The sequence below is a fragment of the Canis lupus genome, chromosome 23, assembly GCF_011100685.1.
Source record: "Canis lupus familiaris isolate Mischka breed German Shepherd chromosome 23, alternate assembly UU_Cfam_GSD_1.0, whole genome shotgun sequence".
NCBI classification, from domain to species: domain Eukaryota; kingdom Metazoa; phylum Chordata; class Mammalia; order Carnivora; family Canidae; genus Canis; species Canis lupus.
In genome coordinates this window covers 16174845-16463202 of record NC_049244.1, presented here as the reverse complement: position 1 = coordinate 16463202, position 288358 = coordinate 16174845, and the positions used below count along the sequence as shown (strand labels likewise).

Sequence of the window (288358 nt, the reverse complement as noted above, 5' to 3'; positions counted from 1 at the left end):
CCACCTGGGTGCCCCAACAATATATCCTTCCATATGTCAAGATCAGTGAGGCCCCAGACCAACTTTTGGTAATTATGATGGCTACTATAATGGGGGCTCACAAACATTCTTTGCTGTACAATGAAATTCTGTTAATTCTATTTGAATCTGTCACCTGTAAACTAGAAATGGATTGAAGTTAAAGAATTGGAAGAAATGAAAAAATAAAACTCAATTTGTCAAATACGAGTTATGTCTATAATTGAGTTAATAGTTTATTCCAATATCCATTTCCTGGTTTAGGAAATATACTACAGTTATATAAGACCCTATCTTTGGGTGAAACGTATATAAAATATATATGAAAATAAAACACAGCATGTATTTTAAATGGAATCAGAAAGCAGAGGAACTGAAGATCTAGGATAGTGCCTCACATCCACAAATTAATTTACTAAAAATAGTTTATATACTATCCTTAGCTTCAGATGTACAGTGGCGCTAAAGCAGATTTTATAATAATAATAATAATAATAATAATAATAAGCATTATCATTGACTGACCTCTTTCTATGTGCCGAATACTAAGCTAAATGTTTTGTACATATCATCTTATTTAGTCCCTACAGCAATCTTCTCATAGGGTAATTTAATACTTCACCGAACTACTTTTATCGTCTTGGTTTCACCACTGAGGAAATCAGGATTCAAACGAGGTAATTTTCCAAAGTCATATAGCCAATAAGTGATGGAGGTAGGAATTGGAGTCAATCCTGTTAAACTTCAAACTCAATGTGCTTCATGGCACAAACCACCATGCTTTCTTGATGTCTGCCCTATGGCTTAGATAAAGAAAGTACCTTTGGTTTTTTTCTATGGGAGATATATAGATTTTACTCAAATAGGCACTAGTCAATCCTTGTTCCCCCTAACAGGCAAGAGTGAAGGAGAAGAAATGTCTCCTTTGAAGAAAGTGACCACAAGTGGTTCTTTTTTCATAGGTTTATTTTCTTTGTGTTCTATGAACATGATACACTGACCACTGTCCATTGGACAAAGAATATTGCTATACCATGGAATACAATCTCTCTTGTTTAGGCCTGTTAAGAATCTTTGGTTTGGTTGGTTCTACTGTATATCAAATAGGAATCCTGAGCTTGACCTAAGGGAGTCCAGCTGCTAATGAGATGGATTGATGAAAGAACCTCACCAAATTGCAGTGTACAATAATAGATGGGAACTAAGTAACCCAGTCATATCTTCTTTTGAGATATTTTGAATGCAAGATGCACAGGAGGAACAGAGGTAGCAGAAGGAATCAGAGGTTACAAAAAAAAAAAAAAAAAAAAGCTAAGTCTGAGAATAGAAATAGCATCATCTTCAGGCAAAAGATCAATGGCCACAATCTGCTAAGAAGAAGTAAAGATACTGGAGCTCTGAAGATGCTCTTGAATCATGAATTGTAACAATGGATGCTCTGGGTTCCAAAGGCCTGATCATGTCATTATTTCTAGAGTCCCTGTCTTACTATACATCCTCATCTGCTTTGTTTTTATAAATAAGAGTTTCCTTGTGATTGGAGAGTACACAAGTGTCTTGTAGTTAAAAAGAAAAAACCAAAAGGAAAACACACTTCTAATATAATATCTAAGAAAGCTTCATCATATTAAAACATAGAAGTGCACAAGATCATAAAATCATATTCTTTTTTATGCAAAGCAATAGTTTAACTTAAAAACATAATATCAAACTTAAAAGAAAAATTACAAGAATAGTCTAAAGAACTCCCATGGGCCCTTTTTTTGATTTAACCATTATTAACATTTTACCACAACTGTCTTATCATGCTTGCTTTAATTGAATTTATATGCATGGATATTTTTTCTGAACGACGGCAGAGTAAGTTGCCTATATCACTCCCTATTACTCCTTAATATTCATTATATATTTCTTAAGCAGTATATTGTCCTCATATAAGCACAATGCAGTTACTGTATTTGTGAAATTTAACATTGCTATAATATTATTACCTAACACATAGTCAATATCCCAATTTCACCACCTATAATGTCCTTTATAATAAGTTTTTCTAGTTCAGAATCCAATCCAAATATCACACATTGTATTTAATTGTCATGTGTTTTCGGGCTCCTTTGATATGTAACAGGTCCCCAGCCTTTCTTTTTCTTTTATGACACTGACATTTTAGGATTAAATGCCATTTCTTTTCTAGAATATTCTCAGTTTTTGGCTTGTCTGATGTTTTTTTCATGATTAGATTCAAGTTATGCATTTTTTGGAAGGAACACTACATATATGATGATTTGTCCTTAATGCATCACAGAAGGGGCATACAATGCAAGTTTGAAAATCGTCACTTTTGTGACCATAATAGTAATAAGTGATTCAGGCAAGAACTATCAAGGGATATTAAGTTAATGAATAAAAGTATGATGAGGAACAGAGTATTTACATAATCTCAAATTATTTTCCTATAAATATGTATTAATTACAAGAGGAGAAATAGCTTTGCAATGGAGAAAGCTGATAGATGTCATCTTAACAAAGTGATTAGAATCATGTACTCTTAAAGATAATAAGGTACCTAGACATTCGTTCAGTATGTTTCTTGTTTTATTTTTTCACACCTAATGGGAAAACTATATACAAAAGTGAAAACTAACAAGAAGGGATAGTGAGACAAAATACGGCAGCAAAGAAATAGTATCTTCCTTTCACTTACATCTTCAGTAAATGGATCTTATAAGGTGAGATATTTCTACATTGAATAATTGGACTAATTCAAAAATCAGTACCCCAAAGCTCTCCTACTAGATTTATCAACAAGAGCATTAGTACAACTCTTGCATTATTCATATGTAATAATAATTCTAGCCAAAGCCAGGGGGAAAGAGGGTGGGGAGATCCTAAGATGTGACAATCAGAAACTATCGGGTTTCTGAGCAAGGGCTTTAAGGAAAAAAAAAGGGACAGAAGTCCTGAAAGTAGTGGCTATTACTAGAAAACCTACACCTGAAAAGAGCAGGGAAAAATCTGCTGGGCATATTCCATTTGTATCCATGAAAACAGAAATAGCATAAACTGCTTAACAAATATTTACTAACTGCCTTTTATATGCCAGACAGTGGGATGGCCTTAGGAATCCACACATGGGTAAAACATTATGCTTGTCTTCTGAATTTTACTCTGCAATAGAGAGAGTAGACTAGAGGCATATTTAAAAAAAAAATCAATATTTTATTTTAGGTTCTGTGTTGAGAAAAAGTAGTAGTATCCAAGATGATACGGTACTTTAAAAGTGTTCAGGACTTAGTTGATCTAGTCTATTGGAGAAATTGATAGCAGTTTGATGTGGCTAGAGAATTACTCTCCTTATGACACTTCTTGAGCAATTATTATGAACCATTGTCCTAATCAATTAGCATATATTAACACACATATTTCTCAGAGCAACCTAGGAGGTAGATACTATTATTATCTCTGTTTTACAGATGAAAGTGCTTAGATACCTATAAGGTAGGGGTATAATGGGTGTTGTGTCTAAAGTTTTAATCAGGAGCCAAATTACATGAAGATATATGTCCCATGCTAAGACCATTGACATTTATCCTAGAGCTCTGAGGTATTACAGATCTTTCAGAACAGAAGTGGCATATTTAGGTTTGCAGTTGTTCTGGCAGCTGTGTGAATGATGGAGTAGAGTTGGACAAGACAGGAAAGAAAGAAACTGACAAGGAGAGACAGAAGACATATGACAATAGGTCTAGCAAGATAAGAAGAAAACATGAACCACAGTAGAAGAATAGGGCTGGAGAGGACAGTCTGATCCAAGAGTTGTATCAATGGGATTAGGGATTGAGTGGGGATGGAGACCAGGGCAGACATTGTGGAGGAAATTCATGTTTGCTTCCAGTGTCTGACTAAATCCAATAAATGGTTTCTAACTCAGTTGATTGAAGCTAAAGTTCTTTGTTCAATGCCCATTGGTGTACATTAACTTGGATTAATCTCTGATCATCAACCACACCACTAAACTAGACTTTAATTAGGAGGGGTTACTAAGTGAGAATTTAGATGCTTCTGAACAAATCACTACCTCTGATAGGGTGAGAACTCAAACCATATTAAAAATTGATGTGTATCTGTCCCATCGGTAGAATCATTTTATTATATAGAATATATAGAATATAGCATATGTTAAGGAAAGATTAGGAGATGATTCTCCATGGTTCACAGAGTCCTGCATGTCTTATGAGTCAGTCACTGCCGGGATTTTTTTTCAAAGATATTTATAGAGTGAAAGTCTTTGAAAGATAGAGATAGTGTATCCCCCTAGAGCAAAGAGTAGGTTTGCTTACACCCTTGAAAGCTAGTGTCTTCCTCCAGGGTAAAGGGATTACTGCTCATTATAAAAAAAAAAAAAAAAAAATTGGGTTTCCAATTTCAAGCTTAAGGCTGCTCTTCTGTGATACAACCTAGTGCATCTACTTAGTCCTATCTGTGTTGCCCCTGGGGGACCTGGGGATGGGGCAAATGACACAAACACACTCATATTCATGCTGTTTCTTGGGCCATACATCATAAAGGTCTTTTTTTTTTTTTAATTTTTATTATTCATGATAGTCACACAGAGAGAGAGAGAGAGAGAGAGAGGCAGAGACATAGGCAGAGGGAGAAGCAGGCTCCATGCACCTGGAGCCTGACGTGGGATTCGATCCCGGGTTTCCAGGATCGCGCCCTGGGCCAGAGGCAGGCGCTAAACCGCTGCGCCACCCAGGGATCCCCATAAAGTTCTTTGTTTTCTCTCATCATGCATGAAATTGTGATAGGCTTGTTAGTTTATGAGTAAGATAAAATCACAGACACTTCACAGTTCTTGATAGAAAGTTACTAGAGATTCCTAGTTGTAGTCTGCTTAATATTAAAAAATGAGCAAATAGAGCAGTTTTTGAATTTCACTAATTGTAAATTCTTTTTTTTTTTTTTTACCTTCTCAAAGATCATATCCCATTCCCAGTCAAGAATCTTGCCCAAAACTTAAATAAACTCACTTTCTTGGTGATTGACTTGAATTTTCATAATTTTTGAACAGAAGTGTTAATGATGAACAAGTTTGACCTGCCAGAAATCCTCACAGAAAAACAGGAAATGATGGCAATGCTCAGATGTCTATTTCAGTGTTCATTGGTAAAGACTTCTTTTCTTTTCTAAAAGAACAAACCCCTGAGGGGTCTGAAGATGACTTAAAAAGTGCAAAAATAGCTTACTTTGAGATTAAATGTGCAATGGCTGTTATCTGAAATGAAATTCTTCCAACTTTCAGCTAACATAAATAGCTACTAAGCATGGAAACCTGTTCTTGGATTTCTTACCCATATTATAGGTGTAACAGAGTGATGGCAGCAGGGACCAGACCCCAAGAATATCTGAAGTATTAATGAGTTGATTCTGTAAAAACTGTCATGAGTATGTCTTTATGAGGAAGAAACTAAAATTTATTTTTGTTTTTTGTTGTTGTTGTTGTTTTTACCTTAAAATTTATTTTTGAAGCCAACTGACTTTTTTTTTTTTTTGAGAAAACCACTCTAATGGGTTTTTAGTTGTACACATAAGAGACAGATTTCTGAAATCCAGAGATTTAAAAAAGAGCAGATCCAAGGAGCTGGACTTCTCTAAGAAATACTGTGAAATCTTACCTTTATCATGGTCAGAGTATATCTCTGTAGGTTGAATTTTAAAGTAATGAATACATTTATTATATTAATAAATATATCAACAGTTATTAATAAAAACTTATTTTTAGATGAGTTTTAGATTTATGGACATGTATAAAGTACCGAGTTTCCATATACCCCTAGCCTCGCAGCAGTCTACCCTTTTTTTAATATCTTGCATTATTGAGGTACATTTGTTATAATTAATGAGCCAACATTGATACATTATAAGATTGATTTACATTAGGTTCACTCTTTCTGTTGTACATTCTATAGATTTTGACAATTCATAATGACATGTTCCTACAATCATAGTATCATGGGGAAAAGTTGAAGAATTTCACTGTCCCCCAAGTCTCTTGTGCTTCATGCATTCATCGTGACCTCACTCTCTCCTTCCAAACCCTTGGTAAGCAGTGATCTTTTTTTTTTAAAGATATTATTTATTTGAGAGAGAGAGAGAGAGAGACCATACATGGGGAGGAGAGGGAGAAGCAGGCTCCCTGTGAGCAGGGAGCCCAACACAGGGCTCAATCCCAGGACCCCAAGATCATGACTTGAGCCAAAGGCAGACACTTAACTGACTGAGTCACCCAGGTGCCCCAACCAGTGATCTTCTTACCATCTCCATATCTTTACCTTTTAAAGAATGACATATAGTTGGTATCATACAATACTACGTAGTCTTTTCAAATTGGCTTCTTTCACCTAATAATATTCACTTAAATTTCCTCTGTATCTTAATTTTTTGTTAATTTATTCTTTTAATTTTTGTTAGCTCATTTCTTTTTATCACTGAGTAATACTCCATTGTCTAGATGTACCAGTTTGTTTACCCACTCCTCTATTGAAGGACATCTCATGGCTTCCATGTTTTGGCAATTATGAATAAATTATGTGTGTTGTTATAGGTTTTCAGTTCACTTGGGTAAATACTACGAAGCCATGATTGCAGAGCATCTGGTAAGAGTCTTTAAGTTTTGTAAGAAACTGCCATGCTATCTTCTGAAGTAGTTATACATTTTACAAACTCACCAGATAGATTTTTTTTAAGTGCCGATTTAGACTGTCGGGTATCTGTATTATTTTTCCTGTGTGTGCATGTGTGTGTGTGCGTGTGTGTTTATTCCAATAGTTGTTTCCAAAGGATTGGGAACAGAGAATCCAAGATAGCTAAAAAGGTATTGTGGTAGACAGAACACTGCTCTTGGAAGGGGCCAGACAGGTAGGTCAGAATCTGTGAATATGCTATGTTACATGGTAAGGAGGAATTAAGTTTGCAGTTGGAATTAAAGTTGCTAATCAGCTGACCTTAAAATAAGGAGATTACCTAAATTATCCACATGAGTCTGGTGTAACCACAGCATCCTTTAAACAAGAAGGAAGGAGGCAGAAAAGACAGCAGTAATGAAGGATGCAGATGACAAAGACTTCAAAGATGAAACTAATCACCTTCTAGAACCTACCAACACCTTGACTTTAGCCCAAGGAGATCCACTTTAGATTCCTAACCTCCAGAATATTAAGATGATAATTCGTGTTGTTTTGAGCTCAATGCAATAATTTACCATAGCAATTATAGGAACATGTACTACAGACATGTAACCTCATCACCTTAAAGTAGAGAAAAGATTTTGAAGAGGGGCTAGGCTACACTTGTTTATGGTCCACATGTAATCCAAACTTGAGTAACCCAGAATTAAAAACATATGTCTACACCAAATCCTGTGTACAAATGTTCATGGCAGCATTATTGATAGTAACCAGAAAGTAGAAACAACTCAAATGTCCATTAACTAATGCATAGATAAGCTGTATGTGGTAAATCTCTACAATAGAATATTATTCATCTGCAAAAGGAATGAAGTACTGATACATGCTACAACACAGGTGAACCGTCAAGACTTACTAAAGAGTCTAGTCACAAAAGACCACATAGCATGTGATCTCCTCTGTATGAAATGTGCAGAATAGGCAAATCCATAGAGAGATTAGTTGCTGCCAGACACTGAGATAGAAAGAAAGAAATTGGGAATAACTGCTAATGGGCATGGGGTTTCTTTGAGGGGTAACAAAAATGTTCTAAAATTACATAGTGGCAATAGTTACAAAACTCTGTGAATATACTAAAAAAAAAGTAAATTATATATGTTAAATGAGTGGATTTTATGGCATATGAATTACATTCAATTATATATCAATAAAGATGGAATAACCTATGTTTTGGGGAATGCACTGATGATCAGTTATTGTGTTTTGTTGTGAGTTTCAGAGGGACAATTTTTCCTGGAGAAATGGACAATGGAATTTCTCACATTTAATCATTTAGGAGGCAAGTTTTAGACCATGGTGAAAGGAAAAATTTTCTTTCTCCAGCCTTCTGGTTATGGGGAAATTAGATTCTAGGTGTATCAATCAAGATAGGTTAAGTTATGTTGCAGAAAAACAAAATCAAAACCAAAAAAAACTAAATTTAGTGACTTTTAACAGATAGGTACATTTCTTGCTCATCCTTTGTGTCACTGTTTAGCCAGGGCCTCTGTCTCATGTCACCTTCCTTGGAGAATCCAGCTGGATGGTATATTCATCATTCCAAAATTTTCTGTGCTCACAACATAGGGAATTCAGCTCAAGAGTTCTTGCACTAGCAATTAAATGCTTGAGTTTAGAAGTGACACAAGTTACTTTTACTCATTGGTCACTTCCCTCATCTAATCAAAAAAGTCAGGAAATACAATACTACCATTGTCCAGAAGATTATAAATGGGAAATATTTGGTGAATAACACCAGAAACTACTGTAGTAGACAGAATAATGGCCCCCAAAGATAACAGCTTCTAATCCCTGGAACCTGTAAATCTTACCTTATTAGAAAAGGGCCTTTGCAGATGTAATAAGCTAAGAATCTTGAGATGAGAAGGTTATCCTCTATTATCCAGGTGTACCCTAAATGACACAAGGTGTATCTGTATAGAAGAGAGAGACTGGGGCAGCCCGGGTGGCTCAGAGGTTTAGCACTGCCTTCAGTCCAGGGTGTGATCCTGGAGACCCAGGATCAAGTCCCACATCGGGCTCCCTGCATGGAGCTTGCTTTGCCCTCTGCCTGTGTCTCTGTCTCTGTCTCTGTCTCTCTCTCTCTGTGTCTCTCGTGAATAAATAAATAAAATCTTTTAAAAAAGAGAGAGAGGCTGTGACATTGTGCTTTATAAGAAGAAATCTACATTTGGTCTTCATCTCATTCCTGATGCAGCCCCTAAAACCCTTGTAATTCCCTGTGAGGAGAGCAATAAAAGTGTCTTTTGTTATGTTAACAAGGTAACTTCTGGAAAGCCCCTAGGTAACCTGAGGTTGGGGTCTGGTTACCAGTGGAGCCAACCACGTGATTGGGAGGCAGGGTGGGGGTGGTGGTGAGGGGGGGTTTGAAAGTTCCCAACTTCTGGGAAGGGCAGAGGAGCTGGAGATTGACTTCAATTTTCAGTATCCAATGAATTACACCAATCAGGCCTTTGTAATGAAGCTTCCCTAAAAACCTGAAAAGACTGTTTGAAGAGCTTCTAGGTTGGTGCACACTTCAGAGTATGGTGCTCAGAGAGAACATGGAAGCCACACGCCCCTTCCCATATATCTTGCTCTATGTGTTTTCTCCATCTGGCTGTTATATCTTTTTATAATAAACAGGTGATCTGGTAAGTAAACTATTTCTCTGAGTTCTGTGAGCACTCTAGCAAATTAATCAAATCCAAGAGAGAGTTGGTCAGAAGCACAGGTGACAGCCTGGACTTAAAATCAGCATCTAAAGGGGAAGGTAGGGGGGGTCAGGGATGACAGTCTTATAGGACTGAATCCTTAGCCTGTGGGATCTGATGCTCTCTCCAGGTAGGTAGTATCAGAATTGAGTTGAACTGTACAATACTCTGGTGTCAGTGAATTGCTTGGTGGCATGGAAAAAATACACACATCAGAACTGATGTCAAAATCATAGAGGCTAAAAGAGACTTGACATAGGACAGGAGGATTCAATGTAACCACAGAAGCAGAGATTAGAGTGATACAGCCACAAGACGAGGAATGCAGTCAGCCACCAGAAGCTGAAGAGGCCAGAAACAATCTTTCCTAGAGCCTCCAGGGGGAGTGAAGCCCTACTGACACCTTGACTTCTGCCCAGTGATACTGATTTTGGACTTCTGGCTTCCAGACTGTGAGGGAATAAATTTCTGTGGTTTAAATCACTAAGTTTGTAGTAATTTGTTACAGCAGCCATGGGAAACAAATACAACTACCATACTGGGTATAGTAAATTTGTTTCAGGTCTTCATTTTGGTACAACTAAACTGGTCCCTTTAACATGGTCATATGATCATGACTACTATGTTCAAGCCAAGCAAAGATGCTAAAAAAGAGGAATGTAACAGAAGTACAGTGGGAACTTTGGAGGTGAGACTCACAGGACTGACAAAATCAAATAGCCATTCTTTACTGGACTCACACTGCATTATCCTCAAGGCCTCAGAAAATTAAAAGTAATTATTAAAAAGTAATGATGATGTCTTTGCTAAAAATACAGTGGTCCGGGGGAACACAGATGCCTACAAGAAGCTGGCCTAAAATTGGCAAGAAAAGAACAACAATAGAATGGGCCTTGGTCTGTGGTCCAGAGCAAGTCAGCTGGTTGAAATGGGAAATGACAACCAGGGTAGATCTGTCAAATGTATAGGCTTTTATTTCTCAGGTATTCTTTGGGGAAGGAAATACAATCCACATCTGTATTTTGTAAGATCAAGCAAAATGGAACTCAAACTAATGTGATTTGGTATTTTTAGAAAGAGTCACACTATAACAAACTTAAAATTTTAAATCAAAGAAATTATAAAGCTAGGGCAGCCCAGGTGGCTCAGCTGTTTAGCGCCACCTTCCACCTAGGGCGTGATCCTGGAGACCCAGGATCGAGTCCCATGTCAGGCTCCCTACAAGGAGCCTGCTTCTCCTTCTGCCTGTGTCTCTGCCTCTCTCTCTCTCTCTGTGTCTCTCATAAATAAATGAATAAATAAAATCTTTTTAAAAAAAAATTATAAAGCTAGAGGAACCCTTGGAAAAACATTTAGGATTATCATCGTATACTAATGATGCATCTGAGGCTCACAGGAATTGTCAGAGCCTCACTTTCCCTGTCTTTAAAATACAGAAGATGGAAAGACCATTGTGAATGATTTTAATTAAAGACTTGGAATCCCATGAATTGAGTTGGTAATGGGCTCTAGCATTCAATATCAAAAAGGTAATCCAAGGTATATGAATATTTTAAACTTGTGCACAGGAGGTGAAATTTTTTCTTTCTTCTCATGAATATTGCTGGGATCAGAAGTGATTGTTATAGAAATAGTCATCATCTTCCGGGACTGCTTAGTATTAACTATAAAATGGCAAATTCCTAAAAAAGCTTAAGTAAGTCTTGGAACATGATGATAAATAGTTGATGAGAAGCAGAGGGAGTTGGGAAATGAGTAGAAAAATAAATGTGAACAAAAGTATATAATCCTATATTTTATCCAAAATGCCTCAGACACGATAGCTCTATTCTCAAAATATGTACAAATCTGACCTCTTCTTGCTCCACTAGTTTCATGTGAGTCTAACCTACCATCTTCTCCTGCTTGCGTTTCTCCAGATGGCTCCCTGTTTCCATCCCTACCCCAAACAGTGGTTCCTTTTAAAGTATGTCCAATGAAGTCACTCTTCTGCTTAAACCTCCCTCCACTCCAATGGCTTCCAATCTCATGCAGAATAGAGACAGTCCCTGAAATAGCCTATCAGACTTTTCTAACTAGGCAACCCACTGCTTCTCTGAACTCCCTTCCTACTAATCTCACCACTCACTCTGGTCTAATCACACAGGCCCACTTGCTGTTCTTAAAATGCAAGCATGATCTCACCTCAAGGCCTTTGCATTTCCTTTTCCTCTGAACCGAATGTTCTTCCAACCCCAGATGATGGCAAGACTCCCTCCCTCGCTTTGTCTATTCCTGCTTAAATGTCTCTTTTTCAGCAAGGTCTTCCCCTGATGACCCTATGTAAAGTAGGAACAACAACCCCTCTCCAGCTCAGCACTTCCCATCCCTCTTTACTCAGCTTTATTTTTCTCCACAGTGCTAATTACCATATGAAATACATTCACTTGTGCTTTGTTCATTGGCTGTCTCTTTCCACTAACATGGAGTTAAAGACTTGGTTTCATTCATTGCGGTCTCCCCAGAGCTTAGAATGAAGTCTAGCAAAGTTTGGGCACTTAGGAAATTTTTTTTTAATGGATGAATCAATGAAAAGTAGTTTTAAAAATAGGGGATTTGTTATATATTAAAAGAAATTCAGAGGTTATTTGCCACAAGACTGTCTCGCTAGCTCAATGATGCCATCAAGGAGCTTTCATGTTGACATCCTTAGGGTGTTGGCTATTTCCATAAAGGCTGTTGCTTCAAGGTTACAAAACAGCTGCTGTCATTCTAAACATCACATTTTCTCACAAATACTTGTGTGCATTCCCTCATTCAATCAGTGAGTAAATATGATGAGAAACTACTAAGTACCAGGTATTGTGGTAAGTGTGGGGACATAACCATAAACAAAACAGATGAAGTCTCTATTCTCATGAAGCTTCATCCTAATGTGACAAGATTAAGAGGGAAAAGCACTTTTTCATCCTTATCATTTCTTTATCATGAAGAAAAATCTTTCTTGAAAGTCACTTAGTCACTATAACTAAGACTAACTCTGCTTGCAAGGGAGCCTGGAGAAGCAAGTTCCCCAAACTTGTAGCCTCTACCCTGGCAGGAGGAGTCTGCTCTAGGAAGGAAGGAGGGGGTGTGCAGCTCCTGGGAGGAAATGAAGGGTTTGCTACAAATAGTTCTGAATATATGCACTCATTCAATATCTGCTTTTTGATAAAGCATTAAGGTAGAGAATGATTGCCCCCCAGCTAAAATTTAATATTTATTTCTGAGGTTTTGTTCATATATTTCTGTCACTTCTCCTAACAGCATTGAACATAGAACAGGCCCAACATTCTAACAAACACACTTTGGAAATTTACCAAGAAATGCTGGATTGCTCCCAGGATTAAGTGATGGCATTTAATTTTCTCACCTGGAAAGAATTACAACTCCAGAAAAGACCATTTCTCCTCGTATTACCTATTAGTCAACCAGCAACCTTTAGGCCAAAACTGTGAATATATATTTTCTGTCAGCTTTCTTTGTATGTATTTCAGGACCAGGCCTGAGCTTCAAACTTCTTCTGTCTGGGGGAACTAGAGGATCAGCTCCAGACTCTCCCACTTGGCTTCTCCGAGGGCATTAAAGCAGCAGTTTCATCACCATTGTCCAAACAGCAAATGAGAAGTGATGGTTTGAGTATAAAGTACTGTCTGGAAAAGAAGAGAAAGAGGCAGCGCTTCTGACAGAGCTGTTCACACTTTCCCGGCACAGCTGGGAGACATTAGCTGGCTTTCCCCAGACTGGTCTGCTCTCTGGCACGGTGAGCTAAAAACCCTGAGAGCCTCCAAGGTAAGCTGGATTTCTATCATACACATTTAGCAGCTAAATCACCAAAAGTCACTTTCAAATATTCATGCAAAGCTGCATCTTTACCCAAGGTCAAGAGTTCAACAGAAGTTAACAACAACAACAACAACAACAACAAAAATAGAATTGTGGGCAGGAAGCAAGAAATGAAAGAGAAAATATTGATAAATTATTTTTTGTTCTTTTGGAGACAGTTTGTGCTCAGGAAAGAAGATAAAAGTTCTGTGATAAATACGGTGGAATATATGGTAGAAGGATAGACAAAACTAACATTTCTATGCATGCTAGTTTCTACTCCTGTCATCCTACTGAGTAGATGGGAAAGAGATCAGTAAGGCCAGATAAGTATGAGATCTGTAGGAAGCATTTGTAATTTATTAAGCAAATAATCCACACTTTAGGAAGCATTTTTCAATACACTTGTAGTATTCAGTAACCTTGTCGGCCTCTCCCAGAGGCTGTCAACTGATTTTACACAAAAGTTATATATGAAATCTGTTTAAAACAACATCTGTTTAGAAGTAAAATATCTAGTCTTATTATGGCTTTTGTCAAAGCTATCTTAAATTAGATGCCAGAAACATTCTTTTATGGAGATTTTTAAATCTTGTGTTATTCGAATAGAGGGATGCAAAAAACCCAAGATAGAAGAGCCTCAGAATAGAAAAGGCTGGATTTTAGACCCCATCTCATGACTAATTAACAGTGAGATTTTGAACATTTCTTTTAATCAGGTGCTCAAAATTCTATCCCCTTCATTTTTTAATAGGAATTCAGTTATGAAAAGTTGTATTTTTTTTTAGTACTAAGTGATCTAATAACAGCTTTGGATTCCATAGATAGGAGCTATCTCTGGACCTTTTATTTATATCCTGTTTCTATGAGCTAGCTTATATGATTTTGACTTAGACGTCAGTTTTTAAATGTTTTTATGAATCTACATGGCAATACCAGAATGGATTTTCAAAGTGCTGATTCTAATTTAAAATGACACAACAGGATTGTGTCTAGACATTCATTTATAACTTGCACCTAAATAATTTAATTCTCACTAAAATGATCTATGTATTTCCTCATGCTTCAACATATGTAAAAATTTTATTTTTTAACTTTTTTTGGTATTTTTTATTGGAGTTCAATTTGTCAACATGTTATATATAAAAAATTTTAAAAGGCAGGCATCCCTTCGTAGGTTGATGATACTCCATTATCAGGATGGCCTCAAGAAGTAATGAAAATGGGAGGTGAGCTGCCAATTTGAATAAAAAGGAAAAAAGAATTCCATCTCAAAGAGGCCTTAGATTTAGCATTCAGATCTGTGCTAGCTCTAGTTTCTAGAACTGGCTACTCATGGAACAAGGCTAGACACACTAAGGCAATGACTGCAGCTCCAGCTCCACCCATCCCCAACCATTTTTCTTGTTCATGGTTTTATATTTATTGGACTTCTGTAATAAATTTCATTTAAAGAAATGGATTTATTGATGGAAAAAATAAACAAAATTTTAAAAGTCTGATCTATATGAAAAGAAACAATCCAGGAACCATTAGAAATCTTGCCTATGGGATTGGGGGGCTATATCATTCAATTTCTTTTAATGTTGCCAGTATTTAAAAGCATGTCATTTTACATAATATCCAGATTTCTGGGTCCCTCGACAATTGAGGAGGACTGGAAATACTAGGCTCACATTCCTATAGACAACAATTAACTGCAGCTCCCAGCTGCTCCCTTTAGAAAGTTACACTTTCCCATTCACCACGTCCCCACTAACTACTCTATTTTTTAAATCCACCAGGGTGTAATCACATATTTATCTTATTTTCCTCACACCTGAGGGCAGTTTGGGTGGTGAGCTCTGATTTACATGTTTAACACCTGCAATACTGTGCTATACTAAGGTATCTATATTTTGATCTTTGTCAAGGTTCCAGGCATCTAGATCTGACAGTTCTTGTAACTTCCCAAGTGACAAGAGTTATTGGGGCATCTTTTATAATATTTAGTTTTTGTTCCCTATTTCTGAAATAGGTCCAGAGTGATAAAGGTGAAATGGAGGTCTTTCGTTATTCATAATACGCACCCCCTACCTTTCAACCATACCTGAGTTTATGTTAATGAGGTGATTTTCTGAAAGCCCCAGATAATGGGGGGGGGGGGGGGGCATGTTGGTTGCTGAGGGAACCAGTCTGCAATTAGAGGGTTGTAACTTTCAGCCCTATCTCCACACTTGCTCTGATCCTGGAGGGGAGGAAGAGGTGGAGGTTCAGTTAATTACCAATAGTAACAAAGCTTCCTTAATACTCCAAAAGGACAGAGTTTGGAGAGTCTCTAGGAAGTCAAACGTGGAGGTGCTGGGAGAGTGGTGCCCCAGGGAGGGCATGAAAGCTCTGGGCTGCTTCTCCCATACTTGGCCCTGTGCATATCTTCCATCTGGCTTTTCCAAAATTGTGTCATTTTTGTCATAAACTGGTAATAGCCAGTAAACTGTTTTCATGAGTTCTGTGAGTCACTCTTGCAAATAATTGAACCTGAGGACAGGGCTGTGTGAACCAACAATTTATAACCAACTAGTTAAAAGCACAGGTGACAACCTGGACTTGGGATTGGCATTTGAAGTGCACGCAGTCTTGATGGACTGAGACCTTAACCTGTGGATTTCGGGCAGCTAGTGTCATGATGTGAGTTAAATCGTAAGACACACAGCTAACGTCAGAATTGTTTGGTGTGGGAAGAAAGCCCATACATTTGTTGACCAGAAATTAAGCATTCTATGAGTGTTCTGAGAGTACAGAGAAGGAAAAAGCAGAGGTTTTTTTCCTCATCACTATCACATTTTGGCATGTTGCCCAAGATGTCTCCTACTTAAAATTAAGCTTTCTTGACTTAGCCACATTGAGCCTTAAAGGACAGAAATCAATAGCCAGGGTTTGTTTCAGCATGTGGACATTTTGGCCAGCCTTACCTTTGTATCATTTTGTGAGGAGGAGCTGGATCTACCTGGGTAAAGCCTCAGGTGGAACCAGGTGGGCATCAGTTGTCTTATCACATATCGAAGGATGACTGCAAATCTGCACTTACACAGCAGCCCAGAGATATTCAGTCAGAATCATCACAGAAATGAGGTATACAGGAGGGTTACCAACAGAAGGGCCTTTCAAACTTATTTTCACTATGACTGCCAGTAAGAAATGGATTGGGCCACATGGATACACAAACTCACACCCTAATTTTCTTACTAAATAAAAATATCCCATTTTATTTTATTTTATTTATTTTTTAATCTCCATCATTTATTTCGCCCATCCCCCTACCCACCTCCACCTCTGATAACCATCACTTTATTCTCAATAGTTAAGAGAGAACTATTACTTGGTTTATCTCCCTGTATCTATCTCTTTCCTTGACTGGTTTGTTTTGTTTCTTAAATCCACATATGAGTGAGATCATATGGTATTTATCTTTCTCTGACTTATTTCACTTAGCATTAAATTCTCTACCTCTATCCATATTGTTGCAAGTGGCAAGATTTCATTCTTTTAATGGCTGACTAATATTCTGTTATATATATATATACATAAAATTGAATATTTATATATCTATTTATGTATCTATATACACACATACACACACACACATATATATCACATCTTCTTTATTCTTCAGTCTACTGGGGACACTTGAGTTGATTCCATAGTTTGGCTATTGCAAATAATGCTGCAATAAACATAGAGGCACATGTATCCCCTTGAATTAGGGTTTTTATATTTTGGAGTAAATACCTCAGAAGTACAATTACTGGAATGTAGAGTAGTTCTTTCTTTCTTTTTTTTTTTTAATTTTTTGAGGAAACTCCATACTGTTTTCCACAGTCTCTGTGACAATTTGCATTCCCACCAGCAGTGCCAAAGAATTTCTTTTTCTCCACATTCTCACCAACACTTGTTTCTTGTGTTTTTGATTTTAGCCATTCTGACAGGTGTGAGGTGCTTTGTCTTTGTAGTTTTGATTTGCATTTCCCTGACGATGAGTGATGTTGAGCATCTTTTCATATATCTGTGGGCCTTCTGTATGTCTTCTTTGGAAAATATCTATGTATGTCTTCTACCTATTTTTAAATTGGATTATTTTGCTTTTTTGGTTTTGAGTTTTATCAGTTCTTTATATATTTTAGATACTCACCCTTTATCAGATATGTTATTTGTAAATATCTTCTCCCATTCCATAGGTTACCTTTTAGTTTTGTTGATTGTTTCCTTTGCTGAGCAGAAACTTTTTATTTTGGTGTTGGCCCAGTAGTTAATTTTTGGTTTTATTTTCCTTGCCTCTGGAGACACGTCTAGAAAGTGTTGCTATAACTGAGAAATTACTGACTGTGCTCTCTTCAAGGATTTTAGGGTTTCAGGTCCCCACATTTAGGTCTTTGTCCATTTTGAGTTTATTTTTATATATGATGAAAGAAAGTGGTCCAGTTTCTTTCTTCTATATGGCCGTCCAGTTTTTCCAACACTATTTGCTAAAGAGGTTTTTTCCCATTCAATATTCTTTCCTGCTTTGTTAAAGATTAATTGACTGTATCATTGTGGATTTGTTTCTGGGTTTTCCATTCCATTCCATTGATCTATGTGTCTATTTTTATGCCGGTAGCATACTGTTTTAATTACTATTGCTTGGTAATATAATTTGAAGTCTGAAATTGTGATACCTCCAGCTTTGCCTTGCTTTTTCAAGATTACTTTGGCTATTCAAGGTCTTTTGTGGTTCCATACAAATTTGAGGATTGTTTGTTCTAGTTCTAGTTCTGTTCTAGTTCTAGTTCTAGTTCTGTAAAAAATACTGTTGGTATTTTAATAAGATTTGCATTAAATGTGTATAGATTGCTTTGGGTAGTACAAATTTAAACAAATTTGTTCTTCCAATCCATGAGCATGGAATGTCTTTGTATTTCTTACATATAGTATCATGTCATTTGCAAATAGAATTTTACTTCTTCCTCTCCACTTTGAATGCCTTTTATTTCTTTATGTTGTCTCACTGCTGTGGCTTGAACTCCCAGTACTATGTTTAATAAAAGTTGCGAGAGTAGACATCCTTGTGTTGTTCCTATATACTATTTTTATTCACGGTTATTGTTTATTTTTTAAAGGGCTGTTCATGACTTACAATATTGATTTCACAATTTTTAACAGCTCATCATCTGCAATTTGAAAAACATGGCTTTTAGAGACATGCAGTTGGGGCACCTAGGTAGCTCAGTCAGTTAAGCATCTGTCTTCCACTCAGGTCATGATCCATCCCAGGGTCCTGGGATCAAGTTCTACATTGGGCTCCCTGCTAAACAGAGAGTCTGCTTCTCCCTCCTCCTCCACTGTTCCCCGGCTTCTCTCTCCCTCCTTCTCTCTCTTTCAATATGTCTCAAGCGGATAAATAAAATCTTTAAAAAAAAAATACATGCAGTTAAATTATCTCCTAGACTTCAAATATTTTCTCTCCATAGTGATTAAGTCATAAGAAAATAACATGTCTACATAATATTGTTTAAGCGCCTTATAGATGTGTTTCATTAAGTTATGAGCTAATATTTTGCCCTGTCCTTCATCAGAGGCTGAGATAAGGCCAAATGCATGCAGAGTGTCATTTGGAGGGAAATATTCCATATGTGTTCCTCTTGAAGCTCAGGACAAAGTTTGCTGCTGACTAGAATACAGTATTACACTAAGTTATTATTATTGAATAATACCTTTTATTTCCCATGTTTCCATGACTTTCAGGAAATTTAAAAATCTAGTACACAAGTGTTGTAGCTTTTCTTAACCTGTATTTTCTAGTTTGATTATGTCTTCCTCTATCTCTCCAAGCTCACTGTCTTTGTTTTCCTCAGTAGTTACAAACCACTCTGCCCACTTCCTCTGGTTTTCATCCTTACTTCACACTACTATAGAGTGGTTTTTTTCCAAAGATGATTATCTAAAATACAAAAATGATCATCTACATGCTTCAGATCTTTCCGCCACCCTCTTTAGGGTTACCTGCAAGAGCTTTGGCCAGCACACAAAGATTTTTCTGGAAACTAGGTTAGGTAAATATGCCATGTAATATTAAAATATGTAATACTCCAAAATCCATTGCTAGAAAAGGAGAAAATATCTAAAGATCTAATAAAGCATGAATAACTCTAGACTATTGATTGTGTAATTATTTGTTATTTTTTAGTCTCCACAGATAGAAGCATAGAAAGAGGATGCTTATATATCTAGGAATGCCCTGATTTATTCAACAAAAGAGAAACCTCTATATATGGATCTTACACTGGTGACTAAAGGGCCAAATTTGGCCCTTAGCCAAGCTTAGCTTCTCATGGACAGCATTTTAAAATTTCTACCTTGAATATCTTTACATGAACATGTGCTGACTGGTTCACTACTCCCAGATATGCTAAACATAGCCCACCACATTCATTTCAGCTACTTGAAACCCCCTCATGGCTTTAGAATTTTTAATTCTTTTTTTTTTTTTAGAATTTTTAATTCTTATTAAAATTAAAACATCCAGGAGAAGTGGTCAAATGGGGCCCTTTTCATCAAAATATATTTTGTCTTCCAAATACAAGTTTTGTTTCTGTTTTCTATATCATTTCCAGGTTTGATTCTAAAAGTGCCTGAATTCTCAGAGAAAAAAGAACTGTTTTCCTACCAGTCTAAATAAACAAATAGACAAATATATACACACATACATATATACATACATAAAATAGTCCATATTTTTTTGCAAGAAAACTTTGTCATTTTACTTTTTTTATTTTTTTGTATATTTTTTATTAGAGTTCGATTTGCCAACATATAACACCCAGTGCTCATCCCATCAAGTGCCCCCTTCAGTGCCCGTCACCCAGTCACCCCATCCCCCACTCACCTCCCCTTTTACTACTCCTTGTTTGTTTCCCAGTTAGGAGTCTCTCATGTTTTGTCACCCTCCCTGATTTTTCCCACTTATTTTCTCTCCTTTCCCCTATAATCCCTTTCACTATTTTTTTATATTCCCCATATGAAAAAAACCATATAATGTTTGTCCTTCTCTGATTGACTTTCTTCACTCAGGATAATACCCTCCAGTTCCATCCACATTGAAGCAAATGGTAGGTATTCATTATTTCTAATGACTGAGTAATATTCCATTGTGTGTGTGTGTGTGTGTGTGTGTATATATATATATATATATATACCACATCTTCTTTATCCTTTCATCTGTTGAAGGACATCTGTTGAAGTGTGGACATCCTTCCACACTTTGACTATTGTGGACATTGCTGCTATGAACATTGGGGTGCAGATGTCCCAGTTTTTCACTGCATCTGTATCTTTCGGGTAAATCCCCAGTGGTGCAATTGCTGAGTCTTAGGGTAGCTCTATTTTTAACACTTTGAGGAACCTCCACACAGTTTTCCAGAGTGGCTGCACCAGTTCCCATTCCCACCAATAGTGCAAGAGGGCTCCCCTTTCTCCACATCCTCTCCAACATGTGTTGTTTCCTGTCTTGTTAATTTTAGCCATTCTCACTGGTGTGAGGTGGTATCTCATTGTGGTTTTGATTTGTATTTCCCCGATGGCAAGTGATGTGGAGCATTTTCTCATGTGCCTGTTGGCCATGTCTATGTCTTCCTCTGTGAGATTTCTGTTCATGTCTTTTGCCCATTTCATGATTGGATTGTTTGTTTCTTTGCTGTTGAATTTAATAAGTTCTTTATAGATCTTGGATACTAGCCCTTTATCTGATAGGTCATTTGCAAATATCTTCTCCCATTCTGTAGGTTGTCTTTTAGTTTTGTTGACTGTTTTTTTTTTTTTTTTTTTTTGCTATGCAGAAGCTTTTTATCTTGATTAAGTCCCAATAGTTCATTTTTGCTTTTGTTTCCCTTGCCTTCATAGATGTATCTTGCAAGAAGTTGCTGTGGTCAAGTTCAAAAAGGGTGTTACCTCTGTTCTCCTTTAGGATTTTGATAGATTCTTGTCTCACATTTAGATCTTTCAACCATTTTGAGTTTATCTTTGTGTATGGTGTAAGAGAATGGTCTCATTTTATTCTTCTGCACGTGACTGTCCAATTTCCCAGCACCATTTATTGAAGAGACTATCCTTTTTTCAGTAGATAATCTTTCCTGTTTTATCAAATATTAGTTGACCATAGAGTTGAGGGCCCATTTATGGGTTCTCTATTCTGTTCCATTGATCTATGTGTCTGTTTTTGTGCCAGTATCACACTGTCTTGATGACCACAGCTTTGTAGTACAACTTGAAATCTGGCATTGTGATGCCCCTGGCTCTGGTTTTCTTTTTAAATATTCTCCTGGCTATTCGGGGTCTTTTCTGGTTCCACACAAATCTTAAGATGATTTGTTCCAACTCTCTGAAGAAAGTCCATGGTATTTTGATAGGAATTGTATTGAACGTGTAAATTGCCCTGGGTAGCATAAACATTTTCACAATATTAATTCTGCCAATCCATGAGCATGGAATATTTTTCCATCTCTTTGTGTCCTCCTCAATTTCAAAATAGTCCATATTGACAATGACCTTCCTGATTAAGTGACATTTAAACTGAGACTTGACAAATCAGGAGGAGCAAGATATGCAAAGAGATAGACAAAGAACAGTCCAAGAGAAGTAGCAATTGCAAAGGGCCTGAGGAAAGAAAGAGATGGGTGTGTTAAGCCAGTGTGACTTAGGAAGAAAGAGCAAGAACTGTTATAACATTGAAAACTTTGCTAGGGTTTGGAACATGAAGCACCCCAAAGACCATAGCAAGGAGTCTGGATTTTATTTAACTTGCAATGGGAACTCTTTAAGAGTTTTGAGTAAGAGAGTGATGTTGTGTGATTCCATTGGGCTGCTGTGCAAAGAACCAATTATAGTGGAGCTAATAAAGGAAGCTGGGAGAACTGCCTGGAGGCTACTGCAGCATACAAGATGAGAGATGGTGGTGGTTTGAACTAGGTGGCAGTGGTGGAGGTGGAAAAAGTGGATGCACTTGATATAAGTTTTGGAGGGTAAATTGACAGGAATTGCTGACTGGGTGTGAAGGCACTATAAAATGAAAACTCAAGGATGATTCTTGGATTTCCAGTATTATTAACTGAGTGGAGGATAGTACCATTTACTGGAAGACTGAAGAAGAATGAGGTTACATGGCATTGAATGGGAGAAGGGAGTGCCATTCATTCTGGCACATGCAGTTTGAAATTTGAAATAGGACTTCAGAGAAGTTCTAGGCTGGAGACACAGATTAGCATTGGCTAAAGATGGAATTTCAAGAGAATGTGGACATAAAAGGAGGAATCTAATCCAATATCAGAGATACTCCAACAATAGAAGTTGGAATAAAGATGAAGAGCTAGCAAAAAAAATACTGAGAAAGAGCAACTGAAAAGTATGAACACAAGGAGAATGTGGTATTAGCAAAGCCATCTAGGAAGGAGTTGTCAATCTTGTTGAAAGGTGCTGATAAGGCTAGTAACGTAAGGATAGAAAAACAGTCATCAGGTTTGGAAAACTTAGGTCATTGGGACCTGAACAAAAACAGTTTTAGTGAATGGTGGAATGGAAGCCAAATGGAAAGAGACTGAAAAATAAATGTGAGGAGAAAAAATACTGATGGCATGTGTGAGCTTCTCAATAAGAAGCTTTGCATATCTGCTCTGAGTTCCTTGGATAGCTTAAAGCATCCTGAAAATATGAATTTGGGGACTATGGTTTCACTGTTTATCTTGTCTTTAGGATCCCTTTCAATTTGAAAAAGTCAGCCTTCCCCTTGGTTCAGTCACTACTATGTTTTTCATCTAGCAATTCTTTTCAAAAGACAATTTTACAACTTGGCTGTGATCATTCTGCTTGTCAGTGTGTTTCAGGGCCTGAGGTTATCTCAAGATGGTGTGTTGGAGTCAGTACAAGTTTCATTTATTTAAAACTTGGACTTGGTAAAAGAGTCTCTTGAGATATAACACTTCCCTCCCCTGCCAGGCTTGGGGAGAGGAAACAAATCATACATGGCAAATATCATTTACACCATTCTAACACATTCAGAGCACTCTTACCAAATCCTAAAGAAGGGAAAGAGCGTATGTGTGCCCAACAGAGAAGTTCATAAATTGAGAAATATACAGTCATTTTAAGAATATATAATTCAATAAGGAATTTGTGGGAAAGCTACTGATCCAATGTTCATTTTTCACTTGAAGATATATCATTATTTAAAATTTCAAGATTTAAAAATAGGATGAATTCTCTATCTCTAAACAGGAAAAAAAGTACTATTATTTTGTACCTTTCAGTACCTAAGCGACTAGTTTCTTCTTTAATGATAATAAATGGACTGTATCTCATTGCAATGATGGAGTTGCAATGGCTAGACTTTTAATGGCCTCATTTTAGAAATTCTGAATACAGCCAGAATGTTGCTATTTAGCCCCATCAGAAATTAAATCCATTTTAAGCCAAGAGAAGAATCTTGTATCTTGAGCTTCTGATTGCTGTGCTATAGAATCATAGAAGCTTCAGTGAGGAGGAATCTTAGACTTATCTAATGCAAGTTCCCACCTAAAACACAGGGATTATACCAATTCTGCCTGAAAATTTTATTGATGGTACACTCACTATCACACAGAGTCAATACTATTTTGAAGCAGATTTAATAGAAAGTTATTATGACTTCAATTCTGTTCTCTTTACATATACCACGACATTCAAATATTTAAAGGAAAGTATAAGGCCTCTCTATTAAAAATGTTTCTCCTCAAGGCAAATAATAGTAACAAATAATTGTTACCATTTTTGAATATTTACAATATGTGCCTGTGAAAATTATGGTATAAGTTTCATTCTGATATAATGAAATATTATTATATATTTATAAAGATATAAAGTTATATCTTTACAGTCATATTCTGAGTTGGTTGCAGCCAACTAACTCCCTTGCCTGCCCTCCTGCCATAGGGGATAGCAAACCAAAAGCTCTCTTTCTTCCTCTTTTGCAGCCAAGAGTTACTATTGAATCCAGTTTTGACCAAGTAGATATAGAGGAAAATCTGCTATGGGGATTCTGGGAAAAACTTTTCCTCCCTTTTAAAGAGAGAGGGACATGTTGGAGGGTTTTTCTTTCTCTCATTTCCCTGCTTGCTCTCATTGTAGCTAGATTTTAGCCTTGAAATTGTGAGGATGAACCACTGCTGCCATTTTCCAACAAAAGATGGAAAGTCAAGGAAATCACAGAGAACCTAGAAACCTCACACCATGGAGCCACTGAACTAAGAACCATGTACCTCTAGACTTCTTGATAAGTAAACAAGTGATGTCATTATCAACTGAGCCAAGATTAACTGAATTTTCAGTTATCTAATGCCACCATCATCCTGACAGAGCAAACAATATTATCGTTTTCCTTTCACATAGGAGGAACAGACTTAGAAAAAGTAAATATCCCAAGGTTGCACAAAGGTCAAAGGGCAGAACTGTGACTGAAACTCATAGTCCCAGAACAAAAATGTAGTTTCCAGTTTCTTGAATTGGTTTTCACATGTAATATTTTTCAGATTCTTTCTTATGCTGAACAATCTCATATTGTCATAACTTGTTTTTTCATTGTCTCTCCTATGACATCCTTATAGCCAAGTATAGTCACTCCAAAATCTGACAAAAGTAGAGGGCAAAGGAACATTAACTATCCCATTTTATACACATACATGAACATAGACTAGAATTCCATGATATTTTTACCAGTCTCATTACTCCCATATTGATTCATGTTAAGATTTATTATTTCCCTAATTTCCCTCTAACCTTTAATATATAAATAATGGAAATAACTCTAGAAAATTGAAGTGTTGTTGAAAAAGCATTTCCTTTAGACATTTGCTTTCATACACACATATGGAATAACATGTCAATCTTTTCCCCCAGCTTTACTTAGATACAATTGGCATTTGATGTGAAAGTTTAAGGTGATGAATTGATACATATATTGCAAAATGATTGCCACAATAAGATTAGTTAACACCTCCATCATCTCACATAATTACCATTTCTTTTTTGTGGTGATAATATATTTTATATGTGTGTATATATATAATATCTATATATATTACATATAATTGATGTATATGGTGGATATTTATATATTTTTATATATACAAAATGAATATATATATCACATTTCCATCATCCATTCATCCTCCCATGCAAATTAGAATCTCTCATATACTTAAAGATATTCATATATAAAGATTCCTAAATCTCACTTTACTGTTCAAATGTTTAAAATCATCATGATTATTATTGACTGTATCAATAAAATGTAAGCTGCATGAATGCAGAGACTTTTTGTTTCTACGCTGTATCCTCAGCATCTTAATATAGTGCCTGGTACATGTTAGGCACTCAGTAAATATTGGTTGAATGTGACCATTAAGAAACTCTTCCTTCTATTTAGTTGAAGTTCTTAATTTTATTTCCCTGTATTCTTTGCATTGTAGAGACCCCAAAAGTAATGGCCTAAAGTACAGATGCCTTGCAAATCCCTAGTTGGAGAACACATCTGTCTATATATTTAATTAGCTCTGTCTCTAATTAATTATCTAAGTAAGGTTTAATACTAGTCTATATACAGCAGATGACACTATTTACCATGACACGCAGCCTAATCAGTTGTTTTGGATTCTCTAACTGCTGAACAGCTCAGAGCACATGGTTGGTCAATGAATATATCACATGGGATAGAATTGAGAGATCTGCTGGAACCAGTGATGAGACTGACTGAATGAATGAATGAGTGAATTAAAGAAATCAAAATCTATTGCAGATACAATTTCTCCTTGATCACTCATTCTTATCTCCTTTCACAGGAGGAGAGGAGAGGTTTGTTTCTAAGAAAAACCTTTTTGATGTTTTTCTAATAGTCAATTCTCTTTTATATCTTCTCTATTGATTCCCACTATTTTCAAAGGAATTAAAATTAGTCTTTAAGGTCTGGATTTTCCTTGTTTTCCCTATCAACACTTATTACTTTTCCTTACCTAATCTTAAAGAATTTCAGTAGGTTTCCAGGAGTACCTAATTAATTGCCCTGTGATTAACCAGGGGTCCATTCTTAATACCAGATTTCAGAAGAACCTATAAATGTGAACCCATTTACTAATTATTATTTATTTAATCAACTTTCACCACTTTTGTTTAGTAATCCTACTTCATCCTTAATCCTACTTCCTTAATCCTTCATCCTTAATTCTACTTTTCTCATGGAAAGCCTATCTAGTTTTGGGCTCACTTACTACAATGATTAGAAAACTCTTTAGCCTAAAAGTCTAAATAAGGCTAAGATTAGCAGTCTACAGTTTATAGAGTTACTAAAAGAACTTATTAAAACAAAAATGAGGAAGAGATCCAGGAAATAATGAATTTGTAAAGAGTGTCAATATTGTTTGAATCGTGTCCTCTTAACTGGTAAGATGACGTCAAATAAGGAAAACCATGGGGGTCTCTGAGAACATATTTAGAAATATTTTATTACTCTGAGTTTAATTTAATAAAATATTGTAGATTTGGGAGTCCTCTTTGTGAATGACATTTACAACCTAATTTGCCTCCCCAGTGGAAGAAAACATGTGTTACTATTAACTTAGTAGAAGAACAACCCAGAGTTTGAAGCTACACATCCAAAGTCTTATGCTAACAGAGGCACCTGGGTGGCTCAGTGGTTGAGCATCTGCCTTTGGCTCAGGTTGTGATCCTGGGGACCTAGGATCCAGCCCCTGCAATGGACTCCCTGCATGGAGCCTGCTTTTCCCTCTGCCTATGTCTCCATATGTCTCTTTGTCTCTCATGAATAAATAAATAAAATATTTTTTAAAAAGTCTTATGCTAATGAAAACACAGGCAACTATGGAAACAGAATGATACCACATCATTGTTAGAATATTACTGGCATTGGGGTGCCTGGGTGGCTCAGTGGTTGAGCGTCTGCCTTCGGCTCAGGGCATGATCCCGCAGCCTGCTTCTCCCTCTGCCTTTGTCTCTGCCTCTCTCTCTGTGTATGTGTTTCTCATGAATAAATAACTAAAATCTTAAAAAAAAAAAAAACATTACTGACATTGTTTATCTTTAATACAATTTATAAGTGAAACATATAAAAAAAGACAATTATTACATGCTTTGAAGTTGGTGTTAAACTTCCACTGTGACACAGGTAAAGAGGTTGTCACAAAATCTACCACTCTACTTCCCTCTGACAGGAAATACATCTAATGAACTATTTGCCAAACATTATTTATTAGAACAATTTCTAACATTCTGACCCATATTGTCAGGGTCCTAATGAAAGATTCTATGCCACCCCTAAAAAAATCAAAACTAAAATCAGACATTACCACAAAAGTAAAAGCAATTGCCCGTGAGGCAAGAAAATGACCATATTCTATTAAACTTCAGGATGAAGTATTAGAGGCAAAAGGTGAGCAATGTGTTGGTAATAGTACAATTAACCTTTGAACAACACAGGTCTGAAAAAAAAAAAAAAAAAAAAAAAAAAAAAAAAAAAAAAAAAAAAACACAGGTCTGAACAGCATAGGTCCACTTATTATTTATTTAGATTCTTTTAAAAATTTTACCATTTTTTAAAAAATTTTACTGTTTTAATTTAAATATTTTAAATGTATTTTCTCTTCCTCATGATTTTTTAAATAATACTTTCTCTGATCTAACTTGCGTAATTTATATGTAAATAATACATGTAACATACAAAATATGTGTTAACTGTTTATTTTATCAATAAGGCTTCAGATCAACAGTAAGCTTTTAGTAGTCAAGTTGTTGGGGAGTCAAAAGTTGAACACCTATTTTTGACTGTGCTGGGATCAGAACTCCTGGCCCCCACATTATTCAAGAGTTAACTGTACTGTGAATTTACTCCCAGTATCCTGAATAGTGCCAAATTCCAGGGACAATATGGCCATTTCCCAAGCACAATTCTCACATATTCTTGATGGGAGTGGAAATTGATGCAACTTCTTTGGGGGAAAATTCAGTCAAATTCTTCTCAATTAAAAATGTATATTCCCTTTGACCCAACAACTTCCTTTTTCAGTGGTCTATACAACATATATAATCTACATGTTTCCGCAAGTGTATATGCATTATTTGTAAGAACTAAAGATTAGAAACCCCATAAATGTTGGTCAAAAAAGGACTATTAAATAAATTAAGGTATATTCACACAGCTGAATGCTACATGTTCTTAAAAAGTATGAGTTGAAATAAAACACTCTTCAAAATTTATTCAGTCATTTAAGTAAAATACATAACTTTTCCCTCCACCCCCACCTCTTGTATATGCACTGAATTTCTCTGGAAGGAGACATACAAATGAGTAACTGGCTGCTTCTAGAAAGGACAGCTAAGAGATCAGGGAACAGAGGAGGAAGGAAGAATTGCATTTCAGTACACAAGAGTTTAAAATTAAAACACATCTATGTATTCCTAATTTTTAGACTTAATTCTTTAAATGTATGTATTACCATATTCACAGCATCTGTGACTTATATCAATGAAAATCATGTATTTCATATCATATTACAGTTGTCTCAGGTGTTTGAAAATTGTGAATTTCAACATCAGAAATTATGGTTTAATTTTTAAATTTAGTTTAATTTTAATATTATAGTTTAATTTTTATAATTATAGAATTATAATAAATTGGACACTAGATATTTATTTGTGAACAAATAGGCATACATATAAATATCATAGATTGGATTTAACTATTTTTAATATAAATAGTTCCTTTGTAATATTATGCCTTTTATTTTATTCATTTAGAAGTATTATGCACCTGAAAGAGGTTCGCAGGCATGTCTAGACTTCCAAAAGGGTCAATGGGACCAAAAAAGAGTAAGAAGACTTAGAGAGATGCAGTATTTGCTGAAAGAGGGGTAACTAAGGTCTCATCCCTCCTCCCCAGAAAGCCCTGGAGAAGCTGAAGAGCTAAAGGAAAGCTTGGAACTGAAAGGACATAGGATAAGGAGCAGGGTAGAGGGCAGCCAGCTCTGCAAGCCATGGGCAGTCTATTTTACCTTCTCTTCTTGCTTCTCACCCATGCTGCCTGAGAAGAGTCATTGCAGGCCTGGTGGTCAATTGGAGATCAATATCCACAAAAGAAGCTCAGGTGGCTGGTTTGGGCATATCAAGGCATCAAAAAATTGATGGCGTGTGGACAGATTCAGAGTTAAAGTATCCACTCACCCCAACCATCTTCTCCTCCTCCAGACCACCAGAATCAGAGAATTTATAGTCCTAGTCCCATCCTTAGTCAATTGTCATTCTGCGATGCCTGGAGTGCAGTGCCCTGGGGCCCATTTCTCCCCTCTGCCTTATCTCACCAAAAGGAGCACCAGCCATGACTTGGCCAATACCGCCCTCCCTACCATGACATTAGTTGATGTTGCCAAAACCCCAGGGGAAATAACCCTCACACACCAAAATATGTAGACCCTTGAGGAACACAGTCACTATACAAAACAGATACACTGAGCATGTGAAGGAAATTTATGGGATCAAGGGATCCATAATTTAAAGTGAGCATAATATCCAGAGAGATGAAGGAGGGTTTTATTAATTTTATATAGGATACCATAGAGTTGAAATCCCAGGATGTAGCAGAAGGCATGCCCACTGTCAAGGAAGACAAGTTGGTTAGCAATTCACCATAAGTCCATAATGAAAACTAAAATAGTAATAAAATTACTAATGGTTCTCACAAGGGCCTAGAGTCAAACAAAGAGTAACAACAGACAGTATCAATCACAAAGGGCCTCTTGGAGTTGGGCTTTAAACCAAAGCTTTAAAGAAAGAGAAAAATAAGTTTTGGTAAAGGAGAGAATGAAGGCATTGAAGACAGAAATATAGATGAAAACACAAAGATGGGACTAAAAACAAAGCAAAACACCCAGTCTTGGAAAAAGCAAGTAGATTCATCTGGCTTGAGCTGACAAAGTTATTAAGAAGAATAAGGAAAAAAGAGAAAATTGTTGTAGGTTTTTGAATAAAAGATTAAGAAATTCAAAATTTATATGCCAGACAAAAGAAAGCCACCAGAGAATCTTATGCAGGTAATTGAAAATTTTCCATTTACTTCTTTGATTTAGAGGAGGATAAATACACTTAAAATCACACTCTCAGACTTTCTTTTTAAATTTGCCCTCATTAATAACTTGACATCTGTAATATTCAAATCTTGAGACATTACCAATTCTCCAATGGAAGACCTGGTGGGAAACACAGGTGTTTCAAGATTTCCATGATAATGTATTTGGATTTTTAAAATCTTTCTTAGTAAATCTGTTTCCAGAAAAATTATCCTGAAAAAAGATTGCTTTTAGAATTTTTATATAACCATTGACATACTAAAATGTCATGGTCAAGATGTTAAGCTTAACTTACTATTAATGCATTTTTGACAAACTGAACCTGAAAAAGTATTCTTTGTCATCCATTTGGGTTATTTTCTCTGCTTGCTGAATAATTTCAGGAGTCTTTATTGTGAATTCTGAGGGTAAGATTAAAAACATGGTTATGGTTGCTTTTTAAAAGGCAGAGTTGTATCAATGAAAACTATGTATTTTATGATGTCTTCCAATCCTCACATAATACAAGGGCCCAAATACTTATTCATTATTTTTCTTCATTTCATATCATAAACTATAGCCATATACCTTGTAATCTGATATTTCCCAGATTTGGGTCCAAAAGTTTCAGTTATTTATTTGTTTGCTTGCTCACTTTCTAAACTGGGAATTTGGTAAGAATTGGATATTTGAAAACTCAGTATCATTCTCTTGGAATGGGGTTTGTTTTTAATTGATTTTTATCAGATAGTCCAGACAAATAATTTAGATGTCAAGGAGTGCTGAAAGGCTTCCAACAAATATACAGCAGTCTCTTGTCCCATCTCCCCAGATCCTCATTCTTGTGCCCAGAGTAAATCATTTTCAGCTTGTTGTTATTGTCTTCTCTGGCATTTACATCAATGTTTAAAAATAATGTACACAGCCTTTTTCTCTTGATTCTGTCTAGAAATCAGAAAGTCACCATTGACAAGATCAATGTCCTTCTAATTCTTGTTCTTTGTAATGTGAGCTATCTTGAAGATCTTTTTCTGTCCTAATAGTTTGATATTTCACAATCATGTATTGTGCTGACATTCATCTCTTCCAGTGTGAGGAAATAATCTTGTATTTCTTTCTCACCATTTTCTCTATTCTTCCTCCCCCTCCCCCAAATTCCTATTTATCAGATAATATTTCTCTATTTAAAAAAAAATTCTGTCACCTTTTTTTCTTTTTGATCAATTTTGGGAGGAGATTTTCACACCCTTATCTTCCAATGTTTCCACGAGTTTATCCTATTTACTCTCATATTTTAAATTTCCCTTCCCATTTCCTTTAGAGCTAGGCTGTTCTTGTTTTATTTGTGCATTATTTCTCTTATCTCTCTGATGTTTTCTTTGAGACTCTTCTTGCATTTTCTTTTTCTTCTGATTTTTGTTTTTCCCTTGTTCCTTATTTCATTCTCTTTCTTGGAGAGAGAAAGAATGTTCTGGTTCTTGGAGAGAATGTTGGAAATGATCCTCAAATATCCAGTTATCACTGACTGTTCTTCTGTTTAAGAATGAGGCACTAAGAAATCACCTAGATCTATTTGTGTAAGGATAAGTTTGTGTGCTGGTGGCTATAATGCAGGGCAATAAAGAAAGCCACTGGCTTTTTACTTATGGACCCTCCCTCTATGTCCATATCAGCATTTCTTTCCTCTGGATTTGTTTTCTCCAGGGAAGGAGATTCTAATCTCCTGTTTTAGAGATGAAGTGATGACAGGGAAGGATGAATAACTTGCTACTGTTCTGGAAATGAATGTTCTTGCCATTCAGGATGTTCCTATTCCCTTAGTAACACTGTTTCCAGTAGCCAGTCTCTTCCACTGTCTGCCCTCTGTGTCTGAGGTCCTCAATCCAGAATCTCTAGTTTGGTTAATCTAGAAAATAAACATCTAGTTTCTCACTTCAGTAGAATAAAGGAAACACTCTGAGAGTAGAGATTCCAATTCCAAAGCTTCTCTCAGATTCTGCAAAATTCATCTGCCTGCTTCCAGTTATTACTCTTTCCCTGCAAAAACACATACTCACCTCACCTTCTTCCCACTTGCTATATCATTTATGATTTCTCCATGTTTTTCTATTTTCATATGTCATTTGCATTAAACATCTCTTAGTTTCATTGGTAATAGAATTTGGGGTTTGTTCATTTCTTGTTCCTTTTATTGTTTGAAGATGACCTGTGAAGCCAAGAAGTCAAAATATATCTTTGTTAGGCATCCTTGAAATAAAAATCTCCTGAGAAGTGATTGAAGAATAGATCATTTTTGTGACTGATGAGTGCATAAGTTTTAGCACTGTCCAATAAAAACTTTGAGCTGAGGAGAATATTCTATTCTGGCATTGTTTGATATGGTGATTGCTAGCTACATGTGGATATTGAATACAGAAATGTGGGCAAGGAACTGAATTTTTAATTTTTTTTAGTTTTAATTAACTTAGACCTTTAATACCTAAATGTGGTTAGTGGCTACTATATAGAACAGTGCAGTTGTAGATAGTAAATAAGTTGAAAAACCAAACCAAGGCTTCAGGACAGATAGATGGCCATTGCCAATCTAGTTACAGATTTAGTCTTTTCTTACTCATAGATAATCAATGCAATTCCCAAAATACTATACTCGACGCTTCTATAGTATTATGAAGATTATTTTGTTCTGGAAGTTATGTGTGTCATCTACAGAAAATGTCAAGAGTGCCCCATTGCAGCATCCACTTATTTTTAAGAGATTTCAGGAGAAAAACTACCAGAATTGATTGACCACAAATGACCCCACACCACTAAAGTATGAATGAACTCTCCTACTCCATGAATGTATTGGCTATGTTAATTAAATTTTAAATAAGATTTACTAAAAATAACATATTAGTTTAAGAATAATTAAGTCCTTTTACATCAATTATTCAAGAATCTTTTATCCTCAGAGATTCCTCCACATTCACTATCATAAGAATATATCATTTACATTCAAAAGGAATATTGTTTGTCCTATATGTTCTAGCCAAGAGGGATATATCTAGAGTATTCTAGTTATTGGGATATAAAATTTAAAAAAGGAAAAGCAACATAGCTCCATTTTATTTTTTTTAAGACTTTATTTGTTTATTCATGAGAGACACAGAGAGAGAGGCAGAGACACAGACAGAGGGAGAAGCAGGCTCCATGCAGGGAGCCCGACGTGGGACTCAATCCTGGTACTCTGGAATCACACCCTGAGCTGAAGGCAACACTCAACAGCTAAGTCACCCAGGGTCCCTATAGCTCCATTTTAAGCTCAAATGAACAGACTATTTCTATTCCTATGGGGTCTAAAGCTCAAGTCTATGAGTAATAAGTTTCCAAAAATCATAAGCCATTAGAATCCATATCCAGTCTGCTGAGTAACCCTTTATAGTTCCTGTTTCTGGAACCGAACACCAAGAAAACATGTAAAAGTTGAAAACCACATTACATTATTTTTATCAGATTTCTCCATGAGACGACAAAGGGTGATCAGTGGTGAGAGAGCCATCCTAGAGTCTTGCTTCCCCTGGGAAACCCAGACTTGCAGTTTGTTGAGGAGCAAACTGGAATAATATAATCTGGGATTTCCATAAGATTGATAGGTCCGCACTTGAAGGGACATGAAAAATTACTTTTTTACTTATAATAGGAAAAACATGCTCTGGCAAGATTATATCCATGGAATACTATCCACATACATTGTTCTTCAGTAAAAATTTCTAGTCACAGTTCAGTTATTTATAATGATTGCTTAATACAAAGGTAAATAAAAATACCAAAAATCCTTTTGCATCATCAGTACCAGCAGTGTTTTGATATGAGTCTATGGAATGATTGTGTTAAGGATGAGAGGCTGAATTTTAGTCAGTTTCTGCAGTTGAGAATATTACGGAATACCTATAAGTTTTAACTATTATTCAATTATGAAGAATAATAATTGGTCTAAATAAAGGTTTATGTCTAAATCCCAGCAAAATATAACCTAATGCTGGGTGCCTGTGCAGTGCATGTGATGTGTAAATCAAATATGCTTGTGAAACCCAAGTGTTCTCCATGTACTGAAGGATACTAATGATTTTAATAAGAGTGAAACGTTGTGCTTAAAGCAAACTGATTAACCTTGACAACAGAAGTGTAAACAAGAGTCTAATGAATATTAATTTTTCTTCTTTCCTGCATTAGCTGTAGCTGTTGACTGATTAGCTCTGACACCTACATGGTCAAATTAACAAGCACATTTATAAGATATTTTCTATTGTTTATAATATCAACAATATTTCTGAACTTTGGTAGGTTGTTAATAGTAGGTTGTCATCATTTTTTAGAAATCTACCAGATTACCTTTAAAATAATCAGATATACCAGCTCCCACACTGTAGAAGATACGTATTTTAGAAGAGATGAATATAGTTCCAGTAATTTATAATGGGATTTGAGATGCTAAACCAAAATATAGTAGTGATTCCATTATTAGACTTACACATGAGCAGGATTACTTATCAGCAGCATTGATGCAAGGTCAGGCTTGATGTATCCAGAGCTACCATATTGAACTAAGTGCCACTTCCCATTGTGCCCTTGCCATCTGTATAATGACATCAAAGCAGACAAGGCAGGAGCAGATGGCACCAATGGCATACAAGAGCAAAAGTCACACCCACAGCATGCTGCTGAGTAATGAAAGTGAGGTGACGCACAGGCAGAGAGCAGAAGGAAATTAAGAAGGGTCATGGTGGTGCTACGGACTGCTTAGCTCCCACCATCATTACAAGAACAGCATGCCCCACCCACTCCTACTTCCTTCTTATAGGAAGTGCTCTTCCACCACTCCCAGCATGTGCTTCTAGCAGGGGATGTCATGTTTTTACAGGATCCCAGTCTCCCTCACTCTAGGTGATTATCTCAGGAGGTCAGCACCTGACCCAATCTACACCCATTCTGCCCAGAATTTGAACTAAATAAATAGAGGTATTCCTTCTCCAATGGTGGTGAGAAACACAAGATGAAAATCTGAGAGCTGTCAGTAGTGATATCTCCAGCTAAGAGGAAAAAAATGTCTACAGTTAGAGATAATGACAACAGCAACATGAAGTGAGAAACAAAGACAGGAGGTATTTGAGTTTGGGTTTCAGAGGATAAAAATCTCTGAAATGGAAGAGATGGAACTCAAACATAACTGCTTCTATCTCTCTTCACTTAGGCAGGTAAAGGTGTAAACTTTTAAAGGCCATGGTTGTGGAGTGCCTGGGTGACTCAGTCACTTAAGTTTCTGATTCTTGATTTCATATCAGGTCACGATTTCAGGGTCATGAGAAAGAGTCCTGCATCGCTTTTCCTGCTCAGTACAAAGTCCACTTATCCCTCTCCCTCTGCTCCTCCCCCTTCTCACTCTCTCCCTCTCTATCTCAAATAAATAAATAAAATCAAAATAAATAAAGGCCATTATAGAAACATGTGAAAACTACTATCCAACCTGGCAGCAACAGGATAGAGCTAGAGGATGTTATGCTAAGTGAAATAAGTCAATCAGAGAAAGACAGTCATCATATGATCTCACTCATATGTGTAATTTAAGAAACAGAGGATCATAGGGGAAGGGAGGGAAAAATAAAACAAGGTGAAATCAGAGAGGGGGACAAACTATAAGAGACTCTTAACTATAGGGTACAAATTGAGGATTGCTGAAGGGGGAGGGGATGGGTAACTGGGTGATGGGCATTAAGGAGGGCACGGGATGCAATGAGAACTGGGTGTTACATGCAAATGACGAATCACCAAACTCTCTGAAACTAATCTCTGAAACTAATGATATACTATATGTTAATTGAATTTAAATAAAATAAAATTTAAAAATAAAAGGGCTGTCCAGAACAGTACCACGATCATTTGCTTCCCGTTTCTATATCCATAAAAGAAGCTGAGGGGCACCTGGGTGACTCAGTCAGTTGAGCATCTACCTTTAGCTCAGGTTATGATCCTGGGGTCCTGGGATTGAGCCTGCACTGGGTTCCTGCTCAGCAGTGAGTCTGCATCTCCCCTTCCTTCTGACCTCCCTCTGCTCATGCTTTCTCTCATGCTTGCTCCTTCTCTCTCAGATAAATAAATAAAATCTTCAAAAAGAAAAAAAAAAAAAGAACCTGGGCTGTTTTATAGTTATCTACCCCTTTCCATAATAAAGGAAGCCATGTAATTATTCCTAACAATTTCAGCCCCTTCCCAGATTTTATTCCAAGTTTTATTTGGGATGCCTGAAGTGTTTCCTCTTCTTAATCCTTTTAAATCTAGCAGAAGCCAGAACACTATCACAAATTTATCCTTAGGGATCACAACATTGGGATAGTTAGGTTCTTTGTAGTGTGTGTAATTAGGTTATTTCTGTATAACTGGAAATGGAATAGGAGAGAGAGACAGTAGGCAAGAGGAATATTCCATGAACCCATGTTGATTAAATTGCTTTATAGTAGTGATGATACTATATAGTAATGATGATTCCATAATAATAACAAGGTGTTAGATTCTTTTCTAAATACTTCACATGTATTCATTTAATTTAATTCTGACAACAACCCTAGGAAATAAGCACTAAACTATTTTAGAGATGAGAAAACTGAGGCATGGGCAGATTAAATTATTCAAGGTCACATGACTAATAATTGGCAGAATCCAGATGCTAACCAAGGCATCTAAGGTTTGTATTTTTAACCAATATATCCTCTTATGTTTAATAGGAAGGAAATGTTACTTATGTGTTGACTGTGTTACTAAAACTAAACTAATATGCATTTAAGCTTTAGTTACTAAAACTAAACTTATAAGCATTTGAAAAAAAAATTTTTTAGAGAGAGCATGAGTGAGGGGGGAGGGGCAGATGGAGAGGGAGAGAAAGAACCTTAAGCAGGCTCCACACCCAGCACAGAGCCCGACACAGGGCTCATTCTCACAACCCTGAGATCATGACCTGAGCCAAAATCAAGAGTCAGATGCTTAATTGATTGAGCCACTCAGGCACCCTAAATTTTTGAAATATTTTAATAAGTTTGGAAAAGTATACACCAAAATATTAACCATGGATATTAATGTTTAAATATTGGGAATAATTTTATTTTATTCATTTATTGTTTTATTACTGTTATTATTTATTTTTTCTATTTGGAAAAATAGAACTAAAAATATCACTAGTTCTCAAGGTCACCTAGTTCAAACTATCTTGTGGGACTTCCTACACTATCACAAGGAACATTCTATAAAGCATACAGCCTCTCCTTTTCTAATTGGTGATTGGGTGTCTCTGTTTTATGGTAATTGGCAGCAAGAGTTAGATTTTACAAAGATGTTGTGCATGTGCTTTTCCCCATCTGTCACAACATGCTGCTTGAGAAGGCATAAGTTATACCAAGTAAATATGAACCCAAGTAAAATAATGTTGACTTGCAACTAATATCTGAATGATACCAAAAGTGTGGGCCATGAGAATTTTTTCATAGTACAATTAATACAGTATCTATAATTTTGTCTAGGAATAGTCATGCCTAAGGAAGAGAGTGCTATGAAATGGCAGCATGAGACCATGAAGAGAATATGAAATTAGAATATAGCCGGCTGGGATTGGGGAGAAGTACTTTATCCCATTAGTAAATGTTTTAATCCCAGTTGTACCTTAAATGGTGCGACCTTGTGCAAGGTCGCACCATTTAAGCTCTTTGGTGTTTATTTTCCTTGCAAATAGATGCCAAATTTAAAATTTTAATATTCCATGATTACATGCTAATATAGTTGGTCATGTCTGTAGAACTCACTTTCATACTCTTAATTAAAAGTGAAATTTCTTAATCATTCAAAAACTGAACTTTCTCATCTTTTGGACAGATGTATAACACTCCCTCAGGGAAACAGGCTGCTATAGCTATTTGAATGTTTCCCTCTATCTTAATAAAAGTCAAATATACATATCCAAAAAGGCAGGACAGGCTAGTGAGAGTAACCCAGGAGACATGAGAGTTGCTGTCTTGGTATCAACAGCACAATGGATGTCAGCTTTCAGCTCACATAGTGAAAGCAGCATTTAATATTGATAGCTTCAAGTCAATGCTTTCTGACATGGATTCTAGCAGAAAAGAAAATAGACAAGTATAAAAATTTATTTCTGCCTGAGATAGTTCTTTTGGGAATGAGATGGCCCATATATAAAAAGTTTCTTTATCTCTCTACACCAAACACAAGTAAAAGGAATCTGTTCTCAAAACTTATGGGAAGTGCAAATGGGCACCAGGGACCTTTTGGATGTGCTGGAAATGTTCTCTTTTTTGATTGTGGTGGTAATAACATGGGTACATACATTTGTCAAAACATCAAATTATACAAATTAAATTGGATACATTTTATTGTATGCAAATTTTACCTCATGGAGTTGAATTTAAAAAACAACAACAAAAAACTCATGGGGATATATTGTCCACATACTCAATAAGATTCCTTTTTCACTTCTTTAAGCTAAGATACAGAATTCCAAAATACTTACTCTAAAATATGCTTACCTTTCAGGATACGTGGGTGGCTCAGTTGGTTGAGTGTCCAACTCTTGTTTTCAGCTCAGGTCTTGATCTCAGGGTCCAGAGTGGAAGCCCCATGTTGGGCTCCATGCTGGGCATGAAGCATACTTAAAAAAAAAAAAATATATATATATATATATATAATAAAAATTATTTATATGTATAGTTTATAAAAAATTATATATATATATATATATAAAATTCTTTTTGGACTCAGAAGCCAGAATCCTAACTCTGTGGCTTATCAGCTGGAAATCTCAGCACATTCCTAAACTTGTCTTGCCTTAGTTCTCCTCCTCCTCCTCCTCCACTTCCTCTTCCTCCTCCTCCTTCTCTCTTTCTCTCTCTCTCTCTTTTTCTCTCTCTCTCTTTTAAGAGGTTGGGGGGCAAAGGGGCAGGAGGAAAGAGAAAGAAAGAATCCCAAGTAGTTTTCACAGTCAGCACAGAGCATGCATGACGTGGGGTTTGACCCCACTACACCAATGTCATGATCTGAGCCTAAATTAAGAGTCAGATGCCCCTGGTTTTTCTATTTCCAAAATAAAATTAATAATAGTACTTATCTTATGGGGGTATTATGAGGATTAAATAAGCTAATATTTGGAAAGTGCTTAAAACAGTGCCTAGCAGATAGTAAATGCTGAATATATAATCATTGGGTGAGCAAAGTGTTTTCCTTCATACATTACAAAGATTTAGCCTTAAAAAGTTCATTTTGATGTAACTTTCTCTACTAGATCTATGTTAACATAGTGATTGATTTTATACTAAACAGATCTGAATTTTAATGATAAAAATTATTTTTGTAAGAGTAGTAACTTCAGGTTTATAGAACTTTCTTCTATAACCTTCTAAATACTGTCCTCTTCAGCTAGTATGTATACATACTATCCATCATTTTTAAGAAAGAATATGAAAGTATGTGCTATCTTTTTTTAAGAAAAAAGGAACATAAAAGTACATCTTTTTAAAGAAAGTAATATAAAAGTATATGAAAAAGGAATTAAAAGTTGCAATTTTAGTGGAAGAATAGACAAAAATAAATATAAATGGTTATCTATAATGATTAGGAGGGAATTAGGTGAAGATAAAAGACATGGAAGCTACACTTCTTTGAATCAATTAGTTTTATAGCTTTTGTCTTTGGCCCCATGTATATGTCTCATATAATAAAAAACCAGATTAGCCCAAATGTGATAGTTAATTTTATGTTTCAACTTGAACAGACTAAGGGATGCCCAGATAGCTGGTAAGACATGATTTCTGGGTGTATACATGAGGATATTTTCTGAAGAGATTAGCATTTGAATTAGTGAACTAAGTAAAGCAGATGGCTCTTCCCAATGTATGTGGGCAGTCCATTGAGGGCCTACTTAGAGCAAAATATGTAGAGAAAAGGTGAATTTGCTCCTTCTCTCAGTGTCTTCTGAGATATCTATCTCCTTCTGCCCTGAGACTGCAACACTCCTGGTTCCTTGGGACGAACACTCAGGTCAGGATTCTCACAAGCTGCTTCTGGTTCCCAGGCCTATGGGTTCAGACTGAATCATACCACCGGCTTTCCTAGGTCTCTATCTTGCAGATGGCAGATTATGGGGCTTCTCATCCTCTATAATTGTGTGAGCCAATTCCTATAATAAATCTGTTATACATGTCTCTCTATATCTTAAACATTCTGCTTCTGTGGAGCACCTTGACTAATATACTAAAATTTTTAATAATCCCCCAAAATAAAAACAAATGAAATAAACATAGTTATAGACTTAACTACTCAGTTAAAAATTATTTTGATAACTTTAATAATATATATAATTTCTTTTTTTCTTGAAAAAAATTTCTTGGTCCTATCTTTTGAAAAGGCCTGGAAACAATGACCAGCCCTGTGGCAATAAACATCCTTAGTGCCCAGGTTGTGGTTTCTAAATACTGTTTCTCACTAAAAGGAAATAGGGCTTGTTAGAAAAGTAGCTGATTCCAGAAAGTATAAAATCAGCCTCTTGTCATGCCAGAAAGGAAGCTATCAAAGATACTGAAGAAAAGTTGAAAGGAAGAAGAAGCCAACTTTAAGGGTTTCCTTTGGGGCAAAGATGAAATAATTTGTGATTTAAAAAAATATTTCAATGTATTGAAACATAGCAATTTTTTGAAAATCCATGTTTCCTAATAATAGATAAGATAATTTTAAAAATCAAGCATGTCTCCTATTTTTCCTTTATAAACTTTTGCTTTAAAATAACCAGTGAAGAACTTTATACTAATTGGACCAGGTTGACATCACATGAACCCATTCATCTCTTTCAACATCACCAAAAAGTGAGGCAACCAAACATCACCAATAAGTGAGGCAACATCAAACTCCTAATTTAACACAGTAGAACTCAAGACCATCCATAAATATTCTTGCAAAAGAGAGAGAGAGAAAGAGAGAGAGAATGCTAAATCTGATCAAGCCTTTAAGTATAATTATCAGTTTATTGAAAAGTCAGGTCTAGAGTAACATGTTACTCATGACTAATCAGTAAATCCAGAAAATGGGAAATTCTATGTAACAAGTGATTTGATTTCTTTAATAAACAAATAGCAAGCAGGGAAAAAAAAGTGAAAGAATCTACAAATAAATGAGACATAAGAGATATATCAACCTACTCCATGCATGGCTCTTGTTCCTCTTCATTTGAACAACAACAAAGGAAAACCGCTATCAAATAAAATTATTATTATTATTATTATTATTATTATTACTATTATTTTTAAAGATTTTATTTATTCATTCATGAGAGACACAGAGAGAGAGAGAGAGAGGCAGAGACACAGGCAGAGAGAGAAGCAAGCTCCATGCAGGGAGCCCGACGTGGGACTTGATCCCAGGTCTCCAGGGTCACGACCTGGGCTGAAGGTGGCGCTAAACTGCTGAGCTACCCAGGCTGCCCTCAAATAAAAACTATTAAGACAACTGGAGAAATTCAGACCAAGGCTACATATTTAATGATATTGAAAAGTTATTGTTATTTTAGGCATTATAATGGTAATATGTCTTTGCTTTAAAAAAGTTATCTTTTAAAGATACATTTTGAAGTATGTATGGGCAAAATAAAAGGATGCTTGAAATTTGGTTTAAAATAATCCAGGTTGTGGGTGAAGAGTAAAAAGTAGGTGGGATTAAAAATGAAACAAGTTAGGCCAGGTGATGATAATTATAGAAACTGCATGATGGGTTCATGCAATTTATTATACTAGTCTCTGTGTCTGAAATTTTCCATAATAAAAAGTACCACCTTCTCCTGATTCTTAATGCCGTTTTTGGATTCTTTGTTCTGGATGTTTGTAATTAAATTGTGGGCTGAGGCTTCTTACAATTGAATCAAGGCAAGATATGGGAGTGGGGTGGTAGTAGGGAAGCTACAGGTATATTAAACCTAAAAATCTAATAGCTTCCAAGTAATAATATATTACTATATAATTACATGTGTCCTCACTTTTGTTTGACTTCAAATGAAACTGCATTTCTTCAATTTGCTTCCACTGGATAATAGTGTGCGATGAATGTCAAACATAATTAAAACATAGCAGAGCACAAGGAGAGACATTGTCAGCAGCCAGTGAATACGGTGCTGTTCTTTATCCAGTAAAAAACTGTGCCACAGACAGCTGAACAGATGCTGCATTTAACTCAAAGGAGTTTACAGAAGAGGGAAGCAAATTCACAAGATAATATGACCCTGTGCATCTCCCAGCGCTGTATTACCTGGACTAGAGTTTCTTACTATTTTCCTTGCCTACAGGACATCCCTCTCTAATTCCTCTAATTTTCCTAAAACTTGCCTGGTGCAGATCCTGCTCTGGGCCACTCAGGTCTCATGCAGTCTGTTCAAGTCAATCCAATTCCTTATCCTGGTATTCCAAACCTCCCACCATCTGGCTCTAACCTTTGTTCCCACCCTAGCTCCCCCCTACTTTCTTTCCTTGATTCCAAGCCCCAGGCAAATGAGTTACTTATTGTTTCCTTAACACAACCAAACTCCTCATTTAGAGTTGCCACCTAGTTACAGCTATTGCTTCCACTCTTTGCTCCCCCAACCCCCCAGTTATTCTGAAAGGTCATTAAAAATACATTTGAAAACAACAACAGATAAAAACCTCCCAATCCTTTGATTGTCACTTCTATCTCAATGTGCCATTAGCCTTTCAAAGTCTTGTGGGTACATATTCAACTTTCTTCAAATTCCGAAGCCATTTGACAGTCTCCTTCCATGAGCATTGCTTTCCTCAAATCTTTTACCTCTTGCAGTTACTTCTTTCTAGCCAAGCTCCTGTTTCAACCTGTACTTGCGGGCCCATACATTCTTCACCTTTTGTGATAATTATTTGCCAAACGTGTGTCTCTCCAATTAAACCATAATTCTGTATGGCAGGGACAACATTTGTCCTTTTCACATTATAATCCCAGAGCCTGAAGCAAAGAGATAAAACTAACATTTTCAGTGAATAAATGAATGCAGTAAATCTCTCATACCTTCATTTTATGCAATATCAGTTATCCAATATGAGTTATCCAATATTAATTTTGTATTTTCTCATGTCAGCACATTCTCTACTCCTTGTCGTGAATCATCTCTTTCTTTCCTTTTCTCAATCTAAACTTTCCTTACACACATTTTTTTTCAGAGTATGCATGAACTCTAACAATCCTAAAATAACGCAACTGAGTATGTATCTGCTTATATTCCTCTCAAGGCTCCAAAAAAGGAAAATTGTAAAATAAATAAATGTCAAGGGAAACATGAAATCTAATCATAGAAAATGATATATGTATAAAATAGGTGTTGGCAAACTGCAGCCCATGGGCCAAATCTAACCTACAGACTATTTTCGTCAGGTTTTATTGGAATGCAGCCATGTGAAACGAACTAAGGGTGGTGGAAGGGGAGGAGGGCAGGGGTTGGGGGTGACTGGGTGGCGGGCACTGAGGGGGGCACTTGACGGGATGAGCACTGGGTGTTATTCTGTATGTTGGCAAATTGGACACCAATAAAAAATAAATTTATTATTTAAAAACAGGAATGCAGCCACGCCCATTCACTTACAAATCATTCATGGCTGCTTTTGCACAAGGACAGAGTTAAATAACTGTGACACAATATGTAGCCCACTCAGTCTAAGATATTTACTATCTGTCCTTTTACAGAAAAAAAGTTTGATGACCCTTGGTATGAAAGATTGTATTTAAAGGATATTGTACGAGGGATTTGTGATTGGGGCCCCACTGGGAAGACAGACATCTCTAGGGAACACAGCTGGAGCTATACAGTGAACACTTTGCAATGTGTAGTGAACCTCCAGATAAGAAGGTAAAAACAAACAGACAAAAGTGTAGTGTCATAAGGTAAAGATGCATGCCTAAAGGAAAAAGATTGATTACTAGAAAACAGCAATCACAACAGGGATACTCTGTTTGCAGTTGAGTGAACTCACAAAGTAAGTATCCAGTGGAAATTATTCCAAACCCAGGTGTGTTGTGCCTGAATTAATTATCTGAGCTTGATTTTGATGTTAAATTAGTGGCTGTGTGGTGCTATGGTGGTTGATGCTGGGAGCCACGGTGGAAGTATGAGACCAGGGGATATTAGGAAATGATGAGTAGGGAATGAAGAGTATGGTAGGATCCCACAGCTGTGTGGCCTTGGGCAAAGTAGTTCATCAACAATTTTGGGCCTCCATTATCCCACATGGCAGATGGGGAATGATAATATGTAAAAAACTTAAATAAGAAAACATACGTGCAAATGTTTGGCATAATCAAACCCATCTTTTACCAGGCTAAATGGAACACTATAATCTGTCATGAAGGATTTTGTCATAATCATAGATACTGGCAGAGTAAGCTCTCCAAAAATAATGGGGATTATTCTTATAGTAGAATTACATTTAAATAGTCATATGGGGTTGCTTTTCCTCAACTAGCCATAGGGGCAAAAGTATTGCAATTTTTCTTACATGTGGCAGTTGGTCACCCAGAGTAATCTTACAAGGATGACAGGACTTTTTTTTTTTTTTTTTAATTTTAGTACCAATTTATATGATAGCTTTTCTGTGAAACTACACTAGTGTCTCTGATGTAACTATTATTTGTATGGCTCCTCAATGACTTGGAATTACTATCAGATTCTCTCCTAATCCCCAAAATCACATAAGAAAATACTGGTCCCATGGGATTAGACAAGCGAGTGGTATTACCTGCTCCACAGCCTTTCCTACTCTTCCCTTAAGATAAATTCTGATTTGACCTGTTTGACCAAGGTCTTCCCTAGAAGACCAACGAATTGTGCTTTATGGCATTTTTCTCTGGCTTTCTATAGGGAGCATGCTTTCATTTGTTCATTAAGGGCCTACTACATGCCAGGTATTATTCTAGGATTTGTATGCACAAGAGTGCATATTGGTACTTCTTGAGGTAATACTAGATGCTATAATGAATAAACTCAAAATTCCATTGGTTTAAGACTATGAATGTGTATTTCCGGCTTCTGTAAAGTCCAACATGTGGGAAGAAGGAGGGGGCACTCTCCTCTACATAGTGATTGAGGAACCTGGGTGGTGGAGAATCTGCTGTCTTTCATACATGGCTCCCATAAGGGTACTGAGTTAGCAGATGAGGCATAAGAGCATGGACAATGCTCCAGGGATTTAATGGGCCAGGGCCGGAAGAGGTATACCTCACTTCCATCCACATTCCATTGACTAGTAATCAGTCATGTGACCCCACCTAGAGGCAGGGATGCTGAGCAAAGGTGTCCAAGACTAGAAACTCTTTGTTGCAACAATTCTGTGCTATTAAAGTGTAAAATTTAGCCAGACAGCTGACCATTCTGCCACACTTCCTTGTAAAGGTGAAACACCATGAACAATTATGTGCATAAATATTCAAGGGAGATCTAAGTTCTGAAAAAGCAACCTTGTCCAAGGCGACATGTAAGTTCACATTTCCTATCACAAAAGGGCTCCCTGGGGGATTTTATTAGGATGCACAGAACCCTCTGAACATAACCCATAAATGCTTTCACATCAAAAGTAGAGAAGGACAGATATGTGCAAAACAGAGGTTAATACGGGGTATTTTTTTGTTCATTTGGTTGACGTTTTAGGGTAACTTTATTTTACCACATTTATTAGACATTCAGTTGTTTCCTCAAACTTTTCCTTCTTGAATTTACTACTATAATCTTAGAGGATGAATAAATAATCTGTTGGAAAATTGCTTGATGAACATCTGTCATGCTATTTAATTACATGTTAACAGCAATCATAAAAAATGCAGTAATAACTTTTGCAGTCTTGAACTGTTCATCATTAAATTGAGTGGATCATGAAGTTTTTGCCAGGGAAAAAACCCCAGAAGTTTCCAACTATCACAGGAACTTTGGGTCCTAATTAAGCAATCAGATTTGACAAAGTGTGTATCGATGTAAGATCACATACCTTGGGGGCATTGAAAAGCTGAAGTCTGTTCTCTGAAAGTCAATTACAATTTGTAGTGTCATAGTAACACTTAAAATGTCCTAAATTGTATCTGAAAGTATCTTCAGAGTGAAGTAGAAAAAAATTTAATCCCTCTATTGTGGGCCACTCAGTCTGAAAGGCATTTACTTCTAAATTCAGGCATAACTATATTGGGTCACAGTTCTGTCTACTTTTACCTAAAATTGCAACTGTGGTAATTATTTCTTGAATATTCTTTCTTATATCATATTTCACGGGTTATGTTAGTTGTCAGCTACAATGATGAAAGACGAAAAGATACCATATTTAGAAAAGAACATTGCATTTAATGAGGCAATGTCAGGAGCAATAGTGTTTCTTGAAGGTCTTTTGGAAATTTATGGGGGCATGTTTAGTTGTCCCAATTATTGGAAGGCATTGCTGGCACTTAGTGGCCAGTGGCCAGAATGATGCTAGAACATCCATAATATGCAGAAGAGTCCCATGTAATGAATAGTCCAGCAGTGAACACAGATTAGCATCACACCAGATATTTATAAAAATGAAGTATTTTCATTATCTGACCCCAGAACGTAACTCTATTTTATGTATTAACATAAATTTTATTTTGCATAATTGTTAGGTTCACTGACATTCTAGAAATGTACCTACCATGTAAAGTCACGGAAGATTCTCTTTTGTTTTGTTCACAATTTCACAAAGAGATATTAACCATTAAGAAAAAAATCATGTTCCTAATTGCAGTCCTGGTTACAACACCTGAACTGCCAATTTTAGACAGTCAATGTTTTAGCTCTCTCATTTGCATGAATTCTAATCTTAAGTAAACATGTGAATACTTTTTATATTTCTTTTTATAGTTATGCCTGAATTTTCATAATTGTCCCATTATGAACTCCTTCCCTTTTATCTCTTTTATTTCTAGGTAGGGGCTTGTATAAATCTCTGATTATCAAGAGACTCACAAAATCTTTGCAGCATTGTTTAAGGGGATTGAGAACCATTGTTTAGGGCAATATAGGTTTTCAGGATTGCAATGAGATCATAATTATAATGATGACTACCATTTATTGATGCTTATCATACATTAGACAAAATGAAAAAAAAAAAGGAGGAGGGAAATCTTTAGATCAAACAATTAAGTCCTCCACCTAGTACAGCAGTATATAAATGTGACAGCACAATATCAAGGTTCTTCTTTTTTACATAAACTAAAGATAGATACATTCAGTTCTAATACACACCAAAATTAAATCCTTAAGGTAGTAAGAATTCCTTTCACTTTGGACTTCTTTTTTTTCACCCTTACATTTTATAGAGGTAGGTAAAGTCCTTCTAATTCTAAAAATCTATGATTCTTTGGTATTTTTGTAATTTAATTTAGGCTCAAACTTCTGACCTCTATTGCTTTAACACCCAGTATGAGGCTCAGACACATCAGGAAAGACAGAAGAAAGAACTACATAGAATTAAGAAACTTCAGATATATCTGCTTATTCTCCTATTTTAAAAATAAAAATACAACAGAAGTCTCCAAGGTCAAAATCTCCTGTATTCAGCTCTTCTCCATGAACAACTTCTTCATATACTCATGCAAAACCTTTGACCCCTATGAAGCCAGCAGCATTGATCATTATGTCTCAAAAACAACTCTTTATATGGTATCCACTCTATAATGGATTCAGAGACATGAATAAAACATCTTAATTCTCAAGTATTTCTTTTTAAATTAATTTTTGAAAGAAAAAATACTTGTAAAGAAAGGGATTTTTTTTAGGCTCTTGCATAGAAGGATATAGTTTTCATGGCCTATCTTGTTAAAAATGTTCTAGTACCCATCTGATGCACACTTATTTATGGATTTTAGACTAAAAGCTCTTTTTTGCCAGTTTTCTTCACAAGCACTTATCTCGACATCCTCATTAGGTGATTTTTCTCTTTTCTTTTTTGTTGAGGCCTAGCCATGCCCTTGGTACTCTCTTTTGTTCCATGCTGCAAAAGGAATGGTTTTAAAGGCTCCCTCTCCACCAGTCCCATCTTTTTTTTTTCTTTGTAATTAGCCTTATTTGAGGACCAGGGAAGCAAAAGACTGGAAAGAAATACAAAAACTGTTGAACAAAAGATACGATGTTCTTTACCCCAACCATATGCTGTATAGCTCGTGTACAACCTGGGTCAGATGATTCGCATATATGCCTTTAAAATGAAAAGAGAAAGAAAAAAGAAAGAAAAATAAAAAGCACTGACTTACACAGCAGCTGCATTGGTATAAACAGGCTGGGAGTAAATGTCACAGTGAAAGGAGAATAATACATTTTACCCCCATTGCAAAAGTAATTCACTTTAAAACCAAGGAACATGATGAAGCTCCTTCACTAATAACAATGCTTACAGATATCCATTTGAAATATCTTAATATTAATTTTGCTTTAATTGGGATGAGAGAAACACTTCTTTTTTCCCCCAAACTCTAAGCTTTCTTTGTCACTTGAGCCACACACAAGTGGAATTGTCCAGCTATTTCCTTTGGTTTTGCAGTGATAATTAATGAAATAATTTTTTCTGCCTGCTCTTAATTCATTAGTTAAAAACCTATGTCTAAGTAGAGGGCCAATGAATGGATTTATACCAGGCTTGTCTTTAGAAATAAAGCTTCAGCTTTCAGAAGATTAAAATTCATAAATACCAACTAGCTATTGGGCCTGAAATAGTGTTCCTCCTCAAAAAGAAAAACAAAAAGTTTCATACCAATAGAATTCCATAAGAATGACCATCAAGGACAGCTTGAATGGGACAGGTGTTGCAAAGTATGAAGACTGGGGGTTGTCAAGAACCGACCTGTCTTCCTCCCCACTCTACCCCATAAAGTAGACATTTTAAGATTAGCAGATCATAGGCTTTGCTTGTTGCTTATTTCTTGTTTGTATTCCATTTTTGTTAGGCAAGTGTTAATGACCCAACAGGAAGCAGAGCATACCCTAACTGTCTAATTTAAGGAGAGTTCAGTAAGTGGACCATTTATAAAAGTGTGAAGGAAGTTTAGAAAAACCAACATGGTACAGTGTTGGTAGCAATTACCACCCCTCAGCCTGAAATGGTAAAAAGAAGGAATCATTATCAAAATCTAGAGAGGCAGCAATATGAAATGAACTATGGCTTTTTGAAGAGACTTGTAGCCAACCCACAATGACCTGGCAATGCAGAAGTTAGAGGAACAAACACCCAACCCTTCTCACTTCCTGCCTTCTGATTTTCCGCAGATGCCTCCCCTTAGCTAAACCCCACTAAAAACCAAAGGGCAAGGGAAGCTAGTGATGCCATCCTACAGATCAGCCTCCCCAGACACAGAGCAGGTGAACGGGGAATCAAGAGGGACAAATAGAAGCTATCCATTTTTTTAAAGTCCCAGGTGAGTACCTCTTTTCTCTCCCTACTTTTCACTATAGGTATAGGTATCTATTCCCCTTAAGTTTTCTTTGCCTTTTATGTAAAATCAGTTCAATGAAACTCTTTTAGGAAACAATTCTAAACAGCAAAGTTAGTCTTCAAATTATATTAATAGATGTCAAAGAGCTCAAAATACCTTTAAAAAATATTAATGCCCCCCTTTCCCTGCCCACTACTGGGTAGAAGGTAATTAATGATATGGTCATTTCATTCAACAAATATTTATTGAATACTTACCAAATACGTGCCAAGGCACCATCTAAGAACATGGAGTGCCCAAAAGTAAATCAAATAAGGATCGCATCGCTAACATAGATCTCTGGATTCCTTGCATCCCTTTCTAATTTCTTCTACTGTGCGTACTCAGCCACAAGATGGGGCACATGGCCCAGGCCTGCCAATCAACATGTTCTTTTCTTCTGTCTACTGTGATGGGTTCAGGATAGATAAATTATCTAAGATGGGTAAGAGTCTTACTTGGGACTTTTAGGCCATATTTCTCAAGAAAGAAGTGCCCTTTCAAAATGAATTATTCAAACAGATGTAAAAAAGTGTTTGTGAGGAAGAGGAGGCCAAATTGGGATGAGCAGAGCTGAGCAGGAGAGAAAGGGACTGAGCCTCTGGATCCAGCCATGCCTGAAGCCAGTCAGGTTTTTCAGTGTTTTGAGACAAGAAATTATCTTGTTTTGCTTAAGTTGCAACTTTATATTTTACAAGGACAGGAATCTTGACTAATGCCTTATCCTCAAGAAGGTTATATCTAATAGGAAAGATAGGTATGTAAGTAAAATACAAAGTTATAAATGACATTTTAAAAAGATGAAGAGCTTGAGGAGGCTGGTTGATCTATAGAAGTAATTATCTGAATAATCCATGAAATGAAAATGCCATTTAACTGGGCCCTAAGTCACAGATAAAATGTGAATGTGCCTGTCTCTGGGGGCAAGGGCATGGAGGTGGCAGATGTGGTGTGGTATTTGTGTATTTGCATTTCACAAAGAAAGAGAGGTGAAAAAGAATGGAAAACATGTTACAATTTATTCCTAGTAAGGACACCAACATTTAAAAAAATATATGTGACTCCAAGAATGTAGAGTAAATTACTTAACAGCTCTTCACTTTTTATAGTAGGACTATGAATCATTTGGGTTTTGTTTTGTTTTGTTTTCCACATTTCTAGTTTTCAAACTGTATTTTGGTACTAAGGAGAAAAGATAGTTTTGAAACAATAAAGAGAAAACGGCAAAATCTATTGAAAAGGGAGAGGGGGTCACAGTTAATGTCGAGTTTTTAAAATGTTAATACTCAAGTTCCTTTATTCTGAGTTGTTCTAAGACTAAAGTTGCATTTATTGGTCAACAGCTCTAAAAGCATGCCCACAAATTCAAGGGTAGAATTAGCAGAGGCCACCGCAAGTCTAGGCTTCAAACCACTTACTGTTTTTACAGGTTGCCCAAGATCAATATCTGTGTCAGAAAACTTGTTATAACACTTTTCTGTCACTCTAGGAAACCCGATTTTAATACACCATTTTATCAAAGAGAGTCTAAAACTCAAGCAATATGGTTACATGAACCTAATAAAACCATCAAAACTTGAAAAATTCAAGCAAATTATATAAAGGGTGGAGCTGCATCAAAAACTGGGAAGAGTTTGAGCATTTCCTTTATATGAAGGACACATTGAGTTTGTTTAAAACTGAATATGGCTAACTGTGAACGTGCTAGCCTCTGTCCACTTCAACTAACAAAGTAAAATGAAAAAGTTTTATAAAATTAATGAATGTATTACAAAGACAATATACCCAGTTTAGACTCAGAAGTGACATTCTTCTGTCGCTCCTGAAAAATATAGATAAGATCTCCACTCTCTCCTAGGTGTTGTAGATGCCCTTATTTTACAATTATTCTGAACGATTATTCTGAATTTCGATAACAAATTCTTGGCATCCTTCCTCCCCAACAAGCTTTGATCTTCTCAATGGACTTTTTTTTCCCTTCCAGTTTTATGTGGTATTCATTAACTTTTGCATTGCTGGAGGTATGAGAAAGAAGGCAGACAAGGAATTGAGATCATCATCATAAAAAAAATTTTTTTAAGCCATGTATTATTTTTTTAAAGATTTTATTTATTTATTCATGAGAGACACACACAGAGAGAGGCAGAGACACAGGCAGAGAGAGAAGCAGGCTCCATGCAGGAAGCCCAATGTGGGACTCGATCCTGGGACTCCAGGATCACGCCCTAGGCCGAAGGCAGACACCCAACTGCTAAGCCACCCAGGCATCCCCATCATCATAAAATTTAAGACAATTTTATGTGGCATCACAAAAGTGCTTTCTTAGGTTAATTTTTCTATTTACTATTGATTTCAGATATTAATTGCTCTGTTTTACAGAATCTTCTTAAGGTTCTAAATGAAATATAATGTGCACATAGTCCTTTTTACAAAAGGACTAAGTGCGCACTAGTAAATTAGATAGGTATATATAAACTGACTATTTAACAAATAGAATTTCTCATTTCAAATTTTGGAGTGGGCTGAACAGTTTGGTAACTTCACTATGGAAGGAAGACTCATAATGATTTTAAGAACCTTGCTACTCTAAACAGAAAAAAAAAAAAAAATCAAGGGACAAAGATAGTGTCCAGGAACAAAGTCAGGTTACATTCAGGAAATTAATATCTTTTTATTTTTTCACATTTTTCTTCACATTTAAAAAATTTTAATTCCAGTATAACTAACACACAGTGTTTTGTACAATATAGTGATTCAACAATTGTATGCATTACTTATATGTTCATAGTCATAAATTTACTTTTAATCTCCTTCACCTACTTCACCCATCCCTCTTCGCCTCCCTTCTGGCTAACATCAGTTTGTTCTCTATAGCTAAGAGACTGTTTTTGGTTTATCTCTTTTTTTCTTTGTTCATTTGTTTCATAACTTAAATTCCACATATGAGTAAACTCATCGATATAGTATTTGTCTTTGACTTATTTCGCTTAGCATTATACCTTTGAGATCCATCCATGTTGTTGTAAATGGAAAGATTTCATTCTTTTTTTGATGACTAAATAATATTCCTTTATATATTATATATGTTAAATATTATGTATATTATATGTATTATACCATTCATCTTCTTTATCAATTCATCTATCCTTGGACACAGGTTTCTTATGTGGACTATTGTAAATAATGCTGTAATAAACATAGGGATGCATATATCTTTTTAAATTAGTGTTTTCATATTCTTTGTGTAAATACACAGTAGTAGAATTACTGGATCATATGGTAATTCTATTTTTAACTTCTTGAGAAACTTCCATACTGTTTTTCAAAGTGGCTGCACCAGTTTGCATTCCCATCCACAGTGCGTTAGGGTTCCTTTTTCTCCACATCCTTACCAACACTTTTCTCTTGTGTTTTTGAGTTTAGCCATTTGTTGAAGAGATTCTCTTTTTTTCCCATTGCTTATGCATGCTTCCTTTATCAAAGATTATTCAACCACATAATCATGAGTTCATTTTTGGGCTCTCTATTCTGTTTTGTTGATCTTTATGTCTATTTTTTGTTTAATATTTTATTTATTTATTTTGAGAAAGAGAGAAACAGTGTGAGTGAAGAGGAGGAGCAGAGGGGAGAGAGGGAGAATCTTAAGCAGGCTCCATCCTCAGTACAGAACTTGATGCAAGGCTCATCCTCATGACTCTGAGATCGTGGTCTGAGACAAAATCAAGAGTCAGCCTGGGTGGCTCAGTGGTTTAGCACTGCCTTTGGCCCAGGGTGTGATCCTGGAGACCCAGGATCGAGTCCCACGTCGGGCTCCCTGCGTGGAGCCTGCTTCTCCCTCTGCCTGTGTCTATGCCTCTCTCATTCTCCTTCTCTCTCTGTGTCTTTCATGAGTAAATAAATAAAATCTTTAAAAAAAAAATCAAGAGTCAGATGCTTAACCAACTGAGTCATCCAGGCATCTCTCTGTGTGTCTGCTTTTATGACAGTACCATACTGTTTTGATAACTACAGCTTTGTAGCATATCTTGAAATCTGGGATAGTGACACCTCCAGTTTTGTTTTTCTTTTTCAAGATTGCTTTGGCTATTCATGGTCTTTTGTGCTTCCATACTAATTTTAGGGTTGTTTGATCTACTTCTGTAAAAAATACTGTTGGTATTATTATAGGAATTGCATTAAATTTGTAGATTGTTTGGGGGTAGTACGGACTTTTTAACAATATTTGTTCTCTCAATCCATGAGCATGGAATATCTTTCCGTTTATTTGTGTCATCTTCAATTTCTTTCATCAAAGTTTTTAGCTTTCAAAGTACACTTTTACCTACTTGATTAAATTTATCCCTATGTATTTTATCATTTTAGGTGCAATTATAAATGGGACTATTTCCTTAATATCTTTTTACTACTTCATTATTAGTGCATAGAAATGCAATAGATTTCTATGTATTGCTTTTGTATCCTGCAAACTTACTGAATTAATTTGGTTCTAGGAGTTTTTTGGTGGAGTATTCAGTGTTTTCTATATATAGTAACATGTCATCTACAAATAGTGAAAGTTTTACTTCTTCCTTACTGATTTGGATGCCTTTTTTTTTCTTTTCTGATTGCTACAGCTAGGACTATGTACTATGTTGAATAAAAGTGGTGAGACTGGACATCTTTGTCTTATTTCTGATCTTAGAGGAAAAGTTCAGTTTTTCCCCCAATGAATATGATGCTTGCTATGGGTTTTTCATATATTACCCTTATTATGCTGAAATAGATTCCTTTTAAGCCTACCTTGTTGAGAGTTTTTATCATGATGGATGTTGTACTTTGTTAAATGTTTCTTCTGTATCTATTGAAATGATCATATGGTTTTTATCCTTTCTCTTGTTGATGTGATGTATCCCATTGATTGATTTGTGAATATTGAACCACCCTTGCATGCTAGAAATAAATCTCACTTGATCCTGGTGAATGATTTTTTTTAATGTATTGTTGGATTTGGTTTGCTGATATTTTTTTGAGCATTTTTGCATCTATGGTCATCAGATATAATGGCCTGTAGTTCTCATTTTTTAGTAGTGTCTTTATCTGTCATTTTTTAGTCCTTTCTCTTTTTTTTATGAGTCTGGCTAAAGTTTATCAATTTTGTTGATCTTTTCAATAACATGAATGGATCTTAAGGATATAATGGTAAGGAAATAAGTCAGTCAGAGAAAGACAAATACCATGTCACTTCCCTCATATATGGGATTTAAAATACAAAAACAAAGAAAAAAGACCAAAAACAAAACAAAACAAAACAAAACAAAACAAAACAAAACAAAAAACCCAGGCTCTTAGGTATAAAGAACAAACTGATGTTTACAAGAGGGAAGGTGAGGTTTGGGGATGGTTGAAATAGGTGAAAAGGATTGAGTATACTTATCACAATGAACACTAAGTAATATATAGAGTTGTTAAATCACTGTATTATACCTGAAACTAATACAATACTGCATATTAACTATACTAGAATTAAAAAGAAAGAACTAGTTCCTGTTTTCATTAATCTGTTCTATTGGTATTTTTTTAAGTTTCAATTTCATTTATTTCTGTTCTAATCTTTATTATTTACTTCCTTCTCCTAGTTTTAGATCTTCTTTGTTCTTTTTCTAGCTCCTTTACATTTAAGATTAAGGTCTGGGTTTTTTTTTTTTTTTTTTTTTTTGTGATTTTTTTTGCTTCTTTAGATAGGCCTGTATTGCTATAAACTTCCCTCCTAATACAGCTTTTGTTGCATTTCAAAGATTCCGGAAGTTGTTTCTATTTTCATTTTTCTCCATGGATTTTTTAATTGCCTCTTTGTTAGTTGACCCATTCATTATTTCATAGCATGTTATTGAACCTCTACATATTTGGTTCTTTCCAAATATTTTCTGGTGCTTCATTTCTAGTATCATACCATTGTTGTTGGAAAGATGCATGGTATGACTTCAGTCTTTTTAAATTTGTTGAGAATTATTTTGTGGCCTAATATGTAATATATTTGAGAATGTTCCATGTGTACTTGACAAGGATGTGTATTCTGCTGTTTTAGGATAGAATGTTCTGAATATACCTGCTAAATCCATTTGTCCAATTTGTCACTCAAAGCCATTGTTTCCTTGTTCATGTTCTATTTAGATTATCCATCCTTTGATGTAAGTGGGTGTTAAAATCCTTTATTATCTTATTACTATCAAGTACTTCCTTTATGTTTGATATTAACTGCTTTATATATTTGGGTGCTCCCATGTTGGGTGCATAAATATTTACAGTTGTTACTTCTTCTTATTAGATTGTCCCCTTTATGATTGATTATACAATGTCTTTCTTTATCACTTGTTACAGTCTTTGTTTAATGTCTATTTTGTCCCATAGAAGTGTTGCTATCCTGGCTTTCTTTTCACTTCTATTTGCATGATAAATGCTTTTCCATCTCTTCATTTCCAATGTGCATATGTCTTTAAGTCTAAAATGAATCTTTTATAGGCAGCGTATAGTTTGGTCTTTGTGGGTTTTTTTTTTTAATCCATTCCATCACTCTGTATTTTTATTGAGCATTTAGTCCATTTACATAGAAAGTAATTATTTATAAATATGTATTTACTGCCATTTTGTTATTTATTTTATGGTTGTTTTGTAGTTCTTCTCTGCTCTCTTCTTCTCTTTCTCTCTTCTTTCCCAGTCTGCTGCCTTTCTATAGTGATATACTTGGATTCCTTTCTCTTTATTTTTTGCATAGTTTTTGATTTGTGGTTATGATTAGTATCTATAACATCTTATGCATATAGCAGTCTATATTAAGATGATTGTCTTTGAAATTTGAATCTATTCTAAATACACTAATTTTTACTCCTCTCCTGCCCCTCACACCATGTTTTAAGTGCATGGTATCATATATTATATCATATGTACATATACATATACATATACATATAATATACATATATATTAAATAATACTATATTTAATTTTACTGCTTTCGTGTTTCCTACTTTTCTTACTCTACTTATTGTCCTTACTTTCTACCCAGAGTCTCCTTGAACATTCCTTATAGAGTTGGTTTAGTGGTCATGAATTCCTTTAACTTTTGTTTAGGAAACTCTTTATCCCTTCATTTTGAATGATAGTCTTTCTGGATACAGTATGTTTGATTGCAGGGTTTTTTTTTCTTTCAGTGCTTTGACTATATCATGCCACTGTCTTCTGGCCTGCCAAGTATCTGCTGAAAAGTCAGTTGATAGCCGTATGGTGTTTCCCTTTATGTAACTGCTTTTTTTTTTCTCTTGCTGCTTTAAAAATTCTTTTTTTTACCATTTTAGTTACTATGGTGTCAGTGTGGACCTCCTTGGGTTGATCTTGTTGGGGGCTTTGTGTGTGTCCTAGATCTGGATTTCTGTTTCCTTCCCCAGATTGGAGATGTTTTCAGCTATTATTTCCTCAAATGAATTTTCTACCCCCCTCTTCTCTCTCTTCTTCTGGGATCCTTAAAATGCAAATGTTATTATGCTTGATGGTGTCACTGAGTTCCCTTATTCCATTTTGTATTCTTTCTTATTTTTTTCTCTCTCCTTTTCAGCTTGATTGTTCTCCATTACTCTGTCATTCAAGTCACTGATCTATTCTTCTGCTTCTTCTAATCTATTTATTACCTCTAGTATATTTTTAACTTCAGTGATTGAGTTTGTCATCCTTGATGGTTCTTTTTTCTGTTTTTTATCTCTTTGTTGAGGCTCTTGCTGTGGTCTTACATTATCGTCTCATGTCTAGTGAGTATCTTTATGACCACTACTTTATTTTTTTTAAAGACTTTTAATTTAATTATTCATGAGACACACACAGAGAGAGAGAGAGAGAGAGAGGCAGAGACACAGGCAGAGGGAGAAGCAGGCTCCATGCAGGGAGCCTGATGCGGGACTCTATCCCAGGTCTCCAGGATCATGCCCTGGGCTGAAGACAGCGCTAAACTGATGAGCCACCCAGGCTGCCCATGACCATTACTTTAAATGCTCTATTAAGCACATTACTTATCTCCATCTCATTAGCTCTCTTCTTATGATTTTGTCCTGTTCTTTCATTTGGGACATAATCCTCTGTCTCCTCATTTTGTCTTTCTATGTTTTAGAAAAATCAGGTACATCTGTTCTTGAACAAGTAGTCTCATAAAAAAGAGGTCCTATAATGTCCTATAGTTCAGTGTTCCCTGTTTGCCAGAATCTGGTGTTTCAGGCCTGTCTTCTATGTATGTTGATGCCCTAGTGTTGTGGCTGATTCACGTTTGCCTTCAGTCCCATCATCTGTAATGGCTCTCTCTGCCTGTTGTGAGCAGAGTTTTGTCCTTGTGTTGTTAGTGGGCCAGTCTGCAACTGCCTTGGGCTTCAACTAAATTGGACCAAGCACTTGCCAGTGATGCAGTAGCACCAAACTCAGGGTTCTTTCCCTGTGTTGCACCCTGAAAAACTTTCATTGGTGGTCAGGGCCCACAGTCAGACCAGATATTTGACTCCAGCCCACTTCTGGGATTGTAGCCCACTTCTGGATTCTTTGACTGCAAAGGTGTGTGTGGTTATATTCCATTCTCACTGGGGTAGGAGTCACTTTGGAGTGGTACTCATCCCTATTAGGGTTGTGGGCACACTGCCATGTTTGTGGCACCACTTTGGATGTACTCCTGGCAAGGAGAGAGCAGGTCTGCAGGAAAACATGGGAGTGGAGCACATGGTGCCAGCAAGGCCCTTTCCAGTCTTCTGTGGGAGAGGGCCTGCACCTAACCTGGAAAATTCCTGCCCAGTCCAAGATGAAGGGGTTAAGTCTACAGAAAAGCACAGGGGCAGGGCATGCTATTAGCAAGCTAGATGGAGAGTGTTGGTGCTCTACTGGTGCTCACCTGTGTGTCTAGACTTTGGATCATGAGAAGGAAATGGTGCCTCTTAGCTCTTTTGGAGTAGTCTTCCAAAGATCTCTGCCCTTTCAGCACCTGCTGAGATTAGCAGACAAATATCCCTCCTGTATATCCCATTTTTCAAACTGTTGTTTCTATGTTGTATCTCAGTGGACTATGTTATTCTGTCTCTTTTAAGGGCAGGGACTCAGTTTTCTAATGCCATCTGGCTCTTCCAGAGCTGAGTTAGGTGATTTTTAAAGTTCTAGGTGTTGACCCCCACTGATTATAAGAACTCATGAAATTTGGCCTCTCTGGTTTTCAGAATCAACTGTTATGTTGATTCATCTTCTCAGTGCAGAACCCCCATGCTGGGATACCTGGTGTGGGGTCTGCTCCTCTCCCCCCCCCCCCCCCCCCCCCCGCTGCACTCCACACTTTTCCTCCCTTTCCTGGACAGTCTCATGGTCAGTTTGGCTCCAACCACATTTCCATCCATCCTTCCCTCTTTTATGTGGCCTCTTCTCTACATTTAGCTGTGGAGAGTCTGTTCTGCCAGTCTTCTGGTTGTTTTCTTGGTTATTTACACTCATATGGGTGTTACCTATGTGTATCATGGGAAGAGGTGACCCTAGAAACCTTCTGCACTGCCATCTTCCCATCAACTTAATGGCATTTTAAATCAGCAGGGAGAGGGAAAATTATTCAATAACTAATTTTAAGACAATCTACTTGGAAAAATGTTATATCATTATTTCAAATCACCCACAAAAACAAATTCCAGGTAAATAAATCTATTTATCAATTTAAATCTATTTTTAACTGTTTATGTTGTAGAAGACAATATAGTAAATACTTATAATAATTTCACTATAAGGAAGATAATCATAAAGTTTGCCAAGAAATGTAGAAAACATGATGGAATATTTGTGAGACCTGACAATATACAATTTCATTACATTTGTAAACTGTAAGAGACCATAAACAAAGGTATGTAGTTTGAATCAATAGATTAGAAGAAAATATTTTGAACACTTAGTCTGATGAGGGACCTTAATACCCGAATGGTTCTTATAAATCAAAATTGAGAAAAGCAAACAATACAATTAAAAATTGTCCCTGAAGAGATAAAAATAGATGTTAAACTCATATTCAGACAATAATAAAAATATGATCAGTAAAATAACAATGAAATATAGTGGCAAGTGTTTAGAAGCTTGATAACAAAGTATTAACAAGAATGTAAAGCAATAAGCAGTATAATTCATGTTGGTGAAAATGTAAGTTGATACAGCCTTTATGAAAGGAGAATACAACTGTAAATATTTTAAATCCCTGTACTCTATGACCCAGCAACATTATCAAGGGAAGTCTGTCCTATAGAAATGATGGCATGAGTCTATACACATATCTATAAAAGAATGTTTGTTTCTTTTGTTTAAAATAGCAAAAAAGTCAGTTCTAATCTGTATAGTTATTTAAAGGATACTAGAAAAATAATTTATAGTGTATCTACATATCTCAGTCATTTAATACTGCATAACATCCATTCTAAAATATATGGTTTAACAGAACATAATTTATTATTTCTCATGATTCTGTGGGGTATAATACAGTTGTGGTATTGACAAGGGGATGATAATGTGCTATGATAGCTGGTGACTGGTTAAGTTGGAAGTTGCAAAAAGCTTCACTGCATATCTGGTGCCTCAGTGTGCCTCACATGGCCACTCTCCCTTCACATGGCTCTCCACACAGGATGGTGGTTTCTTGGTAGTCAGACTTCTTACATGGCAGAGTTTTAAAGAGATAATATACCAAGAGGACAAACCCCCTTGTGGAAGCACCTATCAAGTTTTTGCTGTCCATTTGGTCAAATCAAGTCATATGGCCAACCTCAGTATCAGTGCAAGAGGGAGCTACAACAAATCATGAATACCAGAAAATGTGGTCCTTTAGGGATCATGCAATAGAAATTACACAGTTAATTACATTAACTGTGATTACTGAGAATCAGGATTGGAATGGAAACAGATTTTTTTTTCATTACTGTTGTTTGGTTTGTACTATAATTTTTACTTTCTCTTTCATATTCTTTAAATGTGTTACAACTACTATGTGTTACTTCCACAGATTTTTAGAAAGAAAAAGTATCCAGAAATCTCCTTTAGTTCATTGTACAGAACTTTCAAAACACCACATGTAGCCTGCTAAGGCAATGTGCTGAGAAAAGGTGATAGGTAAGAAAAATAGTACAGGGACATGAATTATGGCAGGACAACTTTTTAAATAGCTTTAAAGCATGAAGATTACTTTGATAATTTCTTCCTTCTCTAAATGTTACTTGTCCTAGCAAAATGCAAGTGAGATTTTGGTAATAATTAAAATTTAATATGTTTTACCAAAAAAAAAATCTACAAGATGGATTTTTAATTTCTCTGTTTCTGCTGCCTGAGTAGTTACCAGAATAGGATAGTAATAGCAATGATGATGATAATAACATAGCACATAATACATGCCAAGCCCTATATTAAGAATATCACCTACACAAGCCTATAGATTGTCTACTACTGTAATCTACATTTTGTAGTCAAGGAAACTGACATTTACTCTAGGTCATATAACAAGTGGAGACTAAGATTTAATCTCAGGAAGTCCTGGTCCAGAGCTCCTAATATACTGCTTCTCCATGGGAATGATGATAGATTGACTCTGTATACATAAACATCCTCAAAGAAGAAACAAGAAACAAAGAAACAAGCTCTATCCTTAATACAAATACATAAGAGTGATATCTAAAAGTCTTCATTTCCCATGATCATTTGGGGTACAGCTAGCTGAGGTTAAGGTAAATCATACATTTATGTCCATGATCTTGATTTCAGGATCACACTAATTCAGAGGTAGTTGGGGCATGTAGCTTGCTTCTAGCACCACACATCAGTCTCTCTGTGCCATAAGAATTCTCTGTGGCAGGCAGAATCTGATCTCCCAATATTCTAATGCTGAAATTAGAGAGCTCAAACAACAGCTGATTGCACACCATGAGATCCACTAAAATCTGACAGCAGGTGTATTCACCAATTTTGACCATAATGACAGCAATAAGGAGACTTTCTGTTAAAGGGACAAGAGAGCAGATATCTGGCACCAGGCACTGGAAAAAAGCAAGACAATTTTAAACAAGTACCACATGTGGTGACTCATTAGATGTTGAGAGCTAATAAGAGACTGAAGATTTTTAGCTTAGCACTGATGCTGTGGACAGCAGGATATCCTAACATCTAGAAAATGAGAATGAATCAGGAGGTGGTGATAAATCCTGTGCTGATGCCTGGTGTGTGGAACTGTTATATTTTTAGGATAAAGGCAAGGATGTAAAAATTGAAGAGAGTGCCAGAGTGGAGCAAATATATTGAGAGATCTGCATGTTTGTGGGTTCATTCATTCATTCATTCATTCAGCAAGTACAGCAATGTGGTGGGTATCATCTTGGATTTCAGAATACAGAAATCAACAAGAGAGACATGGTGCCTTCCTGATGGATAAGGTAACAAAAAGAAAACAATTAACCAGATAAAGATTATAAATGTGATGGGTGTTGGGATACTAGAGATATAGGATACCATGGGGGCCTTGTCTTAGAGAAGTGAAGAAATTCCAGAGGAAGTGCAAGTCCAGGGCAAGGAGAAGGAATAATGCAGAGGGTGGGAAGTCCCATAAGTAGGGACCTGAGCACAAAAGGTCAGAAATGGCAGGAGCTGGGGGTGACTAGTGAGCATGGAAAGATGAACTGGGGCCAGATGTTTATGCTGTATACAAAAGTATCTATTCTTACAGACATGAGAGCTATTCTAATTGTTATTCTAACTATTCTAACAGTTATTCTATTCTAACAGCTCACCAACATTTCTATTTTGAGAAATTGCTATGTGCCACACTGTAAACGAGATAAAGCCCCTGCTCTCAAAGAGCTTATCTAATAGTAGAGGGATTCAGATGCTAAACCCATAAAAGAATAAATACAAATAAACATCCACCAAGTGCTAGGAAAAAGATAAAATATTGTGCTATAAGAGAGAATGAGTAAAGGGGTCAGGAGACACTTGACCTCTGGTGGGCAAGGATGACCACTTTTAGGAAGGAAATTTTTGAACTGAGGTTTGAACAATGAGAAGGGAAGAGGCACATGAAGGTCTGGGGAAAGCGTTTCACCCAGAAGAACAGCAAACACCTAGAGGCAGAAACAAGCAGGTCTGTGTTCAAGGCCCAGAAACTAGGCCAGTGTGGCCAAAGAGGAAATGAAGGGAGGTTTGAGGTATACCGTGTCAAAGAGATGGACAGAGGACAGATCAGTAGAACCTCGAAAGGGGAGGGATCGAACATCCAGTTTGGCCCAGGACAACCCCAGTTAGCACCCTTTAAACCAACTTAACTATTAATTAATTAGTAATTAGCAATTCTGCTTTTTGCTCTCTAAAGATTATAGAGTATGGCAAATTGCTTAGATTTGGTTCAGATGAAATCCACAGGGAACTTTTAAGCAAGGGAATGACATCTTACTCATGCCTTAGCAAAGTTACTTGGTTGCAATTTAAACAAGTTCTGTAAGGGGAAAGAATAGAGTGGAAAGCCCCATCAGGAGATTCCACATTTTCATTCATTCTGTATAAGGCCCTGATACCCAAAAAGCTTGGATTTCTCACAGTAGTCCAGAATCTTGGAATTTGGAAGGAATCTTAGCATTTACCTTATCTATAATTCATATACTACGTAACAAAACAATCTTATTATAGTTGATGCTTACTTACATCTAGCTTTAATGAAACTGGAATGAAACAGCTTTTAAAGAGAAGTCTACCGTTGAATAAAGAGGCAAAGGACTTATAATAAAAACAGTCTTTGAAAAAAAAGAAAAAAAAAACAGTCTTTGGAGCAAGACAGAGCCCATATGAGTCCTCACTTTTTTTTTTAATTGGAGTTCAATTTGCCAACATATAGCATACCACCCAGTGCTCATCCAATCAGGTGCCCCCTCAGTGCCCGTCACCCAGTTGAGTCCTCACTCTTTATGAGCTTTGTGACCTTAGGCAAATTACTTAACCTGTCATAACCTTTCATTTGCCATCTGCAAAACAGAAATAATAATGACCAGCTGGCTGCCTTTAAAGAATTAAAAATGAGGTATGTAAAGCGCTAACTAATGCATAGTATTTCAATATTATAAAAAAGAAAGAAAAAATAAAGTTTCTTTAATGTCATTTCAAAATGCTAATCCTACCTGACAAAGTGATTTTCAAATTATTGTCGACATCGCTTCTTCTAGCTCATGCTGAACCTCTGTGGAGAAAAACACATTCTTTCCCCAGAGTAATGCATACATTGATATATATGTGACATTTTGCAAGCATTTATTGGATGGGGGCTCTGAAACAATTTTTGCAAAACTGTTGAAAGTCTCCTTTCGAAACAAATTGGGCTAGCAATTATAGAACTATAATTTCATCTAAACCCCACCCTCAGTGTTGCAACTCTGTTGGCAAGGTGACTTAAATCTTTCTCTCTCTGCTGCTTATACCCCTTCTCTATCTCTAGTCTAACTAACTTCACTAAGCAAATGGATAGGTTATAAATGACTGTTAGACACACAACAGTCAAGTACTATATAGTTTCATAACAAGGAAAGAAAAAAATGATTGAAAGTTTCCAGCAATCACAGCAGTTATGTTTTTCCTATTGTAATTTTTGTCCTGATAAATCTGCCCAAGCCTAACTGTTCCTGAAATATACATTCACATTGTCTCTTCCACTCCTGCAACTAGAATACAGTGACCCAAATCTTTGTGATTTACCACTGGTGCTAAGAGACCAGAACCACAAACACTCATCCACATCTAAAGGGGCAAACTTTCTCAGAAATCTTGGCTAATAATTATACTAGCTCTAAAAGGAAGTCTTCATAAAAATGTCACAAACATTATATTAGTTTTCTAGAGCTAACATAGCAAAGTACCACAAACTGAATGGCTTAAACAACAGAAATTTATTGTCTCAGTTCTGGAGACTAGAAGTCTCCAGACTTGGTTCCTTCTGAAAGCTATGAGAGATAATTTGTTCCATGCCTCTCACCTAGGTCCTGGCACTTTGCTGGCATTCCTTGGCTTATAGATGCATCTCCCTGATCTTTGTTTTCAGGTTTATTTGGTATTTTCATGGTGTGCATATCTGTCCCTTCACAAGGCATTCTTTTTATGAGAATATCAGTCATATTAGAGTAGAGGTCTCCAGTATGATCTCACCTTTACCTTCACAAATCACATCAGCAATGACCCTATTTCCAAACAAGATTATATTCTGAGGTACTGGGGATTAGGCCTTCAACATATAAATTTTGGAGACACAAAATTCAACCCATCACAACATAGAAATGAATCCTCTTTATTTTACATTTATCTATGATCCACCAAAAAAAAAATTTCATCTGAGCCTTTTTAGAAAAAAAAAAAGATGAAGGGAGAACTTCCTCAGCTTGCTAAAAAAATATCTACAAAAGAATCTATTGCTAACATCATACTTAATGATGAAAAACTTCAGGTTTTCCCACTAAAATTAGCTATAAGACAACGACATCTCCTCCAATCACTCCTTTTCAACACTATACAAGAAGTTCTAGCCAATGCAGTAAGGCAATAAAGGAAAATGAGAAGCACACAGACTAGGAAGAAAGAAATGAAACTGTCTTGTTTGCAGATGATGTAATTTTCTATGTAGAAAATCCAAAGGAATTGACAAACTTTTTAATAAGTGAATACAGCAAGGTTGCAGAATGCAAAATTAATATACAAAAGTGAAACACTTTCCTGTATACCAGCAATGAACAAGTGGAATTTGAAATTTAAAACATAATACCATTTACATTAGCACTCCCCATAATAAAATACTAAGGTATAATTTTAACTGAATATGTTGAAGATCTATATAAATAAAACTACAAAAATCTGATGAATGAATCAAAGAAAACAAATAAATGGAGAAATGTTTCATGTTCACAGATAGGATGACTCAATATTGTCAAGATACCAGTTCTTACCAAGTTGATCTACAGACTCAGTGCAATACCAGTCAAAATCCCAGCCACTTGTTTTGTGAACATCAACAAATTGACTTTAACATTTACATGGAGAGGCAAAAAAATCTAAAATAGCCAACATGGTATTAAAGTAGAGCAAAGTTGGAGGACAAACCCTACCCAACTTTTAGACCTACTATAAATCCATAGTAATCAAGACAGTGTGGTATTAATAAAAGAATAAACAAATAAAATAATAGAACAGAATAGAGAGCCCAGAAATAGACCCACATAAATATAGTCAACTGATCTTTGGCAAAGGAGCAAAGATAATATCATGGAGCAAGGATAAGTCTTTTTCAACAAATGGTTTTGGAACAACTGGACATCCATATGCAAAAAGAGAAAGGAGAGACAGAAAAAGAAAGAGAGAGAGAGACAGGGAGTGAGGGGGAAAAAGTAGGAAGGAAAAAATGAAAAAGGAAGGAAGGAAAAAAGAAAAATCACAAAATTAACTCACAAAAATTAACTCAAAATAGATAATGTAAAATGCAAAACTATAAAATTCCTGAAAAACAACATAAGACAAAACCTACATGACTCTGGGTATGGCAATGACTTTGTAGATATAACACCAGACAGGATAAAAGAAATCATTGATAAGCTGGGCTTCATTAAAATTAAAAGCTTCTACTCTGTAAAAGCTATTGACAGGAGAATGAGAAGACAAGCCACAGACTGGAAGAAAATATTTGCAAAAGACATATGTGGTAAAGGACTGTTATCTAAAATAGGAAGAACGGTTAAAACTCAACAATAAGAAAACAAAACAAAAATTTTTAAAAATAGGACAAAGACCTTCACAGATACCTCACAAAAGAAGATATATAGATGGCAAATAAGCATATGAAGAGATATTCCATGTTATTTGTCATCAAGGAAAGGCAGATTAAAACAATGAGGTATCGCTACATATTAGAATGGGCAAAATCCAGAACACTGACAACACCAAATGCTGGGAGGATATGAAGCAACAGAAACTCTCATTTATTGTTGGTAGAAAAATAAATGGTACATCTAGATAATGGAATATTATTTAGCAATTTTATAGCTGATCCATCAAACTATGAAAATACATGGAAAAAACATAAATTGATATTACTAAAGTGAAAAAACATGAAAAAGATATATATTATGATTTCAACTAAATGACATTCTGGAAAAGACAAAACTATGGAGGCAGTAAAAATATAATCAGGGATTACCAGGGGCTGAGGTGGGGACAGGGAATGAACAGAGGTTTTGGAGGCAAGTGAAAATACTCTGATACTGTAATAATGGATAAATGTCATTATACATTAGTCCAAATCCATAGAATATATAATACCAAGAGTAAATCATAATGTAAACTATGGAATTTGGGTGGTTATAGTGTGTCAATGTAGGTCAATTGTAACAAATTTACCCCTTTGAGGGGATACTGATCATGGAGGAGTCTATGCATATGCAGGGTCTGGTGTATATGGGAAATCTATCTCCCCCTAAATGTTTTTGCAAACATTAAACTGTTCTTTTAAAAAGTTTTAATAAAGAAGCGACTTTTTAGAAGATATTAGAGCTACATAATTCATTCCTGTTTAAAAAGATATTTCCTTTGAAAATATTATGCCTTGTTAAAAAATATACAGCATTATAAAAAGGAATTTAAAGTAGAAAGGAATCTAAGGCAGACTTCCCCACAGACCTACCCCTGCCACCACTTATTTCCAAGTTGACATTTGAGTCTCAAGGGTAATCAAGAACATGTAATTCATTCTGAAAATATCTTCTGCTCAGTTGGAACAACTGTTTGTGTTTATAAGGCACATGGTATGATGAAGATTACATTTATTTTAAATTAATCTGGGGGATGGCTTGCTGTTGTAGAAGTCTGAAGGTGAAATTACAAATTTAAATAGTTTGTGTTAGTAGTAAAGCCTGCTGTTTGCTATGGCAGATGCTGTCAGTGTTCCACTCATATCCTGTAGGATTTGTCTTACCAAAAACACTGTGACTCTGTGGCTGAGGAGCGCTGGGTAGGTGGCTAGAGGTATTGGGGGGTTAATACCACTTGGGAGGACTCCTCAGCCAATGGCAGATGGCAGTTGGCAGATGAATGGCAGTGGTTGAGATGACTCTGAGAAACTTGGTTGGGATAACTCTTAGAAGTGGCCACACTGACTCTCAGGATTCCTTAGCTGGATTAATCTTCAGTTGCCTAGTTTTATAATCTGCCTTATAATACATCCTTCATTAGTTAACTTCCTTCCTTTTCTCACTTTCCTGCTTCTCTTACTTTTCCTGGTTTCATCACCTAAACAAACTACTTATACATTGTTTTAGAATCTGCTTCTGGGGTAACACAAACTAAGACCAGTATCTTCCCAATAGCTATTGCCTTCCTCCTTATTAACATGAATTCAATTCTCCTGAAATTCCCATCCTCCTCCCCAGCATCATGGGCTTCAAGGAAGGCTGGCTCATATCACCCCAAGGAAGGGGTCCTGACTGATTTAGATTGATCCTGGTGTTCCTGTTCTTTTAGCATGAGCAGTTGACTCAGTTGTAACCAATAAGACATGATACAAAGTCAGCTAGAGGACTTTGAAGACAGAGGAAAAGCCATTTCATTTTCAGCCCCTGAATTTTGTCATGTCTAGGTGAGATGCTGGAACTGGTGTAGTCCTTTTACAACAATGAGGGGAGGACAGAGTCCACACAGATGGGGCAGAGCCATGAGAACTCCAAGAATCAGAGTCAGAGCTCTAATTATATTATATCTGGAGTTGCTCTGCCTTTGGAATTCTTGTTATGTGAAATAATTCCTTTTGTTTAAAGCAGTTGAGTCAGGATTTTTATTACTCCAGGCAGAAAATATCTTATTAATAAATTTTCTTGACTATAGGAAAAACAAAACATAGTCCTTCAAATGTCAAAAGACTGCATATGGCCACTGGGGCAGCAATCAAGAGCCAAAAGGAGTCAAACACACATCAGCATAAATAATCTAGGACAGGGGAAGAGGATACAGAACCATGTTCACCAAGCAACAATGGCAAACAACGCTAGAATATACAAACCAGACAAATAAAGCATCAAGAGTAGATAATCATCCAAGCTGTCTCCTTCCTTCCTTCTGCCCCTCCTTCCACCTTCTTCACTCCTTCCCTCTTTCCTACCTTCCACTATCATCATTGAGCACATACTCTCTTCCAGGTACTTCAAAAAACTGTACATTTAGTGGTAAACAGGACTGACATGGCCATAGCCCTTGGGAAGTTTTCATCCTCTTGAGAATCACTGGTAAGTTAAAGCCCAGGAGTACACTGTGGAGAAAGAAGAAAGGTGGGTACCTGTGCAGGCACAGGTAAAACTCTGTCAAGGCAACCAGGTGCTACATCTGCTGTTCTACTACAGTATGTGTCTATTTCCACTCCAGGCCTTAGAGGAGCCAAGAATGACTTTGGAGTCAAGTCAAACTACCCCCAAAGAAAGAAAACTCTTCATAGGACTCAATGAAGTCCTATAAACCAGGCAGTATTTGGTAAAATAGCCTGCTGAAAGAGAAAAATCACCTTTATCATAAATATGTCATGAGATGAAAACTGGTACTTGGCAAATGATTTTTTCCCTCACACATGGAGTGACATAAGTTGAGAATATCAGGTAAGAGAAACCAAAAAGCTACCTGGAAATTTGTGTTAATAAGCCCATGCTCAGTAAGGGGAAAAATGCTGTGATATTTTCATGGACACAGAAAGAATGATAACCACTCAAGTATGTATTTGCTGTAGCCTAATCGCAGGAAAACATGGAAGAAGGGAAGTCTTAACTCCTTTTTATCCTTATGGGGGAAATTATTCTATAACTAAAAGAAAAATAGGACCAAAAATTAAAACTATACTTGTTTCTCTTCTTGGAATTTATGCCATAAAAACTGTGAATCCTAAAGATGGCAGATACCTGTTCCTGAGTGTCGAGCTATAAATCAACCCAAACATCTCTTAAATGTAAAATGCAACATTACTTAAACAACTTAATGTAGGTCATACTTTATCATTTATGATTCCCTGAGATTTACTTAAAATGTTTTACTGTATGTTTATCATTTGTACATTAAATCTAATAACACCTTTTTTTCTTTGCACTGACTTGCAGATGGCTGTTACCTATTATTGTTCTGCTGTGTATGTGCTCTTCTATATTTTCAAACATACCAAAAATATCCACATTTACACATTTGTGCTTTCTTTTCAAGGTAACATGGCTGGCAATTATGTTATAAAAATATATTATTTTTGTTAAAAAATGTGTGAGTTTGTGCATTTTGCAGAAGCATAAAGACTACTTTTGATTCATTTATTTATTCATTCACCTAATATTTGTGGAACCCCTATTATATGTTAGATACTAGAATACTTGTCTAGAAGTTTTATTTGCCACTATAAGTCTGTTGGTAGAAACTATGTTTCCTCTGTTGCCTTATAACAGTTAGTTAACCATGAATTATTATGAGAAGAACATGCAACCAAGAATACTTTATCCAGCAAGACTCTCATTCAAAATGGAAGGAGAAAAAAAAAATGGAAGGAGAGATAAAGAGCTTCCAAGACAGGCAGCAACTAAAAGAATATGTGACCTCCAAACCAGCTCTGCAAGAAATTTTAAGGGGGACTCTTAAAATTCCCTTTAAGAAGAAGTCAGTGGAACATTCCACAAAAACAAGGACTGAATAGTTATCATGATGACAGTAAATTCATATCTCTCAATAGTAACTCTGAATGTGAACGGGCTTAATGACCCCATCAAAAGGCGCAGGGTTTCAGACTGGATAAAAAAGCAGGACCCATCTATTTGCTGTCTACAAGAGACTCATTTTAGACAGAAGGACACCTACAGCCTGAAATAAAAGGTTGGAGAACCATTTACCATTCGAATGGTCCTCAAAAGAAAGCAGGGGTAGCCATCCTTATATCAGATAAACTAAAATTTACCCCAAAGACTGTAGTGAGAGATGAAGAGGGACACTATATCATACTTAAAGGATCTATCCAACAAGAGGACTTAACAATCCTCAATATATATGCCCCGAATGTGGGAGCTGCCAAATACTTAAACCAATTAATAACCAAAGTGAAGAAATACTTAGATAATAATACACTTATACTTGGTGACTTCAATCTAGCTCTTTCTACCCTCAATAGGTCTTCTAAGCACAACATCTCCAAAGAAACGAGAGCTTTAAATGATACACTGGACCAGATGGATTTCAGATATCTACAGAACTTTACATCCAAACTCAACTGAATACACATTCTTCTCAAGTGCACATGGAACTTTCTCCAGAATAGACCACATACTGGGTCACAAATCGGGTCTGAACCGATACCAAAAGATTGGAATCGTCCCCTGCATATTCTCAGACCATAATGCCTTGAAATTAGAACTAAATCACAACAAGAAGTTTGGAAGGACCTCAAACACGTGGAGGTTAAGGACCATCCTGCTAAAAGATAAAAGGGTCAACCAGGAAATTAAGGAAGAATTAAAAAGATTCATGGAAACTAATGAGAATGAAGATACAACCGTTCAAAATCTTTGGGATGCAGCAAAAGCAGTCCTAAGGGGGAAATACATCGCAATACAAGCATCCCTTCAAAAACTGGAAAGAACTCAAATACAAAAGCTAACCTTAGACATAAAGGAGCTAGAGAAAAACAGCAAATAGATCCTACACCCAGGAGAAGAAGAGAGTTAATAAAGATTCGGGCAGAACTCAACCAAATCGAGACCAGAAGAACTGTGGAACAGATCAACAGAACCAGGAGTTGGTTCTTTGAAAGAATTAATAAGATAGATAAACCATTATTAAAAAGAAGAGAGAGGAGACTCAAATTAATAAAATCATGAATGAGAAAGGAGAGATCACTACCAACACCAAGGAAATACAAATGATTTTAAAAACATATTATGATCAGCTATACGCCAATAAATTAGGTAATCTAGAAGAAATGGACGCATTCCTGGAAAGCCACAAACTACCAAAACTGGAACAGGAAGAAATAGGAAACCTGAACAGGCCAATAACCAGGGAGGAAATTGAAGCAGTCATCAAAAACCTCCCAAGACACAAGAGTCCAGGGCCAGATGGCTTCCCAGGGGAATTTTATCAAACGTTTAAAGAAGAAACCATACCTATTCTCCTAAAGCTGTTTGGAAAGATAGAAAGAGATGGAGTACTTCCAAATTCATTCTATGAGGCCGGCATCACCTTAATTCCAAAACCAGACAAAGACCCCACCAAAAAGGAGAATTACAGACCAATATCCCTGATGAACATGGATGCAAAAATTCTCAACAAGATACTAGCCAATAGGATCCAACAACACATTAAGAAAATTATTCACCACGACCAAGTAGGATTTATCCCCGGGACACAAGGCTGGTTCAACACTCGTAAAACAATCAATGTGATTCATCATATCAGCAAGAGAAAAACCAAGAACGATATGATCCTCTCAATAGATGCAGAGAAAGCATTTGACAAAATACAGCATCCATTCCTGATCAAAACTCTTCAGAGTGTAGGGATAGAAGGAACTTTCCTCAACACCTTAAAAGCCATCTACGAAAAGCCCACAGCAAATATCATTCTCAATGGGGAAGCACTGGGAGCCTTTCCCCTAAGATCAGGGACAAGACAGGGATGTCCACTCTCACCACTGCTATTCAACATAGTATTGGAAGTCCTAGCCTCAGCAATCAGACAACAAAAAGACATTAAAGGCATTCAAATTGGCAAAGAAGAAGTCAAACTCTCCCTCTTCACCGATGACATGATACTCTACATAGAAAACCCAAAAGCCTCCACCTCAAGATTGATAGAACTCATACAGCAATTTGGTAGCATGGCAGGATACAAAATCAATGCCCAGAAATCAAGCATTTCTATACACTAACAATGAGACTGAAGAAAGAGAAATTAAGGAGTCAATCCCATTTACAATTGCACCCAAAAGCATAAGATACCTAGGAATAAACCTCACCAAAAAGGTAAAGGATCTATACCCTCAAAACTATAGAACACTTCTGAAAGAAATTGAGGAAGACACAAAAAGATGGAAAAATATTCCATGCTCATGGATTGGCAGAATTAATATTGTGAAAATGTCAATGTTACCCAGGGCAATATACACGTTTAATGCAATCCCTATCAAAATACCATGGACTTTCTTCAGAGAGTTAAAACAAATTATTTTAAGATTTGTGTGGAATCAGAAAAGACCCTGAATAGCCAGGGGAATTTTAAAAAAGAAAACCATATCTGGGGGCATCACAATGCCAAATTTCAGGTTGTACTACAAAGCTGTGGTCATCAAGACAGTGTGGTACTGGCACAAAAACAGACACATAGATCAATGGAACAGAATAGAGAACCCAGAAGTGGACCCTGAACTTTATGGCCAACTAATATTTGATAAAGGAGGAAAGACTATCCATTGGAAGAAAGACAGTCTCTTCAATAAATGGTGCTGGGAAAATTGGACATCCACATGCAGAAGAATGAAACTAGACCACTCTCTTTCACCATACACAAAGAGAAACTCAAAATGGATGAAAGATATAAATGTGAGACAAGATTCCATCAAAATCCTAGAGGAGAACACAGGCAACACCCTTTTTGAATTCGGCCACCGTAACTTCTTGCAAGATACATCCACGAAGGCAAAAGAAACAAAAGCAAAAATGAACTATTGGGACTTCATCAAGATAAGAAGCTTTTGCACAGCAGAGGATACAGTCAACAAAACTCAAAGACAACCTACAGAATGGGAGAAGATATTTGCAAATAACCTATCAGATAAAGGGCTAGTTTCCAAGATCTATAAAGAACTTCTTAAACTCAACACCAAAGAAACAAACAATCCAATCATGAAATGGGCAAAAGACATGAACAGAAATCTCACAGAGGAAGACATAGACATGGCCAACATGCATATGAGAAAATGCTCTGCATCACTTGCTATCAGGGAAATACAAATCAAAACCACAATGAGATACACCTCACACCAGTGAGACTGGGGAAAATTAACAAGGCAGGAAACAACAAATGTTGGAGAGGATGCGGAGAAAAGGGAACCCTCTTACACTGTTGGTGGGAATGTGAACTGGTGCAGCCACTCTGGAAAACTGTGTGGAGGTTCCTCAAAGAGTTAAAAATAGACCTGCCCTACGACCCAGCAATTGCACTGCTGGGGATTTACCCCAAAGATTCAGATGCAATGAAACGCCGGGACACCTGCACCCCGATGTTTATAGCAGCAATGTCCACAATAGCCAAACTGTGGAAGGAGCCTCGGTGTCCATCGAAAGATGAATGGATAAAGAAGATGTGGTCTATGTATACAATGGAATGTTACTCAGCCATTAGAAACGACAAATACCAACCATTTGCTTCAAAGTGGATGGAACTGGAGGGTATTATGCTGAGTGAAGTAAGTCAATCGGAGAAGGACAAACAGTGTATGTTCTCATTCATTTGGGGAATATAAATAATAGTGTCAGGGAATATAGGGGAAGGGAGAAGAAATGTGTGGGAAATATCAGAAAGGGAGACAGAACATAAAGACTCCTAACTCTGGGAAACGAACTGGGGGTGGTGGAAGGGGAGGAGGGCGGGGCGTGGGGGGTGAGTGGGTGACGGGCACTGAGGGGGACACTTGACGGGATGAGCACTGGGTGTTATTCTGTATGTTGGTAAATTGAACACCAATAACAATTATTTTATTAAAAAAAAAAACAGAAGAGCTTTGATAAGATGTGAGAACCAAGTTTTTTGGACAAAAGCAGAGTTAGAACAAGCCAGATTCAGATACTAAAATCCATAGAATTGAAGATACAAGATTTTAAAAATGATCAGGAGAGAATATAAAGAACATGGGAAAATCTGAAAGCCATAGAAGCTTTCAAATAACAATAAAAACATTCTTTAGTCTGTACTTGGTTGGTGTGAGCAAGTTCTCATTGACAGAGAACTGTATTGAAATGAAAACTCTGAGAAAAAAAAAAAAAGAAAACTCTGAGCCCCATTCTTTGGTCCCAATTGGCATCTGAGAAGTACAGCTAGGAGCACCTAAGAGCGCTATTTTCAACTACCTGAGATTTCATCACTTCTACATAGAAAGCCAATCTCTCTATAATCACCACTTGATGTTTTTTCCAACCAACTTTCAGCTGGTGTCTGATTCTGAAGGTAGAATTCCAATATGGTATCATAATGGCACAATGTGGATTTATCCTGCCATATCAACCTCTTCGGGTCATGACATCACAGTCATTTATTCAACTGAATACCACTATCTTCTAAGCTGAAAAGAACAAAATATTGCATCATCAAAGTCAACAAGTTAGATAAAGGATAACTTGAGGACATCAAGTTACAAACAAAGATAAGCCCCCATAAATGTGCAAATCTTAAATGGGAGAGGTCAGACAGTTGGCAGGCTAATGCTCAAAGAGGAATCTAAAGGGCAAACTCTGATCAGTGGTGTAGATTCAGAAATTTATCTTTTTTAACATTTTCTCCAAACTAATCAGGCCCTAGAAACTGAATAAAGTACATCTGAAGAGATGGAAATATGTATTAGTGGGTTAGTTAGTTGTTTGTGGTCAGCATTTTCATGTCACCTTTCCCAAGCACAGAGGATTTATAAAACCCATCTGGAGTTTTCTTGGAGACCACAGACATAGAATAGCAAAAGTCTGAGAATCTTAAGTGGTCTTTTATCCATGAAATGCTGATTTGAATCTATTGCATGTCATCTAAGTGCTGATGCCAGGCAAATGGACTATGGGGCTTGGAATAAGGCATCATTTCCAGGACCTAAGCTCTGGGACTCAGGAATGAGCACTGGAATGTAGCAGAGTTGACCCAGAGCCTATTGTAAGAAGCAAGTAGAGACAAGCATTGGAGTTATTCAAGATCCAAAAAGTCCAAAGGAAAATCATGATTGACCCAAAGAGACAGTTAAGGTTCAAGCAGATAAGAAGTGGAGTCCAGAAAGAGTTTCAGGATGTGGAGTTCCAGTCAGAGACCTTTTTCTGGGGGCACCCATGGGCCTCAACAATAAATGGAGAAAGATCTGTCAGGTGCACCAAGTAGTTCAGAATCATGACAATTCACTGGAGTGCCACTAACTGGAGACCTGATTGCTCCTACAATCTACAGGATGAAAACTGATAGATTTCCTTTGCCTTTCTGAACTCTGAAAATTACCACCATTCTCATTGCAAACTGAATCTTTAGCTAAACTGTTAATCTATTAATCTTTAATTAAACATTGATGGTAAGACTGAACTACTAAAAGCACGGTATGACAAGTCATTTGATCACTCTTACTATGTAATTCCACAGATAGGAGAAAATGAATGGTAAAATTATTTAATAGTATATTTCCTTAGGAATTTTGAAAGGAATATATTAAACCAAATGCAGCACAATGATCATCTCTATTAGATATTCTGTTTGCCCCTCAACATCCATTCTCTAACATAATCTGCACTGCTCTGTGTTAGCAAACTAACTTTTTTGGATACAACAACCAGGTTGATGGTTTCTTTTTAAAAATTTTTATTTTAATTTCAATTAGTAAAAATACAGTGTTATATTAGTTTCAGGTGTACAATATCATAATCTGACACTTCCATACAGCATTCGGGGCTTATCACAACAAGTGCACTCCTTAATCCCCATCACCTATTTCACCCATCCCCTGACCCCCTGACCCCTTTGGCTAACAACCAATTTGTTCTCTATATTAAGAGTCTGCTTCTTGGTTTGTCTCTCTCCATCTCTCTCTTTTTTCCTTCGCTTGTTTGTTTTGTTTCTTAAATGTCACATATGAGTGAAATCATATGGTATTTGTCTTTCTCTGCCTTTCTCTGACTTAGTTTGTTTAGCATTATACTCTCTAGTTTCATTGATATCATTGCAAATGGCAAGATTTCATTCATTTTTTATGACTGAATAACATTCCTCTGTGTGTGTGTGTGTGTGTGTGTGTGTGTGTGTGTGTGTGTATCACTTCTTTATCCATTCATCAATCCGTGGACACTTGGTCTGATTCCACATCCTCACCAAGACCTGTTGGTTCTTATGTTTTTCATTTTAGCTATTCTGATAGGTGTCAGGTAATATCTCCTTGTAGTTTTGACTTGTATTTCCCTGATGCTCAGTGATGATGAATATTTTTTCATAGGTCTGTTGGCCATCTGGATGTCTTCTTTGGAGAAATGTCTGTGCATGTCTTCAGCCCATTTTTAATTAGATTATTTGATTTGGGATATTGAGTTGTATCAGTTCTTTAAATATTTTGGATACTAGCCCTTTATATGTCATTTACAAACACCTTCTCCCATTCCATAGGTTGCCTTTAAATTTTGTTAATTGTTTCTATCACTGTGCAGAAGCTTTTTATCTTAATGTGGTCCTGATAGTTTATTTTTGCTTTTGTTTCCTTTGCCTCAGAAGACATATCTAGAAAGAAATTGCCAAGGCTGGTGTCAAAGAAGTTGCTGCTCATGTTCTCTTCCAGGATTGTAATAGTTTCAGGTCTCACACTTATGGGTCTTTAATCCATTTTTAATTTATTTGGGAGCATGGTGTAAGAAAGTGGTCCAATTTCATTCTTTTGCATGTTGCTGTCCAGTTTTCCCAACATCACGGGTTGAAGAGACTATCCTTTTGCCATTAGATAATCTTTTCTGCTTTGTTGAAGACTAATTGACCACATAGTTGTGAGTTTATTTCTGGGCTCTCTATTATATTCCATTGTTCTATGTGTCCGTTTTTGTTTCAGTACCACACTGTTGTGATTACCACTGCTTTGTAATGTAACTTGAAATCTGGAATTGTGATTCCTCCAACTTTGCTTTCTTTTTCAAAATTGCTTTGGCAATTCTATTGTGGTTCCATACAAATTTCAGAATTCTTTGCTCTAGTTCTGTGAAAATGCTGTTGACATTTTGATAGGAATTGCATTAAATGTGTAGATTGCTTTGGATAGTATAGACATTTTAACAATATTTGTTCTTCCAATTCATGAGTATGGAATGTCTTTCCATTTCTTTGTGTCATCTTCAGTTTCTTTCATCACTGTTTCATAGTTTTCAGAGTACAGTTCTTTCACCACTTGGGTTAGGTGTATTCCTAGGTATCTTATTATTTGGTGTACAATTGTAAATGGAATTGTTTTCCTAATTTCTCTTTCAGTTCTGGCAGTGTTTTGGTGGAGTCTTCTGAATCTTCTATATATAGTATCATGTCATGTGCAAATAGTGAAAGTTTTACTTTTTCCTTACCAATTTACATGTCTTTTATTATTTTTTATTGTCTGATTACTGTAGTTAGGATTTCCAGTACCATTTTGAATAAAAATGGTGAGAATAGGGGCATCTGGGTGACTTAGTCAGTTAAGCATTCAACTTTTGATTTCAGCTCTGGGTTGTGAAACCAAGCCCCATATCAGGCTCCACACTGGGCAAGGAGCCTGCTTAAGATTCTCTCTCTCCATCTGCTCCTCCACCCAGACTCATACTTGCATGCATGCACATTCTCACAGCTTCTCTCTCTGTGTGTCTCTAAAAAAAAAACAAATGGTGCAAACAGGCATTCTTGTCTTATTCCTGACCTTAGAGAAAAGGCTGTTTTCTTCCACTGAGGATGATATTAGGTGTGGGTTTTCATAGATGGCCTCTATTATGTTGAGGTATGTTCCCTCTAAACATATTTTGTAGAGAGTTTTTATCATGAATTTATGTTGAACTTTGTCAAGTGCTTTTCTGCATCTATTGCAATCATTATATGATTATTTTCTCTTACTGATGTACCACATTGATTCATTTGTGAATGTTGAACCACCTTTGTAATGCGGAAATAAATCCCACTTAATCATGGTGAAATATTTTCAATGTATTGTTGAATGTGGTTTGCTAGTATTTTATTGAGAATTTTTGCATGTATGTTCATCAGGGATATTGTCATATATATATATATATATATATGTATGTGTATATATATATGTATATTTTAACTTTTTATTTTTTGGTGTCTTTATCTGGTTTGGGTACAAAGTAATGCTGGCTTAAAGAATGAATTTGGAAGCTTTTCTTCCATTTCTGTTTTTTGAAATAGTTTAAGGAAAATAGTTGTTAATTCTTTAAATGTTTGGTAGAATTCACCTGTGAAGCCATCTGGTCCTGGGCTCTTGTTTTTTGGGGAGGTTTTTGATTAGTGACTCAATTTCTTTGCTGGTTATTGGTATATTCAAATTTTCTATTTACTCCTGTTTCAGTTTTGGTAGTTTATATGTTTCTAGGAATTTCTCCATTTTTTTCTAGGTTGTTCAATTTGTTGACAAATAGTTTTTCATAATATTCTTTTATGATTGTATTTCAGTGTTGTTGGTTGTTACTTCTCCTCTCTAATTTATAATTTATTAATTTGACTCCTTTCTCTTTTTTCATGATAAGTCTGGCTAGAGGTTTATCAATTTTATTGATTTTTTTCCAAAGAATCAGTTCCTGGTATCATTGATCTATTGTAGTCTTCTTTTAGTTTGTATATCATTTATTTCTGCTATAATCTTTATTATTTCCCTCCCTCTCCTGGTGTTAGGCTTTGTTTGTTGTTCTTCATGTGTGTGGTTAAGTTGTTTGAGATTTTTCTTGCTTCTTGAAGTAGGTAGGCCTAGATTGCTATAAATTTCCCTCTTAGAACTGCTTTTTCTGCATCCAAGAGGTTTTGGGCTATTGTGTTTTCATTTTCATTTGTTGCTTGTACTTTTTTTATTTCTTCTATTATTTCCTGTCTGACCCATTCATGGTTTAGTAGCATGTCATTTAAACCAGCATATAGGAGATCCCTGGGTGACTCAGTGGTTTAGTGCTTGCCTTTGGCCCAGGGTGTGATCCTGGAGACCTGGGACCAAATCCCACATCTGGCTCCCTGCATGGAGCCTGCTTCTCTCTCTCTCTCTCTCTCTCTCTCTCTCTCTCTCTCTCTGTCTCATTAATAAATAAGTAAAATCTTAAAAAAGAAAACCCAGCATATATTTGTGGTCTTTTCAAATTTTTATCTTATGGTTGACTTCTAGTTGTATAGTTATTTTGTGCTCAGAAAAGATGCATGGCTTGATTTCGAACTTCTTGAATTTGTTGAGGCCTGTTTTGTGAATTTATATGTGATCCATTCTGGAGAATGTCCCATGTACACTGAAATGAATATGTATTCTGCTGTTTTAGGATGAAATATTCTGAATATATCTGCTAAATCTATCTGGTCTAGTGTGTCATTCAAAGCCATTGTTTCCTTGTTCTGTTCTGTTTAGATGATCTGTTCATTGATGTAAATGGAGTGTTAATGTCCCCTACTGTTATTGTATTGTTATCAATTAGCTCCTTTATGTTGGGTATTAAGTGTTTTATGTATGTGGGTGCTCCTATATTGGGTGCATAAATATTTACAATTGTTATATCTTTTTGTTGGAATGTCCCCTAATTATTATATTGTGTCCCTCTTTGTCTCTTGTCTCAATCTTTGTTTTAAAGTCTATTTTCTCTGATAGAAGTATTGCTACTCCAACTTTCTTTTTTAAAAAAACAGATTTTATTTATTTATTCAAGGGAGACACACAGAGGAAGACAGGGACATAGGTAGAGGCTCCCCCACAGGGAGCCTGATGTGGGACTCAATCCCAGGACCCTGGAATCACCACCTGAGCCAAAGGCAGATGCTCAACCACTGGGCCACCCATGCATCCCTCCAAATTTCTTTTCACATCCATTTGTATGATAGGTGTTTCTCCATCCTTTTGATCTGCAGGTGTCTTTAGGTCTAAAGTGGGTTTCTGGTAGGCATCATACAGATGGGTCATATTTTTTTAATCCATTTGGTCACACTGTGTCTTATGATTAGTCTATCTCCATTCAAAGTAAGTATTGATAGATATATGTGTACTGTCATCTGTCATTTTATTCCTTGTTTTGTGGTTGTTTAGATTTTCTCTGATCCTTTCTGGTCTTTCTTTCATGTTTTGCTGATTTTTCTTTAGCGATATATTTGGATTTCTTTCTCTTTATTCTTTGCATATTTATTAGTGGTTTTTGATGCACAGTTACCATTAGGTTTGTATATAACCTCTTCTGCCATATAACAGTGTATATTGAGTTGATGGTCATTTAATTTGAACCCATTCTTTTCTCCTGTCCCCCATTCCCACATCTTAGATAAGTGTTATTGTATTTATATCTTGTTGTTGAGAGTTGCTTGACTGGTGTTTTACAGAACTATTCATTTATACTATTTCCAAACTGTTACTTTTGGTCCTTTTTCCCCCTCAAAGAGGTCCTTATACTATTTCTTGCAGAGCTGGTTCAGTGATCATGAATTCCTTTAGGGTTTGTTTTTCCGGGAAACTGTTGCTCTCTCCTTCTATTCTGAATGATAGCATTGCTGGATAGAGTATTCTTGTCCACAGATTTTTCCCATTCAGCACTCTGAATATGTCATGCCACTCTCTTCTGGTTTGCAAAGTTTCTCTTGAAAAATCTCCTGCTACCCTTATGGGTTTTCCCTTGTAAGTTAATGACCTCTCTTGTCTTGCAGCTTAATTTTTTTTTTCTGTATCATTATATTTTGCAAATTTAATGATAATATGTCTTAGGGTCTATCTGCTTTTGTGGATTTTGTGGGCAGTTCTCTGTGCCTCCTGGATCTGGATATCTGTTTCCTTCCCCAGATTAGGGAAGTTTTCAGCTATTATTTCTTCAAATAAATTTTCTGCCCCCTTTTCTCTCTCCTTCTTCTGGGATTCCTATAATACAAATGCTATTATGTTTGATGGAGTCACTGAGTTCTCCAAGTCTATTCTTGTTTTGTATAATCCTTTTCACTCTCTTTTGTTCAGCTGATTGCATTCCATTATGCTGTCTTTTGGGTCTTTAATTTGTTCCTGTGCTTCTTCAATCCTGCTGCGCATTCCATTAAGCGTGTGTTTCTCATTTCATGTGTTGAGCCCTTTATCTCTGCTATGCTATTCCTTATTTTCTGTGTTAAGGGTGTCACTCATGTCTTCTACTCTTTCCTCAAGTCCAGTGAGTATCCTTATGATCATTGCTTTAAATTTTCAATCAGGCAAGTTACTTGTATCTGTTTCACTTAGAACTTTGGTTGCAGCTTTGTCCTGTTATTTTATTTGGAATGAATTTCTCTGTTTTTTTTTTTTCTTTTTTTTAATAGCTTGAAAACAAAAATTTATTTTGTATTTTTTTTAATTTTGTATTTAAGTAAATGAAAGTAAGATATACTTGAAGCCTGGCTCTGCACATAAGAATAGATGACAGGCTCATTTTGGTGCCTGCAGCTAGATTCAATTGGAAGTTCAATCTGTAGGTAGATACCATAATGTTTTGCTTGTCTTTGACTAACCTTCTCCATTGCTCTACCATAGCATTCACATGTTAAATATCAGTGCCCAGAGAAAAACTAGCAAAAAGATAAAAGCTATCCAGTCTTCAGTTGACAAAGTCATTCCAATCATGAGCAGCACACATCCTAACATAGAGACAATGATGAATTCATGGTGCTGAATCAAGAAATTCTATGAATGCCAAACCTCTCGTAATATGGTGTTTAAATTAGGAACATCTGTTTCTGTTTCTCTGTGTGAAGAACATCAGCTGTATATTCTTCTCTTGGAAATAGTGACTTTACACAGAAGAGGTCCTGGAGTGCCCTCTAGGGCACTTTCTTCTGTCAGAAGTGTCAGAAGCTGGCATTTAGGAGAATTGCTTATACCCTGTTGTGTCTGAGTCACTTTTCCTTTCAGTGCAGTCATCTGCACTTACTTTCTGCCTATTATGGGCTGTGTTTGCTCATTGTGATATCAGTGGGACACGTCAGGGCAGCTCTGGGGTTGCATACCCACTAGGGAACTTGGGAGCAGGGCAGAGATGTTAGCCAAATTTGTGCTGGGCTTATAAGAGTATATGCAATCTCCTGAAGTGTTATGGCAGCTGGGATTTGCACACTGGAGTAGCCATGGTCACACAGCTGGGTGTGGTGCAGTGGATGTGTACAGCATGTGGTGGAAGCTGTGCACCCTGAAGATGGGTGTGGTGCCCTTGAGGCTTTAACAAAATTGCCCTGAGCCCAGAGCTGGGGTTAGGAGGCTTGAAGTGGGTGAGTCTTTAGGATAACTTATAGGCAAGGGCTACTACTATATGGTTAGTAAGTGTCTATGCAGACCCACCACTGGGGCAGATATCTCTGCTTATGCTAGTGAGTAGGAGAGGAAAATGGCACCTGCCAGTTCCTTGTTTTCAGAGAAGGTTCCCAATAATCTCTGAAATTAGTATGAATAGATCTGTCTCCTGTTTGCCCTCAGTGTTATATAAACTAACATCTTTATGTTGCCTCTCCACAGGCTGCTCTCTTTAAAGTCAAGCCAGCTATCACTTGCCCTCCAGTGCTAACCTAGCTGACTTCCAAAGTTCCAGTTCCAAATCCCACTGGTTTTACAAACTCATGGAGTTCAACCCCTCTGGGTTTTAAAGCCAAACTCCAGGGGGATTAGTCTTCCCCATGTGAGCTTCTTGGTGTAAGGGCCCATTTCTCTGCCCTCTCCAGGCATACAGCTCCCTCCATTCTGTGCACAGCCTCCCTTCAATCTTTCAGATGCAGCTTCTTCTCTATATTTAGTTGTGGAGCTTATTCTGCCTGTCTCTGGATCCCTCTCCAGTTTATTGACTTGGATGTAGATAACATCTAATTGTAAATGTGAAATGGGGTGAGTTCAAGTTCCTCTGACTCCACCATCTTCCCCAGATATCAGTTAATGGCTCTTTTCCTCTGGCTCCCACTCTGTTCAACCAATGAGAACCACTAACAGGAAGGCAGAGAGTGGAAGGATGAGGTCATGGCAGCAGGTCTCACACATTTTGGTGTCAGGACCCATTTATACACTTAAAAGATAAAAATTATATCATTGACCCTGAAAATTAAAACAAAAATTCTATCTATTGATTTTATCATATCAAAATTTAAACTGAAAAAATTGTATCTATTGCCATGTATAGATATATAATAGAAATAGATCAATATTGATATAGAGAAAAATTATGTCTATTGACATTAGCAACTAAAACAAATTATATCTATTGATGTTGCCACACTAGATATTAAGGCTGAACATAAGTATTTCAAAAATAATAATAGTTCCATTGTACATTAATATAAGTAACATATTTTTTATGAAAAGTTATTATTTTGTTCCAAACAAATAATAATGTGATAATACTGGCATTGTTTTACATTTTTGCAAATCTCCTTAATATCTGGCTTAATATAAAATAGCTGGATTTCTGCTTCTGCATTCAATCTGTTGCAGTATCACATCATGTAATCCCTGAAAAATTCCACTGTATACACTTAAGGAAATTAGAGTACACAAGGCAGATACCTCAGTATTATTATGAAAATACTTTTTTAAAGTTATGAAAATAGTCATAAAGTTCTTGGGGACACAAAGAACTCCCTATGCCACACTTTGAAAACTGCTGGCCAGACGATGTCACTGACTCTCTCCTTTCTAGGCTGCAAATTGACAGTGGCAGTGTTCCCTTGTTAGAGCCGCACCTGCTGTTGTGCAGCCAGCTTCCTACAGTTACAGGATATACTTTCCAGCCCCTTCTCCTCCCCATGAGTAACAAGGGCTACTGCTGTTGCTAGGTCCTTCAGTATCTCTTGTTGGTTTCTTTTAATTTTGCCCAGACCTCTCTTTGTAAATAGGCCCCTCATTAAACCCTCACTGATTATTTTAGTGTGTGCCTGTGGTGGAGAGACTCTGACCTCCATGATCACTACCTCCTGATACTCATGCCTTTGTGTAATCCCTTCCACTTGAGAGTGAGCTTGACCTGAAATTTGCTTCTAACTAAATAGAATGTAACCAAAGTGATGGTATGTCACTCCCGTGATATATTCTATACGCTCTCTTTGTTGGCTTGATGGAATAAAGTAGCTTTGTGGGAGAAGCAATCACATGATAAGGAACTAGAGCCAGCAAGAAGCTGGGCCTCAGCCCTGCAGCTATAAGGAAATAATTCTTCCAACTGTCTGACTATGCTTAAAAGTAATTATTCTTCCCCAGTTGATTTCCCAGATAAAATCACAACCCAGAGGCACTTGGATGGCTCAGTTGGTTAAGTGTCTGACTCTTAATTTCGGCTCAGTCATGATCTCAGGGCTGTGAGATAGAGCCCCACCTTAGATTCTGTGATGGGCATAGAGCCTGCTTGGGATTCTCTCTCTCCCTCTGCCTCTCCTCAATCAATCCCTCTAAAATAAAATTTATTTTTTTCTATTCTTTTTTTTTAATTTATTTTTTATTGGTGTTCAATTTACTAACATACAGAATAACCCCCAGTGCCCGTCACCCATTCACTCCCACCCCCCGCCCTCCTCCCCTTCTACCACCCCTAGTTCGTTTCCCAGAGTTAGGAGTCTTTATGTTCTGTCTCCCTTTCTGATATTTCCCACACATTTCTTCTCCCTTCCCCTATATTCCCTTTCACTATTATTTATATTCCCCACATGAATGAGAACATATAATGTTTGTCCTTCACCGACTGACTTACTTCACTCAGCATAATACCCTCCAGTTACATCCACATTGAAGCAAATGGTGGGTATTTGTCATTTCTAATAGCTGAGTAATATTCCATTGTATACATAAACCACATCTTTATCCATTCATCTTTCGTTGGACACCGAGGCTCCTTCCACAGTTTGGCTATCGTGGCCATTGCTGCTATAAACATCGGGGTGCAGGTGTCCCGGCGTTTCATTGCATTTGTATCTTTGGGGTAAATCCCCAACAGTGCAATTGCTGGGTCATAGGGCAGGTCTATTTTTAACTCTTTGAGGAACCTCCACACAGTTTTCCAGAGTGGCTGCACCAGTTCACATTCCCACCAACAGTGTAAGAGGGTTCCCTTTTCTCCGCATCCTCTCCAACATTTGTGGTTTCCTGCCTTGTTAATTTTCCCCATTCTCACTGGTGTGACGTGGTATCTCATTGTGGTTTTGATTTGTATTTCCCTGATGGCAAGTGATGCAGAGCATTTTCTCATATGCATGTTGGTCATGTCTATGTCTTCCTCTGTGAGATTTCTGTTCATGTCTTTTGCCCATTTCATGATTGGATTGTTTGTTTCTTTGGTGTTGAGTTTAAGAAGTTCTTTATAGATCTTGGAAACTAGCCTTTTATCTGATATGTCATTTGCAAATATCTTCTCCCATTCTGTAGGTTGTCTTTGAGTTTTGTTGACTGTATCCTTTGCTGTGCAAAAGCTTCTTATCTTGATGAAGTCCCAATAGTTCATTTTTGCTTTTGTTTCTTTTGCCTTCGTGGATGTATCTTGCAAGAAGTTACTGTGGCCGAGTTCAAAAAGGGTGTTGCCTGTGTTCTTCTCTAGGATTTTGATGGAATCTTGTCTCACATTTAGATCTTTCATCCATTTTGAGTTTATCTTTGTGTATGGTGAAAGAGAGTGGTCTAGTTTCATTCTTCTGCATGTGGATGTCCAATTTTCCCAGCACCATTTATTGAAGAGACTGTCTTAAAATAAAATTTAAAAATCACAACACAGTCAGCATCTAGCCCTGTGGGATCCCAAGGGGAGGCTCTGATTAAGAGTCTGATTAAATGTATGTTGTCTGAAGCTGCTAAATTTTTGATTACTTGTTATAACAGTAATAGATAACTAATACAGTGCTATTTCCCCCAAAAAACCCTGATTCATAAATTATCTACACACCAACTATAAAAAATTATTTTTACAATTTCCCTCCAATTTTTGATAGCCTTTCCTGTATTCATTTCCATATCACAGGATCGCTACAAAAGCAATAATAGCTTATTGCATGAAGATGTAGTGATATTGGAGTAGACTGTTCTAGTTGTTTAAGACCTTGTTCCAGATGACTTTTCTCTGGGTTAGAAGGATATAGTATATAATGGTCAAATATGCAAGACTCTTTTGCTTTTGATTCCATATCAGTTAATATCAATACAATACATAGAGAATATCTGCATGTGACTCATATAATATGTACATAGTATAAAATTAGAGTATCATGAACATCTGCATACCTACCACCCAGTGTAAAACACTATTGCCTGAACCTTTGATACTAACTCTCTGAATTTTCATCTAAAAGCCTATTTTCTTGCCTCTCCAACTAGGTAACCAGTATCCTATATTTTGCGTTTGTCAGTTTCCTGACTTTGTTATTAGTTACCAACTGTATGTGTATGTCTAACATTGTAATGTTTAGTTTTACATGTCTCTGAACTTCATATATATGTATACACATACATATGTGTGTATGTATACTATATATCGTATGCCTCTACAATTTGCTGTTGCTTCTCAATATCATTTTTAGATTCATTGATATTGCTGTATATAGCTGCAATTCATTCACATTTTATTATATCTGAAGTTAGTTATCCATTCTCCTATCTTATATATTTAGATTATCTTCAGGCTTTGTTATGAACCAATATGCTTTACACAGGGACAGGAATTTCTCAACTCTAGAGTATACCTAGGAATGGAATTGTTGGATTGTAGGATATGCTAATCTTTGCCTTTTACCTGATAATGCTTAGTTCTTTTCCAAAGTGTTGTGCTAAACATGCTGGGCTCCCTGCTCAATGGGGAGCCTGCTTTTCCCTCTCCCCCTTGCTTGTGCTCCCACTCTTGTTCTCTCTCTTTCTCTACCTCTCTCCCTCCCTCTCTCTCTCTCAAATAAGTAAATAAAAACTTAAAAAAAGAATAAGGGCAAAAAAGTAAAATTACATCAATTATAGAAACAAAGAAAGCTGTCTTTTCTTTGTTCATCAATTCACTTTATTCAATAGGTATTTATTGAAAGCTTCCTTCACATTAGACACTATTTTAGGCACTGAGGATACATCAGTGGATAAAACAAACTTCCTGATCTCATGGAACTGACATTATATAAGAAGGAGACAGACAGTGAGAAAAAAATAAGTAAAATATATAACATGCTGGAAACTTATCAATACAGTAAAGGGGGAAAAAACTACACGAAGAAGAAAGATAGGATATATTGGAATGAAAAGGGGGTACAATTTTAAATTGGTTGTTGAGAAAAAGCCTCCCTGAGAAGAGGATGTCTGTGTAGTGCCTGCAAGGAGGTGAAAGAAGAGCCATGAATAATCTGGGAAAACAGCAAGTACAGCAGCCCAGAGGCGGGAACATGTTTATTATCCTCACAGAAAAGGAGCAAGGCTATTGTGGCTGAGTGAGGGCAAGACTAAGGGATTAAAATCAGTAAAATTGAGATGAATCAAGTAAGGCATTGAGGTCATTAAAAGGGTACTGATTTTCATTCTATGTGATAAAGGAAGTCTTTGGAAAGTTTTGAGCAGAGGTGTGACATGACATGTATTTTAAGTGCATCGTCAGTTGCTTGGACAGACTATAGGAGACGGGAATGGGGGAACACTTTGGAAATGAAGCCAATAATTCAGCAGATTGATAAAATAGTAACTCAACAGATATTACTGGTTTGAACCTGAATAATAGTGTTAAGGTGAGGAGATTTCAAGATTGAGCAGTGGTTTGTGTTTGGATGGTTGTCAGAGGTAGAGGGAGTTTGTCAGGGATGTTTCCAAATTTTTGGCTTGAGCAACTATAACGGTAGAGGTGCCATTAATTAAACTAAGAAGAGAGGCAAAAAGAGCGGGTTTGGGGGTTATTGGTCAGAACGGACTTCCAGGGCAGCCTGGGTGGCTCAGCGGTTTAGTACTGCCTTTGGCCTGGGTTGTGATCCTGGAGACCCGGGATCGAGTCCCACATCAGGCTTCCTGCATGGAGCCTGCTTCTCCCTCTGCCTGTGTCTCTGCCTCTCTCTCTTGCTCTGTGTCTCTCATGAATAAATAAATGAAACCTTAAAAAAAAAAACTGACTTCCAGAGATGTTAAGTTTGAGATGTCCATTAGACATCCACATGGATATTTTAAATGTGCAGTTGTTTATATGAGAATGAAACAGGGTTTCTTCACCTTAGCACTCTTGACATTTGGGACTGGATAGTTCTGTGTTGTTGGGAGCTGTCCTGTGCATTATTAGATGTTTAGTAGCATCCCTGATCTTTATGCACTAGATACAAGTACTACCCATTTCCCCTGTTGTGGCAACCAAAAAGTCTTTATTCATTGCTAAATATCCCTCAGAGTGAAAGTGGGAGGCATAATTTTCCTAAGGTAAGAACTACTAGAGTGAAATGGAGTTATGAAAAGAAGTCTGGGCTGAAGTTATAAATTTGGGAATCATGAACATACAGATGATATTTGAGGTCATTAGATCAGTTGATATCACCAAAGGGTAAATGGAAAAGAGAAGAGGTCCAAGGGCTGAGATTAAGGTGGGGGACCTTCAACATTTAGCAGTCAGAGAGATAAGATGGAATTAGCAGAGGTTCAGCAAAAGAAATTTATAAGGAACATCAGTTAGATGGAAGAAAACTAAGAAACTATGATGTTCAAGTGGGAAATAAAATTTTATCATAAAAGGAGGGAGTATATAACTGTGTGAAATACTGTTGATAAGTGAAATAAAATAAGGACTGAGAATTGATCATTGAGTTTATTATTATGGAAGTTATTGATGGCTTTGTCATTATTTGTGTAGAGACTAGTACAAAATATATTTCTAATTGATTCTAGAAATAATGGTAGAAAAATAATTATAAACATTGAATATAAAATAATATTTTCAATGAGCTTGCTATAAAGGGAAAGAGAAATCAGGAATCAACTAGAGGAAGTGGACACAGTGGGGGAAAAGGCAGAGCATGTTTATATAACAATGCAAAAGTATCCATTTCAGAGGGAAATTTTGATGTTACCAAAGAGAGAGAGAGAAAATGTTAGAGTGGTATCCTTGGGTCAGCAAAAGAGAATTGATCACATTTGAGTCATGAGTATATTTCAATAGATTTCAAAGATGCCAAGAATGTTGAGTTTGAAATATACACAGTAGATACCCATATCCTCTTTACACTTGCTGTCCTGTGCTTGCCTACAATTTCTATGTAGAGCACACCATGAGGGCTTTCTCTGACTAGAAGAGCAGCTTTGGTCCACAGATGTTGGCCCTTCTTTCCCTAAGCAGTCTTCAGCCAATGACAGATGGGAGTTGGAGCATAAGTATACCAGTGAATTTTCACCCTTGGTGAGAGGACAGCTCTAAGGAGCTGCTGTGGCATATCCTCCAGGTCTCTAGGGGAATTGGACCTCAGTTGCCCTCAGCATTAATCTGCTCATTAGTTCACCACATACTGCTTGCTTTCCTTTCCCCATTTCACTTGTCCACACCCTTATAGAGCTACTGCCTCCTGGGATCACATCCTTAATAAGCTATTACATTCAAATCCTTGTCTCAGTGTCTCTGTGGAAATCCTCTGTGTAAATTCAAAAAAACTTTGGCTAGTACAATACTTCTTACAGATTGCATAGAAAAGTTGTCATTCCAGACCAACTTCAAACAATGTCTATATGTCTTAGCAGACTCAACCCAGAATATAGCTGACTTGACTAAAATGGCTTCGTATCTTTGTGAGTGTCATTCTTTGTCACATCAGCATGACAGCACTAAGTGTTTTTGCTTGAATAAGTGGCTCCTTTGATAATACACTGCAGGTCCAGCATTCTGCTCGCCATGACTTTCAGTTTCATCAAGGGAAGCCTAAGACATCTCAGAATTCCCAGAGATTTTCAAAATGGGCTTCATTTATTCTATTATGCACTCAATCTGTCTTGTCCATTTGAACTGGATTCACCAGAGAATACAGTCAGATAGCCACTTTATTTGCTTTTTTTCTTTTTACACTCTCTAGCCTGCCATTTCATTTTTAGCTTGAATTGTTGTGTTGCTTTCTCACCCCCCACTCACCCATCTCACTCATCTTTCATTTAAAATCCCACAGTTAGGCAACTATAATATTGTTCAACCCTTAATGCCAAAAGATTTCATTATGCACAGTTAGGTAATAGTAGCCAATATTTATAGTAGCCAATAGTGTTATACATATTGTAAGTGCTTTACATGAGTTTTTCACATCAACTCTAAGCAGCAGGTACCATTATTGTTTCCATTTTACAGATAAATTTCTATAAATTTTTATTGGCACATTTTGAATTCCACAATACCTCTGGGCTAGAGTGAAGATTCCTTTAGATGATCTTTTCTTGATAAATAGAGATGTTTCTAAGTACTCCGAGGATAATTATAAATCCAAATCTTTGAGTAGTCTACAGGTTCTATGCACTGAATTGTGTCTTCCCAATATTCAAATATTGAAGCCCTAATCCCCAATGTTATGGTATTGGGAGTTATTTGAGATTGGATGAGATCATGGGGGTGGGGCTGATACGATGGAGTTAGTTCCCTTATAAGAAGAGACCAGATAGCTATGTGAGAACATAGCAAGAAGATGGTTGTCTGCAAGCCAGGAAGACCATTCTCACTAGGAATCAAATTGGTCAGGATTTTGATCTTGGATTCCCCCAACTCCAGAACTGTGAAAAATAAATATTTGTTATTTAAGGCACCCAATCAATAGTATTTTGTATAGGACAGCCTGGACTGACTGAGACAATAGGTTTCTGCAGGGCCCAACCTTGGCCTCTTTCTCCAGGCCAATGTCACATTCTTGTCCTCCCCTTACTCTGACACTCAAGTCATGGTAGCTTCATTTTGTTCCTCCAATGAGACATGTCCCTCTAGTTCAGCACTTTAGTAAATGCTGTTCCACTGTTTTGTACTCTGTGGAAGACAAAATAATGACCCTCAAAGATGTCTAAGTCCTAATCCCCAAAACCTGTGGCTATGTGACTTTACATGGCAAGGGCACTTTGTAAATGGGATTAAGTTAAGGCTCTTGAGATGAGAAGATTATCTGGCATTATCCAAGTGGACCAATGGAATTACAAGGCAGGGGGGAAGTTTGGAATCAGAGGGAAGGAGATATGACCACAGAAACAGAGTTCAGAGTGATGCCATTACTGGAAGAGAGCCATGAGCCAAGGCATGTGGCAGTCTCTAGAATCTAGAAAAGGTGATCCTTCCCTTAAACAGATTCTACCCTAGAGCTTCCAGGAGGAATGAAGCCCTGCTGACCCATTCTGAACTCCAGAACTGTAAGATAATAAATTATATACGTTTAAGCCACTGTTCATAGTAAAGTGTTAGAGCAGCAAGAAGAAACTTCCCTCTTCATTTTAACTCTTATTGATTCTTCAGATTTGATTCAAATATCGCTTCATCAGGGAAGAGAGTATCATTTCCCTTCCACTTTGACCACAAACTCATTTTTAAAAATGCCCCTGTTACATTTTCACAGTATCCCATACTTTTCCTTTGAGACACTTACCACTCTAAGATAATTTGATTAATAGCTGTGTAGCCCCAAGCAACAGAACTTTCATGAGGGCAGAGTCTATGCTGTCTTTTCTCACCATTATATTCCTAGCATCTCACACTGTCATATCACAAGAATTCAATAAATAGTTGTTTAATGAACAGATAAATAAATGAAGTAATTAATATAGAATATGAAAATGATTTGATAGCTCTAAAAGGGACATGTAAATATTGTTATAATTTTGACTGGTTAGGCCTCCAAATGAAAATCAATGCTGTCTGTAAAGGCAACCTAATAGTCTGTAGAGCATTATTCCTATATTAAAAGGGTATCAGAAGTTTATAGTAAGAAACGGTTGTTGGTTAATGAGAAGTTGGAAACTCTCTCCTACTTTCTATCTTATCTTCATTCTTCTTTTTCTAAATCATGGCCATTCCTTGTTTCCATCAATTCAAGTATGTTAAATTGCTTTTATAACTTTGTTAGTTAAGATAATCCTTGCTGTGGTTTAGCAACAAACCCCCAATTCTCAGTGGTTTCAGACACAGGTAAAATGACTTCTTGTTCTCACAAAGTCTAAAGAAGGTCAACAGAGTTGTCTTCCATCTGGCAATTCAAGAATCCAGATACCCTTTATCTTGTAATGTCACCATTTCAACCTGTGGCTTCCAAGGCTATTGTGTCGGGACAAATCATGAAGAACTCATAGTCCTTATCTACCTTTGTCCAGAGGTCATTGATATCACTTCCACTCATAAGTCATTGACCTAAATTTGTCACCTGGGTCCAATTCAACTACAAGGAGGTTTGAGAAATGTAAGGGGTATAGGCAATATTTGGTGAGCATCACTGTATTGTCCACAGTGGCTATACATATTATATTGTTTTGGGCAATGTCTCATTGCTTATAAGTACATTGAAATGTTGCTTCCCAAATAATATTTTAATGCATTTAAAAGTTCCAGCTCTTCAAAGAAGCAGTGCAGTGACTCATTTTGTAAAGAATTTTTTGTGAATAATCACTTCAAATATGTCTCTTTTTGTGTTGGCTTTTCTTAAAGTGGTATAATCATTGATGTAATAGAGCTGGCTCATACTGGCTCGGGAAGCTGATTTAATACATCTCTTCCAACTTCCAAATTCATGTTACATAGCTTGAATTTGGCCACAGTGGGATTTAATCTACACTATAGAAGTCAGTAAATGCTACAAATCAGGACTTTCTTCATTTTTTTCAAAGAGCCAATTCTTAAACATTTACTATATACCACCGTATACACGGGTAGTTAAATGATTGTTTGGCCCTAGAAATCAGATAGTTGCACAGTTCTAAAATAATTGAGTTCTGAAATTGTATTTTATTTATTTATTTTTTAAAGATTTTATATATTTACTTGACAAAGAGAGAGAGTGAGCATGAGCAGGGGGCAGGGACAGCGGGAGAGGGCAAAGCAGGCTCCTTACTTAGCAGGAACCACTTCCCCTACACCCCCGGCTTGGGACTCCAATCCAGGACCCTGGGATCATGACCTGAGCAGAAGGCAGATGCCCAACTGACTGCCCACCCAGGTGCCTGAGTTCTGAAATTTTAAAACCAAATTATGGTTTTGTGCTTTTATATCTGTGCACATATATGCACCCACATGTGCTCATGGCTTACAATGCAGTGTAGTATAAGGCTCTAGAAGAAGGGTTAGGAAGCCAAAAGTCTATTCCAGATCCTGCCACAATCATTTATGAGACCTGAGCCAAAATGCTCAATCTCTCTCAGTTAGCTTTATTTTTTCTAACATAAAAAAGTAAGGGAATTGTATCAGCTGATCTCCTATCCTATTCCAATATTTAGGATTCAAGTCCCAGGCTGAGTGAAGTCATAATTATCATACTCTACATTAAGACTGAAGCCACCTAAAAGCACCTCATTTTTTCAGGGGCAAAATATTGTAATTTATTCCTGAATGACTCTGTTAGGGTTTGTGTTTGCTCTGTTAAATATGCATGAACAGCACAAAAATATGCATTAAAGACTGGTGCTCTGTTACTGTAAATTAAGTGAAAGGTCTACATTGCAAGAGATACACATTGTAAGCTCTGTGATCTTGAGGATTAATCTACTACAATTGTACCGTTTTCTTTCTTTTTAAATAGTGCTTTAGTATCAGCTTTTATTCCAATTATCTATTGCTGCTTAACAAATCACTGCTAAACTCAGTGACTTAAAATATAAACTACTTTACTACACAATTTTTTCACAATTTTCTGGGTCAGGAATTCAGAAACATGAGATCCAATAGGGTTGCTAGGTAGTATTCAGCTGGCAGCAAAGCTCATTTGGAGGACTCAAGACATCTTTATTTACTAGACTGGTACCTTGACAGGACTGGGCTCACTTTGGCCAATCTCTTACTCTCCAGCAAGGTGGTCAGACTGCCACATGATGATGCAGAGTTCCCAGAAACCAAAGCTCAAACTGCCAGGCCTCTAAAATTCCAGGTCCAAAATTGCTACGGTATCACTGGGGGGCATAGTCTACTTGTCAAAGCAGTCACAGGTTCAGCCAGAACAGGGTCAAATAATTTGTGGCCACTTTTAATCTGTAAAATCAAACATATCTTCAGTGCCATCAGGGCTTCTTGAAGACCCTCTGTGATTCTCTTCTCTCCTAAATACACAACTGCTACCACTAATAACAGAGAGATCAACTACAACTACCAACTACTGTGCCTTGATCCTCTATATAAATCTTGCAACATTTAGCACTGTCTTGGTATATAAGAGTTTGTACAAAAATATGTTAATTGTATCATTACATTTTAAAATGTTGTCTGTCTACAAAATTGTAAACGTTATGGCTAGTGTTGTTAGTCAAGATTCTCCAGAGAAACAGGACTAATAGGATGTCTGTACATACATATATATAAGGTATATATACATATGTGTATAAGATATATGCATAAGTATGTAAGTGTATATTTGTATAAGACGTATATATCTTACGTATATACATACACATATAAGAGATATATGTACACACTTACAGGTATAGGATATACATATATGTATGCATATGTATATATCCTATTGGCTTTGTTTCTCTGGAGAACTGTGACTAATATACTAGCCATAAGATATATCTTATGTCTGTCTTATTTTATGTATCTCATATATATGTATATAAACAAACAATCATATATATGAAGACATTTATTATAAGATATTGGCTTGTGCAATTACAGAGGCTAAGAAGTTCCACCTTCTGCCATCAGTAAGCTGGACGCCCAGGAAAGCTGGTAGTATAGTTTGAAGGCTTGCAAATTATAATCAATTATACAGCATTCTTCCCCTATCAGTTTAATAAACAAGTTTAAAAACTAGACAGTGTTGGTGAGCCTGGGTAGCTCAGATGGTTAAGAATCTGACTCTTAAAAAAAAATAAAAAAAAGAATCTGACTCTTGATCTCAGCTTAGGTCATGTTCTCAGGGTCGTGAGTTCAAGGTCGTAGACATTGGGCTCCATGCTCCAGCATGGAGCCTACTTTAAAAAAAAAATAAAGTAAAAACTGGACAATATTATTAGCAATAATGTGAAGACATGGGAATTGTGGTAGGACTGTATTTGGTGCAGTTTGAAGACCAATTCAGTGGTATTTATTGAAACAAAAAACTACATACTTTCTGTGACCCAGTAATTTCACGTCTCATTAACTTCCCTTATTTTGGAAACACTTTGATATTGTCAGGATAATTGACAAAGTGACACATTTTACTATATTTTTTATTGCCAGTTAAATAAAGTGCTCAAGTTACTAGCCATGACCTTCAAATTTTGGCAGGAAGGTACCATTTTTATTATATTAATAATTTGACACGTTTTGCCCAATTACATAAGGAGCCATATTTAAAGTTACAAAGATTAAATAGCATTATTCATAAGCATTAAAAAAAAACCAGAAACAACCTAAATGACCTTAAATAGTGGAGATGCTAAACAAGATGTACTATAGTCTTATTAAAATAATGGGATAGGGCAGCCCCGGTGGCACAGTGGTTTAGCCCCGCCTTTAGCCCGGGGTGTGATCCTGGAGACCCGGGATCAAGTCCCACATCAAGCTCCCTACATGGAGCCTGCTTCTCCCTCTGCCTGTGTCTCTGCTTCTCTCTCTCTCTCTCTCTGTCATGAATAAATAAATTAAAAATCTGTAAAATTAAATCTATTTTTAAATAAATAAAATAATGGGATAAATTTTTGTGTATTAACATGGAATGGGTTGGGGGTCCAGGTTGGGGGTCAAACTGTTGAGTAAAGAAGAACATGGTAGAACATTATATACAATGGAAAACTCCTTAAATTAAATACACACAAAAACAATACTATAAATTGTTATAATTTTGTAGATAATGATATAAATGCAAAGAATAAGGTCTGGAAGGACATTTATAAAGCTGTTAATAGTGGTGATGGAAGAAATAGTGAGAGTTAGGGGCAGAAATCAAAGCAAGGATTAAAGGGACTTTAGCCTCATCTGTAATATTTTAACCTCCATGAATATAACATATTATAGTAAAAATAATTGTTAAAATTAGCCACAAACTTTTTATTTCAAAATTTTGATACAGGTAGATTACTATTAGTAACAAGACAAGATATATCTTTAAGTGCACACAAAATTTAGATAATTACACATAGTATAACTTCATTTGGGTAAAAAGAGAGAAAGACTGCTATTCAGTTATATGTTCCATTTAAGTGGCAAACGTATGAAAAGGAAAGATCCCTACCAACTGTTAATGAGGGTGGCTTTGTGTGGAAAGGGAGTTAAGGTGAGAGGCAGAGCAGGTAGGGGGGCACTTACTTTTTAAAATATGTTTCTGGGGACGCCTGGGTGGCTCAGAGGTTGAGCGTCTGCCTTCAGCTCAGGGTGTGATCCTAGAGTTCCAAGATCGAGTCCCACATCGGGCTCCCTGCAAGAAGCCTGCTTCTCCCTCTGCCTATGTCCCTGCCTTCTCTCTGTGTCTCTCATGAATAAATAAATAAAATCTAAAAAAAATATGCTTCTGTACTGTCTTAATTTTTATAATGAGCATGCACTACGCTTTTAATTAAAAATTCTAATGAAATGAGTTAATTCAAAGGTGGCCTACATGGCTAGTTATAAAACATCTAGAATTTCACACTTAAACCATAGATTATTTCCAAGTCTCACTTTTGTTTAAAAGGTGGAAGCATTTGTTCCTAAGGGACTGACTTGAAGTTCATGTGTTCAGTTAACAGACAACAGTGCCCATGGTTTACATGTGCACTGATTGGCTTTCTTCATTAGGAGTATAGGAAATAGGCATATGCATTTATTTTCCTCTAAGAGTTGGGGAAAATGCCCTAAGAGGGATACATTACATTTCATTATCATCATTGGTTTGTAACCCTCCTGGAAAAGCATATAAAAGCTGAATAATCTGATTGCTACCAAATTATAAAGCATGTACTGGAAGAGAGTATACTAATTGTTCAATCAGTTTTCTACTAACATAGGACAAAAGGATAAGTATATAAACTGACACCATTGCTATCCCACCCCTTTGTGCCCAAAAGAAAAACAAAAGAAAAAGGTTTTACACAAAGTGACTGTTTTGATGGTATCAAACATGGTAGGAAGAACCTCTTCCTTTTAGTCGTTTCCTGTTTGTCAGCTTTCTATCTAGGTGTCAGGTTTAAATTTGGAACATGCAATATGCAGTGAATTTGTCTCAAGCAAAGGACAAAAAAAAAAAAGAAGAAACAAAACTTTAGATTATCCCTCTGAAAACAAAACATATTTAACATATAAAGTAATGTTACTTTTTCTAGTTATAAAGGCCACTGTGCTATAAGTGGAGTTAATTTGCATAATGCCCATCAGTGCCGTAAATAAATATGGTTCTAATTGTTTATGAATTGTTAGACTGTGATTTGAAGCTTGATTTGGGAAATGCTAACATTAACAGATTATAAAATAAAATTGATGATGAAAAGTGTTACATTCCAAAATTAGGATAATTCAAAAGTGAAATATCAAGAGCAAAATTAATGTAAGAATCTCTAAAGAGAATGATGAGAAAGGAAAGAATATTCTAACAGAATACAAAGCAAAGATTAAATCATATGATTGTTATGAGAATTCACTAATACAAAAATGACGTTTCTTCTCACTAATAGAGAAAGAAAAGGAAGAGTGGAAATCACTATTAGACCCCCTAATGATTGACCCAAGGAATAGTGAAAGAGAATTCTCTCAGTGCATGCATGTAGCTATCTAAATAGTAGAGAGGACAGCCACACCTAGATTTTCTAGTACAGTGCCTATTGATTGATTTATTTATTTATTTATTTTAAATATTTTATTTATTTATTTAGGATAGTCACAGAGAGAGAGAGAGATAGAGGCAGAGACACAGGCAGAGGGAGAAGCAGGCTCCATGCACCGGGAGCCTGACGTGGGATTCGATCCCGGGTCTCCAGGATCGCGCCCTGGGCCAAAGGCAGGCGCCAAACCGCTGCGCCACCCAGGGATCCCTGATTTATTTTTTAATTGTGGTATTAGTGACAAGATTAAAATGCACCTACCTTAAGTACATAGAGCAATTAATTTTTACAAATGTATGTATCTGTGTAACCATTACCAAGACTAAGATAAAAAATATTCCATCATCTTAGATTTTCTGAAGCCTCTTTTCCAGTCAATTCCTTTTCCATTAGAGGTAGCCAACCATTCCTGTAACCCTTACCATTGTAGCTTAATTTTCATGTCCTTGAACTTAATATAAATGGAATCATACAGTGTGTAGTCTTTTGTGTCTAGCTTCTTTTTATTGTTGAATGACATTTGCATTGTTCTCATTTTGAGATCATAATAGGCCCATAGCCATTCTAAAATCTACTCAGGCACATGGCATCACTTTAATACCTTGATGGGACCTAATTCTGCTCCCTGTGGATGGATTATTCTTGGTTCTAGGCTTTGACCTTTGGGCTCTTCACTCCTCCCTTTGAATCATCATTTCTCATCCATAAAAAAACGTCTATGTTTGCAGCAAGGTAGCTTTCTTAGCCTGCTTCCCACTCATAGAAGTTAATTTTGTACTATCTCTGTCTCTTTCATTCCAAGCCATTTTGATTCCTTTAACAACTTTGTGGGTTTCTTACATATTATATATTCACAATAAACTCCAATAAACAAAGCCACACTCACATTTCTTTCTGAAACAAATCCTTCTATACTTGGTCCATATGTAAGGCTGCTATAGAAAAACATCCTCAAAATTCTTGAAAGCTTTATCATTCAACTGGGAGGATCTATAAAAGCCTACTGTAAACCTTTCTGAAATCCTAATAAAGGATCTTATAGCTACATAAGCAAGATATTTACCCTGAGGCCATACTCTACTGATGACCCTGGATTTGATCTCACTATTTATTACTTTGAAAATATTTTACTGGGAGACACTGGGAATAGGAAACAGTTTTATTTTAAATCCCAGCAAATTCTGAATATATTATAATTCTTCTAAATTTGACTCAAAGATATAATAGTTTCTTCTTCATTTCCTCTCTCTTTCTTCTTATAAGTTATCATAATCAGTAGAAGAAGCCAGCTGGCACTGGAAATCTCCACAGCCATGCCCATGAGCATCTTAAGTAGTACACTTTTGATTTTCCAAACCTCCAGAGGCAACAGTTTTGGCAGACTATGCCACCACATAGCAAGCATCCTTTCTTCCTCATCTTCAGATAACACTTTTCTCAGTGTCATTGGAGCCCTCAGCAGGTGGCCTCTGGAGGCTCTTTGAGATTGTATTTAAAACATTTTTGAGCATCCACCCAGTCCCAAAGCCAATGTCATGTACTTAAGATTTAGGTTGTGGAGTACCTCCCTTCCAAGTACATACCATTTGCTACATAAGAAATTGTACTAAAATGTAATGGCTTCAAACTATAGCAATTTAATTATACTTCATTATTTTGTGGGTGAGGAATTTGGACAAGACTCAGTAGAGTGATTTTTCTGCTCCATGTGACATTGAATGAGGTCACTCAGTGGTTTTCAGTTGTGGCAAAGGATTGGTTTGGAGAATCCAAGACAGCCTCCTCACATGTCTGAAGCACTTTATTGTGGATGGCTGAAGTCTAGGCTGAACTGAAGTGCCTGCACATGGTTCAAATATCTAGATGGCTCTGGTATGTATCAAAATTATTCAAAAGAATGTCTTTAAAGACAGGGATAAAGGGGAGACCTCTATCATCCATAGGGCCTTCCCTGGCTTAGACTACTCCAAAGAATGGGAGAGCTCATTTGCTTCATGCCCCAGTGAATCATTCTGTTAAGAACCAGCTCTAAGTTTAAGAGGAATATCACAGTTATTGTATTTTTCGCTCCCAATTGGAAGGCCTATAGACAATGAGGCCAGTTCATGTATGGTTCCAAGGAACACATTTTAAAATGTGTATGATGCTCCTAAGAAGACATTCTTATTTTTAAAGCAGGTCAAAATGTTGAAAATATTAACCCTTAAGATTTGAGGTTTCCAGGGAAAGACATCTTAGTTTTCCAGATCTCAGATCCCAAGCCCCCCCTCTTTCATTCTGTTTGTGTTTGTTCTCTCATAAGTCTGCAGATAGACAAGCACTGGGTTGAAATATACCCAGTGATGACAAGGCACTCCTCAGAAGGCATGCAAACTCATTGAAGCTGCTAGGATTAACCTTTCTCAGGAAGCTTCTGGTTAAGTCAGACCTTCCAAGAAAGTAAAAATAAGCTTGAGAACTAAAGTGTCCTCAATCTAAGTGGGGCCATCGTGAAAGATGATGGCTATTCTCATTCATCAAATGGAGAGTATATTAGTATGGAGTTGGGAATTTAGAACATAGAAGAGCAACTAAATATGAACTGACAAGACTGGTTAGAAATATAGGAATGTTATGCTACTTTGTCTAACAAACCAATAAATGGTATTTGGTGTTTATCGCATTTTCTTGCTACCAAAAAACCCTTGGCATTTGCTTTTCTGGTGACGTACCTAGACCAAGAAAGAAGAAGCTTCTTCTTTGGGGCTATGTATTTACAATGGAAGGCACTTAAAGAATGAGTTTGTTACTCAGGAATCTGCAAGCTCGTCTGAGTGTCCATACAGAACCACACCCAGGAGAATGCCTTCATCCACATGTCTGAAGAAAGAAGAAAGTAGAAAGCTTATGACAAGGAAGAAACATTTTCTGAATGAGAGAAATGAATTTTTGTTCATTTTCAGTCCTTGGTTAATGTCTAAAGACTTGTAGGATATTAGTGATCAGTTTCACCAGCTTAGTGTAAGATCAAAGCTAATTCTGATCTAGGAGTGAGGAATTATTATTACCTTTCATGATGGATCAAAATTTGTGCACATCTATACTTCAAAAAAAATGTAGTTTAGAGAAACTTCTATCCCTTAGTCTCTCTTTTCAGTCATGATACTCTATACATCAAAGCTAACAACTCACTGAGATAGAAAAGTCTCCAAAGAGATGGTGAGTCAGATTCTAAATTAATAGATTTCACTAGGGTCAGAGAGTAGCAACAAAACCAAAAGCCAGCTGGAGAATTTATTGCTATTATAACTATAATAATAGTTATTATTATTATTTTGAGTTACTAGTGTGCTCAGAAGACTCCATGTATTTAATTAACCTTTCAGAAAACAAGTCTAAAATGTCTGCCTTTGTCCTAATGAGGTTACAGCTGTTGTTAAAATCTGATAGAGTTCTGTTTCCTTTCTAATTTCATGAGAGACTGATTCATTTGTAAAATGCCTCCACTTCACTCATTCATTTATAACTGAAGAGATGCACTAATCCACTCAGAAAACAAATCTTGCGATACACAGGAGATCAATTTTTTTTATGAAATAAAATTAAAAGTGTAAATGCGGTTAACATTTTAAAGGTATGTCAATTCAAAGTACTCCTTGAACTCATTTGACCAAGTATTTTTTTTCCATTTTTTGAAATCACACCTGTGCTAAGACATGCACTCTCTTCCTCTATCTGGTAAGCACAAGGTGTGGGAACTTGTGCAATAGATAATTAATCTCTATTGCTATCTATAGTTTCATAGTTAACACTGTCTTAGCAGAAGTGTGAAAACACATTCACACCTTTGAAAATGGATGATTAACTAATCAAATGACAATATGAATGTTAGACAGAATTACAGAAATGACTGCAAGGCAGAGCTATTTATGATTATAACATTCTATTTAATTTTTAAGGGTGTATTGTTCAGTGTAATCTGTGCTCCGCAAACATCCAAGCAGGTTCTCAACTTTTTAATTGCATGAGTCCTCAAAAAAGAATGAAGAATATTTCATATTCTTCCCTAATTAAGCAGTTTTCAATATCAAAGTCAAGAAGGAAAAGAGAGGTATGTTTTAAGACCATGGGCAAGGAGGAGCCAAGAAAGGAGAATCATGTTTGAGTGAATAGTCAAATTATATTTTTCACTCTGGATATTGTCATTTCCACTTAAATGCAAACTAAGCTGAATAAATAATGAATGGCTGGTTCTCTTCTGATAGTCTGATTTATAAAAATCCAAAGTGGGAGGTAGGCCCCATCTTCATAATTTTATTAATTTTCTAAGTTTACCTGTGTGTTCTCTTTAAGAAATGATAATCAGGAAAAGACAGAGACACAGTTGAAGGAACAGAGATCTAATTACTGGGAATTTAAAACCAGTATTCTGTATGCATTGTATTAAAAGACTTTAGATAAAAATATTTACCCATATTTGTATTTTTAAAGCCAAAGTGTATATTTGCAACACATATAACTTACTGACTTACAGTGTGGTATTTTAAAGACAGGTTTACTCCTTTGTAATACCTTGAGATCTGGTTACATGTCTGACTCGCTATCCCAGCCCAATTTAGTCCAGTACTTTATACTGAGCACACATCTCTGTCTACTGAATCAAGCCTAAGTAGTAAATGAGGAGACAAAAGTTGTTATTAGATTACATTTTCATGAAAAAAACACTTGATTATTTAAAGAGTAAAAAACAATTATTTCAATTAATAAATTAGCTGCACAATTCTTTATAACATACAAAAATATCTATTAATTAGTAATAGTCTATTTATCAGCACCAAACAAAACTACTGTCATCTGTTCAACCTTGTAGTTCCTATTGCCCCACCTTGAATGCAGGTATGGGTATAGGTGTACACATATATCTATTCTCCCCCTCCAAGTTGGCTTCTGTCTTCGTTTCTTTACTGAAGGCATTCTGGAAAATGTCTTCCCCATCTTTCTCTGCCTTGATTTTGCAGTAACATATGACACCACTAAATAATCCTTTCTCTTTGAATTTGAATCCTTCTCTTATTTTCCATGCTAACACATGCTCCTAATTTTCCTCCTACATCTCTTCTTGGGAGATCTCATTTAGTCCTGTAGATTCAGTTACTATGTATATATTCATATGCCTGCCAAGTTTAAACCTCTAGCCCAAATATCTCTTCTCGCCTTCAATTCCATATGCGTATATCAAAGTATGTACACACACAACACTACACATATGCATACACACACACACACACACACACACTCAGAGCATCACATACCTGTCCCTCACACCTGCTCATTCACTATATTTCCCTCTCTCAGTAACATCAGTTACCCAAGTAGAAAGATGGGTGTCATCCTTTACCTTTCCTCTGTACCTCCACATCTAATTTCTCATTATATCCTATTCATTCTACTTCCTAATGTTTCTCAGCTTCATCTACTGCTATCCATAATCATCACCCTACACAGTTGGGGCAACCATTATCCTGACTCATTTATTGCAACATCCTACTAGCTAGTCTTCTTGTCTCCAGCCCCCTTCTGTTCCTTTTCATACTGTACTCAAACAGTTTTTCTATAGTGGTCATTATACTTTTTTTCTTACAAATGCCCTTAAAAAGTTTAAAAAATATATGTATTTTCTTACATATTTTTAAGTTCGCATAAAATTATTTTACTATAAATTAGATAATTACAAAAAGTGGAATAGCCAAGATGATATATCATTGATACAAAAAAATGAGACAGTTGTCCTCTTTTGAGTACATCCAAGTGTATCTAAATGATAAGATTTGATACTAGTCAATGTCCTTTTTTAAAATACATGAATAAGATTTTCTCTAACAACTGGAAATGTCATTTGATTTTTTTCCCTTTATTTATATTCTCACTCCATTTTCCCACACAGTTTTTATCCTAAAGAATCATTTTTGTCTTGGTTGATTATCCTATCACACTGCAGAAAAGCATACATATAAGCCAAATGTTTAAAAATTTCCTGTGACAATAAGGTGGTAAGTATATTAGGTTCTTACATTTTAAATTACTGTTACACTTATCTTGTAATTGATGGAAACAGTATAAATATACTACATATTTAGAAAAATATTTATTACACATGAAAGTAAAGTTTTATAAGAAAACCACCTTTTATCGGGATGGAAAGTCTTTTTCTATTATTTTATGTGTCTGTGGATAAACATGTATTTCTAGAATGATAAAGCATTCTATGCCCATATTTGGCCTTATAGATATCATTTTGAGAAGCTTTGATTCTATAAATAACTATGTGGGCCAGGAAGGAACTTTATTATAGCAATGACAGTCATTTCTTTAAACTCTTTTCAAGCAATATGCCAAAAAACATAATATAATTTATAATGTATCATATGTTTTGCATTGATATATCAGTTGATAACATGAGTAGATCCTCCTTCATCTTATATGAAGCACACAGTTGGACACCCTTGACTTGGGATAGGACAATTTGCCAGTTATTAGTGTTATTTTCTTGGCCAATACCCGAGAGTATACTAAAAAAGCTTTAACAAACCTTATTGGGAGTTCTCCTGAAGACACTCATCTACTCCAAGCCCATTAGCCTCAGCCATGGGCTTAGGACAAATTTTGTTAAAGCCAAATGTACACAGGATTTAACTAGCTGCCAGGTACACAGCAGCCACCATGTGCCCCTCCAAGCCAGTAAACCACAACCAGCCACCCACTTCCAACCATTCTTACACACTGTGACCAGTCTCACACCCCAGGCTTCCTTACAGCACTTCAGGAGATCCAGCATATGACTACTAGCATAGTACAAATTTGCTAACACCACTGGCTTGCTCCCAAGTTCCTGGCAGGTATGTGCCCTCAGGGCTGGCCTGTCTGGATCCCACTAACACCACAGAGAGCAAGCACAGCCCACAACAGGCAGAGAGTCAGTGCAGATGATTGCACTGAAAGGAAAAATGACTCATACACAATAGCAGGACATAAGCAATACACATCAGCTATTCTTCTGAAGTGCCAGGTTCTGGTGGACAGAAGACACTGCACTGGAGGGCACTCTAAGACCACTTCTGCAAAAAAGTCATTACTTTAAAAAAAAAAGATTTTAATTATTTATTTGAGACAGAGAGCAGGAGTGGGAGTGGGGTGGAGGAGGAGCAGAGGAAAAGGGAGAAGCAGACTGCCCACCATGCAAGGAGGCTCATGCAGGGCTGAATCTCAGGACCCTTAGATTGTGATCTCAGCTGAAGGCAGATGCTTAACCAAATAAGCCACCAAGGCGCCACATAAAGTCAGTACTTTCAAAAGCAGAAGACATAGATGACTTTCTTAACATAGAGAAACAGACACAGAGAGGCAGACGAAATGAGGAGACAGAGAAATTCATCCCAAATAAAATAACAGGACAAAGCTACAATGAAAGTTCTAAGTGAAACAGATACAAGTAACTTGCCTGATAGAAAATTTAAAGCAATGATCATAAGGATACTCACTGGACTTGAGGAAAGAGTAGAAGACATGAGTGACACCCTTAACACAGAGAATAAGGAATAGCATAGCAGAGATAAAGGGCTCAACACGTGAAATGAGAAACACGCTTAATGGAATGCGCAGCAGTATTGAAGAAGCACAGGAACAAATTAGAGACCCGAAAGACAGCATAATGGAATGCAATCAGCTGAACAAAAGAGAGTGAAAAGGATTATACAAAACAAGAATAGACTTGGAGAACTCAGTGACTCCATCAAACATAATAGCATTTGTATTATAGGAATCCCAGAAGAAAGAGAGAGAAAAGGGGGCAGAAAATTTATTTGAAGAAATAATAGCTGAAAACTTCCCTAATCTGGGGAAGGAAACAGATATCCAGATCCAGGAGGCACAGAGAACTGCCCACAAAATCCACAAAAGCAGATAGACCCTAAGACATATTATCATTAAATTTGCAAAATATAATGATACAGAAAAAAAAAATTAAGCTGCAAGACAAGAGAGGTCATTAACTTACAAGGGAAAACCCATAAGGGTAGCAGGAGATTTTTCAAGAGAAACTTTGCAAACCAGAAGAGAGTGGCATGACATATTCAGAGTGCTGAATGGGAAAAATCTGTGGACAAGAATACTCTATCCAGCAATGCTATCATTCAGAATAGAAGGAGAGAGCAACAGTTTCCCGGAAAAACAAACCCTAAAGGAATTCATGATCACTGAACCAGCTCTGCAAGAAATAGTATAAGGGCCTCTTTGAGGGGGAAAAAGGACCAAAAGTAACAGTTTGGAAGTAGTATAAATGAAAACACCAGTCAAGCAACTCTCAACAACAAGATATAAATACAATAACACTTATCTAAGATGTGGGAATGGGGGACAGGAGAAAAGAATGGGTTCAAATTAAATGACCATCAACTCAATATACACTGTTATATGGCAGAAGAGGTTATATACAAACCTAATGGTAACTGTGCATCAAAAACCACTAATAAATATGCAAAGAATAAAGAGAAAGAAATCCAAATATATCGCTAAAGAAAATCAGCAAAACATGAAAGAAAGACCAGAAAGGATCAGAGAAAATCTAAACAACCACAAAACAAGGAATAAAATGACAGATGACACTACATATATATCTATCAATACTTACTTTGAATGGAGATGGACTAATCAAAAGAGGGTGACCAAATGGATAAAAAAAAAAAAAAACAAAAAAAACCCATCTGTATGATGCCTACCAGAAACCCACTTTAGACCTAAAGACACCTGCAGATTAAAACTGAGAGTTGGGAGAAACATCTATCAAGCAATAAAATAAAAGCACATGGAAACAAATGGAAATGTAAATAGCTCTAAACCTCTGGAATGAAGCCAAAAGCCATTTTAGAAGGGAAATTTATAGCAATACAGGCCTACCTCAAGAAACAAGAAAAATCCCAAACAACCTAACTATACACCCAAAGGAGCTAGAAAAAGAACAACCAATGAAGCCTAAAACAAGTAGAAGGAAGGAAATAATTAAGATTAGAGCAGAAATAAATGATATATAAACTAAGAAGAACAACAAACACAACAGATCAATGAAACCAGGAGTTGTTTCTTTGAAAATATCAATAAAATTGATAAGTCCTCAGCCAGACTTATCACAAAAAAAGGAGACAAAGAGAAAGGATTCAAATTAATAAAATAACAAGTGAGACAGGAGAAATAACAACCATCATCACAAAAATATAAACAATCATAAGGCAATATTATGAAAAACTATATGCTAATAAATTGTATAACCTAGAAAAAATGGAGAAATTCTTAGAAACATATAAACTACCAGAATAGAAACAAGAGTAAATAGAAAATTTGAACAGACTGATAACCAGCAAAGAAATTGACTCATTAACAAAAAAAACTCCCAGGAAACAAAACTTCAGGATCAGTTGGCTTCACACTAGAATTGTACCAAACATTTGAAGAGTTGATATCTATTCTTCTCAAACTATTAAAAAAAATGGGAATGGAAGGAAAACCTCCAAATTCTATTCTATTCTAATTCTACCAGCATTACCCTGATACCAAAACAGATAAATGGATCACTAAAAAGGAGAACTACAGGCCAAATATCCCCGATGAACATGCAAAAATTCTCAATAAAATACTGGCAAACTACATTCAATAATACATTAAAAAATCATTCACTGTGATCAAGTGGGATTTATTCCTGGATTGCAAAGGTGGCTCAATATTCACAAATTAATGTGATACATCACATAAATAAGTGAAAAGATAAGAACCATATGATCATTTCAAAAGACACAGAAAAAGCTTTTGACAGAGTTCAACATCTTTCATGATAAAAACATGAAAGGGAAAACAAAACAAAACATTTAAAGGGAACATTTCCCAAATGTGAAAAACTCACAGCTAACATCATCCTCAATGGGGGAAAACTAAGACCCTTTCCACTAAGATCAGGAACAAGACAAGGATGTCCATTCTCACCACTTTTATTCAACATAGTACTGGAAGTCCTCACCATAGCAATTAAACAAACAAACGAAAAAATTAAAAGGCACCCAAATCAGTAAGGAAGGAGTAAATCTTTCAGTATTTGCAAATGACATGAACTATATATAGAAAATCCCAAAAGACCACCAAAAATGGTCTACTAGATTTGATAAACAAATTTAGTAAAGTAGCAGCATACTAAATCATTCTGCAGAAATCTGTTCCTTTTCTATGCACCAACAATGAAGCAGCAGAAAGAGAAACTAAGAAAACAATCCCATTTATAATTGCACCCCACATAATAAGATACCTAGCAATAATCCTTACCAAAGAGATGAAAGACCTATGTTCTGAAAATTATAAAACACTGATGTAAGAAATTGAAACAACACAAAGAAAGGGAAAGCCATTCCATGCTCATGGATTGGAAGAACAACTCTGTTAAAATGTCTATACTACCCAAAGCAATCTACACATTTAATGCAATCTGTATTAAAATATCAACACCATTTTCACAGACCTAGAGCAAACCATCCTCAAATTTGTATGGAACCGCAAAAGACCTCAAATAGCCAAAGCAATCTAGAAAAAGCAAAGCAAAGCTAGAGGCATCATGATCACCTCAAGTTATATTACAAAGCTATAGTAATCAAAACAGTATACTACTGACACAAAAATAGACACATAGATCAATGGAACAGAACAGAAAAATCAGAAATGAACCCACAACTATATGGTTCATTAATCTTCAATTAATCTTCAACAGAGCAGGAAAGAATATGCAATGGTAAAAAGACAATCTCTTCAACAAATGCATTGGGAAAACTGGACACCATCATGCAAAATGAAGCAGCTGGACCAATTTCTTACACCATACATGAAAATAAACTCAAAATGTTGAAAGACCTAAATGTGAGACCTGAAACCATAAAAATCCTAGACAAGAACCCAAACAGTAACCACTTTCACATCAGCCGTAACAACTTTTTTCTAGATATGTCTCCTGAAGCAAGAAAAATACGAACAAAAATAAATGAATGGGACTAAAACAAAACTAAAAAAAACTTCTTTACAGCTAAGGAAACAATCAACAACACTAAAAGACAACCTATAGAATGGAAAAAGAGCCTGGGTGGCTCAGCGGTTGAGCAGCTGCCTTTGGCTCAGGGTGTGATCCCAGGATTCAGGGTCTAGTCTCACATCAGGCTCCCTGCAGGGAGACTGCTTCTCCCTCTGCCTACGTCTCTGCCTCTCTCTCTCTCTCTCTCTCTCTCTCTCTGTGTCTCTCATGAATAGATAAATAAATAAATCTTTTAAAAAATGTAAAAAGATATTTAAAGATATTTGCAAATGACAAAACTGATTAAGAGTTAGTATCCAAAATACATAAAGAACTGATATAACTCAACACCCCCAAATTAAATCGTCCAATTAAAAAATAGACATGTACAGACATTTCTCCAAAGAAGACATCCAGATGGCCAACAGACACATGAAAAGAGACTCATTGTCACTCATCATCAGGGAAATGCCAATCAAAACTACAATGAGATATCACCTCACACCTTTCAGAACAGCTAGAACAACAGCTATTGGCAAGGATGTGAAAGAAAAGAACACCCATGCGCTATTGGTGGGAATGTAAACTGGTGTAGCCACTGTGAAAAAAGTATAGAATTTTCTTGAAAAGTTAAAAATAAAGCTACCTCATGATCTAGCAATCGCACTACTTGGTATTTACCCCCAAAAAAATTCAAAAACACTAAGTCAAAAGCATATATGCACCCCTTATGTTAATTGCAGCATTATTTACAACAGCCAAATTATGGAAGCAGCCCAAGTGTCCATCGAAATGGAGATTAAGGAGTGCACTTGTGATGAGCACAGAGTGATGTATGGAATTGCTAAATCATTATAGTGTACACCTGAAATGAATATAACACTATACGTTAACTATATTGGAATTAAAATAAGAACATTTTTCAAGATTTTATTTATTCATGAGAGATAACACACACAGAGAGAGGGGCAGAGACACAGGCAGAGGGAGAAGCAGGCTCCATGCAGGGAGCCTGAGGTGGGACTCAATCCCGGGACTCCAGGATCACGCCCCGGGCTGAAGGCAGGCGCCAAACTGCTGAGCCACCCAGGGATCCCCCCAAATTTTTTTAAAACCTTATCAGATGACAATGTATTTTACTATTTTATTTAGAGGCACCTTGTTTATGAATCAAAAATTAGTCAAATCTAGACTTTATATAAATTCATAAATTTCACATATGGATACCGAATTCCACATGGTAGAGTATTTTCTGCCATATGTTCAAAAAAAGACCTTTACATTTGTGCCAAAGTTCAGTTTTCTAAGTCATTTCTTGATGCTTTAAAAATCATGACAGGTAAACATAAATATGGTCTCTTAAGAATTTTTATATAGAGATAGTATGGTAATATTTCATGATGAAAACAAAGACAGAATGAGAGCAGCAAATCCACATTTGAAATACTGGACTTAATCACAATAAGCTGATATTGATTTTAGGTTTCTAGAATTAGATTAATGTGCTTTGTAAAAATTAAGCATAAACAGAAGAAAAGATGTTGATTAATATTGGCAAAAGATATTGCCAATATTAATGATTTTGGTTCATTGCATTGTTTAGAGTAGAATCCACAACACATTTCTTTAAGTTATTCTCATAACGAATACTTGGGAGGAATGAATAGATGGCTAGGGACATTGACGAGAGACACAGAAGACTTGGTCTAAGCAAAAAGTTTGGATGTGTTCCCCATATTATTGAATTATTAATGTTATATGTTCCTTTTTTGAAACTATAAAACTTGTTGAAAATCAATTATTTTTCACTTTTTCTCTCTGAAATCAGGCCAAATAAACATCTGAAACAGAGGTAAATGAGAATTCTCTCACTGGTGTTGGAAAAGCACTTTCTTCTTACTGAGGAGAATGAAAATGTTCAGAAGGCACGCTTTGTTGCAGATTCTCATGTTCTAACATACTTTTTACAGTCCTAGAAAAATAGATAAAGCAGTGAACCTTGCCTAGATGAAATAAAGTGCTGCTTTTGTCAATGTTTTTGATCAAAATTCTCTTTGCTTTTTTCAAATTCTTTTCAGGAGGAGTGTATTCTTTGACGATAATTCAAGAATGAAAGGGACAAAAATTATTAAGTTAAAGTTAACATTACTCCCACATCTCCACTGTGCAATATACCTGACTTTGAAATATTCTAACACTCTGTTTCTGATACCACGTTTAGCACTTAATAAAACTATTTTTAAACAAGAGGAAGTCTCAAATCTACAAGCCGATTTACCATGTCTTGAGAAACAAAGCCTTCACCTATATAATATTTAGATTTGTCCATTTATTTGCAGCTCCTGAATAACCCACCAGAGTGAAATTCAGAATGGGTGTTTTTTGTAAAGAATATGTCTGTTTTTTGTAAAGAGAAAGGATAGCTGTAAGATATACCAGGGAAAGGAACCCTGCGTGATACCTTCACTGCAAGTGTGTGCTTTCTCAAAAAGATCCTCTTTAAGAAAGAGTACAAAAGGAGGTGGAGGACCTGAACATTGATTATTTAAAACTGGTCATGCCTGTGACCCTGTCAGCCCCACTGAATGAGCCTACCCTATTTGAAGTCTTTTGTTCTAGAATGTAATTTCACATCACTTCACTGTTTAACCTGTAAGTGGCCTTCTCATTGCTCTCAGGACCAATGCCAACCCGTTAATGTTATCTGTAAGGTGAAGGGGCCTGTATCTACACTTTCTCTGAAGCATCAGTGAAACTGAACTTCTTAGATTTTTAAAACCCATCAGGGGGATCCCTGGGTTGCTCAGCTGTTTAGCACCTGCCTTCAGCCCAGGGGGTGAACCTGGAATCCTGGGATCGAGTCCCACATCGGGCTCCCTGCATGGAGCCTGCTTCTCCCTCTGCCTGTGTCTCTGCCTCTCTCTCTCTCTCTCTCTCTCTCTCTCTTTCTGTCTCTCATGAATAAATAAAATCTTCAAGAAAAAAAACCAACAGGATTTCTTTCCTTCAGAATTTAGCACATGCTTTCCTCAACTTGGAACATTTTTCTCTTCCCTCTCTTGCTTTTTAGCCTGAATACTCCTATTGATCTCACATTTTATTTTATTGTCTTATTTTTTTTAAAGATTTTATTTGTTTATTCATGAGAGACCAGAAAAAAAGGCAGAGACATAGGCAGAGGGAGAAGCAATTTCCTCATGGGGAGCCTGATGCTGGACTGAATCCCAGGACCCTGGATCAAGACCTGAGTCAAAGGCAGACACTCAACCACTGGGCCACCCAGGCATCCCTGATCTCACATTTAAATGTCATTTCCTATCAGAAGCCTTTCTGGACTTCTCACCTTCAGGTCCACTCCATCCATGGCTGGATTAGGCATCCTTCCTATGCACATATGGCCCAATCTTCACAAGCCTCATCCACTTCTCAACTTTATTGTAATAACTAAAAACTTACATCTAGACGAAAGCATCTTGAAGGCCAGGAGCACTGTTTTAATTTCCCACTGCATGACCAACACCTATGTCAAATGCCTACCCTATAATTCAATAGTGGGCATAGTTTTTCAACAGACATGAGAGAATTTACAAATTCAAAAAAATCTTGAAGTGGTTACTTTAGCCAACTATTATTAGCTTATGCTATTACTCAAAAACAAGTAAAACATTCTCAATGTGAGCATTAACACAAACCAGTTATAATGTTTCCAGAAATGCCTGTCAGGAAAGCTAGGTTCTAGGCTACACTTTGGCATGGCTCCTTTTCCCTTGGGCATGTTATGATCTACTTATTCCCCTACTTCAAAGGCCTGTAGCTTCTTGCCACTGGTTTACTTTGGTGAATTCAGTTGCCAAGCTTATGTATGGGCTATGAACAGAGACTGAGATGCCTAACTTGTAAGATAAAATGGCACAAAGGCAACATAGTTTTCCATTTTTAAATTAATCATATATCTTACATCTTTTTCCATCTTTTTGTTCATTTGAATTTGAATCCTTGACTGTCTTATCTAAATGATGACTTTAATAACATAGCAGCAATGTCCACAATAGCCAAACTGTGAAAGGACCCAAGATGTCCTTTAACAAATTAATGGATAAGGAAGATGCATGTATATATATATGTGTGTATATATATGTGTGTGTGTGTATATATGTGTGTGTGTGTATATATATATACACATACAAAATGGAATATTACTCAGCCATCAGAAAGGACAAATATCTATCATATACATCAATGTGGATGGAACTGGAGAATATTATGCTAAGTCATTCAGAGGAAGACAGTTATCTTATGGTTTTACTCATATGTAGAATATAAGAAATAGTGAAAGAGACCAAAAATTAAAGAGGAAGAAGCCATGAGAGACTTAACTCTGGGAAACAAATTGAGGATTGCTCAAGGGGAGGTGGGTAGAAGGTTGGGGTAACTGGTGACATGATGTCATGAGCACTGGGTGTTATACTATATGTTGGCAAATTGAATTTAAATTAAAAAAAAATAATCTTAAGAAAAAAGAAGAAAAATGATGAGAAAAGTTGATAAATCTTTATCAGTTCTTTGTTTATTATCTAACTGGTTTGGTATAGAAGAGAAGGTAGACACAAATTAAATTGTATCATTTAGATTACTATGGGTTTCATAAAAATTAGGTTTCATTATTTCCATTTAAAACAAGTCACTGTTTATGTCATATCTTAAGAAACTTGACTAATTTTCCATGGAATACTTTATCTTGGAATTCTCTGGTGATTTCATCAAAATGTCACATAAGCGTGTTGCTATGTTTTTTTTAAAAAACCCCCACATGCTCGGTAAGTGATTATAGTCATCTTTTAAAACATGTAAGACAAGTAAAAATTAAAAGTACAAAACCTGTTAAAAAGAAGGAGAATAACAGATGTACAGAGACCTGGGATGAGTTAATTTATGAAGCTTAGCAATTAAATACTGCAAGTTTCCTGGCACATAAGATATGAGGGGAAATTCACTGGCTAACTCAGCTCTGAGTCTAATAAAAGAACATGTACTGACTTGTTCTTTCCTAGACAGAGTCTTTTTCCATTCCCATCAAGTCATAGACAAAATCTAACACAAATATTACCCAAATCTGAATATTTTTATATCTTCTGAATTATCAACAAAGCATTATAGGACTTCAGGTAAATAGGAAGTCTGGGTTGTAGGACTCATTATAAATCCTTATATTTTCTTAGACACTGCCAAAAAAAAAAAAAAAACGAATGCAAGTTTATTTACTTCTTAGTCAACAGATTAAAACCATAATATCCAATTTTTAATAGTTTTCAGTGGCCAAATCATTCATTAGTAGAATGAACTAAAGTAAAGAACATTTTTTTTTTGAGACAGAGAGAGAGAGTATGTGCTCAAAGGGGAGGGGAGGGACAGAGAGAGGAAGTGAGAGAGAGAATCTTAAGCAGGCTCCATGCCCAATATGAACCTGATGCAGGGCTCGATCTCATGAACCTGAGATCATGACTTGAGCTGAAGAGTTGGATGCTTAACTGACTAAGCCACCCAGGTACCCCATAAAGAACATTTTTTAAAGTGACCTGCAATAAATGTGACATTTTAAAATCTTTTTCATCTATTATATTTTCTATTTAAAATATTTAATAATAAAAATAAATTTAAAAATTGATGAAAATGATGAAAAATGCAAACATTGAAGAATCCACTACCTTTTATGACCTTTGTATGAATAAAGAGAACACTTGGGAAATTTGCCAGTTCTCAGTGTTTAGATCATAGGGAGATGGCAAAAAAAAAAAATGCTTATGAGAAGTACCATCTAGTACTGTAGTGCCACCTTATATTTGTGGAATCACATTGTGTCTCTAAAGAAGGGGTTTGTAATCATGAGGAGGTATTCTAGATAGAAAATGAAGTATCTCAGGGAGGTTTTAGGTTACCCTTCCCTGAAAGAGTTACTGCCTATCTGAAACCTCCTATAAATGGAATGAATGGGGCTCCAGAGAGATAATGATAAGTGGGAAGGAGTGGGATTATAAAGTCAGGTTAAGCCAGACATAGGTCTGGAAGTCCTGGGAATTGGGAAAATCTGTGGAAATCTGTGGAAACTCTGGGGTCATCAGAAGGTTTTCCATAATCAATGCCATGATGAGTTAGCAAGGGTTGTTAAAAGACATAATCTAGCTAAGGTACACAGAATGAACCGGAGAGAAGAAAGTCTGCAGGTCTGAATTAGTTCCGTGAGGAGGAGCTACAAAATCAGTCTAGATGGGAAAGAATGTGGGCCTGCTCAAATATTGCTCAAATATGTTGACGGTGAGGAAAGAAAGACCTATGGTATTAGAGAAGGTTATACAACATGACAAGTTTAGGAAGTGAAATGCAGAACTGATTTGAACATGATTGAGATGATAGCATGAGTCCTGAGAAAACTGAGAGAAATAAGGATGACAAAAGGTAAGTCTTTTCTAATATGCTGAGTTTGAGTTATCTATATGCTATTAACATGTTCAGTAGGAAGCTGGAGATGCAAACCTGAAACTTGAGAAATTAAAACTTGAGTAATATTTCAGAACCCTCCACATAAACTGCAACAGTTACGTCTCTGAAAATGGATGGATTCTTTAAGAGAAAGGTCACAGAGAAGGCCGTGGACTTCAAGATTGAACATGACGGAAAAGTCAAGGATTTAAAAGTGGAAGAGGGTTAATCAGAGCAGGAAAAGGTAGAATTCATAGAAGAAGTAGGTGAATATAGTTTTAATCTGGTGCATAGAAAAAGACTTTCAAAAAGGACAGCTCAGGGCGGGGAGGGTGGGCAAAAGTGTTGGATACCCCGGAAAGGCAGATAATGAGGGCTGAGGAGAGGTCCCAATGTATTCAGCTTCCAAATTCATTCACAGAAGCTGCAATTTTAATGATTTCCTACTTGTCTCATCTCTTGACAATAAACCTCCTCTTGGCAAATGTGATTCTGTTTTGCATAGTGGAAAATACACATTTCCCAGGGCACTGAGCTTCTCGACCTCCCCTCCAATAGCCTTTTCTAGAATACCGGATATGTCCAATTGGTTACTTTACGTCCAACATTGTTCCCCAGACCACTCCGAGGAGCATTTCACTCTACTTGAACAGGAAATATAACCATTGATGACCATTTGTATTTTCCGTAAGAAAGCTCATAGATGCTTAAGCTTTTTCTGAGACTCACAGTCCGTGGTACTATTATGGGATATCTAACATCTATTGACCACCAACTTATGCCATGCATTGGCTACCATTTCTGTAAGTATTCCTTTGTTTGATATTGACAATAATACTGTAAGTTGGACATTACTGAGAATCATTGTTCCCCATTTTCTTGAATGGTCTCCCAAGACTGTTTATTCCTCTTATAGTAGAAGGCAATATCTCTGTAGCTTTTAAAATTGAGAAATGGCCTACTATTGGACCAAGGGATTAAAGAATCAAAACTAGGAAAGCATTTCAACACTAAAGAATAATATGTATCGGGTCATATATCACTTGTTCTTCTGGTTTGTTACAATTATTTGAAATGATAAATTGTAGGGAATTTCATCTAAATGAGATAAAAATCAAACTCCTTATATAATGAGAAATATAATTTCTGAGAGTAAGGGATTTTTTAAAAAGTCAATTGTTGGGTCCAAGTACAGTTAAAACTATTAATTTGAAATTTGACATAGTGGTTTAGCTATCATCCCTTGCATCTGGTTTATCAGAAGTTGACAGTTTCTTCTTTTTTGTTTTTAACCTTTGTCTGAGAAACCTATTACCATTTATATTTATATTTAAGCCCAACCTATGAAGTAAAAATAATCTATACATTTGAGAAGGTGTATTTCAACCTGAAAGGAAACAGGCTATAAAATTTTTTATGGCTGGTAATTTTTATAATTGGAATACTATATACTTTCTAGTATAATTAATGAAGAGTTGGGATATTCATATCTTCTGAACATCCAGGTTATGTTGCCCTCTTAATGATAAATGAAGAGGCTGTCATTAGCAATATTTCACAGCTGGGTTGTAATTGAAATTTTTTTCTTTTTTTTTCCACCTCAGAGTTTCCCCCCCTTAATGACTTCAGAGTATAATAATACATAGTTTGAAATAGAAATATAGTAGATGATGCCATGCACTTTGTCACCTGCAAGCCCTGAGTCAAAGAATGAATAGAAGAATAAATTGAAGGATGGTTGAAGATGAATCAAGTGTTAAGAGGTGGGCTGTAGGGAAAAGGGAAGGTAAGGAGGAAGGTTCAACCAGCAGCCTTTCTTCAGATCATAATGACTGCAGATCTATGAGCCATTAGTCTAGTGGTTGTAGACAGTTTCAAAATTCAGGAACCAATGAGCCAAATCAGATCAAGCAAAGTGTGTTAGTTTGGCAGGAAGCAGAGGCTAGGGAAGCTAGTGGACTTAGAGCTAGAGAACCCAGTCTGGACCTCAAGAAGTAAATGTGTAAGCCAAAGAAAATACTGGCACATGCCAGATGAAAGCATGGTCAACAAAGCCTGGAATGGAAGTCAGCTACATAGACAAATTGAAGGTGAGATCCAATCAATAAGGGAGGCCATGCACAGTAGCTGGAAGGAGTTGAAATGCTCCTCTATAGAGTCTCAGATCCTACTAGAATGAAAGGAAACTTACAGGATGTCAGGCTACCATTTATCCCATGAATTGTTTAAGCTTTTACGAATAATTAAACTGAATTAACTTTAAACACAAATCCAACATATACCAAGCAGCAATTCTTGGCAGACACTGTGTGAATCATCAGAAATACAAAAGTGAGACATGTCACCTAAACAGTAAAACCCATAGGGAAAGAGAAAGACTTGAAAAACAATAAAAATAAAATGGTAATATAAAACAGAGATATGAACACAGTGTGTGGAATCATCATTAAAATACTCTGAGAGAGTAAGGGAAGGCTGCCCAGAAAAGAAGTATGTGAGCTGGGTAGGAAATAGACTTTGCCAGTCAGGAAGGCATGAAGTATGACAGTGTCTGAAGTGCTCCAGACATGGTGAAAATATATGAGTATATTGTAAGATCTATGGGAGTTAGAAGGAGGGGGGCTGAAGAAGGGTAAGAGGGAGAGGGATAAGCAAACTGAGGTTAGATAGAGGCAAAAAAGCTGGTGGTTAGACTTATCTACAGGGCAAAGGTTCTCAAAAGGTAGTCCCAGGATCAGTTTCATTAACACCGCCAGGGAACAGGTTAGAAATGCAAATTCTCAGGCTTTGCCCTAGCCCTACAACATCAGAAACTCTAGGGGTGGAGGAATGTGGCGAAGAGATGCCAATCTGTGTTTTAACAAACCTTCTAGTCGATTCTGATGTACAATGAAATTTCAGGACCACTGTCGCAGGGAGAAATGAGACTGTAGGGAACAATTAAGTGAGTGACAAGGTCCTATTTTCTTCTCAGGTTGAATACTAGTCCAAGTATGAAGGATGGACTAGATTACTGGCTGAAGACCATAACTATTGCAGAATTCAAGAAAGAAAAGCTGAAAGCCAAATATCTTTAATGAGAAAATATGGGTCAGAATTTGATATGGTGGTTAAAAAGCTACTTTAAGGTCTGGCAGCAATTTGGAGTTAATAATTAGGGGAGGACTAATCTTGAAGTACTACTGTTTATTTTTAAAGTTTCTCATACCTTTAATTTCAACCTTTTTCTGTTTTTCTCTTATTTTCTACATAATTGGACAAAAATGGCAGCACTACTTCCATAACAGGAGTGCAGAAGACTGAAAGGAGAGTGCCCCAGTACTGCCTAGGGTAGGATCCCCTAAATCTTTGTGTCTATAGTAAACCCTGGACATCTTTCTGTTATGGACTGAATCACATCCCCCCAAAATTCATAAATTGAAACCCTAATCCTCAATGAGACTGCATTTGGAGATAGGGCCTATAAGGAGGTCATAAAAGTGGGACCTTAATCTGATAGGACTAGTGTCCTTATAAGAAGTGGAAGAGACACCAGAGATTCCTCTCTTTCCCTCTGTCCCTCTCTCTCCCAACCCTCCTGCATGTGTGGGAAGAGGCCACGTGAGAACACAGCAAAAAGATGTCCCTCCAAGCTAGGAAGAGAGATTTCACCAGTGATGCACCCTGATGGCCCCTTGATCTTGGACTTCTGGTCTCCAGAACTGTGAGAATATAAATTTCTTTTGTTTAAGCTACCCAAACTGTAGTATTTTGTTTTGGCGGTCTGAGCTGACTAAGATACTATCATGGTAGAAAGAGCACAGCCTCTGAAACCAAACTAATGTGGACTTGTATTTCAGCTCTACCGTTTATTAGCTCTATTTTGTACCTTGATTACTTCTTTGTAAAATATAGACCAAGAAGATAATATTGCTTCCTCTTGTCATTTATTTATTCAGCAGTTATTTATTGAGTGCTTTATAGGTACTCAACAAAAAATTGCTATGCTCTGAAATTGCAATAGTTGTCTGAAGTTGTCTGATTAAAAAACAGACATGGCCCTTTACTTCTGGAGCTTATGATACAGAGAAGGACAGTTAATAATGAATGCATCTCACAAATTCACATTATTTTGTAATTGTAATTATGATTAGTGCTACGTGCTAAAGAGACATGCCTTACCCAAGGCTATGCCCCTTCCTAGGGCAGCCTTCTACCAATGATTGATCAATGCAGGATTATGAAGCCCAGCACCCTTGTTCCAATTCAGGAGAGTTCAGAAGGTTCATCCAGCTTCAGAGCTTGACTAGGTTTTTGTTAGGACTATTTATTCCACAGTTCTATAGTCCTGTTTCCTTCTTTTCTCTCCCAAAAAGTCTTGACCACCAGAGCTCTCCCTAGCAAACTTCCTGTGTGCTAATCTCCACTTCAGAGCCTGCTTCCTAGGGATCCTACGTGCAATAGCAGAATGGTATGCAATAAAAGTAAACATGCTCTACAATAAGGATGGGAAGTCAAGAATCATTCTTTAGTTGAGCCTGGGGAGTGGCATATGGGCTCTTGTAGCCCATCCCTCATCTGTCTGCTTACAAACCAGGAGCCAGCAAGCCCAGAACCAGGTTGGATGAGGCAGGTGACATTGCTCCTTGTCCTGACACACACCAATCACAGACATTGTTTTGAGCCTTCAGTAAGTTCTGTGCTCAAGTGTGCTGAAGCATGGCCTGAAATTGGAAGAGATGAAACATTTATACTTTCACTTTACTTATCCAGAGCTTAAGACTTAGTTGAAAATGAAAAGACTATGACACACAGAAGTAGGCAGGTAAATGGAAAGGACAAACAGCTTAGAAAAGTTGAAAAGAAAAAGGTAGGTTATTCAGTAAATACTTCTAGAAAAACAGTGTTAGAAGAATTGGTTAGTTATTTGGAGAAAAAAATTAGGTACTCATTTCCTACCAAAGAGGAAGAAAAGAAAATATTTGTAAAATAGCAATCTACTTATTAAGAAAAAAAAAACAGGAAACAAAACAAGAAATATAGAGGATAGGATGGGTTATCTCTAAGAATTAAATAATAGAATAAACAAAAGAATACTCCATCTGTACATGAGTCTGTCAAATTATTATTCATAAAAGTAAGAAAAAAACATTATAACAAATGCCACAAATAGTGTAGAAAAAGGCTTCATATACAAAAGCAATAAAGGGTCACCTGGGTGGCTCAATCAGTTAAGCATCTGCCTTTGGCTCAGGTCATGATGGAATCCTGGGTTTGAGTCCTGGGTGGGGCTCCTTCTCAGCAGGGAGCCTACTTCTCCCTCCCCCTCTGCCACTCCCCCTGTTTGTGCTGTCTCTATATATATCAAATAAATGAATAAAAATCTTTAGAAGAATCTAAAAATAAAAAAACAATGGATAAATTAATAAGAAAATGGTAATGGTTTAATTTAAAATGGGAAAGAATATGGAGAGAAAATTCATAGGACAATAAGTCTATTAAACATGCAAAATTTTATTACTACTAATAAAAATAAATAAGTTGTAACAAAATGCCTGTATCAATTTAGCAAATATATTTAAAGTGATTTTGCTTGTTGTTGGCAATTTATCCGCAATAATTAGCACAATAATTCCAATTCTAGGAATTACCCTTCAGAAATAAGCGGAGCTAAAGATGAAAGCTTTATTTTTAGAATATTCACTTCAGTGTTATTTTTAAAAAAGAAATTAGAAATAACCTAAAATTTCAACAATATATAAACAGTGAAATAAAGTGTGGTACCTAGACACAGCTCCCAACAGGAAAAGAACAAATAGTGAACTGGAGTAATCCTGGAGACAGTGGGATTTTTGTGTGTGTGTCTGGATGTTTATGTATTCTCGATGACATGGTGCATAGTTAGGGAGAATTTGATTAACTCTCAACCAGGAGAGGGTGATAAACATTTGCAAAGCACCAGAGAAGTTAAGAATGTAAACTCTGGATCAGATTTCCATGTGTTCTCATCCAGTCCTATTGTTTGTATGCTCGTATTCTATGGGCGATGGGGGAACCATTACAGGATCTTGAATCAATCTGAACAATGTCTGTGGGTGGCAAGGAGCAGGGCCCAACCTGAATCAGTTTAAACAAAAAGTCAGAAACAAAGAGCAAGTGCTCTTTTAGTCTAGATTATGTGCAAGTGGATTATCTTGGAATATCATCCCAGGGAGCAGAAAGGAGAGACAGGGAAAAGTGAAGCAGGGAAGGAGGGAAAAATGATGCACTCATGTTTTTGTTTTTTAAAAGATTTTATTCACTTATTTGAGAGAGAGAGAGAGAGAGAGAGCGCGCATAAGCAGGGGGATCGGCAGGCAGAGGCAGAGGGAGAAGCAGGCTCCTCACTGAGCAGAGAGCCTGATGTGGAACTCAATTCCAGGACCCTGGGATCATGACCTGAGCCAAAGGCAGACCAGTTTAACCATCCAGGTGCCCCAATACACTTGTGTTTTAATGAGTGTCCCACTTTACAGGTGACTGGTACGGAATACCATGACGCTATTGGAGGGTTATTATAAAATGTGCTTCAGAGCTGTCTTCCCAAAGAATAAAGTGGGACATATTTATCTATTGGATTCCATTCACTATTGATCAAGGTGGCTCCACAGTCATTAACTTCCCCTGCACTTCTGTATATATGTGTACATGTGACTGCTCAGAGGGTCCCTATGGGTGTTTCATGCAGTAGTGTCAGAAAGGTACAAGGTACTATCAGCTTGCACCTGTGTGAAGGTGTTTGAAGTCTACAAAGAACTAGTGGCCACATGCAAGAATTGAGGTTAAGAAGATTTGGAGTCATATATAAGACATGTCTTATTTTATATGAGTCTTTGGTGATTCAAAGAGCCAAGACCTAGAAAGCCAGGAATAGAGATCATTCTCAGAGCAGCTCCAACCAGAGGTTCAAATTCTATATGGATTTTCTCAGTTTTGAATCTCTATACTTTTTTGGTTAGGCATCATCTTTCCTGTCTCCTTAGAGACAACTTTCTTTACCAGGCACAAAACTCATCTCTTAATGGCTTCTACATTTTGCATTTTACAATCTAGCCTCAGAAAACAAACTGATACACACAGCTAATATTTCCCAGGCAAAAATTCATTGGTCTACTTCAGGCCATGTATCTATTCTTGGACAAATGAGTATGGCTAAAGAGAGATGTCATATAAGGACATGAAAACATTTGTAGGAATGTATAATAAAGTAGGGGAGGAGCAGTGTCCAAAAGAACAAGATGTCAAGCAGACAGTCCCATAAATATGTATATCGTGTTCTAAGTGAGGGGTGCCTTGACCAGAAAACATATCTTAAAGAATGTAAAACCTGAAAGTTGTCTTTAGCCAAAGATGAGAAATAGCAAAATAGAGTCTGAATTATGGTGGACATTAGTGACAGGAGGAGTTTGGAAGTGATGCTAGGGAGAAATAATCAATAGACTATGTGACCCACATTAATTTCACATGATGTCCCTATATTCTCTATTAACAGTATCCTATGCAACAAACATTTACCTTGCCAGATGTCAAGTCTTCTGAGAGGTTCTACAATGGTGCTTAAGACAGTTTCTCTCCTCAAACAGCAGAGTCATGTGGCTTAGCAACAGCAATATTTCATCTCTGTGGGGAACCCTTCATCCATACCTTGGGATGCCTGGCTCCATGACATAGACTTTAACTAATGGAATAGATCTGTGTAAACATTCTTCTTTGCTGAAGGTCAAGGCCTGAGCTTTTGGGAGGTCTTCATTTACCTTTAATATCCTATTGATAAATATACAGGAATCAATGACATAGGATTGTTTTGTCTGGGCATAGCACTAGTGAGAAAGCATCAGAAGTTGGTAGCAATTCTCAACGTTTGATTTTTATCTCCTTCTGTGTCTATGTGGCTCCAAACTAATAGTGGTCAATCTAGCTATTTTAACCATATTTGTGGCTCTTGATGGTTACCCCGTGCCTATTCTATACAGCAAAATGCTGTCAACTATGACTCCATTGTCTGTCTCTTGTTGAATAATAATTTTTAAAGAGTTACTTCAAATATAAGCATTAATGTTTATATTTATCTCCTATCTTCTGTAAGTCAAAATTTATTTCTCCCTTGAGGCTCCCACATCATCTTCTATCATGTTGGACTGTAATTACTTGTTTGTGTGTTTGTTTTATGCCTCCTGTACTGTGAGTTCCTTAAGGAACTAAAGAAATAAATCTTATTTATTCCAGGGCTCAGCACAGTGCATAGCACATGGTAGGTTCCCTTATTTGGGGGAAGAATGGGTAATGAATTCAGGAAGTTTGTCGTCTGTCAGTTTAACAGTGCAGGAACATCTGGAATACGTTGTTAGAATTTTCATTAACTTTATTTCCTCTAAACAAGTAAAAGATCTTTGAGATGTTTTCAGTGCAGCTGGCCATCTAACCAGAATGCCACTGCTCTTTCAGACTCACTATACAAGGGAAAGCACTTCTGTATTTGTTTGTCGAGTTTGCCAGAACCTGTGAGAAATTCTACAAAGAATCATAGCATCTGCATAAGACCAAGTAAGAGAAATCTAATATAAGTCACGTCATCATCTTATTATTTTATTATCTTTTTTAAGTATTCTTCAGGAATAAAAGCCTGTGACCCCAGAAAAAATTTTGGTCTGTCTTAAAAGAGGCCACCCAGAAAACAATTCACAGTAAAAGCAAAACAATAAAATATAAAAAGCCTTCCACAGAGGTGAGAGGTGATTTTTTTTTCACACTTTTTTTCTCACCTGATAAGTGATAGGGCACACTGCTAAATCTCTTTTGTTCATTTGGAGGGTGTTCACATAATACTGATTTAAACATATTATTACCCAGACTTCAGTTTTTTTTTTTTTTTTTTTTTTTTTATTTATTTTTTATTATTTTTTTATTTATTTATGATAGTCACAGAGAGAGAGAGAGAGGCAGAGACACAGGCAGAGGGAGAAGCAGGCTCCATGCACCGGGAGCCCGACGTGGGATTCGATCCCGGGTCTCCAGGATCATGCCCTGGGCCAAAGGCAGGCGCCAAACCGCTACGCCACCCAGGGATCCCCAGACTTCAGTTTTGAAGGCAGAGTAGCTCTGAAGTATTGCATAGAAAGAAAGAAAGAAAGAAAGAAAGAAAGAAAGAAAGAAAGAAAGAAAGAAAGAAAGAAAGAAAAAAAGACAGACTGAATATAGTGCAACGGTTCAAAAGGACACTTTTCTAAAAGTAAAAGATAATCATCACAATAACAATTGCTAGAATTTAGCAATGGCCTATCATGTGCTGGAAACCACTTATCACTGTTTGTTACAGGTCTTCTTTAATGCTCAAATCAATTATGCAGGGATGGTGTGATTGAGGACACTGAGGCTCAGGAGGAGACACAGTTTACCAAATGTAAATTAGAAGTAGGAAAGCAGATATTAGTTATATACAACAACATGAATGAGTCTCATGGCTATTGAGCTGAGCAAAAGAAGCCAAATATAATATACTACACTGTATGTACTATGTACGTAAATGTAAATGTACATAATTTACATAAGTTTGAAACTAGGCAAGACTAATAAATTCTCATAGAAGTCAGGAGAGTAGTTATTTTTATGAGGAGGGTTTCACTAGGAGGAGGTATCAAGGAAACTTCTGGATGACCAGAAATGCTCTAAGTCTCAACATAGGTGTAGTTCAAAAGCATATACATACATAAGAACTCATTCAGCTGCACAAAGATTTATGTTCTTTTCTATATATAAGTCATATCTCAATAAAACAGCTAAGAAGTAAAAGAAGGCAGGAGGAATTAGAATTTAACTCTGTTTAGTTCCACAGCCCCTCTGTTCCCACTACACACTCTTTCAGAAATCAGTTTCAAGTTTCTAGGTTTAACACAGACATTTTTTCTGGGATGGTGCACAGAAAAGTTTCCACAGATACTTTCTAAACCATTGCAAGTAGATACACATAGTGGATAATGTAGAGTACAAGCAGGTTGTTTATGAAAGAATGATGTAGTAAACTGGAACTCGTCTATCAGGGGTTTCATGAACTTAATGAATGGGAGGAGAAATAGCCTAGGAGCAGAAAGCAAGTTAGGAGTCTATTGTAAATAGCTCTGCAAAGGTAAGTAGATCTTGGACTAAGAGACACAACAGTGCGGTTGGCGGATGAAATAAAAAGATTAGTTAAAGAGCCAGGTGAGTGTTATGATCAGTTGAGTGTGGGCAATGGGGGACAGACAGGAGCTGACCGAGGTGGCTGGATGGACCAAGCCTATGCAAGGCAGAACCTATTCAACCACCAGAAAGACAGGGACAAAGTGTATCACTCTGGGGAAAGGCTAAAGCTAGGCAAGTTGTCAGGGCTCTAGCTAAGTGATTTGGGATTTCAGGAAGGATTCTGGTCCTTGTAAAGTATACTGTTTTATGGGCTGAACTGTGTCCCCCAAAATTCATGTGTGGTAGTCCCAGGCCCAATACCTGAGAATGTGACTGTATTTGGAGATAGAGTCTTTAAAGAGGTAATTCAGTTAAAATGGGGTCATTAGGGTAGGCCCTAATCCAATATGACTGGATTCCTTATTTAAAAAAAAGGAAATTTGGACTTAGACACCCACATCCTGAAGACTGTGTGAAGAGACAGGGAGAAAATGGCCATTTGTAAGCCAAGAAGAGAGGCCTCTGAAGAAACCAAACCTACAGATACCTTGATTTTGGACTTCTAGCCTCCAATTGTGAAAAGAAATAAATTTCTGTTATTTAAGCCACATTCTGTGGTATTTTGAAATGGCAGCCCTAACAAACTAATATTGTAAGTGTCAATCTTGACCTGAGCCCATTCAAATGAGGGAAGACACAGGCCCTAGGACACCAGGAGCTAAATCATGCAGCTCAGAAAGCAGACAGGGGCACCAGGGACCAATGGATAGTGATCTTCTAGCCAAGAACTAGTTCCAAATTTCATATATTGGTAGGGATGGGCTTCTAATATTCTTCCAAATGTAATTCTCATTGGCTCAAAGACAGAGCAGAACAGAGCTATAGATGAAAAGTCTTCAATTCTGACATTGGGTAGAGTTGGAAGCAAGCAGGGGCTGGCTATCTCAGCCTTTAAAAAATAACTAACTGGGTATCAACATAGAGCAAAAAGGTATGCTAGATCTAGTCAAACTGATGCAATCAATAAACAATTAAGATATTTATTTGTATCTGCAAATTTTTTAGATATTAGACTAAGAGATATGTATATGTGTGTATTCATGTCTAGTCTACATACTAATAGCAATTCACTTCTCTTGGCTTTTGCATGCTCTGCCACAGATCAGCTGCTGTCCTTACTCCCTTGGGTCACTGTAATTTCCTCCTCACCAGTCCCTCTGCCTCAGTATTGCTCCCCAGTGATGAGGATCAACAGCAGATCATTTGAGGCATGAATGGGTGTATTGCCATGATTTTCTCATTTGTCCGTGTATGTTTGCCAAGGAACGAAATCACCTAGAAATCCTTCTTGACTCTGTTCTAGTTTCCTAAGTCCGTTATGAGGAATGGATTCTTCCACTCCAGGTACTTTCACATCCATCCTTTTTTTTTTTTTTCTTTTTTTACATTGTCACATATTTTAATTCAGGCTCTTTTCAGATGCTGCCTGAACTCCTGCAAAAGCTCCTTAGCATTCTGCTTAACCTCTGCCTCCCTCCTCACCACCTAGATATATCCTACGTAAAAAATCTTTAAAAGATATCACCTTGACCACAAGGCCATTTTTTTTTACTTCTTAGTCTTTAACAGCCCCTGACTGCTTATAGCAACAAATTCAAACACTCCTCAGCCTAATGTTTAAGGCTGTGGGAATCTGGCCTCTTCTAACATTTTCAGTATCTTTCATAACTAGCTTCCCAAATCCTCAAATGAATGGTTTCAGGCATTGCCCTCCACTATGCCGGCTACACAGCCCTGCTTCCTACCCCTAGCGTTTGCACGTGCTTTTATTCCCTAACTTCTATCTTTTCCATGCCTCATTTGTCCTTCAAGAACACCTTCAAATCCCAGACACTTTGTTTACTTTTCTCCTAGTGTGATATGCATCCTTCTCTGTAGACACATGCTACCCATCTTTCAAGTTCAGCCATAATTTCTACTGCATCTTTGAAGTCCTTCCTAACCACCCACCCTGGCATTTACCCCTTTGTGAAAGGCTCCTGTGGGGCCATTAGGTACCAGATATTATCTGAGCCCTAGAGGTCATGCTTGGATAAGACATATTTTCTCATTTCTGGGACAACGTGCCCTCCTCCTCTTTCTGTTCCTATTGCAGTTATTGCTCAAAGAATTGTCCATTAATAATGTGATATCTTAGGACATTTCTTCTCTTTTGAATTACCAATTATGTTTTTATGATTTAACTTCTAATAAATGACTTATATTCCCCAGGTATGTTATAAAGACTTTGCCCCCAAATGATCTCATTTAATATGAGACAGAAGAGGGGCATCCTGCTATGTACCAGGCACTGAGGTGCCAGTGCTTCTCACAGAGTGCTATGTCTAGAAGTCCATTTTATGGGACACATAAAACCCATGATTTTACAGATATTATTATGTAGGATAAGGCTAAAGTAGATAGTACCCATGTAAGTTTAAGTGAGTTGATTTAAATAAAAAATATTAAATAATAATGGTTCAAGTGATATGCAGTTATGGCAAAAACTGTAGCAGTGTTTTTTCAATGACCAAAACAGTGTTAAATGATATTACATTTATTCCTCACAATGATCTTACAAATTAGAAACTGAAGTCCAGAGAAACATTGGGATTTATTTAAGTCACAAAGCTAACAGGTTTTGATGCAGGATTCAGATAGAGGTATATAGGTCTCTGACTAAAGCTCTCCGTGATGCCCTTTTGCATATAGGAAGATTTAGTTTTATTACCTAAGTGTGAGAGTCTGGCTTGTGTTTTTTATAACTCAGCTCATCTTAAAAAGATTTATTTTCTAGACGAAACTCTCCACCTCCAGAAAAATAAAAGGGGCACCAGAATGAATTTGGTATGTTTCAAACCACATTTATAAAACACACAAGAAAACAGACCTGCTTTCCTGCCTGGTTGAGTGAAACATTAATTCTTCACCTTGGCATCTCAACCTACAGCTGTAATAAGGGCCGTTATGCCCAAATAGGCCCTTAAACGGAAGACCTGCTGAGCAGAGACCCACTTTCCCAGCCCTGCTCAACTGCGGCTGCTTTTTCTGCCAACTGACCAGGCTGAAGCAGCAGCAGGGGAGGAGGGACTGCAGGTAGGTGGGGAGGGGATCATTTTGAAAGCTCTAAATCCCTCCCAGGGAAGAAGCAGCTGCTCCTTGTTTTTCTAACATCTGTCCCATCTGTCCCCGGCTGCACCTCACCCTTCGGGGGCTCGAACTAGCTAAACGTGGATATGACAAGGAGGCATTTCTGAAGGCTGGCTGGTGAGTGGAAATGAGCATAATTGCCACAAGAAAGTTTCTTTTATCGAGAAGAGGGCATTTGGGATTCTTCAGGAGCATAGATACCATCTTCCTTCATTTTTCTCAAACACATACAGCTTTAACGGACGGAGTCTGCATGTGTAACATCACCTCAATCAGGCTGTGCGCCCTAAGGATACTATTTCCTAGCGCCCAGTTATTTTATTTTATTTTATTACTTTATTTTATTTCCCCTCCAGGGGAGCCAGAGGCTGCTGCTTCGTGAGACAAATAATGATACTCGCAGACTGTACCACCTCCATAGTAGAACAAACAAGCTGTGCCTATCTCGCCTGTGCGGTGTTTATCACATTTAACAGCGTGCTGCTTGCATCTGACTCCCCTGCCAACAGGATACTCCTCGAGACCAGGGACCTTATTTTTATTTAATTACTGTGGCTGGAACCGGACATAAAATAGACATTTATGAATGAACGTTAACGAAGAGAAAATAAGGGAACGGGATGATTCATTCGTCCTCCCAAGGCGGACGTGGAGGGAGGGGCTTGGCCGTGAACCGAACCGCCACGTAAGGCGCCCTCCCACAGGCCCCAGCTCCTGCTCGGGTCCCCGCAGACCGGAGTCTGGAAGCCGCCGGCGTTCGCGCTCCTTGCAGGGCCGGGCTGCGCGCGCCCGAGAGAGCCCCGCCCCCAAAGCGGGCGAGGCCACGCCCCCTCCCGGTCCTTCCCGCGGAGGAGTCGGTTCCACTTCAAGTACAGGCTTCGGGGCGGGGCCAGGGGGGCGCAGGCGCAGTGGGCGGCGGAAGTAGCGACGAGGGGAAGAAGGAGGCAGGAAAGGGGCCGCCGCCTCCGCCGCCTCCGCCGCCTCCTCCGCCTCCCGCGGGAAGCTCCCGGCCGCCGCGCGTGCCGCCCGCTCAGGCCCCTCCCCTCCCCGCCCCTCCCCGCCCCTCCCCCGCCCGGGAGCGGCCAGGCGCTGCTTTCCTCTCCGCCCGCCGAGATGGCGCTCGACCCCGCAGGTACAGGGGCGGGACGCGGGGGTTGAGGAGTCACGGCCGGGGTCCCTAACCGCGGCCTTGCAGCTGGGGGCGGGCGCAGCGCTGAGGTGCACCGCTGCCGCCCACGTCCGCTCACCCCGGCGGCCGCGCGCCTTGTTGCCTGCAGTCTCCGGTCGTCCCGCGCCTCAGGGTCAGGGTTAGGTGAAGGGCACTGGGTTTGCTGTCCAAACTCTCGTCCATTTGTGGCCTAACACATTTCCTTCTTAACGCGACTGGTCTTTTTTTTATCCTCTTTTTCGCCCCTCTGGGGCACCGACTCCTTTAAAATATCAGTAATCTACCTTAAAAGCGATAATCCAAAGGACCCATGATTGTGGCAAGAGTCAGATTTTTTTTTTTTTTTTAAGATTTTATTTATTTATTCAGGAGAGAGGCAAAGATAGGCGGAGGGAGAAGCAGGCGCTCTGCGGGGAGCCCAGTGCTGGACTTGATCCCAGGACCCGGGGATCACGACCTGAGCCAAAGGAGGCGCTCAACCACCGAGCCACCCAGGCGTCCCCAAGAGTCGGTTCCTTGAGAAAGGATCCCTAAGATCTTGATCAAAGTTATTTTAACTTTAGTGCTTCCACCCCACTTCTATTTGCAGCAGTAGTTTCAAGTTTCCCTCGATTTCCGGTCCTTACGGAAGCTCACCTGAGGTGTCTCTGCTTTAAGCTATTTATCTTACGGAAGCTCACCTCACCTCACCTCACCTCACCTCACCTCTCCTCACCCGAGATATCTTTGTAGGCTTTTCATGTAAGTATAGGAAACTTCCATCTTTGAAGGGAGTGGTAATTGGACTAATCCACTCCCTTCATTTTATGAATGCGAAAACTTCAGGCTTTGGGAGGAGTACTGGCTTCAAGCGTTTGGAGATTCAGAAATGAGAAAGTCACTTTGGTGGCTCTCAAGGAGAGCGAAAAGTGTATGCCTTCTAAAGAGGGCAGTGACATAAATTATGTCTTTGCTACCCTGGCTGCAGTGGTCACATGCGCTACGGAGGAATCGTGAGTGGAAGCAGGGAGATAGGTTAAGAGATGGTGGCAGTAGTCCAGGCACAAATAATACATTTACTGAACGCTTTATTATCAAGCTGAGTATTCTCGATTGTCCAACAACAGTGTGTGATGTGGTAGATAGTGTGCTTTCCCCTTGTGGGTTAGGAAACAGAGAGGATCAGGGACTACTCTAAAGCATGAGAATTTCTGGGACGCCTAATGATCTTGCCAATATTGGGCTAGGTGGTTGGATTAGACTTTATGAGGCTGTTAACAATTGATCTGGGCTTTTAAAATGTTTTTAATTTCTAAAAAATATTTTTATTTATTCATGAGAGACACACAGAGAGAGAAAGAGGCAGAGACACAGGCAGAGGGAGAAGCAGGCTCCATGCAGGGAGCCTGACGTGGGACTTGATCCGGGGTCTCCAGGATCAGGCCCTGGGCTGAATGTGGTGCTAAACCGCTGAGCCACGGGGCTGTCCTGTCCAGTTACTCTTAACCCACTGAAATCTCACGGTATGCCCAAGGCTAACCAGCTAATTGCTGGTAGAGTCAAGTCTGGAATAGAACTCTGTAATTTCATCTCCAGGTTGGTGTTACAGACCATGCCCTCCATTGGAGTATGTATTGATTAAACAAATACATGACTGCTTGTGATATGTTACAAGACTACAATGGTAAAAGAAAGAAGACAGCCCATCCCCATATACGCTTTGCCAGATGATGATAAACATGAAGAAAATAAAGTGTTATGTGGTAGGTAGTGAAGAGAAGACTACCTCAGAGTGGTCAGTGAAGAGCTCAATGAGGAAGTGTTGTTTGAATTGAAATCTGAAGGTCAAGAGGAAGTAGTTAGTGTGAAGAGGTAGAGAAAGAGTATGCCAGGCAGCCAAAAGTAGCAAATGCTTAAATATTTGCCTATAATGAGGGCCAGTGTGTGGTAGAGATCCATAAGGGAAGATGTTGGGAAAGTAGGCAGGAGCTAGATGCTGCAGGATTTTTAAGACTCTGATAAGAAATTATTTGGACTTTTCCTGATGTTATCAAAGCCTTTGGAGTCTTCTAAAGAGGGCAGTGACATAAATTATGTCTTTGCTACCCTGGCTGCAGTGGTCACATGCGCTACAGAGGAATCTGAGTGGAAGCAGGGAGATAGGGATACCTGGCTGGCGCAGCGGGTTGGCGCCTGCCTTTGGCCCAGGGCGCGATCCCGGAGACCCGGGATCGAATCCCACATCGGGCTCCCGGTGCATGGAGCCTGCTTCTCCCTCTGCCTGTGTCTCTGCCTCTCTCTCTCTCTCTCTCTCTCTCTCTCTCTCTGTGACTATCATAAATAAATAAAAATTAAAAAAGAAAAATAAAAGGAAGCAGGGAGATAGGTTAAGAGATGGTGGCAGTAGTCCAGGCCAAATATGATAGTATCTTAGTCTGGAATGGTATTAGAGAAGCTTGAAAGAAATATAAAGCTTATTCAGTTAATGTTTTGGAGGAGTGATTGAGAAGACCTGCTGTTGCATTGTAAAAAGGTGATGAGGGAAGTGAAGGCATTAACAATAATTAATAGATATTTTTTACTAACTGGATGGCAGAGATGGTCAGATTTAACAGCGTGATCATTGGAAACTTGTTAAAAGGGATGGAGGCAGGATTGGATGGGGAGGAAGAAAATGGAGTCAGCAAGTTGGAATTTTTAAAACTTTGCTGTTTAAATTCCAGAATAAAAGTGTATTGAAGCCAGTTTTGTGTTTTTTAACTTCATTTTTATTTGGTTCCTGAGTGGAAGCATAGGTTTACGTTTTGATTTCTCCTGCTTTTTATACAGTGCTATGTGCCCATACGGAGTAGATGTATTTCTGAGTAGATGAGCAGATATTTACATCAAATGAGGTTTACATAGCAAAGTCTGTTTTTCTACTGGTTTATGTTAGATTTTTAAAAATCTTTTTTTTTTATTAAGTTTTTACTTTTAATTCCAGTATAGTTGGCATACGGTGTTATTCATTTCAGGTATACAGTATAGTGATTCAACAATCCTGTGCGTTACTCAGTGCTCATCACACTAAGCGCACTTTTTTTTTTTTTTTAAGATTTTATTCATTTATTCGTGAGAGATACACAGAGAGAGGCAGAGGCTCCCCTGTGGGGAGCCTGATGTGACTTGATTCCAGGACTCCAGGATCACGACCTGAGCCAAAGGCAGATGCTCAACCACTGAACCACCCAGGTGCCCCAGACTAGGTGTACTCTTTAATCCCCATCACCTCCACCTGCCTACCCTCTGTTCTCCATAGTCAACAGTCTGTTTCTTTGTCTGTTTCTCTCTCTTTTTTCCCTTTCTTTTGTTTCTTAAATTCCACATGAATGAAACTATATGGTATTTATCTTTTTCTGACCAACTTATTTTGCTTAGCATTACCCTCTGTAGCTTTACCCACATTGTCCCAAATGGCTGAATATTCTTTTTTTACGGCTAAATAATATTCCATTGTGTACATATATACCCCACATCTTCTTTATCCATTCATCTATTGATGGGCACCTGGGCTGCTTCCACAATTTGGCTATTGTAAATAATATTGCTATAAACATAGGGACGCATGTATCCCTTTGAATTAATGTTTTTGAATTTTTGGGGTAAATACTCGGTAGTGTGGTTCATGGATCATAGCATAGGGTAGTTCTATTTTTAAGTTTTGGAGGAAACTGCATACTGTTTTCCACAATGCTGCATCAGTTTGCATTCCCACCAACAGTGCATGAGGGTTCTTTTTTCTTCATATCCTCTCCAATACTTGTTTCATGTGTTTTTGATTTTAGCCATTTTGACAGGTGATCTCTCATTGTAGTTTTGATTTGCATTTCCCTGATGAGCAATGTTGAGCATCTTTTCACATGTCTGTTGGTCATCTGGATGTCTTCTCTTTATCAGATGTGTCATTTGCAAAAATCTCCCATTCAGTAGGTTGCCTTCACTGGTTTATGTTAGATTTTTAAAGATCTATACAAGTTTGATCTCCATTTGGCAACAGCTTTTTTTTTTTTTAAGATTTTATTTATTTATTCATGAGAAAGAGAGACAGAGAAAGACAAAGACATAGGCAGAGGGAGAAGTAGAGGGAGAAGCAGAGAAGCAGGCTTCATGCCGGGAGCTTGACGTGGGACTCTTCCTGAGTCTCCAGGATCACGCCCTGGTCTGAAGGCTGTGCTAAACCACTGAGCCACCCGGGCTGCCTGGCAACAGCTTTTAACTACCTTCATAGGGTCTGTTTTTCTCAAGAAACTCTGAACCCATCAATGGAATGCAGGTTACATATTTAATCCTATAGGTAGTTTTATTTAAACTGTTTTCCTTTTTGTTAGTGTAGAGGTCATAAGGGCACTCTTTGTACTTTTATTAGCTGTAATTATGTTCATTATTTTCTCTTACTATTTGAATGTAGAGAGAAAAAGCTGGAAGGAGTCCACAACACCCAAGAAAAGTGGCTGCAGAAAGAGAATAATTTTTAAAAAAATACTAGTATGTGTACTATATGGGATGAATACTCCCAGATATTGAGATTTAATTTTCTAAGCCTCTGACATTTTAAAATAGTCCATAGACCGTTCTAATATGCAAATAGAGTAGATGAGGAACCACTGTTCTGAACTCTTCCACTTTTATTGACTTATTCTTCAGCTCTGTTTTCTTATCAGTCTAATCTATTTCCAGAGGAAATTATTCCTATTTTAACGATGAATGGAACCTTTGAGGGCATAGTAATTGTTCAGAAATATGTGGTATAGCTCATTCCCATATAATAGGACTTTATTTATTTTTCATCTATTGCAAGTTATATTTGCCAATTTATAACACCTTCTACAAGTATTGTGTATTTTAGAAATCTTGTCAGACTTAAATGATTGAAAATTTAAATGCTTGTGTATTTTGAATGCCTAACACATCGCCTATAGGAACAATTTTAAAAGTGGTGCTTGTTAAAGTAGAATTTTCAAAAAGGTAAAATTATCACTTATGCAAATACAAAATGAATATGTGTGGAAGATTTTCTTCAACTCATTAATTAGTGAGGGAAGCAGTAAAATGTAAAAAACAGTCCAAAAAGCATTTGAGAAGCTGGATGCATAGACAGTTTCATAGGTTTCTTGCTTAGATAAAAAATGATTGGTTTACAACAGGGCCTCTATACACTATAATCTTTGGGGTTATCTTTTCCTCTGGTCAGAAATTATTTTTCTTTATTCAACAAAATTCTAGACATTAACCTCCTCCCATAACGAGTTGGAAAAGGGCCTGGCAATGGAAAGTTAAGCTCAGGGCTATACTGAAAGAACACTCAGTTATTCCTTTGCTCTTCCAGATTCCAGATAATTTTCCAACATGACTACATTCCCCAATGACAACTTACAGAAACCTGGGCCTGATAATTTTGACTACTTTCCCTAATAACCAGAAGAGATTCCTTTCTCCTTTTTTTCTTGTACCTTTCCCTCTTTTAGCAGGGTAGCTAGTTCCCCTTCCTTCATCCATTAGTGTGGATTTGTTCTCTACTTTTGCGTGGTGGGGCAGTAGCAACCGAGAGGTTTCCTAAAGTGTATCTGTCCCTCTAAAGGTGTTTTCCAGAAATCTAATTAGGGGAGGAAGATGGGATAGCAAGAGCTCAGAGGGTAGAAAGTGCAGTCAGGAATTTTCACAACATTGCAGGAGTAGATGTTGGATGAAGGTGGGTCTTGGGAGGGTGTTCTCTTGGCAGTTCTTGGAGTATTTGGTATTTATGTATCTAAGTATGTATGTATTTATGTATGAGAGAGAGAGAGGCAGAGACATAGGTAGAGGGAGAAGCAGGCTCCATGCAGGGAGCCCAGTGTGGGACTCGATCCCTGGACCCTGGGATCACACCCTGAGCTAAAGGCAGATGCTCAACCATGGAGCCACCCAGGCATCCCAGGGATTGCTGAGGTTGTCTTAGTAGTTCTTGTGAGGATATAGGTAGATTAGCCTTAGGGGTAGTAGCGCTTTTTTAATTCACTGGAAATTTTTTTTTAAATAGTTTTTTTTTTTAAACATTTTATTTATTTATTCATGAGAGACACACACAGAGAGAGAGGCAGAGACACAGGCAGAGGGAGAAGCAGGCTCCATGCAGAGAGCCCTATGTGGGACTGGATCCCCGGTCTCCAGGATCACACCCTGGACTGAAGGCGGCGCTAAAGCACTGAGCCACCTGGGCTGCCCAAACTCACTGGACATTTTTAAGTTAAACATCTGAAGAGACTCTTCAAATCTTTTCTGAGCACCATGTGACTAATATGTAAAAGGTTACATAGCAGATTAGAAAAATTTTGATTTTATTGCTTCTATGGCTCTATGGTATCCACTTAGACATAAATTACATTGGTATTTCAGAGCTAAAAATCTGTTTACTTGTAAATTTTCTATATTTCTAAACTCGAAGTATATTTGTGATAGAAGTTGTGAGTCATGAATCATGAAATGTTTTGTAAATCAGCTTAAGGAGTTTGAATTTTATCCTGAGAACAATGGGAAGATGATACAGATTTTTAGGCAAGTAGAAATTTCCTTTATTTTCTGCTTACCTGACTTTTCATCAGATCCAGGTTATGTGTTCTCAGAATACTGCTTAAGTGGTGATGTGTCTCCCATGGTATCACATCTGGAGGCAATGTCTGCTCTCATAGGTGATACTTATTTTGATCACCCAGTCAGGGGCTTGTTCCATTTCCTTGTTTTTTCCTCTCGTAATTAATTAATAATCTCTGGGGAGACCATTTAAGACTAGGCAAATATCCATTCCTCATCAAAAAATTCCCCTTTGAATGTAGTATTATATATTGATGATTTTTGCCTGATTCAGTCTTTCCTAGAATGGTTGCAGAATGATGATCTTATAGCAATCTCTCCACATTTTTTAGTTGGTTGTTGACATTTTAATACAAGCCAGAGACCATTTTGTTTCTTATTTTCTTATTTGTAAATCTTTATAGATGTGGACTCATGAATTCCTATTTTTCCAGGGGTTTATAATTTGTTACTGCAGTAATTATTTTGGTGCTCAAATTTTCCCAGATTTGGCCATTGAGAGAGTTCCTTCAAATTAGCTTTCTGGGTCCCTGTGATATGCTCCCATCCTTTTTTGGAGCATTTCCCTTTTTTCCTCACATAGGTATTTCTGGCTTATCTCATACCTATTCTGGCCCATCCATAGAATTAGTCCTATCTCTGACAAACCCTGATTCCTTTCTATGGGCATGACACTAGAGACCAAGGTTGGGATACCATTTGGATATTTTACATGCAAGTGAGTTTTGAATTACGTGCTCTTAGGAAAAAACCTGTAAAGGGACTGAAGGGAACAGGAAAGGAAAGGAGAGGAAGCTGAGCAAGGATGTGGTTTCAGGGAAGTCTTGTCTCAATCTGATCAGTTCTGGTGCACCACAAATACAGGGTGCGTCCCACTTTGGAGGCCAGGGCACTGGGCTTTTGTGCCATCTGCCAGTCCCTGCCCACTGCAGAAGGTGGGAGAGGGGCAGCTGGAAAGAAAGCTGGAATGTGCCATCGTGCCGAGGGGCAGTCCTAAAAAGGTTGCAGGTGTGAGTGCTTCTATATTCTCCTGCAGGGAGAATTCCAGCTTTCTCCTCAAAATCATTTCCCTGAAGCTCCTAGGAACCTTTGTTCAGGTAGTGAGAATTTGGATAGTGGTAGGTCAGGTAGGAAGGGGTACTTGCACAGATGTGTAAATACACACAGGTGCATGTATGGGGTCCAGATGGAAAGTATCATGGGGTTGTGGTAATGACCTTTCCTAAGATACAGCTAACATCTGCCAAACTGTGCTTTTGTTTTTTTCCCTCTAGATCATTTTGGACATAATGTTCTTTCTTTTTAGAATTTACCCTCCCCATCCCCAAATCTGTTTAATTCTTGTTCATTTTCACACGTCACTTTAGAGTCACTTTACATAGGAAGCGTTTCCTGATTGTTATCATCCCGTAATCTTTCAAAAACCAATTTTAAAAATATTTGAAAATTTTAAAAACTACCGAAATATCAAATAACTTGGGTAGAGAGTTTTTCATTCTATTTTTTTTTAGAGTTTTTCATTCTAGATGAAAAAATATTTTTTTTTCCCTTGAGAAATTAAGTGAAACCTAAAGATGTGATTTGTCTGTTTGTATCCAATGATTTGAGAGATGAAGTATCATGTGGAGAATGAGAATATTTACCTGTGTAGTAAACTGAATATTTTTCATATGATTTCACCTCTGAGTTTAACAGAGACTAGATGATTAGAGAAGATAACCAGTTAACTACATCTAGACAGTAAGAGATTGCCCACAAACGAGAGTAGGGGTGAGCGCTGTCCTGTTATGGAAAAGCACCCAATTGAATTTGGAAATTAGTACTGATATCTTCTTGTTTTAGACTTTGCCCATTAGCCTTAGGCCTAATTCTAAATGGTATAATTTCAGGTTTGAGGATGAGGGGTACGGAGAATAAGGCTTATTGGATGACTGCAAAAGCTGCTTTAAGCCTTAAACTGTTAAGATTTTAAATACTGGCAGTTGGTCTCAAGGGATTCTTGACTCAGCACAGAGAAGTCACCATAGAAAATAACTTTAGGTTTATATTCCATAGACTATCAGATGAGTATCCTTATTTTTGTATAAGGGTGTTAATAGCAAATGTGTAGCATTCCCTAAGCTTATAGATCTCAAAAAATGCAAAAACTGTCACCTTTTACTTGATATAAGTGGATCAAACAAAACTGCCAAAATAAAAACACAGATTCCCAGATTAACCTTCTCCTCCACCAGCCCTGATTATATTTTAACATTTTTAAGTAGAGAGGTTGAGGGGGGTAAAATTCTAAAAAGCATATTTAGTATACTGCATTGTTTTTGCTGAGGAACTGTTACTGGGTGTTGTTTTTTTTTTTTTTTTTTTTGGCAGATCAAAGGATGTGTTAATTAAGCATGATGAATTAAAATGTGGAGTTTCAAATGTTTATGCGGCAGAATGGGAACTAGCCTGTTTGACTCATTATTATGTATATAATCCGTAGCATGGTGACTGATACATAGTAGGTTCCTAATATTTGTTAACAGAATGAATATCTATATCAAATACTGAAACACTCTTAATCATGTGTTATTTATTAAATATATATTTAATACAGTTTGTATATTTACCATGTGTCAGCAGTTAAAGGGAATTAAGAGATGAATTAGACAGTCTTGGACCTCATTAAATTTAAGTTTCATGCAGTTTCTTGATTTAATACATATTAGAATTATTTGAGGAGCTTTTAAGAATACCAATGCCTGGGTTTATCCCAGCATTTCTTTTCTTTTTTTTTTTTTTTTTTTAAGATTTTGTTTCTTTATTTGGCAGGGAGAAAGAGAGCGCGCGAGCACATGCATGCACAAGCAGGGGGAACAGCAGAGGGAGAGGGAGAAGTAGGCTCTCCACTGAGCAGAGAGCCTGATTTGGGGCCAGATCCCAGGATTCTGGGATCATGACTTGAGCCAAAGGCTCAAGACACTTGATTACTGAGCTATCCAGGCACCCCCCAGCATTTCTGATTTGATTCGTCTGGGTGGTGCCCACGCATCAGAATTTCATAATGCCCTCTCAGGTGCTTGTTAGATGCAGCCAGAATTGAGAAATTCTGGTACTAAAATCTGTCTTTTTGGCCTGCTATTACAGCATACCATAGACTGAGTGGCTTAAACAACAGAAATTGATTTTTCCACAGTTTTAAAGGCTGGGGAAGTCCAAGCTCAAGGTGCTAGTCAGTTTGGTCCTAGTTCTTCTTATGAGACCACCTGTCAGATTAGGGCCCCACCCATGTGATCTCCTTTAACACCTAATTGCCTCTCCAAATAAAATCATATTAGGGTTTAGAGCTTCAATATGAATTGGGGTAGGTGAGGGGGACAAAAAATTCAGTCCATGGCAACCATTGATCTATCAGGAGAAGAAGATAGCACAGATGGTGTGATGTGGTATGTTAAGTCCAGAAGCAGTTACATGATTGGTATACACAAATCTTGGGCAGAAAGCACTTTCAGGTGCTGGGGCCAGAGAACTTTTGGATGGAACAAGTGTTTGATTTTTAAATTGGTAGACTTTGATAAGAAAATAAGAAGTAGAAAATGGAAGATAAGGGCAGAAGATTGAGTTGGAGTTTGACTTTACAGTTATTTGCTGAGTAATGTTGCAAAGATTGCTTTTCTTGCAATCTGACCTCCCCCCCTCTCCGTTCCTTAATAATACCTTGTGTGTGGTGATGTTTGTAAAACAATTTCTTCTACTGCTCCTTCCTTCCTTCTGCAAATATTTATTGTGCTTCTTCTGTGTACCATATAAATGTAAGCTGATTTTTTTTTTTTTTTTGGTAAGGAAGATAACTTAATCACCAGGATGGCAGAATGAAGATTTAAATCGTTGAAATTTTTAAGTTGAAATCATGATGCTGCTGGGACTTGGAAATTGCCAATAGACATTTGAAAATGTGGGCAGAGTAGATTTGGAGCTGGAAATAAGCCCTGAGAACATGGAATAATCAACAGCATCTATAAAGGTAGAAGTTTGTGGGGTTGACACAAGAGGAATAAGACTAGATCTAACCTTGGAAGCATTTAAGCTTTTGCTGCTATTATTACCTTTGTTCAGAATATTTTTGAGACTCCTTTAAGATTTGCCTTCAGCCTTATAGTCCATTCATCCCAGTATCCTCATTTTGAACAATTTTTTTTTTGTGTGTAGGAGGTGAACTTGAATTTCAGCCAAGATTAGCCAGAGGCAATCTGGTGAAGGTGGTAGATGATCATTTTGGGAAATGCTACCCCTAAGAAAAATTGTATCATGGAACTCAATTTCATGTTAATGCACACAGACTCTGAAGGCCACATCAACAAAGATGTGAGGAGTGTGAGCAAAGTTTGATTCTTAGAAATAGATGAATAAGCCCTCAATGTAAAAATAATTCCCCCACTCTGTTGCAGAGTGGCACATGTTTTTTTGTAGAAATGTTATGAAATATTGTAAGATGAAGAAGAACTGGTGGAATAGAATGGCCAAAGGCACTGAGGCACATTCATAGATTTGGGGGTAGTCTACCATGCTCTAGATGTGTATCAGAGAAAAATAAGGTATATATTGCTGAAAAGGCACATGCATGCTGTCACTTCCCATATCAATGGAAAATTGTGCTTGTAGGAAAAGATAGTTTCAAAGGTCTACCAAATAAATATGAAATCTTTTCATTTAAGAAATTATGGCCACAATGGAGATTGCAGCACATTTCTAAAATTGGCATGTCTTCTTGTGTAAGTTGATTTCCTGCTTTGGTATACTTTCAGATTTGTTGTCCCTTTTTGGCCTCATCTTGGTTAAAGTAATGTGGGTGGAAGAGGAAGTTTTCACACCTAGCAATCTGCAGAATCTGAGGTCCAAGAAATAGGTGCTTTTGGGAAATGGGTACATCTAGTGTGAACTAGGTGGTTATTAACAGTGAAAGCTGATAGGACAGAGGAGTTCAAATGAAGCCTACTATTGTGGGATATATGTGGTATTTGACCCAGAAGCTAAGCAGAAATAGGCACGTCTACTTCAGTGAAGTGCTTTCCTCATTTTGATGAAGTTTGAGCTTCTAAAAAATTAGATTCTTACCAATTGACCTAACATGTGATGTTTACACTATTTGAAGGTATTTTTTCAGCCAACTGACAAATGGCTCCTCTTGTGTTTTTTTTTCTTTAAAATAATTTTTTCCATGACAGAAATCAGAGAATCAGAGGGTGCTTGGGTGGCTCATTCGCTAAAGCATCAGCCTTAAGCTTGGGTCATGAACCTAGGGTCCTAAAATTGAACCCCGCATCGGGTTCCCTGCTCAGTAGAAAGCCTGCTTCTCCCTCTGCTGCTCCCCTTGCTTGTGCATGTGCTCACATGCTCTCTTTCTCTCTCTGTCAAATCTTTTTAAAAAATCATAGAATCAGAATTCCATTTAACATTCTGAGAAAAAAAATCTAAACTGTGAGTTTGTTATTTTGATTGTGCTCCCAATGCTTCTGAAACAGTCATGACTATCCAGTCATGACTATCTATTATTTCACACTTTGAATGACTTGAGAAGCTTATGCAACCTGGTTTGCTAAAATCCCCTTAAATAGGCCACCACCCCTGTATGTGTGTCATGGAAGATTCAAGACCTGGGTTACATGATCTTGGCATGCCGCTCTGTTAGAGACTTGGGTTATTTTATTTATTTTTATTTATTTTTTTAGAGACTTGGGTTATTCCACCTCTGTAGGTCTCCTCTTTTTTATCTGCAAAATGGAATCAAACTATTTCACTTGGGAGGGCTATTATACAGTCTATAGGGATTTCATTGCCCTCATCTTGAAGCTTTATAGCCAGAGGCAGGCTGGAAATTGGTTGGGGTAGATGTCTCTTACTACTCATTTTCTTTTCTGGTTTGTTTTGTCAGTTCTAGAAGGACTTATTGAAGGAAAGAATGTGAAAGGAACACTGATCTTCACTGTCTTAATTTTCCCAGCCTAAGTACTTCCACCACCCACCCCCCTTCCTCAATTTATCATAGCAAGGAAGTACGAACAAGCTGGCAAGAACATGAAAATCTGATCAAGAGCATCCCTATTTCTGTGCTGTTGAGGAGAAATGGAGTCTGCCTAGCTTCCTGGTGTGAAGCACTTATTGGAAATGTAGCAATTGAGAACTCTGGTCTTTCTATATTGTTCATGATACCATCTGCCTGGAGTCCTTCATTTTGAGGCTCTTGGTAATTAGTAAAGAAGAGAGACCTAAAGATAGAAACTATGGCTAATGAGAATATGGTTGCAAACTTCAAGTATTTTTCTTGTTTTTCCTCCAGAGTAAAGAGTAGCATGGAAATATCTTTAGGAGCAAATAAATAATAACTAGAAAGTTTTAAAAGTGGCATTATATAAACAAGAATCAAATCAGTTAAATTAGAACGTTTTCACTATTGAAAAGGTATACTTTGCCCTTCAGGTGTCACTTCTTTCCAATGAACGATTCTGTAATATTCTGGTTTGGTTCACTGTTATCTTTTTGGATTCATAGCAAGTGCTGTTGTCAGTAGACTTATAATCTACTACTGCCATACTGCAAGAACACGTGAGCCCCAAAGCAGTATCTGAGCTAACAAATTCAGCCAGTGAAAAAGGTGAAAATTGACTTTCAGGTGATGATAGAATGTTGAGAAGTTAGGGCTTCGGAAATTTTCCCTGCTGGTGTTATCCTGATTCTTTATCTCAGTATAAATTCATTCATGTGACCATATAGTAGCAAACTCTCAAACTTTGATTTTTTTTTTTGCAGGCTTTTTTGCAAGTGTATAACATATATGTGTCACATTAACTTTGAGAGAATCATTCTGTAATTTTATGAATAAAAATTATAATTTTATTTATAATTGTGTTGAAGATAGCTTTGTAATATGTATAAAATAATATTTAGTGGTTGGTATGCTAGCAAATAAGAGAATCTTTAGCAGAATTTGTTCATATATTTTTAAGTGTGTTATTTCTGACTTAACACTAAGAGTTTGGAAAATCTAAATCAATATTCATGTGATTCTAGAATTTTTTTTTTGCCCTAGAAGGTTTTAGAAGAATGATCAGAAGGAGTTTTTGTAAGCCATCTAAAAAAAAGTGTTCAAGTAGGAATTACAACCTAGAATTCAAAATATGGGCGAATTTCTATTATATTTCTTATGGAAAATAGTTTAATATTACACAGCTATACTTGTATTTAAAGAACTGATTTTTAAAATTAGTGCTTTTGTTATCTAAGACTACTGCAAAATTTATAGAGCAAAAGATAGACTCATCAGGACATATTATTAATAAGTTGGATAGATTAAAATTATATGTGAAAGGAAGAGGTAACATTTTGAAATTGGTTTTATAAAAGAGGTCAGTATATTACAATATTTCTTCTGCTCTCAATAATTATTGTGTTAATGTCTGATGCCTCATATGATGTGTGCTGCAGACCAGGAGAAAAGAAATATGTGGAGATAGTCCTCTGTTTTATTATTTACCTTCAAGTACACATCAGCTTTCCACTCCATAGGCTGTCTCACAGGCATCTGAAATTCACCCTGTCCACAGCTGAATTCCTCTCCTACCTGGTGTTTCTTTTGTGCTCCCTATGTCAATGAGTGGTCACGGCATTTCCCTGGGAGCCAGAAAACTGGGAGCCTTCTTTGAATCCTCTTTTCCTTAGTGCCTGTAGGCCCTGTGCATCTTGTAGGGCCTCTCTTGAAGCTGCCCTTTTCTCTCCATCCATACTTTCAGTGACTCCTATGAGCTTACTATCCTTTTCCCCATCTTACAGCAGCTCTGGCAAAGCTAAGGGGAAAAAGGAGGCCTCAATAAATAGTTTAGGCCAGTTTTCAGCAAACCATGGTCCAGGCAAAATCTGGTAAGGCCCATAAGCTATGAATGGTTAGTAGGTGGTTAAAAACAAAAACAAAAAACATACATGAGGTAGTTTGTAGTCTGCAAAGCTTAAAGTATTCACAAGTCTGTTCCTTAACTAGAATTAGTTTGTTGAACTCTGGCATATGCAGTGGAAATTGGGATACAACTATAGGTATGGTAGAGAGGAAAAAATGTGAATCATTATTTGGGAAAATGTAGATGAAATGGATAGTTTGTTCAAGAAATATAAATTTACTAAAACCATAACTGACTAAAGAATAAAAAGCCCTTAGAAAATTGAGTTAGTAGTTAGGGTTAGAAAACTCTGTGTCTGTCTCACATACAGTCACATTCATACCGCAAGCCCTGGGCCCTAATAGCACTCAGAGTTCCAGCAGAGACCACAGGGCTATTGTGTGTAGGTAAGTCTACACACACACATGCTCAGGTACTACTAGGTCATGTGACTGGGAGCTAGTTGAGCAAGTCTGTAGGGCAGGCTCTGCTTCAGGAAGAATGGCTGTCAGCATTGGAATTCTTGGTTCTGAACTGAAGGTTTGGTTTGCAGAAGCAATTCTTTAGGAAAATCTCAGTTCTGTTCTTAAGGCTTTTCAGGCCCACCCAGAGTATCTAGAATAATCTCCTTTACTTAAAGACGACTGATTATAGACTTTAATCACATCTGCAAAGTACCTTCCCAGCAATACCTGGGTTAGTGTTTGAGTAAGTGGAGACTATAGCCTAGCCAGGTTGATTCATAAAACTGACAGCCACAGATAGTTTCTACCAAACTTTTAAAGGAACTGATAATGGTCTTTATACAGAGCATTCCACAGAATATAAGGGAAGAGAAAGGTCCCTACTTTATTGTTTAAATAATGTAACTATGGTGCTAAAGCAACACAAAGGAAAATCCTAGGCAAATCTTAACGTGAAGATAACTATAAAAATTCCAAATGAAATTTAAGCATCCAAGACAGAGGTTCTGTTAGTTTCTACTCATCATTTTTCTAAAGGACATAGCCAATAAGAATTGAAAAAGAGTAGAGCTGTCCCTGTGATTATTTACATAGAAATTAGAAGAGACTATGGATAACTCTGTGCCTCTCATGAATAAATAAATACATAAATCTTTAAAAAAAAAAAGAAACTGGACAATTTACTAGAACCAATGAGAGTTCACTAAGATTGTGTTGGTTATAAGGACAATGTAAAAAATTTAGGTGAACCTGTATACCAGCAACAAATAATTACATGTTACTTATGAAAATATACTTTTATTGGTAGAAATAAATCTAATAAAAGATGGATAGGATCTTTAAGGAGACTAATAAAAGATGAAAGTATCTTTAAGGAGAAAATTATAGAACTTTGTATCCACTTACTATTTAATTTCTGATAGTTATGTGTTTATCACCCATGAGTGCAGATATTTATCCTGGTTTAAAGCTAAGATATTATAAATTGAGGTAAAATATACAGTGAAATCTATAGGTTATAAGTTTTGATAAATGTATACAGCCCAATCAAGACATCCCCACAGAATATCCTTCTCAACTCCCGTAGATAACTAGTGTTCTATTTTTTAATCACCATAGATTTTTTTTTCATGTTCTTGAATCATGTAGTATTTACTCCTGTGCCTGGCTTCTTCTCAACAGAGTTTTTGAGCTTTCCCCATGTCGCGTCTATTAGTAGTTAATTATTTTGTATTGCTGAGTAGTATTCAGTTGGGCATTTAGGTTGTTTCTCATTTTTGGCTACTATGAATAATGCTTCTGTGAACAGACTTGTGCAAGTCGTTTTCTGGAAATGCATTGTCATTTATTTTGGTTGAATGAATACCTAGGAGTGGAAAGTAGATTAGATGTATATTTAACTATGACTTAGCAATTAGTTTTCCAGAGAAGTTTTCACACTCTTACCAGCAATATATGAAAGTTCCAATTGCTCCACGTTCTAACATTTGGTGTTATCAGTATTTTTAATTTTAGTCATTCTTGTGGGTGTGAAATGGTATAATGGGGTTCATTTGCATTTTCTTAATGACTGATGATTTTGAACACCTGTTCATTTACATATTCACAATTTGTATGTATTGTTTTTGAAGAATCCATTCAAGCCTTTTGTCCCTTTTTTATTGGTTTTTTTATTTGATTGTATTTTTGTTATTGATATATAGGAGTTTTTTATATATGCTAAATTCAATCAAGTCCTTTGTTAAATATATCTATATATATCTATGTGTCTATATATAGATATAGATTTGGACCTATCTATATCTGTATCTATATCTATGTATCTCTGTTCTGTGAATACTTTCTCCTGGCTTGCCTTTTAATTTTCTTCATGGTGTTTTTCAGTGAACAGCAGATTTTATATTTGATGAAATTATATCTCTTTTTTTCTTCTGTTTAGTGCTGTTGTGTCTACTCAAAGAGAATTGAAGGGGTTTTTTGGTTTAATAGTTTTGGTTTTTACATTTAGGTTTATGATGTAAATTAGTTTTTGTGGGTACTGTGAAGTAGATCAGAGGCTTAATCATATTTCCCACTCTCCATGTTTATCTAGGTCTGCCACCATTTGTTGAAAATGTTTTTTTCTTTCTTCATTCAGTAACCTTGATGAATCTGTCAAAGCAAAGTGACTATATATAGGTGGAAACATTTCTGGACTCTGTTTTGTTACATTAATCTACTTGTTTATCTTAATTATGCCAGTACTACACCACTTGGATTGCTGTAGCTTTGTATTGAGACTTGAAATCACTTGAAATCAGGTAGTGTAAATCATCTAAATTGGTTGTTCTATTTTAATGTTATTCCAAGTCCTTTACTCTTACACATTTTTAAACTTTTTAAAATTATCACTTTATTTTGAAATAGTTTAATGCAACAAACTGCAAAACATGGCAGATTTTATGTACCTTTTCACCAGCTTTTCCTAATGATGGTGTCTCTCATAACCATAGTACAGTCCATCCATGAATATGATGTTACTTTCAAAGGATCAAAGCTTGGTATCAGAGGGAGAAAATAATCTTGCTTTTTTAATGTATAAAGTACTGTTATACATGCAGTGTATAGATAGACAGTGTGTTTGTGGTATTAATGTATCATGGAGGGGCGTTAGAAAAAAAGGTCTAAAAAGGCTCTCTAGAGTAAAAATGGAAAAAAGTTGGGGCACACTGTTATAATTAATTGTACCTAAGGAACCAGGAATTGACATTATGCTAACTCAGGTACATATTTTAGTTAAATTTTACCATATTTTACATGGAGTGTGTATGTGTGTGTGTGGTTATGACATTTTATTACATGTGAATAGTCAAGTAACCATGCAGAACTGTTAAATCAGCACAAAGGAAACCTTTCACGTTTGCTTTTAATAGTCCAACTCCTTCCTCAGCTCTTTACTGGCAACCAATGACCTGCTTTCCAGTACTCTAATTTTGTCACTTTAAGGATGTTCAATAAATGGAATCACATAATAATATAATAATATAATAATTAAATTTAATAATAATATATAATATGTAATTATAATATGAATAATAATTTAATAAATAATTATTAAATAATATAATAATAAAAAGACCCTCTGAGATGGTCTTTTTTCATTTGATATAATGCCCTTGAGATCCATCAAGTTGCTGCTTTTGTATATCAGTAGTTCATTCTGTTTTATGGCTGAGTAATATTCTGTTGTCTTGTTGAACTGTTGTTATTCATTCACCCATTGAATTCTGTGTTTTGGCTATTACAGCTTAAACCTACAGTGAACATCTGTGTACTCGTTTTTGTGTGAACATATATATATATATATTTTTTTTTTTGATAAATCCTGACGAGTGTGTTTGCTGAGTCATATGGTAAATGTATGTTTACTTTTATAAGAAACTGCCTGATTATCTTCCAGAGTGCCTATACCATTTAATGTTCCCATTGGGAATGTATGAGAGATCTGGTGACTTTGCATCCTTGTTAGCACTTAGTAGTAGTATTTTTTCTTTTAGCCATCTTAATAGGTCTTTAATGGTAACTTTTATAATTTTATTTTGGATTTCCCTAATGACTAGTGATATTAAGCATCTCTTCATATGCTTATTTACTATCCTTATGTCTCTTTATATAGTGTTTAAATCTTTTGCTCATTTCTAAATGGATTGTTTTCTTGTTGGGGTTTAAAGAAGTTTTTATATATTTTGGATGCAAGTCCTTTTTCAAATATGAAATTTGCAAATACTTTTTCACATTATGTTGCTTGTTGTTATCTTCCTAAGAGCAGTTATTGTAGAGTGAAAAGTTCTTCACTTTGGATGAAGTTTGAATTTATTGATTTTTTTTTTTCTTTTATGGATCATGAGTTTTGTGTCATGTATAAGAACTCTTTAACTCTGGGTCCTAAAGATTTTGTCCTATGATTTCTACTAGAAGTTTTTTCCCTTTAACTTTATATTCTGAAACAATCATAGACTCACAGGAAGTTGCAAAAAATACTAGATAGAGTCCTACATGTTCTTCATGCTGCTGCTCTCAATGATGACCTTCTATATAACTGTGGTATAATATCAAAAGCAGGAAACTGAAGTTGGTACAATACAGTTAATTAGACTATAGACTTCTCAGTTTTCTCCAGTTTTTATGTACATGCTTATGTGTGTGTATAGTTCTATGCAATTTTACTCCATGTTCTTGTTCTTATAAGGAAAGCATTCAGTGTTTTATCATTACGTGTGATGTAGCTATAGGATTTTTGCAGACACTCTGTAGATTGAAGTTCCTTTCTCTTCCTAGTTTTTTGAAAGTTTTGTTTTAATGAATGGTATTAAATGTTTTTTTCTGTTTCATTTGATATGAGCATATGGTTTTCTTTTTTTTAGACTGTTAATATGATTGATCACATTGGTTGATTTTCAAATAGTGACCCAACCTTGTATCTTGAAATAAACCCAATTTGATGTGGTGTATTTTTCTTTTTCTAGATTGCTGGATTTGATTTGCTAATATTTTGTTGAGAATTTTTGAGTCTATAGATTGTGAGGAATATTAGTCTGTGTTGTTTTTTTTTTTTAAATACTGCTTTTACTTTTGATATCAGAGTAATACTGGTCTCATAAAATGTGCTGGGAAGAGACTGTAGAATTGGTGTTATTTTTTCTTTAAATATTTCACAGACTTTGTCATTAAGCCATCTGGGCCAGTTTGATTTTTCTAAAATAACAAAACTTCAGTATAATTATCTCATTTGTTTCCCTGTTTTCAATTTTACTGATTTCTGCTTATTTTTTGGCTTGTTTTAAGTTCCTTTTGTCCTTTTTCTAGTTTTGCAGATGGAAGCATAGATTATTAGTTTGAGACTTTCTTTTTAAGTGTGAACATTTATTGCTATAAATTTCCCTAAAAGCACTGCTTTAGCTTTGTCTTAGAAGTTTTAGGAAGTTCTGTTTTTGTTTTTGTATTCTTCTACCCTTCTTAATACTTCTTTGATCTATGATTTATTTGGAAGAGTACTGTTTAATTTCCAGGTGTTAGGAGATTTTCCTGCTAAAGTAAACTTTACAAAAGTAAAACTTTTTGTTTTTAGTATCTAGTTGATTCTATTATGGCCAGAAAAAATACTTCCAATTTGTTGATATTCCATTTGATTTATCTAGTATTTTTATTATTTTTTTTTTTAGTGATTGTTACAAGATTATACATAGTTTATAATAGTCTCTCAGCATGAATATTTTATCATTTAAGTGGAATGGAGATAATCTTGCTATCACCCCAAAGTTGATTTACCATCTCCCTTTTATGGTGTAGTCATCCTTAGTATTACCTCTATACACATTGAGAATGCTATGATTTTTGCTTCTGTCAAAGATATTACTTAAAACTCAAGAAGAGAATAGTTTTTCTGTTGTATTTCTTTTTTTTATTAATTTTTTTAAATTTTTTTTATTTATTTATGATAGTCACAGAGAGAGAGAGAGAGAGAGGCAGGCTCCATGCACCGGGAGCCTGACGTGGGATTCGATCCCGGGTCTCCAGGATCGCGCCCTGAGCCAAAGGCAGGCGCCAAACCGCTGCGCCACCCAGGGATCCCTCAGTTGTATTTCTTCATCCCTGTTTTGCGTTTCCTTTTGTTACCATATCCTTCCTGTTTGAAGGAAGCCATTCTTTGAAAATAGGTCTGCTGACAAGAAATTACCTTAGCTTCCCTTCATATGAGTTGTCTTTATTTCATCTTCAATCCTAAAGAATATTTGATGGATATAGAATTTTTGATAGTTCTTTTCTTTAGTACTTGAAAGTATTATGCACTTCCTTCTGGCATCTGTGGTTTCGGATGAGAAATCCTTTATCTTTTGTTTTTCTTTGTGTATGTGTATTTTTAAAGATTTTATTTATTTGAGGAAGAGAGAGCACACATGCAAGTGGAGAGGAGGGGCATGTGGAGAGGGAGAAGCAGACTCCCTGCTGAGCAGGCAGCCTGATGCGGGGCCCAATCCCAGGACCCTGGGATCATGACCTGAGCTGAAGGCAGATGTTCAACCGACTGAGTCACCCAGGTGCCCTGAGAAATCTTTTGGTTTTGAATCTTTGTTCTCCTATATTTCTCTCTGATGCTTTGAAGATTTTTCTTTGCCTTTCATTTTCAGAAGTTTGATTATGATGTGTCTTAGGTATCTTAGGTCTTAGGTTTCTTTGTGTTTTTAATTGTTTTCCTTAAGAGGTTTATGTCTTTTGCCTCATTTGGAAGGGTTTCAGCCATTATTTCTTCAACTATTTTTTTGGCTCTACATTCTTTTTCCTTCTGAGACTCTGGTAAAGTAAGTGATAGATTTCTTTTTTTCATCCTGCAGCTCCTGAGCCTTAGTTCATCTTTTAAAATGCTATTTTAAAAATTATTATTTAATCTCTACTTGATTTTTATATATTAATCCTATATCTGGAAACCTTGCTGAACTCACATGTTAGTTCTAGTAGCTTTTTTGTAGATTCGACTGGATTTTCTAGATAGATAATCTTATTTGACTTCATTGCTTTTCTCTATCATTTTGTTTATTTTCTAGCTTATTGATTTTGGCTTTGATCTTTATTACTTATTTTCTTTTGTGTTAATTCTTTTTTCTGGTATTTCATGGTGGAAGCTTATGTCATTATTTTTTTTTTTGGAAGTTTATGTCATTGATTTAAGACCATCCTCCTTTCTCAAAGTGGACTTTTAGTGTTACAGATTTTCCTCTCAGTACTGTTTTAACTGCAGCACACAAATTATGCTGTTTTATTTTCGTTTATTTCAAAATACTTTATTTCCCTTTTGATTTCTTCTTAGACCCATGGGTTTTTTTCTTTTTCTTTTTCTTTTTCTTTTTTTTTTTTTTTTTTATTATTTATTTATTCATGAGACCCAGAGAAGCAGAGACATAGGCAGAGGGAGAAGCAGTTTCTACAGGAGGAGCCTGATGCAGGACTTGATCCCAGGACCCTGGAATCACACCCTGAGTCAAAGGCAGATGCTCAAACACTGAGCCATCCAAGTGCCCCATCCCAAGGGCTATTTAAAAGTGTGTTAGTTTCCAGATGTTTGGAGATTATCAAGACATCTTTCTGTTACTGATTTCTAACTTAATTACATTGGTGTCAGGGAACATACTTTGTATGATTTTGAATTCTTTTAAACTTACTGAGATTTGTTTCATAGACTATGGTTTATCTTGGTCAATATTTAGCTGTTATCAAGAGGAATCTTCTGTAAATAGTTGATGATATGGTTCAGGTGCTTTATAATTTTAATATTAAAAATATGTTTTTCTAATATGTTTTATATATTTCACATTTGTACATCAGGGATTCATTTTTATTTTATCAGAGTATGTATATTCTTTATTACTTCTTATGGTAGGTTTTGTTTTACAAAGAAAGTCACATCTTCTATCCCTCATGTTCTTCTGTAATGTGGCCTTGCAAGAAAGAATGGAGTCTTCATTCCCCTGCAGTTGAGTATAGCCTGTCCTTTGTGACTTGATCAATGTAGTGAGACAAGAAGGATGTTTCATGGCTTCTGTGACAGAGTCAGAAAAGGCCATACTGCTTTTACGTGGTTTTCTTGGAACGCTTGCTCTTTAGACATTCCTTCTTAGGTTGCTTCCTCTCCCTCTGACTTACCTGCTGTACTGTGAGAAGCCAAACCATATGGAGAAGCCATGTATAGGTGCTCTAGTTTATAGTCCTCACAGCCATTGCAGCCCATTTGTCAAATATGTAAGTGAAGAAAGAAGTCATCCTGGAAGTAGTCCTCCAACCTCAGCTTTTGCAGCTGTTGTAGTTAATGCCAGTCATTTGACTCAGCCTAGATGAGGCCCCAGATACTGTGAGGCAGAGGAGTCCATTCTGCTTTACCGTTCTGAATTACTAGACTGTTGGATCTCCATGCATAACAAATGTTTGTTTTACACCATGAAGTTTGATTGATGGCTGTTGCACAACAATAGGGATCAGTCCTTTTCAGTAAGATTTGCCAGGGGTTTCAGTCCTTACATATCTGAAAATATTTTTAACTGCACTCTTAATTGGCTTTGGAATTCTTGGATCTAAAGTAATTCAATCTCAGAGCTTTGAAATTATCTGTCCATTGTCTTCATACATCCCAAGTTTTGGCAGTGAAACATGATGTAAATCTGATTCTCATTCCTCTGTGTGGGTTATGTGTTCTCCCTTTTGAAGCTTTTAGAATTTTTGACCTTCAGGTATTTTCAAAGTGCGTATAGGTTTTCTATGATCCGTTTCTGTCTGAGGACTCCTATCTTTTTATTTACTTCAGTATACTTATTAAACTTTAAAATACATATATATTTTTTTACTCTTTTAACTCTCCAAGATGTGGATATTTCTTGATTAATTAGAGTTGGTTTCTCCCTTTCACTGTGTTGTCCCATTTAATTTAGGGGATTCTTGGCTGTTTTGTTGTTGATTTTGTTTGCTTTTTAAGATCCCTTTTTACACTCTTTGCAAATATCTATCACTTCATCGCTGCCTATTTCCAGAGGTTGTTGGGAATTGTATAGTACCAGGAAGAATTTAGAGGCTCCTGGTCTAAGGTCTTAGCTGTCACTAGATATTGGGAAACTTCCTGATCCTTTGGGGATAAATACAGGTATTACTTCTTTTACCTATGATGTAAAGGCAGCAGAAGAGGTCACCCACTTGCTCCTACTGAAGTATTTTAACTTAGTAATGCTTTGGTTTCTTTCAGGGAAGTCTCTTCTCATTTTTGCTGCTTCAGTGCATGGAGCAATACCCACTTTTGGCATCAATTTTTTTCCTGGGGAAAAACTGTGTATGATTAGCTCCTTTAAGCTGATCTCATTTGCCTTTTGTCTTTCAGAGAGACTCTTGATTATTTTGCTTTCTCAGAGGACACCTACCCCTTTGTTTTTCAAGACTCTATGAATTTAAGGAGCTGGTAGGACTCTGCAGTAGCTGCTCTGTCTATCATTTTAGTCTAACTGTGGTAGTTTTGTTTAAAATGCACATAAATTTCACGTGCAGTGTTTTTATGTGCACATGCAGTTCTGCTTTTCTTCTACCAGTTCTTTCTTTCTTAGGCTATTCTTTACTACTAGGTTGAAGAACTAATTAATGTTTTAGTTTATGACTTTAATTTTGACAAGACTGCATGGACTATGTTATCAAATAAAAGTGTTGCAATATAGCTTGTAGAAGTTTTTGGAAAGATATTGCCTGTGTCCCATATTTTTTTTTCTGTTGTATATAAAAATTATTTAGAATGATTTTTAGTGACTAAAATAATCACAACTTTATGAGGTTGTGAGAGTCAGTTTTTAGTATGTCTGTATAGGCTTTTATTTTGAGTAAGCCAGAGTGCTTATTTTTCCTAAACTGGTGATTTACGTGAGACTTCATTATATTAAAGAAAAATCTTTTTCTTTTTTTTTTATTTCCAGAGCAGCATCTCAGACATGTTGAAAAAGATGTTTTGATCCCTAAAATAATGAGAGAAAAAGCCCGAGAGAGATGTTCTGAACAAGTTCAAGGTAAGATTCAAATATTCATATAAAGATCAAATACATTTTTTATAATATGATCTGAATTTAATCCTTAGCCTCAGAATCAAGTAGTCAATGAATTAATATGTATGAATTGCTTCTCACCCTTTCACTGAGATACCAGTATTTCAGCTTTCAGAACTTCCAGACGGTGTTCATTTACAATTTAAACATATTCTCCCAAATTATCAGTAAAAAACATTTTTTCCCCAAAAGTATGGTTACATATATAGAGAGAAACTTGGTTTTGAGTATTTTAGAGAAACAAGTTATTCTAGTGATTTTGATAGGGAAATAAGAAACATCAAATGTAACATGTACCTGTTTTTTCTTCATAAACATATTCATATAGATATATATACTAAGATGATCTTTGGTGTCATTGTCTATTACTGAATTGTTAATGGAATCCCAATATTATTTACAATGCATCTTTTTATTTTTTCCTTTTCCATATTTTAAATTTTTTTTTTTTTTAGATTTCTTTTTTATTTATTCATGAGAGACACACAGAGAGAGGCAGAGACACAGGCAGAGGGAGAAGCATGCCCCATGCATGCAGGGAGCCCGATGTGGGACTTGATCCCATAATTCCAGGATCACGCCCTGAACTGAAGGCAGATGCTTAACTGCTGAGCCACCCAGGTGTCCCCGTATTTTACATTTCTAAGTGGAAGATATTTATGTAAATGCATGCACTAGGCACTCATATATGCACATTTTCTTTGGAAAATGTTAACAAGAGATACTCCTGTACTTCGTAAATCTAGAAAGATACTGTTGATTAATATATAATATTTGGTGAAAAAATGAGGCCATAAGCAGTGGATCATTAGAAAAGCAGATGGCAGTATCACTGTAGAAATAGCTTTTTAAAAAAATCCACCTCCTGAAATGGCTATCTAGAAGAAGTTAGTAGTAAAATTTTGCTGACATAGACTATTTTCCTGGCTCCTCTTCACTTTTCCCTGTAGTCATCTTCTTTGAGGGATCTCAGTGATTCTTAGGATGATGGGCTGTAATTCCCCAGCAAGTTTCTACAGGGGAGCCAGGTGGTGTCAGTAATGTTTGTATGCTGGGAATACTTCTGTCCCTCTGATGCTGTTCTCCTTGGAGAATGACCTTTGGAATCCATGGATTGAAGCAGTGAGAGAAGAGTATACTATTCCTCGGAATGGACATTGTGTGATAGTCATTTCTGTTTCTTAGGTGACTTATAACCTATTCCAGTTTAAAATCCATTCATAAATTAGATTTAAGTTAAATCCATCTATAAATAAATTTTATCAATAATTAATTATTTTTGGGATGCTTGGGTGGCTCAGCAGTTGAACATCTGCCTTTGGCTCACAGTGTGGTCCTGGAGTCCTGGGATCAAGTCCCATACTGGGCTCCCCTTGAGAGGAGCCTGCTTCTAACTTTGCCTTTTCCTGCCCCTCCCCTCTCTCTGAGTTTCTCATGAATAAATAAAATCCTTAAAGAAATAAAAACAATTATTTTCATTCTGATACTAGCTTTGCTTTCCCTGTTAATTAGTGTTTAATCAAGAGCACTTTTCTTCCACCCACACCTCCAGGTGTCAGGAGAAATTAACCTATTGCTACCTGCAGACAGCGGTCAGTGCTAAGCTGACATTGGCAGGTGTCATGCTGATCCTCTCGAGATAATCCTCCACTTGACTCAGAACTTTAAAAAAAAAATACATGTTCTAACTCAGATGAGGGAGGATAAAAATTAACAATGCATGATGAAATTATAGGACTAACTTTTCACTACCAGGAAAATTTACTTATTACTGGTATATTGATAAGTATTAATTGTATTTATGCTGTTTTTAACACATTATTCAGGTATCTAGAATGAAATAAAGTTAGCTAGCTCAATTATAGATTGGGTTTTTACTCACATGATTCAGATGAAAATGCAGAATAATTGGGTTCAGGTTTCAGAACTGCCTTTGCTTATTCATCAACAGTGAAACTTTTTGGTTTTTTAAAATGAAAGTAGTAGAGTATAACTTTAAAATATTTGTAAGTTTGCTGTTGCATGACTACTATCACATAATGAGTGGTACAGAAAAGAAAATATTTATTTTTTGCTTCTTTATCAAAAGTTGTTTAGGGTGTTGATTTGGTTAAGTTTTTTTTGTTTTGTTTTTTTTTCAGTATACTGAAAATCTTCTGAAGATTCAGGCATCTTAAAATTTGAGATCTGGTTGAGTTATTTCAATGCATTCGCCCCTATTAGAACATGTTATGAAAATTGATTTTTGAATATTTGAATCTTTTATAGATAATCATATATTGATTTTTTTAGGCCATATGGTCTAAAACAGTGTTATAGAATCTAAAATTGATTATTTTATCAAAGAATAATCTTTATTCCTCCTGCTTAACCATGTGATTTAATAAAGAGCATACATTGGTATCACTTAAGCAGCAACAGAAGAGCTACATTTGAACTGAACAATGAGATGTAATTTAGAATCAGGACATTTCCTTGTAGTTTATTTACTGTTAATAGCCTTTGCTTTATTAAATAATTGTAGGATTGTATGAAAAAGCATTACGTGTTCTCATTGTATATAGTTCTTGGATAAAGATAGAGGAATTTTTTAATAAGTGATCTGACTTTCTGCTAAATGCCTGAAACCTGACTATGTAGGAAAGCTTTTCTGTTTGATTTTTTGCATGTCATTTCAACCCAGCTGATCATAAGAACTGGGTCAGACTGCCAGCAACTTAGGTTTCTGAAGGGAATGGAACAGCTTTTCTGGGGACAAAGAGAAATGAAATCACTTTCAATGAAAGAAAGATGCCTCATTATAGTCACCAACAGCAGTTATTGACAGCTACACTTCCTATTAACAAGGAGCATTTAACTAAGAGTTTGGCTGTTGGATCTTTGGACTTGATCTAATTTGCTAGCATTAATTAGTTTCTTTTGAGCACAGACACTTGGTGCTCACAGCTATAGATTTGGAGGGCTAATTAGGATAGAAAATTGAACAGAATGGGGTAAGGCATTAACCTTCAACCATTACCAGCTGGGACACTGATAAAGACCACAGAGTCCAAATGCTCCCTATTGATGTGAAGAGTACCCTAATGAATATCAATTTCAGCCAGGTTGCTATATTCTTACTAGTTCTCTCTTCATTATAATTTTTAACCAGTTTCCGTGATACCTTCATTGCCTATTGGTTTTTACTATACACTGATTCAGTCTGAGTTGCACATTTCATTTTATGTTTAAACAGAATTAAAATTTATCTTAAGTAGCAGGTAACATTTAGAATGTTTCATTGTTACATACCTTAATACTTCTAAAATTCAATTTTTATTAACAATCACATAACTCTTAGTCTACGGTGAGTTTTTATAAAGTCACAGTAACTGATTTCAAATAATGAAAACTATAACCTGAAAAAAAAAAAAAAACTATAACCTGAAACAACTAACCTGAAGCTAACTATAACCTTAGCTTTTGGGTAACAAATTAAGCAGTGTTTGTATTAAACTGGTGTCAACCTGACAATCTTTGTCTTCATAAAATACACTTTTTTTGTTTTTTTTTTTGCTTTTTGAATAGAAAAATAGTAACTCCTCACCTGTTCTTTTGGAATTTAACTTTGATTTAATGAGTCAACCTAGAGTTTAGACACAGAATTGAGAATGTTGATTTTGTTATTACATAGACTTTGACAAGATTATTAACTATTGGTAGAGTATATATCAGCAGACAAGCTAGTGATTGATTGATTTAGGTAGAAAACTAAACTTTATGGCATTATTCTTTTGCCAGTGATATTGGCAATGAATAGAGCCACTATAATTACCAAAGTGTATTTTTAGATATTAACATAGTGAATACTAATACTATGTTGGGGATGAAACTGAAAGAAGATTCTAGACTGTCATATCTCTCCCCATGTGTCCCATTTCCCAAAAGCCAAAGCAAATTCTCTTCCATCAAACGGGATGGTAGAATCATTGCTTTCTTGGATCTGGGAGTTACCAACTTGTTTTAGAAAGATGATCTGATGACCTTTGGAGGTTACTTTTCACTCTGGGACTTTTTTTTTTTAATAAATTTATTTTTTATTGGTGTTCAATTTGCCAACATATAGAATAACACCCAGTGCTCATCCCATCAACTGCCCACCTCAGTGCCCATCACCCAGTCACCACCACCCACCTCCCCTTCCACCACCCCCAGATCGCTTCCCGGAGTTAGGAGTCTTTCATGTTCCGTCTCCCTTTCTGATATTTCCCACTCATTTTTTCTCCTTTTTACATGTGTTTGACTCTTGGCTAAGTTATGATTTATATTTTCTATGTTAGTAATACTGTGTCATATATATATTGTATGTTACATATAGACACACATATATGTAGTTTGTCATATATATTTTATATATAATATGCACATAAGTATACATTCTTGTGTTACAGTTTTCCTTCTGGAAATAGTGCATGAGAGGAAGAGTCACTGAATTTCTGTTTTGTACAAAAAATCATTATATTTTGTTGCTTTTTATTAATTGCATACTTGGCATTTGATATAAAGCTTCCATATTGAATAACGAAGTTAGCTTTAAAAATAATATATATTTTTTCTTTTTGCTGTGATATATCAAGACCAAAAAAGTACTCTGGCATCACAGATGGCCTGGAGCTCTAGATGCATCAACTGCTCACTGACTCCTTTCATCCTTTGGGACCTTGTTTTACCTTATTTTAATATTTCTTTTTTTTTTTTTTAAGATTTTATTTATTCATGAGAGACACACACAGAGAGAGAGAGAGAGAAGCAGAGACACAGGCAGAGGGAGAAGCAGGCTCCCTGCAGTGAGCCTGACGTGGAATTTGATCCCGGGTCTCCAGGATCAAACCCCGGGGCTGAAGGCAGGCGCAAAACCGCTGTGCCACCGGGGCTGCCCTAATGTTTCTTTCATATCAGTGTCTTCTGCTGCAGTCTTTTGACCAATAGGTAGTGTTAGTTCTAAAGGAATTCTATAAAGTATAAGAAAGCATGGATTGTTCACTTTTTGAGACATTGCAGACTTGTAGTTAACACAGAAGTTTGATAAAATGCCTATCTTCTTCTGTCAGTCACATGCAATTAAATATGTTACATTTTGTAAATTCCAAAGATAATGTGAACTGACAAAAAAATTAAGAATGCTTTGGATATTCTTTAGGATGTTTACAGGCAGAAAACTATCAAAACATTATTAAAACAAATTGGAGGGCTGCGGACTGCAAATGGTCAAAGAAATCAATCTTCTATCCAACTGCATTACTTGAACCTGCCAAAAACTTTTCCTTTGTGGTTTGAATGGTGCTATTATTATCACATATATTTTGCCATTTAACAGTTCACCAATGTTAACTAACACTGAAGTGGAGATGGAACTATTTTCTATATATTAGGAGGATAATATATAAAATCACCAAACGTATCTATTATGTCTAAGAGTATGTCATATACTCTAAGAAATATAAAGAGATAGAAGGTACAAAAATTCCTCTTCTTTGGCCCTGCACTGGACTCATCACATATTCATATTCATGGCTCAGATTGATTACAGCCTAAGGATACAAGCAAAAAGAGCAAAGGGAAAAGGCACATGAGATGAAGTTTGGAGGAAACCAGGCGCAAACTTCCAAGAGTCCTTTCTCAGTAGAGTCACTTGGGCTATGCTTAATTCCTACAGTGTTGAATTGTGACAGCATATGTGAAATGTTGTGTACTAGGGAAACTGATTAGACACTTAGTCCTCAGAGTTTTTATTAGGGATTGGTCACATGGGCATCCTTTGGTTAGCATTACCAAAATTTCAGACTCCCAGAAGGAAAGCAGGTGTTCAGCATTAAACCATATGGTTTGCACAAACAGTTTTAGACACAGTGAGCCACTCTTAGCAATTAGGGAATGATGGGAACACTCCCAAAATCAAAGTTGTCAGACACCAGCAAAAGGCCAACCTTGCAAACAGGCTTTTCTAAGGATAGCAGCCTTAGGCCTGCCGTGTCCACCCCTTTCTGCATATGAACATAATACAGATTAATTGCCAGTTAGTACTTGTGTATGCCTATCAGGCCTGATGTCATGACATTATGAGTAATAGACCTATATCTGACAAATACAGTGGAATTATTCTTAAAACAGCTGAGCAAAGTATATAGCGGTCATTATTTATTGATACAGCAGTTCTCAGTTACATTTGTTAATTCATACCTGTATTGTAGGATGTAATGGCTTATTATTGTCTGATTTCTCAATAACAGGGCAGTTTTGTAATAGAATTATAATTGTACAAAAATAAGTCTTGATTGCCTAGTTTTCTTCTCACAGAGAGAGGTGTAGTCTGTTTTATTTTTATTTATTTATTTTTTTAAAAAGATTTTATTTATTAGAGAGAGAGAGGCAGAGACACAGGCAGAGGGAGAAGCAGGCTCCATGCAGGGAGCCTGACGCGGGACTCGATCCTGGGTCTCCAGGATCAGGCCCTGGGCTGAAGGCAGCCCTAAACCGCTGAGACAACTGGGCTGCCCCCTCTGTTTTAGTTTTAAAAGTAAGTTAAATCTTTAAATACTAAATCTTTAAATGACTAAATTAGCAAGGAGTTTTATCAGGGCAGATTAATTTAATAGCTCCAACAACTAATTTATGCAGTTTATCTTTGAAGATAAAAGTGAGAAAAGTCCACATTTGACACAAAAGCAAAAAATTATGTGACTTGAAACTTAGAAATATTGTTTTTTTTTTTAAATTTTATTTATTTATTCATTAGAGACACAGAAAGAGAGAGGCAGAGACATAGGCAGAGGGAGAAGCAGGCTCCCTGCAGGGAGCCCTATGTGGGACTCAAGTCCTGGGACTCCAGGATCACGCCCTGAGCCAAAGGCAGATGCTTAACTGCTTAGCCCCCCAGAAGTCCCGAAATTTAGAAATATTGTTAAGAAGAGTAAATATTAGTAATATAAAATACAAGCAAACTGTTCTGTGATTACTTCATTAACAATTTTTTATTATAGCCCTACTTTTCCTAGGCCTCGCCTTTCAATGATTCTGCTGTAATAGGTTTTTTTTTTTTTTAAAGATTTTATTTATTTACTCATGAGAGACACAGAGAAAGAGAGGCAGAGACAAGGCCGAGGGAGAAGCAGACTCCATGAAGGGAGCCTGATGCGGGACTCAGTCCCAGGACCCTGGGATCACGCCCTGAGCCAAAGGCAGACGCTCAACTGCTGAGCCACCCAGGCATCCCTGTAGTTTTAAATTCTTTTATTTTATGAGAAATTAATCCAAAATTAAATACGGTCTTTAAACAGTGCCATCCCTTATTTATAAGTACAAGATCACATTTCACTTTAGCTACCTGATGATCCTTGACTTATAATTGACGTTCTTTCCAGATAATCAGAGCAGATGACTGGTAAACTTTTTGCAAAACTCACAAATAATTATATTTTGACTGAAATACATTCTTAGAGGAATCTTGTCTGTTGGAAAGATAAGAAAGAGAGCAATCTGGTTTGTGCAAAACTCTGGAATGCATAATCAGTTCCTTTTCAGAGGGAGCTAAAATTTGCTTCAAACTTACTGTATAAAACAGATAAAAGCAGTATTTTATTGTAGTATGTTTAATTTTGTACATTTACAGAGTCAACATATGAAAACAATGTTGCGTTATTTTCATGAAGCAAATTTTAAATCAGATGTTGTAGATTACAGTTGAAGCCTAGTTAGTATGTATCTCCTCTTCCGGTTCATTTTTCTGGCTTTTTTGAGGAATATAAAATATAGAGTAAATCCTAAATCATATAAAGTAGTAGTCTAAATAGTAATGATTTCTTATGATTTACTCAGGTTTTTGGAGTATCATTCAGTTAAACAGATATGATAGAAATGTTGATTTGAGGCCCATAAATAAGTTTACAAGGCATCATATTTTAATATATTGGTTGTCTCCAATGTGTTAGTGGTCAGTAGTACTATTTGCAAGTATTTTTAGTGTTATTCAGTGATTATATTCCTAAAGATACATTTTTACAAGCAAAATATTGAATTTTCAGTTTCCCATAAGCACTTGAATGGAACCTTAAGGTTATATAGAACATAGTCATTCAGAGATGTTTACTAAGTATTTCTTAGCCACCAGTATGTGAATAGTAAATGAAACAGACAAAAATTCTTACCATCATGGACCTTATATTTCAACAAAGGAGGGAGATAAATCTTGTAGGTTATTATAAGTAAATAGATGTAATCTGGAGAAAGTTGAGTGAGGGCCATGGGGAGTGCAGTTCCTTCCTCTCTCCTTCTTTCCCTCTCTTTCTCCCTTCCTTCCTGTTGTGGGACTCAATCCCATGACCCTGAGATTATGACCTGAGCCAAAACCAAGAGTTGGAAACTTAACTGACTGAGCCACTCAGGTGCTACAGCCCAGGGCTGTAGTTTCTAATAGGTGATCAGTATAGGTCTCACTAGAAAGTGACATTTGGACAAAATTTGTGAAAGAGGTGAAGGAGTGAGATGTGTAGATATCTCTAGGAATAGTGATATGAACAGTACATGCAGACCTTGAAGCACTAGATAAAGCTGGCATGTTTGAGAAACACCTAAAAGGTCACTGTGGCAAGGTAGAATGAGTGAAGGGGGAGTGGAAAGTGAAGGGTTCAGCAAAATGGGGGCAGAATAATTTTGGGTCTTATAGATACTAAGGACTTGTAGGTACTAAGGAGAGAAATGGAAAGACATTGATGGTTTAGAGTACTGGAAAGAGAGGCAGGGTCTGGTTTACTAGTCAGTAGCATCACTGTTGTGCTACATATAAATGCAGTAGGGGCAAGGGCAGAATCAGGGATATCAGTGTAAGCACTTGATTTTGATAATCCAAGTGGGAGGTGATGGTGGATTAAAAGGGTGGCAGCAACGGAGAAGATTAGGATGAGTACATCCAAAATATATTTTGAAGGTAGACGCAACAAGGAAAGAGATAACTTCCTATTACTTGTCCTGAACAAGTAAAAGGATAGACTGTAGATGGAGAAGAATGTGTGTGTGTAGAAATATTACTAGTTTAGTCTGGTCTTTGGTGATTGATAGATCACCAAGAGTTTAGTTTTGGACATGTTAACTCTGAAGTGCCTAGTAGACATCTAAGTTGGAAACCATTGTATTATAAAGTAGTAAAAATTAATCATTGTTTTAAAGGGAATCAAAGGAGTAGAATGTTTATACAGATGCAGTGGTTCTGGTATCAAAAACTGACATTTTTATTTCTTAGTTTCCTTTAAGATTTCACATAGACCAGTTTCCTTCCGGAGCAAATCTAACACTTATTTGTTAATTTAACAAACTATACTGCAGTGCTAGTAGGGAAAATAATGGTGCCAGTACAGACAGAGGAGGATATGAGGATATAGTCTCATACCACAATAAAGAACCTAAGTTACCTATTCAGTATCATGTGACTGGTTAATGTCTCATAGTTGATATTAGAATCCAGGTATCTTAATTCTCAGGTTAGTGCTCTTTCATTAACATACCATTTAACTATGTCAAGGTATGACAAGTACACTTTATGCTGACTTTAATTAGTTGGTAGTGGCTGCCTAGCCTGCTACAAAGGGGATCAATCAAAACAGATCTCATTAGATCAGCTAGCTATGTCTGTCATGGGTGGTAGATTTGGTAAGTAGTAATATGCTTTGCCTAGTATTTTCTTGCCTATATGCTAGTTTATTTCTAGTTACTATTTTTCTGTTGCTGGATTGTGTGTGCTCTGTATAATTTATCCCAGACTTCACCAAAGCGGAAAAGTTACTTTCTTCCTGTAGCTTAAGCAACTTTGAATTTTTATTTCATTTTCTGGGAACATACTTCCTATGGCACTCTTTGAGGCTATAGCCCTACCTACATAAACTACAAACCATTGACTTATTAAAAATGCAGTCATACCCATAACAATTTGATTTATACATTGAACTTGTTTTCTTTATTTTTATAATTAATAGTTAACAATATCTACTTTGAGGTTTAGTTTTTGCTGCAACTGAAACTCTTCTTGCTTTTCATTACCTTATATCTTCTTATTAAAGATATCATTCAATAAAATATGTGGTAACTAAAGGTTGAGTCTGTGAGGGATCATTAACAAATATGAATATGTTCATTCACAAAGTAAAAGGGCATTACATAAAATCATATACATGGTGTATGATAATACCATTATAAATATATGTTGAAAAGAGTAAATTACATCCAAAATTAGTAAATATCTGAAAATGAGAAGGTGGATCATAGTTTATTTCTTTTTCTCTGCATAGCTTTTTCATGTTCTTCAAAATGAACATGAAGCTTTTTTATATCCTCCATGCACAAATTATGTGTATAGCTTGATGAATTATGACAGAGTAAACATAAGTGTAACCACTATTGAAGTGAAGAAATAGAAATTACCAGAAGCCACCCTTCTTTAGGCTCCCACCCAATCACTGTCCTTTTCCTGCTCTGACAAAATAACCACCATTTTGACTGAGAACTGCATAGACTAGTTTGCCTGTATTTTAATTTAAATGGAACCATACAGTATGTGATCTATTGTGCCTGACGTCTTTTACTCAACATTTTATTTGTTAGATTCATCCATGTTTTTTGCATGAAGTAATATTTCCTTCATTTTCATTGCTATATAGCACCATTATAAGAATGTGCTATAATTTATAGCATAGAAATGAGATTTCTGGGCCATACAATGTATATAACTTCAATTTCAGCAGATAATGTTAAACAGACTTCCAAATGACTGGAAGTATACCTCATTTTTAAAAAACAGCCATAAAAGTGTATTGAAGGAAGAGGAAGGACGATAGGTAATTTTTATTTTCATAGAAAGGATTTTTTAAAAATTTCCCATGATGAACAGGTATGTTTTAAAGAATGAAATGTTATATTTCATAATATAAAACTGTAAATATTAAAAAAAGCTTTTTGTATGTTATATACTACAAACATCACAAGTAAGGAAAATGTATTTGTGACATATGTGACAAAGGTTTGCTATCCTTAATTTATAAAGACTTAGTAAGGAATTGGTGAATATCCAATTTTAAAAATGAGCGAGGACACAGAATTTCTTTTTGACAAATTACATTTATTAAACATGAAAAATATTTGCCCTTGCTTTCAGTGAGTGAAGTGCAAACCATACTGCACAGTACCATATGTAACCTGTAAACTTGATGACTTAAAAGTTCATAATAAAAAAGTTCAGCTTCTGGCATGGCCTACTAGTTCTTAATGTACATGTCTCTCTGCAGAGAACAACTATAAGCTATGAGCAAAATGTAAAGACAACATAACGGCATTTGAGTATAGACAAAAGCAATTGGAAAACAGAGGGGAATCACACTGAAGGAAGGGAATATATGGGTGAATCTCCATCTTGTAAGGAGGCTGCAACTCTGACCAAACAAGCAAACAAAAAAAAACCTTTTAGTTTTACTGAAGAACCCAAAATGGGGTTTAGTGTAACTACTTAGAACACTTTGTATTTATGTGTGATGATGTAAGAGAGGGAAAGAGCATGAATCCCAACAAGTTGAAAGCTAGAGAAAGTGAGCCTCATATTGTGTATACACTGTGTTTGTCTCTGGTTCAGTCCTAAGCTACATATGGAACAAATTCCAAGCCACTCAGTTAAGGGTAAAGAACCGAACCAAACTTTGAGCTGCTTCCCAATATACATTGTAGGGGAGATAGGGTTTCACAGTTTGAGATCGGTGAATAAAATCGAATACTTTAATGTAAAAGAAAAAAATATTCTTCAGAAAAACTACAGAATCTAAACATTTTACATGATACTGATCACAATATATGTGATAGAATGACAGACTTCCCATGTGCACAGAAACAGGAAAACATCCGTTCTCAAGAAATCAACAGAGGTTAATTTCAAGATGACTTAGAGAAGAATGTTAAATCAGCTGTTCTAATTGCTTAAGAATGTAAAGGAAAAATATATTGCAATGAATAACAAGACTATAGATCTTAACAAAGAATTAAAAATAATAAAGACCTGAATCAAAATTCTAGAGCTAAAAAATAAAGTATCTGAGGTAAGAACTTCAGGATGGAAAGGCAGGAATCATGAATCTGAAGACAGATCAGTTGAAATATCCACTCTAAAGAACAGATGGAAAAATGATTGAAAAAGATGAACAGAATCTCAGTGATCTTTAGAACAATATATTAAGGACAACCTTCATATAATTGGAATTTGTATACTTAGCATAATAACTAAAGTTAAAACACTGAAAATATTCACTAACCACATACCTGCCCACAATGACCCAGCAGGTCTACCAAGGAGAAATGAATCATTTCAACGGAAGTTTCATTTCTCTATCATAATATTTATGGTAGCTTTTTTTTTATAAGAGTCAAAAATGGAAAATAACCCAGATATTTCTCACAAGAAGGGATAACCTAATGGTGGTGTACTCATACAATAGAATACTTTTCAGCAATAAAGTTGAACTGCTGTTATATACTACAGCACAGATGAATCTGAAAACTATTACTCTGAATGAAATGTAAAATAAATATAAAAGTACCTACTTAAAAAATATGTTCTAGAAAAGGCTAAACTAATCCAAATAATGGTTGCACCATTAGAGTGGGAGTGGGACTAATTGGAAAGGAACTTACTGGAGTGATTTTTTAAAAAAGATTATTTATTTATTCATGAGAGATACAGAGAGGCAGAGGGAGAAGCAGGTTCCCTGCAGGGAGCCCGATGTGGGACTAGATCTCAGGACCCCAGGATCACGCCCTGAAGCCAAAGGCCGATGCTCAACTGCTGAGCCACCCAGGTGTCCCCTATGGAGTGATTTTTAATGTTCTGTATTTTGTTGGTTTGTGATATAGAGGTGTGTATACTTTGTTTCATGGAGCACTATTTTTAAGCTGTATTTCCTTGTATGTAACTGTTACCTAGTAAGGAAAAAAAACAAGTATAGAATTCTAATCATGTCCATGATAAAGTATTTGTGGATAAGAAGACATGTAGTGTATAATATTGACGAGGTTTTGGAGAAGCAGGTATTTACACTGCTGGCTAGAAATACAGATCAACAGCACAGTGTCATGAAAGCGGTTTATGAGTATTTTCTTTTTTAATTTTAGTTCAGTTAACATACAGTGTTACATTAGTTTCAGGTGTACAGTACAGGGATTCAACACTTCATATATTATCCAGTGCTCATCAAAGTGCACTTCTGAATCCCTGTCACCTATTAAACCTGATCCTCTGTTCACCTCTCCTCTGGTAACCATTAGTTTGTTCTCTGTAGTTAAGAGTCTGTTTCTTGGTTTGTCTCTTTCCCCTTTGCCCATTTGTTTTGTTTTTTAAATTGCACAAATGAGTGAGATCATATGGTATTTGTCTTTCTCTGGTTGACTTAATTTCTCTTAGCATAATATTCTCTAGCTCCATCCATGTCAATGCAAATGACAAGATTTCATTCTTTTTTTATGACTGAATAATATTTCATTGCCTGTATATGCCACATCTTTATCAATTCATCAATCTGTGGACGCTTGGGCTGCTTCCATAATTTGTTTATTGTAAATAATGCTGCAGTAAACATAGGGGTTCATGTGTCCCTTTGAATTAGTGTTTTTGTATTCTTTGGGTAAATACCCAGTAGTGCGATTGCTAGATCATGAGTTAGTTTTAGTTTTAACTTTTTTTGAGGAACCTCCATACTGTTTTCCACAATGGCTGGACCAGTTTGCATTCCCACCGACAGTGCACAAGTATGCTTTTTTATCCACATTCTCAGCAACACCTGTTGTTTCTTGTGTTTCTGATTTTAGCAATCTGACTGGTTTGAGGTGATATCTCATTATAGGTTTTGATTTGCATTTCCCTGATTGTAAGTGATCATGAATATCTTTTTATGTGTCTGTTGGCCATCTGGGATGTCTTCTTTGGAGAAATGTCTGTACATGTCTTTGGTCCATTTTTAAATTAGATTATTTGTTTTTTGAGTGTTGAGTTTTATAAGTTTTCTATATATTTTAGATACTAACTCTTCATTGGATATGTCATTTGCAAATAAATATCTTCTCCCATTCTGTAGGTTGACTTTTAGTTTTGTTTCCTTCATTATGCAGAAGCTTTTTATTTTGATGTAGTCCCAATAATTTATTTTTGCTTTTGTTTTCTTTGCTTGAGGACACATACCTAGAAAGCATTTGCTGTGGCTAATGTCAAAGAGGTTACTGCCTGTGTTCTCTTCTACGAGTTTTATGGCTTCAGGTCTCACATTTAGGTCTTTCATCCATTTTGAATTTATTTTTGTGTTTTATGTAAGACAGTGGTCCAGTTTCTTTCTTTTCCATGTTGCTGTCCAGTTTTCCCAACACCAATTGTTGAAGAGATCATCCTTTCCCATTGGATATTCTTTTCTGCTTTATCAGATTGACTATGGAGTTTTAGGCTTATTTCTGGGTTTTCTGTTCTGTTCTATTGGTCAGTATGTCTGTTTATGTGCCAGTAGCATACTGTTTTGATCACTACCACTTTGTAATATAACTTAAAGTCTTGAATTGTGTTGCCTCCAGCTTTACTTTTCTTTTTCAAGATTGCTTTGGCCATTTGGGGTCTTTTGTGGCTCCATACAAATTTTAGAATTCTTTGTCTAGTTCTGTGAAAAATGCTGGTAGTATTTTGATAGGGATTGAATTAAATGTGTAGATTGCTTTGGGTAGTATAGACATCTTAACAATATTTGTGCTTCCAATCCACGTGTTTGGAATTATTTTCCCATTTCTTTGTGTCATCTTCAATTTCTTTTATCAATGTTTTATAGTTTTCAGAGTACAGATCTTTCACCTCTTTAGGATTATTCCTTGGTCTCTTATTTTTAGGTGCGATTGTAAATGAGATTGTTTTCCTGATTTCTCTTTCTGCTGCTTCACTATTGGTGTATAGAAATGTAACAGACTTCTGTCCATTGATTTTGTATCCTGCGACTTCAGTCAGTTCTAACAGTTTTTTACTGGAGTCTTTCCGGGCTTTCTCTAGTATCATCTGCAAGTAGTGAAAATTTTACTTCTTCCTTACTGATTTGGATGTCTTTTATTTCTTTTAGTTGTCTGATTTATGTGGTTAGGACTTCCAGTGCTGTGTTGAATAGAAATTGTGAGAGTGGACATTTTTTGTCTTGTTCTTGACATTTTGAGAAAAAAATTCTCAATTTTTTTCCCATTGAAGATGATGTTAGCTGTGAGTATTTCATAGGCTGTTATTATGTTGAAGTATGTTCAATCTAAACCTACTTTGTTGAGGATTTTTATCATGAATGGATGTTGTACTTTGTGTGAAGCTTTTTCTGTCTATTGAAATGATTGTATGGTTCTCATCCTCCTACTGATGTGATATACCCTGTTGATTGACTTGCAAATGTAGAACCACCCATGCAACCCAGGAGTAAATCCCACTTGATCATAGTGAATGATTTTTTTTTTAAATGTGTTGTTGAATTCAGTTTGCTAGTATTTAATTGAGAAGTTTTATATCTGTGTTCATCAGGGATATTGTCCTGTAGTTCTCTTCTTTTAGTGGTGTCTTTGTCTGGTTTGGGTATCAGGATAATGCTGGCCTTATAGAATGTAGAAGTTTTCCTCCTCTCTTCAATTTTTTGGAATAGTTTGAGAAGAATGAGTATTAACTCTTTGTAAATGTTTGGTAGATATCACTTGTGAAGCCATCTGGTCCTGGACTTTTGTTTGTTGAGTTTTTTGATTACTGATTCAATTTCTTTGCTGATTATTGGTCTGTTCAAATTTTCTACTTTTTGTTTCAGTTTTGGTGTTTATATGTTTTCAGGAATTTATTCATTTCTTCTACGTAGTCCAGTCTGTTGGTAGATAGTTTTTCACAATATTCTCCAATGATTATTTGTGTTTCCATGGTGTTTGTTGTTATCTATCCTCTCTTATTTGTGATTTTATTTACATGAGTCCTTTTCTCTGTTTTTCATAAGTCTGGCTGGAGGTTTACCAATTTCATTGATTTTTCCCCCCAGCTCCTTGTTTCATTGATGTGTTCTAATTTATTTTTAAAAATTTTTATATCATATATTCTGCTCTAATCTTCATTATTTCTTCTCTTCTTCTGGTTTTAGGTTTTGTTTGTTCTTTTTCTAGCTCCTTTAGGTGTAAGGTTAGGTTGTTTATTTGAGATTTTTCTTCTAGAGATCGACTTGTATTGCAATAAATTTCCCTCTTAAAACTGCTTTTGCAGCATCCTAAAGGTTTGGGACTATTGTTTTTTTATTTCCATTTGTTTCCATGTACTTTTTCTTTTATTTCCTGGTTGACCCATTCACTGTTTAGCAGCACATTATTTAGCCTCCATGTATTTGTGGTCTTTCCATATTTTTTCTTGTGATTGACTTCTAGTTTCATAATGTTCTCAGAAAATATGCATGGGATGACTTTGATCTTTTTGAATTCAGTGAGGCTTGTTTTCTGGGCTAATATGGGATCTGTTCTTGAGAATGTTCTGTGTACACTTGAAAAGAATGTATATTTTGCTGTCTTAGGATGTAATGTTCTGAATATATCTTTTAAATCCATTTGTTCATGTGTTATTCAAAGTCATTGTTTCCAAAAAAAAAAAAAAAAGTCATTGTTTCCTTGTTGTTCTCTTCAGATCATCTATCCATTGATGTAAGTGGGATGTTAAAGCCCCCTACTATTATTGTATTATCTATTAAACATAGTTCCTTTATGTTTGTTATTAAATATTTTATTCATTTAGGTGATCCTGAATTGGGTTCACAAATATTTACAATTGCTATATCTTTTTGTTGGATTTTTCCCTTTATTATTATAAAGTGTCCTTCTTTGTCTCTTATTACAGTCTTTGTTTTAAAGTCTGTTTTGTCTGATGTAAGTGTTGCTGCTACTCTGGTTGTCTTTTGGCATCCGTTTGCACAATAGATGTTTGTTTGTCTCCTCAGTTTCAACTGCAGGTGTCTTTAGGTTTGAAGTGAGTCTCTTGTAGGCAGCATATAGATGGATCCTATTTTTGTTTTGTTTTGTTTTTTATCCAATCTGATACCCTCTGCTTTTGATCAGAACATTTAATCCATTTACATTCAAAGTAATTATTGACAGATATGTGTTTATTGTTACTTTATTATCTGTTTTGTGGTTGTTTTTGAAGATTTTCTCTGATCCTTTCTTGACTTTTTTCCTGTTTAGCTGATTTTCTTTAGTGATATATTTGGATTTCACTTTCTTCTTTCTCTTTCTTCTTTGCATATTTATTAGTGGCTTTTGATATATGGTTAGTGTTGTTTGTATAGAACATCTTCTGTATATTGCAGACTTTATTAACTTAATGGTTGTTTAAATTTGAACCCAATCTTTTCTCCTCTCCTTCCCACATTTGAGGTATGTGTTATACTATTTTATATCCTTTTTTTGTGAGTTGCTTGACTGATTTTTTTTTTTTTACAGAAATACTTATTTTTGCTGCCTTTGTGTTTCCTACCTTTGTACTGTCACTTTTGATCCTCCACTCTTCAAGAATGCCCTTTCATATTTGTTGCAGAGCTAGTTTAATGGTCATGAACTGGTTTTTGTTTGGGAAATTCTTTCCCTCTCCTGTTCTGAGTGATAGCCTTGCTGCATAGAGTATTCTTGGCTTTAGAAATTTCTTGTTGAGCACTTTGAATATATCATGCCATTCCCTCTGGCTTACAAGGTTTTTGCTGAAAAATCTTCTGCTAGCCTTAAGGGTTTTCCCTTGTAAGTTACTGTTTTTCTTTCATCTTGATGCTTTAAAATTTTTTCTCTATCACTATATTTTGCAAATTTAATTATAATACGTCTTAATGTGGGTCTGCTTTTGTTGATTTGATTGGAGTTCTCTGTGTCTCCTGGATCTGAATATCCATTTTTATCGCCCAGATAGGGGAAGTTTTCACCTGTTATTTCTTCAAATAAATATTCTGCTTTTTTCTCTCTCTTCTCCTTCTGGGACTTCTATAATATGAATGCTATTACTTGGGGGGAGTCACTGGGTTCCCTAATAAGTCTGTTCACGTTTTGGATAAATCTTTTTTCCGTCTTTTGTTAAGGTTACTTTCCATTACTCTGTCTTCCAGGTCACTCATTTGTTCCTTTGTTTCTTCCATCCTGCTGCTCATTCCATCAAGTATGTTTCTCATTTCATTTATTGAGCACTTTATCTCTGCTGTGTTATTCCTTATCACTGCATTAAGGGTCTCACTCTTGTCTTCCACTCTTCACAAGTCCGGTGAGTAGCCTTATGATCAGTTCTTTAGATTCTCTATCAGGCAAGTTACTTGTATCTATTTGTCTTAGATCTCTGGCCATGGTCTTGTCCTGTTCTTTCATTTTTATTTCATTTCTCTGTCTCATTTTGTCTGCTTCTCTGTGTCTGTTTCTGAAGAAAGTCAGCTATGTTTTCTTCTCTTGAATGTAGTGGCTTTATGAAGAGGTCCTGCAGTGCATGTCCCTGGTTCACAAGAACTTGGCACTTTAAGAGAGCATCCTCTCTGTGTTGCTTACACTCTGGTGACGTGTCTAAGTCACTTTTCCTTTCAGTGCAGTCATCTGCACTGATTCTATGCCTGTTGTGGGCTGTGCTTGCTCTCTCTGTGGTGTTAGTGGGACCTAGGCAAGCCAGCTTTGAGGGGTGTGCCTGTGGGGGTGCCTGTCAGCTGGGTGTGGTGTTAGAAAAATGTGCGTGGGGCCACTAGTCCTACATCAGATTTCCCAGGGTGCTGTGGCAGTCGAGGGTGTGTGGCTGAGTAGGGAACTCGATTATGGCTGGCCGTGGCTGAACCCAATATGTGATGGTGGTGGAGGTGCATGTGTGGTAGCTGTGGGAGGCAGTAGCTATGTATCTGGTGGTGGCTGTGGTGCATGTGTATTAACAAAATATGCCCTGAACCCAGAGTGGAGGTGAGGGGGTGAATCCTCGGGGGAATTTGTGAAGATGGCACACTGCTAGCAATCTAGATCTGCAGCCTGGCCTTCTGCATGTGCCTCTGTGTTTATGCTGGCAGGTAGGGGAAGGAAATAGTGCCTGCCAGCTCCCTTGTTTTTGGAGAAGTCCTCAACACTCTGTGAAATTAGTATTAATAGATTTGTTCCCTCTTTGGCCCTGTTTGTAAACTGCCTTTTTTCATTTTGCCACTCCACTCAGGCTGCTGTCTCTTTAAGGGCAGTGACCCAGCTATCACTTACTCTCCAGGCTCGCCCAGTGCGGAGTCAGCTGACTTCTAAAGCTCCAGGTTCGGAGTCCTACTTGTTTTACAAACTCACTGAATTCAGCCCCTTTGGATTTTAAAGCCAGAGATTATGAGAGTTTTCCCCTGTGGGCTCCCAAATGTGAGGTGTGGAGGAGCTTTCTCTCTCCTGCAGGTAACCACCTCCATCTTTCTTACCTTCCTAACTTTACACATGTAGCTTCTCTATACATAGTAGTAGAGTTTGTTCTGCCCATGTTCTGATCACTTTTGGGTTTATTGACTTGAATGTGGATAATATCTAGTTGTAAATGTGTAATGGGGTGAGCTCAGATTCCTCCTGCTCCACCATCTTCCCAATATCCCTCAGTTTATGAGTATTTTTTCTAACAGTAATTCATAAATATAGCTGCTGCTTAACTTAGTGTGTCTAGTGGGAGAAGTATCTCTTAAGGAAATTATCAGAGGTATCCAATAAAAATATGCATTAGTATATTCATTGCATTATATATGATATGGAATATTGCCCCAAACTTAGGTATCAGCAGAATCTGGTTATATAAATTATGTTATAGGAAATGATACATACACACTTGCAATCATAGTAAGTCCATTGTTGATGGGAGACTCATCACAATATATTATTTGCATTCAGGGATTGGCAGTCTACAGGCTTAGGGTGAAATCGTCCCACTGCCTGTCTCTGTGTTTTATTGGAACACAGCTATGCCCATTACTTCTGTATTGCCTCTGGCTGCTTTCACACTGCAGTGGTGGAATTGAATAGTTGCAACAGATACCGTATAGCTCACAAAGCTGAAAAAATTTACCAAGTGACTCTTTACTTGAAAAATTTCCTCACCTCATTTAATTAAACTAAAAAATATAAGAAGAGCTTGCCAAAATTAACTAATTCCATAAGTTTTTTTAATGAGGACTTACCATGTACCAAGCATTGCACATTTACTACACTAAGTACATAAATGTGACAGAAGTAGATTCAGTCCTTGTTGTTATTGAGTTTAAGCAGGCTAGATAGTTATTAAATATTCAAATTAAAATTATGACTAATACTCTGAAGAAAGCACTGTAAAGAAATGTTAACAATTTCTAAGTGTTGGAAATATTTGTGATTTTAGAAGTTTGTTCTTGGTATGCCTGGGTGGCTCGGGTTAAGCGTCTGCCTTAGGTTCAGGGCGTGATTTTGGAGTCCTGGGATCAAGTCTCACATCAGGCTCCCTGCATGGGGCCTACATCTCCCTCTGCCTGTGTCTCTGCCTCTCTCCCTCTCTCTGTGTCTCTCATGAATAAATAAATAAAATCTTTAAAAAAATAAAAATGTGTTCTTAAGGCACCTGGCTGGCTCATTTGGTGGATTGTGTGATATTTGATCTTGGGTTTGTAAGTTTGAGCCCCATGTTGGGGGTAGAGATTACTTAAAAAGTAAAATTTAAAAAAATTTTGTTCTTTTTAAAAGTTTTCTAGATTTTTTTTTAATATTCAATTATTTCTTATTGGAGATACATCAAGAACATTAAGTAGATAAACAGACATTTGCTCAAACCTTTTTAAAAACCCTTTTAAAGAATAATGGTGGGATGCCTGGGTGGCTCAGCGGTTAAGCGTCTGCCTTTGGCTCAGGGATTCCAGGATCAAGTCCTGCATTGGGCTCTCTGCATGGAGCCTGCTTCTCCCTCTGCCTTTGTCTGTGCCTCTCTCTCTCTGTGTCTTTCATGAATAAAAAAAGAGAGTACTGCTCTTAATTTGCGAGTTCAATTTAATAGTAGTCTTATTACATACTTCTTAATGACTGCCTATCACATGTTCAGCACTGAGAAGTTATATAGAGGCAGAGTAGGAGACTTGGTTCGAAGAACCTTCTCTGGTTGATGAGAGACCAACCAAGCATACATAAAATAGAATTACATCATATAAAGCAATTTGTAATAAGATATCTATATGTTCGTTTAGAAAAAAAGAAAAGCCAGTGAATTCTGATTAGTTAGGTGAGACTGAATGAAGAACATGGGCTATGAAGTGGACCTTGAAGGGTGCCTAATGATTTGGGTAAGTACAGGGATTCTGGAAAAGCATTTTATACCAGAGACTCAGGATTGAAGGCACAGAAGTCAGAATGCGCATAGTGTATCTATACAGCAGTAGAGATTGACCTTAGGAGATCAGTGGTGCATTTGGGGGATATTGACAAGTAAAGGCTAGGAGTCAAGCCTGATTCTAGAGTGCCTTAAAAAACCTAACCTACCACAAAAGTGTAGATTTGCCTTCTGGTAAGAACCAGAAGAAGCATCTGAAGTCTGTCCTTTCTCCCACCTTCGCTTTCTTCCCTCTCTTTTTCTCTCTTCCTGGAAAGAGACTTTATACAAAAAGAATTGAAAGTGATTAGTTCTGCAATGGAACATGGGATATATTGACAAATGTCTTTCCTAAAATCTGGTTTTCTGCATTCTTCTAAGACTAGGAGGTGTTGGGCAGCCCCGGTGGCTTAGCGGTTTAGTGCCACCTTCAGCCCAGGGTGTGATCCTGGAGACCCGGGATCGAGTCCACATTGGGCTCCCTGCCTGGAGTCTGCTTCTCCCTCTGCCTGTGTCTCTGCCTCTCTCTCTCTCTGTGTCTCTCATGAATAAATAAATAAAATCTTAAAAAAAAAAAGACTAGGTGGTGGTGTTCATTAAAGTGACAGGCAGTGATGTGTGTTTGCCAGAGTTAAAGGGACACCTCTGTCTCAGACTGCTATAGCATAACCCCTGGCATTTATGAAAACTGTTAGGCTACCATGTGAGGATGAGCATTAACTCTATGTAGTACTTCCACATAGTTAACTGTGGCATAGTCTTTTTTCATTCTTGCAGGTGTCCTTAGGAGGCATGTATTATCATCATTTTTAGACTGATTTGCCAGATTTTTATAACATTTTACATTGAGTCCTCAAAGCCAAGGAAAAACTTTCTTTGATCTAAGAATAGCTAAATAGCCAAGCAGCAGCTTATTCTCCTAATTTAATGGCAGTTGATTTCTGCTTACATAATTTGAACAAACAGTCACATTGGTCAGGCTGCTTCTTCCCACGCTCCCCCATCCCCAGCCAGTAGTTTTTCCTCTGTATTTTGATACAGTACTCAGGTCCTTGCCTTTATTTTATGTATTTTTTTAAAGATTTTATTTATTTATTCATAGTCACAGAGAGAGAGAGAGGCAGAGACACAGGCAGAAGGAGAAGCAGGCTCCATGCAGGGAGTCCGATTTGGGACTTGATCCCGGGCCTCCAGGATCACACCCCTGGCTGCAGGCGGCGCCCAGCCGCTGCGCCACTGGGGCTGCCCAGGTCCTTACCTTTAAAATGCATGAATAAGTAATGTGTTTGCATTTATTTTTTTTTATCTTTCTGATTCTGTATCATAACCCCAAAACCAGTTTTAATATTAACCAAACTCAGAAATGCAGCCTAAATCTAACTCTGAATCTATATCATTAGACGTCTTTTCTTATTTTAAATGTCTCTATTAGCAAAAAGTTTAAGAAAATCTTACTGGATTTAATTTATTAGGACATGCTATATTTATATAAGATTTCCAGGTCATCACACACAAATTCAGCTTCCTCTTGACTTTCTAAACTTCACCATGTGTTTGTTACAGATTATTTCTGTAGTTCCACCCCATATTTACACGTCCTTAGTGACATTGCCAGAGAGCCAAGTCTTACATAGAATTTAAGTGATAGGTGGAATCGTAAATATCTAATCTTTTCTAGTGTCTTTTATGTAACAGATTAGGTTATAAACTAACCTTAATTCCAACCATGGGTTAATAACAAATACACAATTAGAACCCAGCTCTTTCAGCATTAACATATTGCCTGACTCTTTTAATTGTCTTTCGAAGCCTATTGGATCCTTGAGCTCAGGTAATCTCACTTCTGTTCTGACTGTTCTAGATAGATAATAGCCCTTCATTTTGGTGGAAAATGTCTTTATTGGATCAGTGGGAGCAATTTTATTCTAACTCTGTGCAGGTTAATGCAGTTAGAGCCCTTACTTTTCTCATCACTCACCTACAAACTTTGAACTAGACCATCCTAGACGAGTCAAGACTATGTTTGGAAATTTGACACTCACTTTAAAGAGAGCTGAATCCTAGATTGTGTCAGTACAGGGTAAAAACTGAAGATCTTTTGCATCTTTTTATTTTTATTTTTTTTAAAGATATTATTTATTTATTCATGGAGACACAGAGAGAGAGAGGCAGAGACACAGGCAGAGGGAGAAGCAGGTTCCATGCAGGGAGCCCGACATGGGACTCGATCCCAGATCCCCAGGATCACACCCCCGGCCGAACGCGGCGCTAAACCGCTAAGCTATGGGGGCTGTCCTGCATCTTTTTCTTTGCCTGGTATATCTCCCATAGATATGCCAAGCTCATAAAACTTAAACTTTGAAAAACTGAAAAATTCTGATCTTATTGAAGGTTTGACCAACCATACTTTTTATGTACTAGTGTGAAGAAGGTGATGTTTGTTTTATTCTTATTTTGTCCTCAGGAGACAAGACCTTGTTGTTGACTTATATGTGGTTGAGTTTTTTAAGGAATTCTAATTTCATTAATACCCCCATGATTTTCAGAGTGGACTTCATTTGCTAAAATGCCTTAATGATAAAGGCTTCATGCAGTTTCTTCTGTGTTCCCTATTTCTTTCACATCTTCTCTGGTCAAATCTATTCAGATGATGAAATTCAAATTGTCATATTCTTATGGTAGAACCTCTGCTCTGCCTTAATTTTTATTCTTTCACACATAGATTAGATCAGTGGTCCTCAGCCTCTCCTATACATCAAAATTATCTGGGAATCTTTTTAAAAATACCAGCTCCTCTCCACAAAGAAGGGTACTGGTTGGAAGTTTCTGTTTTCAAAGCTCGCAAGGTGATGTGAACGTGCGGTCAAGTTTGAGAAACAAGGGATATTAGCCAAAGACACAAAACTGATCCTTAAGGCAGCATGGCAATAGGCCATATGGCTTTTACTCCTGTCTTCAGCTCCTTTTGTGTATCTTCAAGTTATGTACTTCACCATCTAAGGCACTCTTCCGTATGAACCAGAAGCTTTCTGTTTTTGTGCTTTGTGTGGTGTGTGTGTGTTTTATTTTTGAAACTTTTTATTTCCTTTCCTTCCATCTTCAAGGTTGAGCCCTACATTATCTAGGTCAGCCCTCAGATTCTTTCTAATGGGCCAAAGCAGTGATGAACCCAAGTGTGCTTTTGAGATCTTAACCCTTGCCTCCTTTTTATTTTATAGTATTCCTTGTTCCTTTTTCCTATTCTGAAAATTACCTGACAGCACACAGATTTCATTTCACCCTTCTCAGCAGCCTCTCTCTTCTCTGTGTTCCATTAGTCTGTGCTTAGTTTGTCATATTTATGTACAGATTCTAGTCTCTACATGAGCAGAATTTGATTTGTGATCATTTTAGCTTGAGTCCATAGGATGTAATGTGAATAATTATGAATAATTGCAGATATGAGTAGTTTATAACAGAGTGAAGAAAGTGATTGTGATATGGAGAAAAGGTCTTTAACCAGCATGTACATGTATCCTCTGCCTTCCTGAGGGTGATGGTTCTGGCACTGAGCCACCAGTGACAGACTCTGGTGTGGCCCCTTGTGGTTACACATTCAGTCAGAAACTCTTTACGGATTGAGTTAAAGTTTTGTTCCAGTTAACAAGTACATGTTGTAAAGGAAATACACAGATATGAGAATTGATTATCTAAAAACCTTTTTGGATTTAAAAAAATGACTAATCAAGTTACTGTTGTAATTCCATATGTCATCCAGGTAAATGCTCAACTTATTCTGTTCTGTTCTCTGCTGCTATAATATGTAGTGGGCTTGTCTATGCCTAATTTCTCAAGTTTCAGTAAAAAAAGGCTAAATCAAATATATCATTGTTGCATTGTATAGGTTTGTGACCTTGCTAGCTAGTATTCTTTCACATTGATACATGAATGGTTGTTTTTGTTTTTGTTTTTGTTTTTGTACATCAGTATTTTGAGTGGGCCCATTTGATCAAACTTGTACTTCATGGTATAGAATTAGCTGAGATGGGCAGTTACATTTTTTACCTTGTCACATTCTTTCACCTTGAAGGGGACACTGATTTTCCTATAGTGGTTATACTGGGTTATTTATACTAGGATTAATTGTTATTGAGATTGGATTCTTCACAAAGGTGAAGAACCTATAAATTTTAACATGCCCTTTAATGAATATAAAGTTATGCAAAGCGTTTATATTAAATAGACTTGTTAAGCATATCTTTCCTATCTGCTACGTGGTTCCTACTGAGAGTGCTAATATTCAGATATTCGTTTATGATCTGTGTTATTCAGGAATATGTCTAAAAGAATACATCAGATTCTTCCTCTTTGAATTATCCATGTTAAAGAATACGTTCCATAATGGTATTTTTCATTAGTGGGTGGAATATCTTAGTTTTCTTCTTCCCATTTCCCTTTGTTTTAAAGGAAAAGTTCCAAGGTATAAGGAAATAGGTCATGCTATCTATAAACAGGTTAGGAACTGAAGTATATTATGAAGTAAAAATTGAAGCTCAGTTGCCCTCTAGGGGTTCAGTTTTAACACAGCACATGTAGAAATCATTTAATGAGATCTTTTGGGGGAGGGGTAGATCTGAATAGAAGAGTTCTATCTTTCGTTTTCTGTTGGAGCATGACTAGTCAATGACAGGCTGATTTTGACTATGTATTTCAAATGAGAACATCCTAATTTTGTAACCTACAGGTAATTAAACATTGTTTTGTTTTTAAAGTCAGAGCACCCAAAAAAAAAAAAAGTCAGAGCACCTGTACCCAAATAGTCCAGCCATCAACATATATTCAAGAATTATTTGCTGACCACTCCATAAATTCTTTTTCTACACTCTTATCTCCTCAGTGCTGCTTTGATAACATTTCAGGTTAGCTCCCTCCCTTTTCTGCCCAAACCCAGTAAAGACACCAGTGAAGTGGTTTGGTCATGAATCTTCATGCTTTCAGGCTGCAATCATGAAATTTTTTTCCGTTTATTTTCAGCACCTTTGATTGGCATCTTTGGATGGTGAGAGTACTTCCAGTTAGAAACACCCTGGCTTATTGGCTCTCCTCTAGTCTAAATGGTACCAAACTTGGAATTGATTGAGGTCCAGTGGATTTTTGTTAGAATCTGTGTCTGCTGCAAAGGGCTCTACTTTGTAATTGCAGAGTTAGACTTATTGCTGTTTGGTAAGAGGGAGCAGTTTTTTTCTTTTTTGAAAATGTTAGCTCAACTTGGACTTGAATAAGTAGTAAATATAGAGTTTATTTTATGTACAATTATTTGATATTTAATATTTTGAATATTTAAGCATATTTCTAAATCAAATATGAAAATTCACATGGTCATTGATGTATTTTAAAAAGATTTATGTGTATCATGTTTGTTTTTTTAATAATGTTCTTTTACTCCCTTTGAAGGATGGTAAACAACTTTTTTCTTTCAATATATAATTTTTTTTCATCGCAGTAGTCATATTGAGCTTTTCCCTTTTTTTCCCTCATGGTTATGGAAGAACCTTAGTTATTAATTGTCAGAACCTGTTTTTGTATCATTGACTTATAATTATATTTCAGGTTTTATCTGTTAATATCTGAAAACTTCATTAGATGTTTATAAATATGAAAATATTAAACTGGCTATGATATAGATTTAGTACTAGTTAGTAGCTAATAGTCACTAGTCCTTTTAGTTACTTAATTTTTCTTAGCACTAATCACATTTCAAATGCTTAACAGCCACATGTGGCTTGTGGCTACTACATTGGATAATGCAGATTATTGTTCATTTCCGTTATTGTAGAAAGTTTTTTTGGACATCACTCTGGTATAGACATATGAATCATCATCTTCGGTGTATGTTTAAAATAACCTTAATATACTGGTAGTTTCCTGTGTAAAGTGAGTTGTAACATGAAAACATTCTATGTCTTTATATTTTCTTTTATCCAAAGAATATTTTGAAAATTACTTTAACTGAAACTGATCTTATATGAACTAGGATTACCTTTCTATTTACCTTAAAGATCAGCATATATTTCTAATTATGAACTACATGATATCAAATGTTTTAATAAAAATTATGTATTTTTAAAATATGTAAAGATGTCTACTTTATCTCCATCTTGTGGTAGAAATATATGGAAATCTTGTGCTTGAGAGAATACAGTTAAGCCATATTCATCTGTACGTTGACTTATGCTCCTTCCCATTACTGTAAATGTAACATTAAATATTAGGGTTTATTAATAAAGTTTTAAGTCTTACTCAAGTCAACTAAAGATGATCTTTAGATGTAAAATTATAAGGAAGGGGGAAAAACCAGAATTATGACTACCATTCTGAATGTGTTGGAATATTAAAACAAGTAATATAAATATTGTAACCATGGTTGAGAGGAAGAACAAATAAGAAAGCTTTAGCTGCTTACTCACAAAAGTAGTTTTGTCTTGGTAAAGAAGACTTTGATGAATATGTTTCTGTGATAAATCTATGAAGATTCATAAATTCTTACTGAAAGAATTAGAATTCTCATTTTTATAGTTTCTAGATTTTGACTGTGCTCATTGTCCTTTTGTGGATATTATAATTGTAAAATTATTTTTGGAGGTAAATGAACCTTAAAACACTTTGTAAACTGTAGCATTCTATATAAATATATAAAATTACCTTTTAAAAATACCTAATATAAGCTATTTGATTGGGAAGACCATATCAAAAGCTTAAGGATTTATTTCAAATCAGATTTATTTGTATCGCCCTTTCATTTTTTTTAATTAAAAATGTAATTTTTTTCAACTAAATATATTTAACCTAATATTTAAAATTTTTTCCATTCTTCCAGGTTATTTTTAATTTTTTTGAGTTAAGACTAATCAAATTTACATAGCAGTATTAATTTAGAGTTAAGTTTTTAAATAGAAATGTCTGGGCAACCCGGGTGGCTCAGCGGTTTAGCGCTGCCTTTGGCCCAGGGCCTGATCCTAGAGACCTGGGATCGAGTCCCGCATCGGGCTCCCTACATGGAGCCTGCTTCTTTCTCTGCTTGTGTCTCTGCACCCCCACCCTGTGTCTCTCATTAATAAATAAATAAAATCTTTAAAAAAAATGTCTGAATGCTCTAGAAGTTATGAAAAAAATTTTTTAACTTTCAAGCGGTTAGGAAGAATTTTATGCAGCAGATAGAGGTTTTAGCGAGGTTAGACTTAGCTTTTTAAAAACTTAAGTCTGTTGACCTTATTAAGTTTTAGGGATGAAATATCCTATAAATTAGTAACACAACATCCCCAAGTCCATCTATTTAGAAGATATCCCACATAGAAGTTAAAACATGAAAGCTGAATATAGTGCAAGGTGTCTGTGGGACAGTGAGAAGATTGGCCTAATTATGTAAAACTAGTTGCAGTTGGAGTCATATTTTGGTGCTCCTTGAAAGCCAAGCAAAGAAATCTAGGCTTGATATAATAGAAAACAGGGATTTTCATATTGCATAGATTTTTATATAGGGGAAATTCTGTGATCTTGGAAACTTAGCATCAGTTGGAGCCTTTGAGTGTTACTAGTCCTAGTTCAGGAATCTTCCAAATAATATGTGAAGATTTCCATTTTCAGTGGTATAAAATTGTCAGGTTGTATTTACTTTCCCTCAGTTTGTACACATTGCATTAGTATTTTATGACATTGAATGTTGCTCTGGGAATTCTGAGCCTGATTTTCATCCCTGCCCCACTTTACAACTATCCTGCCATAGGGGTTTTGATTTTTCTTGGATAGTAGAAAATTTCTTTTTTTAATTCTTGGGTTAGGTCACTTAACTAGACTATATCTTAGGTAGATATTGTTCTATATCAGTTCTTTTTGGAATACAGTGTGTCTTTTTGATTTGCAGATCCAATTCTTATCAGAAAACTTTTATTAAATTATCATGTAAAATATTTTTTTTCTTTTTCTGAATTCTCTACCTCAAAGATACCAGTCATCCTTAGAACACTGAAACAGGGTTACCACTTGATGCTATTTGCTATTTAACAAATAACCTCAGAACTTAGTGGCTAAAAACAGTACCTATTTATTATGTTAGTTTCTATGGGCCAGGAGTCTGACATGACTTAGTTGGGTCCTCTCTCTCCTTCAGTCTCTTACAAGGCTGCAATCAAGGAATTGGCTCAGGGTCTGCAGTCTCATCTGAAGCCTCAACTGGGGAAGCTCGTTCAGTGGTTGTAGCAGCATTCAGTCCCTCCATAGGATATTGTGCTGAGAGTCTCACTTTCTTGCTCACTGTTGTCCAGAGTCCACCCCTCCATTTGCTACATGAGCCTCTCCCTCATGGAGTTTTTATCATATCATGCAAACTGGGAAGGCATAGAGGGCATCTACCAACAACACAGAAGTCAGGCTCTTTTGTCACCTAATCATGGCAGTGACATTCTGTCCTTCACATTGCATGTTTTTTAATTAGAAGGAAACAGCTAGGTTTAGCCTGTTCCCAAGGGAAGTGGTTTATTCTAGGACATGGATACCATGAGGCTGGGATAATTTGAGGCCATCTTAGAAGCTGCCTACCATGTTTTGGTTTTCTCTGTGTTTGCATAACTTTTAAAATTTTTTTCTCTATATTTACTATGATTATGTAAAGTCATTCTTACAAAATCTATCACTTAAATTTTAGCTATGTCTCGTTTATTTAAGTATTTCTAATATATTGGTACTGTTATGGATTTGTTTAGATCTTTAATTTAGATTCTTAGCTCCTCTTAAATCTCACTCTATTTTATCAACTATTCCTTCAAGTCTAGCTTCCTTGAATTTATATTTTTATTAAGTTCTTATATAGTGTGACATTTGAGATGGATTTTTTTTCCTTAGGGTATGTTTGCAGAGTTGCCCTGCTGTTTCTCTGAAAAATTGTGGGTGAATTCTCTTTAACACTCCTGCCACCTTTCTCTAATATATTTGTCTTCCCTTGTGGGCTATAGTGTGAGGGCTGAGGTGTTCTTCTCTGTACTTTCCTGAAGCCTGGAGGGAGGGGGAGAAAAGGAGCATACTGGCCAGTGCAGTGTTTTTGTTAAATAGCCTTCAGGAATGTTTCCTTTTTTCCTGTGGGGCTACCTTTGGGTTATCCTAAGCCTGGAGCCCTGAAAAATGGCATTCTGTGGGCTTTTCTACCCCTGCTGAGATCCTCTGAAGGTGGGTAGAGGCTTTTATTCTAAAGGATTTTGTTTTGTTTTTTATTTTTCCCTGGGATTCCTATTTATGCCCTTGGTGTACTGCTTTCAAGAATAAGGAGTGCATTAGTGGAGATTCTTAGGACTTTTTAAAACTCATTCTTTCCCCAGTGTGTTTTAAGGGGTAGAAATGGGACTCTAGTGGCCATGCCATGTTGAGCCTCATCATGCTGAGTTTGCCAGTCTTTTCTCTTTCCTATTATTTTTTGAAGTTTATGTTATGAGGCTATATGTACCTCTTTCCTTGTATTGTGGCAGCTGAGCAATTTTTCCTCTTTTGAAACTCCTTTTGTTTAGCTTATTGAGGAAGAGTTTATGAGCTTGCAATATTCTGGGTTGTTTTTTTTTTTTTTTTTTTTTACACCCAGAACTATCCTCAGTTTCTATTGCCTGAATTGTTTTATTAGCATATAGACTAGCTAGCATTCTCTATCTAGAAAATTTCTTTTCCTTCATCTTCCCTAACTTAACTCTAAAAGTTGCTAGGTGAAACTTTCTGAAGTATACAGTTTTAGTTCATGTCATTCTCCACTACCTATAGGATCACATCTAAAGTCTTATATTTAAGGTCTTCCAAGATTTTATTTAAGCCTACTTATCATAGTCTCATTTCCTTTCTTGAGCACATTTTAGGCTAAATTGAAAATTTTTCTATTTTCCCATGCATACCCTGGGTAGATTTTCAAGATGTGGTTAGTACATAACATGTTTGATGCTTGAATGATGTGATGATTAGGGGTGCCAACCTCTTCATCCCTACTGTCATGGCTGACAATCCATGTGAACTTTTGACTTCCCCAAAACTGAACTACTAATGACCTACCCTTGACCAGAAGTCTTACCAATAACATAAACAGTCAACACATATTTTGTGTGTTGTGTGTTTTAAATACTGTATTCTTAAAGTTAAGTTAAAGAAAGAAAATGTCATTAAGAAAATATTGAGAGAAAACGCATAAATAGTACTGTACTGTATTTAAAAAAAATCCACATGTAAGTGGACCTATACAGTTCAAATCCATGTTGTTCAACAGTCAACTGTATATACACTGTGTTTTTTTTTTTTTTCTTTCAATTTCCTGACATCTTTCTTTGGAAACATGCTTATTTGTCAAGATCCATTTAAATAAACATGTAGTCCCCAGGGAAGAACACAGATATCTGTGAGCTTGTGCTATTGTGACTGGGACACTGATATTAAGATGGATTTAGGTGTTCTGTCATGCTTCATTTTTTTAGATCACACTGAGTTTGTCATTCTCTTCTAAAATTGGAAACTATTTCTTTAAATTTGTATTTATCCCTGAGAAATTTCACCTTAAATTTTTTTTTGCCCTGGTTTTCCATATCGTTGAGATTATTTTGTATTTTGAATCTCAATTCAGTCCTCCCATAAATCAATATGTGCTAATCAAGCCTTTAGATTAGAAACAGGAACTTTCGGGGAGGGTAGCTACAGTAGTTCCATTATTGTTGTGTCCTTGTAATATCGTCATATTTTGTTTTCTACCTCGTGCCTCTGGTGACATGAGAGAAAATTGGTGATTGTTCTATTTATAGGGGATGACTGGCTATAGGAGGAGATGTTAGAGAAAGGGGATGCTTTTTCTTTCATTAAGCTACAAGCAGAGGGCCTGTTTCGGGGAAAATGACAGTGAGAATGAGAAGCATCACAGGAAACATAAGCAGCACTTGGTGACTGAAAAGATGACTCCTGAAGAGAAGTGTGATGATGCCAAAAGTTTGACTTCAGATGATTTGCAAGAAGCAATGAACCTGGACATACTAAGTTTAAGGTCGATCATAGCTAAGAAGATAATCTAGTTTTTAACAGAATTGCTTTGTGTCTCAGGTTTCTAATGTAAGGTATTACAACAGGGTTTTAAAGCAAAATATATACCTTTCTTTAACTCAAAAATCTTTTAGTTCTATAAAATTAGTGTTAATTTTCTTTCTAAGACCGTGTGTATTTTGGATGCATGATTAAATTTGAACTGTATTGATTTCAAATAAGGGAATAGAATAATTATTTTTTTGAAAAACCCATTTTAATTGGGTAAAATAAATGTGAAGTTAGTGATTTTTTTTTTTTAAATTAATGCCCAGCTACGTAGATGTACTTTCACAGGATCTCATCTACCACAACTGGTATACCCATTAAGTATCCTTAATCAGTGCCACTTCTGGGTCAATTACATAAATGAATTTCATCAAAAAAGTTCTAGAACTGGCATTGAAGGGATCCCTGGGTGGCACAGCTGTTTGGCGCCTGCCTTTGGCCCAGGGCGTGATCCTGGAGACCCGGGATCGAATCCCATGTCGGGCTCCCGGTGCATGGAGCCTGCTTCTCCCTCTGCCTGTGTCTCTGCCTCTCTCTCTCTCTCTCTCTGTGTGACTATCATAAATAAATAAAAATTAAAAAAAAAAAAAGAACTGGCATTGCAATTGGGAGGCCCTGACACAGTTGTTGTGTTGTGTCACAACACAAAATAGAGACATCTTTCCCCCGTTCATATACAAAAATTTCTATTTTCTATAATTGCCTTATTTTGTTGTAGAATAGCTTGAAGTTGCAAACTATGTAGTTAAATAGCAAAAATTGGAGACAATACTTCTTTTTGTCTCAACATTTGTCACATCTATAACATAGGAGAAATAGAGTGAGAAATACATTTCTCACTTCTACAGTATAGGAGAAATAAAGTTTTAGTAACCACTTAAGATGGATTGAGAATTTTTTCATAGGATTTTACAAAATAAGATAAAGTGTTTGTATAGCTACATTGGAAATTGATAAGCATCAGAAATTACTAATTGCTTGTATTTCATAAATAAAAAGAAAACTCTTTAATTGCAAGTTAAAACATGAATGGAAACTAACATAGATGAGTGAAAATCCACATAAAGTAATAATAATACCAGAAATCCTAAATTTGCTCATGCTTGATTTCCTTTTTATGAATTAAGAACATAATTTTAACCTAGTATGTATTAACATTATTTTTCCCACTTTCTCCTTAAGGAAATATGTTTTGTGTTCTCTGACTAAAAAAAAATAAAAAATAAGAGAACGTAGTTCCTTAGTGTATGCATTATAATAGGATTACTTCCAGATTTGTCATTCCAAAACATCAGCCATGGTGGAAATGCAAACTGGTGCAGCCACTCTGGGAAACTGTGGAGGTTCCTCAAAAAGTTAAAAATAGAGCTACCCTACAACCCAGCAATTTGCACTATTGGGTATTTACACCAAAGATACAGATGTAGTGAAATGCTGGGACACCTGCACCCGTGTTCATAGCAGCAGTGTCCACAGTAGCCAGACTGTGTTCCACGATGTCCTTCGACAGATGAATGGATAAAGATGATGTGGTATATATATACAATGGAATATTCCTCAGCCATCATTTGCTTTGATGTGGATGGAACATCTGCTTCTCCTTCTCCCTTTGTTCCTCCCCCTGCTCCTTCTCTCTCTCTCTCCCCCTTTCTCCCCGCCCTGAAATAAAATCTTAAAAAAAATTTAGTTTTAGCTACAATTATTTCTTCAGGTCGGATTTCCTTATAAATATTTTTTGATGTGTATAGAATTAGAAACTAAATTATTTATATTATGCTATCATTGGGTATATAAATGATGATATTCATTCCTTCACTTCCTGTAAGTTTTCCCCTGAATCCTCAGAAGGGCCTACCTTGATAACGCTATGTCAAATGCAACCCACTCTCGCTGCCCTCCTATAATGCACCTTACTTCTCTCTTCTTTTTCCCCTTAATTTTGCTATTTATTTTTTTAAAGGTTTATTTATTTGATCTAAAAAAAGATTTATTTGTTAGAGAGAGTGCACATGTCTGGTGGGAGAGTTACAGGGAGAAGGAGAGAGAAACTTAAGAAGACTCCACATTGATCACAGAGCCCACTATAGTTCCATCTCACAACCTAGAGATCACTACCTGAGCTGAAACCAAGAATCAGGTGTTCAACTGACTATGCTGCCTAGCACCCCAACTCTTAACATATTTGAACTACTATACAATGTTAGGTCTCTGTCTATCTTCCTATTGGTTAAGTTCACAAGGGTCAAGATCCCGAATTTGTTTTATTTGTCCCAAGTGTTCAGAATAGAACTTGGTATATAGAAATATATAGATATATAGGTTATTTTTTAATTTTTATTTTTAAAGCTTTTATTTGAGAGAGAGCATGAGCAGGGAGACAGGCAGAGGGAGAGAGAGAATCTCAAGCAGTCTCCACTGAGCAGGGAGTCCACTGGGGTTCGATCCCAGTACCCTGGGATCCTGGTCTGAGCCAAAGGCAAATGCTTAACCAACTGAGCCACCAAGGGGCTCCTAGATATATAGGTTTATATAGAGGAAATGCATAGTGTTTGTTGACATACCTTATTTCCTTTCATTTGTAAAAGATTTATTTTACAAATAAATACAAGATTTTATTTTACAAGAAATAAATTTCTTACAAGATTACAATAAATTTTACAAGATTCATTTATTTGAGAGAGAGAAGGGGGAAGGCAGAGGGGAGAGGGAGAGAGAATCTTAAGTAGACTCGCCACTGGGCAGGGAGCCCAATGAAGGGCTCCATCTCACGACCCTGAGATCATGACCTGAGCCGAAATCAAGTGTTGGACACTTAACCTACCAACTCCCCCAGGAGTCCCTATTTTCCTTCATTTTAATTATACAAATACTGTTTGTAATAATAATTTTAATTATTATTACAAACATTTTAATTATACAAATAATTTTAATTATTGCATTTTAATTATACAAATACTGTTTGTAATAATAATTTTAATTATACAAATACTGTTTGTAATTTAAATTTTCCTGATGCACTAAAATTGCAGACTACAGTTTGCCTCACACAATAGATGAACCTAAAAAAACTTATGTAAATAGAACCTGGTTTTCTTCTTGTCTTATGCGACTGTTTGGAAGTGTCTTACTTGAATTTCAGATTGATCTTTGAGGGTACTTGCAACATTATCTTTCAAGTTTCTGTATCTATTACCTGCTGTTATGAGATACTGATTGTATGGATCAATTATTTGGATAAAATAATTTTGGATAAAAGCCATGGATACATTATTTTAGTAAAAATGAACTTTTTTCATAATATGTGCAATTTCCTTAAAGTGTATTTAAGTTTGAGTTCATTTCTCTTTGAAGGAGGAAGAGCTCCTACCAATATATGGGACCAAGTAGTAGTTAGGAGACAGACATGGAACTGCAGTAGAGTTAGAGGCAAACATAAGATTTATTTTGAGATCTGAATAAAACTCAGGACCAAGTGGATTGGGAACAGATTGTCAGAAATCTGAATTCCTTTCTCCCCCAGCTGTTCTGAGACTTAACAAGCCAGGAATTATGCATATATTCAGTTAATGAGAATGTGACAGATACCTCCCATGAAAAATGTAATGCTGAGACTAAATGGTTGGTTGATTACCCTACCCTGGTAACCATGTAATACTTTATACCAAAACTAGAAGACCTAGGAAATAACTTCTTTCTGTTTGACTTTAAAAACAAAACAAAACAAAACAAAACAAAAAACGATGATTCTCTAGTTTTAAAGTTTGTACATTTTGAGAAAACTTAATGTCAGCAGAGCAGCTGCTGTTTAAATTTACTTTGTAAAACACTGAATTATTCATTTCCATAAACAAAACTTCCTTAGTAATTATTTAGCATTAATTTATTTCCATTTATTTCACTCAACCCTGTTGACATTCTGTTTTAAAATTAAAAATATTCTTTGTGGAATCTAACAAATAAGACTTTGTGACAGCTACTTTTCTCTACTTATGACAGAACATTTCCAAATCCCTTTTTATTTTTATATTTCATATTTTATTTTTATGTTGATGAAAGTTACTGGTAAAATATAGAACAAAAGTAAAATTCTTACTTAGCATCATCTTTTAAGTAGCTTACAACCAACCCATATGTTGTTGACTTGTTAGGTTTTGCCATATTGCTTTATGGATGAATGTAATTAACCACTATTATATTGGATTCTGAGAATGTAAAATTATTACATATATTTTAAAGAATTTTTCATTTTAACTATATTCACAGATTGCTTATTAGGCTAGTAGGGGGAAAAAGATAAAGATTGCTGTTTTACATTTCTTGGAATTCTTTCATCCATCTTTGCAAATGGGGTGGGTAGTCCTTTAAATTTTGTGCTGCTTTCTAGAAGCCTGAGCTGGGCTCTTTGACCTGTGAACTGATGTTACTAGTTATTGCATGCCCTCTTTGGGCAGTTGGTCTTTTACTGTCATGTGATATATGTCATTTTTCCATAATTGCAGTTCTATTTTTGTTTAACATTTTGAGAGTGTCATTGCTTTGCTGCTTCTCCATTAGACACTTCTTGAGGGCAGCAGACAAACTATACCTTAGTTTACCAAATGTCTACAAGTGTCTAGTACTACATAGAGTAAGAAAAGAAACCCCTTTATTTTTAAAGTAGCATCCACTTAAGTGAAGTTACCTTCTTACCTGAGGTGTTTCTTGAGATGTTTAGCCTAAAGGAAATGTAAACTTTCAGTTAAGAGCCTATTTTCATTCCCTCTTGTTTCCTGAAAGGAAGTAAACGTACTACATCCATTATAACAGAGGTGGTTTCATGGGATTATGGAAGGATTGAGGAGTCTCCCTTTACTCTGCCTCTAGGGCTGTGATGTTGCTTAGAATTATTATGAGACTTCTGCTTTAGTAGTTGTCAAATGAGTGATAGTAGTTTTGAATGGATGACCACATGTGCATATTTCTAGAGGTGAAGTATTCAAGAAAGACTTTGAAGTCAACAGAGACCTTCAGCTTTCACCAGGACCCATTATTATTTTTTTTTTTTGAGTGGTTTAAGCAATGAAGTTTATTTTCTCATCATTCTGGAGGCTAGAAATCCAAGATCAAGGTGTCAGCAGGGTTGATTTCTCCTCCCGAGGCCTCTCCTTGGCTTGTAGATGGCCATCTTCTGCCTGTGTCCTCACATGGTCTTCCCTCAGAGTGTGTCTGCATCCTAATACCCTTTTCTTATAAACACATTAGTTACATGAGACTAGAGCCCACCCAATGACCTCATGTAACTTTAATTCTGTCTTTTTTTGGCTTTATTTTTTAATATTTTATATAAATTCAATTTGCCAACATATAATATATCAGTGCTCATCCCATCAAGTGCCCTCCTTAATTCCCATCACCCAGTTACCCCATCTCCCCCTCTGCTACCCTTTGTTTCCCAGAATTAGGAGTCTCTCATGGTTTGTGTCCCTCTCTAATTTTTCCCCACTAAGTTTCTTTCCTTTCCTTTATGGTCCCTTTCACTATTTCTTATATTCCACATATGAGTGAAACCATATGCTAATTGTCTTTCTCCAATTGACTTATTTCACTTAGCATAATACTATCCAATTCCATCCACATTGAAGGAAATGGTAGATATTCATCTTTTCTGATGGCTGAGTACTGTTCATTGTATATATAAACCACATCTTCTTTATCCATTCATCTGTCCAAGGACACTGTGGCTGCTTCCACAGTTTGGCTGTTGTGGACATTGCTGCTATGAACATTGGGGTGCAGGTGTCCCATTGTTTCACTACATCTGTATCTTTGGGGTATATTTCTGTCTTAAAGAATCTCCAAATAGTCACATTCTGAGGCCCTGGGGTTAGAACTGCAACATATGAATTTGGGGAGGACACAGTGCAGCTCATGCCTGCCTTTGGACCAGGACCCATTATTGTAGATATTTTGTTTTTCCCCTGTGCAGTGTCTTAGAAAACAATGTTAGCTAAACTATTTAAAATTGTGAAATTTTACATAAAATAATTCTAGTTTAAAAAAACTAAATCCTCATATCTGGTAATAATGTGTTTCCGTTCTTGCAAGACAGTTATCTGGAATGAAGTAACTGCTTTACCTTTAAACAGGGGGGCATGTGCACTGGTTCTTTATAGTCTTTCTGCTTGCACTGTGACTTTATATATATATATATATTTTTTTTGAGAAGTATTTTACATATATATGCACATAAAGTGTGTATATATATTAATATATATTTACACACACATATTTTCCAAAAACAATGGGCTTCAATCATAAGTAAAATCAAACTGAAATGTCTTTGTGATTCAACAAAAATAGAATGGAGTCTTTTATGAAAGTAAAGACTATCCCTTTTGTGCATAACATACAAATAGCCCAACTTCCAAGATACATACGCATATGCAAATTGTACAGGCAGCCCAGCATCCAGTTCTACAAGTCTGTGGAGGTGTCCTATATTAACATAAAATCTAAATTTTATGCCCTTACCTATCATATATAATTAACTTCTGTGGCCATTTTTCATAGGGTATGATTTTGGAAATCTTTATTTGCAGGCTAGTTTGCATAATTTTTGGTTTCTCATATTCTTTTCTTAGAATTGATAATATATAAAACACAGAAATGGTACATCTAAGGTAAGTAGCACCTATGAGTTATTTAGTACATAGTAATAGCCTGTTTTGTGAGGTTTGAGATGTATATAATGTATATGAAATACATATTTTATATAAATTATATCCTTTTTAAAGTGCTTTATAAAAGTATTTTATATATGACATATACATAATATATAGTAAGTATATATGTTGTACAATGTTTGGCACACATTAAATATGCTCAAAATTTTATTTTCAATTTTAATAGTACATTTAGCTGTGTGATTTTGCTTTCTTCAGTATATTGTTTAGAATTTGAAAATTTTCTGTCACTTTCATCTGAATTATTGAGTTGGCTAACAAACAAAGTATTATTTTATATTCATTTAATCCAACAAATAATTTGTCTTTACTCTTCTCCTTTATCTTAAATTTGAAGTGGCATTAAGGATTGAAAGCAGAGGAAAATCTATTTTCCCATCAGTATTAAGAGTTAAAATTATGTAAATATCTTATTTTAGGATTCACTGATTTTTACCTTGTTCAGCAAGAATTAGTATCTCTTTTTTTCTAGGAAAGTCATATTTGGTCGTTTTTTGGTATGTGCATTACGTGCATCCATTTTGGAGGTCACAGTAGTAGAAAGAGTATGATCTAAAAAGAACTGTGTCTGCCCATCTCTTAAATATCCGTGCCTGCAATAAGACTCTTCTGTCAGAGTAATCAATCTTTAATAAAACCATGTTCCTAACTACTTGAGCTGATAAATAGTGAGGTTTGTTTTAAAGAAGTCAAGTTTACTTTATGTCAATTTTCTATTTGCCCTGTATAAGATATATTTAATTACTTTATTCCATCTCTGTGTTCAAATTAATCAGGTTCTGCTACATATCGGTGCTCAAATTAGAATAATTCTTTAATCAACTGTGTTATCCATGCCATGGTAGACTAGAATAGAAAAGCTACTCTTGGCATATTGAAGATGCGTGCGTTTTATTTTCTATTGTAATTTAAAAGTAAAATCAGAAATATTGATTTCTACTTGACTGGAGAGATGATTTAGTTTGAATATCAGTCTGATCTTAATCAGGTGAGAATTAATTGAGTTGGAGGTATTAGATATTCAGTGATGTTAACTGAACCGTGATCAATCTAGAGAGAAGCTTTCTTTTGTACTATGTTAGAATTATCAAATAGCTCATGCACTACAATGTGAAATAATCTTTTCATGTTCATCATTCTACCTTCTTGTCTCATTAAATGCACCACTAAATTCGTTCTGTACACAAACTAATCTTTAAAGTAGCAAGCTAATAAATCACAATTTAATAGAAAATTAAAAGGATAATAATTTTGTCACAAATGCTATTGTTGTGAGAATTTTATAATGTTTTTTTCTAGTGCCTAATTTTAAAGCCAAGTAATTAAACTTCTGCTTTTCAAGTATACCTGGGACTTAAAAAAAAAACTTAGTTTTACTTTTTTTTAATGTTCAGCATTGCAAGAATAAAGTGAGCAATACAGAATTATTTTAATGTTTATTTCTAGAAATAAAAATAGAGTCTGTAGCATTACATTGGTCTGAAATGTGGCATGGGCTTTTCATTTATTTTAAGAGTGTGATAGCAATATCATAAGTGTTGTGAAAATATAAATGGTGAGATAACACCTCCATAGGACTTGCTCTTAAGTAGTAAAATTGTAAAGTCTTTAAATAAACTGCAGCCAGAACTGAAAGGATCGATTTGCCTTGTTAACTAGGGACACTACACTTAGTAAATGTCTAATTAAATTTAGCATAGTGTGTCTTTTATTCTTTTTTTTTCTTTTTAAAAAGGAGGATTTGGACCTATATATGAGTAAGGTAGCACATGTTATTGTCAGATTTCTTCCATTTTGGCAATTGGTGTGACCGTGTTAAATTACAAGAAAGCCAATAGTGTGACTTTTGATAGTGTCATCTTACCTTGGAATAGTGCTTTTCGCTTGGCATTGATATAATGGGAATAGTAAGATCTATGTAGCTCTGTATTTTGTAAAAACGAATGTCCAAATTTGTAGTTGAGAACAATTAGCATTTAATGAAATGAAGCCATCTGTGCAGAAGTATCTCTAGAGTGCGATGAACGGGGTGTTCTTGGTGAGACATAGAGGGGTTCCCAGCATTCAGGGGAAAACACTTGCTTAAGAAGGAAATTGCATGAGTATTTTTTCACTCTGCTCATCAAAGCCAGAGCTGGATTCTACTCTCCTCTCCACCTAGAGCTATTGCTTGCTTGCTTGCCTTTTTTAAAATTCCATTTTGGAAGGTTGACACATATGTCCACTACCCGGACACCACACAAACGTATTTCCGTATTTCTTACCTCTCACCCGAGCCCCAGTTTTCCTCCTCGGAGGCAACCACAATTACCAGTTTCTTACTTGTTCTTCCACAGCCATTTTGAGTTTGTATAAACATCTGTCTATGTAGATACGTATATGTGCACACATACACAGATGTGTGTGTCTTCTAAACAGAATTGGTAACATGCTCTACTGGACTGGTCTACACCTCCTTTTTCGGTTTGACTCCTAGGGATCATTCCCTATTAGTGTTTTTTTTCTTTTTTTTTTTTTAGTGGCTGCATAGTATTTCACGGTATAGTATTTCTATTTTGGTGGTTGATATGATTGTGTTAGAGTGAAAAAAGGCTGGTAAGTGGCTTTTAATGGTGTCTAAGGCTGATTTTTACTTCGGTAAAAATATATTTTGTTTTAGTTAAGAGAAGTAGAGTGAGGAATGGCTAGTGATGTGTCATTCTCTTAATGATTCCCTACAAAGGATTTTTTTATTTAAGTATTTATTTATATATTTAGTTTTGTTAAGAAAGACCTAGCCATAGTTATTTTCATATTTTAAGTGCCTACTGCATTTGGGTTTGTAAAACTTGTTACTGTTTTGTAAGGGAGATGCCAAGCTCTTTTAGATTCTTTGGGGAACAAAGTGAGGTGTTAAGTACAGAAATAAATTTGACAAATGAGAAGATTATGAGGAGGGTGACCAGGTTTTGCCTGTAATCTGAAAAGCATATCCAATAAGGTGGAAGAAGCAGCATTCACACTAACTCTGAACCAGGAGAAGGGACCAAGAGGGATGTTATTTCCTGTAGCATTTGAGGAAGCAGCATTCGATTTACTCTTTTTTTTCCAGTTATAAATCCTCCTCTCAACGTTGACACACACACGCGCGCGTGCACACACACACACACACAACATGCGTGCGCAGAGGAACTGGCTGCCTTGAGAGATAAGGAATTTTTTGTCACAGTGTTTAAGCAGAGAGAGGGTTAATAAGGACCTTCTGAACTGAGTAGGAGTTTAGATTAAGTGTGATGTGAAGTCCTTCCCACTTTCACCATTTCAGTCCCAGAAGTCTGGAACAAGGCAGCTCAGCTCGTCCTTCCCTGGCCCCTCTGTGAATTGTGGTAAATGGTCACTGGTAGCTCATACTTATCCCCAGAAGAGGCTGTAAAACCTCTTGAGTGTGTGATCATGTGTGATCACATGTGAGCATGTGTGATCATGCTTCTCGAGAGGGGAAGGAGAGGGCAGAGCGCCCACCAGGAGCTGTCAAGGAAGCCTAGGAGGTTCCTTGTTCAGAGGTGGGCCACTTTGTTCACTGCTTTGATCAGTGCTTGTTAAAGGACAGCTCTTTTAACTTTGGAGACAATGGGCTCCAAAGAGAGGGAACGTGTAACAAAAATGTATGGTATGGGGACACCTGGGTGGCTCAGTGGTTGAGCATCTTCCTTTGGCTCAGGGTGTGATCTCAGAGTCCTACATCAGGCTCCCCATGGGGAACCTGCTTCTCCCTCTGTGTTTCTGCCTTTCTCTCTGTGTTTCTCGTGAATAAATAAATAAAATCTTTTAAAAACATGTTGTATGACCAGACACATTCATTTATATTTATCTTGCTTAACCACCTAAATCCTCTACCTCTGCTATTATTAATGATCATGGATACTGTGATTTGGGGAGACAAAGCATCTGGTATAGGTAGTCTTTTTAAAAAGGTGGGCTGGTTGGGTGCTTTCCTCAGCAACACTAGGCTATGCTAATGTGTACCTTTCAAATGCTGGTAGCACTTAAAATCTGAAACACGGAATTTAGCGTTTCATTGTATACCATTTGGAGAAGCCACTTTCTAAAGTGTAAAATCCTTACTTTAAATATTGAAATATATTTAATTCTAGAAAATGTGGGTGGGACCAGATGATGAGGTATCTGATGTTACTTAATTTCACATGATTGCTAAGTAGCAGAAGGTGGAGCAACAAGCCTACAGCTTATTTTTTCCTATGGTGATAATAGAGCACCCCTGCTCACTCCTGACTTCTCATTGTGACCTTATGTGAGCTAACTGGCCTGGGTTTAGTTTATTCTGTGACCATGGAAATTGCAGCCAGATGTGGAGATTTTTCTTGTGTTCTTATTTGGAAGAAGTAAGTGGGATTCAATAGTAGCTACAAGTATTTTTCTAAAATTAGAAAAGGGCTGGTTCTAGGCAAGTCTGTGCCAGCTCCGTGGTCTTAGAAATGTGATACAACCTAAAGGCCAGTTTCTTCATTTGGCAAATGAAGGTAATAATAATGTTTATCTGAGAGTGCTTTTATAAAATTCAAGTGAGCTAATAAATATACTCAGTATAGTATCTAGTGTGTAATAAATACCCAGTGTATTTTAGTTGCCATTATCATTTTGTTATCATTTTTGTTATCATTATCATTTTGTTCTTACTGCTATTATTAGCACCTTTAAATACCTTGAAAAGAATTAAGAAGTTACATGGGGAAATGGAAAAACAAACAAAACAGCCACCTGAAATCAGTTTCTTCTAGTGGAGGAATGAATCAAGAACCATTTGGGGGGTGCCTGGATGGCTCAGTCCGTTAAGCATCTGACTCTTGATTTCGGCATAGGTCATGATCTCAGGGTCATCGGATTGTGTCTTGTGTCGGGCTGGTGAGCTCAGCATGAAGTCTGCTTGAGATTTTCTCCCTCTCCTTCTGCCCCCTACCCACTGTTTGCACACTCTCTCTCAAAATCAATAAATTCTTTTTAAAAATGACCCATTTTATTTATTCACTTATTTTTACAGCTTTATGTATGTTTAATTTTTTAATTATAATTTTCAAAATTTTAATTCCAGTATAGGTTACATATAATGTTATATTGATTTCAGGTGTACAGTATAGTGACATAGCAATTCTGTACATTACTCAGTGTTTGTCAAGATAAGTGTACTCTTTGCCCTTCACCTATTTCAGCCATCCTCCTACCCACCTCCCCTCTGATAGTCATCTGTTTGTTCTCTGTAGTTAAGAGTCTTTTTGGTTTGTCTCATTTTACCTTTGTTCATTTGTTTTGTTTCTTAAATTCCACATATGAATGTGATCACATGGTATTTTTCCTTCTCTGATTTATTTTGTTTAGCATTATACTCTATAGATCCATCTGTGTTGTTGCAAATGGCAAGATTTCGTTGTTTTTCATGGCTGAATAATATTTCTTTCTGTGTATGTATACACAACCCATATCTTCTTTATCCATTCATCTCTGGACATTTAGACTGCTTCCATAATTCAGCTATTATAAATAATGCTTCAGTAAACATAGGGGTGCATGTATGCCTTTGATTTAATGTTTATGTAGTTTTTGGTAATTAATGGATCATACAGTTTTTCTATTTTTAATTTTCTGAGCAACTTCCATATTGTTTTTTACAGTGGCTAAACCAGTTTGCATTCTTATCAACAGTGCATGAAAGTTCCTTTTTGTCCACATCTTTGCCAACACTTGTTGCTTTTGTTTTTCATTTTAGCCAGGTGTCAGGTGATATCTCATTGTAGTTTAGATTTGGATTTTTCTGATGATGAGCGATGTTGAGCATCTTTTCATGTGTCTCTTGGCCATTTGTATGACGTCTTTGGAGAAATGTCTATTCGTGTCTTCTGACCATTTTTAATTGGATCATTTTGGATTTGGTTGTTTGAGTTGAAGTTTTTTATGTATTTTGGATACTAACCCTTTATCAGATATATCATTTGCAAATATCATCTCCCATTCAGTAAGTTATCTTTTAGTTTTGTTGACAGTTTCCTATTCTATGCAGAAGTTTTTTATTTTGGTATAGTCTCTGTAGTTTATTTTTGGTTTTATTTCCCTTGCCTCAGGAGACATATCTAGAAAAATGTAGCTACAACACTGTCAGAGAAATTGCTCCCTCTGCTCTCTTCTAGAATTTTTATGGTTTCAGGTCTCACAGGTCTTTAATCCATTTTGAGTTCATGTGTATAGTGGGAGAAAGTGGTTCAGTTTCATTCTTTTGCATATAGCTGTTCAGTTTTCCCACCACCGTTTATTAAAGATACTCTCCTTTTTCCCATTGCATATTCTTTCCTTCTTTGTTGAAGATTAATTGACCATGTAAGTGTGGGCTTATTTCTGGACTCTGTTCTGTTCCATTGGTCTATTGTTTGTTTTTGTGTCAGTACCATACTGTTTTGATTACTACAGCTTTGTAGTATAAATTGAAACCTGGTATTGTGATACCTCCAGTTTTGTTTTCCTTTTCCAAAATTGCTTTGGCTGTTTGAGGTCTTCTGTGCTTCCATACAAATCTTAGGATTTGTTGGTTCTAGTTCTGTGAAAAAGATAGTAGTTGTAGGCTTTACATAGATGGCCTTTATAATATTGAGGTATGTTCCCTCTAAGTCTACTTTGTTGAGGGTTTTTTAAATCATGGATGGATATTGTACTTTGTCGAGTGCTTTTTCTGCATCTTTTGAGACAATCATGGTTTTAATCCTTTGTCCTGTTGATGTGATATATCACATTGATTTGAGAATACTGAACCACCCTTGAATCCTGTAAATAAATCCCATTTGATTGTGGCAAGTGATTTTTTTAAATGTATTGTTGGATTTAGTTTGCTAATATTTTGTTAAGAATTTTTGCATCTGTGTTCATCAGTGATATTGGCCTATAGTTCTCTCCTTTTTTTGTAATGTCTTTATCTGGTTTTGATATCAGGATAATGTTGGACTTACGGAATTAATTTGGAAACTTTCCTTCCTCTTGTATTTTTTGGAATGGTTTTAAAAGAAGAGGTATTAACTTTTCTTTAAATGTTTGGTAAAATTCACCTGTCAAGCTGTGTGGTCCTGGACTTTTGTTTATTGGGAGTTTTTGGATTACTGATTCAATTTCACTGCTGGTAGTCGGTGTGTTGACATTTTCTATTCCTGGTTCAGTTTTGGTAGTTTATATGTTTCTAGGAATTTTGGTATTTCTTCTAGGTTGTCCATTTTGTTGGCATATTATTTTTCATAATATTCTCTTACAATTGTTTGTATTTCTGTGCTGCTGTTTTTTTCTCTTTCAATTTCTGATTTTATTTATTTGAGTCTTCTTTCTCTCTTTCTCTCTATGAATCTGGGTAAAGGTTTATCAATTCTGTTGATCTTTTTATTGTTTTTTAAGTTTCTCTTTCATTTATTTGTGCTCTAATCTTTATCATATCTTTCCTTCTACTGGTTTGGGTTTTGTTTGTTCTTTTTCTAGTTCTGTGAAGTGTAGGGTTAATTTGTTTATTTGAGATTTTTCTTGCTTTGAGGTAGTCCTATATTGCTGCTCTAAATGTCCCTTTTAGAACCACTTTTGCTGCAAAGATTTTGAACATTGTATTGTCATTTTCATTTGTCTCCATGAGTTTTTTTTTTTTTTTTTTTTTTTTTTTTTTTTTAAAGTTTTTATTTATTTATGATAGTCACAGAGAGAGAGAGAGAGAGGCAGAGACACAGGCAGAGGGAGAAGCAGGCTCCATGCACCGGGAGCCCGATGTGGGATTCGATCCCGGGTCTCCAGGATCGCGCCCTGGGCCAAAGGCAGGCGCTAAACCGCTGCGCCACCCAGGGATCCCGAGTTTTTTTTTAATTTCTTTTTTGATTTCTTGGTTGACCTATTCATTGTTTAGTTACATGTTATTTAAGCTGCATGTATTTATGCTCTTTCCAGATTTTTTTTTTCTTTTCTTTTTTTAAAGATTTTATTTATTCACAAGAGACACACAGAGAGAGGCAGAGACAGCAGAGGGAGAAGCAGGCTCCATGCAGGGATTCTGAAGTGGGACTTGATCCTGGGACTTCAGTGTCACACCCTGGGCCGAAGGCAGGCGCTAAACCACTGAGCCACCCAGGCGTCCCTCCAGATTTTTTCTTGAAGTTTGTTGCTAGTTTAATAACATTGTGATCGCTTCTCGGCCTTTTGGCTAAGATCAAGTGCAAAAATATGCATGCCATGACTTCAGTCTTTTTGAATTTGTTGAAACTTGTTTTGTGGCCTAATGTTTGATCACTTCTGGAGAATATTCCATGTGCTCTTGAAAACAATGTATATTCTGATGTTCTAGGATGGAATGTTCTGAATATATCTGATAGATCCATCTTGCCCAATGTATATCATTCAGAGCCCCTGTTTCCTTGATTTTCTGTTTGGATGATCTGCCCATTGATGCAAGTTGGGTGTGAAAATCTCCTGCTATTATTATATTACTCTTGATTACTTCCTTTACGTTTGTTATTAACCTTTTTTAATGTATCTGGGTGCTCCCATGTTGAGTGCATGAATATGTACAATTGTTATATCTTGTTGAATTATCTGCTCTATGATTGATTATATATTGTCCTTTTTTTTTTCTTGGTCTCTTGTTACAATGTTTGTTTTAATGTCTGTTTTGTCTGATAGAATTATTGCTACTGTGGCTTCTTTTCCCATCCATTTGCAAGATAATTGCTTCTCTCTCCCTTCACTTTTTTTTTTTTTTTTTTAAGATTTTATTTATTCATGATAGACATAGGGGGAGAAAGAGGCAGAGACACAGGCAGAGGGAGAAGCAGGCTCCATGCAGGGAGCCTGATGTGGGACTTGATCCCGGGACTCCAGGATCGCGCCCTGGGCCAAAGGCAGGCGCTAAACCGCTGAGCCACCCAGGGATCCCCTCCCTTCACTTTCAACTACAGGTGTCTTTAGGTCTGAAACGAGTCTCTTGTAGGCAGTATATAGATGGGTCTTTTTTTTTTTTTTTTTAATCCATTCCATCACCCTGTGCCTTTGTTTGAAGCCTTTAGTTTATTTACATTTAAAGTAATTATTGGTAAGTATGTACTTACAGCTATTTTTGTTTTATGGTTGTTTTTGTAGTTCTCTGTTCCTTTTTTCCCCTTGCTGTCTTCTCTTACTATTATTTGGCTTTCTTTAGTGATATACTTGGATTCTTTTCTCTTTATTTATTATTTTATTTTTGCATATCTACTACTAGTGTTTTATTTTGGGTTTGTTTATAATATCTTCCGCATATAGTAGTCTCTTAATTTGATGGTCACTAAGTTTGAATCCATTTTTTATGCCTCTCCCCTTCATGTTTAGGTATATGGTTTCATACTTTACACCTTTTATTTTGTGAGTTCCTGGAGTGATTTTGACAGAAAAACATATTTTTACTGCTTTGGTGCTGCCTTTTTTCTTATTCCTGCTTATAATCTTTCTTTTCCACTCAGAGTCCCCCTTACTATTCCTTGTAGGGCTGGTTTAGTGGTGATGAGTTCTTTTAACTTTTGTTTGGGAGACTCTTTATCTCTCCTTCTATTCTGAATGATAGCCTTGCTGGATAGAGTAATCTTGGCTGCATGTTTGTGTGTGTGTGTGTGTGTGTGTGTGTGTGTGTGTGTGTTTCCTTTCAGCACTTTGAATATATCAGCCACTTTCTTCTGCCCTATAAAGTTTCTGCTGAGAAATCAACTGATAGCCTTATGAGGTTACCCTTGTATGTAACCTGTTTTGTTTTTTTTTTTTTTTTTTGTTTTTTGTTTTTTGTTTTTTTTTTGGCGCTTTTAAAATTCTCTTTATCACTACTTCTTGCCATTTTAATTATTTTTTGTCTTGGTGTGGACTTCCTTGGGTTAACTTTGGGGCATTGTATGCCTCCTTGGTTGCCCTTGTATGTAACCTGTTTTTTGTTTTGTTTTTTTTTCTTGGTGCTTTTAAAATTCTCTTTATCACTACTTCTTGCCATTTTAATTATTTTTTGTCTTGGTGTGGACTTCCTTGGGTTAATTTTGTTTGGGGCATTGTATGCCTCCTCAGTCTTGATTTGTTTTCTTCTTCAGTTTTGAGAAGTTTTCAGCTATTAATTCTTCAAGTATATTTTTGCCTCCTTTTCTTTCTCTTACTCTTCTGGTATTCCTATAACGTGGACATTGGTATGCTTGATGATGTGGCTGAGTTCCATAAGTCTATTTTCATCCTGTTTTGTTTTGGGTTGTTTTTTGTTTGTTTTGTTTTGTCTAGTTTTGGTTTGTCACCTACTCATCTTGATTGCTTTCCATTACATTACTCTGTCCTCTAAGTAACTGGTTTGTTCTTTTACTTCCTCTAGTCCACTATTTATTCCATCAGGTATGTTAATTTCATTTATTGAGTTCACCTGTGATTTTCTTTTTTATGTTTTCTGTCTCTTTGTTAAGGATCTCACTGAAGTCTTCCACTTTTCTCTCAAGTCCAGTGAGTTATCTTTATGATTTATTACTTTAAATTCTCCATCAGACATACAACTTTTCTCCATATTTCTTAGGTCATTTGCTATGATTTTGTTCTGGTCTTTCATTTGAGACATTTTTCCTCTGTCCTCAATTTGTCTAACTCTGTGTCTGTTTTATGTTTTCAGCTCTTGAAAGTAGTGGCCTAATGAATAAGAGGTCTTGTAATGCCATACAGTTCAGTGTCCTCTGTTTAAGGGAACCTGGCACTTCAGGGGTGTCTTCTATGTGTGTCGCATTCTCCCCAATGTCATGGTTTGGCCCCTCTTCCTTCAGTTTAGTTGTCTGCAGTGGCTCTCCACCTGTTGTGGGCAGTGTTTGGTTCCTGTGGTATTAGTGGACCATTCAGAAGCCACTTTGGGTTTGAGTTGAGTCAGACCAAGTGTTTGCTAGGGATGTAGTAGCACCAGTCTATAGGGCACTTTCCCTTTGTTGTCCCCTGAGAAGCTTTCATTGCTATGCATAACCTGCAATCAGACTCTTTGACCCATACCATTCAGACTAGTGTGTGTGGTTATCTTCCCTTCTCTCCAGGGCAGGAGTCACTTTGGAGTGGTGCTGGCCCCGATCATGGATGCTTGCACACTGCTAGGCTATGGTACTGCTTTGGATGGGCTCTGGCCAAGAGTGTATTGGAGGGGGCTGCTCTGTAGAAGCTCACTGTAATAGGAGCTGCAGTGTTGGCAATATTTTGGGGGAGCAGGGGATGGCACACTGTTAGCTAGTTAGGTGGCAAGTGTTGGTGCTAGGCTGGTTCTGGCAGGTGGCTTGTGTTTATGCTAGGGGACAGGAGTGAGCAACTGCGCTTGTCAGCTCCTTTGTCCCTGGAGAGTTCCCCCAGTGGTCCTCGTCCCTTGGGGGACAATCCCCGAGATGACTAAAATAACTCTCCCCTCTCTATGCCCCAGACATTTTTCAAACTGCTGCTTCCATGCTGCATCTCTGAGGGCTGTTTGTTGTGCTGTCTCTTTAAGGATGAGGATTTGGTTTCCTCTTGCCCTCCCAGCTCTCCCAGAACTTGAGCCCACTGGTATTTGGTGTTCCCAGTGTTAAGCTCTGCTGATTGTAAGAACTCATGAAATTTGACCCCTTTGGTTTTCAAAGCCAAATGTTATGGGGATTTGTCTTTTCCATGTGGGCTCTTCAGTATGAGAGTCTTTCTCTTTTCTCTCCACATGCCTAGTATCCTTCTCTCCCATGACAATCCCATAGGTCCATTTAGTTCCCCACCATGTCTCTACCCTTTCTACCTTCCTTCAGGTGGCCTCTTCTCTACATTTCAATGCAGGGTTTGTTTTGCCAGTCTTGAGATCATTTTCAACTGATGTCAGTGTTACCTAGTTGTATTGTAGGACAAGGTGAGCTTAGAGTCTTCCTACTCTGCAGTCTTCCCTAGAAAATATCCAAGAACCATTTTAAAACCTGCCCAGTATTACTATATCATTGCCTTTTGGTTTTTCATAAGTAGAAGTCCTGTCTCTTCCAAGAGCTACATACTAAATGCTCTTTGTTAGAATCACATCTTATTTAATTTTCTAACAGATGGACATAATGAATCTGAATATCCCCCTAAGATTTTACATTTCTTTTAAATATCAAATTTTTGCAAATATCTTCTCCCATTCAGTAGGTTACCTTTTCATTCTGTTGATAGTCTCCTTTGCTGTGCAGAAGTTTTTTATTTTGATCTGGTCCCAGTAGTTTATATTTGTTTTTGCTTCTCTTGCCTCAGGAGACATATCTTAAAAAAAAAAAAATGTTTCCAAGGCTGATGTCAAAGAGATTACTGCTAATGTTTTCTTCTAGGAGTTTTTTGTAGTTTTATGGTTTCAAGTCTCATAGTTAGGCCATTAATCCATTTGGAGTTTATTTTTGTATATGGTATAAGACAGTAGTCCAGTTTCATTCTTTTGTATATAGCTCTCTGGTTTTCCCAGCACCATTTGTTGAAGAGAATGTCATTTCCCCATTGCATATTCTTGCCTCCTTTATCAAAGATTAATTGTATAAGTGTGGGTTTATTTCTTGGCTTTCTATTCTGTTTAATTGATCTTTGTGTCTGTTTTTTATGCTGGTATTATAATATAAAGCTGTAATAAAACAATATAACTTGAAATCTGGGACTGTGATCTAGCTTTGTTCTTTCTCAAAATTGCTTTGGCTATTCAGGTTCTTTGTGGTTCCAAATAAGCTTTAAGATTATTTGTTCTAGTTCTGTGAAAAATGCTATTGGTATTTTGATAGGGATTGCATTGAATCTGTAGGTCACTTTGTGTATTATGGGCATTTTAACAATATTTATTCTTCCAATCCATAAGCATGGAATATCTTTCCATTTGTATTGTCTTCAATTTCTTTCCTCAATGTTTTATAGTTTTCAAGGTATAGGACATATTTTGTTCTTTTTGGTACAATTGTAAGTGGAATGGTTTTAGTTTCTGTTACCTCATTATCAGAAACACAACCAATTTCTGTGTATTAGTTTTATATACTACAAGTTTACCGAATTCATTTATCACTTCTAATTGTTCTTGGATGGAGTATTTAAGTTCTTCTGTGTACCATATCATGTCATCTGCAAATAGTGACAGTTTTATTTCTTCCTTACCAAGTTGGATACCTTTTATTTATTTTTCTTGTCTGATTGCTATAGCAAGGACTCCCAGAACTGTGTTGAAAAAAAGCAGAATGGGCTTCCTTGTCTTGTTCCTGATTTTTAGGAAAAGCTCTGTTTTTCACCATTGAGTATGATATAAACCATGGATTTTTCATATATGACCTTTATTATGTTGACGTATGTTCCCTCTGAACCTCCTTTGTTCTTACATCTTATCAGCTGCTTTTTCTGCATCTGTCAAGATGATCAAATGATTTTTGATCCCTTTGTCTTGTTAATGTGATCTATCACATTGATTGATTTGTGAATAATGAGCCACTCTTATATCCCTGGAATAAATCCCACTATTGTGAATTTTTAAATGTATTGTTGAAATCAGTGTTTTTATATTTTATTGGGAACTTAAGAATCTATGTTCATCAGAGATACTGGCCAATAGTTTTCCTTTTTTGTAGTGTCTTTATCTGGTTTTGGTATCGGGGTGATACTGTTCTTGTATAATGAACTTGGGAGTTTTCCTCTTCTATTTTTGGGAATAGTTTGAGAAGAATAGGTGCCATGTTCTTGACATTTTAAAGAAAGTCTTAAATGCTCTCTTTAGGTTCTTAAATTGTGAAATAATTTTTTAATCTCTGTTTTTGTTTATTGATATTCATTTGCATTTCCTTAAGATATGCTTAAATGCATGAACTTTTGTTTTCATAATCTTTAATGGTAATATTATATATGAGCATTTAAGCTTTATGACATTTAGCATTGGAAGACAAAGAATTTATTTGGATGCCTTGGAATACTGTTATATTTATTTATTTTTATTATTTTTTTAGAATACTGTTTTAGAAATCAGTTGGCAGTATTAGCAACATCATTATTATATGAACGTATGCTAATATGGTATGAAAGCAAGATCCTCATTAAAATCTTGTAGCTAAACAAGTGACAAAAACCTTACAAACAGCTTGAGGCTATAGGCCAGTCACGGTTATTCCTGAAGAGATTTGGACAAGTGTGAAAATATATAGACTGTGCATAAGTGTGGTCAGATCACGTAAATGCTATCTTACATCAATTCCCTATCAAGAATATCTTTATTCATATTAGGAAAAATGGATCTGAAAATAATAGTGTTTAAGCATTATGTTGTGATCTATCAAATGTAAAAGTATTGGGTTTATTAAACTCAGAAAGTGGACTTTTGATAATAGCCATTGTGTTTGCATTTCCAGGAAAGGAGGGTTCTTGATCACCTAATGTATTTTCATTAGGCAAATTCATGATGCTAATGATTTTTCTTCTAGACACTATCTTAGCATGAACTGGTCTGCTGCAGGTCTAGTGAGGTTACAGTAAGGTTGGATGATGCAGAGCAATCAGTCCATGGTTCTTCACCACTATGGAATGTGGCAGTTCCCTTAAAGAAGACCTTAGCCAGCTTTAGTCACTTCTGGGATAACTTTATGTACATATTCCCTTTGAGGATATCTGAGGTCTTTTTTTTTTTTTTTTTTTTGCCTTAGGATTTTTAACATTTATTTGAGAGAGGGCATGAGCACAAGTAGGGGGGAGGCACAGAGGGAGAGAGAGAAGCGGACATCCGTTGAGCAGGAATCTTGTTACGGGGCTCAATCCCAGGATCCCAAGATCATGACCTAAGCCGAAGGCAGATGCTTAATCAACTGAGCCACCCAGATGTCCCACAAATTGGGTTCCCAGGTCTTAATTCTTACTCAGAATCCTAACTGTTGCTTGTAAAAAGTAGATCTTAATATCATGCTGTAAATAGAAAAATTCACATGTAGGAATGCTAATTACATTCCATAGTGAGAGTTAATGGGCTTTTTGAGACCCATGTAGCCAGCCACCCCTCAGCATCTCCACTTATCTCCAGTGAGCTGATTGTAAGTCTGTTTTGCCTTTCTGAGTTGGAGGAAGTCCTTAGTCAAGGTCACAAAGGCAATTGCCTTGGTCTGATTTGGCTCCTGAGTCCAGCTCATGTGCACGAAGTGGGACAGAATGTCTGTAGGTGAAGTAAAGAAGGACACCTGATGGGTTCAGGCATCAGAGAGCAACGGTGGGACTGCCGGCAGTGGAGAAGCAGCAGCTACAGGAAGCTCATGCTGTGTGTCTTTGATGTGGAGTGTTATTGCATGTCACCCAGTTTCATGCGATCACACACATTAAAATTTTGAATTAATTTCCTGCATCTGTTGTCCTTGTCCCCATTTTACCACTTGCCCTTCAGAGTATGCTGTGACACTTCAGATAGATACAGATGTCTGTTTTGTAGGGCTCTTGTCCAGCGAAGCCCTTCTGATGAGTTCTTTATGCATTTAATAAATCTCAATCATTTCCAGTGTGCTTGGGTTTAAAATTATTTTTGGTATGTATTACCTGTCTTCTGGAGACCCCTGAATTACCTGCTTGCTTTTTTTGGGGTTTTTTTGTTTTTGTTTTTGTTTTTGTTTTTGTTAGTTTGTTTTTTGTTTGTTTTTTTTTTTTTTTACCTGCTTGCTTTAAGATAATTACAAATTATATTCTTTAGTAACCAGAAGGATAATGCATAACTCAAAAAAAGAGGGAAATCTTGATTTTTGCATTAAAGGAGTTATAAAAGATTCAGAAAACATGTTTTTCCTACACCTTCTTTGTGAGGAAGATAGTGTATTTTAGTCTGATGTGGAAATGGTTGATTACTTACAGCAGGTTGGAAATGGCAGAGCTGAGACTAGAGCAGCCAGTGGACAAGTAGGGGAGTAGCTGCCGCGAAGCGCACTGTCCTGTGGAAGGAATAAGGCAGGACTGAGTCTGCCCCGAAGCAAACTGGATTATGGTTGGGGTGAGAGTGCTGAGGAGGCAGGATGCCAAGGGCTCAGTACAACTTAAAAGGCAAACACCAGAATGGAAATTAGACAGCGGTTTTCAGGGGCATCTAAGAGTTGACTTAGGAATGGAGTGGGACCCCTATTACCAGGTATTAAGGCCCCATGACAGGATTGTCCTAAAGGGGGTGCCTTGATGCCATCAGGTGACATGCAGAGACTAGACAGCAGTTGCCTGTGTCTGGAAACAACTCCTCTGTTACTCTCATACTCATTCCTTATAAAAGATATCCCTTTTCTCTGTTAGAAATCGAACTTATTCTCTGTTCCCTTCTATCTCTGTGAGGCCTCTTCAGAGGTCCTCTCTCCCCTCTTTTGGAGTTCATCCTTTATTTCTGCAGTTAATGGCACTTGTCCTATTCTGCCTTTTATTCATGTGCATGTCTGTTGTGGAGTGTGTATTATGTGCCAAGCACAATCTGGGTAAGAGATGTTAAATTGATGAGTATTTTAGAGTTGTTAAAAATTAGGAGTGCCTGGGTGGTAAAGTTGGTTGAACAACCGGATGACTCTTGGTTTCGGTTCAGGTCATGATCTTGGGGTTGTGGGATCAAGCCCCGTGTTGGGCTCCGTACTCAGCACAGAATGTACTTGGGACTCCCCCGCTCTGCACCAAAGCCCCATGTGCGTGCGCTCTCTCTCTCTTTCTCTTGCTCTCTTTCTCTCGAATAAATCTTTGATGTAACTGCAAGTCTTTTTTTTTTCTTTCCACTTTTTCAGATTTTACCAGATGTTGCAAGGACTCTGGAATCCTTATGGTAGTAAAATGCCGGAAAGAAAATTCTGCATTGAAAGAATGTCTAACTGCTCAGTGAGTAGTCATCACATTGTTCGTGCTGCTCTGTGTGTATGCATATATGTTGTAAATAAGAGCATGTAATATATGTTGTAGGTAATCTTACATGTACTGGATTCTGTAGTTTGTCCCATAAAATCTTTGATATTTTTAGTTGAGTCTGAGATTTCAGTTTGTTAAATATTAAGCAACATATTTATTAAAGATCTTGTCAAGGTATGTGAGCTAAGAATATGAGGTCAGCAAACAAAAATACAGGATTTTCCATATGACTTAGCAAATTCCTTTTCATGAACAGATTGATCTGTAGAATATATTATAGATGGGCTTTTTTGTCTCTTCTAATGAAAAAGTACTGAGTTAGATGATTTGTCAGCCTTGTGATTTGGGGATTAATAGAATTTCACTTTTGGGAAGTTATCAAATGAAGGATACAAAGGTAATTTTAGATTTTTGAAGTTAATCAATTTAAAAATAATTCTTAAATATCATGTTCACTGACATTTAGTTGAATATTATAATTAAAATTTGCAAAGTTCTTTGAATGTAAGTGCTTCCTTTTTTTTTTTTTTTAAGAGCTTAGTTTTAGAGAGAGTGCATGTGCAAGCATGAGCAGGGGTGGGGCCAAGAGAGGGGGAAAGAATCTCAAGCAGACTCCATGGTGAGCTCAGAGCCCGATGTGGGGCTCAGTCTCACAACTCTGACCTGAGCCAAAACCAAGAATCAGATGCTTAACTGACTGAGCCACCCAGACGCCCCAAGTGCTTTCTGTTTTATCTCCCCATTTTTTTTTATCTCCCCATTTTTTATTGTCTACATTATTGATAGTATTGCAGAATACTTTAGTATTGTTAACTGGCCGTTGTGAGGTCTTAGTTTGGTTATCTCTTATTTCCTTCTATACTCTGCTTCTCTAGCCTGTGAAACATACAGGTCAGCATGTTTTGATGCTTCCTTGGGGAATTATAGAAGAATATATATCTGAATCAAATATTTGTTTTCGTTTTTGATAGCATACAATGTATATAGGTATTTAAATTTACAGACTTATTTTGGAATTCTGTAGTTAGAAGACTTGGAGGTTAAATTAATCCCTACATTTCTAGATGAGGAAACACACCCTTATTTATGGGCCAGGACCTGCACAAGGCATTTCATCATAGAGGAGTAAAAGCTCCTTCTGTAACTTGTTTTTCTTCAATTCTATTCCCTCATGCTCCCAAGAGATGTATAATGAATAAATGAACCTGTTAAACTTCTTTGTGACTGGATTTAAATTCTCTTTTATATATTAAGTTTTTATATCTTAGTTTTAGCCATCATAATAACTTGTTCTTAGTTTGCCGTATTATCTCTGCCTCTGAGACGGGCATCATTAGAGCAAAAGGACAGGAGTGCCGATGGTGGAGAGGCCAGCTTGGGCTTACCCTCTGGACCAGCCAGAGCTTAGCTAGCTGTGCAGTGCAGGCCCCAGGCAAGTTCCTCTCAGAAGATGGGAAAATTATTCCTCATGGAGTATTGTGAGGGTTTGTACGTAAACTCATTACAACAGTGCCTGGCACGTAGTAGGTAGTCAATAAGTGGTAGCTCTTTCTAAATTGTATTAAGTTTTTGTTACCTGAATATTAATAATTTAATATCCTTTCATCTCTTTCCTCTGGAAATAGGAGAAAATAAGAGCTTGTAGTCTATTCTGGGGGAAGGCGCTGGGAAGAGTTGGAGGAGGCTGCTTCTGTTTAAGAGAAAGTGAAGGAAACAGAGTTGTGACATTTGCTGAAAGTAAATGGACTTAAGGATTTTACTTGACTTTCAGTCTCAACACTCTGTTTCTTCATCTTAGAATAAAGTGCTCTGCTTTACTACTGACGTTCCAAGAAGTTAACCACAGCATTCTCTCTTCCTAGTGATGTTTTGCAACATGAATGCTTATTCTCTTTTGGTCTCATCGTCATTCATTCCTCTGTAAACTGCAGTCTCACTTCTGCCCCCTTCCACTGAGATTGCTCCTCCTAAAGTTTCTAATGGGTTCACGGTAGCCAGATGCAGTGAATTTCACTCTTTACTTGAACTCTCTCCAAAAATTATGTATAATTCCCTTTTATCTGGCATCCCTTTTATACTCCTTCCTGTTCCCCCAACATCTCATTTCTTATCAGCCTTTTGTTCCTTAACTGATTCCTTAAAACAGGTGCCCTCTTCTCTCATGCTTATGTCTGCAAAAGCTCAGTTTGCACCCATGGATTTGGTTCCTATGGGTCGTGAGTTTTTTTGCTTTCTTCAGGTCCCAAACTGAACTACCCTCCTTTTCTTCCTCCTGCATCATGTGTCTAGAATTTAGTCTTTTTTGTCTCCTAACTCTAAATGGTTATTTCCTAGTGATTTCATTACCTAAATCTTCTCCAGATCCATTTTGTCCTTTTCATCACCACTACTCTGTGAGCTTAGGCCCTCATCATTCTTGTCTGGATTACTGTGGTAGTTTATTTACTGGGCATCCTGCCTCTCACCCTGCTGCCACCTTTTGGCCACATGCTGTCAGCTTCATCTGACACAAAACTGATCTTTGAGTTGCTCTGTTAATAGTGTCCCATCGCCTTCAGCATAGATTCCGGCCTCTTGTGACAGTGACCTTCATGATGTGGCCCTTTCCCTATCTGGCTTCATCCCAGGCCCTTTCTCTTAGGAACTGATTTATTCGTTCTTCATGCCTCAGTTTTTCATCTTGGTGCCTATCCAGTGTACTTCCAATATGGATGGATGTGGTCTTTCAGTGCGACTCCCACACTTCCGCTTGCTGTCTGTCCTCTCCCCGCTTCTTCCCAATGTTTCTATGTGCGCTGGGCCCCACCTACGACACAGTGCTTTGTACATTTCCTTGTGGTGCAGCCTTTACTTGTCTGTTCCCAGAGCCTCACAGGCTCCTTGAGGACAGGTGCTGTGCCGCTCACTGCTCTGTCCTGGTTCCCCTCCCCTTTAACTAGTTTAATAGCCTAATGTTTGCAGTAAATTTATGATCATTTCTTAAAATCACCTTCTAAAGATTGTACCTGATGAAATGTCGGAATTTTACTAAAGTAAGCTTGTATTAAACACTTGCCGAGTTTTTTGTTTTTTTAAAAGATTTTCATTTCCTTCTTGTAGTTATAATGATCCAGCATTTTATGAAGAATGCAAAATGGAATACCTGAAGGAAAGAGAAGAATTCAGAAAAACTGGAATTCCTTCCAAGAAAAGGCTGCAGAAGCTTCCTACAAGCATGTAGGCAAACACTCTGATACTCAGAAGCTCTGATACTCCTGGAAATCATCACCTGAAATAATGGACTCAAAGAAGTATTTGCTTTGTCCTAAGTTATGGAAATATTAATTTTATCTGGAATAAAGATTTTTTTTTTTTAAATTTCAAAGTCAGGTTTATCAGAAGGGATGAGAATAGTAAATAGTGAAATGGGATATGATCTACATGGTTGTCATGGATATTTTGTAAATTTTTCCACAATCACATTTGTAGAACAGTAATACTGAGCTTTAGGGTTCTATATAGACCTTGTATTACTTTCATCCAGTGTGTAGACTAATGGCTAATCATAGGGACCAGAAGTAATCAAAGTTGGAAAGGATAATTGTCAAAGGTGTAAATAACGTAGGATAGAATAGTGACGAATCAGAATCCTTCCTCGTTCTGTCACTTACTAGTTATGTAACCATGGAAATAATTTTCATAGTTACAGTGAGGATTATTGCAGGTAAGTAGAGTATGTAGGGCAGTGCTTCAGATGTGGTAAATGGCTCTTTAATGGTTGTTATTAATGGTAGTAAATGATTATTTGGAAATAGATGAAAAAAGTACATGAATTTAATTTTACTTACAAGTTTGATGGAAAATTTCCTAAAATGAATTATATTTCCTTGACTGTTAATTTGGCTGCTGAAAATATTTTAATGATTTCAGGAGCTAATGTAAAAAAAAATTACCTGGAACCAATAACTTGATTCCAGGTTGAGTTTTTTTAATATTAAAAATTGCTTTTCTTCCATGGGCTGTTAACTCTTCACTATAGCCGCTGCAACCAGTTTCCAGGTAAGTAAAATTTATATATATAGTTCTCATTAAAATCACAAATAGAAATTACTACATACTAGGACAAGATTTAACTTTGCCCCAATCCCATTAAGCAGCTCGAAGATTTTTTTTTTAAAGAACTTAAAGCAGATAGGATCCTAGGAAACCAATGTGATGTTCAAGTTCCTTACTTGAGCATACAAGTGAACTGCTCAAAGAACTATTTAACTGTTATTTGAAACCTAAAGAAACCACATTTTCCCAGGCCACAGATCAAAAGGAAGATTACTAGAGCAGACAAAAGCAAAGCAAATATAGAAACCTAGAGACCACATACCATAGGGGTAAACAAGCCTATATTCTTCTGTTGGCCTTTTGGTATTGGTACATTTCCTAGAGCACAGGGCCTTAATTTTTGTTTTTAACGATGCAAATGAAGAAAAGGCAGACAGTTTGCAAAAGCTAGTGAAATATATAATCTGTGGCTAATTTATAATCTGGATGAGAATCAGAGGAGCCACCTTCAAGTTTATGTGGAAAATTCATGTATGTAGAGTCACTTTCCTCACAGGTGCCAGACAGTAGGTTATAGAAATATGTTCACTCCTCTATTATGTCAGGAACTAAACCATTTATCACAGCTTTCAAGATATCCATGCCTCACCACCACACTTGTTTACTTCTCTTAGTACAGCTGCCTCAGTTGTAGTCTTGCTTGCTCACGCATACCTCTGGGTGATACTATTCTGTTAAAGAGTGCACAGATTTTCTTTCCACTAAAGATCCACCCTTGTCAGTGTAGCCTTTCCAGATCAGATCATTACTGGTTTTGCGTGATTTGATCTTAAGTCTTTAAGTTTGATTTTTTCCCTATTTACTTGGTTTTCAATGTTTCACATAGGTATGTCCCTGCTCTGCTTAGGAATTGGGTTCCATTTTGGAAAAATCTCAGTTTCCTTTTAGAGAAGATGCAGATTTTATTTTCATGAATAGTAGGTCAAAAGGAAGGAGTTAAGTGGCTTTTTGTAGTTACTTGTGTCCTCTTCATTGTGTTGTATAAATGCTGAACTGGGTTACACAAATCTAAGAATTAAAGACATTTTCAAGGGAAGCCTTTTGGAGCAAATTTCAAACAGTATGAAAGAAGTGGTATTGTCAACATACCATGTTCCATCTCAGGGGTGCGCCTGGGTGGTGCAGTCAGTTGAGCATCTTGGTTTCAGGTCAGGTCATGATCTCAGGGTCCTGGGATCCAGCCCTACATCGGACTTCACACACAGGAGGGAGTCTGCTGGAGTTTCTCCCTCTTCCTCCCTGCCACCATCTCAAATAGATTATCAACTACAGATGGGCCATTCTCATTTCTCTTTGAATCTTATGTGGAATAGAGACGATTATAAAGCACACAGTATAAAAACTTGTGGCAGGGTAACAGATTTTTTGGTTAATCTTTGCTAAAGAGTCTTACATATCATTTATTTAGCACTTAACACGGTAAAGAACATCAACCCCTGATTTCTGAAAGCATACATGTTTGATAGCCACCCTCTTGCTCAGATGGAAGAACTTTTTTCCACTTAAAAGAAGTTGGTTTAATAAGACGAATGCCTGTTACACGAATCAAATGAACAACTACTACCTGACCCTGGAATACATAGGCAAGGACAGTATTTCACATTTGCTTCAATTTCAAACAAAAATAATTTATTTTAATTAATTTCTTGGCCTTGTTCAAAACATTAATCAAGCCATTATCTCATATGACTTCTTTACAAAGAAGTTTCCAACCTTGGTTTTAAAAAAGGCAAACCAGCAAGCTACATTAGGGATTCTATAGAATATACAGCCTATGCAGCCACATGAGAAATAGTTTCTGCTGCTTTGTTATTACACAGGTAGTTGCTTCCTTTAGCTAAAGCCTGGAGTCTTGTATTTGTTTTATGCATATTGGGTTTTGTTCTATTACTTGGCAGGAGATTGTACTCCCTGGAGTCAGCTGTGTTCATTGGTCAGAATAAATTCCAGCATCTGACACCAATTCCATTAATCAGAGACAAGCTTGAATAAGTGAGTAAGATAATAGAAAGACAAAAATATCTGGTGAACGGTGAACATTGTTTATGTATGTATGCTATTCAGTTAATATAGAAGAGATCAGAGATATTCTTTTGAGTACAAGATATTTGAAACTGTCTATCAAAAAGGATAAAGGCCTCCTACATGAAACACTTTATATCAGGCAAAAGATGTACAAGCCTACTAATACATTATATTACTAATATGTTAATACCACCACCCTGAAAGAATTTAGATAGATTTCCATGTGAAGCCATCCTTGTTATATCCTTGTTTATAAATGATAAGCCACTTAGAATCATAAAGTCTGGGAACATTTCATGATTGTACTATATCAATACAGCACAGAGTTTGGTTTATAGAATTACAATTCCTAATTTGGTTAATGAAAAAAATCACTATCTCAATGAGTAAAATGTTAAGTTTCAAAAAAAAGTCTAACAATTTTTAAGTTGCTCTACATAACAAACAGGTACAGACCCTTTGAAAAAAATGACTGTATCCAGTTACATATATAAATTTTAATTATGGACCACTGAAGGCACAGATTTAGACTGAAACCTCTGTGGTGCTCTTTCTACTTCTAATTGAATAATATAGAAATACAGTACTTTACACACCACATAGTTTTTCAACTATTTTATCACTTTTTTTTTTCAGTAAGGATCTGAAGGATGTATGGGACAAAGTTGGCTTCAACGATCAGGTTATTTCAAGTCTTAACACGTATTAAAAAACGATTTTAAGTCTTAAACTTTGAAACACAATAGCATATGGAGATGGAATAACCTGTAAGAGATACTGTTATTCAACTATAACAATTTTCATCTTTATGCAATACAAGGTCAATAGAAACATAACCTACTCATTTTGCCTTTTCTTTTTTTGCAACTTAAAGCAACTTACACTTTTTCTCAGATATTAATGGCCTATTTTTATGAATGGGTATTTAGGCATTTCACATGCTTTATAAAACCATGTCTAGAAAAACTTTAATTCCATTCTTTATGTGAGAGGCTGTTATTTACAATTACTATCGAAGGTACAACGGTCTCTGAAACACCTTATTTATTAATCAGTAGCATAGGTCTGATTCTTAGCCAGAACATGGAGCTGGAGGGTACTCATTCATACTGGAAAATCAACTACATAATGTGGAACAGTATGTGCAAATGTATATACTGAAGAACTCTTGCAAAAGTTTAATCAAAATCTGCTTTCAGTTTGTTAAATAATGTCTTGAGAGAGCCTCTGAGATACAGTAACCTCATGACCAAGTCATGAATCTCTTCAGAATTAATTCTTAAAAAGACAGTTTTGATTATGTTGATCCAAGTAATGAAGTGGTGGCAGGTTGGGTAAAGGCAAAGTTTTATTTTTCATTTCCCCAAATGCTGTCTCACTTGATTTAGGAGGGCTTGGGAATACCCAAGAATTATCTTCCAGAGAATTTCTGCCATAAGAGTTGTGTTCCTGAAAGTTAGTACCATCATGAAGAATGGATCGCTCATTATCTGTCCATGATTGGAGAACTGCTTTCTCTGATAAAACCTTTATATCTCCTGGTAAAGGGGAAGATGTCGTATGGCAAACAGTTTTGCTGTTTGGTGAGAGGGGGGAATGTCTTTTGTATGTTGCAGTAAAATTCGCCAAGTGCAGTTTTGTGCTGTCTTTCCCAAGGTCTTCCATGCATCCTACTGGGGAACAGGCTAAAAAGAAAGCACAGACTAAATGTCAGTTGTCGGTAGCACAGTAAATATGTAGCACTTCATTAATTTGGTTGGATCTAGAACTAATATTTCTAAGTTAGCGTGATCACTGGGATACTGTAACATGAATGAAGACATGACAAATGATCCAAGTTCTAATCCTAGATCACTGTTTCCTGACATTTTGACGTGAGGTTAAGTCATTAAATTGCTTCCAGGTGTCACTTCTCTCATCTGCAATATGAACATAGTAATCTTGTCCTGCCTATATCACAAAACTATTAATGAAGATGAAAAAATTCCACAGTTTAAGAAGTTGGAAACCAATAAGGTTAAAATACAGGTAAGGATCCCCTTCTTGGCTCTTAATGTGGCTATGGAAGGCTGTTTACAGGTCACTCGAAACTAAGCTGTTGGGTAGCCTGGGTGGCTCAGGGGTTTAGGGCCACCTTCAGCCCGGGGCATGATCCTGGAGACCGGGAATCAAGTCCCACATCAGGCTCCCTACATGGAGCCTGCTTCTTCCTCTGCCTGTGTCTCTGCCTCTGTCTCTCATGAATAAATAATAAAATCTTTAGAACAGCTTAGTTTTTTTTTTTAAGTAATATTTTGTTAAATACTCCTTTACTTACTCAAATCTTTTTTCCATAGGTGCTTCAAAAGTAAATTTTTTCAGAAATAATTCTGTGAATTGATGAGGCCTAAGTGAAGTTTTAATATACATCCAAAGGCTTTTTAGAGATAAAACAGTTTGTTTCTTTTTTTTTTTTTAATTTTTATTTATTTATGATAGTCACAGAGAGAGAGAGAGAGAGAGGCAGAGACACAGGCAGATGGAGAAGCAGGCTCTATGCACTGGGAGCCCGACGTGGGATTCGATCCCGGGTCTCCAGGATCGCGCCCTGGGCCAAAGACAGGCGCCAAACCGCTGCGCCACCCAGGGATCCCCAGTTTGTTTCTTAAACACATATTTCTCTGGTTACAGTAACATATCAAGAAAAAAAATATATTCAGTTCACACATAATGGCTCAGAAAACAAACTGCTTTAAAGCTATTATTTAGCGATAGTCAACATAATGGTAGTATGAGCTTATGAGCTTCTCTTCCCCTTCCAATTCAACCAACTAAGGCAAAATGCCAGGAATTAGAATAAAGTCTTGATTTATAATTTTATAAGAAACTGAACCATGTTATAAAATAAGCTCATTTCCTTTTGTCTTGGGAAGAGAGGTAGGAGTAGAGGACCCAGAAGTAACAATGCTTAACTTCTGGATAAGGGTGATCTCTAGGTCAGGAAAAAAGTTGATTTAAGTCTGTCTCTACTCCTCACAGCATTAAGTTATGTGCAATAAGGAACCCTGAACCTGTCACTGTTGTACTGTGCTAGAAAACTTATGGTTCCATAAACCAAAAGACAGCCTTAAGCAGCTCAGAAGACACACAAAGATGAGTCATTTTCAAATATGCAAAGAGTATTTCTCCTGTATTATTCTTTGGAAATTATATTTATTATATAAACAAACAGCCTCACTGACAACTCCCTACAGAATTATTCTGCATTCCTTTTAGGAGAAGGAACTTCTCCATCAACATATATTTGCCTCATATGTAACCCTTGCCACTGGAAAACTCAAGTGCAAAATGAACCATAAGTTAGAGCCTGACAGGACGCTGTTATTAGTTTGCCTGATTCATAAATAACTCTAGAAACTGGCTTTAGTTTTCCTTTTTCCTACTGGTAAACACTCCTGGAGATTTATAAAATTCTCTTGTGCCCTCTTTAGGGAAAATACGAGGTGTACATAATTTTAAATAAGGTGAAGGTAGTTATTTTTTATGAAAACTCATATCTCATTCCTTTAAAGTAAATTTAGGGCAAATTTATAATTTTTCAGAAATAGAACTATTATGTAATAAAAAGTACAAATGCACTGATTTTTCTCTGAGGTATAAAAACAGTCTGGGCAAAGTAGCCCCTACTACATTAGCCCAAAACTCAAAAAGTCTAGTCAGCCAAGCAGTTATATATGAAAAGCAAATCAATGAAAATTTTCGTTTCACTGAAAGGGATAAGGAGAGAACACCTAGTCTCCATTCCAAATAAACTATTCTTTATGGAAAGAAAAATTAAGTTTGCCAAATGAAAAGAATCCCATAAATGGATCAAAGTTAATTTTTTTTTCCAAAACAATTTAAAGAGCTAGGTCTTTGATATAGTCTATAGCACTGGAATGAAAAATAGGTTTTGGTATCTTTTTTTTTTTTTTTTTTAAATATACGAAAGAGTTGTGGTAAAAGGTCAACTAGAGCAAACTTAACACCTCAGCCTTATACACATAAGCAACACTTGGCTGAGAAAAAAAAGCCACAAGGGGAAAAGAATACAGTACTGAAGAAAAAACACATCAGCAACACCTTTATGTGTGAAGTTGACCAGTATGAGAATGAAGCCAAAGCAGAGAATAGGTAGGCTGTGAACATACTATAAACTATATATGCTTCGGCTTATCAAAATCATCTAATGAGATTTCGATAAGAAACGATAACCGATTGCTCTTCAAGCTGTCTGGCTGGAATTTAACTTGCCTTTCTTGATTGTAGTTGGGATTTTCAGTTTTCTTAGTAGTTCAGCTTGTACTTGAGTCACCAAATGTAAATTAGACATTTCTCTCTTCAGTTCCCAGTATGCATTTTGCATATTATCACTGAAATACAGTTTTTACAAAAAAGGTTAATGGTTATATTTTCTTTATGGACAAAAAAAGAGTGACTTTAAAACAGAAATGAGCATATCTGTACTTCTGCTCCAATTAAGTTTCCAGATGCTACAAATTAAAAACTTCCTCATTAAATAACATATAATTAGGGCATTGGAACAAGCGAAAAGATCTTATTTATAATACTAATACTGACCTAATTTCTAGCCATGAACTGAACTTTATATTAAACAGGAGGATATTACAAAAAGAAGTATTATATAACCAAATTTTCTTATTAATTATAGCCCCTAATGTGCAGTGGTGTGACTATACTTTAAAAGTAAGGGGTATGGTCTTCATTTGCAAATCTGATCAAAACGAAAGAGACATTCATGTATAGAGTTTTAACTTATATTTATCTCTTAATTATTTGGTTTTGACGTGAATTGAAATATATCAACTGCCGAATGTATACCCAAATCCACATTAAAATAAAATTTAGGTTTCATGCATTCCATTCTTTTATGTTTGACTGGGTTGTCTCATATTGTTGGTTCTAAACCAATGTGACATGACAGCATAAGACAAGAAGAGCCAGATGATTTCCTGGTAAGGAAAAGGCTAGATAGAGGATTATATGAAACAAAAACTTCATAAATGCCTCTCATTTTCATAATGTATTTTACTCAATTATTATCTGAGATGTTATAAATTATTTTAAACCTAATTTATGAAAGTTTCATTCTTCCATTAAGCATGGAAGATCATGATCTTGTCTGGGTCTTTAATTGCCAACTAAGTAAACTGGAATCTTCAGTATGTAGTCCTATTTGCTACACAAGAATATATAAAACTTGAGCAACTGATTTCATAGCATTCAAATGACCGTAATTCCTTCTTAAAGATACTGCTGTAAATGGAATAATAATCAGGTTAGAAAATGTCGATTTTTATCTAGCTATAAACAAACCAGGGGATAATACTCTTGATATCTAAATCTAATATCCTATTTGAATTATAAAGCAACAAATCTACTCAAATATAATTATTCTGAATGTAAGGTTACATGCCCTTGTTTTGGTCAGGATATTTCTATTCTACTCAGACTATAGTTCTTTCAGAAGCAGAATAAACTTTATACTGCTTTGGGGAAAAATCTACATGTTTTAGTCTATTGTAAATGTCATTTGTCAAACAGTAGTCTATTAAAAATCACAGGGCTTTTTGCAGGTTTTAGATAAGTGTGAAATAATTACTTCACAAAAATTAGCTAACCACCTCTACTCCACCAGTAAACATCTGAGATGTATGCTACAATGAATGTTTCACATAGGAACCTGTCTTAAGTGTGAAAAGTTGCTGGTTCTTTGCTGCAATTGTGGGTATTCAGTATGCTTTCCAAAGAGTTACTCACATTACACAGCAGTAAGTTTAAGTACTGTATATGTGCTAATTCATGCAGTCATGATATGAATAATACAGTTTAAAAATACTGTTTAATTATTGGCATGAGAGGGAAAATCAGTACCTGACTTAGAAAAAAAGAAAAGCAAATACCCAAGACCATGTTTGGATCTTGGAATATCAAACACAATCATTCAAAATAGCTAATCGTGTAAAATAAAAGAGAAACAATTATAAAGGAAGTGCTAAAGCAGTGTCTAAACACATTTTCCAATTCTAATGAAGACTTTATAAATTAGGTTAAACTAAAAATTAGGTCACCAAGTTTAACACATCTAAGTCTTTTTTTTTTTTTTTTTGCCTTTAATGTCACCTGAATGAAAAGCTAGTTTAACCCCCCACCCCCCAAAAAACACAAATTACTAAGTATAAGCTCTCCCCCTTGTGGATAACAAAGTAATAACAGCCACTTTACACTTAAAAGTGCTGCCATCTTCATCATGTGCTAAAGTATGTAAATCATTACTTAAGTGAGACTGGAAAAGGCATATTGTCCACAAATCTTTAGTAGAGTTCCAGTTAACTTTAACTTATCTAGGTATTTTTGAGACTGTATAGGCTGGCTATGGCACCCCCACCAACCCGGAGTGTGAACTTAGTTTTGCTATAAACGACACACAAGCACGTGTATGTGTGTGTGTGTGTGTGTGTGTGTGTGTGTGTATGAAGTTAAAAAACTTGAGCACTGAGAAGCAACACTAAAAAGCATCCCAAATGAGAAACCTACGAAAGAAAATAGACAAAACAAAACAAAATGACGGCTGAACATTTATTACATTAGGCATTTTACCCATGTTCTCACACCAACTTGGCAAGCTGGGTAACCACATTTTCTGCGTGAGGAAACAGGTTCAGGAGAACATATTCCATGCTCCAGCATGTTGCTGATCAAAGCCATCTTTAATTTATCCTAAGGACAGCCTGCTGCCCTTTTGGGGTAACATTTTTCATATCATTACCATCATACAATTACCAAGCACTTCCAATATGCTGGCTGCCAACACAACTATCTTATTAACCTTGGGTATAAAATTTCAGCCCTCTAAATTTTAAAAGTAATGAAACCTGCTTATTCACATCTCAAGAAGGAGTACATGTCCTGCTTACAAAGTCAAATTGTGTAAAAGCCCAGTTTTCTTAACTGACACTATTCTTCCAACTCTAGTACTGAAACAAGTATTCCATATAAGAAAAATCTACTTAATTTTTTACTTCATCCATTCGTATTTTGCTTTAGCTTCTGAATATTTACTGAACTATTACATCTCCTAAAGGAACTAAAACTAAGTATAATTTTACCCAAGAGATATACTGAGAAATGTATATTTTGATAACTGTGATTCTCAAAAAGCATCTTCCAGACATTTTTGGTTGTGAGGCACAACAAGGAATCATTTTATACTGCAGTCCAGAGAAAACAAATTATGAAAAAAACATACCCCCTTATTATGTGTAATACACTCTGGTATGTTCTGTTCATTATTTGTATAAAATGCTTTTCTTGACACACAAAGTTTCATGACCACTAAGGAACACAGCACAGTTTGAAAAACACTAACCCTAATCCATATTTCCTTAAGAGTTACATTTTAAGAAGTTTACAGTATAAGTTTACCCCATACCTAAATCTATTTAAGAACAGAGAACAATCTAAAGCTAATACCAAACAGAACACTGGCAGGATACAGGCCAAATTTCTGACTGGATTGTTAAATGATGCTGTACACAAGAAGTACCACATAAAAGGCCTCCAATAATTAAAAAGGTTCACTCTATCTTAGGGAAACAATATAGTACCTCATTTGCCTCGCAAATGATGGAGGAAATATGAAAAAAAAACTCCCCAGGGTCCCTGGATGGCGCAGCGGTTTGGCGCCCGCCTTTGGCCCAAGGCGCGATCCTGGAGACCCGGGATCGAATCCCACGTCGGGCTCCTGGTGCATGGAGCCTGCTTCTCTCTCTGCCTCTCTCTGACTATCATAAATTAAAAAAAAAAAAAAAAAAACTCCCCAAAATGGAGTTTTATAAATAACTGAAAAATAATCCTTAAAAATATACAAACCCGTATTTAAAGGTTTTATGGAAACATTCCTATATATTGTTTTGTTAATATAGTAAACTTACATCTGAATTGTTCCACTAAAAAGTGGATGAGGTAACTTAACAAGTATTAGTAAAACACAAGACTATAAACTGGAAATAATGGAAACATTTACCATTTACCATTATAACATTTACCATTATAACATATAATGGTAAACATTTACCATTATAACATATAATGGTAAACATTTACCATTATAACATATAAATGGTAAAGTGAAGGAAAAACAAGATAAAATGTAGCTAGGAATGAGACTAACATAAAAATGCATGATACAGAGTTTACCAAGAGGTAAGCTACAAATGTGGTTACTAGTTTTCTAGTTACTAACCAGAAAAGGGAAACCTCATCAGTTTTGCAATCCATATTGCTTACATAAAATAAATGCAAACCAACCTGTATAAAACCATAAGTATACTTGAGCACTAGCAAGTCATTAAGACATGCTTTAATTATATAGTTCTTTTAGCATACAAGTAACTCTTAGAGATAAGAACTTAAGGCTATTGTTTCTAAAAACTGTTTCTCTTAACTGATACTTTAATACTAAGCTTTAGAGAATTCAAAACTGCACTTCGAAGCCACAATTATATAGTCTGGCAGCCTCCAAAACTACCTCTCCTTGGACCTTTATCCTCCTCTTAAATGCTGGTGTAGAGATTCTTCACTATCTTGTTAGTTATGTGATGTTTTAAAGACACTGGGAGGGGTGCAGCCTTTTGAGTTATTCTTAATAGATGTGATCCAAATCATGTAAAATTTCCCATGAATGGAAGAAGTCTCATTCTGTATCATGTATCCCTAATACACTCTATAGATAGCCCTTTGTACTTGTATTTGATGTACGGATTCTAATATATTTGTTCCCTGCTTCTTTTCCAAAAATGGTTTGAAGAGGCTTAAAAACTGATAAATACTTACAAAATGAGGGGAAACCTAGATTGACCGAAGAAAAAATTTTGATAAAGACAACTTTCAGAAACATGGGGCGCCTGGGTGGCTCAAAGCGTCCAACTCTCGGTTTTGGTTCAGGGCACATCTTGTGAGACAGAGCCCCCATGTCGGGCTCCATGCTCAGCGGGCAGTCTGCTCCCCTCTCTCTCTACCCCTTCCCCTGGTCATACACACACTCCTGTCTCTCTCTAAAATAAATATATCTTCAAAAAAGACAACTCTCAGAAATAACTTATATGGACACTGAAACTAGACACACTGTTAAAAAAGGAAAAACTTCCTTGCTATAAAGTTAGACGGAATTTGAAGGCATAACCGAAGAACTGTTCAAATGGCAGAGTTTAGTAGTCAGAAGAAAGATGTTATGACCCACGAGGCCTAAATATGCTGGTCTATTATAGAAAAAGTTTGCCTATCCCCGGGATCTAGAAGATTGGCTGCAATCATCAAACTGTTTGCCCTAGTTGATTAATTCTTTTCGATTAGGTTTTTTTTTTTTTTAATTTTTATTTATTTATGATAGTCACACAGAGAGAGAGAGAGAGAGAGAGAGGCAGAGACATAGGCAGAAGGAGAAGCAGGCTCCATGCACCGGGAGCCCGACGTGGGATTCGATCCCGGGTCTCCAGGATCGCGCCCTGGGCCAAAGGCAGGCGCCAAACCGCTGCGCCACCCAGGGATCCCTCGATTAGGTTTTTGATAGGAATAGGTATGAACCATTTCACATTATTTTCTTTAGCTTAGTAAACTTCGGAAGCCAAATGATCAATGAAATCAACTCAGTATTTTTCACTGGATGAAAGTATCCATATACAGAAGGGATGCTAAAATAATTTGCAACATAATACTTGTTAAATTAAAATGACATATATTTAAGGAAAAAGAATTAAAGTAACATACCTGAACTCTTATACCTACTTTTGTTTTTACACAAAATGGACAGTTCTCTTAAAAGTCAATACCAAGGGGCAGCCCTGGTGGCCCAGTGGTTTAGCGCCACCTTCAGCCCGGGGTGTGATCCTGGAGACCCGGGATCAAGTTCCACATCGGGCTCCCTGCATGGAGCCTGCTTCTCCCTCTGCCTGTGTCTCTGCCTCTCTCTCTGTCATTATTAAATAAATAAAATCTTAAAAAAAAAAGTCAATACCAAGGACTAATGTGGTCCTAAGTATGCCCTTAGGACAAGGTGGTATTACTGTATATGGAAATGTATAATTCCTCATGCAAAATCAAGACTTATTACAGAATACTTTCTACACAGCTAGCTCCCTAAAACCCTATCTAAAATACTGAACGTTCAAAAATTTTAAGGCATAACAATATATGTACCTTTCACTACTTAAGCTTAAGCCAACTGTTGAAGAGCAGTTAAATCTTTTTTTATAGGGACGCCTGGGTGGCTCGGCAGTTGAGCGTCTGCCTTCTGCTCAGGGCATGATCCCAAGATCTGGGATCAAGTCCCACATTGGGCTCCCTGTGAGGAGCCTGCTTCTCCCTCTGCCTATGTCTCTGCCTCTCTCTTTCTGTGTCTCTCATGAATAAATAAAGAAAATCTTTTTTTTTTTTTTTAAAAAGGTTTTTTATAAACTCACTGTGATCAGAGATTACATTCAGTACCCAAATTGTATTTGTTTTTAAGGTTAAATCATAACAAGTCTCAGTAAGCTATGCAAGTAGCCTACAGAAGAAAGTGTTACTTTTGAACTTTGAAGAATGTTCATACCTTGAAATGCTCAGTCTTTGGAGATCACTGCTCTTCAGATTGTCTTCCTGAGATGGATCCTGTCATTTGTTTAAAAAAAAGTTTAAAAATTATAATTGTTAGAAAGTATAGATCTGTTTCCCAACTAGTACCTTATGATGTGGGAGTTTACATATACAGGGGCCCATGGTTACAAGATATTTGGAAAAACATTATTCAAGTTACACAGGTTCCTACACTCTAGGACTTCTCAGACCCTTTTATAAAACAGCACATTATGAATCCCTAAACACACTATTGTTACATACCTTAGACCTAGATCCAGTGTTTTCTAAACTTCTTTGGGCCTTTTGTCTTTTTTTTTTTTTTTTCCCTAAAGGACCAGCTTTTCTGAATATAAATGACTGGAATATTGGGGGAAAATCTAAAAGGGTCTGACCCTGGAACCCTGATCTCATTAATACTAAACAGTAATCAACTGAGTAAAAAAAAAAAGAAAAGAAAAATAACAGCAAACATTATTATTATGTCCATGTAGTGATGTTATTTCACACTTTAAAAGAGGTTATAAAATGTTTCACAAAAGACTCCCCCTCAAAAATACTTGTAGATATGGCTGCAGTAGATAAAGCAAGATTAATAAAGTGAACATAAATTTTTCTCTGACTTGTTCTTTGATTCTCATGTTCAAAAGGACTCTGATCAGCAATCCCTTTGAAACAAAATTTAAAAGTACACTTCTCACAACATTAAGATTTCAACTTGGAACCTCTGATAAGTTTATATTAGGCATTCCACTCTTGCTATTCCTGGTTCATTTATCTTAGGTGTAAGCATTTTTAAAATTTAAATCTCTCCCCCCACCACTCCACCAAATAAATTCCTACGAAGGTGGGAACCAACTCTTAAAAAAAAAATTCCTTTTAATTCACTCTCAAGTTTCTTAATCTTTCAAATGCCTTTTCAGCAGTAAGCGAAGTGATTTCTAAAGTTTCTTCTACCTTCAAATGTCTGCTTTTATGATTTATGATAGATGAATTAAACTAAAAGCAAATTTATCCCCTAGCACCATCTAGTGGAAAAGAGTAACTAATCAGAACTGAACTATAACCCCCTTAACAGTACTGTTTTTCTAGATTACCTCAGTTTTTTTGAAATACACTGACTTACTGAATTCACTATATACTAGGTATTGTACTAAATGTGCTACACGTTATTTAAGCTTTATGGAAAAAGGAGATATTTAAAAGTTTATAGAAAACAAGTTCAGAAGAATTAAATGTTCCTAATGTTACAAAGTTAATAAGCAACACCATAATTATGAGCCAAGTTTTTTATGGTACTAAAATTCTATGGTACTGCTTCATACTCTGTAAGCAAATATCCATTATGTAAAAAAGCTATCAATTTCCTTTCAAAGAAAATCTGTTTATTGACAATGATAATTCAGAACTTCAAGGTACAGATCCTTTCTTGCATGCACATCTTTTTAAAAAAAGCCTCTAGGGGCAACTGGGTGGCAAAGTCAGTTAAGTCTCTGCCATCAGCTCAGGTCATGATGTCAGGGGCCTGGGATCGAGCCCTACAACGGGCTCCCTGTTCAGAGGGTAGTCTGCCTCTCCCTCCTCTGCCTTACCCCCCCCCTCCCCTCGTGCTCACTCTCTCGTATGTGCTGGCTCAAACAAAATCTTTAAAAAAAAAAAAGTTTAAGCCTCTAAAAGAAGATGGCAGGGCAGCCCGGTGGCTCAGTGGTTTAGTGCTGCCTTTGGCCCAGGGCCTGATCCTGGAGACCCAGGATCGAGTCCCACACTGGGTTCCCTGCATGGAGCCTGCTTCTCCCTCTGCCTGTGTCTCTGCGCCTCTCTCTCTTTCTCTCTCTCTCCCTCTCTCTGCCTGTGTCTCTGCCTTTCTCTCTGTGTTTCTCATGAATAAATAAATAAAATATTTAAAAAATAAATTAAAAAAAATAAAAGAAGATGGCAGAGTAGGAGGCTCCTATGTTCACCTCATTCCACGGATACAACCAGATAATATCCACATCAGTGTAAAAAATGGCAGAACAGACTCTACAGCAAAAGGTAAAGAGGCCACACTGCAGAAGTAGGAAGAGCTGAGATGCAGGCAGGAGCTAAAGAGACCCACCCACAGGACTGCCTGTAGGAGGGAGCGAAACCACCGGCATGGAGAAGGGAGAAAAACAGACCCTTACACCAGGCACCCCCGGTGTAGGAAACATACACAGGGAAAACAAATTCCCATAACATTTGGTTTTGAAAACCCAGAGGGGCCTAATTACTGTAGTTCTTATAATCACTGAGGCTTAACACCTGGGACTATAATTTGGTGGACTCAGCTCTGGGAGAAGGGAGGACAAGAGGAAACAGAATTCTGGCCCTTAAAGACAAGCATAATCAGCCCCAATAAGATACAGCACAAAAGCAGCATTTGAAAAATGCCTCTGGTATATATGAAAGACTAGTTTACTAATCTCAGAACATGTGCTGGAGGAGGAGGGATCCTTGAGACTTCTCTAAGAACAAAAAGGCTGGTGGGCACCATTTCCCTCCCTGAGGCCTGGCCCTATTTACATGGATACATGGGGGAATCAATGCAGCACATTTTCCACTTAGGTTGCTAACAGCGTACCCTACATGCTTCTACAATTCTGCTCTCTCCAACCCAACCAGCCTCCACAGATTTGGCAGCAGTAGGTACCCTCCCACAGTAGACCAACACAGACCTTGCTGGCACTGCAAGCACTCCCCACCCCTTGCAGACTCACCCCCACTAGCCATAAAGCAGTTTTCAAAAGCAGCTCCAGCTCCCACCCACAGCAGACCTCATCAAACCTTGCTAACACCAAGTGCCCTGCCCGTACATTCTCTTGTCAACCTGCCCCTTACAATATGTCATTGGCCAGAGCCCATCCAAAGAGGTACCACAACCCTGGCATTATGTAGGCAGCCCTGACAAGGATAGTACCACTCCGAAGTGACTTCTGCCCTGGGGAAAAGGGCCAATAACCATATACACCAGTCGAGCTGTGGCCAGTACAGTGGACAGCATGATAGACATGTGGTCTCACTATAGTACCAGCCCACCAACAAAAGCTTCTGGAGGCACAACACAGAGGAAGTCCTGAAGTTCAGTACTACTGTGTTTGGGAAAAGCCTGGTCTGCCTTAAGCCAAGCCCAAGGTAGCCCAAAACTGGCTCTCTAACAACACTGGAACCAGACCCTGCTCAGAACAGAGAGCCACTGTAGACTGAAGGCAAAAGCAGTGCAAGCCAAACATTAGGGTGACACAAACACATGAGACAGCCCTGAAACATGAAGTTCTGGTGAACAGAGGACATCATACTACAGAGTACTGCAAGACCTCTCCTTCCTTTTTTTTTTTTTTTTTTTAAGACCTCTTCTTTTTAAGGCCACTACTTTAAGAGCTGGAGGCATAGCAGACTTTCCTAACACAGAGAAACAGACAAAATTGAGGATTATGTCCCCCAAAAAAGAAGGATAAGATCATGGAGAGCTAAACAAAACAGAGGTAAGTAATATGCCTAATGGAGAATTTAACATAATGGTCATAAAGATACTCACTCACTGGACTTTTAAGGTCCTCCACCTCAAGGAGACCCTTAAAAAAGTGCTAGAAACCATAAAAAGTAAACAATCAGAAATTAATAACTCAACAGCTGAAATTAGAAATGCACTAGGTAAAACAGCAGACTACAGAAAGCAGAAAAAAGGATGCACGACCTGGAGGACAGAGTAATAGAAAGCAATTAAACTGAAAAGAAATTAGATTTAGGAAAATCAGTGATGACATCAAGTGTGGTAACATTACCATAACAAGGCTACCATAAAGAAAGAAAAGGAGGTAGAAAAGCTGAAGAAGTAAGAGGTGAAAACCCCAAATCTGGGAGAAGAAACAAATCCAGATATAGGAGGCACAGAATGCCTCCAATAAAATCATCCCAACTGGTCCACAACAAGACAAACAGTAACTAAAATGGCAAAAAGTAGTGATAATGATCAATTTTAAAAGTAGCAAGAGGAAACATAAGAAATATGAAGAATTGTTAAGCTAATATTATGAAAAATATGCCAACAAACTAGAAAACCTAAAAGAAATGGAGAAATTCCTACAAACATATAATCTCCCAACACTTAATCAGGAAGAAGTAGAAAATTAGAACAATTACCAACAATGAAATTAAATAATTAATCAAAAAATTCCCAACAAACAAAAGTCCGGATTAGATGGCTTCACAGGCATTACACTAAACATTTAAAGAATTAATACATATTCCTCTCAAACTATTCCAAAAATTAGAAGAGAAGGGAAAGCTTCCAAATTAATTCTAAAAGGCCAGCATTACCCTGATATCAAAACCAGATAAAAACACTACAAAAAAAAGGGAGCTGTAGGCCAATATCACTAATAAACATAGCTGCAAAAGTCCTCAACACAATACTAGCAAACCAAATCCAAAAATACATTACAAAAATCATAAACCATGGTCAAGTAGAATTTATTCCTGGGATGCAAACAATGGTGGTTCAATATTCCCAAATCAATCAACCTGATAAATCACATGAACAAAACAAAGAATAGGGATCCCTGGGTGGCACAGTGGTTTAGCGCCTGCCTTTGGCCCAGGGTGCGATCCTGGAGACCCGGGATCGAATCCCATGTCGGGCTCCCAGTGCGTGGAGCCTGCTTCTCCCTCTGCCTGTGTCTCTGCCTCTCTCTCTGTGTGTGCCTATCAGAAAAAAAAAAAAAAAAAAAAAAAAAATTTAAAAAAAAAAAACAAAGAATAAAAACCATATGATCATTCCAATAGATGCAGAAAAAACATTTGACGAAATTTATATCAATTCATGATAAAAATCCTCAAAAGTATAGAGGAAACATACCACAAGCCAAAGGCCATACCAAAGGCCATATATGAAAAACCCATAGTTATTATCATATTCAAGAGTAAAAAACTGAGATCTTTTCCCTTAAGGTCAGGAACAAGACAAAGATGTCCACTCTCACCACTTTTATTCAACATAGTGCTGGAAATGAGAGCCATAGCAATCAGACAAGAAAAACGAAAAGGCGTTCATATTGGTAAGGAAGAATTAGACTATCATAACTTGCAGATGACATGATACTGTATGTAGAAAACCTAAAAGACTGCACCATAATCTACTAAACTACCATAAACTACTAAAACTAATAAATGATACTGAAGGAGCAGAAAAAATTAGGAAAACAATTCTATTTACAACTACCCAAAAATAATAAAATACCTAGGAATAAACTTAACCAAGAAAGTAAAATACCTTACTCTGAAAACTATAAAACACTGATGAAAAAAAGTTGAAGATGACACAAATAAATGGAAAGATATTCCATGCTCATGGATTGGTAGAACTGTTAAAATGTTCACACTACCCAAAGCCATCTACAGATTTAATGCAATCCCTATCAATATGCGAAGAGACTTTTCAGAGAACTAGACAAATTATACTAAAATTTGTATGGAACCACAAAAGACCCTGAATACCCAAAGCAATCTTGAGAAACAACAACAAAGCTGGAGATATCACAATCTCAGATTTTAAGATATACAACAAAGTTTAGTAATCAAAACAGTATGGAACTGGCACAAAAATAATACACACAGATTAAACAGAACAGAGGGCTCAGAAATAAACCCATACTTATATGGTTAATTAATCTTTGACAAAGGAGGCAAGAATATGCAATGGGAAAAAGAGAGTCTCTTCAACAAATGGTGTTGGGGAAACTGGACAGCTATATGTTATATGCAAAAAAATCAAACTGGACCACTTTCTTGTATCATTAACAAAAAGAAACTCAAAATAAATGAAAGACCTAAATGTGAGATCTGAAACCATAAAAATCCTAGAAGAGAGCACAAGCAGTAATTTCTGACACTGGCCACAGCAACATTTTTTTGTATGTCTCCTTTGGCAAGGGAAACAAAAGCAAACAAACTACTGGGCTACATCAAAATTAAAAACTTTTGCACAGCAAAGGAAACAATCAACAAGGCTACAAGACAACTTATAGAATGGGAGAAGATACTGGCAAATGACATATCCAGAAAAGGGCTAGGATTCTTGAACATATTAAGAACTTATACTAGTCAATACCTAAAAAATAATCCAATTAAAAATTGGCAGAAAATATGAACAGACATTTTTCCAAAGACATACAGATGGCCAAAAGATACATGAAAAGATGCACAACATTACTCATCATCAGGAAAATGCAAATCAAAATTTTATAATGAAACATAACCTGACACCTGTCAGAATGGCTAAAATAAATAATATCTCCTTTGATAAGGAGAAAAAGGAACCCTCAAACATGTTGGTGGGAATGAAAACTGGTGTAGATGCTTTAAAAACAGTAAGGAGTTTCCTCAAAAAGTTAAAAATAGAACTACCATGAGTCCGTAATTTCACTACTAGGTATTTACCCAAAGAACATGAAAACACTAATGGAAGGGTATATGCACCCCTATGTTTACTACAGCATTATCTAAAATAGCCAAGATATGGCAGCTGTTCCACTGTCCATCAATACATAAACACAGAAAAAGAAGATGCAGTATATATGTCTATGTGTGTGTGCATATATATATAAGGAACTATTACTTAGCCTTTATGGAATCTTGCAATTTGCCACAGCATGATGAATCTAGACAATACAATGCAAATAAGCAAAATAAGCCAGTCAGAGAAGGACAAATACCACGATTTCATGCATATGTAGAATTTAAAAAATAACAAAGAAAAAAAGAGACAAACCAAAATATACTCTTAACTATTAAGAATGAATAGATGGTTATCAAAGGGGAGGTAGAAGGGAGGGGTGAAATATGTGAAAGAGATTAACAGTACACTTATGATGATGAGTCAGTAAGCTATAGAGTTATTGAATCACTATAGTGTACACCTGAAACTAAAATAACACCATATGTTAATTATACTAGAATTAAAAATTTTTAAAAATTAAAAAAGAAAAAGTATATAAACAAGCACCCAGCCAGCCAGCTAGCCAGTTAGCTTCTCATGGGACCATGACACCTAAGTTTGTGGGACAGGATGCTGGAAGCCTTTGAAGGAATGGTGATATGTAATCACAGGTTCAAAGCAGGGGAAATTAATTCCAGATGTCAAGTAGGAAAAGTATTTTGCCCTAATAGGAACTGACAATAATTTCTCTAGTGTTTCCCTTTTATTGGGTCTGGGGTCTTGAAATCAAGTTCTCACTGTCCAGTTTCGAGGAATTCATCCGGCCAAGACCAAGGTGGAATGCTATATTATTCTTAATGCCTAGCTCATTCGTAAGTTTTGGTCACCTTGAATAAAAACTATATTATAGAAGAGAGAAATGTCAGTTTCATTTAAGGACAGTTGGGATTTAGGGGCAATGTCCTGGCTAGCAGTCAGGGAGTATGGGAAGTAGTGTCTTTATCAGTTATTGGCATCCTAAAAGAAATCTGGGGTAGATGACACAGCTCCTCATGGGATTAGAATGCTCTGATGGGCAAAATGGTTAAGCTGACAAATAATTGTCTAACTGATTAACTTATTTAAAATACATGAGTGTATAAAATTGCTGTTGGACTGTAGACTACTAAACTTTTCTTGTAACAATTTCAAACTTTGCATTTGGTTCATTGTTCTCACACTGTTCTCTACCATTTCTTCTTTTTCTCCTCAGCACTGTCATGATATCTAAAAACTTCCAATCAAGTATGTTAGAACCCAATGTAAAGTATTAGCAAATAGACTTGAGAGGCAACTTGTGTTTTGGTGGATGACTTTAGGCTAACCATACTTTAGAAGCTCAGCAGAATTTTTTGTTTTTGCTTTTTTTCCCTCAATTTTAAAATCTCAGCTATTTGCTGAAAATTAAAGTTGCCCCCAAAGTATTAGATTTTTGAAAATTAGTAGACTCTGTCAGGTTTTTTGTTTGTTTGTTTGTTTTTCCCAGAATTATAAAAACTGAGTTGTCTCTTGTGGTGTCTACATTAACCAAATTATTAAAACGATAAAACTTGAGTACTCTTTAGATTTTATAGGAAAAAAGGACTTAAGGAAACTGAAGGAAAAGGAGTTTAAAAGGAACAGCTTTAATAAACTAGTAAATGAGCTTTTTAAAACGATAAAATTATATAATTCTGGGATTATGCTAAAAGTAAACAGTATATTAAATTTTAGACAAAATAGTTAAAAGGGAAGATAAAGGTAAATTTTTCAGAGAATGTAACTAAGTAGTTATATGTTAACTCTATGATTTAATCCTTAGTTATAAAACCTACAAATAGCATACACAGAATATTGAATTTCTCAATTTAATTCTGTAGTACCGTTTGTTTGGCTTTTTGTAGCTGTATTTTAAGGTCACTACATTCTTTCCTCATCAGTTCCAGCTCTTGTTCCAAACCATGGATCTTCAGGTCATAGCTCAACTTTTCCACCTCCCAGTTTGATGAAGGTGGATTTAAATTTCTTATCACTAAAAAAAAAAAAGGATGAACATTAAAATTGTTATTTCTGCTTTCTACCTTTGCATAATTCCATAAAAGTTATACTAGTGAAGTGCAGACAATATAAAAACTAATATAAAACATTCACAACTAATAGTTTTTAAAAAACAGTAATTACTTTAAAAGATCTATGCTAATGAGAATAAGAAATCTACCAATCTTATTTAAGAATGTACTAATCACCTCTACCCCTGATTTTCTGTTTAACGTACAAGTTTGTCAGTCTGGAACTTTAAAATATACAACACTAATCAAACACATGCTATAACTAGACAAGTCAAAAATATATAAGTCAAGGTTAAGACAGTGATAAAAATTAAGTGAAGTGAGGAAACTGAAGCTCATGTATCTAATCATTCCATCTAGTCCCTTCAGAGTATAAAGTATGACCATCAAGCCTAGAACATGAGGTCAAAACAATTTATTCATGAACATCTACTGTAGAAACTCAATACAACTGGATAGCGATTTACCTTTGACTTAGTTCTTCAGTCATTCTATCTAGAAAAATCCCCAACCAGCTACTGTAAGAGAGCTCATCACAAATTCCTTATCAAAAGGTCTCTCTTAGATGCCTACTCTTCAGCTTGTTCCATCATAATGTTCATGGGAACAGGCCAATAACCATATGATCCAAAACCTATTTACTCCAGCATCTCATCTGTCCATTTTAACAACCTTCAGATATTTACAAGAAAAAAAAAAAGTTAATTGTAACTACTCCATGACAACCTATGAATGGGCAAAAAAAAGTTCAGTAGAAAGGAAAAGCCAGGACATACCAGCAGGCAAGACATTTTTGACAAGGATGGAGTTCTACTTCATCACAAACTAACCTGAATAAAAACCATCAAGTTTTCTCTAGGAAAAAATCAATTTATATCTAAGGGAAAGTTAAAAGGAATTGATATTTTGGTGAAAGCAGATCAGAGAAATTAATGTTAAGCCTAAAAATTGTAAAATAAGTTAAGACCTTAGCACACAGATATAGAAAACGGATAATGGATATAATACACATAAATGGAAAATTATATTGATTCCATTATAATATTTGTAACAAATAAGTGGCATACCCTGCTGAGTTTCCACCTCTGTCCTTAGCTGGAGGAGCTCTACTTCTTTAGATTGTAGCTGTTCATTCAATACTTTCAAAGATTCAGAGTTGTCTTTATTCTAGTTAAGTAGGGAAAATGCCAAATTACATTCAATAAAATCTATAGGTTGATATATATTAATTTTCAGGGATAAAAAAAAACAGATTTAGGCCTTTAAAAAGCAAGGTGGGAAAATGAACCCAGTTTTTCACGAATTTCTTTTCTTTTTCAAACTTAGGATATATTATTCACTGGCTTTTTTTTTTTTTTTTTAAATACATTGACAATTTCTACCACATCATGATTTTTCAAAGTAAGTTAGTAGTGTTAGATATACTTAAGTCCTAAACATCATTACAGACTATATATATATATTTATTTTGTACAGAAATGTTACAAATATTACCATTAAAAATTCCTGTTTTTGCCTTAAGCATGTATATTTTCAATTTTTTATTTAATATTTCTCTTATTTCTAATTTTAAACTTCCTGAAGAAAACCCTTTTGCAATATATATTGTTTTCAAACCAACTTACCATTTTATCCAATTTGCTTTTCAAATTATCTCTATCAATGCAAACCTCTCGATATGCATGATAGGCTTTATTTACTTGTTCACGTCCCACAGAACTTGTTTCTTCATCTAATCGAGCTCCTATAAGCTAATGGTATAAAATTAGAAGAGAAAGCTTAAAGAAGGTATTCTACAAAACAAAACAAAAAAGAAGCCAGTTCTCTGATGGCTCCACACCTTTCTTTTCTTTGTAATGCAGGGATTATAACACCTGGACCATAATTAAGTAAACATTTTACTTCCACGGTTAAAATGCTTTACTGATTAAGAAAGCAAAAAAAATACAGGTAAAATATTTTTAAAGTCTTCTATTTTATGCTTTTACTTAATCAGTATTTTTCATTTTATAACATATATTAATTCATCATACTAATAGAGTACATCATTCTTTTACAGTACTTAGATGTTTTCCAAGCCAGTAGTATTTCATTTCCATCTTCAGGAAAAATGACAAGTTAGGGTAAACCTGGCTTTTTAAAGAATAAATGTGTTAGTTCATTAAATACTATATTATTCCAGGAGAGAAAGTATAGAATTATTGGTCACAAAGTACAGAAATATTTCCGGTATTAACTCTACCAAAACACATTTTTGTACTTAATTTTAAAATAAACATAACTACAAGCTTCAAAATGTTACCTCTTCTCACTCTTTCCGACTGTATCACAAATTTGATTACCCTTAAAGACAGTGCATAGGAATATCAAGAAATTATGATTTTTACAACTGACTTCATTTCTCTTACTTCTCCTAGATGAATCAAACTCTACCAAGCCTCATCCTAAAGCTTTTATAACAAGATAATTCATTTCCTTGGCAGCTATGAATCCATTTCCTTCCCTTTTGGGGAACCTGCTGTTTATAAAATACAAATACAATGATCTAATGTGAAGAAACATAAAACTAAGTAAAAACTTTAAAACACAAAAATAAAAGGATGAGTGATGAAAATTTCCCAGTACACAAAGCTAAGTGGATATGATTGATTTATAATGGCATCAGCTATCAAACTTATATATTCTATAACATTTAAGACAGGTTTCTGTATAGGAAAGCTAAACATATGACTTTAATTTATAAGTTAAAAGCATTATTCTGTGTGTTTAAGAACAAAAGAGAATATTGAGGGAAAGAAGATGTCACCCCTGGTGAAGATATTTTTAAACACTGAAACAATGTTACAGGAGCTTCCACCTTTGACATTTAATTTCTGTTGTTGGAATATCATTTTTTGCACAGATTTTGAAATCCTACATAAAATACACACAGTTTACAAACGTAAGGCAATCTGAAAAAAGAAGAAAAAAAATTCCAAGAAAAATATATTCCAAATCCTATTCTACAAATATTTAGATGTGTGAAGCACAATATGAGAAAGAAGTACAGTATCCAGAGTTTTGGGATTAGCAGTGAGTTATCCTTGGAAACTTAGTACAACAGAAAAATATTTAAAACTTCAAGTATTTTGAATTATTAAGTCATAAAATATAATGAAGATAGTAATTACCTTTTCTTCCAAAAATCTTATTCTTTTCTTTAAGAAAGAGTTTTCTTTCTCTGAATCCTTAAGTCGTTTTTTGATGTCTTCATATGCAGTGACGAGGGCAAAATGTGAAGCAACAGACTCATCTCCTGAATATATTGAGATTGGAGTCACTGTGTCCCTCCTTTGTGCTTTTTCATGATTCAGAATGCAGATATCATCTTCTACCAGTGCATCCATGACAGCTTTTTGAGAGAATATTAAAAAAAGGTCTCATTGAATAAAGGAGCAGAAAGAGAGATGTATTTAGAATAGTGAGGATACTGGGGTAATGTTTAAAAATTTCTGTTTCTTTTAGCAGCAGCATAACATAGTGGTGAAGAACATGGATTTCTGGAACCAGATTCTAGGAGGCGCATCCAACCACTACTTGGTGTCAGTGAAACTTTGGGCTTAATCTCTCTGCCTTGATTTCCTTATTTATAAAGTATAAGAAAGAATAGCAACTACTTCACAGATTTCTTAAGAATATTAAAAGAGTTGATACCTATAAAAGCATGTGAAAACAATCTAAGGTATTATTAGTAAGTTTTAGAAAAAGTCTGTAAGGACTTACATTTTTATAGGAAAAAACATTTTAAATATTTTATACCCATATATTTCTTCCTTACCAGTATTTCCAATTTCAGATGTAAGTAGTAAGTTTTACAGCTTCCCAAATTATAAATTCTCAGAAACTCTCCTGAGTACAAGACTATAGTATAGAAGTGTAATGCATCCTCCACTATATTTTTTCCATACCAGTAATTATGTTTGTTGTCCATTTGCAATAGAAGACAAAGGAATTAACGTTTCAGTACTCAATATGTCCCAGGTACCATGTACATTCTTTTAATATTATCTCATTTAAATTCATCCAAACAATTCTATGAGGTAGGTATCATCTACATTTTATAGGATCAAAGAGGGAAAGTAATTTGCCCAAGTTAAAGCCAGTAGATGTTAGTTAGCTCTGTGAGGGTACAGGTTATGTCTATTTTGCTCATCACTGTGTTCCCAACTTGTCATTGTGTGGAAGATGCCCAATAGATATTGGTTATTAAATGAAGAGTGGATGATGTAGGATTCAAATCACACCCTGACTCGAAAACCTAAGAGAAGTCAGTTACTTCAGTAGTTAGTGAATTTACTTGTTCTGTACATCCACTTTTGCTGTTAGGTTCAACATTACTTCCCCATCTGAGAGTTATGTTCCTGAAAAACACTGTGGAAGGAGAAATCGTACCTGAAACCTTTTAGGACCTCAAGGGAAAAACAGATAAGAGGGACTGCAGGTCATAAGAGAACCTCAAAAAATCCTTTTAAATACTTTTTAGTTTGAAATAAAACTCCAAATATAGCATTCTAAATACAGACTATCAATGGAGTTTCATTTATCTCAGATTAGTAATTAATGAAAAACATTTTTATTTATTCTTCTTTGTTTGACATAACATTTGATTGCTGTGTCAGTCACTGTTTGAAGAATTTTACAGATGAGGAAATTGAGGTAGAAGAAATTTAAGTTATTTTCCCAAGTAAAACAGTAAGCAATGAGATGTAAACATAGGTGATTAAGCCACAAAATCCATGTTTTGTTATGCCTACTTTTCTCCAAAACTTCTGACCTCCCTCCTTGTACCTAATCAACTACTGTGAAGACCATGTTGCTTTATTTCAGACAACATGAATATTAAGGAAAAGTGAATGTTTTTCATGGTTCTGATCTATCACTGTATCTTTTGTTTTACTGATTTTTATAATAGAAAGCTTCCAATTGTTCCCAACTAATGTCAGAATTTGGTATATGCAGCAATTTGTTTATATCTAGGATTACAGGAAGGGTAGGCAAAAATGAATCTATATACTACAATGTGAGTAGATGAAACCTATTATTCAATCTTTACCAACACCAACCTAAAAATTTCTAACCATATAGGACAACTCCTACTAAGTTAGAATCTATCCCACCCTATTAAGAAAGTCCAAAAATAAGAAAGGACTATGCTACCTACATATTCCCAAAAAGGTGGCAGATCCTCAAAACCATAATTAATTCCTGCTCCTTCTGGTGGAAGCTGTGCTTTGTTCTAGTGATGGAGAAAAAGTTTTCCTCCTTTAAAGGAGTTTATTTTCCCCTCTGTGAATTAAAATGTATTCCAAAATAACAGCAAACATAAATCATACCAATCACACTGCTGACAGCTGAAATGTTATTTCCTTTCCAAAAGGAAAGAAGATTCTCACACTGCAAACTGTAAATAATGCATATATATCTTCATATAAGACTTTCTCATACACATTATACCTTAAAAGTTTGACAAATAGAATAGTTGGTTAGTTAAGGGGTAGGATGCAGTGTAGTTTAGGGAGAGATAAAAACTGTGTCCATTTTAGACATATGATTTCTCATATCTTAATATCCAACTAAATGGGCAGGATTTATCCAACTGGGACTTTTTTTTTCTAAAGACACACAAAAAAACAAGAAATAAGCATAAACTGCTCTACACAACAAAAGAGATGTCCCATAGATTGTGTACTTTAAGGATCAGGGCACGGAGGTTTAGAACTTTACACAAAGTTCTAACTAGTTCAGCTACGTGATTTCCTATTCATTTTTATCATGAAATAATAATTTACTCAGGGAGGAAAACCCGGTGGAAGACAGCTGTGCAGTAAAATAATTATAATACCATAAAGATAAGTAATATATTTGAAACAAGAGAAAATGCTATGCGAATTGAGAGTTGGGGAGGAGGAGTGGTTTTAAAAGAAGGTATCATAAAAAAGCAAAAAGCTCTTAGTCCCACACTCTTAGGTGAAAAGAATGGTTACTTTCATCGTACTTATAACTTCCATCGGGGAAACAAGTTCAAAGGCCTGAAAGAGAATGGGAAGAAGGTATGAAAAGGGAAACAGCAGAATGTGAAATAAAAAATAAATAACAGAAACAAACTGAGGTGCTCTTTTATAATAGAGAGACTATAGAATTTGGTCCTTATTCTATGTTAATTCAAGAGACCAGACATGATACAAGAATGTGAAGCTTATACAACATTTGTAAAATATACCTATAACCAAATGAATTACTTAGTTTATTGTGCTAAGTATTTTTAAAATATTATCCCCTTCAATTCTCATGATTACCATATGAGGTAGAAAATCATACTATAATCATTTCACAGATGAGAAAACTGGGGCCTGGGATGGTTATAAAGCTTAGCCAAGATCAGATGATTAGTATATAGCACAAGCACTTGGATTTCAGAGCCTGAACTATTAATATTTTTCCCTCCCAATGTATCCTTCACATACTTAAATTCATCAAGAACTATATAACTGGGGAGGGGGGGAGGGTGCGCGCCTGGATAGCTCAGTTAAAGCCACTAACTCCTGATCTCAGCTCAGGTCCTGATCTCAGATTCCTGAGATAGTGCCCACCCCACCACCATCAACCTATCCCTCCCATCCCACTCCCACTCCCCCAGCTCAGCAGGGAATCTACTTTTCTCCCCCTCTCTCTGACCCTCCCTCCCTCATGTGTGCACATATGTGCATTATCTCTCTCTGAAACAAACAAAACAAAAAGAACCACAAAACTTTCGATGAACCCCTTAAAAGGTTTTTATTTACCTTAGATGGAAGGAGGTATACTGATGTAACAATATCACATACACAGTATAACTGGTCTTTTTTAGGACAAAATGAATAGTGAGACTGGATTATTTTATATATTTAAATCTACTGCCGAAAGTAAAAGTGATTTATTTTTAAATCACTAAAAAGTTGCATATGGGGACACCTGGGTGGCTCAGGGGTTGATCATTCCCTTTGGCTCAGGGCATGATCTTGGTCCTGGGATGGAGTCCCACACTGGGCTACCTATGGGGAGCCTGCTTCTCCTTCTGCCTGTGTCTCTCATGAATAAATAAATAAAAATTTTTAAAAGCTACATATGGTGTCCTCTCCAAATATGAGAAAGTATTATTTGGATATAAAAGCTTCTTCCAAGTTTTATACTATTATTCTATATATGTAGTTATTATGCTATAAACATGACTTGGAATGCATTGGAAAGCAGCATGAAGACTGCTTATCTGTCCTTAAAATTGTAAATGAAATAGTCATACATTAAAACACACCCAAGAGGTGCATGGATGACTTGGTTGGTAGACCATGAGACTCTTGATCTTGGGGTTGTAGGTTTGAGCCCCACACCAGGTGTACAGACTACTTAAAAATAAAATCTTAAAATACTCCCAAGATTAAATCTAGTATCACAGATATGTATACAATTTTAATGTTTTAAAATAACTGAAAGTTAAATTTGCCATAAAATGAAAAAGGAAAATTTGATTCTTATCTTGGCCAAAATAAATGTGAAATCATGTAAGCATCAGAAGTATTAAGGCTTATGTTACTCTGTATAAACTGGACTTAAAGAAATTAAAAGATGTAGGGCCAAAGAAAATTGTATCTTAGAAAGGTACAAAAAAACAACAAGGCAGTTATCCCATTATATAAATTATTATACTGAAAGGAAAACTGCTGGCCAAGTAACAAAGTAGGTTATGTTTTAATTGCTTATGTAAGCATCCCTTCTCAACCTTATTTCTTGTAAAGGGAGCTGCAGTAGTCTGCCTCACAGTAAAGTATGATTCAGTATTTTTAACATCTAACATTTGGGAAAACTTATCCTATACTCATCTAACCTTATTTACCATAACTTAAACTACCTTCAAATAACAAGCATGTGCTTGATCTTTAAAAAGTGTCATAAGCAGAATATTATCAAGATTAGAATCAACAAAAGACTAGATAATATTTTTAAAAATCTAGCAGGAATTGAGAGCCTTAACTTATAAACTCAACAAGTGTCAAAATATTACCCAAAGACAAGATTAAGTGGACCTGTCTTGATCATAAAAATCAGTAATAAATATATTTCACATCAAAATGCCACACACACACACACACACACACACAAACACACACTGTAAGAAACTGGAGGTGACCCAGAGCAGTGTTTGACACAGTGAAATGTGGACCACTGCCTCAGAATCACTTGGCGCTCTCTTCAAAATACTGATTGCTGGCCCAAGACGATAATATAGAAGATCCTGAACTCAACTCTTCTAGGAACAAACCAAATCCACACCTATTTTTAGAGCAATCACTCCGGAAGAACTGAGGCCTGACTGAATAACAAAAGATACACCACACAGAGAATGGCAAGAGAAACAGAGACACCATAACAAAGGGAAGCCCCACCGTGGCCACTGCAAAGTGCAGTGTAGAGGGATACTACAGGAGATGGTGAGCAGATTTGTCTGCCCTCTTGCACAAAGAAAAAAAAAAAAGTCATGACCTTGTAAGGGCTATAGGAAATAAAAGAACCAGCCAAAGCTGCTGGAACTCTCTGGGTTGGGAGATTGGTAAGTGCCACAGTCTACATTCCTCTTCCACCTTGATAATGTAGACAGGAGCAGAATCCAGGTACCCTAGCTGGCCTACTGCCTCAGTGGGCTTCAAGTCCTTAAGTGCACACTGGGCTACCCCTGGTCAGTGCTCACAACAGCTCAAGACTTCTTGCCAATGTGACAGAGGCACAAAATTCAATATCCATTCTTGGTAAGAACCTTCAACAAAGTAGGAATAGAAGGCACACATGCTGCAACATTTTAAAGGTCATATATGAAAACCTCATAGCCACCATCATATTAAAGAATGAAACACTGAGAGCTTTTCCCCTAAGGTCAGGAATAAGACAAGAATGTCCACTGTCACCATTTTTATTCAACATAGTACTGGAAATGGCAGCTACAGCAATCAAACAAGAAAAAGAAAAGACATTCAAATTTCTAAGAAAGAAGCAAAACTATTACTACTCGCAGATGACATGATACCTAAATACTCCAATAAAAACTACTAGAACTGATAAATGAATTCAGTAAATTTGCAGGATACAAAAATCAATGCACAAAAGTCTGTTCATTTCTATACATGATACTGTCTTCATTTCTATACATAATTCTATACAGATACTGAAAAATTCCACCATAAACTACTAAAACTGATAAATTAATTCAGTAAGGTTGCAGGACACACAATCAATATATAGAAATCTGTTGCATTTCTGTACACTAATAATAAAGTAGCAGAAAGAAATTAGGGAAATAATACCATTTACAACTACACCAAAAGTAATAAAATACCTAGGAATAAATTTAACCAAGGAAGTGAAATATCTTATTCTGAAAACTATAAAACACTGATGAAAAAAAGTTGAAGATGACACAAACAAATGGAAAGATACTCCATGCTCATGGATTAGTAGAACAACCTGTTCAAATGTTAATACTACCCAAAGCCATCTACAGATTTAAAGCAATCCCTATCATAATACCAAGAGACTTTTCAGAGAACTAGACGAATTATACTAAAATTTGTATGGAACCACAAAAGACCCTGAATACCCAAAACAATCTTGAGAAAGAACAACAAAGCTGGAGATATCACAATCTCAGATTTCAGGATATAATACAAAGCTCAGTAAACCCAACAACAAAAAAAAAAGACACAGAATAAAGAACCCAGAAATAAACCCACACTTATATGGTCAATTAAGAATATACAATAGGGAAAAGACAGTCTTCAAATAAATGGTGCTGGGAAAACTACACAGCTATTGCAAAAGAATAAAACTGGACCACTTTCTTACACCATACACAAAAATAAACTCAAAATGGATTAAAGACCTAAATGTGAAGCCTGAAACCATAAAACTACAAGACAACATAGGCAGTAATCTCTTTGTCATTGGCATTTGCAACATTTTTCTAGATATGTCTCCTCAGGAAAGGGAAACAAGAGCAAAAATAAATTACTGAGGCTACACCAAAATAAAAAGTTTGCATAGCAAAGGAAACCATCCACAAAACAGAAAGGCAACTCAATGGGAGCAGAGATTTACGAATGACATATGTTAAGGGGTTAATATTAAAAATAAATAAGTAATTTATATAATTCAACACCAAAAAATCCCAAATAATATGATTAAAAATTGGGCAGAGGACCCGAATAGACATCTGTCCAAACAAGACAAACGGATGGCCAACAGACACATTCAAAGATGCTCAACATCACTAATCATCAGGGAAATGCAAATCAAAACCACAATGAGGTATCACCTTACCACTGTCAGAAAAGCCATTAACAAAAAGACAAAAAATAATAAGTGTTGGCCAGGATGTAGAAAAAAGAGACCCAAGTGCAATGCTGCTGTAAATGCAAACTGGTGTAGCCACTTTGAAAACAGTATGGAGGTTCCTCAAAAAATTAAAAATAGAAAAACCATACGATCATTAACTCAAAAAAAAAAAAAAAAAAAAAAAGAAAGAAACACTATTTGAAAAGTTACATGCATCCCTATGTGTACTGTACTATTATTTACAACAGGCAAGATATGGGAGCAACCTAAGAGTCCACTGATGGATAAATGGATAAAGAAGATATGGTACACACACAATGGAATATTACTTAGTCATAAATAAGAATGAGACTTTGCCATTTGTGACGACACAGCTAGATCTAAAGGACATCATGCTAAATGAAGTTAAGTCATACAAAAACAAATTCTATATGATTTTGCTCAAATGTGGAATCTAACAAAACAAACAAAAGCAGAAACAGACCCAGAGAAATACACAGAATTGATGGTTTCCAGAGGGGAGGGGATGAGGGAAGACCAAATGGATGAAGTGGAGTGGGAGGTACAGGCTTCCAGTTACAAAATGAGTAAGTCCAAAAAAAAAAAAAAAACAAAACAAAAAAAAAAACAAAAAAAACAACAACACACACACAAAATAAGTCACAGGATGAAAGGTACAGCATAGTCGATGCTACTCTAACAGCATTGTATGGTGACAGATGGTAGGTATACCCGTAGTAAACACAGCATAATGTATACAGTTGTTAAATCACTATGTTATACACCTAAACTAATGTAACATTCTGTGTTAACTACATTTCAATAAATAAATAAAATGATAATGGAAAACAAAGAAATACTGACTGTTAGCACTACAGAACTATGCAATACATCTAATAAATCTAGGGTGAATATCAAGCTGAACTTGCAATAATCATCCCATGTGATTTTTAAGTTCCTATCCAATTTGAAAGCCACTACTCTAAAGTGGCTACTATGTGATCTACAGAATTCCAATTGTAACTACTATTCTTAAACATTTGTGGGCATAGTTAGTTCTGTATTATCAATTGGTAAACATCACCTAATTTGTGCGTGGAGATTTTGTTCTTAATACTATAGAAAACAACTTTATGTTCATCTCTCTCTTTTCAAAACAGTATAGGAGAATCAGATATTTATCTATAGGAAATATATCTATATAATTACGCAAATATTTCATATATTTGGACTTCAACTGTTTCTTCTTAGAGGTTTACATAAAGAAAATATATAAAAGAGTAAAAAGGATTAAGGTGATGGGCACTTGGGTGGCTCAGTCAGTTGAGCATCTGACTCTTGGATTTTGGTTCAGGTCATCAGGATCCTGAGATTGAGCCCTGAGTTGGTCTCCATGCTGGGTGTGGAGCTTGCTTAAGATTCTCTCCTTCTGCCACTCCCCCTCCCACCCCCCCACCCCCAAAATGCTTGCATGTGCACTCTTTCTCTTAAAAAGGAAAACAAAAACAAAAAGGGGGGCTAAGGTGAAAGATGTTGACGTTTATTGATAAGAACAATGAAATTCCCAAGAATGATTAAAAGGTGTTCTGGTCAGCCAATTCCAATGTGAAAGGGAGTTGTTTCCACATTATCAACAAGCAATGCACTGGACATTAGCTGGGTAGCCTAAATTCAATTCCAATCTGATGTTATCTACCCAGAGAGAGCAACATATTCCACAGATAAAGGGCCTGCTCCCACAAAACTGCCCTCTATTTTGGATGCTAACTGTAAGCCTAGGTTGTTACCTGTGCTTCTGACCATACAGAAACATGGGATGAGGTCCTGAACAAAGCAGCTTCTGTCCTTCTGGCATTTGGGGCTGGCATAATGGCATGTGAAAATGTTCTGGAAGCTCTCTGAACCCTCTTCTTCTTGGGTTTTAACAGAGGCTTCCTTACATAGAAATGATTAAATCACTGGCAATTGATTAAAATTCCAGCTCCCTCTCCCAACATTGGTGGGACTGAAAACTTCAACCCTCTAATTATAGGACTGGTTTCCTTGGCAATCAGCTCCCATCCTTAGTTGCTGTCCAAAAGTCACCTCATTAATACAAATTAAGTCTTGGTAGAAAAGTGCTTGTTATAAATAAAGAAGACATGCATTTCACCTTCATGGCTCTGAAACAATTTCAGTAAAAGAGGTGAAGAGAGAGAAAAAAAAAAAAAAAAGGTGAAGAGACCAAATATTGTGACGAAAGATGATTCTATAGCTCTTACCCTCAGGAAATTCCAAGAGCTTTGGGAGCTTAGGGCCAAGAACTGTGGATGAAAGCCAAGTATATATGAGAAATAATGAAATATACATTTCTTATAAGTCACAAGATTGCAATGATAATGGAGAAAGGGCACAATTTGCCAGGTAAGATGGGTAGAAGAGAGCAAGAGTAGTTTTCTAAGGGAGAGACAAAGAAAAGAAAGATTCAAACACTGCAAGAATTATTTTAGAAAATCTTAAACTTCAATCTTTACTACAATCAACATTAAGAGGACCCTGACTCGAGACATGCTATACATATATATGTATATATAGGCTTGTGAGATACTAGAAAACACAGAAATATGTTCTGACACCAGACAGGTCTTTCTCTTCCCCAGGAAAAAATATGATTATCCTGTCATATTTCATCATCATAATATTTGCCATATTCATTCACCACTTACCATGTACCAGGCACTAGTGCTACCAAATGCAATTTCCAGCTTCTCAGGTAGTTACTATTATACTAATTTATAAACAAAGTCTCAGAAAAAAATGAAGTACCTTACCTACAGCTATATAAGCAATCAGTGGCAAAACTGAGATGTGAACTCAGGTAAGTTATCATCTAAATTTGTGCTCTTAATACAACATTCTGAGAGGCAATACAACATGGATTCAGATTTTCTCCAATAAGAATCTGACCAGAGATTCAAAAACTCAGATTCTAGTCTATAATCTGCCACCTTGATTACTGCATGGTTTACCTCTCCAGATCTAAATTTTCCCAACAAAATGACAGGGTTGAACTACATCACTAAGATGCCACCTTCCTAAATTGTAAAGATAAAATTCAATGCAAATATAGAATGGCAACCTAAACAGAAGGAATTCTAGGGCTGGAATTAAGGACTATTTAGTAGGCTCTTTCCTCTATTCTACATTGCATCCTGAACTAAACCTCTTATTTTCATCATCGTTCTACCTCTGAAAAGCTAGAATATCCCTAATCTATTTCACAGGATCAGTCAAGATCCTGTGGGGCAAGGATTAAGTATTAATGGAGGCAAACAGACCAACACTTCCCTCTTTCTCTCTCTTTTTTTTTTTTTTTTTAAAGACTATATTTATTTTAGGTGAAAGGGTAGGGGTAGAGGGAGAGAATCCCAAGCAGACTCCTCACTGAGCATGGAGTCCAACTCAGGGCTTAATCTCAGAGCCCTGAGCTTATGACCTGAGCTGAAAACAAGTCTAGCTCAACTGACTGAGCCACCCAGGCACCCCCCACCCCCACTTTTAAAATATTTTATCTGTTTGTTTTTAGAGAGAAAGAGCACCCAAGTGCACATGTGACAGGGAAGGAGGGGAGGGAGATGGGGGACAGAGAATCTCAAGCAGACTCCCGCTGAGCTTGGAGCCCTACACCAGGCTCAATCTCACAACCTTGATTATGACCTGAACCTAGAGTCCAAAGCTTAACCAACTGAGCCACCCAGATGCTCCTTTGCTCCCTATTTTTAATTAAATAATTAGGGGCAGGAATGGCCTAACTAGTTTATAAAAAAAGAACAATCTAGTGACTTTTTCAAGATTCTGTTACTCCATCTATGTACTTCAGAACTCAAATGCCCTGTATAATTCAGTGAATGTCCAAAATGTACTCAGTATCCGATATACAATATGCAAAAACTCCATTCTCATTTCTGTAACTCTGAGTTATGTCACTAAACTGCAGTAATCCAAAAAAAGTGTTACGGCTAGGGAATCATAAAATTTTTTCAGGGTTAGAATATGTATGAAGAGCACTTTTTTCAACATTTTCATAAAGTAACCTATCTGGATGGAATGGAGCACTTACATACACTACATGTTACTATTATTAGCAGTAATTACTCTCTAATAGAGATAAGAAAACTACCTTAATCCAGAATGTAAATACAAGAAAGAAAAAATAAATTACATTGGTTCTATTCGTGGATTATGAAAAACGTCATCACATTTCATTTAATAATCGTAAAAAGCTCACTGTAGGTAATTAATATTTACCGAGTGTTTATGATAGGTCAAGCAGCTTTTAGGGGAACTACCTATTTGTTTTTCATAACAATTCATTAATTCTAAGACCTCTGGTGTGGGCAAGAATTTCCTGTTACCACAGGTGGATTGAAAGACAGGCAAAGGTTCCAAAGTGAGAAAGCCAGGACTGTAAAACTGTAAACCAGCCAGCTGACTCCAGAGCCAGCATGCTTTAGTGCCTTGGAGATATGAAGGAGAGGTTTAGTCTCCGACCCAGTGTCAAGTGGATAAACTGAAAAATCTGATCTTGAGTTAATGTTCTGACTTAATCCAGTGCATTTCCCATTACACCTTCCCATTCTATTATAACCAATATCACATTAAAATTTCCTAATGAGGGATCCCTGGGTGGCGCAGTGGTTTAGCGCCTGCCTTTGGCCCAGGGCGCGATCCTGGAGACCCGGGATCGAATCCCACGTCAGGCTCCCGGTGCATGGAGCCTGCTTCTCCCTCTGCCTGTGTCTCTGCCTCTCTCTCTCTCTCTCTGTGACTATCATAAATAAATAAAAATTAAAAAAAAAAAATTAAAAAAAAAAATAAAATAAAATTTCCTAATGACCTTGTGAGTTTTGTACCATTCCTAATTTACAGTTGAAGTGGAGAGTGATCACAACAGGTTGGGAAACTAGATATGGCAAGTTTAGAGAATCAGCACTTAAATGCGTTGAGATCTTGAGCAATCCTATCTAAAATTCCATAGTAGGGGGGGAAAAGGCTCCCATGTTTAAGAGGCACGGACCAATTCCAACCCTAGTACTTCACTGTCTTCCATCATCTTGGCATATCTCCAACAACACAGGCTGGAGCAGTTTATATTTCAACTTCTATTACAGTTTCAGTGAATATTTTATTTCACTTTCGAGTATGTGAGTTCCTTATCTACAGGGACGAGAGTTCGCCTACCGTGCACGTATGTAGTAGTCACTCAACAAATGATCGAAAATCATGCCGAATATACAGGTTACACACTGCAGAAACGACGAATACCTACTGACGAATACTCGACAATAGACAAGAGGCTGAGGTTCGCTGCCCCAGGCAGGACCGTCCTAGCCGCACGTCCCTCTTTCGTTTCCGATATAAATGCAATTTCAATGAATGAAATAGAAGTAAAGGCGCCGCAGTAATTCAGAGTACGGGAAGAAAATAACCGATAGGGAGAAATAGCGTGGAAGATCAAGTAGGGAGGGCCTGGAGCAGCCAGCGTGCAAAGGTGACAGGAGTAAGGGATGCCCGGGGTGGGCTGCGCCCTACGCAAAGGAGGGGACCCGGGCTTGCGAAGAAAATGACGTGTCTTTCCGAAACAGCAACGGCAGCAGGGGTTGGTCCTGGCACCGCCCGCACCCCTAGCCCGGCAGAAGCGAGTCACTCACCCCGAAGACAGGCTACGTAGGGCCGCCCCCAGGGCCGCCGAGTTTCGATTCCCCAGTGTTTGGAAACCGACCGAAAACAAACCGGGTCGCCAGGGGTCACCACGGGCTTCCGGTTTCCTCGAAGACACCGCCGCTTCCCCAGAGAAGGCAGACGCTCCGGGAACGCCGCGGAGGAATTCCCATTTCTTAAGCCTTGGCTGCGCCGCAACGGGCGCAGCCCGGCCCGTCCGCTGGGGCTCGGGAGGTTCTGGAAGGAGGCACAACCCGAAGCAGGCGAGGCCGAGCCGCTACCAAAGAAAGCCCGTTACCCAGCAACACGCGCGCGCCACCCGGGCGCTCCGGCGCCCGCCTCCTCAGCTTCCGCTTCGGCTGACAGCCGCGTCGCGTTCCGCGGAGGGGAAGCGTGGATGAGGGGCGCCGCAAGGGCGGAGGAGCAGCGAACGGCCGGAAGTGGGGCTCCCTCTGTCCTTCGGCTGGGAGCCGAGACCGCGCGAGCAGACCGGAAGTCGGGCCGAAGGGAGCCGAGAGGGCGTTCCCGAAGCCGGGGCTTTGAGGGAAAGGGGCGGTGGGGGTGGGGGTGGGGGTGGGAGGAGGAGAAGGGGGGCGCGGCGTACTACGTGTCCCGTGAGCCTCCGCGGCGGGGCGGGGCGGTGGCGCGGCGACGCCCGGAGGCGGAGGCGGAGGCGGAGCTGGACTGGGGTAAGCATTTTACCCGCCGCTGTGGGGGTCAGTTTTCGGCCTTCCTCTAGCGAGTCCTTTGCGTTCGGCGTCCGCTTGGGGGTCCCCGAGCGTGTGTCGTGCGTGTTGGGTCCGCGCAGGAGCGCCCTTCCGTGTTTCTGCCTCTGCGGCCTCCCTGAGGCCCGCGGCGGGGCAGCTAACGACGACGCGTCCGGGGCGGCGGAAGGAAGTGGTTGCAGCCCCCCGCCCGCCTCCTGGGCGCTGCCGCGGAGCTGCGTGCCGTCGTTGGAAGCGCAGACTCGGCCAATGACTTCCTCAAGGTCCCATAGTTCCTCAGCACGGTGCTCTTTAAAAAAAAAAAAAAAAAGAAAGAAAAAAAAGAAAAGAAAAGAAAAAGAATATCTAATTGATTGAGTTAGGGCAAAGCTCTGGGAGGTGGGGATGGCACGCGGCTGCCACAGCGTTGCTACCGCCTCAGATTGTCTCTAGATGAAGGCTCAGCCGCGGCGTCCCCGACTGAACTCCTTACTGTCTTTGCTGGGCGCAGCCCGGTAGAACCCCTCGAGCTCTGGGGCTAGTTCTGGTTGAAGATGAATGAATAAACGAGAAAATGGCAGTTGGAGACCGTTTCTCTTCATTAACCACCAACTGGCAACAGTGACGCCCCTCGCCGCCCCCTCACAGAGTTATTTTGTCGCCTGGAGGCTTCAATAGGTGTCCCGTTGGGGGAGGGGCTCACAGCGCGTTTGAACTCGTCAGCCCACCAGTCCGCTCTGATCAGAGAATGGACTTTGTTGTTGTTGTTGTTGTTGGCCTTTTCGGTTCAAGCAAAGTTCGCAACTATGAGAACAACAACAAAAAAAGCCACACGCAGCTTAAAGTTACGTCGTATTTTTAAAATATTTTCAAATCTAAATATAATAAGATCATTTGCTTTCAATGCATCCGGCAGGGGCATGGAAAAGAGCAGTGCTTTTGATATTTTGGATATGGAATCATTAATTTTTTATTGCCTTGGTAATGCGCTTTGCGAATTTAAAGGCAGGCCGCCCGCCGAACTGGATGTTTTGGCTAGTAAGAGTTTTGAGGAATATTCGCAGAATCGGCCGAGGCACCTTAGATCATCAGAAATAAGATGATAATCTGGTTTCTAATTAGTAAACATGGAAATGTTTTCTGTTTTCAACCTTCATTCACAATTTAGAATAATTCTGAGGCTTGTCGAGAAATAAGGGAAATGCACTTTTATCCTTCCTAAGGAGAAAATGGCTTAGCCCATTATTTTAAAGTTTATCCGATGCGAGTCTATTTTTATTTTAAAATGCTCGCCTCCTTACTATAATTATGAAAAAGGTGGGGTCTTAGCAACAAAATTATCTTTGTGTTAAAATTATTTTCTCCCATACCTCCTCACACCTGGGCCCCCAGGAAAAAAATGCGCACACACACACACTAAAGGTTACGAACTACCTGAAGTCGTGACCTGATACACTGTATATCCAAAACTGTGTTTCTCTGAAGCGACAGTCTTCAGAAGGGGAGGGGTCAATTAGGTATCCCTAATCCTTAACCTTAGAAGGTACGGGGAAGATTTCAGTACATACCCTTTACATAAATGATAGCTTAAGGGTGCTAATTCTCAGGTTGTCCACTTGCATGTTTTCTTCCCTAAAATTGATCTGCCTCAGAGTGTGCCTGAGTCACACATTTCTCCCTTCCTCTTTGGTAATTGTCCCTCTCCCACTCAACAAATAAAGCAATACCTTTAATCTGACCTAAATCTGTTTAGAAAGTGAGTGATTCTAATGACTGGGTAGCTCATTCTTTTGCAAAAATGGCAGTTTCCAAGGGCCTTGAAAAATATTACAGGATTTAATTGAGTTGTCAGCTGACCATTAAAAATAATTTTTGATGACATACCTCTGTGATTTTTGGTACATAGCTTAGTAATTAAAAATAATGATTACTATTATAACCAGAAATCCTTCTGCTCCCAAATACTTGGAATGGAAGAATACAAAATAGAAGAACAACTTAACCTGTTTCTTTCTAGCAATGAATAGTATTCATCCTCCATACGTGACCTAAGTGGGTGTTGAGGGGAGAAGATCCTATTTCCTTATGAGATGCATTTTCAATAATAACTGACTTGATATTTTATAATGATCATAATTTGTAATATGTTATTTGATCAGTAGTAGTCTAGTAATGATAACAATACTAAGGAAAATTTTTAGAACTTATGTTCTCAGGAATTTGAAAATATTTCTTTGTTGTCATTAGAGGAAAATGTTATAGGATGGTCAGTTTAAAATATTTTCAAACACTAAGATGTTAGGATAAACTTATGGGAAAGAAGTGAGATAAAAATATGAACTCAAGGAGAAAAGGACTGATAATCAAGTTCCTAACTGTAAAAAGAGAGCTCGGTCATGTGCTTTATGATGAGATGAATAATAATGGGTATCAAATTACTATAGTGTTTACATTTCATGTATAAAAGTGTAATGCTACAGTCTCTAGTAACTAGCTTTGTTCTGGACAATCTGTGCTTCTTAATAACTTTTTGACTTGAAGTGCTTTGCATTCAATTAGCTTCTGACAGAGCTTTCATTTCTTAAAAAATAAAATGTGAATGTCATAGTTGTAAGCACAGTAACTAAGTGTAGTGATTTTCTTTTGAAAACATATAGGTGAAGAAAATTTTGATAGCCCTGGAAAGTCCTAAAGTAGAAGAAATATAAGGACAGCTAACAGAACAGCAACAGAGAAGCCAGAATGGAGTTAGTAGACTGTACAGAGAAAGAAAAAAGACCTAGTGGAAGGAATCCTATACTCTTATTAAATGAAGTAAGAACAATTGTCCTCTGAGCCTTGACAGTATACCCTAGCTTTTGGGGATATCGATTCATTAATTTGTTGCGAAATTAACAAATACTTAGCACCTACCATATGCTAGACATTGTGTTAGGCATTGAAATGAAACAGGCAAAATGACTTTTTAATGTATAAAAAAGTAAAATCTATCACAGGGAAATCAGTCACATAGACAAAGACCTATGTGAAATTCAACAAAATGACAAGCAATTCCCTCCCATTAATTTTTTAATGATAATTTCTATATGTGCCTATGAAAAAATTTTTTTCCTATTTAAAATGGAGGAAGAAATAACTCTGAGGCTTTTACGTGTTCACTATAAAAACCAAGAAGAGACAAAGTCAAGTTTGTTGGAGGAAAGACATTTTATAAAGCTACCAAGTAAAATGAAAGGATGACATTAAGCTTCTCTAAGATCTGTAGAAAAAATTAAGCTAGATTTTTAAAATAGATTATGAAGTAAAGGGAAAGTAAAGAGGGAAATTTCCAAACCCATTACACAACCCATACAAGAGTGAAATTGTTGAATTTATAGTAGTTGCAAAGTTAAAGACATAATTTCCTAGTGTAGATTTTTAAATGGTCTATGAATAGTACATTACTTCTTTAAAATACAAAAAAATACATGTTTTTAATTCACTGATAATCATTTAATCTATAATCATTTTATATCAATCCCTCGTGGCTTTAAAAAGCTCCTCCCTCTCATCCCATAGCCAGTCTGTTCCTGCTTTTATGGATTCTACTCCTTAGCTATCTTTCAAATTCTGTTTATAATCCCTACTGTTCTACAGTCTCCTATTTGTACTATTTTAATAGTTCCTTCTAATTAGTTTTTTTTTCTTTTTTTGGTTAGCTCATTCTTTATATGGATATCTAAATTATCTTTTCCCATTGTAAATATTACCATTACATTTCTCCTCTTAAACTGGTAAAATGACTCCTTAGCGTGTTTTAGAAAGCCATTCTTAAACTAGCCCAGCCTATTTTTCACCAGCTCCTAGAAACATTGCCAACTCAAGCATTGAAATTGGGTATCTTTGTTCATGTAGGTAGCATTCAGCTGATACTGATTATGATCTTAGATGCTTTTTTTTATCATTGATATTACTTAAAAATTTTTTAATTCTCAGTTAATTCGGGAACCCTGGAAAGATTCTCTAACATCAATTTGAGAATTATGGCTCTACTTAATATTTGTCTTGGAGTGGAATCACATTTTGGGACCCTGGGTGACTCAGACCTTGATTTTGGCTCAGGTCGTGATCTCAGGGTCCTGAGTTGGGTGGAGCCTTGCATCAGGCTTCATGCTGGGTATCGAGCCTGCTTAAGATTCTCTCCCTCTGGGGATCCTTGGGTGGCTCAGCGGTTTGGCGCCTGCCTTTGACCCACGGCGCGATCCTGGAGTCCCGGGATCGAGTCCCGCGTCGGGCTCCTGGCATGGAGCCTGCTTCTCCCTCTGCCTGTGTCTCTGCCTCTCTCTCTCTCTCTATGTCTATCATGGATAAATAAATAAATCTTAAAAAAAAAAAAAAAAAAAGATTCTCTCCCTCTGTCCCTCTTCTGCTCTCTCTCTCTTCTTTCTTAAGGATTTATTTATTTGAGAGAGAGAACTAAGCAAGTGTGGAGAGGGGCAACAGGAGAGAATCCTCAGGCAGACACGGCCCCCCCGTCCCCACCCCCCCCCCGAAGATCATGGTGCCGACAGGGGGCTCCATCTCACAACCCACAAGATCAAGACCTAAGCTGAAACCAAGAATTGGATGCCTAAACAGCTGAGCCACCCAGGCACCCCCTCCCTCAAAGTAAACAAAGACCAAAAATTGAAATAACATTTAGAAGAGGATCTTGTATCATGGTATCAGAAAGATAATGGATAATGGATATCCATGAAGATAATGGATATCATCAGAATATATCGAGTGACAGTTTTTTGTTACTGCATCATAATTTTTTTAGAGTATGTAGCAGAAGGGTATCATTATTTTGACACTAAGTGTTCCATAGTGAAATCAAAGCTGTTTTGTTCCCTTTGTGCCTAAAATTTAAAAAAAAAAATTTTTTTTCTCCAAAAATCATCCTAAACTAATACCAAAGTTCTTAGTTGTTCTTCTAAATCTTCATAATGAATTGCATTGCTACTTGTATGCTATTGGTAGGAGTGATTAAGAAAAATTCTTATCTCATCCTACCAGTACTTTTTCTGGAATAATCCAAAGTTTCAATTTCAAGAAGTGTTTCTTTTATTTCTGCAACAAGACAGTTTGATATATTTATTATCTCAAATGAACTAATACGCTTCAAATACCTTTGTTAGATAATATAGAAGTTTAAAGATCAGAGATAAGGCAGAACTAGAAATACCTGGAAATACTTAACTCTACATTGAAAAAAACCATTGATATGTTGACCTTAATGACTGAGATGACTGCTCAAAACTAAGAGTTTTAGAAGCCAAATTATCTCTTTATTATTTTTCAATTTTGATTTTTGGTACTGTTTAGATGAAAATGAAATAAGTACATCTACACCAAATCTTAAGTGGGGAACTTATTAGCAACAGAAATACAAATTAAATTATCAGTAACACTTACATTCATGAAAAGTGTAATTACTTTTTGACATTGAGTTTATCATTCACTAAGTACATCATTCACTAATATGGAATATTTAATATTTTGGTCAATATTTTTTATAAAAGTTATGAAACATAGGCCAAAAAGTCTCAAGAGAATGAAAAAAAAAATTTTTTTTTTTGGTCTATGCAACTAGGTAGAGGACAATTACAGTTTTCTAGATAGAGCAAACTCATCTAAAAAAAAAAATACACATATGGAGATCTTTTATTGAGGAGAAAAATATGGCTTGGGTTGAGGATAAAAAGAGGCCAGGGGAAGAATCTGTGCATCTTGATATTAAGTAAATCAGCAGAATATTCCATAATCCTTATTCTCTAAAAATAAAGCAACAACAAAAATCTTTAAAAGATTATAAATATCTTTCATTTTTATAAAAACTGAGATTTTTTTCAATTTTTTCAAAAGAAATATACAGCAATAAGGAAATTGACAATTATAAAATATAGGATTAGTCATATTTATATGATGTGTTTATGAAATGTTCCTTTAGTTAAGTAGAGAAAGTGTGCCTTTTTCCGTACATAACTAGATTATGTCAGTCTCATGTCTCCTTTTTGCTGAAAAATAATACAAATTTTAAATATTGGTAACACATAATCTTAATAATTTTGGTCATTTCTAATGATCTTAATAAAAAGTACAGGAAGAATAGACTTGACATTCATTTTGTTGCTTTGCACACTGAAGGATGATATATTTAAAACCAAATATATCAGTATTACCTTAAATATACACAGACTACTCAAAAACTGTCGTATTGGTTTAAGGAAAAATCTACTCATAATAAAAGATCTGTGAAAAATAGTAAAGGATGAAAAAAGTATTGATCATGAATAAACTAAGCTAAAGTAGAAGGTAGCCTGATATAAAATATTAATATAAGACAAAGGAGACTTTCAGGAAAAAAAAAAAAGTGTTGCTTCCACCTGAAGATAAAGTCTGTGTGCATCTCATAAAACAGCTTTACAGTATATGAAGCAAAACTAGATAGAGAGATAAACACACAATAATGGAAGACTTGACCTTACCATTCTTCACTAACTGATAGAATGAAAAGAGAAAAATACATTAAGGAAATAGATGATTGGAATCAAAATTATTAATATCACACCCACTAGAATGACTATAACCAGAAACAAAAAAAAAATGGAAAATATTTATCTTACAATTAATATGGAATCCCTGTATCCAAAACAATTTGAGAAAGTGGAACAAACTGGAAGTTTCACATTTACTGACTTCAAAATGTGTCACAGAGGTACAGAATCAAAACAGTATGTCACTGACATAAAGACATATGTATGATATATGAATCAGTGGAAGAGAATAGAGGGCCGCCCTGCCAAAACCCTCATATAAGTGGTCAAATAATTTTCAGCAAAGATTCCAAGGACATTCAATGGGAAAAGAGCAATTTTTTAACCAATGGTGTTGGTTTTGGGAAAACTGAATATCCAAATGTGAAACTATGAAGTCAGACCCTTACCTCACACCATGTACAAAAATTAAGTAAAAATAGATCAAAGACTTAAAATATAAGAGCTAACACTGTAACAGTCTTAGAAGAAAAATAGGGGAAAGCTTCATGGTGTTGGATTTGGCAGTGAGTTTTTGGATATGACAACAAGCACAGGCAACAAAAGGAAAAATAGGTAAGTGAAGGTCTCTAAATCACTAATACACAAAGTCAGCTAATGACTCCAATATTGGAAAAATAATGTGATCTTTACTTTGAATTTCATTAGAACTACCTGAATATATAATTGAGGAGTAGGGCAGTCTGGGTGCCTCAGCGGTTTAGCACTGCCTTCGGCCCAGGACGTGATCCTAGAGACCCGGGATTGAGTCCCACATCAGGCTCCCTGCATGAAGCCTGCTTCTCCCTCTGCCTGTGTCTCTGCCTGTCTCTGTCTCTCTCTGTGTGTCTCTCATGAATAAATGAAATATTAAAATATATATATAATATATTATGATTTTTGATTCTTAATCAAACAATTAAAAAATAAAAATAAAAAATATATATATATGCTGTTTGCGGAACTGACCTACACCCTGGCCACAGAGGAAGCTGAACGCATTGGCGTTGACCACGTGGCCTGAATGACAGCCACAGGCAGCGGCGAGAACTCCACAGTGGCCAAACACCTGATAGCGCAACACAGTGCCATTAAGATGCTGCACAGCTGGGTCAAGCTCATCTTGGAATATGTCAAGGCCTCTGAAGCGGGAGAGGTCCCCTTTAACCATGAGATCCTGCGGGAGGCCTATGCTCTGTGTCACTGCCTCCCTGTGCTCAGTACAGACAAGTTCAAGACAGACTTTTATGATCAATGCGATGACGTGGGGCTCATGGCCTACCTTGGCACCATCACCAAAACCTGCAACACCATGAACCAGTTTGTGAACAAGTTCAACGTCCTCTATGACCGACAAGGCATTGGCAGGGTGATGCGGGGGGCTCTTCTGAGAGGGTACTTGAAGGGATGATGCACAGGTTGGACAGTGGTCCCACAGGGGAGGGGCATCACACTCCCTTTAGAGAAACCTCCTATTGATAATAAAAGGGGAGCAGCCCCTCAGCACCCCTAAAAAAATGGGTATGAGCTTTAGTCAAAAGAAATGGAGCCCAGGAAGCTTCAGCACAGAATACATTAGAGAGGAGTCCACAATGGAGATGAGAATCAATCTTCCTAGAAAGATGATGGCAAGGCTGTGAAGGACCTAAATGTAAGATGGAGGGTTAATATGAGATTTTTGGAAGTCTTTTATGAAACTAATGTGCCTTGTTGTCTTTTCCATTTCATCATGCAGAAAAATAGGGAGCTGAGAGTCTCCTCTGAGGCCAGAAGAAGAAAGGACTTATCTAAAGAAATTGAAAATTGAACAAACTGGAAAAATCCTCTAGCTTGTTTCTTTCCAGGGTAAGAATTCCAACTTATGCCTATTCTCACCGTGTCATGTTTACTTTGTGAATTTAGATGTGATCTGTTGAAGAAGCATGCTCTCATGCTTTTACATCACGCAGTTTAAAATCACTTCAATTTTCACGTTCTCATTTTAAAACTCTTTAGTGATTCATTTTCTCAATATTTGTGTAGTGATTCTTGAAACAGTAATTATGTATGTGCTCACTAGCACCCAGAGTAAGAAAGCCATCACTCTTTATTAAGTTATGACACTTATTTCTAAAACGAGGAACATAATGACAATGTATAAATCATTTCGAATGACAAGTTGAAATTCTCTAATTAGACTAGCTTGAGATTCTATTCTTGTGTCGTATGATTTAAGGGAAGTGGTGAACTTAAAGATCGTTCTTCCACAACATTAGTGGAACAAAATTTTACCTTTACATAAATCAACTATATGACTTCCATGGCAAATAGCTTAAAGTCATTGAAAATGGGCACATGTAAGGAGAAATAACCAAGCCCACCAGAAATCAATGCTCTCTTTGTTCAACCTACAGATAGAATTCTAATCCATTTATATTGCTATTGTATTTGGTAGACTGTCTGAAGAACTTAATTGTAATTATCGTTGGATCTGTTGTTTCAATATACCGAATAAGTCTCAATATACTGAATAAACTAGGATACTTTTAACCAATAAAGACTTAAATCATATAGATCGATTATTAAGATTTGAAGTTAGCATTTAGCACAATTTATCAGATTTCTAATTATTTGTTAACTATTCCCTTAAAAATGTTTAAAGCTAAAGCGTATAGTTGCTGTAAAAGACAGCAGTTTTTAATTATGCCAAAAGCTATTTCTTTCCATTCAACTTTGATTTCTGATTTTGGATGAAATTCATTAGTTATCTTAATATTAAAACAAAAGAAAAAAGAAAGAATAGCTTTTAAGCATCTTGAAGCATTTATTCAGCCAGAATCTATCCAGAAATATCTGCATAAACTAGTACATGAATAATAAAGCTAAATTACAATTTTGAACAGATAACAGGCTCTTAAATTTCTGTTGAATCAAGTATAATCTAAGGTTGACTATAGGCACAAATTTGTTAATTAGGTAAATGAATGAACAGTGATTGTTTACATCACAGGGAAGATTAAAGATAAATGTGGGACACCTGGGTGGTTCAGTCTGACTCTTGGTTTTGGCTCAGGGTCCTGAGATCCAGCTCCACCTGGAGCTCTATGCTGGGGGATCAAGCCTGTTTAAGATTCTCCCTCTGCCCCCACCATTGCTTACGTGTGTGAGGACTCATGCACATTCTCTCCCTCTCAAATAAATAAACAAACAAATCTACTTTAAAGTTTGGAAGCAAACTAAATTGAGTACTTGAGAAAAATCATTATGGAAAGATGAAATAATTAGAATACATTCATTCTGCTTTGGTTTCTGCATATTTTAATTTTCTATATAACTATAACTAGATGTTGCTTAAAAGCAGTGTAGAAAGGAAATCAAACATTTATTATATGTCTTCCGTGTATCAGATACTGAAATGCGTTTTTATATGTTGCTTCATTTTATCACTAAAACCATCCTATGAATTAAGTATTATTATGATCAATACATACAGATGTAAAATGATGCTCAGACTTAACTGACTTGCCTTAATTTAAAAATCTCAGGAAATGGAGCCAGAATTTAAGTCTAGAGCTATAGAAAATATTCAGTTGATACACACATCCATCCTGGTTGTTAAATGTTTGAATATCAATGCTGCTTGGGCCAGTCTTAATTCTGAAGTTCATATTATTTCCATTATTTTATAGTACTCTAACTATTCAGTGCTTTTCTTTCACAGGAACTTTTTTAGATGTTGGGATACAGTGGTTAACAAGATATATATGAACCTTGCCCTAAGTGGCTTTTCATTATCTTGTAGAGGACTTCAAATTATAACACAATGTATTAAGTGATATGCTAGGGAATTGAGAGTCCTGAGGGCACATCATAAGAGCTTTGACCCCTACTTACCATTTTTCAGGTTGGTTTAGACATCACCTAAACCTAGCCTAACCCCCTTTACCTGAAACCCTTAGTGTGCCACATGTATTTGTCTCCTACACTTAACATTACTTGAGGAGGGGGTTTTTGTCTTTGCCTGAGCATTATGCCTGGCTCATAGCAAACCCTCAAAAACTAGTTTAGAACCAACAACAAAAGAATAGCTCAGGGTCTGAAACTCTAGCAAATAAGTTAGAGAGCAGTCTTAGATAATATTTTAGGTATTGTGATGACAAGTGATGGAGATTTCCGCATAAAATAGGCAAGTTTATGTTTTGAGAATGAGGAAATGGGGAAGGATTTATTCATAAAGGCTTACAGTAATCACTGTACAGATGCAAGAGAAAGAATACATAGAAAGGATAGCCTTGAAGGTGTACTAACAGCTCCACTGAGATTGGAGTCTTTGAATTTGTAGTGGTACCAATAAGCATGACTACATAATTTCCTCTAAGAATCAACAGCTCAGATGCAGGAAATAAGGGATCAAGCTATTTCTCTTGTTAGGAATGCCCTTGGCCTCAAGTAATTGGAAAGATAAATAGTAGTTTGAACATGTATGGGTTAATTTTGTCACATATCATGAAGAACAGATATATAGAATGATGATAAGATTCCTAAAATTAAGAACCAAATACTTCACTCCTCAGAATGTTACTATGAGTTCTGCTCTGCATATGAATTGGAAATGGTTTTTCTTGTTTTTTCCTAAAATCTTATTTTGTATGATAAATACTTTTTTCATTAAAATTGATCACTAACACAAAAGTCAAGAAGGAAAATATCTCTTTGTTTTGTTTTCAAACATTTTTTGGTTCATGCTGAATGTTATTAGTACCAGACAACACTTGGACATCATTAATGGGTACATTTTTGTACCCATCATTAAATGGGTACATTTTATGGTATGTGAATTATATCTCAATAAAACTGTCAAAGCAAAAGAAATGAAGAGAAAAATGGTAACTTTCTCCCCTATACATAGACTTAAAGAATAGAAGAAAAATGACTATTTGTTGTGGAAGTAATAATATCAAGAGGTTTCTTAAAAAGTCGCTGGGGTGGTGAGAAAGGGAAAATCATGGTAGATGAGGCCTAATCTTCTAACAAGACTATTAAGTAAGTATTAAGTTTTTATACCAGGTTCCTTCTCTTCAACCATTTGTATAATGTATGTCATAACTTGCTCTGATATCACACTTTCCAGCTTGCTCGTTTTCTTTGCATTTCTGTCTTCCTAATTCACAGAAGGGAAAAACAGATACCTACTCAGAGTTGGAAAAATTACTTTCTCGACTTCCATCTTAATTTCAGTTCCACATGCTCCAATGAGGATTTCATCTGTACCTCTGACCTTATGTTCATCAATCATCAATGACTTCCATGTTTAAATCCAGTATCATTTTCTCTGTTCTCCTTACTCAAATCCTAAGCAATATCTAACGCAATTAACTGTTCTGTCTCTCTGGAAACATAAGAGTTGTCAACTTTGATCCAGTTACTGAAGCTGAAAACTTAATAGTCAATTTTGATCACTACCTTTCCCTTATTCTCTACACAAAATACATCAGTGAGTTCTACCTATTTTACCTCTAAGACATATGGAATCAGTCCTATTTTCTGAGAGCCCTATTTCTACCCAAAACCAAAACATCATATCTTTTCTCAAATCTATTCTTTTTACTGTAATATATTTTTAAGATATATACGTTGTTGAATTGTACCATTCATACAAAAACGTGTAAAAATTTTAGATGAACAGCTCACAAATTATCTCAAAGTAAGAGCACTTGTATTACCATATTTAGGGAAATGATGAATCTCTTCTTCTTACTCATTATCTGTCATGGTTATTAAGACCCTTGAAGAACATTGCCTGCTCCAGAGAAGCTACCTCATGGCCACTCTCAATCACTAGATCCCTTTGATCCAGGTTAACTACTATCTTAACTTTTAACACTGCAAATTCCACTTGTTTGAAAACTGTATTTAAGTGGAATCATGTAATATGTATTTAAAATCAAGCTTCTTTTGGTATGTTTCTGAGATTCAAGGTTTGTGTAGAATGAGCTTGTTCATTTTTATTACTGTATAGTATCTTACAACGTGAGCATACCATATTTCACTTTTCTGTTCCACAGTTTGTAGATATTTGAGTTTGTAAATTTTGGCTATAAAACTTGAACATATCTGTTGAGATAAGTAGATATAGAATATAGCAAGTAAATATATATACCTAGAAGTACATATGTTCGGGCAGCCCCGGTGACGCAGCGGTTTAGCACTGCCTGCAGCCCATGGTGTGATCCTGGAGAGTCCCGTGTTGGGCTCCCTGCATAGAGCCTGCTTCTCCCTCTGCCTGTGTCTCTGCCTCTCTCTCTCTCTCTCTCGCTCGCTCTGTATCTCTCATGGGTAAATAAAATAAAATCTTTAAAAAAAAAAACAAATTTAAGAAGTACATATGTTCAAATTTAGTAGATAGTGAAGAGCAAATTGCCGGTGGACAAACCAGTTGGCAGCCCAGCCAGATATGTAGGAGTTCAAGTTCGTTTGTACCCTTGTATCCTAACTTTGCATGTCAGTTCTTTTAACATTGACTTTGCTGATAAGTTTACAGTGTTATCTCATTGTACTTTTAATTTGTATTTCCTTTATGACTCTTAAGTTTGAGGACCTTTTCATATTTATTGGTCATTCGGAGTAACTTTTTTGTGAAGTGCCTGTTTAAGTCTTTTGGCTGTTTTTCTATTCGATTCTCTGACTTTTTTCTAATTGATAGATATCTACCAGAAATCCTCCCTGCAGTTACTGCCTGTCATACTGGCCTTATTTTTGTGCTTCACTTAGATCCCAATTTTCTTTTTTTCTAAACTCTTTATGGGCCCTATTTTCAGTTTTCAAATTTTAGCTCTCATGTCATCATTCATGTAAACCTTCCTTGACCATCTCCTCACCTCCCCCAACATGCACATCTTTCTATTATAGCATCCTATTTTTTCCCCCTTAAGCATCTATCAACATATGAAATTTTATCTTGTTTACTCATTGTTTGCTTGTATATACTGTCTACTTCCCTTCTTCCTGGAATGCTAACTCACGCTTATGTCTGTTTTTATTCACTGCTGTTTCCCTGGCACCTGGAACTTTTGTGTGGCATGTGAGAGGTTAGCAGTAAATATCCATTGAAAAAAATGAATAAGGACACTTGGGTTGCTCAGTCAGCTGAGCATCAGACTCTTGGTTTCAACCCAGATCATGATCTCTGGGTCATGAGATTGAGCCCTACATTGGGCTCCATGCTCATTGAAGAGTCTACTTGGGATTTTCTCTCCTTCTCCCTCTGTCTCTCCCCACACTCACACTCTTACTCTCTCTTTCTCCTTCAAATAAATAAATAAATCTTTAAAAAAATGAGTAAGTAAATCAGGGAACGATTTAATACCCAGTTTGAGATACTGCTTATAATAATATATTTACAGATGAGTACATATTTTTTCCTATTTTTATATATTTTTGTAGATGAAGGGAATTTTCTTGAACTAGAACCATTGCCTGATATTTCTTATGTGCATTATAATTATATTTCTAGCAAGATTATTTAACACCTAATGATCTTCATTTTCCAAGGTAACCCTAAAAATAATCACTATCAGTATATTGCCTTTGCATTGTAAAATTTGCAAGTCCATAAAATATTTTTAACATTTAATTTTTGTAACAAAAAATTATAACTTAGCCAAATAAATTAAATCAAGTACTTTGAGTATACAAGTGTTTAAGGCTAATTAGCAGAGACACTGCAAGTAGAAATTTACTGAAAATTTGTAGTCTGATGGTTTATTTGGAAACGTTTTCACATTAAAATATTTCTCCAGAATTTTCAATAATTGATTTGAATTGAAGATCTGATACATAAGGTACAATTATGAACAATATGCATAGAAAAATATTAAATCTGATCTATTCAGAATTTTCTGCAGCTAGTCACCATTTTGATGCATGGTGATCAATATCAAATGTTTTTTTTAGAATATTTATTTCAAAAACAAAACAAAACAAAAAAATATTTATTTCAAGGATAGATTATGTTGCTAAAATACATTTGAGAAATTACTTTTTTATATTGTTAATTTTGTCCTTTTACATTTATATTAGCTTTTTCCATTTGTTTTCTGTATTCATTTATAAAATTCATGATATTGAAAATGTAATCTTACTATATTTATTTAAAATGCATATATACTTTTAGTCTATTCTCACTATTCATGGTCATTATGTTCTCTTACATCATTGTGAATACTGAATTAGCACATTCTGAATTCTTGCTATAGAAATATAGAATTAGATTCCTGAAAACCTCTGGTCACAACATTTTCATTAATCAGTTAATACAGAAGCTTATTTTTTTATATATGTTCCTGTTTAAAGACAGTTTATTTCATCTATACTGTTAATTTATTAACATTAAGCACATGGCCTACAATGTTATAATTCTTAACTGAACAAAGCTTGTCTAGCAGATTTTCTCCTTAAGGCACATCTCAGGACTTCTTGAGCTTAAGAATGCTAGCCCTAGATGCGGGGGCATTTTAAACAAAATCACCAGGGAAAGCAGTTATTGAAAAATGTGGCACTAAATATATCACAAAATAGCTATTTATAGTATGAGAGCTGAAACAAGAAAGCAGAGCATTGCCTTGTGAAAGTGTAGCAAATATGGACATTGGAGGTAACAATTTATAGTGAGTAGGCAAAATCGCAAATATGTAATTGGAAATAATAAGGATTGATGCATAGTTATATAAAACAATACAATTTTAAATTATCCAATATAAAAACTTTGGAAAATAGAACAGAAAACAATTTATAATCTTACCACCATAAGATTTTTTTATCTTTATCAATTTTTGCATCTAGTCTATATATTTTCAGATACTGTATAGACAGCTACTTTTTTTTATCTTCCACCCAGCTTGCCAATGGGAAACCCTCCCCCACCACTGATGTATTTTAGTTGGAGATGTCTTTACTCCATACTTCAAAGATAGGTATGTGACCTATGCCTAAAACTTACGGTACTCACCAGCTATAATCCTTGATACTGAGATAGAGCCAGTGTGAAGCCATAAGACTTTTACTAGATTCCTGGAGAAGAAACACTTGTTCGTTTATACTGGACTTCAATTTGCTGCCACCATCTTTTACGTAGAATCTAAGACCGAACCTAATGCAGAAAGAGGCAGAGTAGAGAGACTAAGGAAAACCAAATCCTACTGAAATAATTTAATTGGTCTTGAATTAATATAAAATTGTATACATTTAAGATGTATAATGCAGTATTTTGATGTATTATATAGTGAAATAATTACTGCAATCAAGCTAATTAACATATCCATCATCACACATAGTTAACTTTTGTGCATGTGTGGTAAGAACACTTAAGATTTACTCTTTTAGACAATTTCAAATAATCAAATTATTGACTGTAGTCAACATGCTATCGATTAGGTCTCTAGAACTTAATTTGTCCTATATAACAAACTTTGTACCCTTTGACAAACATCTCCATTTCCTCCTCCCATCCCTGGTAACCACCATTTTCTCTGCTTCTATGATTTTGACTTTTTTTCCAAAATCAGTGACAGTCATACAGTATTTTTTTTTCTGTGTCTGTATTATTTCATTGAGCATGATGCCCTCTGAGTTCATCCAGATTTATCCATGTTGTCACAAATGACAAGATTTCCTTCTTTAAGGCTAAATGATATTCCAGTGTGTATGAGGGTATGAATAATGTGAACAGTGCCACAATGAGCATGGGAGTGCAGATTTTTCTTAGAGATAATTTTATTTCCTTTTGAGATATACCCGGAAGTGGGATTTTAGATTATGGAAGAAGTAGTCGGTTTCATGTGTGTCTGCATGCACATGTGTGTATGTGTGCATGCATACTTATGATCAATCCTAGATGAAAATAATGACTGAATTAATTCCATATGACATTTAAGATAATATGACAACATTCAGTTGCTCAAGTACAAGAGAGGGGAAAAAAAGATCACTGAGTTCACCAACAGAAGGTCAAAAGGAAAGAGGTTTCTAAAGGATTTTTAAGGGAGTAATTTTAATGATGGTCCATAAAATCCAAGCTAGAGAAGGATATAAATGAAGATAAGACTGAAATAATGTATGATCACATTACTTAAAAAATGATTCGTTTTAATGGACTTGTTGGGAGAACAAGAGGATCAGAGAAGCTTGCAATTGATATTTTTTAGTAGAAATATTACTGGGAGAAAGTACCTAGAGAAGAGAATAAAGTGAAGTGAGTAGAAATGGAAAAGCAGAGTTGGGTGGCTCAGCGGTTTGGCACCTGCCTTTGGCCCGGGGTGTGATTCTGGAGACCTGGGATCGAGTCCCACGTCAGGCTCCCAGCATGGAGCCTGCTTCTCCCTCTGCCTGTGTCTCTAACTCTCTCTCTCTCTCTCTCAAGAATAAATAAATCCTTAAAAAAAAATTTTTTTTTTAATTTTTTTAAAAGAAAAGCAGAGTTAAGTAGATGACAGAAGCTAAAGACTGGATGTTACATGAGAACAAAACGTTTACATTTCCATCATATGAGTAATTCCATAAACAAACTAAATACAAGTAAGTAATTTATAGGTACTTTGTTTAATTTTAGTGTTCAGTTTTGCTTTAGTAATAAAAAAAAAAAAACTTCAGAGTCAAGATCTGTGTCTAAACCTGAGTCTGCTGTAAACATGTATCTTGGGCCAAGAAGAAAAATTTTGAACATGTTTATCAGGTGTTTATATCTCCAGCTCCCATCCTACACATTCACAACCAAGGTCCATTTTTTCTGCCAGCAAAGAAAATGGAATGTTCAGCCAGCCCTTTCCCTTTTGGGGATAGTTTCAAATAGATGCCTTACTCTCCATAGTCAAAGCAAAAGTGAAGACCTGTCTGTGCTTCAAGGTCTTAACCAGTCCTGGGGTTACAACTGTATCTGTCCCTCCCACACTGAGATTTATGAGCTGCTGACGGAATATCTGGGTGTGGTCACATCAATTTCATTTCTGGGCCTTGTCAGACAGAAAGGTAATTCTGCTGAAAGTTATCACTTGGGCCATGAGCTTCTTTTTAGAGTCCATTGATTGTGAGTGGAGGACCTGGCCCAAGCTCAGGTATTTGGCTAGTTAAGGATCATATTTGGGATGCCTGGGTGGCTTAGCAGTTGGGCGTCTGCCTTTGGATCAGGACATGATCCTGGAGTCCTGGGATCGAGTCCTACAACAGGCCCCCTGCATGGAGCCTGCTTCTCCCTCTGCCTGTGTCTCTTTCTCTGTGTGTGTGTGTCTCGAATGAATGAACAAATAAATAAATAAAATCTTGAAAAAAGATCATATTTTAGGAGACTGAATCATTTCTGTGCCCTGAGTTCTTCCTGACACTCCTTATTGCCTTCTTTTAAAGATGTGTTCTTATTAGTAGTAAAGTGTAAATCTGTTTAGTAATTCTTACATATATAAGTATCTCCTAAACCAATTTGATATTATCATTTCTAATTCTTTATTTTTACTTTTTCACACCTTGCTGGAGAACCCATTTTAAGAATCTTAGTCTGGTGGTGCCCCAGGGTGGCTCAGTTGCCTGACTCTTGATTTCAGCTCAGGTCATGATCTTAGGGTTGTAAGATGGAGCTCTGCATCGGGCTTTGTGCTCAGCAGGGAGTCTACTTGAGATTTTCTCTCTGCTTCTGCCCCCTCCTTTAAAATAAATAAATCTTTTTAAAAAAGATTCTCTCTCTCCGTTTCCCTCTCCCTGTCTCTCCCCCCATTCCTTATCTTAAAAAATAATAATAATATCAGAGTCTGAATATGTGGGTAGATTCTTTTCCCTTTGCTTTGATATGTAGATGTTAACTCGGCCTAAGAATCCCAGCAAATCTTCACTCTGAAGTGTACAGTTGCTTTTTTGGTGGGTGGAGGGAAGAGAGAGATTGAATACTGTCACAAAAGTAATTGTGGCTTTGAGTTCACTACCAACTCCAGATTCAAGACTTCGTAGATCCTCACTTAATCTCTTATGTTTTTAATCTAGAGCCTAACACTATTAGGGCATTTGGTTTATTCCAACCATAATTAAAATGCCTTTTCTCCCATTCAGTGTCCCTTCTTAATGTTTCCAGTTTATGGTAGTAAACACCCATTACCAGTGGTTCAATAGTCTGTTGGATGACAATAGCATAATTTTCCAATCTCCAGTGGTTTTAGTCATAGCCAGTAAAAAGATAGAGGAACCCTGAGCCAGTCTATTTCCACCACAGACTTCTTTCGGACCAGGAAAGACACCATCTCTAAAAATTAGAAATCTTTGAAGGCTGGATTAGAGTGAATTTTTAGCATGTAACTGAAAGAAGAATGCCTTTATTTAGTGAAATCATGAAATGCTGCCTAAATCTGGTTTCTGTCTGTAAATATCTAATCATGAGCCTCGAATTCCCAACTAGAATTCACTTTTTTCTGCCTTCAAGTAATTCCTAACTTGTGAAAGGTTGGGACCCAACCCCCTGAGTGGTTATGGTAAAGGTTAACTTGTGGCTTTGTTTTAGGGTAATGATTTAATGATATAGAGTTGAATATTTCACCATTGGTCCAAAATCCCATCTGATAGTACTTCAAATATTCTCAAATCTAAGATATTCTTATTCCTATCCTAATAAAGCCAGCTCAGTGTCACATTAAAAAATATATAAGTTCTATTTTTAAAAGCATTGAAGAAAAGCCTGGGTGGCTTAGTCGGTTAAGTGGTTAAGTGTCGACTCTTGATCATAGCTCAGGTCTTGATCTCAGGGTCATGAGTTCAAGCCCCACTTTGGCATGAAGCCTACTTATAAATAAATAAAGAAACAAACAAACAAACCTACCTTAGAAATTCTTTATGAAGTTTCTTGAGGCAGTGGCAGAAGAGAAAGTCTTTCACTTATACTAAGCAAACTAAAACTTTATTTACCCATCTGTCCTCCTCTAAGTCAACAAATTATGCAGTAATTGTTTGCCTCTTTTCCTTAAAACTCATTAAAAAAAAGTGACCTTCACTTTCTTACATCATTCCCTCCTTCCTCTCGTACTCTCCCAAATTTAGTCTTATAACCTCTTCATGTTTTTTCTTCTATAAAGAGCATCGTAGCCCCTCTGTGTCTGCATTTTTCCTATCAGCTGGCTAAGTCCTCAGGAAAAGATAAAAATTATTTCTTAGAAGTATGAACTGAGGGGCGCCTGGGTGGCTCAGCGGTTGGGCGTCTGCCTTCAGCTCAAGACGTGATACTGGATTTCCAGGATCGAGTTCCACATTGGGCTCCCTGCGGGGAGCCTGCTTCTCCCTCTGCCTATGTCTCTGCCTCTCTCTCTGTGTGTCTCTCATGAATATATAAATAAATCTTTAAAAAATAAATGAACTGAGAAGGGGAAGATGAAGCTGTATTTTTAACTTTTTATGTCTCTATCCTGTATGTACCATTAAGTATATATAATGCATTTAGATGTTAAGCATGCTTCAGCACCTTGAAATGCCCATTTACCTCATTCCCAACCATGGATACTACCTTTTCCTTAGGTTTTTGAAGCCTTGCCATGTGATGCTTCTTTGTTAAAAACAAATCCAAAAAGTTGGTTGGAGAACTGTAGGAGATAATCTTTCTAGGTAGGGAAGTTTAGTGAGGGACTGGATGTGGGATAGGAAGGAAGATGGCCTGGTATATACTCCACACCTCAGGAACATTACTAAGTGTAGAGTGTCTGCTTTTAGAAAACTATTTCTAGAATAAAAGATGTTTAGTTTTACAAACCAAAGATGTGCTGAAGTATAGAGGGCTGCTCTATTTGCAGAGCTAAGTTCTGCACTTCTCGGTTTAGTTATAGTAAATAATGAAAGGACTTTCAGAGCTGCAGTTTACAGCTACTCAAGACTTCAGAAGACTTTTGCAATAGCTGAGTACTATTATGAAAAGATAGAAAAAGCTACCAGCAGGATAAAAAAACAAAACAACTGGAATCATGTTGTAGGCTCAAGGGCAGGACCCCAGTCTAAACTCTGTATCAAAACCAAAGAAAGTGTAAAGTATCTGGGAAAAAGATAAAGAAGCAACTAGATTGGTTAACTACAGGAAGAGTTTCAACTTCACGGCCCTGATGCCCACCATACCACCTCAATTACCTCTTCAACTCAGTCTCCCTGTGCATTTACCAGTCAGATGATGACTTTGATACAGAAATGGCTTCTGGTTCAAACAACACACCTACCTTTTCTTTGTAATCTCACGTGTTGGAAAAAGCAGAAACTATGTTGTGGGTTTTAACTATAAAAGGCACTTTGGGGAAGTCCTTGACACCCACCTATTTAATAAGCCTTGCTTCAGCAGTAAGAAAGCAGTTTCTGAGAAGCCGGAGAAGTGTGGTACTAGAGCCTCTACCCATTTCCATTGAGGAGTGATGACCAAAGATTATGTAGACGGGGAACAAAAAAACCTAAATTTTGGAAAGGATATATTAGTTTGCTAGGGCTGCTCTAATAAAGCACGGCAGTCTAAGTGGCTTACTAAAACAGAAAAACATACATAATATTTAAGATACCGAATGTTTCATAGAAAAGCTGAATGCATAAAGTCTTTATATCCCCTTCTAATGAATGAAATTAAAGGAATTTCAGGGAACCGAGGTAGAATAAATTGTATGAGAGACATCTGTAATTTTATCCTTCTATATTGAGAAGCAGTGGGTGAGACGTTTTTCAAATGTGACTGGCTATACTTGTTTTCCCTCATAATAATAAATTTGTAATAACTCAATCACGTAGTCTTGTCACGAAGTATTTGTTAACAATTTTCGAATTGAGGTTTTGCCAAGGTTCTGATCTTTCAGATCTTTACTACTAAAATATTAATCAGGACACACTATGCCTCTTAGTGTAGATACCTTGAAGGAGAAAGTAATTCCTAAACATACAAGGAGGGAACTTGTCTATGTTGTATCTTGTGTTTCTTCCCTCTGTGTTCATATTCAATAACATATTTCATTTATCTGAGACTTCTAAGTCAGATCCAAAGCTCCTCTTTGGGAAAACTGGCATCTTTTACTATAGGGATCTTCTATGAATAGTACCAAAATATTACCATATAATAGCTGATATACTCTTAATATGTTAAACTAGCTGGAAAATAAAATGTGCAGGTCTTCAAGAGGCACAAAACAAAGGCTAATGCTGCTTGGGTGTCATTTCCTAGAAGCCTCACCATGAGATGCAAACTGTTAACTTTTGTTTGTCTTATGTGACCAGTGATTTCACTGAAAACCTGCACAATTCAGTTTCAGCTATGGATTCAGTTGACCTTTGTGAAGTATTTACCTATGTAGATTGGGCATTTGACTTGTTTTAACCTATTAGGATTTTTTTTTGTTTGGTTTTATATTAAAGAAAAATTGTGGAAGAAAATTGGTGTGTATGAATGCTGAGTGGGTTGGTTTTTTGGGTGGTTTCTTTTAGTCAGGCTTTCTGTACATTGAGATGTTATGTGATTAATGAATCCTGAATGTAAAACTCTTCAATTCTAAAATTGCCGATAAAGCCTTTCTCATTTGAGCCCAAGCCAAAGTGCTCTCATTGCTGCTTTTCCTAAAGTCTGGGGATGGGGGGGTGGGAACCCACCAGTTCACACTTTTTATAATGAGGGAAGAACATTTTGCCTATCTTATAAAAATGTGATTCAGTGTCTGTCTTTATAAAAGTGGGTTTTAAAAATTGGATAGTACAAATAATAGCAGTGAACCACTTTTATGGGTATCCTATAATTTTATAATTATTAATCTAAATTTAAAATTCTGTAATTCTTTCTTTCAGAAGCACCTACACAGTACGTGCCACCCTGTATACAAACTAAATAGTGAGTTGGATGGGCTCTTCTATAGCCTTTGAATAAGATCTTAGCTATTAACATGTCTCTCCCAGGTTGTATTTGAATTTTATTTTGTGCATTTTTGCTGGTATTGGTGGCATAGGAAATACTATAATATAGATTATCGCTACTTCTGTATTTATTAATAGACCCAACCAGTCTTCTTTTTCTCCTTCTAACTCTTTGTTTGTGGAATGTACTATATATAGACATAGACTTCGTTTTAATATATTTAAAATCACAAATTTGTTTTATACTTTTTATGTTGTTGAGAGTGATAATTAGGCTTGTCTTAGCATATTAAATAAATTTAGTCTTTTATAAAATTTAAAACACAGTATAAACAGAAAAGCAGACTTGAAGCTTCCCTGCTTTTCTAAAGCTCTTCTACTGAGTGCGTTCACTCCTCCATACAACATGCATTCTAAATATTAGTCCATATGTTTATATATTGAAATATTTTACCTCTGTCTCTTTCTTTTCTTTGAACTTATTTTATGGTTTTAATTTTTTTTGAATTTTAGTTCCATAGAAGATTTAATCTCACTGTGTTCAATCAAGTTTATTAATCTTTTATGACCTTTGTGTCATACATACAAACACATTTATACTTAATTATATATATTATTTTCTAATTTTATTATTTTTTATATTGGTATTTAGTCAAGACTGGAATTTATTTTTATAAATGGTACTAGGTTGAGATGGAACTTTGTTTTTTGTTGTAAAAATTATGAATGTTGAATTTCTCACATGCTTTGGGACAGCAAATATTATGATTATATGGTTTTCCTTATATAATCTGTAATGTGACATGTCATTGTAATCATTGTAAACATTGTAGGTGGCCAAACAGCACATATACTGATATATGCCAAATCTGGCGGGGCAGTATTTGCTGGGGAAAGCTTAAAGGAATAGGGGTCAGTACCTCAGTGGAGAGTCACCAGTGCCTCATTCCACTCTACAGCAGAGCATAGCAATCTATGTGGGCCATGTGACAGATTCCATTAGAGGGACCTTGACCATTGGAACTGTGAACTTCTAATGAGTAATTAGAGAAATACCAGCTCCTCCCTTGGCATGATCAGGAACCAGAATATAGTAGTAATATGATGCAGCTGAACTTTGATTTTAGCACTATCTTGACAGCCTGGCATTCAAGATTGATGAGAAGTCCCAGCCCAACTGAAATCTAAGACTTCTGGTTATAAATATAAGATGCTACAAGTTAGGGGCACCTGGGTGGCTCAGTTGGTTGAGCATCCAATTGTTGATTTCAACTCAGGCTATGATTTCAGGGTACTAAGATTGAGCCCCACATTGGGCTCCATGCTCAGCAGGAAGTTTGCTTGAGGTTTTTCTCTCCCTGTCTCCCTCTGCCCCTTCTCCTGTACACACACACTCTCTCTCATAAATGAATCTTAAAAAAAAAAAAAAAAAAAAAGATGCTGAAAGCAGGATTGCCATGCCAGTAGGCCACAGCAGTATACATGATTGATTGTGTTAACACCAGCCCCTTCCCTGACATGAGAATCACTGGAAGTAGCAATGGGGTCCAAACATTATGGCTGACCAATATTGATTTCCTTATGCCCTGGGCTATAGCCAGTTTCTGTGAGGTTTTGTAAGATGCCACATTTGTGGTAGGCCAGCTTGCAGGGAACCATTCAAGCAACTAATAACTTACTTCTCAATGCCTATTTGGCCATGATCAGTCTTTTCTTATTCTAATAAACGTGGCTTACTTTACAGATCTGATCTGCTTTAGCCAGAATTTTCTTAATCTACTTTCCTAAATGAAATTAACATAGTTTTTCTTTTCTTACGCTCTTCCTATATGACTTTTTAAATTTCCTTTTGAGTTAAAAATATTCAAGGTATCCTCTAGGAGCTTGTACATGTTTTTAAGATTCTTTAGTTATGTTTCTATTACAATTTATTTCTGCATTTTCTCTTGTTCAAGAACTAGCTTTTGTTTCAAATTATTATTGACTAAAGTTTGTGTGTACCCCCCAAATTCAGATGTTGGAGCCCTAGGCCCCAAGGTCTCTGTATTTGAAGATGTGGCCTCTAAGGAATTAATAAAGATTAGACGAGGCCCTAAAAGTGGGAGCCTGATCTGATAGGATTAGTGTCCATATAAGAAAAGACACCAAAAATCTCATTCTCCCTCTCCTTGTGCACGCCCTGAGGAAAGGCTACAGGAGAAAGAGGACATAGTGGGAAGATACCCATCTACAAGCCAGAGACTTCCAACTGCAAAACTGTGAGAAATAAATTTGTTTTCTGTTGTTTAAGACTGTTATGTAAACGGCGCCTGGGTGGCTCAGTTAGAAGCATCCAGCTCTTGATGTTTGGTTCAGGTCATGATCTCAGGGTCTTGAGGCCGAGCCCTGTGTCAGGCTCCATGCCTAAATTCTGTCTTTTCCTCTTCCTCCGCCCCTCCCCACTGCTCGCTCACTCCCTCTCTCAAAAAAAAAAAAAAGTTATTTAAACCACCTAGTCTATGGTATTTTTTTTAATGGAAGTCTATCTTGATCAGCTCTATTAGTTCTTTGGTTTTTGTTTTATTTTCTTGCTTGTTTCCTAGTTTATTAATTTCTCCTATACATCATTTTTTGTTTGGGTTGCATTCTGTGAAAAATCCTTAGTTCAATCTTGTAGCTTACAGATTTTTTTAACCATCTTGATAGTGTCGATTGATTTTTTAAATTTCAGTGGTCAGATTGTAAATCTCCATGATATTCTATTGGTTCTTTTTAAAAAAATGAATATTCTTCCACATTTTTCTAAAGTTATTAAATATTTTAAAATGCTGTCCTTTTCACTTTATTAAACTAATGTTTTATAGGTATTGAGTTCTTCCTTTTGTTGGGTTTGTTTCCTCTCTTTCATTATTGGCTTTTCCCTTTGATTATTAAGATTGAGTCCTCAACTGTGTATTTGAGGTTATGAACTGTCTGTTTACTTAAGCTTTTTTTTTAATAAATTTATTTTTTATTGGTGTTCAATTTACCAACATACAGAATAACACCCAGTGCTCATCCCGTCAAGTGCCCCCCTCAGTGCCCGTCACCCATTGACCTCCACCCCCCGCCCTCCTCCTCTTCCACTACCCCTAGTACTTAAGCTTTTCTCCATATATGGAAGGAGAAGTGGTGGGATAAAACTTCTGGACAGAGTGGGCCAGTAGCTGCTTTTGGGTAGTTACGACTTAGCCTCCTAAATTTTCTGTTTTATACCCCCCCCCCCCGCCCCCGGCATTGACTCTCTCTGTTCTACGTGACAACAGATATCTTCGTTGCTTCCTGCCTGGCCCAAAAAGCGATGATTCTGTAGTGTTCTACTTTAGTACTCTAACCAATCACTCTCTTGGTTGTCCCAGATCCCACCTATATTCATTATCTGACATTTGTAGTGTTAACACACCCGTGGACCAACATCCATCTTTGTAGGAGTTTTCTTCTGTGCATGTTTTGGCTGTGGCTTCCTTTTCTATTTTCCCATCTATTTTCTCTCATGGAAGGATTCTTCATAGTGTCTGAAGGTATGAGAATACTACTTTTGATTGTTATATTTTTATTATTTTAGGAGATATGGCGATACCCTCTTCTGTAATTTTCAGGCCCTTGGGGTCAGATGAAAAGGCTAAGCATATATTCAGTCTTCCTTCTTGAACCAGTGAACAAGATAGCTACTACATTTTAAAAATTGCTTTATTTTGATATAATTTCAGACTTAAAGAAAAGTTTCATGAAGGAGAAAGAATTTCCAGTTATTTTATACTCAGATTTCCCAAATATTCCCAAATGTTAATATTTGGAAATAATAATTTGGGAATACATATCAAATATATATTTGAGAATATATATTGAATCATTTAGGAATAAGTTATAGTGATATCACTGAAAATGGCAAAAGAAGAAACTCTAAAAAAAAAAATGCCCCTCCACTAAAGTAATGTTTAAACTGTCAAAAACTGTTAGAATAATATTTTTGGAAATACAGACTCTAATTTTAGAATCTAATAAAAAGTGGACAATACCTAGAAGAGTGCTTAATAAAGAAAGAAGCTGCCAATTTCAGTAAGCAAGCCATGTGACATTTTTAATTACCCACTGTATTAGGGTTCTCCAGAGATGTAGAACCGCCATACATACATACATACATACATACATATATATATATATATATTCTAAGGAACTGGCTCATGTTACTGTGGAGAGTTGGTAAGTCCAAAATCTGAGAGGATAAGCCAGTGGACTAGAGACTCAAAAAAGAGTTGCGTTTCAAGTCCAAAGTCTGCTGGAAAAATTCCTTCTTGCTTGGGGAAAGTCAGTTGTTCTATTAAGGCCTTCAACTGATCAGATGAGGCCCACCCATGTTATGCTTTACTTGACCATCAATTTAAATGTTAATCTCATCCAAAAAACATCTTCACAGAAACACCCAGAATAATATTTGACCAAACATTTGGGTACCCTGGCCCAGCCAAGTTGATACATAAAACTATCACACCCACGACTGTCCCCCATTTCCCAGCTTACAGGTAGCAGTGGGGATAGCACCTTGCATTCCTGATGCAGCTTTCTGGTGCCAGAAGGGTTGACCACACACACCAAAGAATACAGCCTTTCAAAGAGTAAGTTACAGACATGAGCCCTCCCTATCCCTTGATACTTCAGTGTGCATTTCCAAAAGCAAGGAATTGTTTTTATTACATGACCGTAACATAGTTTCAAAATCAACAACTTAGCTTTGATGAAATACTATTACTATATGGGTACATTTTAAAGACTCTTGTTACATATTGCAAAATTTCACTCTCAAAGTTTGTACCAATTTACACTTTTGTCAGTAGAGTATGGTAATTTCCAGTAATTCTTTATCATTTTAAAATTGTGGATTTCTATGGTTTTGAACTTTGCTGAATTGATATGTACCTCTTTAGATTCATTCCAGTAGAGCCCCTATGTCTTTTTTTTTTTAATATAGATCTCATCTCCCTCTGTATTTTGATTTTTCTTTTTCTTCATGAAATCTTCCTAAGAATAAAAAATAAAACAAACTCCAACTGTGGGAGTATTCTAAACTTCACTGTTCCTAGTACAAAAGCATTTTTATCTATTACTGTTCTCTATTGTATACACTTATTTTTTAAAACCATTAATCTTTACAACCTCTCTATGACAATAATTTTGGAGATAAAATCATCAGAGGTTAAATGACTTTCCCAAAGTTAATACAACCAGTAATTGGTAGACTTTGGACTTTTCTTAGACTGTCTGACTTTAGAGCTGATACCACATTGAACTGGTTAGGTGGGAAGGACTGTGACAAACTCTATCAACATTTGCCAAAGGGAATTCATATCTGCTACATTTAATTGTCTTGAAGATAGTGATAAAAGCATCTTTTGTGAGAAATGATACAAGGTATCAGATTGAAGGCTCTGGATGAGGATCAAAAATGAGGAGTGCTGGATGTTAATGATTGACAAGAAATGTAACTTTTAGTGTAATATGATTGCCAGGTTAAGGAAGATTATGTATGAACTGAAGACAGAATAATGGTGAACACCTATAAAGCAAGTAAGGCTTAGCAAGTGTTCAGAGCCGGCGAGACTTAATAACACAGATGTGATGGAAGGGGTCTAATGAAATTTGGACTCTGATAAATGGTTAAAAAGAACAAAGCACAGGAGCTAATAATATAGCTGGAGGAGTAAAGAATTATTGAGGAAGAACAACCAGAATGCAGAAATCAAGAAACACTAAAGCAGGACAACTTTTAGAAATCTGGCCTTATTCTCCTTACATTACAGATAAGAACACTGAGGCCCTCTTGAGATTACAGAGCTAACAAAGTTGCATAACAAAGATTAGAAACTACGTTTTTGATGCCAAGTCCTGATCATCTTCTAGTGCCTCTTGAATATTATGAAATTATAATCCATAACATTAAAATTATCTTATTACTTCAAATTTTCATTGGAAATAGATTCAGTATTGCAGTCTTATAATCAGTGGTTACAGTGAGATATTATCCAGAAAATGTAAGTGATGAAAATTGAAATTATGTTGCTAAAATGCCTTAAGTCTAAAGACCTTGATACCGATATTATTACTTTTCTCCAACCCAAAAGAGTGGCATCATCTGGAGTAGTTTGTGGTTAAAAATGGAAACACTTCCTATACAACAGTTTTGGAAAACAAAAGAATAATGACAACTTTTTCATTTGGAAGAACAATCATTATTTTTCTCATTCACATACAAACAATAAAAACAATTTCTGTTACAAGCCGTCATTTATCTTCATTCTTATTCTGTATGTATTTTTTCACAGTGTCTCATTAAATTCTCATATTGTTCAGAACTCCTTGGGTATGTTGTAATTTTACCATCTGGGATTCATCAGTCACAAAATACATATACATTGTAATAAAAATGGATGCTTCACAAGGGTTCATATTGGCTGTAGTCCATCTTAAAGGCCTTTGTTCTGTTAAACAATAGAACTGTGTAATATTTCAATTCAAGAACAGTTGATCTTATGTCTTAATTTTTTCAGACTCTACTATAACATTCTAAAATAACATTCATGGAATACACAAATCTTTGGAGAATGTATGTCGAATCTATGTGGACTTTTCTGATTTTCTTTTAACTTACAAATCTTACTTTAATGCTACAAATACCTATAATAGTAATTATGCTGCATACAGTTGTTTAGAACTGTTTATTGGGGTTCTGCAGACCTCGGTGGTCCCTTTAATAATTTAATTTAATTTAATTAGTAATGCATTGCAATGTATTATTACAAATAAACAATTGCTCACTAATCTCTTTCCCATCTGTTAGCTAGTTCCAGATGCTCCTCAGAAATATAGATGACATTGAGCAAAATTCGGGAAATGCTAGGAAAAATTCCTGCATGTAAATTATTTAGGATTTGGGTGGGGATCAGAAAACAATGTTTCCATCATCAACTCCTTCACTGCGGGAGATAAAAAATAATGTGTCTGCCCTCAGAGAGCTCACAATTTAATGATGGGAAGTATGCAGTAACACTCTGATATGAACCAGGATGCTATAAATACCAGAAGTTAAGGAAAACCCAGCAGGGAGAAATTGCAGCTGGTTGGGGATATCTAGAAAGACTTCTTGAAAGAGATGGTATCTAAAGTGGATCTTGAAAGTTGGCACTTTACAGATGAAGGTAAAGAGGATAACATGAACAAAGGTATGGAGGCAGACACATTTGGTATGTTTGGAAAATATAAAATAATGTAAGTTGGTGCAGTTTGAAAGGCTAATAGATGTAATACTAGCAACCATTTAATGAGCACCTATTGTGTGCTCTGCTTCTTCCTACATATCCTATATGCATTATTTTTTTAACTTTAAGAATACACTATGAGGCAACTGCTAAGTATTATTATTATTATTACCAATTTTTAAATGAAAAGATATTAAATGATTTGCCCAAAGTTAAACAGCTTTTAAGGTGATGGTCTTAGCTCTTAATCTAGGTCTGACCGGTAGTGGTAAAGTCTATACTCTCAACCACTATAATACAAAGTTATATTGTGGAGATTTCAGATATAAAGTGGGGACTTTTTTCCAATGATGTTAGCAATGGAAACAATAAATATTTTTTTTCAGCAAGAGAACCGATTATTAGGAGTTTCTAAGATTAACCTATTATCAGTGAGTTGAATAAATGTGAGGAGAGAGAGAGAGAAAGTAGACCGGCTGGTTGGTAGGCTTCTTAGAGCAATCTGAGTGAGCTAATGAACTGAGCTGTTTAGGGGACTGAAAAGGTGGGAACATAACACAGTGATTCTTTAAAATGTTTAAGTTGTAACAAGATGACAGATATTTAAATGGAGGGGAGGAGGAAGTAGACCGTTTCAAAGGTGACCTTGGCTGAAATTCAAGCCTAAGTAGCAATAGTAGGGAATAGAAACTTCTGAAGGAAAAGAAAACTCAATTTGCCCCAGGTTGAGGGTGCCTGAGAAGCATCCAAGTGACAGTGTCAAAATTACTTGGAATGTAGGTGTGAAAGTGAGACTTGAGATGGAGATTTGGCAGCTATTTGCAAGGAGAGAGTGTCAAAGCTCTGCAAGTCAACTCCCTAAGGAAGAGAATAGAAAGAGAAATTTGAAGACAGACTTTAAGAAAGGCCTACATTTTAGGACTAGGGGGAGAAAGAAGAACTAGTCAAAGAATCAGTAGTGGTTAAACATTGAAGAACAATCCTTTGACTAGGTGATAGAAAATCTCTGGTCTCCTTTAAAAGAAACATTTGGCAAAAGCCAGATGGTCAGGCATTAAAGAGTAAGTAGATGCCTAGGATTTCTGGCAAGTAGTTGATACTCTTGACTTTCTGTCGTGTGACTCTAGAACTTTTCTCTAGAGAAACAGACCCATACTTCAAATTGCCTATCTAGTAGACTCACAAGCATCTTAAACTCAAGACCAAAAAGAATATATTATTCCTATTCCCCAAAACTTAAATTTGCTCCATATCTATGTCCTCTATTTGATTATTAAACTATTTGATTATTAAATCTATTCAATTGACTCCACTGTTTTGGTTTTTCTTTTCTTTTCTTTTTTCTTTTTTTCCCTAAACAGAAATCTTAGGTTCATCTGCCACTATACCCCCTTCCTTATCACTAGGAAACTTCCACTTCCAAAACCAACATACAGTTGATTATTGTCATAGACTAAGTGTTTGTGTCTCCTCAGAATGTGATGGTGTTAGGAAGTGGAGCCTTTGGGAGATGAGGGCAGAACTCTCATGAATGGAATTAATGCCCCTCTAAAAGAGACCCCAAGAAATGCCTTGCCTCTTCTACCATATGAGGTTAGTTTTGCTTTTGCAAAAAAGCAGCCATCTATGAACAAGAGAGGGGCTTTCACCAATGAGTCTGCCAGTGCCTTCCTCTTGGACTTTCCAGCCTTCAAAAATATGAGAAATAAATTTCTCTTATCTCTAAGTCACTTAGTCTATGATACCTTTGTTATTGTGGCCCAAACACATGAAGACAGAAATTGGTACCAAGAATGGAGGAGTGCTATTCTAATGAACACCTAAAAATGTGGAAGTGACTTTGTTTTTCTTTTCTTTTATTTTTATTTTTTTAATAAAATAATTTTTATTGGTGTTCAACTTACCAACATACAGAATAACACCCAATGCTCATCCCGTCAAGTGTCCCCCTCAGTGCCCGTCACCCACTCACCCCCACCCCCTGCCCTCCTCCCCTTCCACCACCCCCAGTTCGTTTCCCAGAGTTAGGAGTCTTTATGTTCTGTCTCCCTTTCTGATATTTCCCACACATTTCTTCTCCCTTCCCCTATATTCCCTTTCACTATTATTTATATATATTCCCCAAATGAATGAGAACATACACTGTTTGTCCTTCTCCGATTGACTTACTTCACTCAGCATAATACCCTCCAGTTCCATCCACTTTGAAGCAAATGGTGGGTATTTGTCGTTTCTAATGGCTGAGGAATATTCCATTGTATACATAAACCACATCTTTATCCATTCATCTTTCGATGGACACCGAGGCTCCTTCCACAGTTTGGCTATTGTGGACATTGCTGCTATAAACATCGGGGTGCAGGTGTCCCGGCATTTCATTGCATCTGTATCTTTGGGGTAAATCCCCAACAGTGCAATTGCTGGGTTGTAGGGCAGGTCTATTTTTAACTCTTTGAGGAACCTCCACACAGTTTTCCAGATTGGCTGCACCAGTTCACATTCCCACCAACAGTGTAAGAGGGTTCCCTTTTCTCCACATCCTCTCCAACATTTGTGGTTTCCTGCCTTGTTAATTTTCCCCATTCTCACTGGTGTGAGGTGGTATCTCATTGTGGTTTTGATTTGTATTTCCCTGATGGCAAGTGATGCAGAGCATTTTCTCACGTGCATGTTGGCCATGTCTATGTCTTCCTCTGTGAGATTTCTCTTCATGCCTTTTGCCCATTTCATGATTGGATTGTTTGTTTCTTTGGTGTTGAGTTTAAGAAGTTCTTTATAGATCTTGGAAACTAGCTCTTTATCTGATACGTCATTTGCAAATATCTTCTCCCATTCTGTAGGTTGTCTTTTAGTTTTGTTGACTGTATCCTCTGCTGTGCAAAAGCTTCTTATTTATTTATTTATTTATTTATTTATTTATTTATTTATTTATTTATTTATTTATTTATTTATTTATTTATTTTTAAAAGCTTCTTATCTTGATGAAGTCCCAATAGTTCATTTTTGCTTTTGTTTCTTTTGCCTTCGTGGATGTATCTTGCAAGAAGTTACTGTGGCCGAGTTCAAAAAGGGTGTTGCCTGTGTTCTCCTCTAGGATTTTGATGGAATCTTGTCTCACATTTAGATCTTTCATCCATTTTGAGTTTCTCTTTGTGTATGGTGAGAGTGGTCTACTTTCATTCTTCTGCATGTGGATGTCCAATTATCCTAGCACCATTTATTGAAGACACTGTCTTTCTTCCAATGGATAGTCTTTCCTCCTTTATCGAATATTAGTTGGCCATAAAGTTCAGGGTCCACTTCTGGGTTCTCTATTCTGTTCCATTGATCTATGTGTCTGTTTTTGTGCCAGTACCACACTGTCTTGATGACCACAGCTTTGTAGTACAACCTGAAATCTGGCATTGTGATGCCCCCAGATATGGTTTTCTTTTTTAAAATTCCCCTGGCTATTCGGGGTCTTTTCTGATTCCACACAAATCTTAAAATAATTTGTTCTAACTCTCTGAAGAAAGTCCATGGTATTTTGATAGGGATTGCATTAAACGTGTATATTGCCCTGGGTAACATTGACATTTTCACAATATTAATTCTGCCAATCCATGAGCATGGAATATTTTTCCATCTCTTTGTGTCTTCCTCAATTTCTTTCAGAAGTGTTCTATAGTTTTTAGGGTATAGATCCTTTACCTCTTTGGTGAGGTTTATTCCTAGGTATCTTATGCTTTTGGGTGCAATTGTAAATGGGATTGACTCCTTAATTTCTTTCTTCAGTCTCATTGTTAGTGTATAGAAATGCCATTGATTTCTGGGCATTGATTTTGTATCCTCCACACTACCAAATTGCAGTATGAGTTCTATCAATCTTGGGGTGGAGGCTTTTGGGTTTTCTATGTAGAGTATCATGTCATCGGCGAAGAGGGAGAGTTTGACTTCTTTGCCAATTTGAATGCCTTTAATGTCTTTTTGTTGTCTGATTGCTGAGGCTAGGACTTCCAATACTATGTTAAATAGCAGTGGTGAGAGTGGACATCCCTGTCTTGTTCCTGATCTTAGGGGAAAGGCTCCCAGTGAGTGCTTCCCCATTGAGAATGATATTTGCTGTGGGCTTTTCGTAGATGGCTTTTAAGGTGTTGAGGAAAGTTCCTTCTATCCCTACACTCTGAAGAGTTTTGATCAGGAATGGATGCTGTATTTTGTCAAATGCTTTCTCTGCATCTAATGAGAGGATCATATGGTTCTTGGTTTTTGTCTTGCTGATATGATGAATCACATTGATTGTTTTACGGGTGTTGAACCAGCCTTGCATCCCGGGGATAAATCCTACTTGGTCGTGGTGAATAATTTTCTTAATGTGTTGTTGGATGCTATTGGCTAGTATCTTGTTGAGAATTTTTGCATCCATGTTCATTAGGGATATTGGTCTGTAATTCTCCTTTTTGGTGGGGTCTTTGTCTGGTTTTGGAATTAAGGTGATGCTGGGTGGAAGTGACTTTGGAACTGAGTAATGAGTAAAGAAGTTGGAAGAATTTTGAGGTTCATGCAAGAGAAAGCCTACGTTGTAGTGAACTAATAGCACATTAAGAGTGATTTTAGTGAGAGCCCAGAAAGAAAAGAGCTATAAAGAAAGCTTCAATCTTAGAAAATACCTAGTAACTTGACCAAAACTTTATTTGAAATATGGTAGTTAAAGTCCATTCTGATTAGATCTCAGATAGAAATGAGGAACATGCTATTGGGAGATGGAGAAAAGGCCATTCTTGTTATAAAGGGCAAAGAACTTGGCTGAATTGTGTACATGTCCTATGTTTCATGGAAGGTAGAACTTTGGAATGAAGACACTGGATATTTGGCTGAAGAAATATCCAAGCAAAGTGTTGGAATTGCAGCTTAGCCTCTCTTTATTATAGTGAAATGCAAGAGAAAAAATAATTGTTCCATCAAAAAGGAAGCAGAACTTAAAAGATTTGGAAAATTCTCAGCCTATCCATATTAAAAATAATGAGTGAACTGT

General features: G+C 36.5%; 2 protein-coding genes and 1 pseudogene across 2 annotated transcripts; 2 read left to right on the top strand and 1 right to left on the bottom strand.

Moving 5' to 3' along the window:
* Positions 1 to 116334: 116334 nt before the first annotated feature.
* CMC1 (C-X9-C motif containing 1) lies at positions 116335 to 215530 on the top strand. The gene is made up of 6 exons (XM_038571344.1): positions 116335 to 116375; positions 129756 to 129881; positions 130469 to 130896; positions 155365 to 155454; positions 211419 to 211509; positions 214636 to 215530. Exons 1-6 carry the CDS (start codon positions 116335 to 116337, stop codon positions 214754 to 214756), a joined length of 897 nt encoding a protein of 298 aa, XP_038427272.1. The 3' UTR covers positions 214757 to 215530.
* A 1482-nt stretch (positions 215531 to 217012) lies between these two features.
* Positions 217013 to 253424, bottom strand: AZI2 (5-azacytidine induced 2). Its single transcript, XM_038570650.1, has 8 exons — positions 252939 to 253424; positions 240021 to 240241; positions 238476 to 238601; positions 237918 to 238017; positions 236665 to 236813; positions 228287 to 228345; positions 221929 to 222047; positions 217013 to 219341 (listed from the first exon to the last, which is right to left on the bottom strand). Exons 2-8 carry the CDS (start codon positions 240234 to 240236, stop codon positions 218929 to 218931), a joined length of 1182 nt encoding a protein of 393 aa, XP_038426578.1. The 5' UTR covers positions 240237 to 240241; positions 252939 to 253424; the 3' UTR covers positions 217013 to 218928.
* A 7809-nt stretch (positions 253425 to 261233) lies between these two features.
* LOC111091847 lies at positions 261234 to 274603 on the top strand (annotated as a pseudogene).
* The last annotated feature ends 13755 nt before the right edge of the window (positions 274604 to 288358 follow it).

Excerpts from the sequence above, each read along its gene's own strand:
- AZI2 (XM_038570650.1), bottom strand. The coding sequence starts at position 240,236 with ATGGATGCACTGGTAGAAGATGATATCTGCATTCTGAATCATGAAAAA. Across the intron at positions 228,346-236,664 it reads TACAAAAAGCCAAACAAACG|GATCCATCTCAGGAAGACAA; the intron begins GTACTACAGAAT and ends AACAAATGACAG. Across the intron at positions 222,048-228,286 it reads CAAAGACTGAGCATTTCAAG|TGATAATATGCAAAATGCAT; the intron begins GTATGAACATTC and ends ACTGTATTTCAG.
- CMC1 (XM_038571344.1), top strand. The coding sequence starts at position 116,335 with ATGAGTCCTGAGAAAACTGAGAGAAATAAGGATGACAAAAG. Across the intron at positions 130,897-155,364 it reads GATGGCGCTCGACCCCGCAG|AGCAGCATCTCAGACATGTT; the intron begins GTACAGGGGCGG and ends TTTTATTTCCAG. Across the intron at positions 211,510-214,635 it reads AAAGAATGTCTAACTGCTCA|TTATAATGATCCAGCATTTT; the intron begins GTGAGTAGTCAT and ends TCCTTCTTGTAG.